Source organism: Pimephales promelas, chromosome 6 (assembly GCF_988280905.1).
Source record: "Pimephales promelas chromosome 6, fPimPro1.hap1.1, whole genome shotgun sequence".
NCBI lineage: Eukaryota > Metazoa > Chordata > Actinopteri > Cypriniformes > Leuciscidae > Pimephales > Pimephales promelas.
Genome location: NC_142774.1, coordinates 34300989 through 34563714, shown reverse-complemented (window position 1 = coordinate 34563714; position 262726 = coordinate 34300989). Strand labels below are relative to the sequence as shown.

The 262726-nt window shown below is 36.2% G+C and overlaps 17 protein-coding genes across 29 annotated transcripts; 10 read left to right on the top strand and 7 right to left on the bottom strand.

The window, feature by feature from the left end:
• Positions 1-8000: 8000 nt before the first annotated feature.
• LOC120478302 (QRFP-like peptide receptor) lies at positions 8001-13797 on the bottom strand. Its single transcript, XM_039670132.2, has 2 exons — positions 13382-13797; positions 8001-12790 (listed from the first exon to the last, which is right to left on the bottom strand). The coding sequence occupies exon 2, from the start codon at positions 12440-12442 to the stop codon at positions 11105-11107; it is 1338 nt and encodes a 445-aa protein (XP_039526066.2). The 5' UTR covers positions 12443-12790; positions 13382-13797; the 3' UTR covers positions 8001-11104.
• Positions 13798-16088: 2291 nt separating this feature from the next.
• ttyh3b (tweety family member 3b) lies at positions 16089-58725 on the bottom strand. The gene is made up of 15 exons (XM_039670169.2): positions 58576-58725; positions 58105-58251; positions 46412-46581; positions 38213-38324; positions 35232-35452; positions 34170-34265; positions 32481-32553; positions 31766-31841; positions 29979-30034; positions 29802-29894; positions 29602-29694; positions 28350-28486; positions 26226-26405; positions 24016-24091; positions 16089-21443 (listed from the first exon to the last, which is right to left on the bottom strand). Exons 2-15 carry the CDS (start codon positions 58228-58230, stop codon positions 21270-21272), a joined length of 1683 nt encoding a protein of 560 aa, XP_039526103.1. The 5' UTR covers positions 58231-58251; positions 58576-58725; the 3' UTR covers positions 16089-21269.
• A 2977-nt stretch (positions 58726-61702) lies between these two features.
• Positions 61703-76271, bottom strand: iqce (IQ motif containing E). 5 transcript variants are annotated; one of them, XM_039670171.2, is made up of 23 exons: positions 75988-76233; positions 75717-75863; positions 75435-75479; positions 74060-74105; positions 73414-73566; positions 72356-72481; positions 72188-72258; positions 71715-71828; positions 71093-71143; positions 70931-71001; positions 70478-70550; positions 70341-70381; positions 70071-70240; positions 69407-69462; positions 68770-68990; positions 68267-68374; positions 67331-67424; positions 67093-67215; positions 66915-67004; positions 65879-65982; positions 63809-63930; positions 63537-63605; positions 61703-62573 (listed from the first exon to the last, which is right to left on the bottom strand). In XM_039670171.2, the coding sequence occupies exons 2-23, from the start codon at positions 75762-75764 to the stop codon at positions 62422-62424; spliced, it is 2148 nt and encodes a 715-aa protein (XP_039526105.2). In that variant the 5' UTR covers positions 75765-75863; positions 75988-76233; the 3' UTR covers positions 61703-62421. The 5 variants fall into 5 exon arrangements, with proteins under 5 accessions (XP_039526105.2, XP_039526106.2, XP_039526107.2 ...); XM_039670172.2 differs by having other exon boundaries at positions 61703-62570; positions 75717-76271; XM_039670173.2 differs by having other exon boundaries at positions 74060-74102; positions 75717-76252.
• A 994-nt stretch (positions 76272-77265) lies between these two features.
• snx8b (sorting nexin 8b) lies at positions 77266-85834 on the top strand. The gene is made up of 12 exons (XM_039670120.2): positions 77266-77421; positions 77851-77905; positions 79065-79213; positions 79522-79642; positions 79725-79861; positions 80006-80086; positions 80346-80506; positions 81059-81188; positions 81357-81425; positions 81613-81738; positions 84236-84385; positions 84470-85834. The coding sequence occupies exons 3-12, from the start codon at positions 79076-79078 to the stop codon at positions 84605-84607; spliced, it is 1251 nt and encodes a 416-aa protein (XP_039526054.2). The 5' UTR covers positions 77266-77421; positions 77851-77905; positions 79065-79075; the 3' UTR covers positions 84608-85834.
• Positions 85835-89750: 3916 nt separating this feature from the next.
• grk4 (G protein-coupled receptor kinase 4) lies at positions 89751-123386 on the bottom strand. 2 transcript variants are annotated; one of them, XM_039670153.2, is made up of 16 exons: positions 123018-123386; positions 111974-112069; positions 108523-108635; positions 108242-108319; positions 107954-108054; positions 104576-104668; positions 104238-104301; positions 102639-102779; positions 98752-98942; positions 97568-97605; positions 96264-96353; positions 95972-96180; positions 93948-94085; positions 93691-93828; positions 92417-92597; positions 89751-91219 (listed from the first exon to the last, which is right to left on the bottom strand). In XM_039670153.2, the coding sequence occupies exons 1-15, from the start codon at positions 123067-123069 to the stop codon at positions 92418-92420; spliced, it is 1722 nt and encodes a 573-aa protein (XP_039526087.1). In that variant the 5' UTR covers positions 123070-123386; the 3' UTR covers positions 89751-91219; position 92417. The 2 variants fall into 2 exon arrangements, with proteins under 2 accessions (XP_039526087.1, XP_039526088.1); XM_039670154.2 differs by having other exon boundaries at positions 92466-92597.
• A 2596-nt stretch (positions 123387-125982) lies between these two features.
• Positions 125983-139847, top strand: tspan5b (tetraspanin 5b). Of its 2 annotated transcripts, XM_039670167.2 has the most exons (9): positions 125983-126335; positions 127860-127910; positions 128024-128170; positions 130644-130814; positions 131146-131271; positions 131493-131540; positions 132029-132145; positions 133432-133493; positions 137208-139847. In XM_039670167.2, exons 1-9 carry the CDS (start codon positions 126255-126257, stop codon positions 137218-137220), a joined length of 816 nt encoding a protein of 271 aa, XP_039526101.1. In that variant the 5' UTR covers positions 125983-126254; the 3' UTR covers positions 137221-139847. The 2 variants fall into 2 exon arrangements, with proteins under 2 accessions (XP_039526101.1, XP_088988602.1); XM_089132476.1 differs by lacking the exon at positions 137208-139847 and having other exon boundaries at positions 133432-133497.
• A 2744-nt stretch (positions 139848-142591) lies between these two features.
• On the top strand, positions 142592-162807 carry slc24a2b (solute carrier family 24 member 2b). Of its 2 annotated transcripts, none has more exons than XM_089132475.1 (11): positions 142592-142882; positions 143750-143980; positions 147131-148187; positions 156642-156680; positions 156778-156886; positions 156987-157061; positions 157532-157608; positions 158540-158677; positions 158959-159048; positions 161147-161313; positions 161416-162807. In XM_089132475.1, exons 3-11 carry the CDS (start codon positions 147282-147284, stop codon positions 161663-161665), a joined length of 1851 nt encoding a protein of 616 aa, XP_088988601.1. In that variant the 5' UTR covers positions 142592-142882; positions 143750-143980; positions 147131-147281; the 3' UTR covers positions 161666-162807. The 2 variants fall into 2 exon arrangements, with proteins under 2 accessions (XP_088988601.1, XP_088988600.1); XM_089132474.1 differs by having other exon boundaries at positions 156778-156907.
• A 3301-nt stretch (positions 162808-166108) lies between these two features.
• On the top strand, positions 166109-171907 carry saraf (store-operated calcium entry-associated regulatory factor). Of its 2 annotated transcripts, none has more exons than XM_039670112.2 (6): positions 166109-166348; positions 167792-167970; positions 168053-168518; positions 168895-169054; positions 170543-170634; positions 170752-171907. In XM_039670112.2, exons 1-6 carry the CDS (start codon positions 166276-166278, stop codon positions 170775-170777), a joined length of 996 nt encoding a protein of 331 aa, XP_039526046.2. In that variant the 5' UTR covers positions 166109-166275; the 3' UTR covers positions 170778-171907. The 2 variants fall into 2 exon arrangements, with proteins under 2 accessions (XP_039526046.2, XP_039526045.2); XM_039670111.2 differs by having other exon boundaries at positions 166110-166348; positions 168892-169054.
• A 424-nt stretch (positions 171908-172331) lies between these two features.
• pla2g12a (phospholipase A2, group XIIA) lies at positions 172332-174759 on the bottom strand. The gene is made up of 4 exons (XM_039670116.2): positions 174313-174759; positions 173849-173925; positions 173546-173711; positions 172332-172759 (listed from the first exon to the last, which is right to left on the bottom strand). The coding sequence occupies exons 1-4, from the start codon at positions 174533-174535 to the stop codon at positions 172641-172643; spliced, it is 585 nt and encodes a 194-aa protein (XP_039526050.2). The 5' UTR covers positions 174536-174759; the 3' UTR covers positions 172332-172640.
• Positions 172756-179377, top strand: xpa (xeroderma pigmentosum, complementation group A). 2 transcript variants are annotated; one of them, XM_039670114.2, is made up of 9 exons: positions 172756-173114; positions 173650-173741; positions 173864-173916; positions 175836-176020; positions 176102-176212; positions 176400-176505; positions 176735-176900; positions 178210-178327; positions 178556-179377. In XM_039670114.2, the coding sequence occupies exons 4-9, from the start codon at positions 175843-175845 to the stop codon at positions 178708-178710; spliced, it is 834 nt and encodes a 277-aa protein (XP_039526048.2). In that variant the 5' UTR covers positions 172756-173114; positions 173650-173741; positions 173864-173916; positions 175836-175842; the 3' UTR covers positions 178711-179377. The 2 variants fall into 2 exon arrangements, with proteins under 2 accessions (XP_039526048.2, XP_039526047.2); XM_039670113.2 differs by lacking the exons at positions 172756-173114; positions 173650-173741; positions 173864-173916 and adding an exon at positions 175076-175315.
• A 3865-nt stretch (positions 179378-183242) lies between these two features.
• On the top strand, positions 183243-193069 carry LOC120478288 (uncharacterized protein C4orf54). The gene is made up of 2 exons (XM_039670108.2): positions 183243-187910; positions 191322-193069. Exon 1 carries the CDS (start codon positions 183696-183698, stop codon positions 187902-187904), a length of 4209 nt encoding a protein of 1402 aa, XP_039526042.2. The 5' UTR covers positions 183243-183695; the 3' UTR covers positions 187905-187910; positions 191322-193069.
• A 2191-nt stretch (positions 193070-195260) lies between these two features.
• mttp (microsomal triglyceride transfer protein) lies at positions 195261-211017 on the bottom strand. Its single transcript, XM_039670110.2, has 18 exons — positions 210885-211017; positions 209598-209785; positions 207923-208066; positions 207698-207805; positions 207494-207610; positions 207278-207417; positions 207045-207195; positions 206000-206157; positions 204166-204334; positions 203449-203556; positions 202935-203147; positions 202653-202864; positions 202433-202530; positions 201076-201197; positions 200742-200969; positions 199352-199476; positions 196698-196868; positions 195261-196598 (listed from the first exon to the last, which is right to left on the bottom strand). The coding sequence occupies exons 1-18, from the start codon at positions 210943-210945 to the stop codon at positions 196451-196453; spliced, it is 2661 nt and encodes an 886-aa protein (XP_039526044.2). The 5' UTR covers positions 210946-211017; the 3' UTR covers positions 195261-196450.
• Positions 211018-215010: 3993 nt separating this feature from the next.
• On the top strand, positions 215011-215823 carry spink4 (serine peptidase inhibitor, Kazal type 4). Of its 2 annotated transcripts, none has more exons than XM_039670149.2 (4): positions 215011-215115; positions 215353-215384; positions 215510-215622; positions 215715-215823. In XM_039670149.2, the coding sequence occupies exons 1-4, from the start codon at positions 215070-215072 to the stop codon at positions 215758-215760; spliced, it is 237 nt and encodes a 78-aa protein (XP_039526083.1). In that variant the 5' UTR covers positions 215011-215069; the 3' UTR covers positions 215761-215823. The 2 variants fall into 2 exon arrangements, with proteins under 2 accessions (XP_039526083.1, XP_039526082.1); XM_039670148.2 differs by having other exon boundaries at positions 215019-215127.
• Positions 215824-216813: 990 nt separating this feature from the next.
• Positions 216814-224404, bottom strand: b4galt1 (beta-1,4-galactosyltransferase 1). Of its 2 annotated transcripts, XM_089132471.1 has the most exons (6): positions 223942-224401; positions 223045-223280; positions 220071-220258; positions 218912-219034; positions 218240-218344; positions 216814-217954 (listed from the first exon to the last, which is right to left on the bottom strand). In XM_089132471.1, the coding sequence occupies exons 1-6, from the start codon at positions 224222-224224 to the stop codon at positions 217825-217827; spliced, it is 1065 nt and encodes a 354-aa protein (XP_088988597.1). In that variant the 5' UTR covers positions 224225-224401; the 3' UTR covers positions 216814-217824. The 2 variants fall into 2 exon arrangements, with proteins under 2 accessions (XP_088988597.1, XP_088988598.1); XM_089132472.1 differs by lacking the exon at positions 216814-217954 and having other exon boundaries at positions 218313-218398; positions 223942-224404.
• Positions 224405-225663: 1259 nt separating this feature from the next.
• stra6l (STRA6-like) lies at positions 225664-234514 on the top strand. The gene is made up of 18 exons (XM_039670145.2): positions 225664-225874; positions 226618-226678; positions 226956-227056; positions 227168-227298; positions 227470-227590; positions 227741-227786; positions 227982-228110; positions 229894-229961; positions 230043-230154; positions 230240-230396; positions 231255-231330; positions 231437-231518; positions 231646-231694; positions 231912-232029; positions 232879-232998; positions 233174-233337; positions 233618-233764; positions 233847-234514. Coding segments are annotated over exons 1-18 (1905 nt in total). The 5' UTR covers positions 225664-225872; the 3' UTR covers positions 234068-234514.
• A 263-nt stretch (positions 234515-234777) lies between these two features.
• On the top strand, positions 234778-247905 carry tdrd7a (tudor domain containing 7 a). Its single transcript, XM_039670180.2, has 18 exons — positions 234778-235146; positions 236116-236323; positions 236645-236789; positions 238441-238588; positions 238671-238750; positions 240227-240405; positions 241850-242280; positions 242957-243220; positions 243316-243502; positions 243653-243764; positions 243852-244054; positions 244155-244289; positions 244383-244466; positions 245557-245691; positions 245913-246023; positions 246213-246643; positions 246735-246895; positions 247179-247905. Exons 2-18 carry the CDS (start codon positions 236117-236119, stop codon positions 247397-247399), a joined length of 3234 nt encoding a protein of 1077 aa, XP_039526114.2. The 5' UTR covers positions 234778-235146; position 236116; the 3' UTR covers positions 247400-247905.
• Positions 247906-248008: 103 nt separating this feature from the next.
• Positions 248009-261573, top strand: tmod1 (tropomodulin 1). 2 transcript variants are annotated; one of them, XM_039670118.2, is made up of 11 exons: positions 248009-248267; positions 249107-249299; positions 252598-252754; positions 253390-253506; positions 254863-254952; positions 256161-256291; positions 256405-256512; positions 257140-257283; positions 257496-257640; positions 258800-258905; positions 259966-261573. In XM_039670118.2, the coding sequence occupies exons 2-11, from the start codon at positions 249183-249185 to the stop codon at positions 259982-259984; spliced, it is 1134 nt and encodes a 377-aa protein (XP_039526052.1). In that variant the 5' UTR covers positions 248009-248267; positions 249107-249182; the 3' UTR covers positions 259985-261573. The 2 variants fall into 2 exon arrangements, with proteins under 2 accessions (XP_039526052.1, XP_039526053.1); XM_039670119.2 differs by lacking the exon at positions 258800-258905.
• The last annotated feature ends 1153 nt before the right edge of the window (positions 261574-262726 follow it).

Here is a 262726-nt window from a genome sequence, read left to right as displayed (position 1 = left end):
CATTTTAAATCATGTTATAATGACATGACATCAATATGGTCCAACATTTCTAAAGAATGCTTTCAGCACCTTGTTGAATCAATGCCACATAGAATTAAGGCAGTTCTGAAGGCGAAAGGGGGTCAAACATAGCCTATAGCCTCTTTAATTCATAGTCTTTAATTGTAATTTATCGATGACTTAATGACCAATCAGCTTAGTGAAATTAAAGATACATCTTGGTTTACCTAGCATGAATGGTGATTGGAAAATAGGTTGAGCACTAAAAAACCATCAATAAAATATTGTTTAAAATATTAGTTACTGCCTTCAGTTATTCTTTTGGAATAAATGTAAAAATGATTAAAATTTAAACTTGAGATTTATACTTGGTTCTTCTTTTCTTGCCTGTAAAAGAAATCTGTTTAAGCTGAACCAAGTACTCTTACGGATCAGTAATTATCTCAAAATAGGTGAAAGTTTTTTTGTGTGTTCTTTTACCAAAACAAAATGCTGCTGGATGCCAATTTGATCATTATTCATCAGATTTTTAAAAAGTGAGAAATGCTGAGATCACACAGCAAGCCCTGAGGAATTTAGAAAACTTTAATTAACAGTTCAGTAATTTTGCTCAAACTTGCAAGCTTTTAATGATCCCTCTGCGCTTTGTTTTTGTGATTATATTGTCATGTCTTTAAATTATCTTCATTTGTGGGCTTTTCTAAACACACACTTGGGGTCGGTAAGATTTTTAAATGTTTTTTGAAAAAAAAAAACTTACTAAGGCTACATGTATTCCATCAAAAAATAGAATAAAATTGTGAAATATTACTGCAATTAAAATATTTGTTTCGATTTTAATATATTTTAAAATGTAATTTATTTCTGTGATGGCAAAGCAGAATTTTCAGCATCATCACTCCAGTCTTCATTGTCACACAATCCTTCATTCTTTGATGAAGAGTAAATTCAATTATTTGATTATTTTGTAAATCTTCCGTAATTATCTTAATTACATTTCTAACTTCACAAGACGGGACAGTTTAATCAGTCCACTTTGAAAGCTCTTTAAAGAGAGATAGAGTCGCCAGTCACAGATCAATATAGAGAACAGTACATACCCATAATCATCATCATCGATTTGCTGGATTATTCAGATGTAATCAGACTGCATCTTGTGTGCATCATTTTCAGATACAGCGCTGATGTATTAGTGAGATTGGCAGCCATACGATTAGTTGTGACAGACTTCACAGCTGTGACGTTAATGGGGGATATGGACTCATAGATGATCACACGTTCTCTTCTCTTACTCTCTTTCATGGTCTAGACAGACTGAAAGAATACAAGAAGCATATTCTCGAGACAATCTGTTAAAGTAACGTGTGACGTCGATATTATTGAATGGAATATGAACTATCAAACTTTCTGCTCTCTTTGGGTATATAGTTGAAATTTAAATTGATTTGAGTAATATAATTGATGTATATCTGATGCCAGCCTGTGTTAGAAAGTGTGGAGGCAACTTTCAACTTTCATTCTCACTCAAGACCAGTGTTGGGAGTAACGCATTACAAAAGTAATACATTACAGTAACATATTACTTTTTGCTGTAACGCAGTAGTGTAAGGCATTACTAATCAATTTTCAGTAATATTTTACTCGTTACATGTTCAGTGAGGCTTGTATTACATTTGTATTACAGTGAGGCTTGACTTTTAGTTTTAATTGTGAAAAAAAAAAAAGTTACCTGTTCGTGGTCAGTCAATAGCCACGCGTGGTGTCCAAGTTTGTAAATAAAGGCTGATATATCTGTATAGCGAAATGCACATTTCATTTCATAAGCAGAGAACAGTCTGTTTTCTTTCATTTTGAATTGTTCTGTTTACAAGTAGACATTTCAGTATAGATATATTTTTCAGGTCTGTGGAGTAGGCTATACTTATACGCTGAGTTTCGGTATAGCCTATTGGCTATTTATGAGACGCCCACCAGCACACCCCGCGCCTTATCTAATAGGCTATTGTCTGCTTTTACTTCTTAAAGGCAACAGACTATGTGAAAGTTTTAAAGCAGTCTTTTAGTGCCAGTTCAGAGCGGTCGCGTCTGTAAATTTGTTTTTTCCTCATAAATGCGAACACGAAAACTAAAATAAAATGAATATTTTAAGTTCTATGGAGACTGGACAGCCAACCCTTCCTCATCCGATTTGCGCAGTGTAATTAACAGAATTACAAAAACTATATTTTGCCTCCTATTTTTTGTCACGCATGAATGTAGTTACAGCCACAAAGTTAAGTTCTACTTCTGTAGTTATTTTGGTAAAAGTAACTCAAAAGTAATACATGAGTAATGTAACGCATTACAATTCTGAGGCAGTAATATTGTAAGGTAATGAATTACTTTTAAATAACAGTAACAAGTAATACCTAATGTATTACAGTTTGGAAGTAACTTGCACAACACTGCTCAAGACTCATGACACCTTAACCTATAAACTGCATTGCAGCTTCTTCTCTTGATGTGAATACTATAAGCCTTTACAATCTCAGTTGATGTTGTAGTCGTGTATCATCTATAACATGTCTCTGTATAGACCATTTGAGCTTATAAAACTTAAAATTTGTTGTCATTTTTTTTAATGAGCAATCGTTTCGCTTGATAAGATCCTTAGTCATCGTTAAAGCCCTTTGAACAGTTTGCAGTTTGCACTGAAACTGTCTTTTGGACCTTGAACCGTTTGGTTCCCATTGAAGTCCATTATATGGAGAAAAATCCTGGAATGTTTTCATCAAAAACCTTAATTTCTTTTCGACTGAAGAAAGAATGAAATGGATATCTTGGATGACATGGGGGTGAGTAAATTATCAGCAAAAGTTTTTTTTTTTAAAGTGAACTACTCCTTTAAATGTTTAAACATTGTCTAAGTATAGGAGCTAAATAATTATATATGTACATTTCAAATAAGCCACATTTCAAATATTATTTTCACGTTTTAGTTAACTTAGTTTAATTGTATTACAATTTACTAAATGAACACAGTACAAGTTTGCTAGTTGTCTTTAATCAGTTACATTTTTATATGATCTATTTGCAGTCACACATTTTAAATGATGCATTGTCAAGCTGCTCAGTTGATATATAATTGATTTGATTGTTCTAAACAGCTATATTTATATTAAAATTGAATCTGCCATAATTCTGTTGAGCATACAACTTGTGACGTCTAAACAAAGATTTGATTGCAGAGGTAAAAATTACAATCTGATGGTAATATATTTTAAAAGATTGCACCCATTTTACTCAACACTTTTAGGGAAAAAAAGGGTTCATTGGGGTTCTTTATATGAAGCATAGGGTTCTTTACTCAACTCCAAAGAACCTTTTATGCTAAAAAGGTTTCTATAATGACAAGAAAGAACCATTTGGCACAAAGGTTCTTTATAGACTATTATTCATTCATATATTACATTATTCTGCAACATTTTAGTTGTAATTAAATTATTGTTTATTAAACTGTTGTAGTAACTTAATATCACATTTTAATCATGCTGATTTTTAGATGAGAAAAACTGAAATGGTCTCGTCCTTTGATATTGATTAACTAATGATATATATATATATATATATACTTTATCTATACTTCTTCTAACCCCCATATCTTGAATTTTGTGATCACTTGCATTCATAAATACATTTTAGGGTCTTGATGTTTGTCAATAATGTGAAAAATTTAATCCGGAAGAATAAAAAAAAAGTTAATGAATGAACCAAAAAGGTTCCATAGAACCTTTCTACCAGTTTTTTTGGTCCCTAAAGGGTTCTTATTATTGAACCCTTAAAAAAGGGTTCTGTATAGAACCTTTTAGGGGTTCCAAATACCTAGCGCTGATAGAACCTTTTCGTCTAAGAGTGTACGTTGAGCCAGTGTATTATCAGTAGCCTGTGTAACTACACCAACACTGCTCCTCAAACCTCAGTTACACAACACTGACTGTTTGATGGTGAGACTGGAAGGCAGAATTAGGACCACAGCAGGTACACCACACACATAAACGCAACACACACGTCGGTACGTTACATCGCATTTGTCAGACTTACAGTATGTGCATGCACAGATACTTTCATATACATTTCAAAAAATGCACCTATATAATAATGTATACTGACAAATAATGTTCTTAGACAAGAACAAAATCATGTCCCCTATAAAGTTCAGATCAGAACCCCACTGAAAGTACAAACTGCGAGTCAAGACCAGTCACCCAACATCAGTGCTTGAACTCACTGATGCTTGTGTGTACAAATGGGAGCAAATCTCTTTTGGCAAAACATTCAACATATAGTGTCAAACCTTCTCAGAAGCTGAAGATAACCAGAGAGCCCTGGTTTCAACATTAAGGATAAAAGGAAAATGCGACTGAAATTTGGTTGAAATGTGACGGGTTAACAGGTATGATATCAACATTCAACACCATAAATTAAACAAAGCAGTCATAATTCATACACAATCGCTTGGCAAAAATGTGGGCTATTGCAAACTGCTCTGTAAGTTTGAGTATGTAGAACCTAACAGCACCTCGTTGTTACTTTGAAACATGCAGTGCTCACATTTATTTCATTAAATCATAGTCAGTTTATTTCGAAGTTTATCACGTTAGGCGATTTTAAGACCTCTTGAAATTAAAATTAAGACTTTAAAGGAGCAATTGAAGACAGAGATGTATAAAACCTTTAGATAACACTCGCAGAGTGGCTCTCTCGCAAAGTGTGTCGTTGCTGTAAAAAACTGTCACTGCTGTAAACTCCCATATATAAAAATTTTAATTTGAAAAATATTACTTTCGTGCATCTAGCAGCCTAGGCCCCTGTGCTTGAGTTAATGCGCTCCTGATTAACATCCATGATTTTTTTAATTTAAATGTTCTCAAGCTCATCTGGGTGTCGTGTTTGGGAGTACACATACTTTTGGCCATGTAGTGCATGTAGTTATGAATACACACACAACTACTAAATTTACCCACATATCCCTCGGGCAAAATGTCACTATCAATCTACACAGATTGTGCTGATGAAGATGAACTTATTAATAATGTATGAGAAAGCCAGGACTGCAGAATTCACAGACAGCCCTCATTAGTTTTAAGATGCAATATGTATGCGCATGCTTTATCAAAGAATTTGCTTGATGAAAAAGAAAACACTCCAAAGTTTACAAAATCACTTCAGGCGTTTGTCTGAATACTGTTGTATTTACAAATTCAGTACAGTATTTTTAGTGTCTGTTCACATTTGTAGTTCGGTTCTCTTGGTTCTTTTGGTCAGGACCAAAAAAGAAAAATAGATCTTTAGTCCTGGTTCATTTAGTGTTAACACTGAAACATACAAAATGACAAACAACTTTTATGAAGTATTGTTTACAAGAGAAATGGTCAATCATCCAATACAAGGCTGTGTACTGGGCCTAATGCGCCTGTTGTGTGTGTGCGTATACAGTATGATGGTATTTTGACCAGCTAAGCACAAAGAACTTACAAAATGTGTAAAGGGGTCAAAACAGCGGCAGAAATTCCTGTTACACACACAAATGGAGATATGCTGCAAGGAGAACCTATCTGACAACCAATTTGTTAGATAGGTTATCTAACAAATTGTGAGTAGGCTATGAGGTGATTAATTCGTACGATTTGTCTAAACCCCAGTAATGGGTAGGTTTAGGGGCGGGGTCAGGGGTAGGGCATTCGTACTAATTCATACGTAAAATATGTACAATTTAGCAAAAATTATACAAATTCGTGCGAGTGAGGTCATATGAATTCGTACAAATTAGCCAACTCGTTAAACACGTCTGAATTGCCGTGAGATTGGGTTGGGGAAAACAGGGTTAGCTTCAGCATTCTGTCCTTTTTAGGGCCACATCTTGTGACATCATATCCTGTTTCGGGTTCGTTTATGTGTCTTTGGCCTGCAGTGTTGTGCCTGAACGCGTTCATTGAATGATAGTTCATGAACTCGTTCATATTTTGGGCGAATGTGAACTGAACGTAACTGTTTTACTGCCCGATGAACGTTATTGTGAACGCGTTCATTCTGGTGTCCGTGAACGCATGCTTTCTCAGTTTAACTTCGTTCAATACGGTGCCAGATTTCTATTTAGAGCGAAAACCCGGATAAACACACATAAACAGGCCTTAATATGTAGCGAAAAAACACCCAATCAGGCAACACAAGCCACCAGTGTCGCACCATGGCCGCCGCATGTGTCAACAAAACAAAAAGCAGCATACGTCGACAAAGCAGCGAGGAGACGTCGGCATTGTAGGATCAGTTTTAAGACCAGGTTGGTGAGGATGGGAAAAATCTTACATTTCTATGCACACTTACCCCGCCCAACATGACATAATGATTTTGGCATAAACATACACGCCACTTTCAAGTCAAGTGGTGTGTTATCTATACGAATTTTTTGTATCCGCGTGTATGTCTACGCCATTAATGTACGAGTGATTCCGCGTGTATGTACACGCCGTTAAATGTCTGAGCGAAACGAAGCAAAATGTAAATCTACATCTGGGGAGCGATATTTTTTTCCTCGGATGGTAGGGGAAGACTCATAAACTGTATTAACCCCAGTGATGGGTAGGTTTAGGGACGGGGTTGGGGTAGGTCATATATTTATATATACAGTAATAACGTTAAGTCAACGGCGATCATAAACACGCTGAAAAGCGATTAAGTGTGTTGATAGCGCGCCAAAAATGGAAATACGAATTGGCGTCATACATACGCAATTTCATGAGATCAGTCTGGCCCGCCGATAAAATAATTGCGTTCTGTGGTTTTATATGGGTTGTGGTAATAATTAAAAAAAAAAAAAAGCTCATAGCAAAATATGGAAAAAAAGAACTATGAACTAGTTCATTTTTTGGAACCGTGAAGTTAGTTCAAAATTGTGAAGTGGGAACTATGAATGGAACTAGTTAATTTTAAAAATTTGTGAACTTTGAACTAGTTCATGTAGAAAGTGAACTTTCCCAACACTGTTGGCCTGTGTTGCGTTCATATTTCAGTCAAACCACACCAGAGTTCGCTTGGAAGCGGAAAGAGTCAAACCTGCCCAGTGTGAACGCCCTTAAGGCCATTGCACACTGAGTCCGAAATTTTCGTATGCGTTTTTTTGTATTCGTGATTCGGTGTCTCAGAATTTTCAAAACACCATTCAAATACCATTCAAACTGCTTGCTACGGATGCGAAAAATGCAGGAAATCGAACCCGTTTCGATTTTTTTTTTTGACGGACGAAAGTTTCGGAGGCAGTGTGCAAGTGTCATTGACATAACGTGAGTATTTATTTTTTAACGTGCGAAAATTTCAGGCGTGAATTTCAGACTCAGTGTGCAATGGCCTTTAGTCTGGTGCTCTTAGTACCGGTAAAATTGTTTACTTAAATTGTTACCTTAGTACTGAGTTAAAACATTTCAAGTACTGAAAACATTATTGTATGCCACTTTGGCAACAGAGACGCAGTTATTTATAGGTTTGTATAATTACATAATGTAAGCGTGATGAAAACAGATGCAGAAAATTCCCTAATGCAGTTTCATGGCTGAATGTATTCAGGGCCAAAGGAAGATTATTTTCAAAATGACCAAGTCGGTGGGTTGTCTAAACTGCTTAGATGTGTATGGAGCGCAACAGAATGGAACAGAATGTACATCTCAAGAAGCCGGCACAGCGTCTTATAAACGCAATGCTTTTGATGTAGCACTTTCCCTTAACTAGATAAGGCATGTACATGTGTAGAGAAACAGCAGCACAACAGTTTGGTCTCTATGCAATCATGTTGTCAGGTACCCACATTCAATTGGTCAGAATCGATTGTGCACTGACTCCACTACAGGTCACTTGAAAGCTTCTGGCTGATTAGAGAGCATGAAAGAGAGATGGAGGGTACAAAGAGCAAGAGCAGTTGGTACAAAATGAAATGTAGTTGTTAATTATAAATTATATTTATAAATCTGAGGTCATGTCATTTCAATGGTTTTATATTGATTGCTTAATTTAAATTGAGATAGCAATGCCAAGATAGTGTCAGCAGCAGCATTAACGAGTCACATGATGGATTTAGAATCGCTAAATAGTAGGTTTTAGAAGGCAGGCAGCAACTGATGATTGAAAATGGTTTGATGTAGCTTGATGGAAAGAATTTAAAAAGTGCAGGTAAAGGAATAAGCAAGCTAACTTTGTAATTATAAGGCAGCTTATAAGGCAATTTAGGGACTAATTATTATTTTATTTATCAGAACTTTAATATATTTTGATGTTCCTCTGTTCTGTTGTTTCTTTTTAAAATGCATTATCATATTATTTTAATTAATTATTATTTTAATAAATGTTTTGTGACATTATAACATGTCTTTCCTGTATCTTTTGACAGTTAGTTCTTTCTGAATAAAAGTATCAATTTCTTTCCTAGTGACCTTAAACTTTTGGATGGTGTTGTGTAGTTTAGAAAGTACAGTAAGTTTCTGCTCTGACTTCAGAAAGATAACACTAAGAAGAGGGTGATGACGGGATGCAGATGGTTTCCACATTTAGTAGGGAAGGTGAGAAGCTGTAAGTGTGTTCACAGAAAGACGTTTCCATGACGTTTCTTCACCAGAGATTGTAGGTGTGAGTGCTTGTGTATATGTCTCGGTTTCACTCGGATGATCATTTTAATTGCTGCTCTGCAAGACGTAGGTAGGAGCAGCATTAATGACGTTTGGTTTATTTTAAGACTGCTCTCGGCTAAACTTAGCAGCATAACCTTATACATTCTGCACTGAACCACTTTATTCCTTCACGATATGGATTTATCACATGGTACTTAAGTTGTAAATGGCAAGATATTTATTACATATTATTAGTACATTTACAGAAGATCTAAACATGGCTAAGACTCGAGTTACATCTACTCCAACTGGAAAATGAATGGGTTCATCACTATGCAGTTTAACAATTAACGTATGATTAAGAAGATGCTCACACATGACTGTCCTATTCCATCTTTAGAATATTCCGCAAAATAATTGTTTGCCAATTTTTCCTCAAACCTTGAAAGCTATTTATTAAAACATGAAGAGATATTTCATCCAAAAGGGAATTCAGTCATCATTTTCTCATCATCATGTCATCGGTGTCTATGGAAGCTAATTTTCGCACACAGAATAAACTTTTTTTCCTCACAATTGCGACTTTCAATTGCGATCTCACAATTCTGACCTTATAACACGCAATTGCGACTTTATATCAAGCAATTCTGACCTTATAACTCACAATTGCGACTTTATATCAAGTAGAGCCAGACCGATTTATCGGCAGGCCGATATTAGACATTTTCCAAACTATCGGTATCAGCATTTATAATGGCCTATAAATGAATTAAAACGGACGAAACACGCTTCAATCATGTCATGAGTGTTGGAGTTGTATAGTTTGTCCACCAGAGGGCACTCTACACCGTCCCTGTTGGCAACACTCGTGTATAACGCGCCACACATCCTGCAACCCACTGATCCAGCCAGAGTCGGGCAGAGAGAACCAGTTAGTTCTCTCCTGAGATGCATCATCTCTCTTTGGGTTGTTATATTGAAAATATATGTTTTACAATTTGCAGTATGACGTTATCCATTGCTAAATTATGGCTCATCGTAGACTAGCTAACCACAAAGCTAGCTAATGCTACTATCGGAAGACCGCTAACGTTAACATTAATGAGCTTGAAAACCACAACAAACTTTTTCTGCCTAAATAAAGTAATGATTACTGTATTTATAACAAGCATATTTCTAGTTACAGTCCCTGCATTGTAAAATGTAAGTTAGACTTGCGAGGAGTGAACATTTATATATAGAGAAAAAGTATCAAACGTATCTTGTGCATAAAAGTTAGCTTTTCTTTTACATTTGCGAAATCCAAGTGTGCGTTGCAGACTGTCGTTCAGCCGCAGCATTAACGAGTTAACGAGTTTGATGTAGCTTGATGGAAAGAATTTAAAAAGTGCAGGTAAAGGAATAAGCAAGCTGACATTGTAATTATAAGGCAGCTTATAAGGCAATTTAGGGAATAATTATAATTTTATTTATCAGAACTTTAATATATTTTGATGTTCCTCTGTTCTTTTGTTTCTTTTTAAAATGCATTATCATATTATTTTAGTTAAAGCTACACTGTGTAACTCTTTTAGTTTATTCTTAGCTAAAAACACTTAGTTCTTTCAAAAATATATGTGCTCATTAATGTACATTTACTTTGTTCAAGTAATAAAGTATTCTCGTGAGTGTGTAATATGCCATTAAAAATACATACGGGTAAGGGGTTCTAATGTCGGTCTCCATGTTGCCCCTCCATCTCGAAAGTACATTAGCCAAAGAGGGACATACCCGTTAATTCAAGCTTCGCCTTTCGCGTTTACGTTTGAGTTAACACTCATGGACGAGGTCGAACTGGAAAGCCATGTTAATCTTGGACTACATTGGCCACCGTAGGAGTTAAAACGAAATCGGAAATGAGAGGAACAGAAACTAATATTCACTGGATGGTCATATACCTTTTCACCACTAGATGGGTGTAAAAATCACACAGTGTAGCTTTAAAACTCAGCTAATGTTAGGGAAATCTGTTAATGTTTTGTTGCGCGTTTCTGAAATAAAAAAAATAAAATATCGGCCGATATATCGGATTTTAAAACCAACAAATATTTGTATCGGCTTTCAGAATCCTTTATCGGTCGGGCTCTAATATCAAGCAATTCGGAGGTAAAAACTCAGAAATGTAAGATGTAAACTCGCATTTTAAAAAAGAACAAAAGTCAGAATTGCGAGATAAAAAGTCGCAATTACCTTTTTTATTTTTCATTCTGTGGCAGAAACCAGCTTTCATAGGAGTCAGCCAAACCGGTGCGGTTCTGTGGAATCCAAAAGAATTGATTCTCAAAAGTGCATTTTTTTGTCCATACAATGAATGTCAATGGGATCCAATGCTGTTTGAAAAAGAAAGTCAAAGAGGTTTGAAATGAAGGGTTTATGTTTCACAAAGCACAACACACCTGTGAGCAAATGTCCACAGCGGTGAATCAGGCCAGCTATGCATCCAGTGCAATCGCCTCGCTCATTCCTAGGTGGTAAGGTAAACTCACAGAGTCAGACGTGCGAGATTGAGTCCACCACATCGACAGATTAAGATTTCCATTATCCTCTCCACAGGAGTTGGCTGTGTTGAGAGCGACGCTCCCTGGAGATTTGTCTTGATTCTGTAGGTTGAATATTTTCGGGAGCGAGGCCAGAGCCAGGGCTGAGGCTGGGGACGGGCCACAGAGGCGCAAACGCAAAGCCTTGGCTGAGCGGTGGAGGTCACCAATGAAGCAGTAGCAAAATGGGTTGAGAGAAGAGTTGGTGAGGCCTAACCATTGTGCAAAGGGTCTGGTCTGTAAAAGCCAGTCCGGTGGATGGCGGAGCTCACGGTCCAGCCAAATATCAGTCACGTACATAGGCAACCATGACAGAGCGAAGAGCAGCACCAAAGCCGCGACCATACGCGCGATCTGCTTACGCCCCTGCAACCTCGTTTCATGAAGCGCCTGAGAACGGGGGTCCAGCTCTGTGAACTGACCCTCGGTGCCAGTGCTGCGCAGCCGGCGACACGTGAGGAAGGCTAGCGTGAGATTGAACGCGACAGGTAGGCAGTAGAGTGCGCTGAACAGCAGGACGTTGTACGCCTGTCGCAATCGCGGCTGAGGCCACACCTCTGCACACACGGGCAGCACGATGGCCAGCCCTTCGATCAAAGCTACTTCATCACGCCTGGTCACTATTGCGACGGGCATGCAGATCACTGAGGAGACGAGCCACACGATTGTGACGGAGGCGAGGATGCGTCGACGAGTGAAGTAGGCTCGGGATTGTAGCGGCGAGTGAACAGCATAGTACCGGCTGATGCTGATGACAGTGATGCTCAGGACGCTGGCCGAAACCGACACCGCTTGCGTGAACGGCACCGCGCGGCATAGAAAGTCCCCGTACACCCATGGCGTGTAGATGCGGTGGCCAAGGGTGACGGGCATGCACACGCAAACAACTGCTAGATCGCACACCGCTAGGTTTATCAGCAGGCAGCGGGTGGCGCTCGCACCCGACAGACGCATGCTTCCGTGCTGGCCAAGTAGGACTTTGAGGGACATGACATTTCCTAAGAAACCCACAAGGAAGGAAATAGAGTAAAGGACAGTCAGTATAATGGTGCCAGGCTCTCGGATGGTGAGGAACAGCTGCCATTCTAAAGCAGCATTGTCCTGGAAGAAGAAGGAGCTGTTGAAGAAGCTGGCTGGAGTCGACCTGCTCTTGTTTTGAGGTTCACGTTGAAGATCCAATGCCCTGGGGAGGGCGTAGAACTGGGTTGGTGGCTGATCTGGGGTCAGATTCATAGTGGTTTTTCCGTGGTGTTGACAGAACTACATCATGACTAAACTACATGGTAACAGTTTGAAGTTACTTTACTTTTTAGGCACTAATGTTTCCATTCATGCAGAAAAAAGCTTGAAGGCCATGACAGAAAAAAGCAGATGATGTGAAATCCATTCTTTCCTTTTGTCGTTTTACTAACTCAAAGCCAATGCATCTGTTCTTCCACACTATTCACTTTTACCTCCCCAGACAATATAGATGACAACAAAAGCAAACAAAACCCTCTTCTTTATCTAATGTGTACCTCGTCTTCATTCCTTTGTTTTCTTCCTTCACATCTTGAGGTCATATTTATCTTCATGTATGACCTGAAAAAGGACAGAGACGGTTACACACATAGATGTACACGCCATGGACATACACATTTATTCACATAGCCATTAAACGAATGTAGAACAGCCACAAACACGAACAAGTAAAAGCTTTCCAAATCCTTTGATTTATTCATACATTCAGACTCACACTGCATAGTGTGTGTATGAGGGAAGCTGAGATTACCATCTTAAATTTAAAGTGCTAACAGTAGTAAATGAGACAGAAAGGTTTTTACTTTGTATCAATCAATAGCTTTATTTTCCTGAATGGCTTTAAACACCATGAATGGTGTTGCAAATGTTTTAATCCATTCATAAAAACTCTTGGTAACCATTTTTATTTAATGAATTTAAAATAACATAAAACATAATATTTTAAAATAATATACATGCCGATGGAGGTAAATAACTTAAGATTCATAACTTATTAAAACACTATGCCCTTTTCTGCCACATGTTATTTCTATCAATAATAATTGTAGATAAAATATATATTTTAAAATGACTAAACATATTCAGTTGTCGACACAAAACAGCTAATTTTACACACAGATGGATTTGAAATAGATAGACAAAGCTACTTACTCAAACGATCATAACGCTCTAATGTATCTTCTAATAGGTCAAAAGTTAATATATGTCCTCCAGGTAAATATCAACGTTCATTTTCCAACAGACCTCTATTAAATCCAGCGCGTTGAGGCGTCAGATACCTGTTCACGACCTCTGGTAAAGTGAGTTATCGGTTGAGGACTCGAGGTTCAAGGCAAACTGGAGCTTTGTCTTTAACGGCGTGCGATCGCTGCGCACATGCGCCCCCTCGCGGCAGCATGAACACACTGACAGCCGCCGGGCAGCACACCAGCTGGGCTTTCCTTCTGAGCAACCCCGTGGCAAGAAGAGCACGTCACGGTGCTTAAGTAAGCAGAATCATTTAAATATTTAAGTTGTAAAGTGATGAAATGTAGTAAATAGAATGAAATAAGCCCACCCCAGTCATTTTCTGCTCTATCATAAAAATCTCACTCTCATGAGAATATAATGAAATACATCAGTGATTTAATAAAAAAATAAAATAAAATCAGTACTTCCTTAAATGAATTGCAATTAAAAAAAACTATTATTTTCATCATTACGCATATAAACACTAATTTTGTTATGAAAACAACTGCACGTTGCAACATGTTAAGGGGCCAAAAAAAAAAATAATTTCTTTATGCAATAACAGCCTATTGAGAGAGAAACCAAGCTCACATGTACAGCTACTGCAGATCTGCATCCGTTCACCCCTTAATTAACTCACACTCTGTTCTGGACTAGCTAATGTTACTTTCACCTGTCAGGACAACTCATGTGATATTTCTCCTTTTTCTGAATTCATTATTGGCTAAGAGTTTCCATGTTTTGGCACACCATCTGTGCAGAATTTCTGTTCTCCGTCTGTGTGCCTACTGCAATTACCCTGGAGCATTATTCGTATAACCGCTGTGATATACAGTAGATGCAATTACACACCATATCATAATTTAACAGTAGTGCATCAATTTGAAAAAGTTACTCTTAGGTCCAAATGTCAAAAAAAAACTGTTAAAAAATTGTAAGCTTTGAAGCAAAGACTAAAGTTCAGACTTTTTTTTTTTTTTTTAAATGTTTTACAATATAAAACATTAAAATGTAGCTTCATTATTTATCCAATTGGCTCTGCAGAAGCAGAAAACAAGAATAAAGTGATCTGCTTTATAGGCCAAATCCGAGAAAAAGGTACCATCTGATAAAAAAAAAAATTGTAAACATGTTTATTTTGAAGAATGAAAGCCTAACAAAGACTGTAGCATGGGATTAAAAATTGCAGTTTTAATGGGTTTCATTAGAGACATTTTTGTTCTTAAGATAGTGAAACTGTTTTGTGTAGCTAGTGAAAAATAGATTTATTAAAGGAAATGGGGGTGAAATAATAAAATCCCAATAAAACTAGCCTACTCACTTGTGCCAAAATTTATGCAGTTGGTAGGCTATAACACCCAAGGACGCACAAGGGTTAAACAACCAAGACTCGCATAAGCAGACAAATGTTCAAACAAATTTGGTCTCCAAACCCTTTTAGATATGAAAATTAAATATTAGGATATTGATTAATTGTTAAATAGCCTATTCATTAATGTCAACAAAGGCTACTTTGGGGAGTGGCAGTGCTAGGCTATAACAGACAAACTGCAGCCAAAGTGCATTCGTTATAAAATCAAGTTTATTTTAATCCAAATATACTTTCATTCTCGCTTCCGCTTTTACCATGCAGAAAATAGTAAGCGTGTGAACAATGGACCAATTTATAATGTAGGGCGGGACACTTCAGATTCTAGAGAGCATTTGACAGTCAAGTTAAATCTGACAAGAAGCTGAAGTGCAGAGAGGTGTCATCAAAATTGAATATTTATCTTCCAAATCCGACTTTTTTCATGGTTTGAGCATACTAGATTATAAATAACAGTTAGGCTAACATATTCATACTAAAAAGCTGAATAAGTTTATTTTTAGTCATAGACTTTAAAGCGGACAAAACTGCCGCGCGCGCGCTAAATTAAATTGTTTTTAGCCTACACATCTCTGAAACATTACCTGAAAAGAACATAGATGTCTTTTTTTTTATGAAAATGAGGCTGTTATCTAGTTGGCTGGCTCTGGTCTACATTAAAAATCCATCTCCAGTCTCCAACGAACGAATCATGGTGCCAGAAAACGTGTGGGGAAATATGACGTGACAGCGGAAAGACAAGTATTGAACGTAGGCCTATTATAGACTTGTTTAAATTCACAAAAATATAAATCTATTCAAACCTTCGCATCGCGGTAGGTGAGATATGAAAAAAGATTTTTCGTTTTCGTGCGAATCATCCCTTTAATAGCCTACTAAATCAATGTCTATACAAGCAACACCAATGTAGCCTACTTAGTGTCTAGTGCATGTTAATAATGGATTGCATCCCAGGAACAACACACAAGTTTAGAGTACTTTTCTAAATGGCATTTAAGATGGCAGTTTATTAACAGCCCAACTGCATTTTTTTTTTATTGTTCAACTACAACATGATCTATTTTTAAATGTACACCTTCATGCAGTTTTCAAACAAACAAGTGTACAAATTCTCTTTTCAAGTACTTTGGCATACGTTCATAGCTTATCTTTCCAGCATCAAAATTTCAGGGCCAAGATTTTTTATAAGATCATACCTTGATAAATGCATACCACGAGAAAGTATTTTTCTGTCTTCAGGCACTGATGCTCAACACCCTGCACCAGATAAGTTCATTTTAATATATTATTAAAACATTAAATCCAGGCTCAGAAAATCAATTTTCCTGACATGTAGCTACAACATCTTAAATCACAAATGAAATAAAATAAAATAAAAAACATGAAAAATCCATAAGAATTGTTATCAAAACATCAATTTATGACAAACCATTATTCACATTTAGAAAGGAGTGAGTAGGCTCATTTGTTATGGTCTATACAATTGAAAGCGTATTGCTAGAAAAAAAAAAGTGTACATTTACACAAAGAAAGGTTACTGTATGAAAATGTTACGAAAGGCAGAATATTTCTTCCTAATATTTCCTTCAGTCATGCAACTGCATCATATGGTACAGAGTCATAGATCTGAACATTTGGATTGTCTCTATATAATGGTTAGTGGTTGAATACAAGTAAATACTGTAAAAAGACTCCCACATTTTAGAGCATTTTTACATTGTGTCTATTGAGTGGTAAGGTGCATTTTTATCCAATATTCTGTGTTTATGTGAAGCGTTTAGTGTTGCTTTTTGTGCATGAGTGTGTTTCTAGGATTGTAACCGTGGTCGCCTGACACAACATGGTCAAAGCATATCTGAGTTTTAAGGGTTAGGGATACAAGCCCTTTCCTGTTTGCATCCAAACATAGCATCCACTTGTTACACAAAAAGATTATTCAAACAACACGCAACCTCAATCGACTGAGGGTGTCACAAAGTCAGAAAAGATACAGCATTATAGCATTTTCCAGTTTAAAATGACATTTCAACCTGCTAATGTAATTCATGATATTTATTTAAATCAAAAGAATCAATAAACACCTACGTTCAAGAATCGTCTCGAGAGTGGCATTAGATGCCACATTTTCGCATGATAACATTAGCGGTTGATCGGCGTCATGACAATGTCTAAACACTTACGGTATGTCAGCGTTTTGACACTGGATGCAAGTAAATGAAACCAACAATACTGCACTGATAAAGACAGCTAGGTTATCTTACACTACATCCACACAAGTCTTACTTAGTGACTGCATGACAAGGAGGAACTGTCCTCAGTTTCATTGTCCCATCAGTTTTTTTCCCCTATCCATTTTTTTTTGTATGTTTACCCTGTGGTGGAAAGGAGATGAAACCACAAATGTCCTGTTGGTGGCACACATCCAGATTAATCAACACCACAGAGAAGTGTTTCCCCATTGATGTAAAACAAAAAATAAAGAAAAAGGCTGACCATGGTGAAAATCTATGGTGAGGCGTATTGCATTCACTTGAAGGAAAAAAAATCTACTGTTTTTCTGAATTAACAAGTGAATTATCTCAGAATTACGAGATAATTTTTCATGGAAAAAAGTTTTTGCTCCGTTTTTCTGAATTAACGAGTTAATTTTTCATGAGAAAAAAGTTTTTGCTCTGTTTTTCTGAATTAACGAGTTAATTTTTCATGAGAAAAAAAGTTTTTTCTCTGTTTTTCTGAATTAAAGAGTTAATTTTTCATGGAATTTTTTTGCTCTGTTTTTCTGAATTAACGAGTTAATTTTTCATGAGAAAAAAGTTTTTGCTCTGTTTTTCTGAATTAACGAGTTCATTTTTCCTGAGAAAAAAGTTTTTTCTCTGTTTTTCTGAATTAACGAGTTCATTTTTCATGGAATTTTTTTGCTCTGTTTTTCTGAATTAACAAGTTAATTTTTCATGAGAAAAAAAGTTTTTGCTCTGTTTTTCTGAATTAACGAGTTCATTTTTCCTGAGAAAAAAGTTTTTTCTCTGTTTTTCTGAATTAACGAGTTCATTTTTCATGGAATTTTTTTGCTCTGTTTTTCTGAATTAACGAGTTCATTTTTCATGAGAAAAAAGTTTTTGCTCTGTTTTCTGAATTAACGAGTTCATTTTTCATGAGAAAAAAAGTTTTTGCTCTGTTTTTCTGAATTAACGAGTTCATTTTTCCTGAGAAAAAAGTTTTTTCTCTGTTTTTCTGAATTAACGAGTTCATTTTTCATGGAATTTTTTTGCTCTGTTTTTCTGAATTAACGAGTTCATTTTTCATGAGAAAAAAGTTTTTGCTCTGTTTTTCTGAATTAACGAGTTCATTTTTCATGAGAAAAAAAGTTTTTGCTCTGTTTTTCTGAATTAACGAGTTCATTTTTCCTGAGAAAAAAGTTTTTTCTCTGTTTTTCTGAATTAACGAGTTAATTTTTCATGAGAAAAAAAGTTTTTGCTCTGTTTTTCTGAATTAACGAGTTAATTTTTCATGAGAAAAAAAGTTTTGGCTCTGTTTTTCTGAATTAACGAGTTAATTTTTCATGAGAAAAAAAGTTTTTGCTCTGTTTTTCTGAATTAACGAGTTAATTTTTCATGAGAAAAAAAGTTTTTTCTCTGTTTTTCTGAATTAAAGAGTTAATTTTTCATGGAATTTTTTTTGCTCTGTTTTTCTGAATTAATGAGTTAATTTTTCATGAGAAAAAAGTTTTTGCTCTGTTTTTCTGAATTAACGAGTTCATTTTTCCTGAGAAAAAAGTTTTTTCTCTGTTTTTCTGAATTAACGAGTTCATTTTTCATGGAATTTTTTTGCTCTGTTTTTCTGAATTAACGAGTTCATTTTTCATGAGAAAAAAGTTTTTGCTCTGTTTTTCTGAATTAACGAGTTCATTTTTCATGAGAAAAAAAGTTTTTGCTCTGTTTTTCTGAATTAACGAGTTCATTTTTCCTGAGAAAAAAGTTTTTTCTCTGTTTTTCTGAATTAACGAGTTAATTTTTCATGAGAAAAAAAGTTTTTGCTCTGTTTTTCTGAATTAACGAGTTAATTTTTCATGAGAAAAAAAGTTTTGGCTCTGTTTTTCTGAATTAACGAGTTAATTTTTCATGAGAAAAAAAGTTTTTGCTCTGTTTTTCTGAATTAACGAGTTAATTTTTCATGAGAAAAAAAGTTTTTTCTCTGTTTTTCTGAATTAAAGAGTTAATTTTTCATGGAATTTTTTTTGCTCTGTTTTTCTGAATTAATGAGTTAATTTTTCATGAGAAAAAAGTTTTTGCTCTGTTTTTCTGAATTAACGAGTTCATTTTTCCTGAGAAAAAAGTTTTTTCTCTGTTTTTCTGAATTAACGAGTTCATTTTTTATGGAATTTTTTTGCTCTGTTTTTCTGAATTAACAAGTTAATTTTTCATGAGAAAAAAAGTTTTTGCTCTGTTTTTCTGAATTAACGAGTTCATTTTTCCTGAGAAAAAAGTTTTTTCTCTGTTTTTCTGAATTAACGAGTTCATTTTTCATGGAATTTTTTTGCTCTGTTTTTCTGAATTAACGAGTTAATTTTTCATGAGAAAAAAGTTTTTGCTCTGTTTTTCTGAATTAACGAGTTCATTTTTCATGAGAAAAAAAGTTTTTGCTCTGTTTTTCTGAATTAACGAGTTCATTTTTCCTGAGAAAAAAGTTTTTTCTCTGTTTTTCTGAATTAACGAGTTAATTTTTCATGAGAAAAAAAGTTTTTGCTCTGTTTTTCTGAATTAACGAGTTAATTTTTCATGAGAAAAAAAGTTTTGGCTCTGTTTTTCTGAATTAACGAGTTAATTTTTCATGAGAAAAAAAGTTTTTGCTCTGTTTTTCTGAATTAAAGAGTTAATTTTTCATGGAATTTTTTTTGCTCTGTTTTTCTGAATTAACGAGTTCATTTTTCATGAGAAAAAATGTTTTTTGCTCTCGTTAACTCGTTAATTAAAAAAACAGAGCAAAACTTTTTTTTTCTCATGAAAAATTAACTTGTTAATTCAGAAAAACAGAGCAAAAACTTTTTTCCATGAAATGTTCTCATAATTCTGAGATAATTAACATGTTAATTCAGAAAAACAGAGTAGATTTTTTTCTTCAAGTGAATGCAATACACCTCCGTAAAAATCAAATCTGATTCACTTTAAAACTAAAGACAAAGAAACATCTCCTTCTAAAGACTGTGAAGCCTGGACAACGAAGAGAGAGAGAGAGAGAGAAAAGAGAAGATTTATATGTGGGGCAGTGGGGAGGCATTTCTCTTTAAGTCCAGGAATCCCTTCTTTTCCACTGAGCAAATTTTCCTCCGTTAGAAATATTCACATTTAAAGTGTGCACATACACACAAGCACCCACAAGTGTATTCACAATTTCAAGTGATATGTCTACAAAACATGTACTATTATTTCATCACAGAGTTCATTGACAATTTTTTTTTTACAGGTATTCTTCACTGCAGCTTTAAGCCACGGCAAACGTTGCACTGCACTGTTACACAGAAGATTAGTGCACCGAGTTTGTAGTGTTGATCATTTAGACATTTTTAAGTACAAAAACACTTACTATTTACAAAAGAGCAAAGCTCGCGAGTTGTGCCGAGTTAAAACACACTCACTAATGCACAAGGCAAACATGCCACGCACGCAAACACACTGTTAGTGTGCTGTGCAATTGTTTCCCTTCTAGAATAACATACTGAATGTGCATAATGGCTCAAAGGCTTGATGGCTGTCAATTCACACTGTAGAACACCATAGATTACACTGTACTGTAAATACAAAGAATGACAGAACTAGTTGTTAATCCACAGAGTCACAAGTACGCAGTGAACTCGTAAACGCTTGTAAAGATCACCGTTTACATTAAATTGCAATGATGGATACCTTGGATTGTGGCTGTACTAATACGTAGAACACTGCCATATTGTCAGGAACTGCAGAGAAAGCGTCGTTAAAACCTTGTTAAACTGTATATATCGACAAGTGTGATTCGATAAATACTTAAAAATAGAACTTCATAAAATCAAATGTCATAGGTGACATTTCTTGCACAGCACGGCAAGAGATGTAAACCATTATCCTGCTGTGGTAATGTGGTCCTGCAGTCCTTGCCAATATGGCTGCCCTGAGAGACTCTCTGAGGGTAGTATGGGAATTACTGTGCAGACGACTGAGACGAGTCCTCCAGAAGAGGGCAGTGTAGTTGCTGTGATGCATTGTGTGCGATTAGAGGCGTAAAAAAAATGGCAGTTTTAACAAAAGTTTGGTTGAATGGAGTCTTTAAAAAGCCAGAGTACATAAGCATGGATGGCTGATTCCAATCGGATATAGATGTTAGGGGGAAATTTCTTTACTACAGTAGCAAATGCCTTTGTACTGGTGGACTTGACGGGTAGATGAATATTGGTTACGCATTCGAGGATGGTTAATGGATGGCGGAGTGGGGTCGGTGGATGGCTGAATTTGGTCGGCTATTGGGAGCCGAGCGGCTGATCAAGTCTGGTCGCATGTTGGGTTCCAGACCGTTCTGGGATTCTGATGGCCTGGATGGGTCTGGGTGGCTGGTTGCCAGATATTTGGCCCTCATGCTTGAGGTGTACTGCAAAACAGGGTGAGAAAACAAGGAAAAAGGGAGGGAAAACACCATCACATCATTCTGAAGAGTTTTTTTTTTTTAGTACAATACAAAACTTTTTTCAGAATATGGATCATAAAATTATTTATTCAAACTTCAAAGTAAGGAAAGGTTACAATGTCTACAGACTAGAGTATAGCCATGGCGTCTTACAAACATGAAGCACATATAAATATGAACCTCATTCTGTCGCTCTCGCTAACTCACTCACATGAATTACAGACAAACTGACAGTCATTTGGACAGCCTGATGCCAAAAGTTACTGTGATGATGCACATTAACATTAAGCGATAAGGTACTTTTCTCCTCGAGGTCGGCTTTTGAGTGCAAAGTCAAAAAGAGTGCAGTTAATGTGAAAAGAAGAAATGAAGAGTTCAGATGCAAAAGCCTCTAAATGCCATTTGAAATTGTCTTTTTTTAATGATGATTTTTATCAAACTTGTATATTTAAGTTCAGTAATTTCACTTAAATAACAATTAATAGGTAATTATCATTGTCATTTAAGTGAAATCACTGAACTTAAATATACAAGCTTGATAAAAATGATCATTCTAGAAGAAAATTTCAAATGGCACTTAGAGGCTTTTGCATCTGAACTCTTCAAATTGACACTAACAAATAGAAAAAGGAATGAGAATGACACATATACAGAAATGCTGCTATATGTGGGGGAATGTTAACAACTGGTGTTATAATGTGAGACAGTTTACAAAACAGACATGCATGAGGTATGTTTTTCAGATGGGTGAGAAAGAGACAAAATTCATGCATATTTTGAATCATAAAATCCAGAGAAGGAGAGACTATTCCATAATATATATATCGACTATTCCAATTCCGGCATGAACAGGCACCAAAAAGCAGCATCCTGGACCATGACTTTATTGAGAATAAGATAAAATCCTTGGGTGGTCTCTCCAGTCTGGAGTTTGAATACGCATGCGTCACGTCCAGGGCCCATGAACACAGATTCAAAAGGAAAAAAAACACACCTAGAAAGTAAAACGGAGTGAGGGCAACGCTTAAAAGTCGGAGTGGTGTTGTTTTCTGAACTAACTAATAGGAGGATGAAGGATGCCCTTGCATGCCAAGTCTGGTTAAAAGAGCTGCGCTGTTACTTCAAAAAGAGTACCATGCTCCCCTATTCACCGCACTTGAACCAAGAGAGGCATTCTCTGGTCTCGTCATTGACTATACATGCAATCATGCAAACTCCAGGATTCTGAAAAGCATTGCAAAACCCACTTCCACTCAATGAGGGGCCTTGACTTGAAAATAACAAGAAATGGTTTACCCAAAAATGCATAATCTATTACCATTTACTCCAAATCCACACAATGTTCTTCCATAGAACACAAAAGGAGAAAGTTAGCAAAATGTTCATGCAGCCCATTTTTCATACAATGCAGATGAATGGAAATGGCCCCAAAAAAAAAAAGAAAATGACAAAAAGGCACCATAGAAATAGCCTTAAAGTACCCTTATACAAACCGTGCATTATATTCCAAGTCTTCAGAAGCCATTCAAAAGCTTTGCGTGAGGAACGGACTGAAATGCAAGTTATTTGCAGAGAAGCTTCTCTAGTGTTATTAAAAAAACTCCTTTTCCGCTTCTCTCTCTTCTCTCAGATTTTTGTGGGCATGATTGTAGAATTTCATACTTTCAAGCAGATTTGCAATGAGAAGTGTTTGTAAAGCATTTGCATTTGTGAAGTAAAATAATTTACTAAATATAAAGTGTTATTTTTTTTACGGTTCCGTTGTATTACAATATACAGTATTTCTTCCATAATAATTATACTAAATATAAAGTGTTATTTTTTTACGGTTCCGTTGTATTACAATATATTTCTGCCATAAATATAAAAATAATAATTCCCCATGGTATTGAATTTCAATATTTTTCCAAGGTATTGTAAAAACACTATGTCTAAGAATTACAATTTCGGTCTGTTCCTCACATAAAGCTATCTAAGACTACACTGGTTGTATAAATAGCTTTTACAGTGCTTTTTTTGTCATGTTTGGACCACGTCATTTCCATTGGCATTATCTTTTATTGTATGGAAAAGAGAAACTAATCAATCAATTTTAAAGGTAGAAAATAAACAAATGACAGGAATTTGGCTCGTGCCATCTCACCTTGTTCTTTGTGAGGACTTTTTTGTGGCGGTTATGCAAAGACGACTTGTAATTAGTGTCGCATACAGGCTGCCAAAATGACCTCCCAGACTCTTTATGTATGTGTTTGGGTTGACAGTGTTCATCAATATGGTAAAATCGAACTTTGACAGTGGCCAAAGCTGGTAATTACATACTTATCAGTAAGAGACTACCACTGTAACATCCTGTTTTCTGGATTACCCAAGCAATTTAGGGCAACTACAAATCAGTTGTGTCATTTATGGGGCAGGATTGCAGGAAGATCCATGCCATCTAATAAAATAGTAACTGAATGTGTGACAGTACGCTAAATAGCGACTGTACATCTACAGACATGTGTGTTTGTTTGTGTAAATGTGCTTGTGCACTTACTGACGGCGGGGGGGATTCTCTGCCAATGAGTGGCGTGTTCTCGCACCGAGGGGTCTGAAAGTTAGCATTCTGGCTCCTGCGTCACAAACGAGACACCAGTTACTCTGACTCCCTCTTCATGGGAGGGATTTCCACACCGCGATGCACTAAACTTTACAAATCTGACAAAGCTTTGAACTGCAGGGTAGGAGTAATGCGCAAAGCCATTGAGTGATACCACTATGATAAGTCATATCCACTATACATGTAGAGGTACATTATAGATATCACTTAGGATGTGTGAAACATCATCTATATTTACAGAGTAAAACTAATTGCACAAGCTGAATTATCTACTTTAGGGCTGCACGATATATTGTTTTAGTGTGGATGTGTGCATCCGTATATAAAGTATAGAGAGAATAAGTCCCTCCCCTTCTGGTCGACCACCATGGGACCTTATTTCGGAAAAATATTATGGTAGTCAATGGCGAGAGACAATGTAATTTGTGTCCTGAATTACACATATGATGTTTGCCAATTTAAAAGGTACATTTTAAAGTAAAGAAAGTCACAGTTTGTGAAACCGTTGAGGTATAAGACTGTGAAAATACGTAATTATAAAGACTACAAACCCCAAAGGCGCACATTTTTTTCTCAATGAATGAAGCTAACTTTACTGAGGCTAATGTCTGTCATTGTTTCTATAGTCTTACGTTATAATCGTAACGTTACGCCGTCATGCCTGAGTGTTTTGTACCAGACTGCACACACACGAGCAGCGGATCTCGCTCGTTTCGCTTCCCGGGAGATGTAGTTCATTGAGCGATTTTCTCATAAAACTAAAAGTTACTCTTCTGTTTTATGACAAACTGTGACGTTTTTGACTTTCAGAATTATCTTTTAAATTGACAAACATCATATGTGTAATTCAGGGCACAATTCAGATGGAATAAAAAGATAAGTTGTCTCTCACCATTGACTACCATACATTTTTTTTTTCCGAAATAAGTTTCCATGAGCCCGGAAGCGGAGGAAGTTTAACCATCATATAGCGCAGGTTTATTATGTGCACTTGTTTTAGGTCCTGTCAGTTTAAACATTTAAGCTATTTTAAACCATTCGAGTGCAAAAAGATGCGAAAGAGAACTTGATTTGAAACTTGCGCATACACTTGAACACCGAATTTAGTTCTTTTGCATCTATTTGTGCTTGAACGAACATGCCTGTGTCCTCGTAAATGGTCACTTAAGGCTTACGTGAATATAAAACAACTGAGAAAGAAAACGATGTGTATCATTATATTAGATCTGTGCATTCCATCTTAAAGTGACAGCAGCCTAATATACCTGCTGAGTCATTCATGTTATTTAAACAACAAAATATAAAAAGAAAATCACTTTTGCAGCTATAACAAAGATTAATTATATTTACTTAGTTTCACTGCCCTACAAAATCATCCCAATCATTCTACAATTATTAATTCTATCTGGTGAAATAGTTGTGCAATATATACACTGTAAAAAAATATTGATGGTTTAACTTAAAAAAGTAAGTAACCTGGTTGCCTTAAAATTTTAAGTTCATTGAACTAGAAAAAGTGAGTTAATACAATGAAGGAGATTAATTTAACCATCAGAAACTCAAAATTATATGTTATCTGAACTAAATAAATTATTTAAGTTGATTTGACAAAAGAAAATGTTGTGATTACTACACTGTAAAAAAAATATTGTTGGTTTAACTTAAAAAAGTAAGTAACCTGGGTTGCCTTAAAATTTTAAGTTGATTGAACTGGAAAAAGTGAGTTAATACAATGAAGTAGATTAATTTAACCATCAGAAACTCAAAATAATAAGTTATCTCAACTAAATAAATTATTATAAAGTTGATTTGACAAAAGAAAATATGTTGTGATAACAAATCTTGAAAATATTTTTTACAGTGTACCGCAGAAAACCGAAATACGGTGCAGCCCTAATCTGCTTATACTTCCCATGCCATAATATGTTTGTTTCTACACGCTGTTTCCAGCTCTATATTTATAATAACTTTAATAAAGTAAAACCCATGCAGTATTAACAACTGAAATCTGAAAACCTACGGTAAATACAGCAAAGCCCATGCAGTAATCTATGCTTGCGAACCTATACTACAGGACCCGTCATACCGGTACGGGTCCTTCAGATCCGGCCCATGCATTAGGATGAGTTTAGCATGGCTACACTCACATGTACTCAGTGACTGGTGCGTTGCTGACAGTGTGTGCCGCAGCGGGGAGACTAGCCTCGCTGCCGTAGGTGCTGCTGCCACAGCTGTACAGGCTGGGCATGTGCACGCGGTACAGGTTATCGTGCGGTGCTCGCGGCCCGAGTGTGGCCGTAGTCTCATCGCCATCCTCCTCCTCAGACCTTCAGACAAATTAGCACAGGTCAAACACGTGCCCCTGGGTCGGAGGGGAGGGCAGGGCAAGGCAAAAGTCTCTCCTCTCACTAGACTTGGTGAATAATACAACTTTAAAACCAGTTTTCACTCCAAATGCTTTTGTTTTCCCAGTTTCATTCCCAGTCGGTTAACATGACAAAAGGGAAAGTTCTGTTGAGAGCGAATTTAATGACTATGTGGGAATATATATATATATATATTTGCCCTTTTTTAACCCACCCCGCAACTGCATGTTTTATATGAATTACATGCATTCAGATTCAATTTTATCCGATTCAACTCCACACTTACAGTGAGTAAAATAAATAAAATCCTCTCAACACTTTTTAGCCAAGCAATGTGCTTTTAGAGCTATATTGCATATCTTAATAATGGCTAAAATTAAAAAAACAAAATAAAAATAAAAACAATTAAAAAATTAAATTAAAATACATTTTAAACTTTCAAAATTTACTTACAGTGAGTGAATAAAACAGGTATTTTAAATTGTAATATTTCAAAATATTACAGTTTTTACCTTTTTTTAAATTCTCTTATGCTGCCTTAGTGAGCATAAGAGGATTAGTTTAAAACAGTAAAAAAATTACTGACCCCAAACATTTGAGTGGTAGTGTACATTATTATATTTTAGATATCATTTATATTAAAATATTGAATTGAATTATAATATTATAAAATAATTTGACCTCTTCAGAGTCAGAATCTTTACTGAGAAATCTAATGTACTGTACATGAAATCTTGATGCTCTCAACTGATTTATTCATGATTTTTAATGGCGTACTGAATGTTGTGGTTGAACTAATTAGGAAATGGTTTATTTGCCAACTAATGGAAAGTCTAGTCTCATTACACCTATTACAAATCAATCAGAGTTATGAGGCCATTTTTAGATTAAGTGTAAAATTGTGCTTTTATACATGTGCATAGTCAATGTAAAATTAAATAAGAAAAATAAAAGTCAAAACAATCCTACAGCCATAGAGAAAGTAAAAGTACTAAAAATTATGCTAGTCAGAAGCAATTCAAGTGAACTTAAAACTCACAAAAACTACTGTGGATGTCCATTGCATGTCCAATGGATTGTCCTCAGTAACCACTGAACGTTCTCTCAGTGATTTGAGTCATGCATTAAATCAACAAACACCCACTATGAATCGGATTTGAACAAAAGGGGAGGGGGAGGAACGCATTTTAAAGGAAAGAAATAAAAAAAAGAAAAAGTGGATCTGTGAAGGTGTAGATTTGGATGCCACTTTGATCAACATATCTTTTTTTTCCGTGTAACTCATAACAGACCTTTTCAAAACCACCTTACTGAGTGTGTAATCTAGACAAACGAACAGTTTCACATCACCAACATAGTTTCAATGATGATGATACTCTTCACAAATGCACATCAGCCTTGCTTGCAATTTCATAAGTCCAAAGGGAGGCAACATCTTCCACAGAAATATCAGTCTGCCTTTGCACAGAATTTGGAAAAGGGTCTCTTTGTTCTTTCCCTTTGCAGAGAAACATGCGCACTGACGCAAACCGCGAGTCAAAAAGCAAATACCTCCATCGCCTTAATTCAGATTACTCCTTTCATATGCAAGCTATATTTAGGTAACCCATTGAGCAATACAAAAGAGTGTCGCTTACAAATACTATGGGGTAGTGGGTTTTCCAAATCTATGACACAATGAGGAATGAACGACAAGACAACAGAAACTACACAGTCATGAGAAGATGATTAATATGTGAAAACAGAAGGAGCAGATGTGAAAAAAAGCATTAAACACACGTGACTGGCAGTCAATTCTATGTCCATGAAATGAAGTCCTTGTCTATCTACTGGAGTTGAGTTTAAGGTACTTTGCCCTCCTGCACCCCTCCCTCCCTCCCTCTGTTTTGACCCTTGCCCGCTCACCTCTTGCTCTGCCAGGTGTGAGGCACACTGCAAACGATGGAGCTAAACATTAGCGCAGTGACGAATGAGAAAAGGACCAGATAAATGAGACCCTCAACTCCATCGTAACACAGTCCAGTCAGAGCCTGGACATAGTCCTGTGAGGCAAAGAAAAGATGAAGAGTCAAATGAACAGCTTGTTCTTGTTTTAAAAGTCTTTCCACATTGTAAAGGAAGTATAAACACAATCGTGGGAAGCAAAATATGGGTGTTTCTTCAAGGGGTTGATTTTTATGGCTATATTTAGCCTCCCGTGGACAGGTGTTGAAAATTAGCATGTATGCTATAATCACTAAAAACAAATGCATGTGGCTCGTCCAATGTAATTGTATGTCCATGTCAAATAAAGATATAAATAAAGTAAATAAATATTAAAACTAACGGTTTATCTTTTGCTTATACACAACCGTTTAAATAGATTTTTATTAAAACTAACGCTTTTTCTTTTACTTATACACTACCAAATTCAAATATATTTGAATGGTTTTGAAAAAAGTCTCAAGCTCACAAAAGTATTTATTTTATCCAAAAAAATCAGTCAATTTTGTCAGTCAAAACTGTAATATTGTGAAAGTAACTTTTATTTTTGAATGTATTTATAAATGTAAATTATTCCTGTGATGGCAAAGCTGAATTTTCAGCATCATTATGGCAGTCTTCAGTGTCACATGATCCTTCAGAAATCAGAAATTCAGGATTTGTTGATGAATGGAAAGTTTAAAAAGAACAGCATTTATTTGAAATGGAAATCTTTTATAAAGTTATAAGTCTTTATTGTCCCTTTTGAACAATTTAATGCATCATAGCTGAATTAATTTCCCTTTTTCTCTTTCTCTCTCTAAAAAAATCTTTTTTTAAATAAAAAAAAAATCCTAATGACCCCAAACTTTGGAACACTAATGTATGTATTAAACATTTTACCATCATTTATTTGTGCTATTTTTCAAAAAGCATTTTATATATTGTCATATTTTCACTTTTATGCTATTAAAATCCATCATAAAAATCATGCTTTACAATAACTATGATCATCTAAACAAAAAGATAATAATAGTCAAATAAATATAAAATTGTGCATCTAAAAGTTTTTTGTAAGACACAAACACCGGGGGTAGAGGCGACATATTTTAACATTCACAATCATATCACTTTGTCACTACATTTTGTAGACCGAAATGGGCAATAAAAAAAGCTCTACACAAAACACACATACCATGTGCAGGCTCCGACAATCGACCAGGGCAGTGAGGTGGTGGAGGCTGACTTCAGTGGAGTTTAACACCGCCTGCATCTCCTCCAGGTTACTCTGATAACCAACCCAGAGAGAGACAAAGAACATAAACAGATAAACATCCAGATACAGAGTGAAGCCACACTCAGTATTACTCTTAAAAGACATCCGCAATCTCACACCTTTGTCTTAGGGAATTCTCTGATAGCTGAACGCAAGAGCTCAGAAACATCATCCTGCATCTCCACAAGAGCTTTATGGCTCCCGGAGAGTTTCTGTAAATCAGAAATATAATTTATAATTCGTGAAAGAGCATGAGATAATTTGAAAGAGAACAGAGAGAGAGAGTAATTAAGTACCTGCTGAAATGGGTTGGTCTGTCCCATGCTGCACTTCAGATAATACTGCAGGATATCTAAAACACACACAGAGCATAAATAATAATAAATACATATGAAATCTAATAAATATGATCATCACATAATGACATTTAGCATTCCTCTCATCTTCCGTTGGTCAACAAACAGATAATTCTAGATTAGATGAGGAATTATTGTTGAAATCCCTCTGCAAAGAAAACAGCTAATGCAAACAAACAAATCTTGTCAGTAAATCTGTTGGTAGCAGAACATGCACCTGCCTCTCATGAGTCACTGTGACCCACTAGTTTATTATTTACTAAGCCAGCAAGAAAACAAACTTAATATCATAGGAAGCCAGTTGGCAGTGTGAATGTGAGAGTGTATGAGAGAGATGACTGTAAAGACACTGGATTCATATTACTGCATGTTTGTGTGCTAGAAAAAGAAGAGAATTAGAGGAGCAGCAGTGGACTGACCTCAGGCGGAGGTTTAATGATTCATTAACCTCAGGACCTAAATCATCACACTCTTAGTAGGAGCAGATGTAAAAAATAAATCATGAAAAGTCACGGAAACACTTTAAAGTGAGGTTCATTATTTAACATTAGTATGAACTAATAATGAACTTCACTTACACAGCATTTATTAATCTGTGTTAATGTTAATTTCAACATTTACAAATACTTATCTTGTTCACATTAGTTGAAGCACTTTGAACTAACATGAACAAACAATTAACACCTTTATTTTGTATTAACAAATGTATTGCTCATGGTTAGCTAATGTTAGTTAATACATTAACTAATGGACCTTATTGTAAAGTGTTACCAAAGTCACTGTAAAAAATCCCAATATAACAACAACATATAAACATAATGTTCACTTTAAAATAAGTTTGAGTGAATTAATAACTATTGTGTAAACTAATTTTAATTTCAGAAATGTTGTGTAGTATATTTATGTTTATATTTATATTTATGTATATTTATAATATAAATTATATTTAAATCTATCTACAGTATATATATGAAAATATTTCTTAAATATATACATGTGTGTGTATTTATATATATAAAATAATTATAGACAGTGCACCCACATATATTATGTAAACACAAACTTTTATTTTGGATGCGATTAATCGCAATTAATCGTTTGACAGCCCTAATATTTATCATTTGCTATTATTACATGATATACAAATATTCATATAATATATATTTTTAAAATAGCAGTTTTCTATTTTTATATATTTTAAATGTAATGTATTCCTGTGATGCAAAGCTGATTTCTTTTAGCTTGTGGGAACTAATTAGCAATGACATTCATGTCTGTCCAGAAAAGCCAAGGTCTGAGTGCAGAATACAAAACCTGCTTTGTACATTAACACCCTTTAGGAAAGCCTCCTTTGCATAGCAATGCTTCAGAACATTTAAAGCAATGAATGAAAGAGCCATTGTCAGCAAACACATTTTCTTTGGGGAGTATTGAGTTCAAGACTTGATAGTACACATCGATATGCACCGAATTATTAGTATATGATATATAAATGTATAAAAAAACCCGATTAAAATGGCACCAACGTGTGGTGATTTGAGTCCAGCATTTAGTACTTGCTTTAATCAGTACAATATACTCTATTTGTTAACGTTAACATGTATCTGTCTGCATATAATTGTCTACACTGTTTTTTGTGTGTCATCTGAGCCCAGTCACAAGCATTTCAATGTGAACTCAGTTTAAACTGTGCAAAAGACAAATAAACTGGACTTGGGAGTGCATACCTTGGTTGATAACAGCGTTCTCACGCGTCACTTTGGTGATGAAAGAGTCAGGGGCAACACAAAAATCACTGGCAGTCTAGGGAAAGAGACCAAAACATGAAGCACATCTACATACCCTCAAACACAAAGACACAAGCACTCAAATGCAGGTACAAAGACACAAACTTTCAAATGTTTATGGATATTTAAATGACTAACGCCACATACTTGATTGTTAAGTTATTTATAATTCTCATTTCAAACATGCACTACCATTTAAAAGTGTTAAGCAATTGATGCTTATTGATTATTTAGCAAGTAGGCATTAAATTGATGAAAATGGACAATTCATTGATTTATATTTTTACATAAAATGCTAACATACCATTTATCAAAATCTGTCTTCAAAATTAATATTGAAGACTAACATGATTGCTGCTGAAAATTGTGCCATTACAAGAATAAATTTCATTTGAAAATTATATTAATATAGAAATCTGTTATTTTAAATTTTATTAAATATTTTACAATAAAAATCTTATCAAACCCACACTTTTGAATGGTAGTGTATATACTTATTTTATTACATATAATGCCAATATTTTCCTGAATAAAACAATCTCCACATAATATGGCTCTACTTTATGATTCAAACTCTTTAGACTGCTATAAAGCCAAACAGAAATATCAGCATAAAGGTGAAGAGAATTGAAGATGTTTCTGCTAATTTACGCACCACAGCAACAGAAAACTCCAGCCCAAGTGAAGCCCAGCTGATCACCAGCGTCAGCACACCTAGCAAACAAACACTAAAGGATAGAAATAGAGCAAGATTATTAATTACCACAAAAAATAATGCTGGGTTGTTTTAACCCAACTTTGGGTCAAATATGGACAAACCCAAACATTGGGTTAAAAATGCAATTAAAAAATTGGGTTTGTCCATACTTGACCCAAAAGTTGGGTTAAAACAACCCAACAATTTTTAGAAAATACATATACAATAGAAGACTTCGGACGCTCAGTATAGTAGCGTGTGTTAAAACTCGGGGTTCTGGTAAAGGGGCGTGACATTTCCGAAACATGCTTGAAGGTGGTTGACCAATCACAACACATTGGGGACCAGCCGACCAATCAGAGCACCTTGTACTTTTCAGAAGGGGGGGCTTCATAGAGACTGTAACTAAACAGAGCGTTAGAGAGGTGCTGCAACAATGTAAACTATGTTTAAAAAATGTTAAAAAAGTGTTTTTTTGAACATTCGAGCATGAAATCCTATTCTAGTAGACCCCAAAATCAAGGGCATAACATGGCTTCTTTAAAATGCACAAAACTCTACAAAAATGGGTGTTATTTGAGTTTTCTTTTAATGCTAGTACTGTCCATATAGCCTAAATGCGTCTGTGTTGTTCATGAATATTTTCTGGTTGGTTTCTTTTTAAACTCATTTAGGCTCATGGTGAGTAACCCAGTTAGTAAACATCTCTGGGGATTAAAACAACCTCCCACTGCCCAAATGTGCTTCTAGATACACATGCAGCCTCAAACTCTAATATAACCACAAACAAACACATGTACACAACACACGGCAGAAGAGGTGTCTTATTGCAGCAGAAGGAGTGAGAAAGTGAGTCAGAGTGAATCAAGGGGAGATCTTCACCCTCCCTTGTATACTAAATAGATTTTACTTTGCCTGAATCCATCTCTTCACTGACAACTCTCTCTGATTCGTGCTCTCTCTCTCTCTATTTCTAAAGGCTTTCAGAGAATGGATCTCAATTTTGCATAGTTACAGGCTAAAAATAGGCATTTTCACACAACGACTTTAAACCTGGAAATTTCCAAACTGAAACTGTAAAATCAGGGATTGGATTTTATCCTGAGGCAACCTCCCGCAATGCACCAGGAAAACAAGAAAGGCCCTTATGATTTATCTTGAAATATCATGTGATCTTGCATTGCAACATTGACATCCAGTTTTTTTTTCAATATATATAGACTTCATAATATACTTCAATATTTCTCTCAATATTTCTATTGTTGTGATAGTCAAAGTCAGTTACATTTATGTAAGTTCCACAGACACGAGTTCAAATCCGGGTCATTTTCCTACATTGTCATGTCACGTCACAAACCGCCCAGCTGAATTCAATAATGCCCACAAACATAATTAAAAAACAAAGTGTTATTTTAGTAGCATTTATATCCTATTATAGTATATTTATTTCAACTTTAATTTACAGTCATTTTGTTATGTGCATTTTATTGTTATTAGCTTTTGTTTTTTGGTAAATATTTCCATTTACTGAGTTTTCAAAATAATTTTAGTACTTGAAAAATAAAATTAGAACTGAAATACTGAACTGAAATTAGTTAGTTCATTAGGCATTTTTTGTGGGTGGCTATTGTGTGTGATATTACTCACCTGATCAAGATGGTTCTAGAGTTGCGTATGAGACCAACCAAAACGAGCAGGCAGATAACAACATCAAAGAGCAGCAGGCTCAGATAACCCAACCACCTACAAAACACACACACACACGATCACTTCCAGGTGGCTGGACATTTCTTTATAACTATCCAAAAGTAAGAACAGGTCTGGACTTTATTATTGAATAACTCTATTGTGTACTCTACATTATAACGAAATTTAACTCATTCTTATGCCTGAAAGCCACTGAATTAGATTAAAAAAAATAAATAATCAAAACGTGTCATCTGCAAACAAATCACACAAGGCATTTTTTTTTTTGTAAAAACTGACAGGGTTTAAAGGAGTAGTTCACTTTTAAAAAAACTTTTGCTGATAATTTACTCACCCCCATGTCATCCAAGATATCCATGTCATTCTTTCTTCAGTCGAAAAGATATTAAGGTTTTTGATGAAAACATTCCAGGATTTTTTTCCATATAATGGACTCAATGGGAACCAAACGGTTCAAGGTCCAAATGAGAGTTTCAGTCCAGCTTCAAAAGGCTTTAAACGTCACCAGATGATGAATAAGGGTCTTATCTAGCGAAAGGATCGGTCATTTAATAAATAAATAAAAAAGTTTAAGTTTTATAAGCACAAATGCTCGCCTTGCTCTTTTCTGTGATGAGCGTTCGTGACTCTCCTGTTCAAACTCGTTCATCAAAATGAACAAATCTTTTTTCGTGTCATGACTCGAAGGGTCCTAGATAAGACCCTTATTCATCGTCTGGTGTCGTTTAAAGCTGCACTGAAACTCTCATTTGGACCTTGAACTGTTTGGTTCCCAATGAAGTCCATTATATGGAGAAAATCCGGAAATGTTTTCATCAAAAAACTTAATTCTTTTCGACTGAAGAAAGAATGACGTGGACATCTTGGATGATACGGGGGTGAGTAAATTATCAGCAAAAGTTTTTTTAAAAGTGAACTACTCCTTTAAGAAACCACCACTCTCTGCTGTAATACCTTTGAAACAAATTTAGAGAAGATGATTTGACAGGACTTTATAATTACCTGTACCAGTCATACTGCTCAGTGATGGATGCCAGGTAATCCAAAGAGAGATCCGAGGCGCTCCAGAAAGGCACATCCACCATCAGATTGATCAGTTCATCCAGCTGACCCTGCAGTTTCTGGACGATGGACAGGTAGTCTGTCTGCTTGGAGTACACAGTCTCCAGCTGCACCAAACCCTCCTGCAGGGTTTCATTCAAACTGCTGCTGCTCTCTGATACCTAAAAACAAACACACGCACAAAAGGAAATACATTAGGCTTGCATCAGATCCATATATTTTTCTCCCACCTGAATCAAATAGGAAGATTACAATGATATCATTAGTGTTAGACCAGGATCTGGAGAATTCTCTGCCTATGTTAAAACAGTTATGCCATGTGGGCAAGTGCTCCGACATATGGTACGGTTACATTCCAACGACCCAAGTTTGAGCCCTGGCGGAAGGTCCTGTCCCGGTCCAATTCCCCTCTCAAATCTGTCGTGATTTCCTGTCTGTCTCTACCTACTGTCTTCTCTAAATAAAAGGCAAAAAAGCCTAAAAATAGCTATGATCGGAGCGGAGGGACCAAAATCCCATTTGCATAGAGTGAAGTTTAATTAGCGCGTCTCTGATGACATGTTTTGGCTGTGTCAGTGTCATGGGCATTTGGGAAGGGTTGACAATATCGATATTGAGGTTTTTAATCAATCTTCATTTTGATGAACTTATCTTTTAGGGCATTTTCACACCTGGTTTGTTTCAAATGTTTGTTTCACAACCTGGTGGGTTTCTCCCTTACTGTAGTTTGGTTCATTTAGGCTGCATTTACACTCCAGCTCTTGATGCCCAAATCCGATTTTATGACTGTTTTTTTTTTTTGACGACCCGCTTGCATCATCTTTTAAAAGTGACCCGTGTCCGATTTTTGCATTTACACTATACACTGCTGAAACTACCAAATGTAGACGTTCTGACCCGGAAAAGGGAGTAAAACAGCACGAAATGCAATCGATGCAGATGCAAATAAAATGATGCTGTGTTTTATTTTGCACAATATTTTGAAAAGTCATCCAAAAAGTCAGCAAAACATTGGTCTCGTACAGCAGATAAAAAAAAGAGGAGAGCCCAGTTGCCTCCCCATATCTTGTTAAATGTCTTCAAACACAGATTTATTTCTGTAACAACCCTGCATTTTTGCCATCACTCTTCGCCCCAAACACCCAAAAGACACGAAACCTCCACATTGGTCCACTGTGTGTATCCTTCGTCCTCCATCGCGCCTATATTAAGTCATGTCTCAGTTGGTGGTGTCCATCTGAGTTGACGTCACTTTTTTTAATGACGGACGACTCGAAATTACTGGGGAATATCCCATTTGTCTGCTGCTTACATGGCACACGCAAATGCACATATCCGATTCATATCCGATTTATTACCACATATGAGTGAGGCCTGAATCCGATCTGAGAAAAATCGGAATCCATGCGCTTTTTTCCTGCTTGCACGTTCATCGATCATATCCGATCTGTGCCACATGAGAGGAAAAAATTTGGATTTGGGTCACTTGAACCATGCAGTGTAAATGGGGCCATAGGCATAAATAAACAGAGCAATAGCGCTCGGATCCGCACCAAAACAAATCACTTCTAGATTATCATAACAAGCGGGTCTCGGACCAATTGAAAACAAACTAGGGCGGTTGACATGAGAAAGCAATCCAACCCAATGGACCAAAGAACCATGCGGTATATTAAAATATGATATAATTAATATAAAAAGCAGTAGTGTCTGATTCTATGAGTGAGCACAATAGTTATCGCAGTTGAAAAGCAAAGCACCTCTTCATCTTAAAATATATATATATATATATATATCAATTATCAGTTCGAGCGGGAATGATGGCTACATAGTGTTTGCATGTGTCTCAACAGTTACAGATAAAGCCGCAAAAAGTTTGTTGAGTGAACTAGTCAATCTTCTTGAACGCAGAGGAAAATGACCAATAAGAGGATAGTTTCACTCTCATGTGACTTAAGCACATTTTGGTATGCTTTGAAATTTTGCCTTCAGAACCCAGAAGAAAAAGCAATACTGTAACAATTTAAGTCCCTGTTTCAGAAACAAAGCAAACACGATCTTCAGGTCTACAAATGCTCTTAGTCTATGCTGTTTTCATTTGATGCAAAATAAATGACTCATGTAATCCCTCAGTGTTTCAACTACGGAGAGAAAGAAAGAAAATAATATATCTTGTAAACAATATGTCCAGTCATGTTACATTTACCTCAGGAAAGCCTTTCAATGTCCATAGCTCATTAGTCGGCTAGAAAAAAATAACTCAGCATTTTGCTAAATTAGCAATTTAAATGCTTATATACAATTAATTATTCAATTATATTAAATAAACTATTTTGGTTTGTGGCTAAATGGAAACTATTTCAGTTATTCAGCAACAAATGAATTACAGTGCATCACTAGTCTCAATTATCTCTCTTGTTCTCTAAAGCCCATCTTTGCCCTCTAATATTCAACAACGCATCTGCGAGTGACTTGAGTGCTTCAAAACAAAGTTCCCTAGAACGTACACTCTCGCCAAACGCATCTGCCTGCGCTCATGACCTTCTGAAATAATTAACATTTAACAACCGTGCATGGTGGGGATTGTAGCTGTGGCCATGGAGGTGCGGTGAAGTATTTGGCAAGAGAAGAAGTGTTTATTCAAGTTAAAGTGTTCATTAAAGGGCAATGAACTCTCTAGCAACAGCAGTGGGATGTTCAGTAGAGGCGGTGGTAGATTTTTGGTACAACAGTACTTTAGTATTGGTATGCCATGCAACTGTTAGTTAGGGCTGTAAAATAGAACACGAAAATAAGATATGTAGAGAGTGTTAAGCAAAGTGTTTAGCATTGGTAACAGAAGGGCATGTAAGTTTCTTTTAAACATTTGGATACAGCAAATTGTCCACAGCTCAGAACAAACAAAATAGTGAATGACTCACCAGTTTGTCGATGCCTGCCACTGTTTGGTTAGCATGGCGCAAGGAATATGTCAGTCGTGTCACGCCATCGCACGTTTCGCCGTTTCCATAGAAACCGACTGCAATGCCAGCACTGCGGGAAAGTCATCAAAATAGGAATTAGCTCATGTGACTGTGACAGACTCTTTTCCATAAAACGTATTAACTCTCTCACTCAAGCAATGTCTTTGAAACCTTAAAGGAGAACTCCGGCGAACAATGAACCTTTGGTCTAATAAAACATCGGTACCTAGTCAATCGTTATCTGATATTTGTTTTCATGATAATCGAATGTAAAGAGTTTTATCTCTAAAAACTGTTGAGCATATAATGCTAGTAATGGGGGCATTGACTAAGTAAAAAGAAATCGCTACTTTATACCACTAATAAGGCTCAAAATAGCCCGACACTAACACAGAAACATACTGAGGCTCCATAAATGCAAAACGAAGCATTGAGAACTTTGTAAGTGTACAGACCGTTTAATAAGAAGATACTTTATGAAGACAGTTCATTTCGTGTATACAGACAGGAGCCATCTTAAAAAATAGTCTCGATAAGTCGATCCCCGAACGCGGTTCATACAGCTCAGAAGTTCGCTGAACTTCATACAGTTCAGATCACTCAGCACGTCGTTCGGGGATCGACTTATCGAGACTATTTTTTAAGATGGCTCCTGTCTGTATACGCGAAGTGAACTGTCTTCATAAAGTATCTTCTTATTAAACGGTCTGTACACTTACAAAGTTCTCAATGCTTCGTTTTGCATGTATGGAGCCTCATTATGTTGCTGCGTTAGTGTGCGGCTATTTTGAGCCTTATTAGTGGTATAAACTAGCGATTTCTTTTTACTTAGTCAATGCCCCCAGTACTAGCATTATACGCTAAACAGTTTTTAGAGATAAAACTCTTTACAATCGATTATCATGAAAACAAATCTCAGAGAACGATTGACTATGTACCGATGTTTTATTAGACCAAAGGTTCATTGTTCGCCGGAGTTCTCCTTTAATACTACAACAAACTCTTGAAGACCCTGAAAATGACCAGGATAGCAGATCTGAACTTAAAGAGAACTCCGGCGCAAAATGAACCTTTGGTCTAATTGTTACCTAGTCAACCGTTATCTGAGATTTGTTTTCATGATTGCCAAATGTAAATAGTTTTATCTCTAAAAACAGTTTAGCCTATAACGCTAGTATATGGGGCATAGAGTAATGACAAATAAAAATCGCTTGTTATTACCACTAAAATAGCCCCACACTAACACGGTAGCATAATAAGGGTACCTACATTCAAACCGAAGCATTGATAACTTTGTCAGTGTCCATACTGTTTAATAAGAAGATATTTTATACACACAGTCAACTTCGCGAATACAAGAAGAAGCCATCTTTGAAAAATAGTCTCTACCAGTCGATGGTTTTTGCTTTTACAAAGACATTAAAACACAGAACCATGGGCTTTCCCTAAAATTACCGGCTTGCATCAGTAAAGTTTAGCGCATTGTTTACAATGAATGCAGCTCTAACACTGGATTTTAACATGCTGGACAACAACTATATCAACTTTATTTTGTGTGCACAAATAAAATACAATTATTTTATTGACTACCATGTATTATAATAAAACACATATATTATATAAAAAATATACACATACATATTAATTTTTCAAGTTTTTACAATTACAGCTGTCGAGATTAATTAATCGTGAAAAGTGTTGATTATAGCCTTATATTCAGGTATATTCCGATGTCATGAAAGGTTGCGGTGATGAGCATTGAGCTAGAGATAGGCGTTGGTTTGATTCTGCACTATTCATTCACTATTACATCATACCGTGACATTACCAAACAAGTCGTTTTAGGAGCTTGGATTCAATAAAAGACGTTTTTGGACTAACAAGGAAGTTTGCAGTTGTGAAACTTGCAGGATGTTTTTATAATACAATGACCTCTTACAAAAGATCAAGGCAAATTTGATCTCAATTCATGACCCCTTTAACACAACGTAATTAATGTGAGATAGACACATTTATTTCAAGATTATTATTGTCAGAGCAGTTTTATTGTGCATGTGTGAGGGTTTTATCTGAAGCCACGTGCGCAGGAGAGAGCTCTTATAAGCTTAAGAGTGTGTGAGACCGAGAGATAGAGAGAGAGGTCAAGCTGTCATTGTTTGTTAAGGTCAGGAGTCACGTGGCTCGACTAGGCTTTCCCTCTCTTACCAAGAAACCCTCACTCTAACTCCACTGACCACAATCACTGGCTTGTTTGTTTATCTGTTAGATCATGTTGAGTGAGTGAGCATATGTTAACAGTTCTGTTTTTGGAGAATAATTGTAACTATTACCAAAGCTATTTGTTAAAAGTATAATGCGTATGATAATATTTGATTCACAAGGATAATTTTAGACGGTAATGTGATATTGAATTATTCACACTTAACACACTTAAAAAAAACAGAAGCACCAAAAAGAGCAAAGGTACTAGCAGTATAATTTTCTCCATATAAAATACAATGATCCATGAATTTCAGAACAGGATTTTGTGATGGTCGTGAGGGTTCATTCAGAGATGCGGTTGGACAGACATATATGGGTCATTTTCAAACATAAATGTGAAAAGTAAGGACAAACCGCCTTAGACTTTCAACCACAGCAAGATCAACTCATTGTTGTGGAAAATAAACCATTACTTTTCTTTTTTCTTTTTTTTTTAGTCCTGGAATGTTAAAAAGAATCGATTCTGGCTTGATGGGTCAATTACTGAGCCAAAGTGTTATTCATAAACCAGGCAAAATGACTTCAAATAATGAAACAATGAACACAAATACCTAAAGATACAACCAGACACATCTTCGTGAGAATCTGGCACTGTTAGATAAGAGATATTGAATTGTGGCTATGCGGCTATGGCACACACAGACGCAGAGCCTCCCCACACACACACTGGCAGAGACCTGCAGTGCATTATTCATCTCGCAGCTTCAAATGTTCAAAATCTGATTCTGTTGCCATGGCAACATCTCCAAGGCACCAAGGGGGCAGCGCCAGGGAGAGAAGGGAAAAAAACTGAAGTGAGGGCGACAGAGGGAAAAATAGAGAAGGTAATGCAGAGAAAGAAAATATTTTTATCCGAAACGGGTCGTTTTAGCCCAGGACAAATCCACACACACACAGCTAAAAACCCTATTCTTATCATCGATAGCTTTGTCTTATTTATTCCAGTAAACATGTCAAAACATCAGCATTTGTGAAGCAATACTGCATAAAACTCAAAAAAGATGTTTTTGAATATTTCTTAAATATATTTTTAATTAGTTTGATAAACCTCACTAAATGTATAATTGTATTTCTTATTTTCTAACAGACTCTACAGTTTACAATAATATATCAAAAATGTCCAAGCTGTAAAAATTTGAAAAACACAAAAATGAAAAGGATAAATAAATGAACAGAATTAAAATAAAATGAATATCAAAATTAATGGTATGTTTACACTAGAGCCCGACCGATAAAGGATTTTTAAGGCCGATACCGATACAAATATTTTTGGGTTTTAAAATGCGATATTCCGATATTTCGGCCGATATTTTATTTATTTATTTATTTATTTTTTAAACTGTAGATGATTAGTCACAAATTTTGTCATGCTTATTTGAGTTAAGAGAACTGATGGGGATGTTCTTTTAATTGTTATTCAAGAAATGTATGTATCGTGACCAACTCAACGAGTGTTGCCAACAGGAACGGTGTAGAGTGCCCTCTGGTGGACAAACTATACAACTCCAACACTCATGACATGGTTCAAGCGTGTTTCGTCCGTTTTTATTTTATTTTTGAAATATTCATTTATCGGCCATTATAACTGCCGATACCGATAGTTTGGAAAATGCCTAATATCGCCCGATAATAACGGTCTGCCGATATATCGCTCTGGCTCTAGTTTACACGACAACGATGTACTTGAAATTGGAAAAGTTTTTCCTTTGCGTACAGACGACAAAGTCGTCAAAACAATCCTTGTTTACACTTCACACGGATCTGCGTAAACGACGAAAAACGCTGTATTCTGCTGCCAGGCCAGTAGTTGGCGATGTCCCTTTATAAAGAAACTACGCGCCTATAGATTGAACAAGTAATACACGTGCGCTTGACGTCACTTATTTCACAAATTCGTGGTTTTGCTGTTAACATGGAGATGTTAACGGTCTCATTTTTAAAAGTTTGCCTTTTCAGGGCTTGTCCACACTAATACGTTTTTGGCCTCCAAAGTCAATAAATTTGAAAACACCATTGTCACGTAGTAGTGTGGACTGTGCTGCATGTTTAGTCATGTGACGCATATTAAACCTATTGATATGCATCTTTATGCTGCTGTTGTGCCTGTTATGTGCCATTCACTTATACACAGATGCTAAAATGTTACTTTGCTTTTCATATCGTAGTCCTGCTAACACGAGAGATAATTTACTTGCATTTGCGGTCTTACGGCAAAACATGAGTAGTTGTGCTTTAGACGAAACGTATAATGGTTGGTGAGTGAGTGTGACTTGGATGCATGGTGAGATATTTCACAAAATAAATTATTTTTATACTTTTGGGGAAGCTAAATAAAAAGGGATAAGTCACAATTTTTGTTATGTTAAAGCTGAATATTCCTTTATGGCGCTTGTCCATTACCAGCTCGGCTCAGTTTGCTTTTCATTCCGTTTTCCATAGTACCGCCACAAATAGTAGCCGGTCGTCATAGCGACGCCTTTCGTTCCTCGTTGCCCTATCAGTCTCTCGCAGGATCCTCTCTTCGGCCACCAAACAAAGGAAAGTCTGCACCTCCTCGTTTGACCACGGCGTATTCTTCCGAGTTGCCATAATAATAGTAGTTAGTTTAGTAACTATCTCTGGCCAAACTATTTAAAAATGGCGGGGTTATTTTGGAGACTCCATCTGGCGTGTGCAATGATGACGCAGTGAATGGTGACGATTCTCTCTGTCCAATCAGCAGTCGGCAATGTTTTCACATGATATTTTAGTATCGCCTCAGCTCGTTCAGAACCTCGCCGGAGGTGATACAAAAAAAGTACCAGAAAGCAGGAACAGGTACAACTTTTACACAGTGGAAAACCAAACAAAGGCGGGCCGAGTCGAGCTGGTACTGTGTAGCGGAAAAGAGCCATTAGTGGAACTGAATGTTATGAAAATAATTTGTTTACAGTAAATTCATTGAGCTACTAAAGCTCAAAGACACAAAACATTTGTGAGATTAAGCTTTTAGTAGAGCGCTACAGTGTTTTAGGTCACACCATGTGCACTATTTGATGTGCTTAATGATGCATGAGGCACAATGTGTTTCATCTGAGCCATCATATCAGCATGGCATCTCTCATCTCTTCCCTGGACCCATCACTCACTCTGATCCGCAACTCGCTCTCTTTTCTCCGTTAAGCTTTATCTGCATCTCGCTCGCTCAATCAATCAGACGTTATTGTCCTTTTCTCTGGTTCTTCTGCGTCCATCTCTCTCTAAGGGAAATAATCTCTTCTTTGTTTGTCAATCACAGCATGAACGGCAGTGCATGAAGTCAGATATAGGACAGACATGAGCTGAAGAGGAAAGGAGGAGGGAGGGAAGGCAGAAGGGGTGGGACAGAGGGGAGGAGGAGATCGTCTGATGACCCTTTGTGGGGGATAAATGGGAGGAGAGCCCAGAAAATAATCAGAACAGAAGACAAAGAAAGCAAAAACCCAAAAGAAATTGGAATAACGAGTAAAATTCATATGCAAAATGATGGCTTATTATTTATAGAGAATTAGAGTAACTTTGTTTGATTTAAAATAGTTTTGATAACATTATGATTACTTCCAAAAGCCAAGACTTGTAGATTACTTGATCATGAGCAAAATCAGCATGGGGGACACCCAAATGCATGGATTCTCTCTATATTTAAAGAGATTTTGACAGGAATATTTTAACCAGAGAACCACAAGCTAAACTGCACAACACCTCACTATTTACTGGATTGAACAAGTTTAAAAGGAAGAAATTCAGTACCATGTCAATCTATAGAAACGGTTAGGTCAACTGTCAGAAGTGACAGCATGTGGATTGTGAGAACAATCCTAACTATCCTAAGCAAGAAAGGGTTAACATAACCGAGTGTGTGCAGGATGCTGTCAGTTGTACATTGAGATGCAGACATGGATTATTACTAAAAAAACAGATGAATTACCATCCATTCCACACTGCGCAAGGAGATACACACACCGACTATTATTTCATATGAATCATGGCCACCGGCGCTCATCAGCGTGGGTTAGGCGTTTAATAAGCTGCCATATGCGTTGCATTAATTATGCGTCATACAGCTATTACTTGAGAGCTCTTTTGTTCTTAATTTTTGTTAACTCTTTCCCCGTCAGAATTTTTTTTCCAGCCACGGCCAGCATTTTTGGTCATTGCACAAATCTTACATGGCCCCCAGTCAGAATATTTTGTTGTATGAATATCTGAACTTGCAATATATCAAAAGAACAAACTTCTTAAATTATCATCTACATGTAAAGTACAAAACCGCAAATCTGTGACAATGGTGACGGCATGCACAATGCACATGCGTTGGCCTATTACGCGTTTAGTCTTAGGCTTTTATTTTTAAACCTTCTTTGCAAATGAAAGGATACATACAGTATATTAACAGTAAGAAATAGGGTGGGGGGCATACGGTCATAATCACAAGAAATACACAATGTAACATTTGGTCATCATGAAAAATTTAAGTAAACAGACTCAAAGATGATATATACGTTTTCAAAGCCGGTGTGTACAAAGATATTGAGATTTTCTTAAAGCAAGTAAAAAGGGACTTTTTATATTAGAGGAGAACATTCTAAAATTGGGATTACAATGAATGTTTCTGGCTCTGCGAAATTGAAATTTACCCAGAAGACAAAATAATAATACAGTATTACAGAATTGAACATCCTTAGAATGAAATAAATAAATAAATAGATTATGTAATTTGTGTCAATACGCAATACGTGTGTTCGGCACTGTGGTAAAATACGTGTGTTCGGCACTGTGGTAAAATACGTGTGTTCGGCACTGTTGTAAAAGAATGGATATGTGCGTCTTTCATCGCCAACTACTCGTCTGGAATGCATAATACAGTGTTATTAGCCGTTTTTGCAGATCCGTGTGAACGGGGATCGTTTTGATAACGTTGTTATCTGTACAAAGACGAAACTTTTCTGTTTTTAGCACATGTTGTCTTGAAAACGTACCTAAATTTCCTCATGTCATTACAAACATATATGACTTTCTTCTGTGGAACAGCAATTTCCATTGCACACTTGTAATTTGGCTCTCTTGGTTCTACTGTATTGGTCCAGCCCAAAAAAGAAAATGATCCATTTTGTCCTGGGTTAACACCAAACATAAAAATACAAAACAAAAATTCGTTTTTTACTTTTATGACGTATATTTTGCAATGAAACTTACCAAACATTTAAACCAAGGCTGTGTTCTGGGCTAAATGTGCTCATTGTATGTGCCTACCTATGATGGTATTTTTACCAGCTGAGAACTCACAAAATGTGTAAAGGAGTCAAAATAGCACCAAGAATTCCTCCATTACACACAAACTAAGATCTTCTGCAAGGAGCCGCGTTTCCAATGCCTGCACCAAACTGTAGAGAGCAACGTAGCTCATTTGATGAGAAAAACAGGTATGTTTGAGCATTTCCCTCTATAGGGTTGCTTCTTGTGATCTCACATTGCGATCATATTTCAGTCGGACCGCACCAGAGTTCATATTCAGGGGCCTCGGTCCGCTTGTTTGGTGTGCACCAGGGTTCAGATGGCAGCGTTCACACTTATTCTGAAGAACTGCACTAACAGCGCTACAGTATTGCACCAGAGTTCATTTTAATCAACCCAAACCTGCCAACTTAGTCTCTCGTGCACTTGAAGAGCTTTTAAGATTAGCCAACTACGAGCTTCCATTTCAGTTTGCTGCCTATTTTGACAGCGGACGGCAAGGAAGCTGTTTGGAACAGACCCAGATGAATGGATTGCAATGAGTTTTATTTGTGTGGAAATCGCGATAACCGATTAACTGGAATGTATGACGTGTATTGCCACATTATGAGGTGATGAGTGCTTTGTGTTCAACTCACAGACCTGCACACGAGCGTGGCGATGATCACACACCAAGCGGTGCAGCAGCAGTCCGCATTGGGAGAGTCCTGGTTCTTCCTGCGACGGCAGCACAGCCAAAAAGAGTAGAAAAGGAGGAAGAGGAGATCCAGTGCCAAACACACCAATGCTGCCGCACCAAGCAACAACACAGACTGCAGAGAGATAGAGAAAGAGTAATTTAGACCATAAATGTACCGACAACAATAAAGAATACAATGAGGCCATTGAAGGCTGGATCTTCCAATCACAATCTTTTGTTGTACAGTATCATGTTTTCTTTTATTGGATTCTGGAGTAACATCGTAACATCTTTTCAGAAGGAGTCCTGCATTTTTAATCCAGATCTACATCTTCCACTGCACCAGAAGTGTCATGAATTATCTAGATTTTTTTTTACATCCATGGCTACCATGTACCATGAAAATCTCCAAATGCAGCAAATGTAGGTCAGGCTGAACACGGGAGACTTCTTTTGGTCTAAGAGCTGTGACGTAAGTTCTACTGTATACACGTCTGCATAACCGCACACAAAAAAACATCATGGTGCCAAGTTCTTCTAGGACATGATACTGAATCAACATCCCTTGTTAGTCCTGGAACAACGTGCCTATCAAAATCACAGTCCGAAAGGTATTCCCAACCATAATTTAAAAATCACACAGAAATGATCTTCTGAATGTTCATCCAGGACTAACAACGATGCTGATCCAGAAGCATACCCTACTTGGGTCAATCATATTTAAAATACAGCCAAAAGGGTTTGGCTTCAGACTTTTTCTTTGTGTTTTCCAAGATAATACATCTTTGATCTGGCATTCCAAAAGTGAAATACAAATAGGACCATTTGTTTAATGGAATACAATGGGGATATCTTAATATCAATAAAAAAATGTAAGAACTTTAGTAAGAATGGTAAGACAAATCGAGAGGTGCGTGCTAGTGCAAAATATGTTATGGTGGTTGCTAGGACATTGCAATAGTTTCTAAGTGGTTGCTAGGGTGATTTGAGAGGTTGCTAGGACATTGCAATAGTTGCTAAGTGGTTGCTAGGGTGATTTTAGAGGTTGCTAGGACATTGCAAAAGTTGCTAAGTGGTTGCTAGGGTATTTTGAGAGGTTGCTAGGTAGGAGCTTACTGGCTGATGTCAACATCCTATCCCTGAGTTTCTTCTAAATACAACTAAATACAAAAAGTACATCTTTTAAAACAGTGGATCTCAACCAGATGACAAACTACTGAAACCATTCAAGGTGGCCAGATGATGACTTAAAATGTATTTGAATTAATTATTAGTACTAGTATAATTAATGTTTATATTATTCAAATCTTATATTATAAAAAAATTTAAAAAGGCACAATATTTAAGAATTGTGTATCAAAATATCCAGTGTTATATATTTCTTTCAATTGTGTGCTTAAATTATCGTAAATGTTTCGAAGAATTTGTAAATTCAGAGAAATTCACAATTTTAAATAGTTCCCATCCCTTGTAACTTGTCGCCTGTCAATGACGTAATATCCGCATTATCCCTAGTTTCCGCTTGTTCTGACATAGTAACCATGGCGACAGATGTGGACAACTGCGTTACGTCTAGCGGCACACTTATGCTGTTTTTGTTCGTTCAAACATTATGGGTTTTGGCAAGCAGACTTTGGGACAAAAGGATAAATGAAAAGAGGATCAACGTTGGCGTGGCGTTTTCGATATATATATATACAGTAATATATAGATGTGAGTGTGTATATGTGTGCGTGTATTAGAATATATATAAATATATACAATATATACACACACATATCATGTCAACAAAGACTTAGATGTGCTTCAATCGCGATTATTCGATTTAACAGAACTAATATATATATATATATATATATATATATATTTCTTAAATAGTGTAAAGGGGAACTTCTAATATTGTGTTGGACAGTCAGGGGCTTCGAGTCAAAAAGGTTGATAACCTCTGCTAACCTCAAAAAGGTTGATAACCTTGATAACCTCTGCTCTAAAAACCTTACTAAAAACACAGTATAAAAATCAGGAAATAAAAGTAAAAAGCAAGATCTCCAAACACTTGATAATCGCAAGCCCAGGTTTGCAAAATATAGCAAGATCACTATTTTGTCTTTAAATGCCCAGAGAGTGTGACCTAGTCAGATACAGCCCAGTGCAGACGCTCATCATGGCAGGATAGCCAGTGTGCGTCACTGAAACAGTGCTGACACAATGCTGTCATTTACACCCTTAAAGTTACATTTAAATGCTTTATTGTTAGTGTTATGGCTTAGAGCTGGAGTCATGAAATTTTTACAACATTAATATTCGATCCTGGTCATCTGTGAGATTGAGGGACATAAGCGAGTTGAGGTGTCAAAGCTCATTTGAGTCAGTCACCACTGACAGCGTTCGTAAAGAGATTAGAGAGAATTAATTATCAGCTCTCTTTCTCCCCCTCACACACACTTAGCTAATCTAAATGAGGATATATCATAGACTTTTATTGTTTTTATATAAAGCTTATTATAAATCACTATAGCCTAACACTAACTCAAACCCAAGTTTATGAAGCTGAGATTTCTTGGAAAAGTGATGAAGTTTAGGCAACAGAAAATGTGATCACAAATGGAGACTACAACCAGTGATCAAGACCAAAGAGAAGAGATTATATAAATAATCCAGGAGAAGATGAGAGTGGGGGAGGGAGTTTAAAACTCTCAAATGTAATTATCTTATTAGCAGCCCTCAGAGACACACACAGGGAGAGAGAGACTGAACTTAAGTTTGTATTGGGTAACTCAGTAGTAATAAAGATCAGGATGGCAGGATCTAGTTACAGGAATGCCTTAAAACCAAACCCAAATAGTTCATGAATGTGAGAATGCAGGAATCCAATATGTTTTTAAAGTCGAATATCTTCTATAATCCTTAAGAAGCACCAGAATTGGTAAATATAAGCGATTATGTTAACAGTACTGTCAGAAATTATACATTTGTTCCTTTAGCTTATTCTTAGGAGACTAATAAACGTTGCACCAATATGCCTTTACCTCAAGTTTGGATAAATGTATAATAAAATACTTTTTTATTTGTTAAATTGTATTTACTTTCATTTTTGTCCACAATGTTTAATTAACAGTGAATTAAGTGTATACTGTCTAAAATAGTCTAAAATAAGAGAAATATAACTGAAATGTGAATTTCCAGTATATATTTTGTAAACTAATAGCGCAAAATAAAAATATTTGTTAATACAAATAATAAAAAAGTAATAACAACAACTCAAATGTGAATTAAGTATAAATCACAATTTTTTGTTTAAAATAGAGAACAGAATTCTCCCACAATTCTGAATAGACAACTAAAATATTTCATTTAATCGGTTTGAATGAATGATTGAATGAATGACTCACTCATAAAGACTCATTTCGTTACTGGATGAATCAGTGTTATTAAACGAAACTTGAATGAATGATTCAATGGCAAATAGGCTATACATTTTTACCAGTCACTTGCCACTACGTACTGGTGTAATGATGTAATAGATAGAATATTTATTTGAAGAGTCTAGTTACATTAAAATGGTGGCTTACTCTATGTTGAATACTAGCGTTAATATCCAAACTATAAACGTTTTCCCACCAACAGCATGAACGCAGATTTGAATGTTCTGCTGTGATCGTACTTGTCAATTAGGACTGTCAAATGATTAATCGCGATTAATCGCATCCAAAATAAAAGTTTGTGTTTACATAATATATATGGGTGCACTGTGTATAATTATTTTGTGTATATATACAGTGCCCTCCACAATTATTGGCACCCCTGTTTAAGATGTGGTCGAGGACTTTTAAAAATTCTCCCTTTTTTTTAAACAACATAGAATCCAAATGCAAAAAAAGAGAAAAATCCAACCTTTTATTTAAGTACATTACTTTGGTGGTAAAAAAAAAAATTAAAAATTTAAAAAAATAAAAACTTCAAATCATGTGTCCCACAATTATTGGCACCCCTGATGTTAATACTTTGTACAACCCCCTTTTGCCAACAAGACAGCACTTAATCTCCTCCTATAACATTTCACAAGATTGAAGAACACAGAGAGAGGGATCTTTGACCATTCTTCTTTGCAAAATCTTTCTAGATCATCCAGTATCCTGGGCCCTCTCTTGTGCACTCTCCTCTTTAGCTCACCCCACAGGTTTTCGATTGGATTGAGGTCTGGGGACTGAGATGGCCATGGGAGGACCTTGAGTTTGTGACTGAACCATTTTTGTGTAGATTTTGCCACACGTTTTGGATCATTATCCTGCTGAAAGACCCAATGACGACCCATCTTCAGCTTTCTGGCAGAGGCCATCAGGTTTTTATTTAAAATGTCCTGGTAGTTCAAAGCGTTCATAATGCCATGCACCCTAACAAGGTTCCCAGGGCCTTTGGAAGAGAAACAGGCCCACAGCATCACAGATCCTCCACCATACTTCACGGTGGGCATGAGGTACTTTTCGGCATACACATCTTTTGTTTTACACCAGATCCACTTAGAGTGTTTGTTGCCAAAAAGCTCAATCTTAGTCTCATCCGACCAAAGCACACGATCCCAGATGAAGTCCCAGTGCCGCTTGGCAAACTCCAGACGTTTACGTTTGTCAGTGTTAGTGAGAAAAGGCTTTTTCCTAGCATGCCTCCCAAACATCTTGTTGGTATGTAGAGAGCGTCTGATGGTTGTTTTGGAGATTTTGTGACCCCAAGATGCCACTATTTGATGCAATTCTGTGACAGTGAGCTTAGAACTTTTTTTTACTTTTCTTAGCATCCTCCTCACAGTGCGTTGTGGCAAGATAAACTTGGGACCTCTTTCAGCCTTGTTTGTCACTGTTCCTGTTGTTTTAAACTTCTTAATGATTCCTCTAACTTTAGATACGGGCAAGATAAGGTGAGTGGCTATTTTCTTGTAGCCATTGCCTGACTTATAAAGGTCATCACACATCTGCCTTACTTGAATGGTGTGTTCTCTTGTCTTTGCCATGTTGACAAATGGGTAAGAGAATTAGGCCTCTGTGTCATGTCATATTTATACCCCAGGGAAATAGGAAGTCATGAATTACTAATTAAAAGTTCCTAGATATCCTGACCAACATTAGCAACTACAGAAAATATATATTTTTTTAAAAATCAATTACATTTTTCAGCGGAATTGTTAGGGGTGCCAATAATTGTGGGACACAGGATTTGAAGTTTTTATTTTTCTAAATTTTTACATTTTTTTTTACCACCAAAGTAATGTACTTGAATAAAAGGTTGGATTTTTCTCTTTTTTTGCATTTGGGTTCTATGTTGTTTAAAAAAAAGGGAGAATTTTTAAAAGTCCTCAACCACATCTTAAACAGGGGTGCCAATAATTGTGGAGGGCACTGTATATATATATATATATATATATATATATAGAAATACACACACACACACATGCATGTATATTTTATATATAAGAAAAAATACTATTTATATATAAAATATTTATATTTGTATATAATATAAATTATATATAAATCTATATACAGAAAATATTTCTTAAATATATACAAGCATGTGTGTATATTTATATATATAAAATAATTATACACCGGGCATTATTATTATGTAAACACAAACTTTAATAATGTAAACACAAACATATATTATGTAAACACAAACTTTTATTTTGGATGCGATTAATCGCGATTAATCGTTTGACAGCCTTATTGTCAATAGACAAAGCCGAATCTGTGTCATTTTGGAATAAGATCGCAAGGGTTTTTGCAAGATTGCCGTCTTTTAATGATTAATTGTGCTGCTCAGTGTTTTCAATTAAATCAGAAAGTAAACTCAAATAATTTAATGTTTCTAATAATTCCTATGCATGTAAATTAAAGGACAGATCTTTAGGATGTGGTCTATGACAGCACAATTTTACTCCGTAATAAACTGTAGCACACACTGCTATTGACAAAACCACAGAACACATAAATCACCATAATACCTCAATCTGTGCTAAGAGAATAATGGTTAAGCTAAAACTGTAATCAGTCATTTAAGCGCAATGACGTTTACCTCTCAGCACAGTGTTTATGCGTCATTAGTACGTGCGTTTTTGTGTGTACAGCACAGTGCTCTGGTGTAAATCGTTTCATCAGCACTACTTGTGACTTCCTGCCAGCTGGGCCCCTTTCCTGCCCAATATGCTTTTAATTATCCCAGCATTCCCTGCTGAGAAAAAACCTCAGTGCTTTTCCACATGTCAAACGAGTACAGCAACACAGCTGTACGAGCCGTCTTCAGCAAAATCCTCAAACTATTGCAGAGTTAAAAAGAGTCATAAATACCTCTAATTTTGGACATGGAACATACAAAAGTTGTGCCGAGACCTTTATTACAGTAACGTTGAGAAAACAGAAGCCTGATACCAACTAAAACATATGTACAGCATCTGCTATTCCCATATACAGGAAGACGACAGCTAGCCCAAGGTGAACAAAGGGATTTTTTTAGCACACAAATAATGGTAGAATGCTGGAAAATACATATTTAGTTCAGCTACTTCACCCAAAAATTAAGATTCTGATAAATAAAAATTCTGATAAATTCTGATAAAAAAAAATTAAAAATTATTATTTAATATCATAATTTAGAGAAATAAATTTTGGTTGTTTTTCTTTTTTTGGAAATACAAATAACAGCCAGTGAAGGCCAGTGCATGTTTGATCCCATTTTCTTTCATTGAATGAACAAAAAAAAATCCTCACAGACCATAAAGTATCAGTTTAGAGTGACATTTTTTGTTTTGGGGTAAATTACCCCTTTAACAGCATTCCCAGAAGTCCCTGTGTGGTTATGTTATTGTCTAGTTGTGAAACAGCCCTAAATATTTAGTCAAATGCTAGTGTTTATATTCATGTGCTCAATAAAGTTACACAGATTGTGAAAACTCTTGAAGTCAAGTGAACTACAAGCACTTTGTGAATAGATTTGACCAAATCATTACAAAGAACTGATTTAAATGAATGGTTCATTAGCGAATCGGACAATCACGAAGATGTTGTGAAAAAAAGAACAGAGTACATCCATGTGGCATTAAAGTACAGAGAAAAGAGGACAAAGTGCTGACACGTTTTGGCTGCAACTGGCGGGCCAGACCCAGACAAGCAATTGTACTGAGTGCCCTGAGATCCAAGAGAACCCTCCGCCACACAGATGGTTTCAATCTAAAAGTGCAAATATATGTCGTCTTCTCTGTGCCAGGATGTAAGCACCGTTTTAAAGGTGGTTGAAGGGAGGCCCTGGGGGCTGAATAATGTTGAAATGGCACTGGCTATGTGTGTGCCCGAGTTCATATGGGTGCATGTGTGCCCTCTTTGCCCCTTTCCCATTTAAAAGGAAATTAGGTCTTTAGAAAAAAAAATGGTTTAGAAAGGTGTACGTTTAGGAAAAAATGCTATATTCCACCTAAAACTTTCATTTGAAACATTTAAAAAAAATTAATTAAAAGAATTACTGTATAACTGAATTCAGTAATGACATCATTTTAATAACTATGAAAGCAGGACAATTTAAGTGAACTGAAATACTTAAATGAGTTTGGTGAATAAAAATGGTGAATAAAAAGGTGAAAAGCTGGGGGTCAAAAATTAGCAGTTTTGTGGCAAATGTACCTTTTAAAGGCACACTATGCAAGATTTGTACCTTAATATAACAGCTTCAAAATGATTTCGGTGGTAAACCGAATAATCATGGTAGTAAAACTTGGGGGGATGCCACTGGAAAAACCAGCAATGCAAGTTTGAGTGCGGCGCCCCCGACAAATCTCGCGAGAATCCCGAAATGCTTTACGGAAACGACGTCACACACATCAACAACAACATATAAAGCCACTTACGCGCATTTCGAATGTTGGAAAAATCCAATAAAATTCGGTCCGAAATGTCCAGAAAAAGGAAAAGAGAATCTGACCGTGCTAGAAATCGGACAAGAGTTCCACTCGGTCGGGCTTTCACTCGTTGGCGCGAGCTTAAAAGCAGCACTGGATGCAACAACGATGCTAACCTGGCGATCTTGTTGTAAATCTCTTATTTGTAAACTTGTTTGCGTTCTATGTTGTATGTTGCTGCGCTGGCTTGTAGTATGTCATTTTTTACGGTGATGTTCATTCATCCGTTGTAGATAATAGACAAGTTCAATAATTCCCACATATGTCTAGCTAGCTTTCGATTACCAGAGATGTAAGCAGACTTCCTAACAAACAGTCGTTTCTCTTTGTATTTGTTTGTTATGTTTTATTGCCTAGCTTGCCACAAGAGCGAAGTTAGTTTGCCAGCTGAACTCAGGTGTTGTGATGTGTATTTATCGTAACGTTAGTCCTGTGTCTGATTCGGATATCTTATGGCGGGTGTACTGTGCAAACACAAACTTCAGCTGACTAACAGTGCACTTCCCGACTGTAAATATTATGATAAATTGTAATAATCGTGTCTAATGAAATCATAACCGCCAATGTAATGAAATAATGCGACGTACATTTAACTTTATTGATGTCATCTGACATTTTGTAATGTTTATATTACAATCAAAAACACAAATGAAATTATACAGTAGTCTTAGACTATAGGCTATACTTGTGTTTTAGCAGCAATCATGTAAAAACGTTCAAACGGGTGACTAATAAATAAACGAGTGATCTGCAAATGGTCAGTCTATAATATACAGTATATTTTTTTAAAGTTAATGCTTTTATTCAGCAAAGACAGATTAAATTGATCAAAAATGACTGTAAAGACATTTTTTTACAATGTTACAAAGAGTGGATTTCCTTATTTTTCAAATAAATGCTGTTTTCTTTTGAATTTTCTATTCATCAAAGAATCCTGAAAAAAATGCATCACAGTTTCCACACAAAAAAAAGAAAGTAAGAAAAAGGAGCACAACTTTTTTGAATAGTTATAATTAGAATAAATCTTACAATGTTAAAAATGTATTCATATATTTGAAGTAATATAACCAATTTCCCAGCATTTTTTATCAAATAAGTGCAGCCTTGCTCAACATAATGGACAATTTAAAACAGTGTTTATTATACATTAATTATTATTTATGTATTTTATTACATTTTATTATAGTATTATCTAATTATATTTTAAAATATAAAAATTATGAATTAACTTAATGTATCAACTTCCAGTAGATATTTACAGGGTATATTTCTCCATTTAGAGCTGTTGTACTGGCATGTGATCTTCAAATCAAGTAGTTTGCTTACTCTCCCTGTGTCGGTGTGAACGAGTGCAGACCCCATATGTCCCAGCATGCATGTGTAAGAGTGTGAGAATGAGAGCGAAGGGGTACTGGCATAAAGACTATGTGTCCATTTGACAAAAGGATGCCGGCAAAGCACTCTGGGATACATTAGGGATTAAACCCCATTTTCACAGAAGCCCACAGAAAGGGGTGCATTCATCTTTTATAAAAAAAAAGAGAATAACAACACCCAACCCCCCTTGCTCTTCCTCTCCTCTCCCTCCCTCGCTCTCTTCCCTTCTGCTCTGCCAGGCCAGACAGACCCAAGGGCTTGTCATGACCTCATCTCTTACAGATTTACCCCCACACACCCCGTGGCTTTCCTGTGACCTCGTACCTACCAAGCCAACCAACTAGGCCAATCTCATCTACAAACATCCAGGCCTTATTGATGTTTTCCACGATGTTAGTACCTTCACATTCAAGCACAGAACACATTTCACTCATCTCGAGTTGAATGTAATCACATATAATTAGGGCTGTCAATCTATTAATCGCGATTAATCGCATCCACAATAAAAGTTTGTGTTTACATAATATACGTGGGTGCACTGTGTATAATTATTTTATATATATAAATATACACACATACTTACATATATTTAAGAAATATTTTCATGTATACTGAATATAGATTTATAAATAATTTATATTATATATAAATATATTTTGTAATGATATTTTTATCTTAAATATACATGCATATGTGTGTATTTATATATATTTATTTTGGATGTGATTAATCGTGATTAATCGTTTGCCAGCCCTACATATAATATGTCTTGACCTTGTAAAATTATTCACAGCAGAAAATGTATTGAATTTGCAGTGATAAGAGAGCCCATTTCCCTTAAACGATATGGTACACGGCCGGCAGCAATGTATAGCATTCATCCGATTTCTCCAAACAACGTTTGAACCTGAGAGATCAATTTCTATTACTGCAGCCATGAGTTTCTTTTTAATCGCCGATATTTCTTTTTGGGAACAAGTGACTGTTGTTTGGCCATTTTATCATCCAGCATGGGAGTGCTCTGGATGTGGTCACTGACAGCTATAGCTGGTGAGCAAAGGCAACCATGGCTGCAATTTCACGCAGCTGGATGCTATTTCCTACTGGTCCTCCTCTGGTGAATGGCTGCTTTGACAAAATAACGTCATTTTATGACAGTAAACAAACCTTCATGACATTTGAACTTGAAAAGTGTCTCTGTGACCTTCATGTCTGTCTGAAAGAAGTCTATGGGCCAGATTTACTAAACTAAATTAGTGTGAGAGCGCAATACCATCATGGTATTAGAATCATGATCTACTCACAACGCACAAATTAATTTTTAACATTTCCATGATGACCAACACAATCTATCAAGAAAAGCACAAATTAGCATCTGCTTTAAAACATGTTTTTGGGGGCTTGACAAGCACAAACCTTAGTAAATCACCTTGCATGATTCATTTAAATACTCTTCTCTTATAAATTTTGCATCTAAAATGGAAACTGCATGCACAGTTATACCATTTTTTGGCAGCATTCCTTTAATAGTGCTGTGACTGAGATACAGTAATCTTAAATGCATTTACATTATACATATATGACCAAATGTTGCATATGCATGCCATGTAGAAATGCATGCATTATATATCCTATGCACATCCTCATAATGTCTCTTACTGGATGTTGATATCTATTTCTGTGGGCGGGTAAATAGACAAACACTGACTATTTCCACACAGCTCCTCAGCATAACATCATTTCTGAACAGTAACTGCTCAGTGATTGGACAGTCTGTTCTCATGTGCAACACGAGAAGCTCAGTAAGATGAAGTCATTCAAACCGATTACAAATCAATGCCACTCTTTAGGCGTAAAAGACGTCCCAGCTTCACCAGAAGGAATTTCCATCGTTTAAACTGGTTAGTATTGATCAAGCTACCAATCAACAAAGCCAATCTACGAATCAGTAAAAAAAGACTGGGCAAAAATGTTGAGCCTGGTTCGAAATCAGCCAGAGTTCTTTGTTTAAATAAAGTAATTGTACCATTTTAAATAGACAAGTATTGTCTTACTGCATTACCATTATCTCTATTGGACAGCTCTTTGATGTTTTATCATAATTGCGTATGAATCGCACATTTTGAGTTTATTATTTATAACTATCTGTCAAACGTGACATTCTGAATGGCACAACTCACTAATACCTCAAAACTAGTTGACACACTGCAGTAAAAGCCTTCAGAGGGTGACGTCATGATTGAGAACAACCTTTGATGTTGCCTCTCCGCATGCACACATCGATTTTGATGGTGTCTCATAATATTTCCAAATCATGTAGTACTTGAACTCGATTACCTTTTGATATTCCGTGTCCTCCGGGCGGAAATCGCTGCTGGTCAGCTGAAACTGTAGGTTTAAGTGTGGAAGTCGATGGAAAAGGTTAACCCACCACGGCGGAGAATAATTCACCACTGCAGCCATAGTGTTTATCCAGATCTCGGACTGTAAAAGACACAATGATGCATTCAGCAGCCGATTCTAGACTTCCACTGTTTCATCACGTCGCATTGCATCACATTGCATTTAAAGTGTCTCTTTACAAGCTATAACGTTCTCTGCAGTTATGCAGGGGTTAAAATCTGCACCAAAGACAACCAAGCAAACAAATGGCTAGATTTCCCTAGAAATCTACACTCACCATATTGTTCTTAATTAGATAATGTAGATTTGCTCTTAAATTTAATAATTAACATACATTGTTTATATACTAGGATTTAAACCGCAATTTTCTCAGACAGGCTTTTGTTACAGGGAATCCATTCTTACCCGTTATCAGCCTAAACCATAGTTCCAGCCAAAAAAAAACCTGTGATGATCTCAACAACAGATAAATGGCTCCTGTCCTTCGATGTTTTGGGCGAAAAGCAACAATAGCAGGTTTATCTGAGCTCAGCAGCCAGTCAGTCAGTCAGCATGAACCAATAGGTGTGTTCGACATCGCCTGCGGCTGGATGCAACCGATCGGCGAGAACAGCCGCGTGCAGGCGGGGAGGAGCTGCAAACGGAGACGTGAAGTCGAACAATTTCTGGTTCCCGTAGTGACGGCTCACGTGGTGTTTGCATGCTTATAGGCTACCACAGCTGAAGTGAAATAAATGCAACATTTGCCAAATAAACAGATATTTCAGACACATTTTCATCCAATACTTTACTGCTTCATACAGCATCTGTTTGAACTAGAATAAAGTTCAAAATAAGCCAATAATCAATGACGTGGAATCAACGTTTTTTAATCAGTTTTATTTTGATAAACATGATAAACATGACACAATATAACATTGCGACTACATGAAAAGAGTGTTTACTGTTATAAAATACTGATTTGTGAGCTTTAGTGGAACTAAACGTGTGAGAATAAACACGAAACGCACGTGATCGTTGTCATGCGGTGAATCCGGCGAATCGTGGAACAGCTGTGACATCATCAGAGCTCGTGCAGCCGCTCTTGAGAAGCTGCGCTGGCTGAGTCCTCCGGCTACTCTCGTATCGCTCTCGCGGTACTTTGATGGCATATGTCACAGTCACGTGGAGTCAGCGCTGCATCAAGTCGGACAAAAATTCTAACCGGCATGCACTGTTTCAAGTCAGCCGACGATCGGTCTGCGCAGAGCTGCATGAAGTCGAACAAGCCTATAGACTGTGGCACGAACCGAACGAACGCTGTCCCTGCGTCACTGCCGTCTGCATGTTATCCAGCAGCGATACGCTCACAGGAACTGAAGCCAAAGCTTTACACGCCTTTCATGTCCGATGCGCTTTTGTTTTAAGGCTGTCCCGCACTGCTTTCTTCCATTAGACGCCTGTGATCAGCGCTTGTTCATTTCTGTTCCGTTAAAATTGAGAAAGTATAAAATACGCGATGATATCACGCATTACAAGGATGAAAGTGATTTGTGAGAAGACTACAAACGGTCGTGATTGTCAATCATCCACGTCCAGCTATTTCAATCCTCAAATGGATTAGTGCGCCTACAGACCTCTGGTGGCCAAATGACGCAAATTCAATTCAGCAATATATCAAAGGAGTAGTTCACTTTTAAAAAACTTTAGCTGATAATTTACTCAACCCCATGCCATCCAAGATGTCCTTCTTTCTTCAGTCGAAAATAAATTAAGGTTTTTGATGAAAACAACGTGCATTATATTATACAACATTATATGCAACTGGTAACAAACGGTTCAAGGTCCAAACGACAGTTTCAGTGCAAACTGTTCAGAGGGCTTTAAACGATTCCAGACGATGAATAAGGGTCTTATCAAATGAAACAATCGCTCATGTAAAAAAACAAAAAACAACAACAACAACAAAAAACAAAGTTTAAGTTTTATAAGCTCAAATGGTCGCCTTGTCTGTGATGCGCGTTCGTGACTCTCTTGTTCAAAATGAACGAATCTTTTCACGAGTCAACTCGTTCATTTGGTTCGTTGAATGAACCATATGGCACGAAAAAAGATTTGTTCATTTTTATATAAGAGTTACAGGAGAGTCACGAACACGCATACAGACCAGAGCAAGACCACCATTTGAGCTTATAAAACTTAAACTTTGTTTTTTTTTTAAATGAGGGATAGTTTCGCTTGATAAGACCCTTATCAGAGACTATTATATACCCTTGGTACCTAGTCAACAGTTCTCTGAGATTTGTTTTCATATTTGTTTTCATAATTTGAATGTAAAGAGTTTTATCTCAAAAAACTGGGGGCATTTGATAAGTAAAAATAAATCAAAATAGCCCCATACTAACTCCGTAACATAAGGAGGGTCCCTACATGCAAAACGAAGCATTGATAACTTTGTAACAGGTACTTTATAAAGGCAGTTAACTTCGTGGCAGGAGAAAACAGTTTCGACAAGTCAAACCACGAACGCAGTCACTTCAGAAGTTCGCTGAACTTCATATAGTTCAGCTCACTCAGCACAACGTTCGTGGTTTGACTACTAGTGCGCGTTTTTGTAGAACTAGTTCAGTCAAAGTCTTTACTAGTTCGGCTTTGCTTCTAGTAGAAGGATTTACTAGTTCAGTGCAAAATCAGCCTAACTAGTTAACTAGTTTAGTTTGGGACCACACTAGTTGACTAGTATGACAATATCTACTAGTTAACTAGTAAGGCTAAAAGGGCCTCCACTGGTTAACTAGTGGATGTTTTAGCTCTAGTTAACGTGTAAAACATTTTTGGCCTTACTAGTTGCACTAGTGCAACATTTCTCGCCTTACTAGTTGACTAATAAGGTCCAAAACATTGCATCAACAATATGGGTTTTTTTTGTTTTTTTTGCAACCCCTAGACAAATTCACCTCTAAATGCAGTTTACCTGATTGATTTCGATTTTAAACACCTAAAAAAAACATTTAATAATGTATTAATAACTGTTTAAAGTCACCATGAAATCAAAATTGTCCATTAATTTTTTATGTTAGCTAATTTGTGTGCAACTTTAGGCCCTCTAGCGGTTAAAAGACAAAACTGCACGTATTTTGCAGAAAAAAAACATTGGTTGTGCGATCGGCTATGCAAAACTGTGCGGAATATGACTACAATAGATAGATAGACTAATGTTTTACAATGAACTCTGTTATAACGCTCATTAGGGAATTTATCTGTACAATAAAATAGCTTACCTATTAAGAATTAAAACCGCCACCATCTCTGCATCGCTTTTACATTTCAAATCCCTCAGTTCTAGCTATGAAAAGCAAGACTATGTCAATATTTTATTAAAAGCATGTTCTGTTATATAGGCCTATGGCATACGCAGGAATATGAATACAACTTTAAAGGGATTTTGCGTATGGACACCTGATTATAAGACGATCAGGTAGCCATCGCTAGATAGGAAGTTAGACTAAATGAGGAAATTGTATTTTTACACTCTTAGCACAAAGGACAAAAGTTCAAGAAAACAGATCTTTAATAAAGACAAATCGAACACAAATTTAAACACGATGGCACAAAAAATAACGAGCTCTTAGAGCAAAGTCAGTCTTAAAGAGACACTGAAAAGAGAAAACAGCATCGATTTTTTTCAGTGCCATTATTGGTTCACAGATTAGTCTGTAATAACATGAAACACACTAACAACATTTACCAGCATTTACTGTCATTTTTCCCCAATCTGAACTTGAAGTTCTCTTATACAGCAATGTGTCTGTGGTGATTCACAGTACTTTATAAATCAGAGGTGTATGGCTTAATTATACTTAATAAGGTATGTTGCTTAGTGTCATGTGTATACTTATCCGAAATTAAAAGTATATGAAGAATATGAAATCCCTGATCCTCGTTTAAAGATGATCTTCCAACACAAGGCACTTTTGGAGTTGGAAGACACCACTTCTGAAATCTTATTTGAAGGTTCAGTTCCTAGAAATCTAAAGAACGTGACCGTAGCGAAACAATAAAGTGTAAAATCACAATGCCATAATGATCTATCATCCATGGTGTGTTCTTCTATGTACAGTTATTATTGCCCATATAAACGACAGTTTGTTTTAATTCCCTTTTTTCAATTGTTCATGTAACAATGTGTGTTCCAAGTTCAGAGAGAAAAAGTTTTATTAATGAAACCATTTAAGGTCCAAACTGTAAAAAAAAAAAAATAACAACAAAGAGCTAAATCAAGTCATTAGCATTGAACGGACTTAAGCATTTTTCTCTTTTTCTCAGTGGCCTTGAAGGGGACACGATGATGTCATCAGAGTCGTCCGAATCAGTGGTCTTTGGAAACGCAGCGGCTGGTTGCTGTTGGTGGATCTTCAGGTCTTCTTATTACCAACAAAACAAAATCGTATATGTCATTCATTACATTAAAGAGATGAATCACATATTATTCAAAAATATATTGGTGACATACACTACCATTCAAAAGGTCAGTAAGTCAAGGCTGCATTTATTTACATCGAAAAGAGTAACATTGTGAAATATTATTAAAATTTAAAATACCATTTTTATATTTGAAAATATTTGAAAATGTAATTTATTTTTGTGATGGCAAAGCTGAATTTTCAGCATCATAACTCCATTCTTCATCCTTCAGAAATATTTCATATGATCTTATTTAGTGTCTTTTATTATTATTTTTAAAGAAATCATAAAACATTTTTTCAGGAATTTGATGAATAGAACAGCATTTATTTGAAACAGAAATCTTTTGGAAAATTATTAACACCTTTAAAGCTACACTGTGTAACTCTTTTAGATTATTCTTAGCTAAAAACACTTAGTTCTTTCAAAAATATATGTGCTCGTTAATGTATATTTACTTCGTTCAAGTAATAAAGTATTCTCGTGAGTGTATAATATGCCATTGAAAATTCGTACAGGTAAGGGGTTCTAATGTCGGTCGCCATGTTGCCCCTCCATCTTGAAAGTACATTAGCCAAAGAGGGACATACCCGTTAATTCAAGCTTTGCCTTTCGCGTTTACGTTCGAGTTAACACTCATGGACGAGGTCGAACTGGAAGCCATGTTAATCTTGGACTACATTGGCCACCGTAGGAGTTAAAACGAAATCGCAATTGAGAGGAACAGAAACTAATATTCACTGGATGGTCATATACCTTTTCACCACTAGATGGGTGTAAAAAATCACACAGTGTAGCTTTAATGTCACTTTTAAACAATTAAATGCATCCTTGCTGAATAAAAGTATTAATTTCTTTAAAAAAATCTTACTGACCCACACTTTTGAACGGCAGTGTAATAGGAACGAGTTATATATTCTAACCTGGTATTGATCTCTTGTCATGTAGCTCATCATTATAAGCAGCAGGATTTAGTTTCTCTTTAGTTACACCTAAAAGAATATTATTAAAAAAAACAGTGGTTTTAAAGAGAGGTCAGTATAACAGATTTAAGGATGGCCAGGTTTATAACTTAACGTATTTATGGTTCATTAAACGTCTTATTGATCTTAGATTAACAAAGAAGAATACTAACATGAGGTCATATCAATCTCTTCAGTGAGAACCAAGCACATTATTAAAGCTCAATAATCACCTGAGGTTTGCGTTTTGTTCGTAAACATGGCCTGTGGGGAACCTGTAGTCAGTAGTGGAGGGGTGGAGAGATGCGGCTTTTTCTGATGAATGAAAGATTCAGACGGTGTCACTGTAGACGCCCTGCAAAGTCAAGTCAACGTATGTCTGTTAGGAGGCCAAACTGTTCTGACTGCATGGTGTAGTATACAGTCAATCCAAAATGTATTCAGACACCTTCAACATTTTTCACATTATCAGAGTTTATTCGCCATAGTGGTAAAAAAAAAATGGTAATAAAGTATGACGAGAGCTATCAAATCAGTTCTTCTGTTAGACTGTCTCACAAATGTCAGCAGTTACATTTAAAGGGGCTATATGTATTCTTTAGCAGCCTTTATCGGTGATGTTTCAGATTGCAACCAATTTTTACAAGGGCGCTCGTCTCCATCGTGGTACACGGCCACACTGAGACTTTCAACACACCGGAGAATAGGGCTGGGTATCGATTCACATTTCAATTTCGATTCGATTTCGATTCACAAGCTCTCAGTTCGATTCGATTTCGATTCTCGATTCAATTTTCGATTTCGATTCCTGATTTGATTCTCGATTCGACTATAATGAAGATGTAATGCAAATCCTATATTTATAAAAAAGAACAGTGGACATAAGTTTACTAGTGGTTAATTAATACAAGGAAATTAAGAGCCATAAACCTGTATATAAAACACTTTTTATTTTAGGTACACTAAATGCATACAGAGAATAAACAGGATTTTGATGCAATATGCAAAAAAAGTCAGAACAGTCGCACAGCTTGATCAAACAGTATCATGTTATTTTATGTTTAAGATAGATATAGATAAATAAATACATAAATATTTAGACTTTTTTTTTTTTTTTACATTGATCTTACCTAAATGGTAATGTAATTTTTTGTTTATTTTTGTTTTAAGAGTTTATGTATGGTAGCTTGATTTCAATCTTTGAATTAAATTGAAAAAAGTAGCACAAATAAATACAATAGAATAAAGACACAAATTAAGAGACATTTTGGGGTAGTTTTTTGGGTATGTCAGAAATACTACAGAAACTGAATAAAGTAATCCAATGTAAAATAACACTGGATAGTCTTTTTAGTCCAGACTGAATGAAATACAAAGGCTATTAATTCTGATTGCTTACAATTAATACTATATTCTGTTGTTATGACAACAGAATTAATGACTGACACAAATGGCTGCGTTCACTTTAAGAACTAGTTCGCGAATCCATTACTGTTTCATTAACTTTCTGTCACACACGTTTAATGCTAATTTAAGACATTACCGACTGTCTTTAGGAGGTTACTCACCAAGACCAGAGTTTTGACATAATGTCGCGTGTTTTAACTGTTAAAGTGATATAATCCAGGGATAAAACGTTTGTTTCTGGCGAGCTGTTTGTGAGGCAGATTTAGGCTGTAACGTTACTGTGCACGCAGTGAAAGACATCTTTGAGAGTGCGCGAGCACGGGATAGTTTAACATTGCTTGTAAAACTCAAAAAGACGTGAAAATGATAAACGTTAGTTACGATCATAGGTTGCGATGCAATGCTGGCCCGATTGTTAAGTGAATATTCCGTCATGCCCTGACTCCTAAACGCGTGTGTGTGTATCGACAGCTGCAGCGCTTGGCGCTTGCCTAGTGCAGAGAGACGAGAAGATGCAGCACCGCGTCCGCGAGCCCTTTATATGGAAAAAATCGATTCCGGCCGTTGAGAATCGATTTTGAATCGAACACATTTTAAAAAACGATTAATCGGAAAATCTATTTTTTTGCCCAGCCCTACCGGAGAAAGCATCACACAACATGCTGGAAACTCATGTAAACTCCCACTTAATTTTGTTCAGTCAAATTTTTATAAATGTATAAATATTTGGACATAATATGCAAAGTTTACTTTATTTTGCTATCCTCACTATAAATGCACTATAGTGTCCTGCACCCACTAGTAAAATAAAATATAAAACATTCTATTTGGTGTCAATCATTTTTGGTTTCACTGTATGAAGTATTTCAATGTAGTGAAGTAGTAATCTAAATCACCTGTCCATCCTCAGAGTGCTGCGTTTGAGATGAGCCCTAAAGACAGCCTGCAGCAGAGTCACTTCCTCTTCCTGTACAGCCTGAGTGTTAAAACCTGATTGGCTCTGAAATATATAGTCAAGAAGTTTAAAATTATAAATCAGTGGTCATATACCGATGCTGGAATCTTAAGTCTTTAAGTAAAAAACAAATGTTCGCTTCTGTCATGCTCATTTTGCAATCCGACTCATTTTCAGTCAGCTGGTGAAATGGCACAGCCTGGTTAAAACCAGACCATTCTCAGTTGTAATTGAGTTATGGTCTGCCAAAGCGTCACAGACAAATCATTTCCACAGGGGTGTCACCAATGGACGTCGCGGGTAGACATAAAACCAATCAGAGCAATGAAGGAGATAATGTATGCAGAGCGGCGGAGAAAAATCTCTGAGTGTTGTTCTTTGCTCAGTTTTTAACAAAAAGGAAACGTTCAAATCGCTTAAAAACAGACGTGATAGCTGATTTGAACGAGTGATGTTCGACGGCGGCATACATCTTTGTAATGTAGGCCACAAAATCTGCTTCAAAATCCCAGCGCTGTCGTCATCGTGTAACGCCTGCCCCAACGTTTCTGATTGGTGCCGCGATTTCGACAGATTGGAAATGGGATTGAATGAGCTCTTTGCCAGACTAACTTTCAGAGCAAATCTAAATTTGCCGGAAGTTGTCTGGGTTTTCCCAAGCTAGAAATGGTTGGGTTGGGTGACATTTTTAAGGGCAGCGCTATGAGGCAACTGGCTCGACAGTGGAAACGCAGCTTGATTTTGGCCTCAAGACTCGATGTCCGAGGCTATTGGCCCCACCCAACACACTGTTAGCCCTGGCTCGCACTGGCCCGACAGTGGAAAAGTGGCGTGTGTGCCACCTGGTACTGATGTGATTGCTAGCAGATTGCATGTAAAGGGCCTATCAGTCTATACCCTCTAAAATTTCATGACTGAACTATATATATATCTGTCAACAAACTGTGTACAATAAAACATCCCATCAAAAGAATTACCATGGCAACAAGGTCTGCTTGCCGAGGTCCATCTATCTGCCTCTGCCTGATTGCATGCCCTCTGAGACAGGATTGCAAGAGAACTAGATCCTAAGCAAAGGAGCATAAGAATAAAGGAAGAGATGAATAATCTGCATTCACTGTGGGAGTGCAGTTCATGTGGATGTGTTGTACCAACCCGTGTTCGGTGTGAGAGCCAGTGTGTCTGGATGATCTTAGCTGCTTTGTTCTTTTCCATTGACGCAACTGCTGATGACGACAATGGTTCTGTGAGTGTTAATGATAAAGAGCCGTTCCGAACCTATGAGATGAGAAAATATATGGACTGTGACGGTTTCATTTTTCAGAGTTGCCATCGTCATTGCCTTGAGTGAACTGTTTGTGTGTGTAGCTAATAAGTATTTTGAAAGTATTACCTGATTTGGATCCTGTACTAATCTGAGTTTTCTCTCCTCCTCTAATTTCTCTTTTAAACAGTTGATTTCTACAGTCAGTGCACCCATCTCCTGCCTGTAAATAAAAAAACCTGAAATCTAAACTGGCATTACATAATTTCTTAATACATTTCCTTGCTCATGATTCAAAGTTATTCTACAGAGATACAAATATAAAAACATAGAAATGTAATAACTTCCTATATCTTTAAAATGACATTTATTTCTGCACACGTAACCAAGGTGTTTCTCACAGAAAATAATGACAATATTCCAACAATAACCACAGTAAATAATTTCTCTAAACATCTCTAAAGGAGCACAAATGCTTGAAATTAGGGATGCACCGATATGAAAATTTTGTCCGATACCGATAATTCTTTATATTTGAAAGCCGATAACCGATATATCGGCTGATAAACTTAAATCCAAATTTTTATCTAATTTTTGAGAGCCTGATTACAAAAACAAAAGTCTCACAATTAAATCCATGTTCCAAGTGCACAATTATATGTTCTCATTATAGTGTTGTATAGCTGATATGATAGATTTGCGTTGCACATGTTGTCCCGAACCAGATTTTCATTTTTTGAAGAGATTTCAATCATATTTCAAGAAATTCAAAAACATAAACAGTTCTCAACAAGTTTCTCAACTGAAGGGAATAATACATTATTTATCGGCTTTAATATATAGGCCAAATTTTCTTACCAGGCCGATAACATTAAAAATGAACATATATCGGCCGATACCGATATGATACCGAGCATTAGAAATATAAATCAGGCTATAATAAATTTGCCTCACATAACAGTAAAATCACACATGATTCAATCTTGTGATAATTCAGTGTCTTCCAAAACACCACCAAAATATAGTTTTAATTCTTGATTCCTTCATTATGTTTATTTTACAAACCTGTGTGTTTGCATCAGTCTCTCATGCTCTCTAATTCGCTCCTTCAGTGCGTTTTCTACCTCTTTCAGACCGTCATCCTTCTCAGCAGACAACTGCTTTATCTCTTCACTGAAAAGACAAGACAAATACTTTCAATTAGAATTACTCTCAAATACGTTAAACATTTCAGAAATATAAATATAATAAACGGGAATTTTTTTTTTTTTTTACTATTTTTAACATTGATAATAATATAAAATTTTACTTGAGCACCAAATCAGCATATTAGAATGATTTTCGAAGGATCATGTGATACTGAAGACTGTAAGTAAAGTCTTTTTTTTTTTTTTGGTAATGACTTCTTAAAATATATTTTACATTTTAATAATATTTTACAATATCCCCTTTTTAATAAAACAAATGCACCATTGGTGAGCACAAGAGATTTCTTTCAAAAACAATAAAAAAATCTTACCAACCCCAATTTTGTTTGATGCTAGTGTGTGTGCTGTGAGTACACTCACTCTTTCTGGGTTAGTTTTTCCTGTAGTTTCTTTTTCTCTTCTGCTAGTTTCTTAAATACTGCCCTCAAATGCACATCATTCTCTGGAATCACAGACGGCTCCATCTCTATGTTGACAGAATCACTCTGATTGGCCGATTCTGACTCAGTGCCTTTCTCCACTGAGCTCTTCTGTGAGTCTGATGCTTTAGTAATATGAAGATTCTTCATCTGCTCGACTCTCTGAAAAAATGAGACAAACGACATTCACATGATGGACATGATCATTACTTTCTACAAGTAATGCTTAATTTATACACTGTACTGTGTATGTACTGTATATATACACATCCAAAGACTTATTTTAAATGCAAAGTTGATTTTCGTTCGCTCTAAACATTTTCTTATCTGCGAGATGAACGTTTCTCCGCAAAACTCATGCGATGCGAAATGCCCTTTTACTCGCTCGAAATGTGATTTTGCACGCGCAGAGTTGTGACCATAATCCAACCCCATAGCACGCCAGCTCATTGGCTACTGATACAGCAGAAAACAATCAACTGTGTCCTATACAGAATGATATGATTGCAAGTAATTTGAGTTAAGGAGCTATTAGCCTGCGCCAACTACAGTTTCATGACGAAAATTTGTATATATACCTTTTCAAGTTCCAGGATTCGTCGCACAAGTCTCTGTTTACTCCAATCCATATAACCTGTAAACATTAAAACATGACACATGAATTCAGCCCTGGGTGTGGGAATAATTTTAAATGAAAGAAAATGTTTTGTTTACATTTCAGCTTGTCATGCAAGGAGGAGAACAGTCCAGTCAACTAAACCAGTTAACAGACCAGCAAAGACCGGTTAAGCATCTTCAGCTTGCTTAAAGGGATACTCCACTTTTTTTGGAAATAGGCTCATTTTACCACTCCCCCAGAGTTAAACAGTTGAGTTTTACCGTTTTCAAATGTATTCAGACGATTTTATGATATTTCGAAGAATTTCAGTAACCAGACAGTTTCTGGTCTCATTGACTTCCATAGTATATATTTTTTTCCTACTATGGAAGTCAATGAGACCAGAAACTGTCTGGTTACTGATATTTTTCTAAATATCAAAAAATCGGCTGAATACATTCGAAAACGGTAAAACCCAACAGCTTAACTCTAGGGGAGTGGTAAAATGAGCCTATATTTCCAAAAAAAAGTGGAGTATCCCTTTAAGCCAGTATTGTTGTTCATATAAAACAATGTTTGGTATAATAGTGTTTCCAGTTCTACTGTTCATCTAAGTTAAGATGCGCCATTGTAAATGTAAGTACCCTTGGCACGGCAAACAGGGCTGTCCATCATGCTCATCTCTTCCTGTGTCAATTCTTTTTTGAGCTCTTGGTTCTCGTCCTCCAGTTGTTGAACAGTCTTTGTGAGTTTCAGAACTGTCGCACTAAGGGTCTTGTTCTGCCGCCTGATGTCTTTGCTCTCCATCTTATTACTAAAGAGAGTAAAAAAGAGTGAGAGACTTATACAAAACATGGAATCCAGAGGAACCATCAAATTATGCGTAAAATTAACAAAATGAACCAAGTTTGTACCTTCTCTCAGCTGATTCCAACAGTGTTCGCAATCTTTGAACCTAAGCATGAAAAATAAAGAATGTGTTACTAAAAAAAAAAACAGAAGTTAATATCTAGTGAAATACATTTAGTTTAAAATAAATAATATAGGCTACCTCCTCAAAGTAGGTTTCTACAGTGATCTTCATTTCCTGCATGTTGGTAGTTTTGAGGTCACTCTGAAGCTGACTGTGATGGCAAATACACAATTCATCAGTTTAGGTACAGTACAACATAAACTAGAGACTGCAATGTATTGGACACCAGTATAAGTCAACATAATATTTTAAATACTGAGTGAAAATTTAAATGGAAAATTCAAGAGTTTCAGCTAAAAACTGAAAACTTTTCAGGCGTTTATGCCGCATTTACACAAGAAATGCGTTTTAGGGGCGTAAAAACACAAACTTTTGTATCAAAGTGCACGTTTTTGAAAACGATACTGTTTTCTGATTCGATTAGCCTACAACTCTCATGTTGAAGTTCTGTTAAGTTCATTCATACTGTTTTGATTCACCATAACCTGATTAATTGCATGATTGTATAATACACATGATTTGGCATCAGACCTCAAGGCATTCTCTTTTTCTTTGCACTGCTGCTCCAATCGTAAAATCCTATGTTTCAGTCCATTAATGATCTGGTATGATTAAAAAGAGAGAAATACAATTTTTATTTTATATCATTCATCAAATTAAGAAATGAGATTGTTTTTATAATGGCATACTCACCGATCTAGGATCGGCCTTCCTGTCCACAAAACCCCTTGCATAATCTGGGTCCTATATGATCAACGCAAAAATAATTATTTAAAAATAATTATAAATTACACATATATTAAAATGTAATTTTATTCCTGTGATGTCAAAGCTGAATTTTCAGCATCATTACTTCAGTTTTCATTGTCAAAAGATCCTTCAGAAATCATGTTGATTTGCAGCTCAAGTAACAATTCTTATTATTATGGTAAAAATAATTTTTTTCAGGAATCTTTCATGAACAGCATTTACTTTAAACAGATTTTTCTTTTTTTTTTTAACAATAAAAGTCTTTACTTTCACTTTTGATCAATTAAATCCCATTTTGATGAATAAAGTATTATTTTCTAAAAATTAAATTAAAAAATGTACTGTAGTATTTAAAAAATCTGATCCTGTACTGTATGTCTGGCAGTTATCTGCTCTGTAAATAATGTTAATATTATAATATAAATCAGTTTGAAAGAATAATGGCAGTTGCAGTTACGCATATGGTGTAAAGCTACTAATTTACACGATAAAAGGGGATGTTAACACTTATATAAACTATTGAAGCTCATCTCTGCAACTGGATTTACTGACAAATGCTCATCACCTTCGCTGGATCCAGCAGCTGTTCGATTTGTCTGTCTTTCTTCGTGTTGTCTTCTTCAAGACGGCGGAGCTTGGCTTTCATCTTGTCGGATTCAGACTTTAGGGACTGGATGGTCTGAGAAAAGGGAGAGAAAATATGTGTGTACATGCAATTTCAGTGTTCACTTCTACTTTATAGATAGCAACATTCTAGGCTTTTGATTGGAAATCAAATTACGCAGTACTGAAATAAGTGGAAATAATACACCATCCAGGAACATTTGGCATGCTATTTTTAACAAACTATGATTTGGGACACACTAATCCTAACCACTAATCCCTGGTGTACATACAGGAATGATAGTATTGAGAGTTTACATAAATCCCAATTCGATGAAAACATGCCATCTGATGTAATCAAAATTCTAAATACATATCCTGAAAAACACTTGCAGTATTACGTCAGCGAGCGAGTGTGCGAGAGGTGAGCATCACCTTTTTCAGATCAATTATTTCCTCATACATTTCTTCCTTTTCTTTATAGACTGGGGTCCCTGGAACATAACCTGATAGAGAATTGTACAAATAACTTGGTGACAAAATTAGAAAAATAAAACCTGTTATATGAACAATTTAAGGTTGATATATTTAGTTGTATCTCACCGTTAGATGGAGACCGGGAATATTTGGGCTTTTTCATTTCAAAAGCCTCCTTCAAGTATTCAGGTGTGCTGGACATGGAAATGCTGGTTTGTGTGACACTGTAATCTGCTCCTTTTGGAGACTTCCCTGAAATAAACAAAATGTAACCCTGTAAAGCCTGATGGTAACACTTTAGTTTAGTGTCCAATTCTCAATATTAATTAGTTTCTACTAGGATTTTGGCTGTTTGCTAGAACTTAATAAAGCACATATTACAATACAATGAAGATGTAAACATAAAAGTTCCTTTAAAAGCATTTTAACAAGATTTTTCCTATGAAAAATACCATTTGATGTATGGACTATCAAGTTGCTTGCTTCAGTCCAGTAAATGTTGAAATATAAAAATCTTAAAATATTACTAACAATATTAAAAAAATAAATAAAATGACTTTATACAAACCAGCAACTATTTTACAGCAAAAAGACATTTTTAGAATTATACTAAAAGGACTTTTACTTTCTAAAAAGGTATATGCTATTAATCAGAGGGCAGAAATGTAGAAATTTGAGCAAAATCTCATTCATGTTAATTTAGAGGCCTTAGAGATAAATGCATCAATATGAAACAATATGGTTTATCGTTAAATATATTTGCATGTATTTCAAATGCATAGCTATGATAGAGCACAAAGGCTTTGAATGTGATTTATGTGATGATAATCTGTTTTGTCTAGTTTTCCAGAAAAGGTTTGAACATATTTAAAACAAGTTACATTTATCTGAGAAGCAAAATTACATTTTTATGTTGAGGCACAGATGTGAACTTCGGTTAGTTCTTAAAAATCGTATTTTTTGGTGGAAGAAACATAAGGTTACACTTTATTTTAAGGTGTCTTTGTTACACTAATTATACATTTAAGTACTGAGAAGTATTAAGTAACTACATGTATTAGGGTTTAGGATTAGAGTAATTAGGCATAATTTAGTTATTACTAAAGTAACTACATGACAATGACACTGAAAAATAAAGTGTTACCAAACATTAAATGCAGAGTTATTTAAAAATAGTAACAGACCTGGTCCATCATTCTGTAAGTGGAGCCAGACGTCCCTGGGTGTCCCAGCCGGATGGGTTTTACAGTTTTGGAGCAGAGTCCCTTTCACCGTCCTCCATGATGTTACTGGAGTTTTCTTCAAATTCAAGTTTGCACTGTTCAGGTATGGTGACTCTTTATTTAAATAAAAATATTTATTATTTTAAAGGCATATTTGCAGTGTACAGTAGATGCATTAAGTAATCACAATGAAACAAGCTAATGTCCCATTTCGATAGTCACTTTAGACGTTCTACTAATTATAAGTAACTTCTCAACTACATGTCAAGTAACTCTCATTAGAGTATTAGTATATTATCGTAGACTGTCAGTAGACTGTTAGGTTATGGTTAGGTGTTAAGCTTTGGGTTAGGAGAATAAGTTTACTTGTAGTCGCCAAGTTACTTATAGTCAGTTGAATGTCTGTTGGGGGACCAATATAATAAAGTGTTGAAGATATTTAGCTGATAGTCAACTAATACTAGTTGACATGTAGTTGAAAAGTTACTTATAGTTAGTAGAATGTCTAAAGTGGACTATCGAAATAAAGTGTTACCTCACATTTTTACAATACTGTGTTGATGTGCAGAAAAAGGTGGTGGCATTTGTGTGGCAGTCTTAAACTTACTAGGAGAAGGAGGCGGTCTGCCTGAAACTTTCTTTTTTCTTGACTTCTGGAAAGAAATCCAACAGTCAGACACATAAGTGTGATACCATATAGTGTGCCGAAGTTACGATATCACTCTGTAGGCCAAAATGCAGAAGTGAGTTTTAGCACTACAGGTTCCCTCGCTCTAAAGTCTATGGGAGCTTTTGCTAAATCACCTGAAATAAGGTTTGTGGTGAACAAAGCCTCTAAATATTTTCAGTTTTCATCCATGTCATAGAACACACAGTTATAACCTGCTTGTGGTTTTTTAAACTTTATTGTGTCTGCTTGTGTTTTTAAAAATCTTTATAAAGGCTTCAAAATGTATAAATTTTGGATTAACTTAAAACGTGTAAGGGTCACAACTCTTTGTTAAACACAGATCTTATTTGCGATTTTACAAAAGTCTATGGACAAAATGCATAGCTTTTCGACCGAGGGAACCCATGCGCCAACTTTCACATTTGACTTCATTTCCCAGCATTCTGTCTGTCACTATCCTGTTAGACCCTGGCTGTTCTGTGTTAGTTGTCGAGTCCTTCTCTACGTTAGATGTCACTTCATTCTGGAGGTCTGTCTTGTTTTGTTTCTTGTTTCGGATTGCTGTTACCTGGATTTTGACCTTTTGCCTGCCTTGATTTACCCTCACAGATCACCCTTATAAACTGCACTTGGACTTTCATATTTTGTGTCAAGTCAAGTGAAGTCACATTTATTTATATAGCGCTTTTCACAATACAGATTGTATCAAAGCAGCTTCACACTGATAATGTATGTATAATTGTGTGTGTGTCGTGACACGTAATCAAAATCGACAATTCTTGTTTTTAATGAAATATTGCTGTATTTTTTTTATAAATGATTGATCCATGCACATTATTATTATTATAATTATTTACTCATGTCCAATCGTAATCTTTCCATCCCTCTCGCAGCAACGAATCTTATCTTCTCTGTGATGACGTTTTTACTTGCGCGAGGGCGGGGCAAACTGTCACTCACACGGGACCGACCAATAGTAAACATTACGATTCACCCCCACTTAGTTTACCAAGTTATATGAATATTAAAAGTGTCTATAGGAAAAGAAAGAAATATTGAGCTTTTTATGTATATTTATTTAGTTTTTTTTTTCTTCTTCCCCTTTATTTGTGTTATCCCTGTTTATTTGTTTGAACTTGTTTCAATATATGTGATATCTGTCATGTGAAGCATTCCTGTTATATACCGTATTTTGTATTTGGATATATTTCTCAAAAAAAAAAAAAAACACGATTCAATCAATTCTCGATGGAGACAAAATCAAGTAGGCTATTCTTCAAGTAGGCAAATTTGTCTTTAAAGACTATCTCACCTTTTCAGTGTCAGACACATAGCTGCTACAGAGACTGTCCTCTGCCTTAAAAAAACATTTAAATAGACATGAAACATTAATAAAAAAAATACATATGCATATTAATATGAAACAGCCTACTATCGATACTCTACCACGACATGTTCACATGGTACCAGTAAGTTATTATAGCGTGGTATCCCCAATAGTGCATCTCCAAAACACATAGCCTATCCATGATACTTTTTACTATTGTTACAGTCCACGAGATCTACGAATTAAGCATCATGAATTGTTACTTACCAGATCCTCCACCTCCTCTTCTGTGACAAGTTCTCCAGCTACAGACATTATATAGCCTGTGATGGCCTGTTATTTAATCATCACCTTATACAAACAACAGGAGGACCATAACCCTTTCTCATACAGTATGATCTATGGAGGAACGACCTGTAATGTCCGAGTTTTATGATGCATCAGGAAATCATATTTTTCTAATTTCAAAGATGTGTAAATCCTAATATAAAACAGCATAAACGAACAGTGAAGTGTTTAGGGGCTGCTAAGAAGTTACCAAGATGCAGCTGTTTCCTGATGTCGCCGTTAAGAAAAGCAACAGATTTAACGCAAGCTACAGATTTAACGCAATCATGTTGCACAGCGTCGTTTCGCGTCTCTCTTCGCTGTACGGAGTCTACGGATGTAATGTGCACTGCATTATTGTCGTCTAGCAACCGAAAATGTTTAACATGACAATAAACAGCAAACCAAACGTGTTCATGTGCGTCAGCACTGCGCAGTACATGCGCACACTGTGTGTGAACGGTCGCCTGTTTGAAATACAGCTTCAAAATAATATGGGATTTCATTTTGTTCTTTCCATAATTCATTCTTGTTTGTTAATCCCCCAATCACTCTTTATATGTTACATATGTAGCCTATGTGTAGCCTATGCATGCGCACATGTGTCTACCGCGTATATGTGTGTATCCTATTTATGTATAACGTTATGTAAAGGGTTAGGGCTGTAGCCTATGTGTTTATTTTGATGTTGGTTTAGATCTTCAATGTAATTGCTTATATTAGAAGTAGAAACATGCTGGGCTTTATGTGTCACTAATGTAAAAAAAAAAAAAAAAAAAAAAAAAAAAAAAAGCTACTTGAAAACTGTATTTATAGGTACAACATAGTTTATCAAATAGAAAGTGAGATGCATGAAAATGACTGTCATTAAAGGGTTTGTTCACCCAAAAATGAAAATCACCCAAAAATACTGACAGAATTTTCATTTTTGGGTGAACTAACCCTTTAAAATAATGTTAGAGAAACCGGAAACAGTGAACAACTGCAGTTCTACAGTGGACATAATCCTGCACTACTGCTATCATTTAATATTTACTGTAACTGTGGGGTAAAAACAGTTATATACTATCACATCACATTACCCACACGTGATAATAGACATCTCATAGATGGATTTGGTTTGGGGATTACATGTGTGTATAAAAAGCCACCTGTTTCTCTCCAATAATTTAAAATTAAAGGTTAATCTTTCAATGAAATGGAAACAGAGGTATATGAATGTGTGTGTAACATGAGACAAACTCTCTGCTTGTCTATAGTTATCAAGCAGCTCTGTTGCAAGGCTTTACAAAAAAACTAAATCTTTTGCCTGCTGCCACTATCATTATTATAACCCAGTTACATAAGCTTTAATTCCAGATTGCCTTCCAAGAGGCTGTGATGTTTTTTTTAAAGAACTCCTATCCTCTTAAGATGATTAATGGTAATATGTATGTGTTGAGGGATGCGGAGGGAGAGAGAGAGAGAGAGAGAGAGAGGGAGGACGGGAGGGAGGGAGGGAGAGAAAAGACTGTCATCTGATCTGTTGGTGTTATTGGTCTTTACAGTCAGTCAGGCATTAAGCGTGAAGAGGGCAGTCGAGGTGCAAACGAAAGTCTCTTGGGGATTGCAAAGCGAAGCCAACTTCATACACATCAGCAATCTGGTAAGATATGAGGAGACAATCTTAAAGGAATAGTTCACTTTAAAATGAAAATTGTGTAGTAAATGATGGCAGAATTTTCATGTTATGTGAGACAATTTCACTCAAAAGCTTTTCATGAGAGCCTGTGTATTTGATGAAGAAATTGTGCATTCATGTCTACAAAAACTACTAAAGATAAAGTATTAGACGTGTATTTTAAACGATATTGCTTATGTTTCGTTGCGTACACTTTTTAAATCAAAAGTGCAAAGACCTATATTTATAGTTCAAGGCATGTATTGATTTCATTGGTGTGAATGGTCAAGAGAAGTGACATAGCCTGCCTTTTTGTATTATATGACAGTGTTTAAAACAATGTTAATGTGTTTTGTCATATGTCATGTAGCTATGTGTGAATTATAATTGCAAGATCTCATGTTTATTTCACAGACCAGTGCATTGCTCTCTAGGATCACCTGAAATCACCTTTTGCCCCAGTGTTAAGGTAACAAATCCTATTTTTACAAAGAGCTTACCTAAGAACACACTGAGACATACAGTATGAGACGGACAGACAGCATTAGGAGATTGTGTTTGTGTTTAAGATACCTACTGTATGTTGAAACACATAAATAATTAGGCATAATTAAAACAAAACCATAACTCATGCATTTACGTACATTATGCCTCATTAATATAAACCACCCCGCTGTTATTTACATGAAAAATAGTCATGGATACTCGTTTGAAGCATAGCTTGTGTTATCTGATGTGAAATAGGTCACTTTGTTCTACAGAGGATTAAAACGCTTCACTTAAACCATATTCGGATGAATCTAGATCAATCACCATATTCCCAGTTTTTAGTAATTTGCATGAGTGTTATATAATACAAAATGGATATTGAATTTTCAGTTAATCAGCCACAGTTATTTCCAATGCGAAATCATCCTTATCTATCTACAGAGAAAAATAACATCAAACACACAGTAAAAACTATAATATTGTGACATATCGGTACTATTTAAAATAGGCTACCTGATTTCTATTTTAATCTATAATGTAATTTTTTCCAAAGATGAATTTTCAGCATCATTACTCTACTCAGTGTCACATGATCCTTTAGAAATCATTCTAATATGATGATTTGGTGCAACATTTGTTATTATTGCTGCTTAATATTTTTGTGGAAAACATGATACATTTTATTTCAGGATTTTTTTTAGATGAACTTAGTTTATTAAATGATGTATATTGTTTATTTGTTAGTTCATGTTAAATACTGTTGTTAAATGATGTTGACAAATGAAACCTTATTGTAAAGTGTGACTAAAATTAGCAATCTTTTGTAATATTATAAATGTCTTCACTGTCATTTTTGATCAATTTAATTCATCCTTGCTGAATAAAAGTATTCATTTAATTAACTGAAAAAAACATAAACAAACATATTAAAAACAAAAAACATTAGTGTTTTGTGTAAGTTAACATGTTGTTGGGCTAAAAAAAGCATGCCAAAAAGGCAAATCTGGGTTGAACAATATGAACCTCAAGAAATTATGCCATTCAAATTTTCTACAGAGCTTTTCAACAATTTTACCCTCCTGGAAGTCACTACATAACCTGGACACTGTTAATTGGACCTTTGGTGCATTTGTTGTCAGGTGCAAAGAAAATGCATCTGGGCCAACAAAGCGCCCTGGTGGATGGGCTGTCGCTAAAAGAGTTGGGGGACAGTGTGCTGGTGGAGATAGAGCCCCAAAGGAAAGGACTGTCCTTCCTCAAACATGTGGAGTACCGTATTGTTAGCAAGGTAAACTTAACTTTCTATATAGGCCTAGACACACACATACACGCAGAGCTGCACAATTCTGGATAAATTCAGTAACGACTTTTTTTTAAAAATAGAGATCACAATTCTCCTTCTGATAAAATGTTAATTGCTGCTAAAATTCAAAAAAATATTTAGTGAATTTGAATTAATCAATTGTTTATTTATAAAAATCCTTTTTAGGAATAAGATCACGTGGGTGTTTTAACAAATTATTATCATGCAGCATAACACACACACATTTGGCCTATCCCTAAACAATATTAAACTATTCCATCTCTTTTACATAGTGTTTTCAGATCCCTGTTCAACGCAGATACAAGGATTTTGAGATGTTCCACGGTCTGCTGCTGCAAAAGTTCATCTACAGGATGGTCCCGTCTCTGCCCCCAAAGCGTATCCTTAAAGGAGGTGAGATTTCAACTAACAGTCCTCAAATGTGTGTGCTGCTCCTATTATGCCACTAAAACTCTCTATTTTTTCAATCTCTCAGTTTTGAACTCAGTATCAGACCAAGAGTTTAACGATAGTCGCCGCCGTGGTCTACAAAGGTTCATGACCTTGGTGATCAGACATCCAGTTCTAGTAGGAGATGAGTTGGTCAACATCTTTCTGTCAGCAAGCAGCGCAGTAAGTCTTGCAAACCAGCAGATGGCAGTATAGCTAATTAATCTATTCAGGAGGAATAGTTTGATGAAATATTTGTTTGATAAAAAAAAAAGTTTGATAAAAAAAAAACTTGTTTATCAGGTTTCGTCCTTTTTTATGTTACAGGATGTTCTAAACAAGATGCGTGATGCATATAAAAAGACAGGGGACGAGTTTCTGACCTCCCAAATAGCGTTGCATGGCAAGGTGGGTAAAAAAATAATAACAAAGACATGAAATAAAAATTGATATTCCATGTAAAAACAAAGTTTAACGTTTTTAGTTGAAGACGGTGTCGTGTAAAAAGTTCAAATTCGATCTGGGCCACATCTGGCACATGTTGATTCAACGTTTACGGACACTGTGTTGTCTGGGACATTTTGTTTGCAAAAAAACAATGTGTAGCACAGTAACTTACTTCTATAAAGCGAAATTAACAGACAAAATGAATATTGTAATTTTTAAGGTGAACCTACCCGAGGGCATGCAGAGCCAGGCTGCTGCTAATCGAGAGGTCATTGCAAGTATCCACAGCAGTTTTAATAAACTCAGAGATGTGGCTGAGCGGATAGCTCAGCGCTCGAGAGAAAACTCAACGGATCTGCTCATGTTTGGAAAAGACCTGAGGTGAACCATTTCATCATTATCCATCCATCCATCTTTCTAATTTGAATAGAAATATATAAAAAGAATGTTTATAATCAAGATATTGAATAGAGATAGAATATAAGAATATCATAAAATGTATGTAGCTAAATTGTACAACTTGATATCAATGTTATTTAATATAATCTTAAAAAGTATTAATTTTTCTATCATTGTTTAGATCATTTAATTTTTTGTGGAAGAGCATGGTGTGGTTTCTAACACTTATAGAATGATAAATATTAAATAATTATGATGTTATTTTAGTATCATTAATCTAATATTATTTTATTATAATTTTTTTTAAATACAGGTTAAATCAAATTAAAATAAGTAATTTTGCTCTGGCAACTAGTAGTAATAAAAAAAGTTTAAAATTTTTACAGTTTATTTTATTTCAATTAAGGTTTTTTTATTTTATTTCAAGTAATGGAAATGTCATTAATGTTTTTAGTTTTTTTTAAAAGATAATAACCCCGATAAGTTAGTCATTTCTGTGGACAAGTCAGAGGTTATCACTTGATTCTTCAACAGTGAACTGGGCTCGGACACACCAGACCTGCCAGTGAACGCTACAATGAGCAAAGCATGGAAAACACAGAGGAAGTCACTCGGAGAGCTGTCAGGAGAATTCGGTCTTCTCGCAGACAAAGCTGCACACCAGGTATTTAAACAGATCACAAACAACACTACAAAATCCCTGATCTGCACTGAACAAAAGTGTTATTATAATATACACACACAATATTTTGACTCTCGCTACAGTTTCTTCAGTTTGCTTTGGTTGAATAGAAATTAAACAGAATATTTCCAACCCCTTTTAATACTCAAGGGCAGCAGAGAAGAGGATGAAGTGGTGGAGAAACTGAACCTTCTCCTCGAACTGCTGCAGTCGTATAAAGTGAGTTTTTTCTGTAGAAATATTTTCATATCAATTTGTACTACAAAATAGTACAGATGGTAATCGATAATTAAAGTAATCGGTAATTAAAGTAATCGATATCTGTGAAAGGATGGTCATTTTACACTTAAAACAATTCAACTATAACGGCATTCCCATGTTAATATATTTGTGTGTGTGTGTATAGGACTTGTGTGATCGGCATGACAGCGGTGTGTTATTAGAGCATCAGAGAGCATTTGAAAAGCGCAGCGGGCCTGTGGCTACACACTTAAAGTACCAGAGCAACATTGAGCAGTCTCGACTCACACAGGTAACACCAACACACCAACATACAAACTACTTAACCAAACTGAATTGCATTGTTCACAGGAAAAACATTATTCAGCAGGGTTCACTCATTTACAGCCTGGAAATATAAGGAGAAAATAAAATGGAATAGAAATGTCTATTTTAAATATCCATTTTAAATATGAATGTGCACATACAGTGAAACTTACAATCCATAATGATGTCTGACTGACGAGCAAATTGTTCGTCTTGGTCCTTGTTGGATCTTTAGAACGTATCACTCAAAACGGCTCATGAATCAGTCCAAAAGATTCATTAGGGGGGATTCACACACAACAAATTTAGCTTTTTTGCAAGAAAAAAAGGCAGCGGAATGGAAAAAAGCAAGCTATAAATATGTATGTTTAAAAAGTACAACTCCTTGAACGATGGACAAAATCAAGTCCCATTCAACTTTTTTTTTTTTTTTTATTATTACTATATTACAGGCAATAATATCCTGGGTAATATTATTATATGTAATCTAGATTATATAATCAGATTCCAAAAATTAAATGTAATTAGATTGTTATTTTTTAAAATACTCAGAAACTTAATATTTACAAAATGGTAGGATGACTGTCCCTAATCCTTCTCCTTTTTATCTTTTACATTTTTTCTTTCTCAAAATGTTTTTAAAATTGTTCACACAGACCCGCCACTAGTCACAAGACTATAACATGGAAAATCGAGAGGCCGCTCAGTACAAACAAGTCAAATATTTAAAAGAGTTTTTAGTTCGTGTTTCATTTTCTAATTATTTCTTATAATTTAACTGATATTGCTTAGATTTTAGACACAATTTTTCCAATTGCTTTATCCAATTTTGCTCTGCCAATGAAAAAAAGATCAAACAAAGCCAAAGCAGGATCAACTGAGGCCCTTTCCCAAATCTACCCAGGAATCCTTGCCAAATGCCAATCAGAAAACGGATGGGAGGAAATTTCACTAACAGACTGTAAACATGGCTTAGAAGAGAATATTTAAGAGTATCATTATGGGTTTTATGACATAGACGTACATTTTACCAGTTGTTACTTACAGTTTATACAAACATATCGACCAGTGGTTGATATCTTAAACGTAATAATAGCGTATTAAATAATTATGATTAATTACATAAATAGAACCGAATGTCATGGCTTTAATGAGTCATATAAACATACATACATACATACATACATACATACATCTTCTTCCGCTCATCCGGGGCCGGGTCGCGGGGGCAGCAGTCTAAGCAGAGATGCCCAGACTTCCCTCTCCCTAGACACTTCCTCCAGCTCTTCTGGGGGGATACCGAGGCGTTCCCAGGCCAGCCGGGAGACATAGTCTCTCCAGCGTGTCCTAGGTCTTCCCCGGGGCCTCCGCCCAGTGGGACGTGCCCGGAACACCTCCCCAGGAAGGCGTCCAGGAGGCATCCGGAACAGATGCCCGAGCCACCTCAGCTGACCCCTCTCGATGTGGAGGAGCAGCGGCTCTACTCTGAGCTCCTCCCGAGTGACCGAGCTTCTCACCCTATCTCTAAGGGATCGCCCAACCACCCTGCGGAGAAAGCTCATTTCAGCCGCCTGTATCCGGGATCTTGTCCTTTCGGTCATGACCCAAAGCTCATGACCATAGGTGAGAGTAGGAACGTAGATTGACTGGTAAATCGAGAGCTTTGCCGTCTGTCAATCTCCCGTTCCATCCTTCCCTCACTCGTGAACAAAACCCCAAGATACTTAAACTCCTCCACTTGAGGAAGGATCTCTCCACCAACCTGAAGTGGGCAAGCCACCCTTTTCCGGCTGAGGACCATGGCCTCGGATTTGGAGGTGCTTATTTTCATCCCATATATACATAGTTCATCATATAAACATAGTTTGAAAATTTAAACCTATACATTTTTCTTAAACTTATTTACATTTTGTATTAAAATTGAACATTATGTGCTATTATGTACAACTGTATTTATAATTTACATAACCATGACATCTATTCTAATGCCCAGGTGGCATATACAATTATCGAACTGTAAAAGCAGGCTTTGTAGTTCACATGGACATAAGAATTTTTTTTAATGATATTTGTGATATTTTTCTAATAAAGGGACTGATGAGATGACATTTTAAGTTTATTCAGCTCTGAATGGAGAGGGATAAGGCTTTCACAGGCATGAGGAAGGAGTTCCTGTTTCTGGCTCGACGACCGAAATACCTCTCACTGCACCCTCGCGGACTCACGCTAAGGGCACTATAGGTCTGCGCTACATAACATGACGTCACCGAAGTGTGGACTCTGAGTAAGTCCACAAGTAGGGAATGTGCCATTTAGGACAGGGCCTTTAGCATTGAGCAACCAGTAGTGAATCATCGAACGAAACGAGTGAATCATTGAACGAAACATTCACTTTGTTGCCTGGTCGCATAACAATGTAACCTGCAGAAAAAATCCACAGCACTGACAGGTGAACTAAATACTATAATTCTGTCTTCCTACAGCAGGAAAACACGATTATCACCATGGAGATGAGGAGTTATTTCTCCCTTTTGTGTCTACATCAAGAAACCCAGATGGTCTTCACCCATTTGCCCCTTGTAACTTCAATACTGGGGACATTTGTCCACTCACAATTACAAGGGCACAAAGAGGTACATTTCCAATAACACAACAACTCTATTACTTCAACTGATACACTATTTACACTGTGTGAACTGTGCATTTTCATTCCTCAGATGGGTGATGTGTGGGGTGAACTTCATCCGAAACTGAAGGATCTGTTTGAGAGCATTAATCAACCCTCGTCTCGCTCCTCTTCTCAAACACACCCCTCCAGAGGACAGAACACCTGCGCTGTCATTGGCCCTGCATAGCCAGGACAGGACAGTAAATATGAGGGAAACTCCCAGCCTTTTCTCGAAACCCAAGAACTCAGTATACTTCTTCATGCAATATGTTTCCTTTCTCGTCCTGACTGTACATACTTTAACACTTCTCTTTATTACTTTTCCTAATATGTAAATACATAAAACACAGTGGCCCTAAAACATATTTGAACACTTAAGGTCACATAAAAATGTAATTAGAGACAAAATATCAAACTCTATGCTAACCAAATGTGCAGTCAAAACTAACTTCATTTTTGTTAACCACTTTTAACTGTAAAAACAAAAAAATAGGTCATGACACCCAGATGTTTTTACATTTTTTAAGATGAAAAAAATAATTTAAGCAATTTCAACTTTTTAAAGTTATGAGATTCAACTCTTTTTTTATGGAAATATAATTTTTAAGTTGAAAGGACATCCAATTCGTTTATATAAAAATGTAAGGCAGCAACTGAACTTAAAGCTACACTGTGTATCTCTTTTAGCTTATTCTTATCTAAAAACACTTAGTTCTTTCAAAAATATATGTGCTCATTAATGTATATTTACTTCGTTCAAGTAATAAAGTATTCTCGTGAGTGTATAATATGCCATTGAAAATACATACGGGTAAGGGGATCTAATGTCGGTCGCCATGTTGCCCCTCCATCTTGAAAGTACATTAGCCAAAGAGGGACATACCCGTTAATTCAAGCTTTGCCTTTCGCGTTTATGTTTGTTTTGTTACGTTTGCCATGTTAATCTTGGACTACATTGGCCACCGTAGGAGTTAAAACGAAATCGGAATTGAGAGGAACAGAAACTAATATTCACTGGATGGTCATATACCATTTCACCGCTAGATGGGGGTAAAAACCACAGTGTAGCTTTAAGTTTTTAAGCTGAATTGGTGAATTTGTTTTACTTTTGTTATCTGAATGAATGTTGAACATTTTTAATTGCGCCTTAAGTATACAAATACTTTTTGAGGCCACTATATATTCAGAGAATATAGAAAATATTTATTTTAAAAAATTAAAGTTGAAAAATATCCATTGAGACTAACATGATGATGTCTTCACTTTTGACTTTTTCATTTAATTCCCAATTTCCCTTTTTCTTTTAATACTTATTGTTTGATGCATCACGGGGTTACATATTCAAATAAATAACCCCACATCTTCCAAAACCTGCTCATCTCATATTTTCTTCAGGTAACCCAAAATAATATTTCATTTATCAAAGATTATATGTGTTGTCCTTAAGATAAGGCCACATTTCGAGTATGGATAAAAAGGTTAATCAGAAATGGCCCTTTGCAGAATATCATGTAATTCTGGAAAAATATTTTTTTAAGCAAGACTAGCTGATGTAATATGATATAATCTGTCCTCAAAAAACTATCCACAACCATCAACAGTGTTGGGGGGGGTAAAGCTTTACAAATAACGTCAGTTATGTAATCAGATTACTTTTTAAGGTAACAAGTAACATTACTTTTAAATTTACAACAAAACTAGTTACATTTTCAATTATGTAACGCAAGTAACTTTGCCTTCCCATTTATTGATCGCTACAAGCGTTCAATTGCATTTCCTGAGCCTGAGGCTTATTCATTTCTCATTCGCGAATAGGCCTTTACATTTGCCAAAAATAGATTTTTTGTTATTAAAAAACAAACAAGCAAGCCCAGCCCATGGAGAAAAAGTAATGCAATTAGGTAACTAAGTAATGCAATTAGTTACTTTATTATAGGGAGTGACGCGATATTGTAACGTATTGCTTTTAAAGTAACTTTTCCCAACGCTGACCATCACACATACAAAGGACAAGACCGATAAGTTTTCTACAAATGGCAGAGTATCATTTAATAATTCCAGATGTCAGGAATGGTACACAGGAGGTCTGTTGTCATTGACATTTTCACACCAGGCAGTTAGCATGAAATCTAAGCTTGCAGCTAGTAGATGCTTTGTCAACTAAGTTATTTTTGAAAACTATAAGTCATTCCAGTCGATTGCACTGGATTACTCTCCACCGAAAAGAGAGAAGCAAAACAAACAGTGTAAGAGAGTTAAAAAAAAGAATAATAATGAGAAGAAACAGGTTAAGATGATTTTTTACCAGTGGTGTTAATCTGAACAATTTCTACAGTACAGTATGTTTGTGAGTACATTAGATTCAGTCTTTACATTTTTAACCTCCTGTATAAAAATTCAACTCTTTAGACACATGTTATAGTCTCTAAACTTAACAGGGTGCCAAACACATCAAATACACATAAATTGGCCTGTTTTGGTGTTCATTTCTTATTGAATTAGTTTCCAATATTATTATCATTATAGAATATTGTAATCAATGAAATGACCACATGGGGGAAAAGGCAGTGTAATCTTCACAAGTTAAAATAAAGTTTTTACAAGAGAATGAAAAGTACATTTTAATGGCCATATGTCAACTCATAATTTTATTGTCAACTAAAGTGAGTGCTCTTCCTCTCGTGAATACAGTAGAACATGCACACATATGGGAATAACAGAAGTTTAAGTGTTTAAGTTCACAGCTTTGCAAAAGGGACCATTAAGATCCTCATAAAGAGAGAAACAAATATGGGCAATGGTGCAAGGTAAAACAATGGTTCCTGTTTTGAGCTTTACTGTCATTATGTTGAAGCCCCGCCCAAGACTTAACGCTATTGGTCGAGATTCTCCAACAATCAGAGCAGTGCCAGAGACGGAATCAACGTATGGATGGTTTATTTCGTCTATGCATGTTAAGATGGGGAAGGAGAAAATATTTTCAAGATAAAAAAATGACACAAAATACAATGTCGTATATAAAGACATTTGGGGGGGAAATAGTAAGAATAAAGGCGTTTTCTCTACATATTTAAGTATAATGAATCCGTGACTAATTCCCATCTCTGAATTGTGATAATGCCATATGCACACAAAAAGGTAAACTAAATAATAAACAATGAGCAACAAAGACAAGTGCACATGTATGATAAACAAAGTGCACACTCATTAGTTACATTATATGATTATCAGTAACCGATCAATCAATACTCCCTTTGGAATATTAACTGAACCTATGACACCTAAGGCAAAACCAACAGCTCGTTTAAGAGCCGTCATTTGAGCGAATTGAAAAAATGAAGCTTATTTAGGTATTTTACACTGGCCTGGTTAAAACCACAGTAAAGACACCTGATGACACTAAAGGTAACAATGAGAACGGAGACAGAAAGCTGAACTGAATGGAGATTCGCAAACAGTCAACAAAATTGATTGATCTGTCGATATTCGGCTGATTTTGAGATTATCAGTACCAGCCACTCAGGTCCAAATTCTAACAGCCTTTTTTAAATGATAATAAACATTTCCTATTTTTAATCGTATGTGGATTTTCAGTAAATATACTGGAATATGCCGTCATTAAAGGGATAGTTCACTTTGAAATGAATTTTTGGTATGTTTAGCTTACCTCAAGGGCATCCAAGAAGTAGGTGTCTTTGTTTCAGCAGTAGTTTCAATTTTGATATTTTTAAGTCAAACCGTTGTTGTCTGTCAGTCATATAATGGAGGTCTATGGTCACCACCTCAAAGAGCATGCAGAGAGAAGTCCAAACTAAACATGATTTAATTACTCGTAAATGTAAGTACACACTGAGGGCCTAACACAAAAAACGAGCGGTTTGTGTATGAAAACGAACAGTATTTATATCGTTTTACCTCTTTTAAGCACAGCCACGTCCAAGTGATCACAGAGCGCTGATGCTTCGTCTTCGTCGCTCATTATTTACGCAGAGTTTTCGGAAGTGTTACCTTTCACTGTGAAGATCTAAGCATATTTACATAAGCATGAAATCGCAATGGACGACGATTTCGATATATCAACAGACAAAGTTTAATTTTTTTCACAACCATATTTAGATCACCGAAGCGCCCGCGCTCTCAGATCACTTGGACGTGGCTGTGGTTACAAGAGGTAAAACGATATAAATACTGTTCGTTTTCTCACACAAACCGCTTGTTTCGTGTCTTAGGCCATCAATGTGTACATTTACGAGTCATTAAATCATGTTTAATATGGACTTCTCTTTGCTCTTTGAGGTGGTGACCATAGACCTCCATTATATGACTGACAGACAAGAACGGTTTAACCTAAAAATATCAAAATTGAAACTACTGCGGAAACAAAGACACCTACATCTTGGATGCCCTTGAGGTAAGATAAAACATACCAAAAATTTAATTTCAAAGTGAACTATCCCTTTAAGTCATTTATGTATATCCACATTACATTAGCCACCCTGCTTTCCAGATATCGGCACCAGTTACAGTATCTGCCACTGAAAAACCCATTTCAGTTGAAAATTGCTCAACATGCCCAACTGTTTCCCTGTCATCTGAAAGCTATGTGGAGGTCACAGTATTTCACATACACAGAGCAGTTTAGAAACCAGAAAAAAATGTGTGTTTACGTCTTGTTTATGCACATGACCAAAACAGGGATTAATCACCTGATGCACGGAGATACAAAATGATTACTTGTTTCATGCAGTTCATAACATCTGCATGAATTCAATGAATGGCATGGGGAACTATCGTGACTAGTGATTGACAGATGTTTATAACAATCAGGGTAATTAATCATCCAATATTTGGTCATTTTGAGGCTATTGGCACTAGCTATTTGGCACACTGTTTATCATGAACATAAATGATCATTCCTTGTGTCAGTACAAATCCATTGACAGATTTGTCAAAGATCTGTGCCCATTTCGTGTTTTAAAAAATGCAAAGATACAATGGATTCAAAAGTCCGAGGAGGCAAAATAAACAATGCTTAGCAAAAGCTTAGAAAAGTTATTCCATAAAACATGTGGAGTTCATGCAGCTTGAGTGGTTCGGTCATTAAATTTAAAAAAAGACGAACCAAAAACTAGATATTTTGAGCGTTTACAAACATGCAAAACATATCCACATCGCTATGAACAGATGTTTTCTCACCACAGTCATTTTTGTTGTGTTCATTAGTTTGTTATTGAGTTGAAAGCGCGCAGCACATAGGCTATTTACAGTACATATTCATCCAAACATTGCTCTCAGCAGCATGGGCGGCGTCGGGATGTTCGTTAAAAGAATATCACTGCGGCATTTCCAACTTCTTTTTATTTCTAAGCAAAGAAGGAAAAAGAACTCTGCGAGTATATCGGGGACTTCAATCTCGTTCAGTCTTGTGTAGTCTACGTTACGTGTGTGATAACAATAAGTTGCTGGCTGCAGTTCACTTAACGGCCACCGGTGTCGCTAATAATAGAGGTTTCTACATAAAGCCCCTTTTAAAGGAGTAGTTCACTTTTAAAAAAAACTTTTGCTGACAATTTACTCACCCCCATGTCATCCAAGATGTCCATGTCTTTCTTTCTTCAGTCGAAAAGAAAGTTTTTGATGAAAACATGGATTTTTCTCCATATAATGGACTTCAAGGTCCAAATGAGAGTTTCAGTGCAGCTTCAAAGGGTTTTAAACAACACCAGATGATGAATAAGGGTCTTATCTAGCGAAACGATCGGTCATTTAAAAAATAAATAAAAAAGTTTACGTTTTATAGGCACAAATGCTCGTCTTGCTCTGTTTTGTGATGAGCGTTCGTGACTCTCCTGTTCAAACTCGTTCATCAAAATGAACAAATCTTTTTTCAAGTCATGACTCGAAGGGTCCTAGATAAGACCCTTATTCATCGTCTGGTGTCGTTTAAAGCCCTTTGAAGCTGCACTGAAACTCTCATTTGGACCTTGAACCGTTTGGTTCCCATTGAAGTCCATTATAAGGAGAAAATCCTGGAATGTTTTCATCAAAAACCTTAATTTCTTTTCGAATGAAGAAAGAAAGACGTGGACATCTTGGATGACATGAGGGTGAGTAAATTATCAGCAAAAGTTTTTTTTTAAATGAACTACTCCTTTAAGATGATCATTTGAAATTAAATTAGAAATATGTTAAGCATTTTACTTGGTGTTCTCGGACTTTTGAACCCCATACGTAGGCATCTGCATTCGACCATGCTTTCTAGATTTGCAATTAGAAAACCCCCATTCTATTGACCTCTAGAATTAAACTGATGAATAGATCATTTGTACTGCTCTTTTTATCTTGGTTTATCTTACCCCACTGTGCAAAACAAGTGCACCAAATCTGTTCAGCCATCTAACATACAAACAAAGGCTGTGCTAACAGGATGTTAGCATTAAAAAAATAAAAGTGAGTGTTTAAATTGTGCTTAAAAAGAAATAGACATTTCATATTCAGTACAGATGAAAAAATAATAACAATAAAAACATTATATATGCATTCAAGTGGTATTTCTATGGCTTTTTGTACAATACAACCTTTAGTGAAAATATACATCTACACATAATTCAAGTACAAATGTACAAAATTCTTTAAACTCATACCCTTTTCTTTAATTATGATACAGTTTAATACAGTTCATAAATACAGTTGAACATTCATACGTTTAGCATTCTGATTGGCAGCTGATGGGAAGTGGGAGTGGTTTTTTAAGTCAAGATGGCTCCTCCTCCTCATTGCTAGCACTCCTAAAACAAACCTGTAAATGATGAGGAACACAGTGATAATACATCAAATGCAGTGAAGACAAACATAAGTGTTTAGTGTTTTAAGTGTTTTTACACTGTAAAAAAATATTGTTGGTTTAACAATGGAAACTGGAAAAAGTGAGTTAATACAATGAAGGAGATTGATTTAATCATCAGAAACTCAAAACATTAAGTTATCTGAACAAAATAAATTATTTAAGTTGATTTGACAAAAGAAAAAATGTTGTGATTTTTGTACAGAGTGATGTATAAAGCTGAGGTCACAGTAAAAAAAAGGTTTGACCACAAACCCACAACAATATGATGTAAAAATTGAGAACATCTGCAAAGTGACTGAAATAATAAAGCTAAACATAATGATGAACCAAAAATTCTTTTTTGGGGGACCAAATATATAGTTTTTATTGAAATAATTTACCAAAACAACCTACATGTACTGATAAATTATGTTTTACATGTGATTACTTGCATGATATATCATTCTTGGCCACTTTTGAAGAATTTAGCAACATATTACCCAAATTAACCAAGAATCAATCCATTAATCTTAATTCTCTTCATTATGAATTTTGATTTCAGACCAATTTTGAATCACTTTAGAAATGTCTCGCCATCTAATGCAAAAAGCGCAGTTGTAATCACTAGATTGCTTTCAGTTTTCATTAATTTGTAATTTGCATTGAGTGTGTAATCATGTCATAACATCTCTTACTTTGTATTTTAACTTTTTGTTAAAATGTATTTTAGAAGACCACTAATTTTCTGATACATTTTATCATCGGAGATCAAATTATTTGCAACCAATGAGTTTCTTCACCTCAGAGCGAAGTTTGAACTGGAATCAGCTGTCATTTAACCAACAAAACTTTGGTTAAACCCACATAAATTGAAATGTCTAGTCATTTACTAATCAGCTTTGAGGTTTGCATTATTCTGGTTAGAGTTAGTCAGAGTAAACAGACAAAAATAGTCTAGATTTTCATATTGCAGGGCTTAAAGTCAACATGAAATCAATATATGTATAATATAATATATATGTAAACCAAAATAAACACATTCAGCCCTGTAGTATGAACATAGAGATAGAAATGAGAAGCCTGGCCATGCAAGCTCATAAATGGCAAACAAAAATGTTTTGGCAAAAAGATGAAGGTGGGAAATTGTGTTTGGAAAGAGCCAGAAAATACCTCAAGCCCCACCCCCTCTGACCACAGCGGGCGGCACGCTAGAACTTGCCTCTCGTCGGAATAACCGGTAGAAGAATCCTCGCTTAGGTGGAGGATTTGGCCTGTTTACATCCAGATCAGAACACAGTGCACCATCCATCTCGAACACATTAATCTCCTTAAAGCACTCCATCTCAATCATCTGAAATATGGACACACACACGCGTACTGTACACACTTTAAAACGTTCCACGCCAGTCCTCTATTTTCACATCGTGGCCGCATTTCCAAATAGGATTTTCAATAATTCAATCGTCTATCGTGAATTTCTAGAAGGACATTTTATTGCTCAGAAATTACTTTTTTGACTTAATGGAGTTGTCTCATTTAACATTATCTCAGATGTTTCGCCTAAATATCCTATAAAAGACTTTAAAAAATGATAATTAACTACATACCACAAGAAGGTATAAAATTGTTTTAAAAGTTGATGACAGCAAAGACATTTAAAATCTTACAAGATTTGTATTTTATATAAATGCTGTTCTTTTGAACTTTCTATCCATCAAAGAATCCTGGAATTTTTTTAGCATGGATTCCACAAAAATATGAAGTAGCACAACTGTTTTCAACATTGATAATAATAAGAAATGTTTCTTAAAGGAGTAGTTCACTTTAAAAAAAAAAAAAAACTTTTGCTGATAATTTACTCACCCCCATGTCATCCAAGATGTCCATGTCTTTCTTTCTTGCTCTGTTCTGTGATGAGCGTTCGTGACTCTCCTGTTCAAACTCGTTTATCAAAATGAACAAATCTTTTTTCGAGTCATGACTCGAAGGGTCCTAGATAAGACCCTTATTCATCGTCTGGTGACGTTTAAAGCCCTTTGAAGCTGCACTGAATCTCTCATTTGGACCTTGAACCGTTTGGTTCCCATTGAAGTCCATTATATGGAGAAAATCCTGGAATGTTTTCATCAAAAACCTTAATTTCTTTTCGACTGAATAAAGAAAGACGTGGACATCTTGGATGACTTATGAACTACTCCTTTAAGCACCAAATCAGCATGGCAAGGATCATGTGACACTGAAGACTGTAGTACTGATTCTGAAAATTCAGTTTTGCCATCACAGGAATAAATGATACTAAATATATTAAAATAGATCATTTAATTTCGCCAAGTTACTTTTTTTAATGAAATAAATGCAGCTTTAGTGAGCATAAAAAATCAAACAAACATTTGAATAGTAATGTATGGATATGCTACTCTTCTGAAGTGACCAGAGTGCTGTACCTCATTTTGCCATGGGATGGAGACACTTCCCGTTACAAACTTGTGGTAGAAGTCATCATCTGTAGGGTCCAGATTTACACCTTTAACTGTAGAAAACTGCTCTATGTCCAGAACGTCCTTGCAGTAAACCGCACGGGGCTAAAAAAAAAAAAATGCAGATATGACAAACATTCACCTGGAAATCCTATATTTTTAGTCTAATAGGTGTGCAAGTGTCAAGCAGATAAAAACATGAAAACAGCCAATCAATAACTCACATCAGGACAGAACGGTGGGTCTAGCATGTTGGCTTCCAATCGCTTGAAATTGATGTTGCGGAAAATGGGATGCAGTTTGACTTCGGCCCCTCCATTACCTCGACAGCCCAACCTCTCCTTTGGATCTTTACATAACAACTGCGGAGCCCAGGAAAAGAGAGGGAAAGTGCTGTCAGAAACAGGAACTGAGAAGTACGGCTGACACAAAAGAGGAGAAATCCCAGTGGAAGTAAAACTGACCTTGAGGTCACAGTCTTCCATGACACCGTGAGAGAGGACTAAACAACACTCACTCCTCCAATACTACGCATGAACTAGTTTCCATGTAAAAAATCGTACATATTATAGCCAACATTCTGACATTCATATTTCTGACTAATAAATATGTCCATGATAAAGGATACAAGTTTTTGTAAATCAGTGTTTATATCCAAAACCGAACTATAAACTTTTATCACAGTGATATAATATGAATATTTGTAGCACAGAAATAGCGATACAGTGTGGCTGAAATGACTGTTTGTGAAGCTGTTTCACATGACGTCTGCTCTCTCTTTATGTAGCTCTGGATGAATGTTCTGGTGTGATTTTGTCAAAGGTTTAAACTGTTGTCATTTAGGAGAGAGATCGCGTGGGAGTTTGAATCGAGATCGCGATCTTTTAACGATTAATTGCGCAGCTCTAGTACTGTTGCTTTCTAAAAAATGTTATATCGTTTTCGATAAAAGTTTACCTTTAATGACTCTAAAATGTATTGTGGTGCAGTGTTGTTTTTGTTAACTAAAACTGAATCAAATTTTCCTTGAGCTTTTGACATCTAAGAGGTCATTATTTTATAAGAATATCCTGTAAGTTTCAGAACTGAAAACGTCCTTGTTAGTCCAATAAAAGCTTTTATTGACACCAGCCCCAGCAAACGACTCGTTTTTTAAAGTGGGGAACTATGACGTCAAAGAGGATAAAACATCACCCCCGCAGAAGAAGATCAACGCCTACCTCAACATGGCTGGTTTAGCCCCTCCCACCGATTCGCGCATTACACGCATAGCTAAATAACATAGATGCCTACCTCGTGATGACAAACCGGCTCGAGAGTGAAACTCATTATAATATGCAAAACTGTTATCCACTCACAGTAGAGGGCGTTTACTTCCAAGTCTTTAATGCGAGACGCCATAAAAACCGAGTGTTTTTGAGCTAGGCTCAAAACTAGGGTAGAAAATAGCCTATTGCTTATTCATTTTGATGTTTTTGAACGTAAAAACCAAGCGAACGTCATAAGTTGACCTCAGACAACAATATAAAAAAAAAATTAAAAAGCCAGTTCATGTCCCCTTTAACTGAAAAAGAAAAGATGAAATGGAATTAAAAAAAAAAAAATATTAGATGGAAAAAAAATCTATCTTGGCAACTAACTGAAATAAAATAAGTTAAAGTACTAAAATTATTAAACCTGACATAAAAATAAATGAGCTAAATAGATATATTCAAAAAATAAAAATGACAAAAGAACATCACCTAAACTAAAACAAAAATAAAAAACAATTTATAATCAATACTATACTAGTATATAAATAATAATTAAATTACACTGATGTGGTGTAGTATATGTGGTGTAAAATTTTACTTTACATTACTTTCAAAAAAGAAAAAAATAATAATATTTTTTAACATAACTACTTATTTTTCCTGATTAATAAATAAATAATGAAATAAATCAATAAATAAAGTAATATGAAAATAATACAAAAATATGAATACAAAAAATAAAAACAGAAATATATTAAAAACATGTTAATCAGAAGAGATGCATTTGTATATTGTATGTATATTTCTATAAACCAATACATTCGTACAAAATATGATTATTATGTCATTGACCCCAATTACAATTTATGTTGACAATAGTTCAGTTGACACACTCCCAACAGACTGTGGCTTTGTCGTTTGTTCCCATCTCATGACTATGATCATTCTAATATGATTTGACTATGAAAAAAACCTAAAGAGCATTAAGTGTTCACCTGTCGGCAAATGTCTTTAGCTTCTTCAGTGAACTTTTCAGTGTATTCTTCCTGGTCCTCACATACACGACGGTCCACCTCCTCTCTCTTCACTCGCTCTTTGCGGCGACGGAAAGGAGACTGACCCTGAATCATTTCGTATATTAGGCATCCCAAACCCCACCAGTCGGGGCAGAAGGTGTAGCTCTCATTCTGAATGACCTCTGGTGCTAAAAACACATACGGAGAACAATGCCGTCAAACACACCATGACAAGAACGCTGAAGAGATCCGGAATGCGTTTGGCTCTTACCCATGTATCCCACCGTGCCAACACGCCCTCGTATCGTCTCACCCTCTGGAATTTGGACGGCCAGTCCCAGGTCAGAAATACGGATGTGCCCTGAAGAACAGCATCTTATTAAGAAGTCCAACATTTTCAACTTTCTTTAGTGTGTAATGTTGCTCAAAGCTAAAATTCCACTTCAAATTGAGCCTTAATAAGTCCTGCAGTTTTTTTTTTCATTCCTATCATGCCCAAACATGACATGCTTCAAAACAGCTACAGGTAAAAAGGATGTTCTCTTTAGAGGTGAATAATTAAAGATTTAACTCTAAGGAGGGAAAACTAATTAAAGAAGCTTAACAAGAAAAACTAGATTTTTACATTTTCTGCAGAAAACGCGAGTAGTGTTTGTGTAAAATGCGTCACCACAATGCAAGAGTGTTCTGGTAGAATGGCAAGATATTGTTATGTGGTTGCTAGGGTGTTCTGGGTGGCAAATGTCTAAAGAGACCTCCCTCAAGGGTAGATGTGCATGAATAAGATAAACAGGAGAAAAAAACATTACAAAAACAGACCTTAAAGGGGTCCTATTATGACCTTAAAGGAGCCGTATGTAAGATTGTGGCCAAAACTGGAACTGCAAATGGTACTTTTTAAATGACAATATCCTGGCAACATCTCAGGGCCATTTTATGATTATTTGAAATAAATTTCTTACACACACCTCCTTAAATTTAGTTTATGAGGTATTACTAAAATATGTTTATATGCTTGATTGTTCAAACACATAATTTTTCACAAATTTCACATTATTACAGCAGCTCTATCTCAAGTCTGGCTCGAACACTCGAAGATGAAATGTCCCAGCCCTCCACAACGGCGAGTTGTGTAAATATTAATGATGCCGTTTATTTCAAACCAATTCGAGCCAGATTCAGACCCTGACAATGTTAACGATCAAGAGGACTGTGCAGAACGGATCATGTTCAGACTTTGCAAGCACAGATTTTACACAGATCTCTTTGACATCACTTTCTTCTCAAATGCAGGCCTTGTCCCCTTTTTTGTGTTTTTCCAAGGGCGTATACAAATGAGGAACATTGTGACTTCGTAAGATCAGGAAAAATAGTGTTGTAGCCATTCGTTGTACTTCTTGAAAAGTGGATTCTGTTAAATAACAAATCTCCCTTTGGAGTGAACTTTGAGCTTTGTAACCTTGCAGATCTTTTTAATGCTCAAACAGCAACATTACACACTAACTAAAGTTGAAAAAGTGGAAAAGCATAATAGGACCCCTTTAATACGCATTGGAAAACATAAAAATGGCTTACCACGGTCATCTAGGAGAATATTCTCAGGTTTCAAGTCTCTGCAAAAATAGAGAAAAAGTATATATATTTTAAAAAGCAGAATTCTAATAACTACCTTTTTGTTGTTTACTTTACACTACCATTCAAAAGGTTTGGGGTCAGTAAGATATTACTGAAACGAGTCTCTTATGCTCACCAAGACTGCATTTATTTAATAGAAAATATACTGTAGTAATATATACTATATTATTACAATAATAAAAAAAAGGGTTTAAATTTTAATTTATTTTTTTGTAAAATGTAATTTATTCCTGTGTCACATGACCTTTCAGAAACCAATATGCTGATTTGCTGCTCAAGAAACCAGAGTTATATTAAAAAAATGTCCTGGCTCTTCCAAGCTTCATAAAGCTTTTTGGAAATCCATCAACTCCGATTGTATTCGTCTGAAAGAAAAATGCAATAGGACGGCTTCAGGGTGAATAAATCATGGGCTAATTTTCATTTTTGGGTGAACTGTCGCTGGAACTGTGATATATTTCTATCAGGATTCTTTCATAAATATAAGGTTCACAGCAGGTTACAGCATCTTATTAATGTTTTAACTGTCACTTTTGATAAATTTAATGTGTCCTTGCTAAATAAAAATGCTAATTTATTCTGAAAAAATAAATAAATAAATCGAACTGACCCCAACTTTTGAACAGTAGTGAATATGGGGAGCGGTAGCCTTATGTTTAATAATCTGGCCAGCTAATACATGGTTTAAATCTGGATGCTATTGACCAAGTAACTTGACAGAAAGCTTGAATAATAATCCTGCTCTATTTCTAGCACTGACCAGGTAATTCCATACGAACGGTCTCCTCAATCTGCCTGCTTTTAATAAAAGGCATAAAAAAAGAAGAAATTTGTTTATATATTTTGCATGGAAAATGAGGCCTGCCAATATTGATGGAAAGTAAGTCTTACATTATTTTTTTTTTTCAATAATCACAATTTAAATCTATTCAAATCTCACAGCCTAACATTGCTATGCCTGACCATTCAAAATTTGCTATATTTATCATGCAAAACACTAGGAAAATAGACAGAATCTGTTGACTTTATCATGCATATGCTGGAAAATTTGTGGAAAAACAGCAGAATTTTGCAAAACGGATGTAAATATGTTAGAATGTGAGCTTTGAGAAAACTAAACACACCTGTAGACGATCCTCTCTCGATGCAGGTCCTCTAAGCCACAGCAGATCTCTGCTGCATAAAAGATGGCACGCTGTTCATCAAAACCAGAGTTTCCCATGTTATAGATATGAAACTTCAAGTCACCGCCATTCATTATAGTTAACACTAAACACAGAGCGTCCTTAGTCTCATATGCATATGCCAAACAAACCTAGGGGAAATGAAAGAGAGAAAAAGAGGTGCATTGTTATCTATGCATAAAGAAAGGACACATGAAACTTTGAGGTGCATGTGAAACAGACAAATGTAGCTCATGAGAAGCACTTTCACATAAATCATCTGGGTGACTGACACCTGTAATACAGCAACAGCACATTACAAAACGTCATATTATGCCAGTATAAACTACAGGATATATACTACTGTATACACTGAAACCATTAAAGGATCTTGATTATTGCTTTTTATCTTCAGGATTTTTTTAATGCTAGTATAGAGATTAATAGAGACACTTCAATGGTCAGAGAATCAAAGGAAAAATATTTTTTTATACATTTTCTGAAGAAAAAGAGACGTATGACCATGTAGGGTGTTTTGTGAAGTCATAAGGACATTAGTATGTGATTTGATTTGGGATTTCAAATTGTTTTTAAAGAAGTCTTATGCTCACAAGGCTTCATTTTCTTTTATTCACAAAATGCATTAAAAACTATAAAATAATATTGTGATATAATAGAGTGATTTCTGTGACACTGAAGACTGGAGTAATGATTTCTGAAAATTCAGCCTTGAATCACAGGAATAAATAACATTTGAAAATACATGAGTATAGAAAGCAGTTACAATATTTAAAAATTGTAATAATATTTCACAATATTACTGTTTTTAATGAACAAATAAATTTTCTAATTGAACGAACTAATTGCATAGAAAGTGACCGCACACCTCTACTCAACAAGCCATACAATTTGAGGAATCATTCATTTCCTATAGCACGGTACAGGACTAGTAACTACGTTTAAAACGTAGGATTAAAGTGATAGTTCAAATTTTTGGTATGTTTTATCTTACCTCAAGGACATCCATGTTGTAGGTGTCTTGTTTCCGCAGTAGTTTCAATTTTGATATTTTTAGGTCAAACCGTTCTTGTCTGTCAGTCATATAATGGAGGTCTATGGTCACCACCTCAAAGAGCATGCACAGAGAAGTCCAAATTAAACATGATTTAATGACTCGTCAATGTAAGTACCATTGATGGCCTAAGACGCGAAACGAGCGGTCTGTGTGAGAAAACGAACAGTATTTATATATCGTTTTTACCTCTTGTAACCACAGCCATATCCAAGTGATCTGAGACGCGGGCGCTTTGTGGCTGTGGTTACGAGAGGTAAAAACGATATAAATACTGTTCGTTTTCTCACACAAACCGCTCGTTTCATGTCTTAGGCCATCAATGTGTACTTAATTTGGACTTCTCTGTGCATGCTCTTTGAGGTGGTGACCATAGACCTCCATTACATGACTGACAGACAAGAACGGATTGACCTAAAAATATCAAAATTGAAACTACTGCGGCCAGAAACAAAGACACCTACATCTTGGATGCCCTTGAGGTAAGCTAAAACATACCAAAAATTCATTTCAAATTGAACTATCCCTTTAAGGGTTTAGAAAAATCCCAAGTTGCAGTAATAATGGTGATGTTAAATTGTGATGCCTGTCTAGAAGGGCTACAATACATCTATTACAGAGTATTATCATTTTACACCAGCACATCCCCTGTGATCTGTTGAGTGACGTGTGAGGAGAACCACTGCAGAAGTTGGAAACCACTGTGTTAAGGAGGGGTTCTCATATCTCAGCGGTTACACCCAACAATGTGGGTGGTTAGGTTTCAAATGTAGGACAGATGCGGGAATGGGCTGTGAACTAAGACCAACTGTGAAAACCTGCTGCTCAATGAGACCACAAGGAAAGTCAAATGACAATTTACATCATTGCATGAAACATAACCAGCATGGGAGCATATCTGAATGGTTACAAACTACAATGTAAAGCAATTATAGTGCTGATTTTAAATCTGAAATAAATAAATGACTCCTCAAAAAAACATTGTACATTGGTATTGCCAACTACTTTGGACTACTATGTAAATATCATTCCATGTATACTGTATGATGATATATCAATAACTGTACAATGGTACTGCCACACACTATATAAATATTAAAGTACCGACAACCTGTGAGAAGTGCCGGTACGCAAGAAAAAGTGAAGGTACGCTAAATAATAAAATACAGAAGTGGCGATACCGGCCCACTTCCAGCTCTGTAAATGTACATATATGATGCATATATAAATGATGCATTAAATTGACCAGTGAAAATTAATGTAGTCAACTAATGTTAACAAATTAAACCTTATTGTAAAGTTTTAAACATTTAAATATCACTTTAAAAAATACAAATATTGACTGTTTTTACTGTATTTTTGATCAAATATATACAAAAGAATTTTAAACAATATATAAAACAACTACATGAATATTGATCTATATATTATTCAAACCTAGTAATCATTAGTCTTACTGCTTAAACTGTACAGTATATATTAATAGCATGGTGACGCAGTGAGAGAAACGGTGAATACAATAAAAGCTGTTCGCCATCACACGCAGCTCATATTAGTCACGGCATTATGTCACTCTATACTGTTAGAGTTTACTTGTCGTCCCCAACTTTTAAACATGAGTCTGTTTATACATACTGAATGAACTCTGGGGCTGGGGTAGAGAGAGGTAGAGAGAGAGAGAGAGAGAGAGAGTGTGTGGGTTTAGGGTTTAGAGCACTTGACTCTGCTCACTAAAGCTGCTGTTTGGTCAGCATTGCTAGGCAACAGAGATGTTCTCATTTGTGAAGTAGTTCATGAGGAGCAATCGTGCCTGCCTGTAGCATGAATACACACAAAGACTCACACAGACGCATACTCTTGCGCACACATATACCATCTTTCTTTTAAATTTAGATGTACTTTACATACCTAAAAGACACTTGCACTAGCTGCAATGCTAAGCACAACTCACCTTTATGTGGCGTAATGTGTGTGTGTGTGTGTGTGTGAGTGTGTGTGCAAGCTTGTGTGTTAGTGTGTGGGTGGGTGGACAGAGGCTCAGGTGCTCTACAGCTGTAGTGGAATGAATCAGAGCCCGACATTACACTGCAGGCACCGTGTGCTTTGTCTGTACACATGTTCGGCTGGCTGTTCTCTTTTCAATATCGTTTTTGAGGTGCTAGAATGTTTACTGTGTGACCAAATTCAAAAAGATTATGTAAAAAGGCTTCAAGTTATTTAAAGCAATGGTTTTTAAATACTATTTTATTTTGAATCAATAGTCTTGGAGCGGACTGGTTTGGTTCAAAACGTAGACATCTTTATTTAAGACATTTTAATGGAGAAATTGGACTGCTTTGTGAGATATGCTTAGTTTGAATATCTGTTTACCATGAAAATGACACATTCTTTTTACACAGCAAATATTAAAATCATTTTTATGGCTGATATTTGGAACCACAGCCAAATAGCTGTTTTAAACCATCTCTCTGTGATTTAGCTAGTCAGGAGGTAAATGATTCAATTCAGAGCAATTGGGTTATGAACTACTACTCTGGACCAGATTTAGCTCAGCCACCTATGATAAATGCAAATGCAGTCGAGATTTGCCATTGAGCTGGGAAATATAGCAGATTTTCCCTAAAACTCTGTTGAGAAGTTCACGGAAAACTGAATCACAGAGAGAGTGAGTCAAACGTTTATTTGCACAAACAATACAGACAAGACCAACATGCAACTGAGACGTCAGGTTAAGAGAAAAGTAAAAAATGAGGAATAAAAAGAAAGTAGTACTTACTACAAAACTACTGTTAACTTTTTCTAAAATGCGTTTTTCATTTAATGCCATTGCTTCACCTTTTCTTTTCTTCACCCGTTTCTTCTCCAGCTTTTTACAGGCGTACATCTTACCAGTGGCACGAACCTGGCAGGCACAAACCTGGTTGAAAGGATGAAGAGAGCGAAATGGCACAGAAAAAGACATTTATTATTTTTTTTATCACCTTTTGCAGTTCAATTAAATGTGCACATTGTTATTATTTTTAGTGATGCACAAATGAAAATTTTGGCCCTGAAATGAAAATTCTGGGCCAAAAACCGAAACTGAAATTGCGTTTTAATAATATTAGACTGAAATTCAATCATTTTAATGGTCCTGAACTTAAAAAAAAATACAAGCCAATAAAATAAAATAACCGCACTTTTATTGAAAGTAACACTTTGACTCGACAATACAAACAATACGGACAATAGGCTGACATGTGCTGCATTGTCATCAAAGTTTATCATTTGAATGTGTTTAACTCTTGCCAATTTAAATATTCAAGCGCAAGAAGACAAGAAAAATAACTAAATTCGGTTCTCGCACAATGTGTGTGACATGCTGTCTGACGCGACCTTCGGATGTGTTTAAAAAAAAGTGCGCCAGACACCGTTCCGATACTGAATTGAGTTCTCTTTCTCTTCGTCTTATTGCACTTAAACGGACAAATTATACACAAAATTATGGCAAAAGCCTTCTTGGTGAGTATCCTCGTAAATATGTCTTAGGTAATTGTTAACAGTTGAGAAAAAAAAAAAACGCATGTGTAACACTATATTGGATTCAGGTATTAGGTCTTAAAGTGACAGCAGCCTAATATTCCTGCTGCTTTCTGCTTTTTTTTAATGTTAATTAAAAAAAATGCAAAGAAAAAAAAAATCACTTATTGCTCTTGACTGAATATAACTTTAACTTTAATAAGAAAATATAACTTTACTAAAGTATTAAATTATACTGTGACTTTGCTGTGTTGTTTTACATTTGATTACTTTATTCAATTTCTGTACTTGAAAACGACTGTTAGACCTTCCAGAAAAACCTTAACCTTTATTTCATTTGTATGTTTGTTCTATTGTATTTATTTTGTGCTGTTGCTTAAAATTTGGTTTAAAATTAATGTTTACTTGTAGTTTTAGCTGTAGTAATAAAATTGAAATCTAGAATTGTGAAATTTCACTAAAATCTGGTGTTATAACCTTATTTATATGTTGCATGGGTCAAATGCAACAAGATAAAAAAAACTATTTTAATGTATTAATGACTGTATTATGTGGTGGGACCAATTTTAACCACTGTCCACTGGGAAAAATCCATGGTGTTCAGCCCCATCAACGTTATTTTTCTAAAGTGCTATTCATTTCTACATTTTTAATTAGCAAAAAATAACTGAGTGCACCTTAATAGTCATACTGTGTAACAAAGTATTTTTTTTTAACTGTGACTGGAAAATTCTTCCGTGGAGTCTCTCAATTAAAAAGGTCCTAAATACTGTACACATAATTTCTAAAAAAAATTATTAAGTCATGTTCAACTCTTTAAAAACTGATCTGACAGTGACTAAATGAAATTACTCACCTCACCAAATCCGCCCTTGCCCAATACCCTGTAGTGTCTAAATGTGTTTTTGGTTACTGGTTGCCTGCAAATGAAATACAGTTCAAGTCAATTCACTGCACAAAAATAAAAAGAAAAAAAATATTAAAGCAAACATTTCGTTTTGTTGCATGAAGGTCATGTAAAACCATGGAAACTTGTATATTTTACTGTAAAAATATAAAATTCCATGAAAAATTATGAATTAATGATTTCAAATGGCCTTTTGTTAGAGCAATATTGTTTAGTTGCGTGTGTTAATAATTAGTCCTGACTGGACAGCTCCACCAATCACAAAGGCCGATGGAGATGTTACTCACCTCTCCAACCACTTCCATTGAAGAAAACGGGAAAAGTACATTGTCTCCTGATATTCTGAGAATGGACCTCCACTTAAATATTCACGAACTATCCTGAAAAAAGAGAAGGGATGTTTGAGAAAACATTTAAGTACAAATGGTGTACATGTCATGAATATGTTAATTATACAGTATCTATAACCATTGTGTACCTACTACTGTCATAATACTGTTTTGTGTTGCAACAAGCTATTCATTATTTCAAGTAGTTAAATGACAGTAAAGCTACTCAAATAAATAAATAACGGAGCTGAAAACAGCTATAAATTAAATATTTATTTTGCTAAAAAAATGCAACGTCATGCAAGAACTTGTAAATTTAAATAAACAGTCCAAACAAGACAACTTGGTCCTGAGAGGCCATGTTTTGAAAACTGAGGCACTTTATAAGACGTCACACTTTACAATAAGGTTCCATTTGTTAACATTAACTGCATTAGTTAACATGAAATAACACGAAAAAATAATAACACTTAATACTTAATTATATTTTGATTAACTAACATCAACAAAGATGAACAAATACTGTAAAAAATGTGTTGCTCATTGTTAGTTAATGCATTGAGTGATGATAACTAAAGGGACCTTAGTAGCATCTCGAATGATGACGTGTATAAGTGTGTTTGGAGATGAGCCGGATATTTTTTATGATTCATCTCATGCCATCTTACCCTTCCCGTATTTAAGTGTGATAGCGTGTGTGTTACATTAGACTCTAACGTAACACACACGCTATCACACTTAAATACAGCAACACGTATTTTAACAAACTCTGTGCCCATAGAGATTTAACCGGAAGGGTTAAAGTACTCCACCTCACCCCCTCTCAAACAGAAAGGAAGCTTAAACTAAACAGAACTAAAAGACTGACTGAGGCTAAACACAAACACACAAAACTCTGTTTAGATTTAAAGTCACGTGTTTACGTTACTCAGACAAACAGCGTGGCTTCAGCCAGCGAATGGTTCATTCTAAAACCGTAGGTCTTCACACTAACACCAGAGAAAACCACAAACTGAGATCCACAACTAAAAGTGAGGTGGATAAACTATTGATTCCACTTCAGGCTTCACATAAACCAAATAACTAGCATGTGTTACTTAAAAAAATAGACCAGCCTATTGATTCAACTTAAAGGAATAGTTCAACCAAAAATGAAAAGTCAGACTCAGGCATTTTAGTAGCCTTTAACACATCCCTTCTTTCATAAAGTGTAAAAGGTAGTCTTTTAAATAATAATCTAGACACTCAATTGAATATAATTAAAGCGAATGTGGACTGCTTTTGTGCTAAAAAAAAATCCATGAAAGCACACCATTGTGTGCTGTATCTTCTGAAGTCAGAACAGCTTTGTGTGACAAACAAACCAAGTTATTTAGTAACAATTTTTTAAGATCATGAGCAGAATAATGTCAAAGCATATCAAAAACATTTGATAATAGTAAGCTGTATATTAGTATTCCAGCACAGCTGGAACTATCTTAATCCTTAATTATTATTAATAAAATACTATTTATTAAAGGGGTCATGAACTGAACATTTTTTATTTTTTTATATTGTTGTCTGAGGTCAACTTATGATGTTTGCTTGGTTTTTACATTCAAAAACATCGAAAATGAATAAGTAATAGGCTATATTCTACCCTAGTTTTGAGCCTAGCTCAAAAACACTCGGTTTTTATGGGCGTCTCGCATTGAAGATTTGGAAGTAAACGCCCACTGCTGTGAGTGGATAACAGTTTTGCATATTATAATGAGTTTCACTCTCGATCCCGTTTGAGGAAGGCCTATGTCATTTAGCTATGCGTGTAATGCGTGAATCGGTGGGCGTGGCTAAACCAGCTGTGTTGAAGTAGGCGTTGATCTTCTTCTGCGGGGGTGATGTTTTATCCTCTTTGATGTCATAGTTCCCCACTTTGAAAAACGAGTCGTTTGCTGAGGCTGTGTCAATAAAAGCTTTTATTGGATTAACAAGGACGTTTCCAGTTCTGAAACTTACAGGATATTCTTATAAAATGATGACCTCTTAGATGTCAAAAGCTCAAGGAAAATTTGATTTCTCAGTTCATAACCCCTTTAAAAATTATTTGAGCAGATTTGAGCAACTGATTTGTAATAAACACTACCCAATTTGGGGTCAATAAGGAAATTAGTATTTTAATTCAAAAACAATGCATTAAATTTATTTAAAAAAAATTTTTATAATGTTACAAAAAGTTTCAAATAATTGCTGTTGAACTTTATCTTTATCAAAACAATTCTCAAAAAAATGTATCACGGTTTCCAGAAAAATATTAGGTAGCACAACTGTTTCAACACTGATAATAAAGGTTCATAAGAGGCCATCATTTTATAAGAATATCCTGTAAGTTTCAGAACTGAAAACGTCCTTGTTAGTCCAATAAAAGCTTTTATTGACACCAGCCCCAGCAAACAACTCGTTTTTCAAAGTGGGAAACTATGGCGTAAAAGAGGATAAAGCAGAAGATCAACGCTTACTTCAACATGGCCGGTTTAGCCCCGCCCACCGATTCGCGCATTATACGCATAGCTAAATAACATGGATGCCTACCTCGTGATGACAAACCAGCTCGAGAGTGAAACTCATTATAATATGCGAAACTGTTATCCACTCACAGCAGAGGGCGTTTACTTCCAAGTCTTCAATGCAAGACGCCCATAAAAACCGAGCGTTTTTGAGCTAGGCTCAAAACTAGGGTAGTTAATAGCCTATTACTTATTCATTTTGATGGTTTTTAATGTAAAAACCAAGCGAACTTCTTAAAGCTGACCTCAGACAACAATATAAACAAATTTAAAAAGCCAGTTCACGACCCCTTTAAGACTTAGATGTCCCCAGAAAGTGTTTCAGTTCAAAATACCCCACAGATTGTTTGTTATACCACACCCAAAACGCCCCTTTTTCTTTGGAAGCAAAAACACGCCGTTTTCGTGTGTGTATCTTTAAAATGCAAATGAGCTGCTGATCCCCGCCCCCTTTCCAGAAGAGGGCTGTGCCTTTACAGCTCGTGCCTTGTAAACTCCGGCAATAACAAAACACAAGTTCCACAGAACGCGTATTCACATTCCACTGCGCAGCGTCTCAATTATTTTCTATGTAAACACGCTAAATGGACCTTGCGCCATTCACACATAATACGTCTTTGAGTCATAGGCAGTGGAAAACTCGAGGTGTCGAGACATTTTTTAAATGTTAAACTTCTCTCAACTTGAGTGCTGCGTTTTTAGAAAGCTGTTTCCTGAAAAATAGCGGTTACCTACTGTAGATGACTGCCAAGTGAACTTCTTTTCCTTATTATGAAATAAATGTGTTGTTTACCTGGTACACTCCTGGAACAGCTCTCTACATGGAGTCTGTTCTAGTTTCTGCCTGCATTCCCCAACAACATCCTGAGCGATCTCTGGTAGATGAGCTGCTGACTACATGAGGAAGACAGAATGAAAAAGAGGGAGAGTTGTAAACAGGAAGAGGGGTTGATAGTGCGTCATTAAAAAAAAGAGAAGTTTAAAGTTCAATCATTAATTCAGCAATTCTTTCAATGAACACATGCACATAGGAGAGAGTGAGAACAGGTGCGTGCGAGCAAAAATGTGAATAAATATTTACCCCATTATTAAAATATGTGTCTAAAATATTTAAACCGACGTCTCTCCTCTTCTCATCCGCAGCCAACTGATATATTGCCTAAACAAACACACACAAATAATCCTGAAAACTGCATATGACAATCAGTAAGGGTGCACAAAATGTGTAACTCCATTAAAGAGAAGGTGAGAGAACAATTCGATCTTTGACATTTAGATTGTATGTGTTTGTCAAAGGCAGTCTGAGAGAAAAAGACAAAGATAAAGAGTGAGTATGTGTATGTTTGTGAAGAGATTTCATACCACAGAATCCTGGAACTCTATGCACCGTTGTAATTTGGGCTGAGTTTCACAGAACTGACGAAACAACAGACGACCGATTGGTTGCTTCTCACAAAGGCTAGTGTAGTCCCTCTCTGAGAGCATTAAATAGGCAGAGAGACAAGAGAAAGACAGTTAAACCTATCATCGTCACATGATTTTCCTCATCTCTAATCAGTAAAGTCAGCATGAAATAGGTAATTCCAAAGTCTTTTCTTCCCTATTGTGATGTATATATATATATATAAGGTAAACGGCTTCTTGAACAAGAAAAAAATACTTGATTTTGTCCATCAGGAAAACCTCATAGGAGCTTCCATGGGAATAAACTGAAAAATCGAAAGCGATTTAACCCTCTGGGGACTGAGGTGTTTTAGGGCCCTTGAGATGTTTAGACATGTAACTCATATGGTTCATATCATCTTAACATCAGACTGACCATGTGACCACTGCCTAAACTGCAGTCTGAAACATCAACCAGGGGTGTGTTTCCCGTACAACGACGTAACTCGCTGCTTCTCTATCATAGTACAATGCGCTAGTCACGACTGTTTCCCAAAATCATATTGTCGCAAAGTGGTCATTTAACCATGTTGGTTAATGATGTCACGCAGGTGTTGGAGTAATAACTTATTTTAATTTAACCTTTTTGAGATCGAATTAACGAAGGGGCCCTGTTTTAACGATTTGAAACGCAAGTATCAAGCGCGAAGCGCAAGTAACGGCGGGATAAATGACTCTTGCGCCCAACGCAAGTTTAAAATGGGTTGGTCCGAAGTAGCCTCATTATTCATAGGTGTGGTTTGGGGCGTAATGTGAAATAAATCAATCAGAGCGCCATCCAACATATTTCCAGTGATCCAATGATTTCTCTCATGTGTTAATATTTTTCCTTGTTATAATGTATGATTTGCAAAAATAAAAACTGCTGCATCTGTGTTGATGAGAGAATCAAAGTGTATGCGCGTTGTGCACCTGCTATATAATAGCCAAGCATGCGCGCTTAAAATAGCATTATGAACAATGCACAACGTGCCACTGACTTTAGACTAGGTTTTTTTCTGGTCAGTTGTGCAATTGTTTTCTGGAACTGCAAATTAGCACCAGAGAGTGTTTGCGCCGAAACATGCCTCTTTTTTGCGCCGATCCGCCCAGGGAGCGCAAGTTCATTTCCAAGTTTACCGACGTGTGTCTTTGGAGGAAAAGCCTGCTTTGCGCGGGTGCAAAATAGGAATGATATATGCGTCAGTTTTGCGCCGGGTGCAAGATAGGTCCCTAGATGTTTTCATATAAACTACAGACATGTCATCTGAGGACTATTTCTCTATTTTTTCAGTTAGATTTGGGAGTTAATCGTTAATTTAACAATATCATGCGAGCAATTGTTGATAAAGGAATTTTTTGCACAATATTGGGAATATTTACATTTTAAAGCATGAAGGCGAGTCAGCGGATATCACATAAGCAATGTGTAAACTTATGGAGTTATGGCGGTGGAGAAGTCTGAAACAATAATTTTCCTCGCAGCTCGCAGCAGATCGGTTATGGCGTGATGTGCTATAAAAATTTAATTGTAGCTAATTGCCCAATAATTTTATAATGAAATTAATAATAATAGGCTTAATTTATTAGGTCAGCTGATGCTGATCATCTTATGATCCACAGCTGATCATCGTCTATCGGCACAACCTGACACGGGGGACCCCCTCCAACAAGCGGGTTCGGACGCATTCCACCACATGTCCATCGACACTACAAAAGCAATCCGGTCAAATGTGCTTTCGACTACCTTTGGAAGTGGTTGAAAGGGACAAGCTCAAAACTTTTTAGACCCCGTTTAAGCTTGTATTTAGCGTTTTTCACTTATGATCGGATCAGCGAAAAAAGCAATCTAAATACCAGGTGTAAACAGGCCAATGGACTCAGTAAAGGAAGAATACAGAATATATTAGATACTTTTAATACAACGTTAATTTTATGTTAGATAATAATTTCTCGACATATCTAATAGGACTCAGATTAAACATGACATTTGTGCCTCTAATTTAGAAATAAAAACACCAGACACAAAACTGTACTGCATTCATAGAATGTGCCAGGCAGGATGGAAAATCATGAAAAACATAATTCTGACTGATTGAGGTGCAAAGCCCTTCAATTACATTTTTGTAGACCTTAGGGAAAAAATAAAATGTTTTAATACATGATATATGACCCCTTTTATGAAATATTTCCTCTATATACACACAAAAAGTGCAAAACTCAGCATACAGCCACAACACTAAATCACAGTGATGCTGAGCAGGGCGCTCAAGCTGAGCCCTTTGCTGCAGGACTCTCTGGAACGTTATAGGCCTGGTGCATTCTGGGCCAAGAGGAAACAGCCAGGACTTCCTCAGTGAGCCAAGGTCTACAGCTGTCTGACGCAAACACATACACACACACACCTGCCCACACACCAGCATAAATTTTTAACTGACAGAAACATTCTAAACCATGTAAACCTTTTAATGAGGAATACACTTTGTTTAGAGAACCACTAAATAATAATAAATAAATATTTTTATATGTAGTGCAACACGTAGAAAAAATGCATTGTGAATTAATTACTTATGGATTACAAATACAGCATAATTGCATCTGCAACTAACTATTTCACTTAATTTAATGGAATCAATTAACTATTTAAATCAGTGCATTCATATAAAAAAAATAATGACAGAATTTTAATAGCTGATAATGGCCAACATTATAAATCTGATAAAAAATCAAATATATATATATATATATATATTTGAATTCAAGTTCCCCAAGTTGATGTAGATAAATCTAAAATGTATGCTAAACAAGGTTTCTAGGTATCAGCCTATCAGGGCAATGCTTAAATAACATCAAACAGCACTAATGAGAGAGGATTTAGCTTCCATAATTAGATTTTAACCACAAAAAAAAAAAAAAAAAGATCAGAGGGTATCCAGACTGCACCTGGTCCTTGCATGACTTGTATCTATACAAATACAAACAAACTGGTATTTTTAATATCTTGAATCTGGGGCTGTCAATTTAATGCAATTAACTAAATGAAAAAAGTGAATTATTCATGCCCCCTAACCCAAACATCAGATCAATTCAACATTAAAGTACCACGTTTTTGTGAGTCCACATGCAACGTGCCTGCATAGACCAGTGATAGGCTTATGCTCAATGACACAGAAATAAAACAAACTATATTTTGACTTTTAGCACTATATTTTGTAATGTCTGTTCAATGATTTAAACACTTGCCACAATAATGTAGGCTAATGTGTTTGAATTGATAGAATTTCTCATTAAATATTTATGTAGTTTTATTGATTGCCAGCCCTACTTGAAATATAAGGTACATTCTGCCAAAGCTGATTTCTGTATGCGCTCTTTCACACATCTATCTTACCAATAGTGCGTCTAAGTTCCTCACACAGACTGATATGAGGCAGTTTGAGCATCTCCTTCCATTTCTTGCTCCGCCCATTCCGTTTCCCTCCCCCTCCTATAAGAAATAAAGAGAGAAACAAATAAGATAAACTCAATGCAAATTACAATACAATTGTAATTCGGCTATTTACTTTTATTTTTCAGTCTCTAGCCATGGTTAAAACACATAAACACAGAGTGTGCACACATTCCACATGAGTGTAAAAAAATACACTCTATATATTAATTATTAAATATATTAGAATTTCTATGTAATATTAAAATTAATAAGCCCTAGTAATAACCTGTCGAAACACAATAATATTTAGCAGAACGAGAGAAAAGAAACACGAGGATGACATAAGAGAAAAGGCATTTTAACACACTACAGACAAAGTCAAACAACAATAACAACTGTTTTCCAGAAATCCCCTTTTCAGTCTCCAATCACTTTTCATTCTTCCACACATCTGGTAATCAATGCTATTATTTCTGAATGCACATTGCCTTAGAGAGATCATGACAGCTGGAAAACGTTGAACCTGTAAGATAATATGAAGTAATCATACCATATTTTCATATAATTGTTAAATGCAAAACACACAAGGAGCGTACAAGAGAGTAATCAAAGGCTTGCCGTCTTGAGGCCAAAAATGTAGAGAAAGCATTCGTCGTACCCAGGAAAACAGTTTTCCTCAAACTGAGGAATGAGAAGAGTTTATCCTCCAGGATTTACTGTAATTTCAGTGACTGCAAATTCCATCCACATTACAGACAGACTTACAAGTCATGCTCTTGAAAATACACACACACAACGAGAGAGAGAACAGAAATTACCCTTGGGCTAGAAAACATTTAGAGTGATTACTTAGTGTCTTATTATCCGTGTTTCCATCCAAGGACTTTTTGGCAAAAAAAAAAGACAAGGTTTAGCTCATTAAAAAGTTTACCAATATAGCAGATGGAAATGCCAATTATCAATAATTATTTGCATATTTCGACAAAATCTTTAACTTAACTTTAGCGTAAAAATTGTATGTAAATACTTCAAAAATCGTGAAAAACAGTAGCTTTTCCTTACAACAGAAACAAAAAGAGTGTGTATGTATGTTTTTGAGTATGCGCACTGTATGGTTGTGTATGATTTGGCAATTGGGGACAGCCTGCGAGTGTGTGTGCGTGCGGGTGTGAGCGTTATTGTAAATACACTACTTGACAGTTTCATGCTGCTGTGTTCAGATTTACGTTTTGTTTGACTATATAACATTCAAGAAGTGTACATTCTTGGAGCAGATCAAATAAAAAGGGTGCTCATATATACGACTGCTTGTATTCATTGCCGAAAATTTGCAGAAATACAATGCATCATAATGCATTGTACAGCATTGTGATATCGAATCAAATTGTTAAGACAATAATCATAATCAAATTGAATCGTGAGACCAGTGACGATTCATACCCCTATATCACATGACAGAATAAAATTTTAAAAAAATCATGTGTTCTGTATTCATGGTGTTGCTCCCGTTACAGCACTGTTTCCCTGTTGCTCGAAAAGGTGCATTAAATCTATTATATTCATATTATTAAATTACTATTGGTAAGAATAAGACGTGTTACCTCTCAAACGTCATTCATCCTTATTTTTGTCATTTTGTCTTCACCAATAAAAGTTAATCAGAAAAGTAATAGCTTGGCAATATAAAATACAATATAAATATATAAAATATAATATAATGCCTGAAACAATCTCTGAAACTTGTATAAAAATGGGCCGTCTGTCAAATGAAAGAAGGCTGTTGAAGTTTCCAATGCTGACAAAAAATTTTTAAATACACAACTTGTAAATTCTGTACCTGAATAAATAAAATTGATTTAATAAAATCACAACTTCAAGGGGAGAAGCTGGCTACTTGACAAATGAAAATCAAATCAGGAAAATAAAGTGAGATGGTCCTCACTGCAGAACATGAAATCCACGGGGAGGAGTCGGATCCAGATCCAACTCCTCCCACCTTACATATACCTAAACCTACCCAACTCCACCCCGATCCCTAAACCCACCCCTAAACCTACCCAACTCCACCCCGATCCCTAAACCCATCCCTAAACCTACCCAACTCCACCCCGTTTCCTAAACCCACCCCTAAACCTACTCATCTCCACCCCGATCCCTAAACCCACCCCTAAACCTACTCATCTCCACCCCGATCCCTATTCCCTAAACCCACCCCTAAACCTACTCATCTCCACCCCGATCCCTAAACCCACCCCTAAACCTACTCATCTCCACCCCGATCCCTAAACCCACCCCTAAACCTACTCATCTCCACCCCGATCCCTAAACCCACCCCTAAACCTACACAGCTCCACCCCCTGATCCCTAAACCCCCCCTAAACCTACCCAGCTCCACCGCCTGATCCCTAAACCCACCCATAAACATACCCTGCTCCACCCCCTGATCCTTAAACCCACCCCTAAACCTACCCAACTCCACCCCTCAGATCTGGATCCGACTCCGCCCCCTAGATCTCGTGTACTGCAATGAGTTGCTACTGAATAAAGTGAGTTGAATCCAAAAAGCTCTAAACCCATTTTAGAATTGTAAAGATGGCAGATGTGGACCATTTAAAAAAGTTAAGTATAGGCCTACACAAAAAAAAAAAAAAAAAAAAAAAAAATTAGCAGTGTAAGACTGGAAAAACTGGAAAAACTGTAAGAGAGGGCAACTCTCTGAGTAAACAAAGGAAATTAACATTTGAACTCTCCCTTGTGAAGTTAGCATCACCATTGGAGACACAAGTCTCACCTTAGAATACATCTATTCTGGATCTTCATGGTTTACTGTGAATAATTATTATACAGTATTATGCATGTTTGGTATCATTTGAAATGTCTCAGTGCGACTGGTACAAATGTCTCATCCCCAATGAAGTAAACCAAAAGGTAATAAAGTTCTTAAGGGTTTAGAGATAACTTGCACACAGACGAGGGTGTTTCTTCAAGGCAAATAGCATTCTGCTCCCAAAAGGTCTAAACTCTAAATGCAAATTCCCATTGCTAGCAAATGTTTCCATGTGAAAGAAGTTTCTGTCTATATAAAGAAATGCAACACGAGGCTAACTCAGGGCGATTTGTAACTCAAATTAGCCTGTGATGCGGAGTGTATGCAGATTTGCATCTTCTTTTGAATTTTTTTTTATCATTGGGCAGATTTAGACAGGCTTACAGCAGCAATTAGATTTTTTTTTTTTTTTTTTTTTTTTATCGATTTGATGTTAGTTCTCTGAAACCAGAACGGATAACTGGTTTGAATGATCCGTTCTCCACCAAGTCAAAAGCATGATTGGCTTGACTGAATGTGAAAGTGTTACAGGGATAGTTCACCCAAAAAAGAAAATTCAGTCATTTAGGGCCCATTTACACCGTTTTCAAATAAAAAAAAGAGAGCTTTTTATGCATTTTGGCCATTCACATGACAATGGCGTTTTGTGGGATTTCAAAGTGCAAGTTTTTGAAAACTACTGTTAGGCTATCTCTCCGTGTAAACTCCAAAAACGTAAATATGTGAAAACGGTGACATCATGCATGTCTGTAGGCGCGTAATTTTCCTTTACGACATCGCCAACTACTGGCCTGGTAGCATAATACAGCGTTTTTAGTGGTTTTCACAAATTCTTTTTGAAAAACAATGTTCAAAAAACTTTTCCTTTTTTAGTACAGTGTTGCTGTGTAAACGTACACTGACTTACCCTTAAGTTGTTCTATACCTGCTGAGTTTCTTTGTTCCTGCTGAAAACAAAAGATGATATTTTGAAGAATGTTGGAAACCAAACAGTTGCTGGTCCCCATTGAAAAAAAAAAAAAAATACTATGGAAGTCAATCGGGACCAGAAACTGTTTAGTTACCAACATTCTTCAAAATATCTTATTTTGTGTTCAGCAGGAACAACTTGAGGGTGAGTAAATGATGACAGAATTTTCATTTTTGTGTGAACTATCCCTTAAAGTTAAGTAACTACGATTAATTTAGCAACTAATTTAGTGGCGTAAACGCGCAAGAGATCACTTCCCGCACCCTCAGATCTTAGACGTAGTTACAAGAGTTAAAAACAATATAAACACAGTTTGTTTTCTAACACAAACCACTCGTTTCGTGTCTTAGTCATTAAATCATGTTTAATTTGGACTTCTCTGTGCATGCTCTTTGAGGTGGTGACCATAGACCTCCATTATATGACTGACAGACAAGAACGGTTTGACCTAAAAATATCAAAATTGAAACTACTGCGAAAAGAAAGACACCGACATCTTGGATTCCCTTGAGGTAAGCTAAAACATACCAAAAATTAATTTCAAAGTGAACTATCCCTTTAAAATAATCTACATATACAACAGTCTCTCTAAAACATAATCTAACATGTTAATTAACACAGCACAGATGCACATAGTCCAGATGTGCATTCTTGCATTTGATTATACATTGACAACATATCACTCACTCAATACTAATGCAATAACATGCACACACGCACACACAGCCACTGAGCTGTTCGACCGGTCAAACCCTCACAGATAATACACATCTGTTCGATCTACTGTAAAATCTACAAGGACAGATATGAGCAAATGCTGAAGTGAGACAAAGAAAGAGACAATAATAAACATCCTGGTCAAGACTTCATTTCACAAGTCAAATGTCTGTGTAAGACTCGTAGTAGTTTTTGGAAACGCTAATGTAAAGCTAGACAAGCATATTTTCTGTATTTACATAAAGGCACAACAAGATAAACAGGAAGAAGAGCAAGATGACTGGCTGAAAACAAGAAAAACACTCTTTCACTCTGAATCAATTTGCCTGCAGACAAATTTAAGTTCTACAAATACTTTTTCCTCATTATTCGACACAAACAAACACCTAAAAAAGAAACACAATGTTTATGCTGTTTCAGCATTCCTCAAAATGTATTTGGGAAGTTGACATGAGATACATTCGGAAAGTTGGCATGTCCTACTGTACTCAATCTAAAACCATTTTAAACAGCATTGTGCTTTTAATAAAAATTCAGCATTTATGAGCTGATATTAATTGCGAGATTATAGCAACGTGTTGTTTAAAAAAAAAAATATATATATTAAGAGTAAAAATTTCCAGATACACAATCTATCCTTTCCTTTGTACATTCGTAAACCTAAAATAATCTAAATTATACATTTTAACCAATAATAATCTAAATTGAAATAATACCAGCAAATGCTAAATACCTAAATCAATTCATGAAACCACTCCATTTGTAAGCTTTATTAATGTAATAAGCTTAGATGACCTCAGAAATGCAGAATACCTAAAGAATAGCTTTATCTTGGACAAAATAAATACTGAGCCCTATCTAAGGAAACTGTGCACAACCTTTTACTTGCTCTACAAAACAAGTAGTGAGGAACATCTAATCAACTAAACACACTCAAAGAAAAGAGAAAGCTACTGACTCAACTGTGAACAAAAAAGGCCTTATAAAGAAACTGTGGTTCTCACTCTTTTTAACTCCAAGACCACCATTGTCCAGACCATAAAGCCCCCATTCTCGTGTTGGCTAAGATAGTCCCTTAGGTACTTCTGCTGTACTGATTACAATACTGTTTGTTTTTCCATTCTTTTATTAACAGAAAATATGAGTGTTAGTTAATTAAAATAATTAACTGCAATTAACATTGTGATTTCAGAACTTTCTGTTCAGAACTGTATGTTCGGTAGAAATAACAACAACAGCTATAGGACAAGTTAAAATGATACATATGATGTCAGTTTATATGTTGATTTTAGCCTTTAGCATAAAGTCTTTTAGCATTTTAAGTGATTAAGTAAGTATGTTTTTTTAAGTCTCAAGTTTGCTGAGGCCCCCGTGGAGTATTTCATAGCTTGTCAAAATAAATAGGGCTGTCAAATGATTAATCGCGATTAATCGCATCCAAAATAAAAGTTTGTGTTTACATAATATATGTGGGTGCACTGTGTATAATTATTTTATTTATATATATATATATATATATATATATATATATATATATATATATATATATATAAATACACACACATGCATGTATATTTAAGAAAAAAAACACAGTGCACCCACATATATTATGTAAACACAAACTTTCATTTTGGATGCGAATAATCACGATTAATCGTTTGACAGACCTAAAAATAAACAACAAAAATATTATTTTAAAGATGGCATGAAATGAAAAGTCCAAATGCACAATATAGATCTTACTGTGAATGATTCATCCATGTTTCATGTAGGGCTGTAACTAACGATTATTTTTTTACGATTAGTCGATTAATCTATCAATTATTATTATCTAATTATTTTCTGGTCAGTCGATTAATCTTTTAGGTTAACTTACCAATAAATAATAACCATAACTTCTGCCATGAATCTTTCAATGTTTGAACATTTGAACATTTTCTCATAAATACACATTAAAAAAAAAAATACCAACATAAAAAATAACTAAATGCCAAGAATTAAAAGGCATCTATCAGTAATACAAATGTCGTTGTTACAAATATTAGATGTTACAAATGTTCGACTCGTCGAGACTGTTTTCCAAAGATGGCTTCTGCTTGTATACACGAAGTGGACTGTCTTTATAAAGTATCTTCTTATTAAACGGTCTGTACACTTACAACGTTCTCAATACTGCATGCTTCTATTTTGAGCCTTGTTAGTGGTAGTGATTTCTGTTTACTTATTAAATGACCCTATATACTAGCGTATATGCTAAACAGTTTTTAGAGATTAAACTCTTTGCATTCGATTATCATGAAAACAAATCCCAGAGAACGTTTGACTAGGGACCGATGTGTTATTAGACCAAAGGTTCCTTTGGCGCCGGAGTTCTCCTTTAAGTGCTATCAAAGTGTCTTGCACGAACTGAGACGAGAGATGTATCAACTCATCTTAGTTTTGGGAATAACATAGTTTAAAACGGTGAATAATAAATTATGCTATTGACATTGTGTTTTTGCAGTGTGTGTGTATTCGCAGATTATTGTTATGATTCCAATGGCTTAATTTAAATTGAGCAGCCATAATGCTGTGGTTAAAGGCATGATTTCCATTACACGAGAGTAGATGTTAAAACTTCAAGCATTTAAGCATTTATTTATTTTGTTGCATGTATTTTGCAGTACAATCCATAAATGTTCATAAAGAGTGGTGAAAATTGATAAGCCATAGCTTATGGATCCAGTGATTTACCCACAGCATTTATATAGGGGAATGTTCAACAAACATATTCATTAGCTAACATGAAAGCAACAATAACTAAAGAAAAAGAAAATAGGCAAACGTGCATGCATGCATGCAGGACAGCTGTATTTGCCAACTATGAAGGTCTGAACACAGTCCCACCTTCCACATTCTGAACATTCAAAGAAAGGAAGAACAAACTATTGAATAAGTTACATGCTAATGAAGAACAGTTAATTGAGTTGCAATGTATATGAATACATTTCTCTTTCCCATTAGCCAGTTTGGCCTTCATCCCTACCTACTGCTCTCCATCTAATGTAATCATATTAGAAAATAAATGTCACAATAGTATTACCTTTTTACAGTAGCCAAAGACCAATTTAACACATAATTACCCCTTCTCCTCTTTATATAATAGTGTTCCTTTCTTGAGCAGCTGTCAGCATATTGGTTATCCTGCAAAGTTTTTGATTTGGCTAGCTTTCATTGCATGTGGTAGTATATGGCCTAACAACGACACAAATAATTACACTTAATTTATAGACCTTTTTTATCTGTTCCTAACGGATATCAGACGACAACAATGAAAGCACATGATGTGATGAATAGAGCCCGAATGATATGGATTTTTGGGGGCCGTTTCCGATACCGATTTTAAAAAAAAGCCAGATACCGATATATCGGCCGATATTATTTACGTGTGTATATATTATAATACAGTAGTAATGTATGTGTATTATAGTATGAATATGTTAAAGGATTAGTTCACTTTTTAAAAAAATGTTTTGCTGATAAATTACTCATTTTATCCAAGAAATCAATGTCTGTCTTCAGTCGAAAAAGAAATTAAGGTTTTTGAGGAATGTAAGTGAGTAAATTATCAGCAAAAAAATAATGATATATTGAGTTTCATGGTACCAGTAAAATGCCAGAACTGGCATAATTCAAATTCAAATTTATATTACATAAAAAAGAGAACCAAACCCATTTTATTTATAAAACTCATAGACCATTGTGTCATATTTCTTTTGTTTATGAGGTCAGCAAAATACTAAACAATAAAGCATTTCCTATTGTTTTAGAAGGGGTCATGCTATTCATGTGAGCTGGCAAATGATTTAGAGGTTAGTGATGTCGGCCTATTTGAAAATTAGCCAGATAATATCCGTATGTATTAATTCATCATCCATATCATATGTTCTGCTTATTTCTGTAACACAACTTGTGGTTGCACTTGCCACTCAGTGTTCAGGACTTTAATCACTAACAACAAAGTGTTCTCTACATGTCCAATACAAGACATTAGATACACAACATTTAAGTTCATGCTCACACTGAGCAACTTACATTTTCAATTCTTATCAACATCCCCAGTTACATCCATGGGTTGGTCCCCAGTTGATCCGTAACACCTGTTTCAGATGACAGTTTGCTGAATAACTTACTGTTCGCAACACTCTTGAAATATTATTAGTTAATTATTTAAAGGCACAGTTATCCCAGCTCATAGTACTCAGTGCTTTCTATTTTAATTTATATCCAAATTTTTGATTTTGGTTTCTTGAGGGCATCTGAAGCCATCTATTAAAAGTTGTATGCACATCATATAAAGTTGCGATGAATCGGAGGTAATTTCTTCTTCCATATTGTGACGTGCATTTGAGTGTTATTATTGAAAAGGAAAAAAATTTAGGGAGGGGAATTAGTTCTATCCATCGGTTTTTGATTGGATTTTGAGATGTGGGTATTGCACTCATGAGCTTGCAGGTGTTTAAAAGTCACCATGAAATCAAAGTTAGCAATTCTTGTTTTTTTAATGGAATAATGTAGTATTTATTATAAGTGATTTATAAGTGCACATAATATTTTTTTGATCACGTTCCCTCATAATCTTGTTATAATCAGTGTTAACTGGCGTGAGGGCGGGACAACCTGTCACTCACATGACATCACAGCAATAGCAAACCACAACCATCCAATCAATTCATGACAGACAAAATCAAGTCCCATCCTACATTTTTTGTTGTTCGAAAAGCTGTGTCCTTCAGATATTAATTGTTCACAATAACTTATAACATGCATTAAAAAAATATTAGTTCACTTTTAAAAAAAACTTGCTGATAATTTACTCACCCCCATGTCATCCAAGATGTCCATGTCATTCTTTCTTCAGTCGAAAAGATATTAAGGTTTTTCATGTAGACATTCCAAGATTTTTCTCTATATAATGGACTTCAGTGGGAACCAAACGGTTCAAGGTCCAAAAGACAGTTTCAGTGCAAACTGTTCAAAGGGCTTTAAACGATTCCAGACGATGAATAAGGGTCTTATCAAGCGAAACGATCGCTCATTTAAAAAAAAAAAACAAAGTTATCTTTTCCCGAGTCAATTCGTTCATTTTGTTCTTTGAATGAACCAAATGACACGAAAAAAGATTTGTTCATCATTTTGATAAACGAGTTTGAACAGGAGATTCACGAACGCGCATCACAGAACAGGGCAAGGCAACCATTTGAGCTTATAAAACTTAAACTTGGTTATTTTTTTTTTTAAATGAATCGTTTCGCTTGATAAGACCCTTATTCATCGTCTGGAATCGTTTAAAGCCCTTTGAACAGTTTGCACTGAAACTGTCTTTTGAACCTTGAACCGTTTGGTTACCAGTAAAGTCCATTATATTGAGAAAAATACTGGAATGTTTTCATCAAAAACCTTAATTTCTTTTCGACTGAAGAAAGAATGACATGGATATCTTGGATGACATGGGGGTGAGTAAATTATTTGAAAATAAAAGTGAACCAACTTTAAAATTAATCATCCGAATAAAAGTTTTGATTCACAAACTTGCATTGACATGAGAGCGAGTATGCGGAGTTATGCCCATGACATAAACATAGCGGTGAAATATCGTCTGCATCCGAAATAGCATAGGCTACCAACGATATGTAGTAGGCAAAAAACATAGTATGTGACAATATAAGTATGAATGTATATGTATAAGTATTCATAAAAGAGTAGGAAAAAAGTACCCAATCAAAAGACATTACTATTTCTGGCGAGATTTCATATGATAGACACTTTAATATCCCATGAGGCCACGGGAGAGGATTTATGAATGCTGATGGTATGTCATGACAATATGGCAAATATAGTACGCCCAGATTACACACAGATAGAACATACTGTTTTAGCGATTGTGAAGTATTTACTTATTCAAAATAAGCACCAACTTAAGAGATGTGCTTTTTCGCCACTCTGTTTGCCAGTTATTATACAAAAAAGACACATTTGACCGCTCAATTATGCGCTTGACCAATCAGAATCGAGTCTTCCAATAATACCCAATTTATCACAGATAAGACCAAGTCCAGTTAGGAGCAAGCCGACCTCACTCCTATCACAGTGTACTCCTTTGTGCGCAGATAGAGGGGCAACCTTGCGGCCTAGAGCTGCAGTTCAACCTCCCTCTCAGGTGAAGAGACGGGGATGGGTGTACACTGCGGTCTCTGCGTTATGAATCCAGGGAAAATTACATAGTAACCTCCATTAGGGGTCTGACAGAGGAGACTGAGCATAGGAAGTGCGTACTAGCATACTAAATGAGATGCTATTGAACAGAGAGCACTCATTCAAGATTGTAGGGCTATACAGATGTGGCGAATGTAAGTTAGTCAGACTCAGATCCAATAAGACGCTGGATTCATGATAAAGTTAATACGGGATTCGTTTATCGATAAATGATTGCGCCATTGCCAGTCTCTTACCTTCCCTCGCCTTCAGCAGAACGGTGTTGGCCACGATATTCTCAATCTCCATTGTCAGAAAAAAGATCCCGTGCAGTCCCGATACATTTCACTTAGGAGAAAATAGACGAGGACGGTCGCGCTGTTGGTGGTGGTGGTGATGATGAGGATGATGTTCGGTGGTGAGGATGGTTATGATCGGCGTGAATTTGGCGTTGGCACATTGCAGGTTAATTGTATTTCTCCATATCTCGCTGTTGAACCCCCCACCTTTCCGCTCGCCGTGGACATGTAATGTAACGTTACTCTCTCCCCCCCTTGTTAGCATTCAGTGCTCAAGCAGTCCTTCCTGTCTCGAGCGAGCTCTCGCTTACACCGTCAGCTCTGGAGGAGGAGGGATCATCTTACAACCAGAATGTAACCTAACAGTCTCGCTCTCTATCTGATTGTCAGCTTTTATAATATTTGCGAAGAGCCTACTATTTATAAAACATCACGTTTCTCACACACATTTATCGTTTACCCAGCAACAACAAGGCAGACTATTGTGAACAAGTTCATCATCTCAGTAACGTTACAGAAACTTCCAGATAAGCTGGCTACAGATTTTTATTTTTATTTATTGTTGGGAAACTGGGTAACTATGGATGTTACTGATGTTAGCATTACATTAATTACATTAAACAAAGTGTAGCTAACTAAAAGACTTTACACTAGCATGAAAGAATCTAATATAGGCCTAATTAGTTACTATCTTTATTAATTTTAGTTTAATTTTACTGTTGTATATTTTTAAGGTGAAAAACAAACAAACAATTAATTCACATCATTGGTTCTTGAACAAAGGGGACGAGGTCCACTAGGGGGCCTCAGCAAACAATATACAACATTTTGACATTTAATTTTAATTTGTCCTGTGAACTGTTTTTATTAAAGAACATACGGTTCTTAAAACTTGTGGAATCAAAAAAATGAATCATGGTTAAATTACACTCCTATAAAAGTTTGCAAACAAGCAACATTGTCATCATTACAGCAAAAGTTCTAAAGGAAATAATCAGTGTTGGGTTTTATGTTTTACTAAGTAATGAATTAATGACTTTTCCCTTTGAAAAACTAAAGTCAGAGATTACTCTTAATCTTCTGGAATTTAATTACAGTTATTGCAGATGTAATTGCATTAAATACTGACTGTTGAACAATTATAAAACAATAGTGTAACCTTCTCCCTTTAAATACTTTGGTCATTTCAAGAATAATTTATGCAATTTTATATTATGTATTAAATGTGTTTTAGAAAGTAAGTGGTAATAAGTAATTCAATACTGTTTAGAGAGAGTAATCTAATTACTGTTGAAGACGTAATTAGAAACTTACACTGGAAACAATAACTATATATTACTCAAAAAAGACAATGTTGTTTAAAATCAATTTTACTCATCAAGACATTTTTGCAATTTGAATTGCTAAGGATAAGATTATTCACATAATACTTTTGCACCTATATGCTTTCAGAAATTCGAAATAACATGTTATATGAACCTCATTAATTATCTAAGTTGATTTGAAAAAATTGAAAAAAAGTTGTGATAAATCATGAAAACATTTTTTAACAGTGTACATAGTTTTTAATGGTCTGTAGTTTAGAGAAAGATCAACATTGAACTCAATTAACTATATGTAGATCATGAGGATTGACTGCACATATATGAGTTTTATTTAATGAAGGACGTGATCTTTGGTATCACTGCTGTGTCTGGGAATTTTTAGGGTGAGATCTGTATGATAACTGCAGTGATTTGCTGACTCATGAGGTGATTGTGCATGGATGACCTTAATGCAGAACAGTGAGGTGGTCGCAAGGCCTTGGATTTCCACCGCCCTTGGGGATATTACAGCCTGCTTCACTCTTGCACAAGGACACACAGATACAGCCTGTCTAGACAGCGCACTCAGCTGTCTGATATTCCAATTAATTGGCTGAGACACTGCACTAAATAAGCTTCCATAATAACCATAATACACACTAGACTCCCAAGCTTACCTGAATTTAGTGTCTCTGCAAACTAAAAGTTTTATGGCATGAAATACTGTAGAAAGCAAAGCTTCAATTCAGTCCACTTATTAAATTTCAGCCACGAGAATTGACATAATCAAAATAGATGCTGAGTATTGCAGTGTTCTTATTCAGTATTTGTGACCCACTAAATGTGACTTTATTTACCAAAAAGCACATATTATGGCAGCACTTTGCTTCTTCAAAAATGGACAAATGTTGAATATATTCACCTTGTACACCAAAAACATAATGTAGCACAGAATCAATGATTTTCTTGTACTATTGGCACATCAACTAAGTTTTGATGTGTAGCTTTTGTTTATGTCGCATCATTATACTAATCAGTTTATTTCATATCTGGGCCTTGAGATTTGGTGACTTTTATTTTGAAATTGTAGACTTGCCTTTGTCAAATGGGTGTGGTAGTAGCAACTGCATCTCTAAAGTGGCAGCCACAATTAAATTGTGATTAATTAAATGCTCACATGGTACAAGGACAGTTCAGAACGTGATAATACAACTACATGCCCCTCTGAAGATTATTCTTTCTTTCCCCACATGGATTTTTTTCAAAGAACAAGCCATGTGATTTTGAGTTTCATATTTTATTCAGAAGTGCTGCTGCAACCGAGAATTAGACTTTGACATTTCTAATCACACAATTTAAAAGCGTAAATAAAAAGAAATCATGTATGATATTACATGATTTCACTCTAAATAACATAAAGCATTTATATATGTATATATTTAATTTATTTTTTCCTTTTTCATAATAATGATTTACATCATAATAGACATGCAGCTATTATCATTATAAAAAAATCGTCATTTTACAAGTCATATCATCAGTACAGTCAACCAGATACGCTTAATTTAGCGCTAATTATGGAACCTTTATTTTGAAGAATTGTGTTATGACATAATTAATTTGGCCGGAAGTGACTCTCCAGTCTTTATTTCTAGACGAGCGCTCGTCCCGTTATTCGCTGTTATTATTATTATCATCAATAATTATTTAGATTTTTCGAGGCAAATTACTTGTTCCGGTGAAACAGGCAAAGCCCGTGTGGCATTGCCCACAAGTCCTTAGAAATGTCATAAACATGGAGTGAAAGGACAGAGCCAGGTTTCCAGTCGGTGGGCGATTTTTTTCTCTCTCCGTCATTAGTAAAACCGGGAGGAATTTATCTAACGCAAGTATGTCAGGAAACCACTTTAACGTGCACGAAGTGGGCTGTTGCATCAAATACTTCATATTTGGATTTAATATTATATTTTGGGTGAGTTATCCATTTTTGACATTGTTTGCGTGCTGCTCTTTTTCTTTTCTTTTTTTCGCACGGGGTTTGCATTAAACCAACCTCTGGCTGTTTGACACAGCTTTACCTCAAATCCTAGTGAGCTGTCTACCTAGACAGCATTGACAAATATTTCAGACAGAATCAAACGTTCTAGATTTACATATGAAGCCCCAAACCTGTGTTTAATGTTCGTTAGCTTATCTTTCAAATGCTACCACACACTAAAGTACACTCGAAAGGAGCTTATCTTGGACCTTCTAAACGCGCTTATGACTCCAGAAATGCTTTTAAATCGCTCCGACTGCACTTATTGTAATATAATAATGCTCAAACGTTACAAACACTCTTTGAATAAAAGTAATTCAGAAAAGCTGTTAAAGCATTCCAATTTGCAAATGCACCTATGATGCTCTAAAGTTCATAACATGCTTATGATCGCCACTAAAATGCTGTCAACTTTTCCAATCATGCTGTCTATGCAGGCAGCTCAGTAGGTTTTGAGACACAACCCATGTGACAGGTGGTTTGTGCTTTGTCCGTATTGGAGGTCAATCTATGGAAGCCTATTTCCACCACATAAGAAAAAAAAATCAAGTCATAATTTTATGTCATCATAATGTAATAAATTGGTCGTAATTGTACTTGTAAATAACATCTTAAAGGGATAGTTCACTTTGAAATTAATTTTTGGTATGTTTAGATTACCTCAAGGGTATCCAGGATGTAGGTGTCTTTGTTTCCACACCACAGTATTTTCAATTTTGATATTTTTAGGTCAAACCGTTCTTGTCTGTCTGTCAGTACACCTGTAAATAACATCTGTACATTAATAACTTGATTTGTGAATTTTGAGATTAAAAAAATCCAAATTATGACAGTAATTTCAATTTATGCAATGACTTATGCAAATCATTTTGACATATGTCTTAATTATAACATTAATTCATAAATCTGAGATAAAATATAAAAAGTATAACATACTAGGTAAAAATTATGACTACTGTAAAATGTAATTGAGATTGAATAAATCAAAATGACAAGATAAAAAGTCATAATTCACTTTCTGTCATAATAATTATATAATAATAATTTCTATTCATGTCATAAAATAGACTTAGTGTGTCAACTTTTTATGTCAAGTTGTCAACTAAGACTATGTCTCATAATTGTGGCTAGACTTTTTATGTCATAATTATGAGATAACATGTAAAAAGTATGGCATACCAATTGATTATGACTATGGTAAATCGTAATTATGAGATTAATAAATGTATGAGATAAAAAGGTGAAGTTCACTTCATGTCATGATTAACACTGTATCTATACTATATATTTCTAATAATTATGATTTACAAAAGCAAGATTTCCTTTTCTTATGTGGCAGAAATGGGATTCCATAGGAATGAATGTGAATGTAACCAAAAACTAAATTTATTTTCTAAAGCAATGTATAGTGCTAACCTGATCTCTCACTCTGTCTGACACACAATACTCACCCTTTAGCTGCTGGGAGTGGCGTTCCTGTCCGTGGCTCTGTGGGCCTGGAGTGAAAAGGTGAGTGAAGCCCATCTTTTCACGAGCACTTCATATATCAATCTAACAAATCAAGTGAGATCTTGAAATTAAGTTAATGTCCTCACTTTTATTCCTGTTTGTCTTTCCATCAGGGTGTCCTCTCCAACATATCCTCCATCACAGACCTGGGTGGGTTTGACCCAGTGTGGCTGTTTCTTGTGGTTGGAGGGGTGATGTTCGTGCTCGGGTTCGCAGGATGCATCGGTGCTCTGAGGGAAAACTCCTTTCTTCTTAAGTTTGTATGTCCTATTTTGTTTTTACCAATGAGTTCAAGCAAAAACTCTAAGCAATGTGTATTTAGTGCACCTACCATCTGCCATTGAAGTCATGTGACAGTGGTGTAGTCTGTTTATAGCCTGCTTTAGCTTTGTTTGTATTTTGGCTTAAAATTGTGTTAATTTGTAAATATTATCATGATGAACAAAATATGCAAGAATCATAAACGTTTGTTGGTCACAGCTTTTTAATTAAGAAGCCAATGGAAAAATCCTATTGGGCTTTTTGTTGAGTAAACCAGAGTAATGCTAACTTCTAGGTTGGGCTACAAAAATACACAATCACAAACGAATAGTGTTAAATTTTTTGGTACAGTTTGGTTTTTAGGCTTTCAGGCATAAATTAATTTCCTTGTTATGACACTCGGCATATATTTAGTAATCTTTATCTGTCTACTGTGCAAATGCAGCTTCTGTGCCCCATTTTGCAATGTAATGGGGTGAAAGTTGTTACAGAGATTTGCAAGAATGTAGGATGGTTGCAATTATTACATTGACGTCATGACTGCCTGTCAGATAAAAGGCCCATTCACAGCAATAAAGATAGCAATGACTATATTAGTGTCCTCCACACCAACACACAATATCTTTGTTTATTTTGCACACACTTCAGGGTCATTCCCTGTCAAATCAACCAAATTTAATTTGTACTGTTCATATTTTTTTGTGAATAAAGACAGATAAATAGTGACTAAGAAAGCCTAAGAGAGAGAGAGAGAGAGAGAGAGAGAGAGAGAGAGATAGATAGATAGATAGATAGATAGATAGATAGATAGATAGATAGATAGATAGATAGATAGATAGATAGATAGATAGATAGATAGATAGATAGATAGATATTAGGGCTATCAAACGATTAATCGCATCCAAAATAAAAGTTTGTGTTTACATAATACAGTATATGTGGGTGCACTGTGTATGATTATTTTATATATATATATATATATATATATATATATATATACAAATACCCACACTTGCTTTTATATATTTAAGAAATATTTTCATGTATATACTGTATATAGATTTATATATAATTTATATTATATATAAATATAAACATTTTACATATAAATAACATTTTCTTAAATATACATGCATATGTGTATATACAGTATATATATATATATATATATATTATACACACACACAAAATAATTATACACAGTGCACCCACATATATTATGTAATCACAAACTTTTATTTTGGATGCGATGAATCACGCTTAATCATTTGACAGCCCTAATATATATATATATATATATATATATATATATATATATATATATTAGACTATTTAGAAAAGATGGTGGCATCATTATTTTATATTTACACAGAGATTGGTGGGTCTATTTAAAATCTGTTGACTTTGTTGCAATATATGCCAAAGGTGACATGGGGGGGAAAGCTTTTTGGGGGCTTTTTTTGCCCTGAGTTAGCATGCTTGTAACTCAATAAGTATTAAATATATCTTAATATCCTTTTAGATTTACATTTATTCATTTAGCTGACGTTTTTATCCAAAGCGACTTACAATTGCTATATATGTCAGAGGTTGCACGCCTCTGGAGCAACTAGGGGTTAAGTTAAGATTTTGGGTTTTAAAATACATTTGTTTTGTTATCTTCACTTTTAAGGTCCTACATGGTTCAATCCCAGATCTAAATGCAGCTCCATGAGTAAATTGGTCAATTGTGCACATTTTCAAAAACCAAATGTGGGTCACTTTGCCTACAGCTGGTACTTTTTTCGTTTAGAAATTACAAATAATGTTGAAACTAGAAATGTATCTATTTTTTTTTTTCCGATCAACACAATTTCATAGAATATACCTACTGTGCAGACAAAAGTGAATAGAGAGTGCAAGTGTGTAAATTTGTTTTTGAATGGCTGGATATGGATGGGTGGGATAGACTGGGCTTGAAAGTGTGTGAACTTCCTCTCCCACAGGTTCTGGTCGTCTGTGTTACTCCTTTCAAATGAGAGAGGATGCTGTGAGAGCTTTGTGGGAATGTCAAGAATGGTATTGCAAAAGTATTACAAGAGGCCCATTTCCTCTAGGGTTCTTAAAACATCTGGAAACACCAGATGAACTAACTGTGATGTCACTCTGGAAGTATTCATTACGGTCACAGTGACAAATCACCGCTCACTGTTCTTGTGTGTGCAGTTGGAGATGAGCGTTGTGAAAATATGTGAATGTTTTGAGACGGGAAATAAGAACTACGTCATCTCTTTAAAAAAAAAAAAAAAATGAACATTCCCCTGTAAATGTGTCAAGGGATGTTGGCAGGGTTAGGTATCATAAAACAGAGAATGTTAACTGAGTTTAATCTATTGTGGGAAAGAAACACGTTCTTTATTCAATAGAGACCCTTAGGGCAGATATTATCCATCATGAGTTGTGTAACCCAAACTCTACTGTCCTCTTCCGCAGTTTTCCGTTTTTCTGGGAATCATATTTTTCCTGGAGTTGACAGCGGGAGTCTTGGCGTTTGTCTTTAAGGACTGGATTAAAGACCAGCTCAAGTTCTTCATCAACAACAATATTCGAGCATACAGAGACGACATTGACTTACAGAATCTTATTGATTTCACGCAAGATTATGTAAGGACACACTGGCACACAAAACCAAACCATGAAAAGTGTATACATACAGTATATATATGTGTGTGTTGCTTATATACTTGCTTTATATATATATATATATATATATATATATGTATATATATATATACATACTGTGTGTGTGTGTGTGTGTGTGTGTGTGTGTTACCGCTTTACAATAAGGCTCCATCTGTTAACATGAGCTAACAATGAAAATACTTCTAAAGCAGTTAATGTTAATCTTAGTAGCTGAAATCTGTTCTAATCTGTAATGGCTTTCATCTATTGGTTGGTTCACACATCAGTATTCATTGCATGATTGTTTCTGCAGTGGGAGTGTTGTGGAGCTTTTGGGCCTGAAGATTGGAATCTGAATATTTACTTTAATTGTACGGACACCAATCTGAGCAGAGAGAAATGTGGGGTTCCCTTTTCCTGCTGCACCAAGGACCCTGCTGTAAGTAAACACACAGACACATGACTTCCAGTCATCTTATCACCTAGAATGTGTGATTCTTCTCCTTCCGGAAGACCTGGGAACATAAACCTACACACAAACGTACAAAACAACATTTCTCTATCTTATAATACTCAGACACTAGGATTTAATGTGGAATGTTAAGTTGATGTTTTTTAGAGGACTTAATCTAAGATTACTTCCTGTTTTCCTTCCCAAAGGAGGATGTAATCAACACTCAGTGTGGATATGACATTCGAGCGAAAGGCGTAAGTACTCTACTCCTCTGCAAAATGATATCCACCCAAAAATTCAGTCAACCCTTTTATTTACACTCAGGTCTCTACAATCTGTTTGGCTTTCTTTCTTCTGTAGAACGCAAATGGATTTAGAGAATATACATTCCATATAATTGAAGTATACTGGGACTTTTGCGCTTAAAAATGACATAAAAGTGATCCATATGCACTATATAGCAAGTTTTCTGAAGCTTACTGTGTTTTAATAGGTGGAATTGTTTTATATTTTGCATGTATTTACTTTATCTTTGGCTAACCTTGTGACCCGAGTGGAGCGATGCAACAAAAGCAACTAGAACCCATTATAATTATTACTGATGCTGTCTACACTGGATGCGACACACATGACAAATTCCTGACATACTCCAAATAGATTTGGAGTGGTAATTTTGTTGAATCCAGTGCAAACAGCCTCAAGCTGTGGTGTATAGTGTAAATGTGTGTTTTTATGTGTGAAGGACAACGAACAGAAGATGTTTATACACACGAAAGGATGTGTGCCGCAGTTTGAAAAATGGCTACAGGAGAATCTAACCGTAGTTGCCGGAATCTTCATAGGAATTGCACTTCTGCAGGTGACTAAACAATGACAATCAGTAAAATTCGCACACACATACACACACTCAGTGTGCATTTATACATGTTTTAAAGCTACACTGTGTGATTTTTACCCCCATCTAGTGGTGAAAAGGTATATGACCATCCAGTGAACATTAGTTTCTGTTCCTCTCAATTCCGATTTTGTTTTAACTCCTACGGTGGCCAATGTAGTCCAAGATTAATATGGCTTGCAGTTCGACCTCGTCCATGAGTGTTAACTCAAACTAAACGCGAAAGGCGAAGCTTGAATTAACGGGTATGTCCCTCTTTGGCTGATGTACTTTCAAGTAGGAGGGGCAACATGGCGACCGAATGGCAATGGCATATTATACACTCACGAGAATACTTTATTACTTGAACGACATAAATATACATTAATGAGCACATATATTTTTGAAAGAACTAAGTGTTTTTAGCTAAGAATAAACTAAAAGAGTTACACAGTGTAGCTTTAATGTTGTGCATGTGCCACTGTTGATAAAATGATAATGGATAATTGATAATGGAAAATTCCATTGTGCTCTGCAACAATATGAAGACCTATACAGTTCTCTCATTTTACATTTACCCTACAAAGTGATTTATTAATTCTAGGTTCTGAAACCGAACAATTATTCAAAATGTATTAAAAAAGAAACTCATAAAATTAATAATATGTCATAATATTACTGTTTTACTGTATTTTTTTATCTAATCAAATAAATGCAGCCTTGGTGAGACTTTTTTTAAATCTAACTAATTCTACCCAAACCTTTGAACAAAAATGCAGCTGGTTTGATATTACTAACAGTCTCTGAAAATTAAATAATTGGGGCCTTCAGAAACATCAAAACCCTTCAACGTTGATTGCCATTTTTATATTTCATGCATTGTTTTAGTTTATCTCCAGCTTCTTGTGAGTGCTTTTTAATTTCAGCTGCTGTCTTTCAAATTTACAACCTAAACAACCTGCCAAGTGTGCTTATTTTATTGATTTATAAACAGCTCTTTAAGGTGATTGAATACTTTTACATTTACATTTATACATTTGGCAGACGCGTTTATCAAAAGATTTTTCAAGGTACACATTTTACATTCTCAGTTCTTGCTTTCCCTGGGAAACGAACCCATGACCTTGGCGTTGCAAGCGCCAACACTACTGTTTGAGCTACTGGAAAGCTTTTAGAAGGCATTAAGCCTAGATCTGAAGTTGTTGTGCTATGTTATGTGTAACTCTGTGTTGTCTTTTTGCCTGAGACGTTAACCCATCCTCTACTTCTAGATTTTTGGGATCTGTCTGGCACAGAATCTACTGAGTGACATTGAGGCGGTCAGGGAGAGCTGGTAAGAAACATCAATGATATAAGAAGAACACTGTCTTGAGCTCTTCATTTTGATTAGGGCACACCCTAATGTTAGAATGGGATACAAGGAATATATGAAAGAATAGCAGAGTCCACACCACAGCTATAAGAATAGAGGCACAGACAAATGATATTGCTGGAATCACTTTCACAGCAATTTTTCCAGTTGATGAACGATAAAAACATTGAAAGCTAATCAGAATCAATTTTGCTTTAATGGGCTCAAAACTGCAGCTTGCGCTTAGAATAGACAGAATGAATTCATCCGCTGGCGGGGACACTAATATATAGTGTGTGTTCACACTTGGCAGGTTTGGTTCGATTAAAACAAACCTTGGTGCGATTGCTCTGTTAGTGTCGTTCATTTGATTAAGTGTGAACGCTGCCATCTTAACCCTGTTTTTTCGTCATTGTCTAGATGTTACCCATCACGGTTCAGTTCAGGTATCAGAACCGCGTCTCCACAGATCTTTGTGTGTGTGTGTGTGTGCCGGAGGGATTTCTGGCGCTTTTTTGACTCTTTTACACATTTTATAAGCTCCTCATGAAGTGTCAACTCCATCATATACCATCATATGTACTGTATGCACATAATGCATGCGTGTTTTGCCTTGCACTCAGTATTGTTTTGAATGTTCGACAAGTTCTGGTGCAAAATATACATCATAAAAGCCTGGTTTGGTGTTAAAAATGGTGTTAAAAAAGTGTGGACACTAAGTGAACCAGGACTAAATGAAAATATTTTTTTTTTGTTCGGACCAAAAGAACCAAGAGAACCAAACTAGAAGCCTGAACATCTTGGTGTGAATGGCCATTAAAGGGATAGTTCACTTTGAAATTAATTTTTTAAAAGGTTTTAGCTTACCTCAAGGGTTTCAATTTAGATTTTTTTTTAGGTCAAACCGTTCTCATCTGTCAGTCATATCATGGAGGTCTATGGTCACCACCTGAAAGAGCATGCACAGAGAAGTCCAAATTAAATATGATTTAATGACTCGTAAATTTAAGTACACATGACGGCCTAAAACACGAAACGAGCGGTTTGTGTGAGAAAATGAACAGTATTTATATTGTTTTTCCCTCTTGTAACCACAGCCACGTCCAAGAGATCTGAAGGCACGGGCGCTTCGGTCTGCACAAGCGCCGGAAGTGATCTCTTGCGCAGTTGCGAAAAATAAAATCAACGTTGACTGAAATCGTCTTCCATAGCAATTTCCTGTATATCTAAATATGTTTAGATCTTCACAGTGAAGGGTAACACTTCTGAAATCTCTGTGTAAACAATGAGTGACGTACACGCTAGGGATGTCCCGATACCACTTTTTCACTTCCGATACCGATACCGATGCCGCACCTTTGGGTTTTGCCGATACCGATATTAGTCCGATATTTTTTTTTTCGTGGTCCGACGTGCCGTATACGGCCCACAGGGTGGTTTATAGGTTTAACTTTGTGAAAGACAAAACAAAACAAACACAAAAGTAAACATAATACATATCTTTGGAAAGCTGAGAAACTCGTGATTCGAACGACGTAAACCATTTTAAGATACAATCAACACAGCGGGCACAATCTGTCTCTTTGTCAGACCACCAACAGCCAAAACAAACCAACACAAACTGGAAGAAACTCACCAATTAGCCATCTGTTAGTCCACATTCCAACAAAAATGGTTTGGTTTCACTGTAAAGCGTCCATACAATCCAATTTGAAGAAGTTTTTAGTCCAAAACAATTGTATATATGAATAAACATCCATGGAATGTAAATAGTAGCATTTCCCGTTAGCCGACAGCGCTATCACAACTTCGACGCACTAATGCTACGTTCACACCGGACGCGAATAGGGCGTCAGGCGCGAATGATTTCAATGTTAAGTCAATGCAAGAAAAATTCCTGCGGCGCGAATGAGGCGTGGAGCGCGGCGCGGAAGACGCGAATCAAGTTGGCGCGAATGGCGCGAATTGAGCGTTGTGCATTCACGCGTTTGACGCGAATTCGCATCTGCCGCCCGAGTTGAACTGCTTGCTCACGTGGTGAAGTGTCTGGATGCTTCAATAAATTATTTTGTTAATATGACTAAATGCATGGTGGGATTATGCACAACAAAGCAAATGTTTCATCACTTAAAACATTATTTCTATATGGAGACATGTTCATTTTGTATTGAATGTTATTCATTCCATATCTAGAAATAGTGTTATGTTGTAAAGACAGCCAAGTCTCCCGGAAGTTCCGGGAGTCTCCCGCACATTGATAGCGTCTCCCTGATGCCCGCAAATTAGTTCAAATCTCCCGGAATCTAGAGCGAGACATACTGCGCGCATAACATACATAGCGCGCTATATATATATCAACATATGTGCATACATTCGTGTCTGGACGTGAGAGAGAGAAAAAAATCACAGGACAGGTTAATAACTTTTGAAGGCTGGCTCTATTTATTATCAAAACAAAAATAAATGACAGCTAGATTAGATGGATGAGGGGCCGGGCGAGGGTGATCCTCGCTCAGATGCGGGACAACAGGTCATCAAACTGGGCGCGTGACAGGCGGAAGTACCGCTGACAGCGGCCGTCATCCAGCGCAGCTCCTGGAGCGAGCAAATGGTGAAACTCGCCAAACGGTTCGGCTCCGAAGGGTCCGGTGGACACAAATATACGGCGACGATGATCCCCACGCCGCTGTTCTGCTATCCAGAGTAAATACAGAGCGGTAACTCTCTTGATGAATGCTCGGTCGACATAAAAACAATGACCGCCAACGGATTTTGATTCTGACGCGCGTCACGCGCGTAAATTTCGCTTCAAACTATACGCGCGCCAGTTTCGCTCTCTCTTTGAGTGACAGTTTATCTATCCAGTTGCAATAGAGAATGAAATGACGCTATTTTCTGATAGCCAATGAATTTCTGAGAAGACTGAAATGCAGCTTTTGTGGAATCATCCGATTACATTAGAATCCATGCGCAAAAGCGAGAGTGATTCTCTGCACGCGTGTGCTTAAACACAACAATCATCACGTGACAGGCTGCGCCGCTAAACTGGATATCGCTCATATTTTTTTCTCCCCTCCGATCTCCGATCTAGCGTTCTGGGCCGGTATCGGCGCGATACCGATGCCGTGGATCGGATCGGGACATCCCTAGTACACGCGCGAGAGATCACAAGAGGTACTGTGACTGTGATTACAAGAGGTAAAACGATATAAATACTGTTCGTTTTCTCACACAAACTGTTCTTTTCGTGTCTTGGGCCATCAATGTGTACTTGCATTTACGAGTTATTAAATCATGTTTAATTTGGACTTCTCTGTGCATGCTCTTTGAGGTGGTGACCATAGACCTCCATTATATTTCTGACAGACAAGAACGGTGTGACCTAAAAATGTCAAAATTTAAAATACTGCGGAAACAAAGACACCTACATCTTGGATGCCCTTGAGGTAATTTAAAACATATCAAAAAATAATTTCAAAGTAACCTATCACTTTGATGATGATGATGATACTGACTAATGCAGATATATTACGGCTAATTTGGCTATATAGTTATGGCTTATTGTCCTTTTTTGTTGTGTAGTGCCCTGGAAGTAATCTTTCCTTAATCAAGCTGTCAGTTTGATGGTAATATGCAGGAAGAGGGTGTCTAATCTTGCTAACATTTTGGTCTCTCTCTCTCTTTTTCATCCTCCAGTTTGTTTACCTGAAGCACTTGAGCCGTTCTGCAGACAGAGCCTCCATCTCTCTGTCACTCAGCAACAGGGTTTGCATTGTCATCACAGTCTCCTAGCAACCAGTGAGGGATTCCATTCACATACCTCCTTTATTGCATTGTACATCGACATCTTCACGTTTCCATCATAATGGTGTGTTTTTAATCCTTCTTCAAATATCACACAACGAAAATCTCAACAGTATTAACGTGTTGAATCTACATACAACTAATTTGTCTTCCTTAAGACCATCCATAACGTAACAAGAAACACTATAGGCCACTTGCATATGGGTCTGTATGATTATGCTGAATGGACATTTAAATATTATAAAATGTGTTTGTCAGTGCTAAGAGAATAGTTATATTGGTAGCTGAAAACATGATCAGATTAGGCGAAATATGAATTACTCGCGGCCGAGGGATGTTTAAGGTGTTGTGAATTACTAGCATCCTATGGAAATCTGCTCAAGCCCAAAGTATACTTTGGCCGTCCGCACCGTCCTTGTGATGTCATTTTCGTCATCAGTAGGACCAACAGCGAATGTGCGACTGACTTGACCGCTTAAGAAATAGTTAGTGCGCATGTGCAAAACACGTCTTTCCGTGTTCATAAAAAATGAAGTATACCTGGGCATATGTTGAGGCAGATTGTGCTAAATGATGAGTTACTGTCTACCTAACACTACATGAGTCTCATTATGACTCTAAAATGTATAGAATTCATTGAGACTATTTGTCCATTTTGTTCGCATTGTCAGATTATGTGTATATTACCTGTTTAATGGATTTAATTAAAACAGTTGCTTTTGAAACTAAAGGAAAATGCACTGCATGCTTACTGGAATTACACTACATTTTCCCCTGTGTTCAGCTATATGAAGATATTTTTGTGAATGGCTCTGTTTATCTGTACTGGATTTTAAAATTATTGCCACTGTAAGTAATGATGTCACTAGAATGTTTTAAAAACATTAGCACTGGAATTTAATACTTGATTCAGTATTAAATTACTGATTCAGACTGTCAGATTCTGGGGAGGGGTTAGAACAAAACCTAGCAAACTGGGTCATATGGGTGAATTACAAATGAATTGGAGTAAAAAGTATACTTATTTAAAAATGCAGTCAAGAAGAGAGTAAAAGTTGCTAATGTTTTTGATACTCGGTACAACTGAAAAGTAGTTAAAGATACCCAAATACAGTAACTAATTGCCTTTATTCATATACTTTACACCACTGGTTGATTTGGATGGAAGCATATGGCATATGCATATATGCAAATTGGGTTGATTATAATTGGGGCTTGTTATTATGAGATTCACCTGCATTTATGATATTGAATCATGAAATCTTTCTGAACTCATAGTTTCTGAAAGATGAGGAGAATGTTTTGACTTGATTGTGAAATGAATCTGCAGCCTGTTACATAGTGGTTTTGTGACTTTTGTAAAAACAGGGTTTGTGAGATTATTTGAAACGCAAGCTGATTTATTGAATCCATGTGGTTGTGATAATGCTTTTTCACTTTACACTTTCCTGATGTGTATAACCTTAATATATCATAATATGTTTGTTTTCAGTTGGCTAAAGTTTTGGACTGTCTTTGTGAAAGGTGAAGTCCAAAGAAAAGCAAAAGACTGTATTTAAATTGGCTTTCACTGGCTTTAGTATTGAAAGTGTGCAGATCTAAAAGATTCCCTTTTTTCTGAGATGGTCCTCACTGCAGAGCATAAAATCCACGGGGAGGAGTCAGAGCCACTTCCAACTCCTCCCACCTTACGTATACCTAAACCTACCCTGCTCTACCCCCTGAACCCTAAACCTACCCAGCCCCGCCCCTGATCCCTAAACCTACCCAGCTCCACCCCCTGAACCCTAAACCTACCCAGCTCCACCCCCTGAACCCTAAACCCACCCCTAAACCTACCCAGCTCCACCCACTGATCCCTAAACCCACCCCTAAACCTACCCAGTTCCACCTACTGATCCCTAAACCTACCCAGCCCCGCCCCCTGATCCCTAAACCTACCCAGCTCCACCCCCTGATCCCTAAACCCTCCCCTAAACCTATCCAACTCCACCCCTCAGATCTGGATCCGACTCCGCCCCCTGGATCTTGTGTACTGCAATGAGGTGCTACTGTTTTTTCTAGCACTTGTAATTTAGTCAGAATTTTAGCCCAGCTTAAACTTTTGGTCAATCATTGACTAGTAGTGCCATAAATAAAATATGTAATACATTTTCGTGCATTTTCTCATAAAACTGTGTTGTAAAAATGACATTTTATGGTAAAATGAAAATTCACATAATCACACAATCATTTTGTTATCACCGGAAAGTATATTTTTTCTCAGTAAATATGTATCTAATAATGGCATACTTAAGGGGGGGGGGGGGATGGTTGGAACAAATATTTTTAACTGGATCTGCTTATCTTATTTGGGCAGAACCTTCTTTGTTTTTTATTATTTAATTCTAATGTTCCCATGTTTCTGTGTCATTTCGTAATATTAATTTTACAGTATCTTATTTAACAAATGTAATAAGAACAATTTACATTGTTTTCCAAGATGGTGGTATTGGAAACAATAAATTTTATATGTTTTTGTATGTGTGGTAAGCATGTGTCTATGTCTGACTCTTTTCTAGACCCTACTCATTAATAAAGTGTTATTAATTGTCTCCAATATTTAATTATCACCAACCTATAAGGATCATGTGCAGCATGTTTTTAATGTGTTTTAAAGTTTTGTACTTTTTAAAAATAAAATACTATTGGAGTGTTAAAAAACAATAACAAACCTTATTATTCATTAGTTCATATTATCAATTTAATATGAACTTCATAGACATCAGCAATACACTAAATGTTAATTCAATTTGATTTTTTATAGAATTTATTTAAATATGTACTTTTACGTGACAGCATTTGCTTTTACGTTTGATAATGTCAATTTGTGGCTACCTGTACACATTTCTCGTGCAGTTATAAGTTTGGACGTTAGATGGCGCTAGAGGCATGATGTGTATGAAACATGTTACGAAAGGTGTAATAGTAACTGTTGATCTGTTGATGAGGGTCTTGAGTTAATTGTGAAAATTACATAGAAATGAATACTTACTCATATTATAGAGCTGTACAGCAACTGTTCGGTTACATGGTTAGGCTACAGATTAGCCTTTGCCTGAGTCTTCATGGTTTATAGTGGATCTTTATTTCAGAAGATATGATTCAACGCTGTATTTCAATGATGCCCTTTTAAAGGTGAATTTATTTCTTGAAACCCAACAACAAATAGTAAAGTATAAATATGAGATGTGAATTGTAACATTAGTACCCTAGCTATATAATACAGATTTCATGAATAGGCTACACACTTAACTAAATTTCAGGGGTGTTTCCACCTCGAGACCTTGCTGGGAATGAAACTGCGATGTCTAAATCACCTTAATTGCACTTGCTTATACAACCCTCCTTCTTCTTCCTTTGGGAAGCAGCATGGTTAATCTGAGCAGATTAGGATCTGCTGTGTTTTCTTAATCCCACCACGATTAAAATAGGATTAGAACTCATCTCCTGGCCTCAGTATCACAGTAACTGCTCAGTGGCACTGCCACTCTGTCTTTCTGTCCCATGGAACAAAGGAACAGCAATAGGGGTCACTGTGTTTTCAAGTCGCATAATGTCATTGCATTGCTCACTCACTACCAAATTCTATATATATGCACAAAATCTATGGCCATATTTTAACAGCAAAAAAAAAAAAAGTATGGGTTTGAAACTGTTTTAGTCTATGGTTTGAAATGAAGATAAGATCACATTGTAGGGGTAGGGCAGTATGATAAATCCATGCACTTTTTTTTTTTTTGCAAGTGCCCTTGTAATCTTTAATCAAAAATAACAACATTTATCTTGCAACAACATGATGACGTGTTTACTGGCGCGAGGGCGGGACAACATGTCACTCACATGACTTCACAGCAATGGTCCGGGCCGACATGTAACATGCTACTGTAACAGTAAACTGTAACTTCTAGCAGCCTACAGTATTTTGCTGATAATTTACTCACCCCCATGTCATCCAAGATATCCATGTCATTCTTTCTTCAGTCGACAAGAAATTAAGGTTTTTGATGAAAACATTCCAGGATTATCTCGATATAATGCACTAGCTGGTAACCACGGTTCAAGGTCAAGGTTCAGGTTTCAGTGCAAACTGTTCAAAGGGCTTTAAACGATTCCAGACGATTAATAAGGGTCTTATCAAGCGAAACGATCGTTAATTTAAAAAATTAATTTATAAGCTCAAATGTTCGCCTTGCTCTGTTCTGTGATGACACGAAAAAATGACATGAAAAAAGATTTGTTCATTTTGATAAACGAGTTCAAACAGGAGAGTCACGAACGCGCATCACAGAACTTAAAACTTAAACTTTTTTTTTTTTTAATGAGTGATCGTTTCACTTGATAAGACCCTTATTCATCGTCTGAAATCATTTAAAGCCCTTTGAACAGTTTGCACTGAAACTGTCTTTTGAACCTTGAACCGTTTGGTTACCAGTAAAGTGCATTATATGGAGAAAAATGCTGGAATGTTTTCATTAAAAACCTTAATTTCTTTTTGACTGAAGAAAGAATGACATGGATATCTTTGATGAATGGGGGTGAGTAAATTATCAGCAAAAGTTTTTTTTTTTTTTTTTAAGTGAACTACTCCTTTAAGGTGCGCTAGCTCTCTATCGCCATCTATGGTTAAACATACAAGTCCACTTAAGCGGATGACACCAAAAAGTCTGCTTTTACGAAAAAAAATAAGGTGGACGGACATGACACCTATATTAGTGTCATTCATTCAACACCATGAGCCACTCACTGTAAGAAAGTCGCGTTCGAAAATAAGAAAGTAATTAGCGTTTTTGCTGCTAAGTAACCAGAATTCTTTTCTTTACTTATGAAGACACGAGGAATGACGTGAACGCTGATTTTTAATCTATTCACTAATTCATATTTTTATATTCACTCATGTTTTTTTTGCATTTTTGTATGTGTCTTTATAACTGTGATTGTATGATTATTGACCCTAGTTACTAAAAAAAGACACATGCGGCTTTATTATATTTGTGGTTATGGCTTCATCTTCGTAGACACAGAGCTGGGGTCAGAGTTCACTGTTTCATCACTGAATTCAGGAGGATTGTGATGCATTTACTTGCATCTTGAACAAGAAAAAAAATTAAAAAGGGCTGGACTTCATTTTGTTTAGCAGGAATTGATTGGATTATTGGATAGTTGTTGTTTGCTATTGCTGTGATGTCATATGAGTGACAGGTTGTCTCACTCTTCGCCAGTAAAAACAAGAGAAGATAAGGGATGTTGTTGCAAGGGAATAATTATTTTCATTTTACATAAGTGCTGCAATGTTCTATAAAAAAAATAAAAATGGTCATTCTGACTTCATGGTGACTTCTTGTCACCAACTAATGAGTGTAAAATATAATTATAACATTGTATGTAGGCCTATACCATGCCATCCTAAACCAACCACGGGCAAACTAAATTAAACTGCTGTGTTTGTACAGTGTAGTGTGAATCTCCAGAGCATCAAGAACCGCAGAAGGAGGATGTTTCACCCTGCACAACAGAGTTAGCCACAGGTCAGATGTGTTTGCACACTCTACATGATTTTCCATGTAACTGCAAGGACCAGACTCCTGGGCCATTTCCTGGAAGATTGTGTGGTTGATTGGAGGTGGAATTAGTCAATAGTTAAGCTGAAATGTCCTCTATGCAGGGCAGGGTCAGGTTCAGCTGCATCCAGAATGCTGCGCTCACATGCTATTTAAAGCCTAGAGAAAGCTCTGGCCTTACAGGCCTAATCTTCTCCTCACAAAGATGCATTAATCTATGGCTTCAATCTATGGGGCTGGATGACAGCTTTAGGTCCAGCAAGAGTGGGATGGGTTACAGCTGCTTCAGGACTCAGGATGGTATTGGCGTATCTCTTGCCCTTGCGTGTGGAGATCGCTGACATGCATCTGTCTGGGAACAGGCCCTTGGTTTAGCTGAAAGCGAGGGATGGAGTGGGAGGGGAGAGGTGTAGAGATTTCATAACATTTGCCATGTCTTAAGAGAGTGGCTAAAGGTAATCTTAACCCTGCAACACAGATGACCACTCAAGAGTGAGATCATAGCTAAAGATGACTATTTTAGACTAGTACTTGAACACAGAGAAAGAAAAGATGTTCATACTGTATAATTGGGGAAAATATCATATAAGCCTCGCAAAATATAATGTTTTTTATCCATGCAACCTACTTCTCCAACTGCTAACATTTATAATTCAAAGTATCATGTCAAAGTATAAAGTGTAACACAACAAGTGCTTACATTATTCAACAAAGATTGTGCTAATTGTTTTATGTCATGCATTTTATCATCTCATATTGATTGAGAGTATGTGGAATATTTGCGCTTTAAAAAATTGCCCATTGACACAATATGTGTTCTTTACACCATTGCAGGTTCCCAACTTGGCAATGACAGAACGAATGGGTAAGGGATGGGACAAGGAAGGAGAGAGTGAGTTGGGGGAGGGAGCGAGAGAGGAAAGATCAGACCTCCCCTTTAACCTGTGGCAGCAGTAGCAGCATTCTTGATCCATGACAGTGAAACAGCAAGTGGTGTCCATAAGTCTGTGGGATTCTTCTGAGAGGTTCACCATACACATACACAGTAAACCACCAGATGTGAAGGTAAATGTATTATTTAATAGTGGTATTCTAGCATTTGGCATGTTCTGTGTTTGTGTTTTTATTATTTCTTAATGACGAGTTTTTCATGTAAGTGTATATGATCTATAAGCCCGATGCAAAAATGCAAAGAAAGACTTAATGTAATTCTATTAAATTAATGTGAAATGGTGGGATGATTATTTATTCTATTCAACTTGGAGATTTTCTATAAATATGTCTTTAAATCAAGGTCACCGATGCAAGTGGTGTGCTTTTACTGTGCTCGTGCATTTACTGATTTGTTTCTTAATATTCATATCATGCAGATATGATTACTGATTAAGCATATGTATAAGAGTGTGTGATACAGAATGTACTGGGATATACTGTGAGTTAGGGTAAAAGTAAAGGCTGTGTAAATCAGGATAACAGTGGCCTATAGATCCGATTAAATCCTTAACTTGACAGATGGACTCAACAGAGGAAGCAGCCAGGAGTTTTAAAATTTGAAAGCTATTAATTCATAAAAATGCCAATGAGTTCTTAATGGTTAAAATATGAATTATTGTTCTGACTTGGATGAGTCATGCTGAAGCTGTACATCTTTCTACAGAGCTATATTACTTGGTGGAAAAATGGCTTAATTTGATCATTTTTAGATTTAAATTATTATTATTATTATTATTAGTTGATTTTAATTATTTATAATAGAAATATAGATTTTTTTTTCTATAATAAATATAACTATATATATAATCTTATTGTTGATATTGCTAATGAAATAAGCCATGCAACACTTATTTTGCTTGGATTAATATCTCATGTGTGAATGAGGTATTACTTTATAAGTTGTCTGCATTGTGTGAGTACAGGACCTGTCTGCCAGATTATAGTGGTTATATATTGGTTTAAAGCACATTAGCACATGTCCTCCTGTAACCTATTCAGATCAGAACAAAAGTGGCTGCACACTGTGATTGTTACATTTTTGATTTACAGACACTACAGAGCTGAATTATTGGCAATGTTAACTGTAAATAACGGTCATATCATTCAATGGTTTAGACTGTTTTAGATTGGTAATCTCATGTGATTGGATTCTATTTTAGGACTCACGTGGTAGCCTATATAGGGCTCCGAAAAGGAGAACCGATAACTTGTGAGGTGTCTAATATAATTTGATATACAGTATCAGGGTGATCTAAAGTGACCTTTTCATGACCTGTTGGATGGCTTTGTGGTTTAATGATATGCATGTGAAAATATGTCCTAACATGTAAATGAATTGGTTTTATTCAAGACCAATATGACTGAATCATTCTGACATTTGTATAAGATGCATGCCTTTGGTGTGAGAGACCCGGGTTCGAATCCACTGTGAGACACCAATGTGTCCCTGAGCAAGACATTTAACCCCTAGTTGCTCCAGAGACGTGCGACCTCTGACATATATAGCAATTGTAAGTTGCTTTGGATAAAAACGTCAGCTAAATGAATAAATGTAAATTTGTACTTAAAGGGATAGTCCACTTTTTTTAGGGGATAGGCTCAATTTACATCTCCCCCAGAGTTAAACAGTTGAGTTTTACCATTTTCGAATCCATTCAGACGATTTTCTGATATTTAGAAGACTATCAGTAACCAGACAGTTTCTGGTCTCATTGACTTCCATAGTATATATTTTTTTCCTACTATGAATGTCAAAATTGGCTGGATGGATTAGAAAACGGTAAAACTCAAACAATTTAACCCTGAGGGAGTTGTAAAATGAGCCTATTTCCCCAAATAAAGAGTATCCCTTTAAGTCAGATCTGGTGGACAAAGCTAACAAGTGCATGTTGCTTTCTTACAACATGGCAATTAACATGGCAAATTAGTTTTGAACTGTGAAACTATGGGAAGATAAAAATGGTCTATCGCCAAAGCATTGACATCATTTAAATTATTCAAAGTTACAGTAGGAAGTGAGGTGAGAAAAGTTAAGCTCTCTGTTGCTCTGTTGACAGTCCAGTCCACACCGATTACTGTAGATCTACAGCGCACTATTATACTGCGAAAGAGAGCTTGTGTGCCAAACCAAAACCACAGCATCTGTCTTTTCCATCATTGATTAGTGAACCTGTAGTATTAAAAATGTTGCTAGATTTACTGCAAAGACTAGGGATGCACGATATATCGGCCAGCATATCGGTATCGGCCGATATATGTTCATTTTTAATGTTATCGTTATCGGCCTGCTAAGAAATCGTGGCCGATATATTAAAACCGATAAATAATGTATTATTCCCTTCAGCTGAGACACTTGTTGAGAACTGTTTATGTTTTTGAATTTCTTGAAATATGATTGAAATCTCTTCAAAAAATGAAAATATGGTTCGGGACAACTGTCATATCGGCTATACAACACTATAATGAGAACATCATTATAATTGTGCGCTTGGGACGTGGATTTAATTGTGAGACTTTTGTTTTTGTAATCAGGCTCTCAAAATTAGATAAAAATTTAGATTTAAGTTTATCGGCCGATGTATCGGTTATCGGCTTTCAAATATAAAAAATTATTGGTTATCGGTATCGGCCAAAATTTTCAAATTGGTGCATCCCTAGCAAAGACAGATGCAGATGTAGAAGTTAATAGCTAACAGCCAGGTGACAGCCAGATACCTGATTGGCTGTGGAAAGCATCTGTTATGTTAATCCTACTTAAATGTATCCTACTTAAAGGGATACTCCACTTTTTTTGGAAATAGGCTCATTTTACCACTCCCCCAGAGTTAAACAGTTGGGTTTTACCGTTTTCAAATCCATTCAGCCGATTTTCTGATATTTAGAAGAATATCAGTAACCAGACAGTTTCTGGTCTCATTGACTTCCATAGTAGGAAAAAAAATATACTACTCAATGAGACCAGAAACTGTCTGGTTACTGATATTCTTCTAAATATCAGAAAATCGGCTGAATGGATTCGAAAACGGTAAAACCCAACTGTTTAACTCTGGGGGAGTGGTAAAATGTGCCCATTTCCCCAAAAAAGTGCCTTTAAAATGAATATTCATGCCATTCAGTCATACTAAAATGTTATATTTTAGTATCACTGACTGGTAATTATGATATTTGTCCAAAATAATAATCTTTCTCTCACACACACTTTTGCATTATGTTGTGTTTCAGAGATTATTATGAGGAAACCATTAGAGATTCTGGACCCTACGAGGAATCGGGGAGTACATTGTTCCTGTCAGGTTTAAGTAGAGTCGGAGTGTAACCATGACCGGCACTCCATAGACTTCGGACCACCGGACCCCCGAGCTGCCCGTCAACAATGGATCCCACATTCCCCAGCATCAAACTGGGGTCAGATTGCACCCCTCTGGAGCGGAACAGCAAGCGCCACCGATTGCAGCACGTCAGGAGGAAACTACGCCCTTCACGGATTTTTGGTTTTATCCTGAGCCTCTCTGCCCTCACATTGTTCCTGTCCTGGAGTGCCTTTACCCTCACTTTGGGCCCGTTCCCGAGATGGATGCCACTCACCTCTTTCGCCAACCATGAGGGACTTGCAGAGCCAGTGCCACACAGAACTGTCCTGTCTTCCAAAGAAGAGCATAACGTTTCAGCGGATACGCCCATCGCCATGGCCTCAACCGACGAACACAGCCAGGGCGACTACCCTGAGGATCTGTTCACACTGGAGCAGAGGAGGCAGGGTGCTGTCTCGCTGCATATGTTCGGCATGATCTACATGTTCGTCGCCCTCGCTATCGTGTGCGACGAGTTCTTCGTTCCCGCCCTCACCGTGATCACAGAAAAACTGGAGATCTCGGACGACGTGGCGGGCGCCACCTTCATGGCCGCTGGAGGCTCCGCACCCGAGCTCTTCACCTCTGTGATCGGGGTGTTCGTCTCACACAGCAACGTGGGCATCGGGACCATTGTGGGTTCTGCTGTCTTCAACATCTTGTTCGTGATCGGGATGTGCGCTCTGTTTTCACGTGAAATTCTCAACCTCACTTGGTGGCCTCTGTTTAGAGATGTCACCTTTTATATCATTGGACTTATTATGCTGATCGTCTTCTTCCTGGATAACCACATTACCTATTTTGAGAGCATTGCGCTGTTGGGCTGTTATGCTTCCTATGTCACATTTATGAAGTACAACGTGTCCGTAGAGACTTTGATAAAGACTAAACTACTCAGGAATCAAGTGGACGACATTGAAGCTCCTAAGGTGAGTTGCATCACTCCAGATGAATTATTTGCTTTCCAGGTCAAAGAGGTATTCAGTGGATGTGAGTTACAGATGTCTCTCCTTCCACTCCTGTTAGGAAACAGTATATCACTGTGGTTCTTAACCAGCGGGGCTCAGCAAACATATATAAAGTAGATAAAGTTTATATTATTTACAGCGGGGGCATTTAAGTCAAAAAGGTTGAGAACCACTGGTATATTATGAAGATGGATTTGATGTGCTATAACTAGTATTTAACTATAACTTTGCTCTAAAAGACACTATTGTGCAATAGCGACACTTTGGAATAAGCACTTATGCCCCCAAAGAGACAATGGTGATGGTATTAAAAAAATATATATGATGGATGGGTATAATAAGAGGTGGAAGGTAAAACTATATTTCCATGCTTTTGCCAGTGAACATGTTAAATAAAAATAAATAGTTTCTTTTTTTAAAGGCAGTATGTTGATTTGCATCTTTTATGCACATTCAGGAAACCAATAGAATGAAAGACATGGCAACATCTACGGCAGTGGTTCTCAACTGGTTTGGCCATGGGACCCACATTTTCCCATGGTCATTAAGCCATTAACTCATTTTTCTCAGGCTATCCATCTGAGAAAAAGAAGTGTCAACACAGCTTAAACACAAGTCTTTCAAAATAAAAGTCTTGCGACCCACTTTTGGCCGTGACCCACCAGTTGAGAAACACCGATTTACCCTATGTGAATGTAGCGAGGAGCCGATGCTCATTGGTTTTTATGGTGGATTTCATGAATTCCTAGGGTTGTTGAGCAGTTACAACAGAACTAAGGAGATGATTGCAGCAGCAATGGGAGTTGAACGCAAATATTGGCTGAGAATTAGCGTTCCCAATAAAAAGAACACTGACAGTTTTATCACCTCTCTGAGCCGGATTAGGCTTTCTATCAGGTGTCACCTGGACAAAGCAGACAACACTGCTCTGAGTACACAATCAGCTGAGTAAGTCCAGCACCCATGTGGTACCAACAGGGACAGACAGCAGAAAAATAGACCAAGAGTAGTAGAGATGAGGCAAGATGGAAGTATAAAGGAAGAAATTTGGTAAAAATCTAAAAAGCCTTTTAGCAGCCAGACATCTCACGAGGGATGGATATCTATATTTGTATTTTCTTGGGTCAATTAACTTTGTTGATATTACCTCAGAGACTTCTTAGGGTTGGTTTTGTGGCAATCAGTCTTGTTTTGCAGTGAAATAATATCTAATATTTAAAATATCTAAAAAAAAATTACATACAATACAAAACATTTAATAGGTGACTCACTGGTATTGCACCACACTTTGCCTATAGGTTTTGACAACAGCATAATAATAGCATTATCCAGCCAACAAATAAACATAGGCTCACTTTTTTAAACTTAACCCACAAAGGAGCAGCATACAAAGAAGTAATTTGCTCTAAAAAGGGTTATCTTAACCTGATCTGGACACACATACAAAATTCTCACCAACATATTAGCTTGGGCATATAACTTACAATGCTGCCTATACATATCTTAATCATCACAAATTTCATCATTAAAGGGATGCAGTTTTTTTGGAAATAGGCTCATTTTACAACTCCCTCAGAGTTAAACAGTTGGGTTTTACCGTTTTCAAATCATTTCAGCCGATTTTCTGATATTTAGAAGAATATCAGTACCGTAACCAGACAGTTTTTGGTCTCATTGACTTCCATAGTATACTTTTTTCCTACTATGGAAGTCAATGAGACCAGAAACTGTCTGTTTACGGTACTGATATTCTTCTAAATATCAGAAAATCGACTGTAATGATTCGAAAATGGTAAAACTCAACTGTTTAACTCTGGGGGAGTGGTAAAATGAGCCTATTTCCCAAAAAAGTGGAGTATCCCTTTAATGATATGCCCCTCATATTTTGTTTTAGTGCATACATTTAGTACCCCTATCCCTGTTAGTTCTACATATCATGGAAACAATGTTTTTTTGCATTATATTTAACATCATATTTAATCCGATATTCAGAATATATATTTAACAGCTGTTAAAAGCTAGTACTACTCATAGAAGAAATGACCAAATCATCAGTAAGTAAGATGACTGATTAAGAAATTACCAAGCATACATCAAGTCTTACATTCACTTAATTGTTCTGACAATTCATTAATATAAACGTTAAAAAGGGCTGGTGAGAGTAGATCTCCCTGCCATGTTTAATTTCCTGAGACACAATTATTACCCCATTTTATTGTCATACTCTGATTACTGCACCAATTTACCAAAATTCTTAGTATGCTATATTAGCACACCTCTTGTCTTATTAACTCTATCAAAAGCCTTAGAGGCGTCAATAAAACCAGTTATAACCGAGGAAGAATTTTTGGTTTTAAGCATAAACCTCACAAAATGTTGTATTAATGTGTTTAAACTAAACTTGCCAGCACGGTAAGATCAATAAACTTACAATAAAGATATATTAACAGCAGTTTTTGCAATCTTGTTTTAAAATGTATAGATTTTTTTACTGGGGAAAAAAATATAAAAATAGTGGTTAGGTCATAATAATAATACAGAGCAAAACATCTAGAGATTCACATCAACTGTTTACTGAACTGTTCAAATGTTTCGTGTGTGTGTGTGGGTATATTATGAGTCCATTATAGGAAAAACACTGCAAACAACAACTGGGTGGAGTTATTTCTCTATCAAATACGCATTATTAATAAGCACATATCTACACAGTATGTGCAGCTGATTTTTATATTTCCTGTAGATCTTGATTCTATTACAATTCTTTGAATTGGACAAGACCAATTAGCCACATATACTGTATAAATACAGTTTATAAAAGGCAAATTTATATGCAGAAGTCACTAATGCACCAAAAAATGGTTTTGTGGCCACTGTATTAACTCACAACTATATGAATAATTTATGATTGTATGCCATGCATTGTCAAATTAACATGACTCTGGATATATCAGTTTAGTGAAATGTATTTTTGATCTAGTTTAGGCCCATATGAAGCCAGTTAAGGTTTAAAGCTGTCGTTTGTATCTTGTCCAACAGCTGGAGTCGGATTTGTTGTTTGCAGATGCAGTTTGTCCCACATATGGAACACAGGTGAATCAGGCTACCGCGCTGCTTTGATAGGCTTCTTAGAAATGCTTCAGGGCCATTTACATTACTTTTAAGAACCGTTAGTAGCATGTTATCTATACAAACCCACATTCATTAGTGTTAGATGGCTCTTTGTTGGTAGATTGCTTTTTAAATGTAGGAATGTCATCTCAGTACGTTGGGAATATGATTCCAGAAAGCTTGTTGTTTCCCACTTTTCATTCAGAATTGATTTGACAGGTAGGCACTTTACAAATGATTTTCACCCTTCTGGATTGGAATGAAAAATGGCTTTGGTTTAGAAAGACTTCTAAAATTAAAATGAATAGTCAGGGGGTTGGTATAGGGCAGTTGGGACATGTGCTCTTTGCTCCTTTAGCCGAAGCTCGGGTTAATCCAATAAGACGTGATCCTTTTAGTACTGCTAAGTATAGACAGGTGTCCTGTTCTTTTTTAAACAGGACTCAAATATAGAGTATTGTGGGAAAGCAGCAGGTTTTTGAATCACGATATCAGATATCTTTCTAAGACCTTTGTATCTGTTAGTGTGTAATGTAAGTTCAGAAACGTGGCGGATATCTTCATCGCTGTTTGAAGTTTATGACTCCCTACCTGAAATCCTTTGTAATCCCAAATCAACTGCTTAGTTCAGGGTGACGCCAACCAAAGTAAAAAGACTCTTAGTGCTTAGGGAAGTGACCTCCCTTCTGAAGAAGACTTTTGAGGGAATAGGGAACGTCCTACAATAGACAGTTTTTAATCATTAATAATTACACCGTGCTGCGCCACTATGGATCCTTTTAAATGATTTAGTATGCATTTTAAGTGATTAAAGTTAAAAATAATACAAACACTTCTTGAGAAAACAGTGCATAGTTATTAAAAGTCATTGCCAAATTGGTTTCGTAATTCATTTTGTGGTGTTGTATACTATTCAAAGTGCCCTCTGACTTATAAAAAACAAGTAGTGCATTTGATTTTCTAGTTATGTAGTATGTTATAATTCTAAGTGCTGAAAAGTAAAGAGGGGACAGTGTGAGAAGGTGTCAATTGTTGTGTGAGGTAATTTGCGAATCCTTAAATGCATCTGTCTCTAAAATTGGTTACCTGTCACCTTAAGCCTCTTTAGTGTGCTCACCTGCCTTCTCTGGTTAACTACAGGACCCTTGTTGAGAGACACTATAGAGGCAATTCAAGTTGACCCATGTCAACTCTGAAATGATCTCCACAAGATTATCGACCTTGTAAACAGTCTGTCTGTCTGGGTTTTTCACAGATGTGTGCAAAAACAGTTGCAGAATTGAGCCCAATTGGATCTTTTGAAACAAAGATGATTCAGCATCTCCAGTGTCTTTGTTACATCATGCCGCATTATCTTCATTAGTAAAGGCATCAGGCCAGGAGACTAATGGGAACGGACTAATGTAAAGGACAGTCTATATATCCATTGTTATACTGACTGATGCAGTCTGGTGCAGTTACTTAAAGTTTAGACTGATCTCATGAAATTGTGCCAATTTGTATTTCCATTTTTGGCGTGCTATCAACACGCATAATCGCTTTTCAGCGTGTTCATGAATGCCGTTGACTTAACGTTATTACTGTATGTATAAATATATGACCTACCTCAACCCTGTCCCTAAACCTACCTGTCACTGGGGTTAATAGCTTTATGTGTGTGAGTGTTCCCCTACCATCCTAGGAAAAAAAATATCGCTCCCCAGATGTAGATCTACATTTTGCTTCGTTTCGCTCGGACATTTAATGGCGTGTACATACACTCGGAATCACTCGGACATTAATGGCGTAGACTTACACGCATACACATGGATACACGCGGATAGCTCAAAATGCGTATAGATAACAAGCCACTTGACTTGAAAGTTTACGCAAAAGTCATGATGTCATGTTGCTGTTTAATTACAGTAGGTTTAGTCTTTTAAATAATTTGGGAATTTGGAAATATATATATATATATATATATGAAGAGTTCAGATGCAAAAGCCTCTAAATGCCATTTGAAATTTTCTTCTTTAATGATGATTTTTATCAAACTTGTATATTTAAGTTCAGTAATTTCACTTAAATGGCAATGATAATTACCTATTAATTGTTATTTAAGTGAAATTACTGAACTTAAATATACAAGTTTGCTAAAAATCATCATTAAAGAAGAAAATTTCAAATGGCATTTAGAGGCTTTTGCATCTGAACTCTTCATATAGTGCTTGCTTGCAGTACTATATATAGTACTGTAATGGTGACATTGCATGGATCCAGCTAATTGCTAAAACTGTTACTCTGCAAATGTCATTATGCTGCTCTTGATAAGACTGGCCTTGATCCCGTTGACTTCAATTTCAGCAGCATCTGTGCCTTGTGTAAGGGTACTTGACATGCCAAATACAATGACAAAGTTATATAACATTTGTTAAATGTGCTTTGGCTTTGCAATGTTTGTTTGTTTTTTACCTCCACAATGAATCCATTTTTAGTCATGCATAAAGTTTTCAGAATTTAAGGTTTCACAAGGTCAGTTGTTTATTTTCTAACATTTTCACGTGATGTCGACAGGTCATCCAGCTGATGCGTATTGTGTGCGTGACTGGTGAAACATCTAGAAATCATTTTATATGGTAGCTCTTCAACAAGGTTGATTCTTTTCCTTTGTGGACGACTCTTAAAAACATGAAATGGACTTATATTTTTTTCCAGTCCTCTGCCTTTCACATCTCAGCTAGTCGCTAAAAATGTGCATGTTGCGGTGGTGCCATCAGCCCATCAGTATCAGTACTGTAATTTTCCTGCAACTTTTTTTACCTGCAAATCTGCAGTGATTTATGATTCAAGCTTAAAAAAAAAAGTCAGGGCAAAGATGATTTTGAATCGCATATTCATGCAACTGCCTTTGTGATGAATGGGGACAGTCTCTGCAATGTGCTACTTTGTAAAAGAAATGCAGTAAAATATATACTATTTCAAAAAATGATTTGGTGTTTGCTACACCAGTCATTTTAACTGAGCTTGATAAAGTTGTAAAATAAGGATGTTCACAAGATTGCTTTTTTTAATGAGTTTTACAACGTGAATGTGCACAAGTATCTGCGCTAAACTTTTAAAAATACAGATTCGAAAACACGGTTTTCGTAGCGATTAATTCAAACGAAGAACTATTTTGGATTCCTAGGGGAGGATAGGAGACATTTTGTCTTAGTGTGAAGAGTATTTTAATAACCTGAAGTAATAGGTGGTAAAATATCGCCTTCAAGAATGATAACTAAAATTAACGTTATATGAGAATAGCGAAGTCCACGCCACAACTATAACAATAGGCTAATAAATGATCGACGGAGGGAAATTATATTTTTGGAATCGCATTTTTTTTTTGACGGCCAATCAGAATCCATCTGACTGTGAGCTGCAGGTATGAATAAACACAACGCTAATATAATTTTCATTCTTGCCGCGAACGGCCTTAACTCAGTGTTGGCCTAACAGCAGGACGTCCGTTAATGTCTCCTGTTGGCTGACCTCTGCTTTAAAGCTTGCTGAGCACACTGAGCTCAGCCCTATTTCCACAGGCATCGCTCGGAGCTTATCTTTCACCTGCAGAAAGACCAAAGCTGGGGACGGAGGAGCACGAACAGCGAGCAAATGGCAGGGCCCGCTAATCACAAGCGAAACGTGCTTAAGCCCTCTATGTTCTACTGGGCTGATTAGGCTTAATTAAGGCTGCTCGTGTGTCTCTGCGGAGCCAACTCATTTTCTCACGAGGACACTGTGCTGCTGCTGCCACCCCACTGGGCAACTGCTTATTTCAGTACAGCTTATTTAAACCCTTTAGGAGAAGAGCTTTCACATCTGAAACTCATTTGGGAAAGTAAAGTATTATTGTAAAGTGTATATGTATTTAAAATGTTTTAACTAAATTTAATTCTCTCTTATGAAAGTTCCAAAAAAAAAAAAATCTGACTTTTTTGGCTAAAATTATATTATTCATTCTATAATTTATATTATAAAAACTTTAATACAATTTGTATATATAAATATGAATAAAATTCATTTCTATAATATAATATTTTAAAAAAAATCGCCTTTCCTCTCAAGTTTTAGTGTAGTATTATATGGTTGACTTACTACATATTTATTGTATATAGTATTAAATGCAGTACTTTTTTGTTTGGAAGGATGTAATGCCAGAGGCCACATCTGTATGAGATTTCGAGCCTGAATTTTTTAAGGAGTGATATTGAGATTTTGGTTTTAGTGGTGTCTTTTGAAACTGTTATTGATGGTATTTTGGATGGCTGGTCAAAATGCTATGTTATGTCTTCTTATACAATAGAGTGCTATTTAGGGTCATGTAGAGGCAGAGGACCAGAACTACAGCAGGTCTTAGCTGTTTTTAGCTCTTCTGTGTAACGGCTTATCATATTCTTGGTTACCTACACGTTGACAGATTGATCTGATCTATTTTAAAGGTGCATGGCCTTAAAAGCCCTCTTTGTTTTTGTTCAGTTTTTTTTAAGGTCATGAGGGAGTCCAGTTCTATTTATACATTTTGTTTGTATGTAGTGCCATATGTACTGGTCATATACTGTATAGTTAATGGTTAAAATATTGCTACTTTTATTATTTATTATCATTACTTAAAAATACACACCCCACTAGGATCTTGAATCGTTATAAAAAAAATAATGCTTAAACTAATTACATTTTTTTAACTAAGTTTTGTGGTATATATTTAGATTAGTATAATAATAATAATAATGCATCCGTTTCCACAAAAATGTTTAGCACCACAACTATTTTTAACATTGTTAATCATGATGATAATAATAATATCAGAGTGTGTGACACTGAAGACTGGAGTAATGATGCTGAAAAGTCAGCTTTGCAATTACATGAATAAATTACATTTTAAAATATTAAAATATAACACAGTAATTTGAATTGTAATGTACAATTTTTTTTATTAAAAAAATGCTGACTTGATGAGCATTGAAGATGCATTTTTTAAATCTTATGTTTGTGTGTATGCATGTGTGTATATATATATATATATATATATATATATATACAATTAAACTTGAAATGGAGATTAGAATACCATTGCTGCTAACATTTCTACTAATATAGTCTAGATCCATTTAATGCTGGAGATGTTGCTGTTTGTAGGAGGAGCCTACAATTTAACTATCTATTTAAGAATATGTATTTTAGGTCTAAACTAATTGTTAATTTGACAACCCTCCCTCCCTACTCTTTTTGATAAGAAACTACTTTTTCAATTCAATGAGTTCTGTTTTTCTCTTTTTTTCTCTCAAGGTTATGACTGAAGTAGTCGATGAAGAAAATAAACTTTCTGTAAGTATCAACATCCGCTTTTCAGCATAATTTTGGTAACAATAGACACTACTATTAGATATATCTGACGATATTTCTTCTCCTTTTTTCCCTATAGGCTAAACCCCGCCTCCAGAGAGGAGGAAGCTCCGCCTCCCTCCACAACACTCTCATGAGAAACAGCATTTTCCAACTAATGATTCACACACTCGATCCTCTCAGTGACGGTAATGTGCCTCTCAGTGATGGTAATACATTTACAAATATGCACACATATTGACCCATTTTGTAGATTTGTAGTCTTATTAATTAAATAATAAACTTCAGGGAAGTTCAAGGAGAAGGCATCAATTCTACACAAGATCGCAAGAAAAAAGGGAGAAGATGAGGCAAATGGTGTTGGTGAGTTTAAATGTTTTGTTAAAATTCAACGTGTAACACTTGTAACAATTTTGTGTAAAATCTGGATGATCACAGAAGGGTTGGCCATTCATCCATGGAAAAGTGAAAAATCCCCCCCCCCCCCCCCCCAAAAAAAAGTGATTGTTGATATGGTGCCAAAAAGTAATTCCTGATGCAGAACTTCTAAAAGAATACTATAAAGACAAGTATTTTTTTCTTTGGAAACTTGCAGTTTGCAATGAATTGTGCACAATAAATATCAGCAGCAACATTTTTTTTTTTTTTTTTTAAATCTCCTTCCTATTGTGCCACAGCCTACAACTACACAATGATTAGTAAATATTTGTCAAAAGCATTTCAAATCTGCTGATAGTGCTGGGGTTAGTGCTTAAATCACATTATTACATAGTGTAATATTAAAATAAGATTTCAAATGACTAAATTGAGATTCCTGTTGCTTTATTCTCTAGCCGATAAGAACCTTCCCAACAGCAGTAACGTGGAGGTAGAAGTCACTCCGCCCATGAATGGCAGCATTGGAGCAGAGGTGATGTCATCATTCCCAATAATCTAAACACGACCAGATCACCTCAGACACGTTCAGCATACTCCCTTTCAATTTTTAATATATCTAAACCCCTAAGATTCAAATAGAGAGTATGCGCGTGACGTCACCGTCGGCTGGAGTGACTCCAGTTACGCCCACTGAGTGGCAAAAAGACTGAGCGGCAGCATTTGTTTTCAGCGTGAATGCCGCGAAAAACACACAAAACATATCCAATATGGGAAAGAGCTTTGCGATTAACTGTAAAAACTGGATTTGACAAGAAATTTGAGGTATATTTTTACAGACTGCCGAAACCTCAGAAGCAAATGGATCGCTGCAATTCACAGAAACAACTGGCAAGCAGCGAAACATGGATTTGCAGTTAGTTGTTTTTTCTCAATATGCTGAATCATACCCTAAATTTTGTATTGTTATATATTGTATTGACAACTTTACCATCGGATATTCTGCATAATTTGATGTTTTTTAAATAAACACGGACAAAATATACAAGTTTTAGGGGCTGGATATATAACATTGATGTAAGTGATCAGCCGGATTTAGACCTACCAATATTGCATTTATATAAAGCGTTCACACGTAAATTTCCTTAATGTATTTCCCCAGCGTCTAAATCAGGCACATATAAATGTCAGGAAACACGATTCCTGGCTGCATGTCAATATCCATGGATCACTGGATCTTAGGTAAAGTGTAAGGAACACTGTATCGAGTCCAACATCGATAATCGTTTGTTTTACTATTAAAGTTTCCCCTATTAAATCCCCTATTAAATCCACGCAACAGCTCTTTTCCCACTCAGTCCGCCTGAGGGGGGCGTATTCTGCCAGGAAAGTGACGTCAATGCATACCCTCTATACTAATATTTCACCGGCAACTTACTAACATCAGTGTTTTTGTGTTTTTTTAGCCTGAGGAGGAGGAAGAGGATGAAGACCAGCCTCTGAGCTTGGCATGGCCAGACACACCGAGAAAGCAAGCAACATACCTCTTAATCTTACCCATCGTCTTTCCATTGTGGCTGTCACTGCCAGATGTCCGCAGAGATGTATGATCGAATAGCATTTTCTATTTTTGCATTTGAGAAACTGATTTAATGCTGTTTATAACAGCACACAGCAGATCCTGTCATTGTATTTATAGGTGCAACATGCAATTTCTGTGCAATAGTCAGTGCTACTAAAAGAAGTATTCCCTAACACTTGCTATTTTAGACTGTCAAACAAACAGATTGCTTGGTGTTTATATGTTTATATGTACACAGTATATATATTTGAATAGCATGACACCCCTTCCTTAAATTTCCTTCTGTCCTCTTTTCTTCCATAGACGTCAAAAAAGTTCTTCCCCTTTACCTTTTTGGGATCTATTTGTTGGATTGCTGTTTTCTCCTACCTGATGGTGTGGTGGGCTCATCAGGTACCTCAATGTCTTCACACACTCCTGTCCTGTACTAATGCCCTTTCTTTTTCCAATGTATTTAAATTACTGTTAGATATACTCTGAAATTAGGTACACATTTTATTGATGTATGCCTATTTACAGCTGGAAATAATCCGTAGAGGCTAAAGCTGCTCTTATTATCGAAAAGGTTATCAAAATCCACGTTATTATAAACTAATAAACTAAAGTAAACTGTAGGGATACTGTATGTCCAAAAAGGTTGATCTAACCTTATCACTCTGCTTTAAATCTGTAACTCAGAGCAGCACAATAAAACCAGACAAATCCTAAAGCCAATTAACTATTCTTGTCATTTTCAATGGCAACTGTTCTCTAGCTCTGCATAAGCTCCCTCTGTAGTGAGTCAGTGAATCAACTATAACAGTGTTTCACTCAAAAACACACAAAAGAAGATATTCTGAAGAATGTCGGTAACCAAACGGTTGATGGGCCCCATTGATATCAAAAGTATTTTTTTTTTCTCTTCATGCTATGGAAGTCAATGGGGCCCATCAAATGTTTGGTTGCCATTCTTCAGAGTATCTTCTTTTGAGTTCAGCAGAAGAAAGAGATTCATACAGGTTTGAAAAAACTTGAGGGTGTGTAAATGATGAGAGCATTTTGACTCGATAACTTATAAACACTTTCAGCCCATATTATTTCAGCTTATTTTTAAAATTGTGTTTAAAAGGTAACTCAGTCTTACAGATCATTTCCTAAAGTACGTTGTTTTGGGGTTTAGTTACCCTTTAACAGTGGAATTCCAGGTGGAAAAACTACATCACGCATGACGCGGTACAGAAAATTACACCAATCAGAGAGTCGAGATGCTCCTAAATAGCTCTTTAGCTCCGCCCACTCCTATAAAGTCCGAAAAGCAAAAACAAGTTAGCATTTTAGCACTTTTGGGTCAATGTTTTTTTTTGAATGAGGTTTCGATTAAATTTCTGAAATATGGTCTGTGGTGAACACAAGCTCAAGACACTTTCACGACATAAAATACATCAATATTACTCCACTCCACATGTCTTGTAAAAGGCGGTTGCTAACAAACGGCTAAATGGGACTACAGAGGCTGTTGAGGCGATTAAACGCCTACCTTTAGCTTTTTACTTCTGGCGACTACATTTAGGCTTCAAAAGTGGTGTTCATCTGTGATAATTATCTTGGTGGACAAAACGTGAAACTTTTGTTGATCACAGAGCTTGTTTTTAGCGATAATCCAAAAGCCTGTGGGAAAATCCTATTTGGGTTTTTCTCGAGGAAACCAGTGTGATGCGAACTGCCGGCTGGCCTACAAAGTGACATCATACCCGCACCACTCTATTTGCATTTTTTCACAGATGCCTTTACCATGGTAACCATAATTCCCACCAAAACAGCCAAATTACCACATTTTTCTGTAGTGCTACTTAGGGTTGGGTATCGAGAATCGAGTATCGATTGGAACCGAGACTAACTTTTCGTTTTTCCCGGAATCGTTCAAAAGTTAAAATTTCGACTCCTAGTTTCGATATTCACAGTCCGCCGAGCGGAAGAAGAAACCGCTGAACAACACCAACGAAGAAGCGTCTACCGGAAGTGTTGGCATAACCACGCGAGTCGAACATGAGTACCTTACGTCGGCGATCCAAAGTGTGGCTTCGCTTTTCTAAAAATAACGAAATCTCTGCAAAATGCAAAATTTGTGACAAAAGGAGTATTTTTACAGAAGGAGTATTTCCTTCAGAAAGGATTATTTCCTCCAGAAAGGCCGTTGGTTAGCAAGGTTAGCTAAACTTTTTTGACCCTGCCTCTTAAAAGAATCGGAATCGAGAATCGTTAGGAACCGGAATCGAAACAAGGAATCGGAATCGGAATCAGAATCGTTCAAATTCAAACGATACCCAACTCTAGTGCTACTAGAGTGAAATAAATAATAAAAAGTAAAAGTAATAAAAAGTAATAAATGAATTTAGGAAAGTCTTTGTCACTTAATTTCCTTGACGACAGATGTTGCTCATTCTTTCATAGTGTTATCAACTGTGGTTAATATTTGAGCACATTAAACACCCAATGCAAATTTTCCCTGCAGGTTGGCGAGACTATTGGAATAACAGAGGAGATCATGGGTCTAACTATTCTAGCGGCTGGTACCTCCATCCCTGATCTCATCACCAGTGTTATCGTCGCCCGGAAAGGTCTCGGCGACATGGCCGTCTCCAGCTCAGTCGGCTCCAACATATTTGACATCACTGTGGGGTGAGAGATCTTCATCATCAACTCAATAATCCTCATTTTATTACATCTCCTACCTAAAACAAGCATCTAATACATGGCCCTGTGTCTGTTCACTGTCTCCAGCCTGCCATTTCCTTGGTTACTCTTTGCAATCCTGAACGACATGGCTCCAGTGACCGTGAGCAGCAACGGTCTGTTCTGCGCCATCGTTCTGCTCTTCCTCATGCTCCTCTTCGTCATCATCTCCATCGCCGTGTGCAAGTGGAGGATGAGCAAGCTGCTGGGTTTCCTGATGTTCTTGCTGTACTTTGTGTTTCTGGTGGTCAGCGTGATGCTGGAGGACAAGGTTATCGTCTGCCCTGTCTCCATCTGATTCCTTTATCACGCCCGCCGTTGTTCGTTTTCCAGGAACAGACCCTCCTTTATTGCTCCGAAGGCACTCCGGGGCATACGAGTTATAACACTGAAGCTGGGCTGTGGCGCTGCATCTATATATCTACTGACGTCTGAGTAGCAGGGCTTTCCAAGCAGTAGTTTGTTATGGGAAAGTAGTGCAATATTCTGCATGCACTCTCAAAAGCAGTACATAGTGACTTGATGTACTGTAGATTTTAGCCATTTTTAATATGCTGCAGGATGAGGCTGGACTTTAAGAGCGAGGAGACACCACATCCAATGGGGAGGCACACATCAGCGGGAAATGTCTACAGACTCAGGAAAGGACCTTTGGTGCAAAGATGCAATAGTAACTAAATCACGATCCTGGTACTGTGCTTTAAAGCTCATGATATCATAAGCCTTGTGTTGCACAATAACTTGAGAAAGAAGGAAGAAACAAAGCTCTATAGTTGCTTTGTCCGAACGCTGGTCCTTTCTGATCGTTATCTGATTATTTTCATTCTGAGTATAATATATCATATAATTTATTGAATAGACTTGTAGTCTTCAGAAGTCTAAAACTGCAAATAAACAGTGTCAGACACAGATTTGAAACGCTCTCACTATTGAGTATAATCAACCGCATTAATGATGCTACTTGTAAATGTGATATTTTGTATGCTTATTCTCTGGGACTGATGTTTAATTTGATGTGATTTGTTTGGCGAAACCCAATGGATGGATGAATAGTGCAAGACATTCTCTGCTTGTAGAGGAGAACCAGTTATCACTCTCTTCTCACAGTCAGTTACAGTTACAGGTCTTCTTCATCATCCTCTGTCTAGAACATTGAGCAGGGTTCATGAACTTTTATTGACTCTACTGTTATCAGAGCTGCCAGTCGGTGTCAGTGTAAGTAGATTTGTACGCCGGACTCTGCAGAACTCTTTAAGTATCTCTCATTCCTGTCTGATAATTTTGGATGATGGGATGAAATTTGGAAGTGAAAGTACTAAAGAAATGGAGCACCCAACAGCTTTGCAGTTCATTCTTAGTTAAATACAAATGTATCTATCCATTCATAATTTCTGTATATTTAAATGAGTGGTGGACCAAATAAAATGATTTCTAAACCTACATGTAAGCGGGAGGATTTCTTTTTATTTGGGAATTATTTTCAATTTAAGCCTAAATGCTGTTTTGTGGCGCATGTGAAACAATCATTGGAGGAAGTTATTCATAGTTTTCGCTTCAGATTTTTGAGATGTTGATATGGTCCTTGCCGTAAATCATTGTTAAAATAATGTTATCTCACATGTTTTGCTTATAAGGGCAATGTAAAGCTTCAACCCTGCTTATAGTACCAACTGTACCATGGTGATGTATTTAGCTGCAAATGTTATGATGCTTGTATTGCAAAGCCATTAAAACATACCTTACATTGTAATTTTACTTCAGCACGTTAGAGACAGTGAAACACAACATACAATTTTGGCTGATGTTATTGTCTGATGGTTTAGCTTTGTTTGTGAGGTTAACCAATAAATACCGAACCCCTTCAGTACCACAGAATATATTAAATCATTTAATATTATATAAAATTACATAATACAACATATTGGGATAAAGTTCATTATTTTCCATAATGTAATGATAAAAATTCAACTTTCATATATTTTAGATTCATTGCACTCCAACTGAAATATTTCAGGTGTTTTATTGTTTTAATACTGATGATTTTGGCATACAGCTCATGAAAACCCCAAATTCCTCTCAAAAAATTAGCATATCATGAAAAGGTTCTTTAAACGAGCTATTAACCTAATCATCTGAATCAACTAATTAACTCTAAACACCTGCAAAAAATTCCTGAGGCTTTTAAAAACTCCCAGCCTGTTTCATTACTCAAAACCGCAATCATGGGTACGACTGCCGACCTGACTGCTGTCCAGGTCATCATTGACACCCTCAAGCAAGAGGGTAAGACACAGAAAGAAATTTCTGAACAAATAGGCCGTTCCCAGAGTGCACCTCAGTGGAAAGGAAAAAGTGTGGCAAAAAATGCTGCACAACGAGAAGAGGTGACCGGACCCCGAGGAAGATTGTGGAGAAGGACCGATTCCAGACCTTGGGGGACCTGCGGAAGCAGTGGACTGAGTCTGGAGTAGAAACATCCAGAGCCACCGTGTACATGCGTGCGCAGGAAATGGGCTACAGGTGCTGCATTCCCCAGGTCAAGCCACTTTTGGACCAGAAACAGCGGCAGAAGCGCCTGACCTAGGCTACAGAGAAGCAGACTGTTGCTCAGTGGTTTCATGTCATTCGGAAATCAAGGTGCCAGAGTCTGGAGGAAGACTGGGGAGAAGGAAATGCCAAATCCAGTGTCAAGTACCCACAGTCAGTGATGGTCTGGGGTGCCATGTCAGCTGCTGGTGTTGGTCCACTGTGTTTCATCAAGGGCAGGGTCAATGCAGCTAGCTATCAGATTTTGGAGCACTTCATGCTTCCATCTGCTGAAAACCTTTATGGAGATGACGATTTCATTTTTCAGCACGACCTGGCACTTGCTCACAGTGTTTACTTACCATACTGTGCTCAATAGGCTTTATGCACAGCTGCACTACTTCCTGAACTTCGGCCAGCTCTTTGTTTCGTGTCTGCCATTATTGGGCAAAATTGATTAATTCAGGTGTGTCTGATTATTGTTGCTGTGACTACTGAGGTCAAGCACACCTGAATTAATCAATGTGTCCAATAATGGCAGACCGGAAACAAGGAGCTGGCTGAAATTCAGGAAGTAGTGAAGCTGTGCATAAAGCCAATTGGCCTGCCAACTCTCCTGACCTGAACCCCATAGAGAATCTGTGGGATATTGTGAAGAGAAAGTGGAGAGACCCAACACTGGATGAGCTTATGGCCGCTATCGAAGCATCCTGGGCCTCCATAACACCTCAGCAGTGCCACAGGCTGATTGCCTCCATGCCATGTCATATTGAAACAGTCATTTCATAATTTCATAATATTGTTCTTTAACTTGTAAGAATACACATTTAAGTGCTGTCAAGTAATAATAACTCAGAACATACATTTTTTTATTCATTGATTTTGACACACACACAATATATATATATATATATATATATATATATATATATATATATACACACACTCAACAGATAGACCTACTGCAGCTTGTATGTAAACAAGTCACATGTGACTGTGTTTATGGCTGATTTAGTCACTGTGATATATGTGACCAGTAAAGGATAAATGAATATGAAAACACCCAATATACATTAACAAACACCTCAAATAATACTATCAAATGACTTCACTTAATAAATATACTTATTATAAACAAACAAAAGAAAAGCAAGCAAAATAGTCCTTGGAGTTGTTGCCCGATTATCGGCCAGAACCCTATAAATACCTCCAATGTTTCAACTCGAACCCCTTTAGATGGTGCACCAGCTGCTCACGACGTATCAAACAAACAAAAAGAACGGTAAGAGTAAACTTAAACTAAACGTTAAAGAGTGTGCGCTCTTAACTCCAAACGAAAGTTTAAATAAAGTTTACTTAACCAAAATGTTGTTGTGTAATCTTTACTGCAAACAAATTCCATTAAATAAAAACTCAAACTGACCTGACCCAGGTTCACCAACATCCGCCACAGTGTCACGTAGACGGGTAACTTTATCAGCTTTTAGTTACAGCGTTCAGGAACCGTTAACTATGAACTAAAATAATATTGTTATTACTGGTAGAGTTACCGGGTAGCTACCGGACATTTTCTCACCGGTTCCCAACTCCCAACATGCACAGTTGGTCACGCACACACATCTGTGCAACTGTCATATTTATTTTTACAGTCTATGTTCAGAGATGGGATGTAGAGTAACAGCACTGAGAGAAAACCCGGGGACACGACTAAAATTGGTATTATATCTCAAACATCAGATAAAATATTTTTATCTTATGAAAAAAAAAATTAAAGCATAGATTCCCAAATAAAGTCACGCAACACAGCAAAAAAAAATAAAGATTTCTGAAGGATTTTAATCATAAATCATAGTATAGTTTAGAGATAGAGGTTGGAGATGTAGAACATGCTATTTTTTGTGTTCCAAGTAGTTTTATTAATGTTTTTAAGTATACATTTTAAATTTGTAGTTATCTTAATGTGCATGACATTTTGATTATTAATAAAATGTATTTTAGAGTTAATTTTCATGCATTTTTATACATATAAATGTCCTGGGGACACAAATGTAACCCTTTTGGTGGAATGGCTCGAAAAGAGCCCTATACTTTTAGCCTAAAACATTTTGTCAGTCTAAACGTTTCTCCTTTATCAGCGGTCAATGGCATGTGATTCAAGCCATCTTTCAGTCAGTGGATGGCGATAGTGAGAATCTTCTAAGTTCTAACACCAGAAACACGGAAGCGGAAGTGTGATAAGAATGATGATGCACTGAGCTGTTACATTTGTTTACATCAGACTTTAGTTGTACTTTGTGGGTAAAAGACACGTACCTGTAACAGTTGGGCATTTCAGACTATACTCGAGGTTAAGGAAGTGATTTTTCCATCACAACTGGAGAAATGAGGACCGCAGGAGTTTTATTCCTTCAACTTTTGCTGTTGATTGTGCCTCACATCCGCTGCTGGAATGATGGTAAAATTTCTTTTATATAAACCATACAGCTAAATAAACAATTCTAATCAAATCTTAGAGAATATAGATTGGTCAGTCTGAGTAAAATACGTTTGAATTGGACTTATTTTTGCATTGAAGTTTTATCGGCTTTAGTGGATGCTATTAACTTACCCTGCTGAGACCACAATATTTTTGTTTATTTCGGCCTGAAGTTCAAATTTTTGACCTTTTTTATATCAATATTTTTTTTTGCATGTGTCCAAAACGATAATTTGAGTTCATGTGATGATATTTAGTTATACTAACGTTACATTAAGAAAAACAAGAAGAAAAAGAAAGACGTTTTGTACCTTTTTGCTAAATGTATCCGGACATAAATAGGACAGTTGGGCCTTTTTCTATAAATAATATTTTATGGGTGGGGGATGGGTGGCCAATATGATAATATGTGATATTTTATTGTTTTACTAATACATATTAGAATTGCATAAAAATGATAATATAATGAAAATTATATGAATTATAATAAGAAGAAAGTGGAAAATATCAATAAAATATGCATTTTTGTACTATCTTTTTTTATAATAAAGGTCTCTAAGTTTTCACACGTTGAAAAATAAATGTGTAACAGATATGTGTAAATATATTATATTTACACACACACACACATATATATATATATATATATATATATATATATATACACACACACACACACATATATATATATATATATATATATATATGGAAGAAGAGAAAATATGAAAATATAAATGAATGTCCATTTTTGTAATATATCATAAAGATGACAGTTTATGTGACACAAATGTTGGTTGTTTTGCCAATATGATAATATAAATATGTGAAGATAGTTTAGTTTATCAATATTACATAAGAAGAAGAAAGAAGAAATCAAATTAAATATGTACATTTTTATAATATCTATCTTAAACAAGTGCTTTTATTTGATACAAAATTGTTTGGGTGTGGCCAATATGATAAAAATGTGAAATTGTTTATATTTAATAATAACAATGATAAAATGATAAAATATAAATTAAATATGTACATTTTGTAATATATCTGAAAGGACAGTTGGTGCTTTTATGTGATAAAAAAAAACTAAACTGATAAAAGGTTTTATGTAATTACAGTGCTTTCAAACAATATTTTTGTTTATATATGTATGAGTGTGTATACATTTACATATACACACACACTTAATATAATTTATACATAAATACTGTATAATAATATATTTATGCACATATATAAACAAAAACCTTTAGATGCAATGAATTACAATGAATTGATTTGACACTAACAAAATATAAATATATAGATACATAAATAATACAAACCAGAAGAAAAATATTAATTAAATATTCCATAAGCTTTTGAAGAGGGCAGTTCAGTTCAATGCAGACAGACAGATGAGAAGAGTCTTTGTTCCTTCATCAGACGCTGTGTTGCTGCGTGATGTTCAGGTGCTGACGCTCTACAAAGGACGCTACACCACCGCACGCCGCTCCAGCCCCGTTCTACAGCTGCAGTGTGCTGGAGGGACCGCTGGCTGCGGGTCGTTTGTTCCAGAGGTGGTGCAGTGTTACAACAGAGGATCAGATGGCATAGACACACAGGTCTGGCTCAAACATTTCCGCTTGCGTATGGTCGGTAACTCTCTTGGACCTATTCATAGTATTTCTCTCTCTCTCTTTATAGTGGGAATGCAAGGCTGACATGGACAACTTGTACAGGTTTGGGCGCGTGGAGGTCTCCTGTGAGGGCTATAGCAGTCCTAATGATGCCTATGTACTGAGAGGCTCATGCGGTCTGGAGTATACGCTAGAGCTCACGGCAGAAGGGAAGCAGCAGAACACTCATGGCTCGTCTGGCTTCTCAGGCTTTGCCTCTAACTTCTTCCAAGGCTCTTCCAATCAAAAACAGCAGTATAGAGGAGACCCCTATCAGCAGGCTAACGGCCCGTCTGGTGATGGAGTGGGTGGGCTGATAGCAATAGCATTTCTTCTGCTGGTGGCATATGTTGTATACAAGATGTTTCTGTGCAGTCCTTCTCACGGCCACCAGGGGTACAATGCAGATGGGACTCAGGGATACGGCGGGGCCTCGGATAACAGTCACGGCATGGGACCGCCACCTCCTGGATTTAAACCAGATTATTACTCAGGTAATAATCTCTTCAAAGAGCAAGAGTTTGGTGGGACGTTATAATTTATTGTGACATTATAATGTTCAGGTGGCACTGAAGACTGGAGTAATGAATTGCCGTCACAGGAACTAATTACATTTTAAAATATACTCGTTTAGAATACGGTTATTTAAAATTGTAATGATATTTCTCAATATTACTGTATTTTTGAGCCAATAAATGCAGGCTTGGTGAGCATAAGCGACATTTAACTGTTTATGATTCCAAAGTGAAACTGTAGTGTAGGGACTTTAATATCCTAGTGTGTGTAATAACCAAATATGCATAATATTTGCATATTTCTTTGTGGCTAGTGTAGTGTATAAAATTTCTGTTTTGTGGGTTCTCTCAGAAGACCACTCCAGCTCAAGGCCCGGGTATGGCTTTTCCGATGCGTACACCAGACCTCAGAGTTCCTGGACTGGTTTCACTGGTGGAAACAGAACTGGTGGGGGTGGATTTTGGACTGGAATGGGCACCGGAGGAGTCCTTGGATATTTGTTTGGGAGTCAGAGGTAAGAAATCTAATTTTTCTCACACATAATTTGCAACAGTTTATACAGTTACACAGAAGTCACTTTTAAACCGAGCAGCTTTCAATTGGCCGGACAGCCAATTACAACTACTAGTGAAATTCCTGATGCCATAGATTCTTATTTTTGTTGGCCAACCCAGAAGTTAGCATCACTCTGGTTCCCTCGACGAAAACCCAATAAGATTTTTCCATAAGCTTTTGAATTATCATAAAAAATTATTTAACAAACGTTTATGTGATGATTTTCACAAATGAACACAAAGCCTAAATTCAATAACCTTAGGCTATATACGAACTACACCACAGATGTGTAAATTCAAAGTTACCATCACTAAGCTTCCAACAACTCTTGCAGTCTTTATATAAAAAAACATTTTCACTGAGTATGAGTTATAATAATTTGCAAGAGCGTGATTATAAACATAGCAAGGCTGTGAAAGCGGAGTGAGTAGATGAGTTTATCTCATAGATGGATGACGCCCTCTTCCATTGGTGAAAAGTGAAGCCGCCAAAGTCCTAATATGGTGCTGACATCTTGCGCACCAAATACTCCCACAGAAAAGGTTACTACAAAATTTACTGTGTGAAATATACAGTTATAGACATGTAGAAATTAAAGTTGAAGCTCCAATTTTCTTCTGAAAATCCAAAAAAAGTCTATTGGTCCCTCAGTGACTACTTCGTTCACAACTGACGTCACATTCCCGTTTTTTATAGCATCAAATAACTAAGACCAAACTTATTTTTAAAAAACGAAATCAGCATGATAAAAACTACCTAAAATGACAGAAAACATCTTTGAGAAATTTATTTGAAGTGTAATTTGATTGTATAGTTTTCATCGTGATTCGTGCCCATTAGACTTCATGGGGAGGCGGGCTTTATGACCCCCGGTGGGACCAGCCTATACTGGGACCAGCCTTCGGGGGGCGATCAAGGTGCTTTGGCTTCACTTTTCAGCACTTTTGGGCATGCTTGGTTGAATGTCCACCACAATGTCTGTAGTCCCATTTAGACACTTGTTAGCAGCCGCCTTCTTCAAGACATGTAAAAGCTTTATCACGAGAGAAAATATCACGAGTGAGTTATTACTGATGAGTTTTATGTCGTGGAATAAAACATTTAAATCTCTCGAGCTTGTGTTCATCACAGGCCTTATTTCAGGCTTTGAACTAAAATCACATAAAAAAAAACATTGACTTCAGGACGATGGAATCGGAAATGCTAAAATGCTAACTCGTTTCTTTGTTTTGGCCTACAAGATTACTTTATCCCTGCACCACTCTATTGGTCCAAGAATATTCCAAACCACAACTTAACAGAATTTATCTTTTATTTAATGGCACTGGTACTGTTTGCAACTGTTGTCGTTAATCATGACAGTTTGGAATGGATCTTGTTTTTATTTTTGGTAAGATTTATACTTGCTTACAACAAATGCACTAATTGACTTTTATGTTGATCTAAGACGCCAGCCACCAATGGGGTTTGCTAGACCATCTTATTCCAACATCCCTTCTCCTGCACCAAAAACAAGCTCAGGAACACGAACCGCCTCAGGTAAACTCTAGCAAATAATAAAGCTAAACTCTATTACAGATATTAGATGTGCTCTTATGGTTTTTTGAAAAGCCCATTTTTTTTGGTGAAATATATTTATGGTATATTCTGATGCAGGTTTTGGAGGAACTAAAAGAAGATAGATGAGATATGAGCGTCTACTCTCACAGCCTCGGTTCTCAGATTTGACATGATCAACGGGCACATTACAAATATTTACAACTTTTTCTTCATACTACTGTTTATTCATAACCTAGACGTTGCTTGACCAGATGTAGGACGTTATTGATTTAGATTTTGGTTATTGGTTTGTTGCTTCTCTTTTTTCATACTGCATGTAACTATGGATAAAAAAAACAAAAAAACACCAAAAACATGTGATTCTACTGTTTTTCAAGCATTTATTAGAATTTTGGAAATTATTGGAAAAGAAAAATGTTTGAATGTTTTAAAAGGCCTTTATTTTCCATATAATTCTATTTCTGTAAATATAAGTCTAAATGAACCCTATACGCTTTATTCACAGCAGCGCCATCTTTGATTTTTAATGAGAATGAAAGCGAGGCTGTGAGGGATAGACTTGCATCTCTTCAATGGGCTGTATTGTTATTTAATGTGTTTTCGGATTGTTCTGCTCATGAAACACTGGAGAAATATCTTTCCAAGAAATGTCAGTTGACTAAAAACTCCCGACAATGTAAGCTGTGGAAAATTGTAAGTAATCTAGCCGCTTTATTCAGCTTTTTACAGCGGATGCCATTGGAAACACGGTAAGTCTATCCCTCACAGCCTCACTTTCATACCTGTCATGGCGCTGCTCTGAATAAGGTCTATTTACTTAATGCAAGTACTTGGTCTTATTCTGCAGTGATTCAATATTATTCCAAAGAAATTTTTATTTTATTATTAAGTCTTTTATTAAATCCCTCCGTGGAAAAAAAATATTCTGGCTCCATTCTGGCATGGTACTCCCACTTTTGACAATCTTAATCAATAAAATAAGTCCCTGGATAGATTCTCATTGAAAATTCTGTTTTATAGTATAATAAAGTAAAATGTCATTTTTTTGTTTATGTTGACTTTATATTAAAATTATGTAAAAGATATATTGTGTGAGTGTGTGACATTAGCTTATACTGGACCTACTGTGAAAAGTGCTTAAGCTATTGGCTATCGTGAAAACATGCAAACTGATACGTTAAGGCATAAGATGTCAATTTGCTTACTCTATTACTCATTGTCTTTATATTAAAATTCTGATTTGGAAAAGCTTTGAATGACTATACTGTGGTGTGCATCTTGATACAAAATAATGACTCTGATTTTAAGTTTAAGATATATCAGTGCAAGTTGCTTTGTTTAAAACAGCTCGAACATGCATTTTAGTCTGGGACTAGCTTAAACCTTGTCTGTGAAATCAGGGGAATGTGTCTACTGCTATAGTCATGATTCAGATTATGAGAACATCAAGGTTTTCCACTTGATTTAATATAAAGATATCTGATTAATCTTTTCAGGTTTAAAATTGTAACTTTTTTCTCATATCAAAAAATCACATTTTATATGTACCATACTGTATCTCACCACTGGTGTCCAATGGTACTAAAAAACATAAATAAAAAACTTTTGTGTCATTTCATGCTAGTTTAAGTATACTAATTTTAGGTTACAGAAGAATACAGTATAACCATGATAAATTAATTTCATTTAGTGTCACTTTATTTGTATTCACTCATACAAAAAACACATGGAAAGGTACATACATCTGTATTTATATTTGTAGTGTTTAGAATCCCATTTTATACATTTACAAATATAAAAATATATATATTATGTATTATATATATAGAATCTCACTTCTTTTGTAATTACAAAAACAACTGACATCAAAATTGCAATGAACAAATACTTAAAAACAACCCCCATAAAAAAAAAAAAAACATAAGATATTTCACTGCTGCACCCTGAGACAATAACAATCGATCATCAGATCACATATGAAGTGTTCACAGATCAGCCTTCTCCTCATAGCGACAAATACAGGATGATCTTTGGCTGTCCAGGTAAGGCTTACATCCCAAGTGCATGACCGTATCAAACAGCAAAGTCACTGCTGATTCACAGGCTGTGAAAACACATGGATATAAAGGTTTTACCTCAGCATAATGTCCAAGAAATACTGTATGATATAATAGGCCAGCTATACATATCCTGAAAATGGTGAACAATAAATAATAGAAAATATAAGAATTAACAATACTTTTCCATTGTTCAACATTTACTAATACATTATTAAAATCAAAAGGTGTATTTGTTAACATTGTCATTAATAAATCATGTTTAATTTGGACTTCTCTGTGCATGCTCTTTGAGGTGGTGACCACAGACCTGCATTATATGACTGACAGACACGAACGGTTTGACATAAAAATTTAAACTACTGCGGAAAGAAAGACACCTACATCTTGGATGCCCTTGAGGTAAGCTAAAACATACCAAAAATTAATTTCAAAGTGAACTATCCCTTTAAAAAGATTAATAAATAGTGTAACTAATGTATTGCTCATTGTTAGTTATTTAAAACATGAACTTATGTTAACAAATGAGACCTTACTGTAAAGTGTTACCAATAAAACGTATCTCTAAAGTCTGACTTATTATCTTGCAATTACAAGTTTTATAAAGAAAGTTTTATAAAAAATATATATTATTGCGAGATATAATTTATGAATCGCAAGATAAAAACTCGCAATTCGGAAAAAAGCATTGATAAACTATAAACTAGCAATATTGTGAAGAAAAATCATAATTGCAATCTCAGACTTCTTTTCTCAGAATTGTGATATAAACTTTTATTCTGTGATGGAAACAAGATAATTCATTACACAATATTAGCAAGACTGTCAATTACCTTGAACACTTTGGGACAAGCCCAGTGTCGTTTGTAAATTGTTGCAAATGTTCTCCAGACAGACCTGGAACTGCTCGTCACAGTCATTTTTCTTTCTCCCACAGGTATCATAGCATAGATCATGCTCATTACAGCATCTGGTCAGAGATGGCATCCCAACATCAAACTGCAGTCCACCAATGAGAATATTAAAAGAGTAAGCATTTCAATTTCAGACAATTAGTGAATGCCACAAAACAGCAATACCAATAATATCTAGCTCCTACACAACAACAGAAGTAACTGCAAGTCTTCCCTCCTCACCTGAAATCCAAACAGTGGGGAGCCACATCCATTGGGTGGAGCGGGTTTGTAGTTGGGGCGAGGAAATGGTGAGTACCCTATAAACAGTGTTGCTTAAGTTACTCTGAAAAAGTAATTAATTAATAGCTACTAATTTGAAATTTCATCTCCAACAGTGTAATTACATTACTGTACTACTTTTCTCTTACCAAAAAGTATTGCATAAACGTTACATACTTTCTAAATCCTATAGACATAGACATGAAATTGCTCTTTTAATTCTTTTAAGTAAATAATATTAAATTGCATAAATTATTGTTGAACTGACCAAAAGTATTTAAAGGGAGATGGTTACAATAAGATGCATTTAATCATTAGACGTTAAATCCACTATTGTTTTATATAGAATTGTTTCTATATTCATATGACTTTTTATGTTTAACAGATCAGTAATTGATTGTCTAATAACTTAAAATTTGACCAACCGTCGCCGCACTTAAAGTGACACCGTCCGTCTGAACCTCCGATCAGGTCCAAAGCCATGTTAAGGTAGGCGTCTATGCTGTGAATCCCCTTCCGGATGGATTTTAAGGTCTTTCTCCAGTCTGGAGGTTTAATTTCTTCAGTAAATCTATCAGCTTTAACCACATTTATCAATATTATAACAGAGAGCAGCAGTGTAACACTGGAGATGACACGACAGAGCATAGTCCAACAAATGCCACGTTTCAGGCTAACGTTACCTCTACAATCTAATTATCTATAAAGTATCTGTTTTATTTATGTTCCCAAAAAGATCACTATCATGTTTAAATAGATCTGCGATAATGAGGTTGTTTTTACTCGTATAAATAGTTGTCAAGTAAGGTACGAGCACGAGTCGGCGACAGTGTTTACTTCCTGATGATATGCAGATTCTTCTTCTTCTTGTAATGGAGTTTTATGGCGGCGCATTACCGCCGCCAACTGGACTGGAGTGGGAAACACTAATAAGCAAATGGAAATTAACAATAAACAAAATATGAAAATAATAATAATAATTGTAACACAATTGCTTTAAATTCTCCAGACTCTTCCTATAATATTATAATATTGCTGTCTTTGCCTAATCAAAAAAAAAAAAGAAAAACAAATAATAAAAATAAAATGTTGCCAAATACTGAAGTTGTATTCAAAATAAAATCAGTTATTTTGTATAATTTAAAACATTAAATAAATAAAAAATATTGGTCTTACAAAATATCGATGTTGTTACATCTTTACATTTTCAAAGTGTAGACAACGACATAAGTTGTAAGGTTGTAAGTTGCAAACTTTTCAAGTCAAGTTTCGATAGATGGCGATGTTGGACTTGTGGCGCAAAATATCCAAAGACGAGAAGGACTGGACAGCACACTCGTAAACAGAAAGAACACTGCTGGATTGTTATTTTTAAGATTTCATTACGTTCCTCATTAGACCAACTATAAAAAACAAAAACGGTTTCCGGTAAGACGGCGCTTTATTGATTAATTGTCATTAAAAGTCTCGAGCTCTTTGCATTCAGTATATAACCTACCTACTACTTTATGCTGCATACATACATCATTACTACCACTTTAAATTAATAATATAATCAATTTAATTTGTGATTTCTCTAAAATTGTATTTTTTTTACATTTTATTTCAACTCAACTATAGTTTATGCTCTATACATTTGTAATACTGCAACTTTGAAATATATTACATTTGATTTGTGATTTCTCATGCATGTATTTATTTATTTATTTATTCATATTCATCTTATTGTTTGTGTTAAAATCTTGAAAGATTTTGATTTTAGTCATTGCATAATTTCAATACTGATATTATAGTATTTTATTGTGAAAGGAAAGGTTTGTGAACTTCGGTCACTGTATTATTTCCAAACTGTCATTTCTATATGAATGTTTTAATTGCTTACTTATTATTTTATTGTGTAATAAATGAATGAATGAGTGTATTTTTTCCAAACTGGTATTGTATGTAGACTGATCATGGATGTACCAGAGGCCAGTCACTCTCAAGAAGCACCAGCAGATTGTGTAAACTCTTCACACGAGTCCAGCGTGTCCTTAACGCCGCACATGTTGGCCAAAATAGAACGGAACAGACAACGGGCATTGATGCTCAGACAAGCCAGGCTCGCCAGTAGACCGTCTTCAGCTATAGAAGGCATGTGTTTGGAAACTGCACAACACATTCAGTACTTGAAATTGCATGAATTTCACTCATAAATAATCTGTCTTCCCTCAGGTGCTACTTGTGCTAAAGTGGCAAAAACTATAGACTCTGGTGCAGGGTTCTTCATTGAAGAGGAGACGGCAGAGGATGAGCAGCAGGAAAAGAGAGTGGTTCAGCAACCAGGTGACCAAAAATGGCATCGCATACATGCACACAATTGTTTTCAATATCCATTTTAATTAATTAATTTTTATGTAAGTGCTTTAACAACAAAAAGCACGCTTAGTACCAGTGTTACCTGCCCAATAGACATCCTTTATAATACTGAGAGGCAAATTTAAACTATTTTATGTGTGTGTTTGTGTTTCAGCCCCAGTGATGGAGCCTGATTATCTGATGTGTGAGGAGTGTCAGAAGCCATTTATGGACTCTTACCTCAGCAACAGTTTTGATTTATCTGTGTGTGATAAATGCAGGTATGTCATCCATTCTGGACGTGGTCACAGTGGGTTAAAACATACTGTTAAACTTGTTACAGAGGGTTTACTGGCTGGTGTTGTTAGTATAATGCAGTTGTTTTTGTCTCAGTATTTCAGTTCCGTTACTTTATTTTGTTTCCTGTGCACCTGCAGTTCAACAAGTGCTCAAAACAAGTATTGTAATGTGTATGCGTAATTCATTTTATAATTGCATATGTTTGCATAGAGACAATGAAGTGAAGCACAAGCTAATATCTCGCACTGAAGCGAAACAGACTTTCCTTCTGAAGGATTGTGATCTGGATAAGAGGGAGCCACTGCTGCGATTTATCCTGAGGAAAAATCCTCACAATCCACACTGGGGAGACATGAAACTCTACTTAAAGACACAGGTCGGTTCAACATATCCTCAAGCCAGAGCTGTACAAATAACCTGATCTCACTCAATCCAGTTATTAAATTCAAATCCCTTCTAAAGATATATGAAATTAGTTTTTGTTTGTTTTTGAAAGAAACTACTATGATTGCCAAGACTGCATTTATTTGGTCAAACGTAGTAATATAGTGAATAGTATTGTGAAATATTTTTACAATTTAAATTAAAGGGATAGTTCACTTTGAAATTAATTTTTGGTATGTTTTATCTTACCTCAAGGGCATCCAAGATGTAGGTGTCTTTGTTTCCGCAGTATTTTCGATTTTGATATTTTTAGGTCAAACCGTTCTTGTCTGTCAGTCATATAATGCAGGTCTATGGTCACCACCTCAAAGAGCATGCACAGAGAAGTCCAAATTAAACATGATTTAATGACTCGTAAATGTAAGTACACATTGATGGTTTGATTTGATGACATTGATTTTTCGTTTTCTCACACAAACCACTCGTTTTTTTCCTTAGGCCATCAATGTATTGTGTACTTACATTGACGAGTCATTAAATCATGTTTAATTTGGACTTCTCTCTGCATGCTCTTTGAGGTGGTGACCATAGACTTCCATTATATGACTGACAGACAAGAACGGTTTTACCTGAAAATTGAAACTACTGCGGAAACAAAGACACCTACATCTTGGATGCCCTTGAGGTAAGATAAAACATACCAAAAATGAATTTCAAAGTGAACTATGCCTTTAAGGGTTTTCTATTTTACTATATTATAAAATGTAATTTATTCCTGTGATGTCAACTGATTTTGTCACACGATCCTTCAGAAATCATTCTAATATGCTGATTTGGTGCTCTAGTAACATTTCTTATTGTTTTCAACAGTTTATGCTGCTTAATATTTTTGTGGAAACCGTGATACATTTGTTAGGATTCTTTGACAACTACAAAGTTCAAAAGAACAGCATATATGTGAAGTAGAAATCTTTCGTAAAATGATGTCTTTGCTGTCACTTTTAATCAGTTTAATGTGACCTTGCTAAATAAAAGTATTAATTTCTTCTTTTTTAATATTATTCATTATTATTAATGTATTATGAGCAAACATGACAATAATGACCATTACTATATTTATAAAGTAACTTTAAATCCAGAATAATACATGCTGTAAAACTTAGTTTTCATGGTGATGATGATACCTAATGCATCAAATTAAAAAGTGTTACTATATCATGCAAACAGTTTCATGAATTCTTATGTGTGTTTGGTTTGTTGATTTTTGTGTACCATTTTGTTTTGTTTTATTGAATGTTTAGGTGGAAAAGCGCTCTCTGGAGGTATGGGGCAGCGAGGAAGCTCTGGAGGAGGCCAAGGAGAGTAGAGAGGAGAACAGGGAGATTCAGAAGCAGAAACGCTTTAACAAAAAAGTTAAAGGTATGAAAGCTGAGCTAAAAGTATGACAGATTTAAAATGTACGCTAAAATATTTTTCCACTGAGAGATAAATAGTATGTAAAATAATCTATATTTGAAATTTCTCGTGAAACAAAATTAATTTGTGCACTTTTAAATGAGCGAATAAACCGACTTAATTTGTTCACACGACTACATTTGGTAACATTGTATAATTATACATTGCTCTCAATCTTCGTCTGGCTTTCAGAACTGAGGCGGGCGGTAAGGAGCAGTATGTTTAAGAAAGATACCAGTGTTCATCAGCATGACTACGGCCCTGACGAGGTTCTGGACGAAGAGGAAGATCTCTACAGGAAAGTGTGTCAAACCTGTGGACACGAACTCACTTTTGAGAAAATGTAAATACGTCTTCAAACTACAGCACAGGGAAGAAGCAAGTCCGAATCACGTTTCTAGTCCTCGACACATTCCTTTGGCTCGCAGTCCAGGTACCAATACAGGTTTTTCCACTTTTTTTCACTTGATCACAAGAGGGCACTGTAGAGCTACCATTTTAAGAAAACTGCAATCAAAATGACAGATGATGTAAGGTTGAGTTTTTGCCGTTTAGGGGAGAGTACACTGTTAAACATGTTCTATATCTGTGAAATGGACAAGGAAAAATACTAAGGAAATATATTAAATAGTTCACCCTTTCAACTGTGTATTTAATATTTAGGACCTGACTACCGTAAACCTGCTCTTTCACATACGATATTATTATAAATGACGAGGCAAAAGCTCTAAACGGGTCCAAAGTTGAGCTTGTAACAGGATCTCGTTTCTCAGTCTCCTACCACGTGCCTGTTTGTTCGGCGAGGGATTTTGATGATTCCGTACGTAGACTGAGAGATTCTCTCACGGTGTTGTGTTTCAGTCTCTCTGTGGCCATTGAAAGTATCCGACAAGGAGCACAAACACACTCACATTTGGTGCCAAGGTTGCTAGATACTTTTTTGCTGTATTATGATTATAAATAATGAACTTAGCCTATGAAATGTTTGTAATAAATTTTTTACAAATTGGAGAACGTGTCTCCACTCTGTGTTTACATCGTCCATTATCAGCTTTTATTATCTGATGTCTCATTGACCACAAACACGCATATTATTATTCTTCAGGGACGCATACGACCGCATGCCCACTTTTATCATGGCAAAGCTTGTGAATGTGAGTAAGAGTGAATATGCGATCGTTCCTTTTGTCGTGATGTCCACTAAGGCAGGGTTACACATGCCTTGCATTGCTGTCATAATTTGTGTTCGCCCTATATCTTGTTAGCTTTTTTGTCTCTGTCCCATTTAGGCCACATGACCAAACGAAAGACACCTCCAGTAAAATCCTATATTTATTTTATGATAACCTTCTAATACTATAATACAAATGTAAATGTTTATTATTGTTGTCAATGAAAAAAGTTGAGCGTTGAAGTTTTTGTGGAGAGTTTTTCAGGATTCTTAGCAGCATTTGTTTGAAATGTATTTTATTTTAGGTCTTTACAGTCAATTTTGATCAATTTACCCCAAACTTTTAAAATAGTAGTGCATGTGCAGAGCTTCTTGGTTGGTTTTCCATTAGCTCCTTCTCATAGCTAGCTGTTACCATAATTTATAAGGCACATGTTCACTGCTTCAAATCATAAATTTTCCTCCGATTGATTTAATGGCCTGCATATTCATTTTGTCAGGCTATGTCAAAACTCATGTGTGAACTATTGACATACTGTGGATGCAAAATTATTCAAAAGGGTAATGAATTCATTCCTCAAGACCTTTTAGTGGGGCCTTTTTATTTCTGTTCTCATGCCTAGTGCGTTCTTATGACCTAATTGTGAAGTCTCAGCATAGCAGTTCTGAAATTCAAAACCCTCCACACTTTTATCATCATTCACACTGACTCAACTAATGCACACAGGGATATGAGATGAGCTGTCTACTAAATTGTCCACCTGCAATCACATAAGTACTGTGATAATAGGTCTAAAAGTCTTTCTGTTGATAGTTACAGGCGAATAATAATAATAATAATAATAATAATATATGGGATAGCCTAATATTAGCTAGAAAATAAATACGTTTACAGGTACACCTATTTTGTGCCACGCTGCTGATTGCTCAGTGTCTTCTTCTGTGCTGCTGATGATGTCCCCAAACCCGTGCTGACCTTTAGGGTCAAAGTAAGGACCAAAGACCAGCAAAGCACAGCAGAGTGAGAATGAGAAGGACATACCACGCTAATGCCTGTGCTTTGATTAATGGCACTCATGATTTGCCACCTGCTGTTTTATATGGCCCTCTGTGAGTAACTGATCTCGAAGTGCTTGCATGTGTGTGGTGTCCACATTTTAAATAGCTGCCTAAATTTAACAGCTTTGTAGAGGTCGTTAAAAATTCAGACACTAACAAGTTTGTGAGCAGTTTGTCTTCTGGTGTGAAATGGACCACTCTGAAGCATTTAATGTAGTCTGATATATATGCAGCTGTCAAAGTGGATCCATCGTTTACCCGTTCGGACTAATGATGGTAATACATGAGATGAGTGCAGGCCCAACTACTTCATATGCAAATACTTTACATACTGTTAGCAGGTGTCCTAAATAGCCCCGTACCCGGCTCCTCCACGGATCTGGAGGATAGATTAGCCATGGCCGGGGAGGGATATGTGCAATTTTTTTTATTTATTTTTAAGTCAAATTCTCTACTCATTAAATGTTTAGATCTTTTCTGTTGCAACTACTGCTACAACAAAAGGTGCACTCTTTATTATTTTGCAAAAAATCAATAATCCTTGTACTGGTGTTGACCCCTTTTCACCCACAATTATTGTGAAAGTTAATATTATCTATATGGTAATAATCTATTTATTGGAATTAAAAGTTCGACTTGATGCTTAACCATAACACTTTATAACAATGTTCATTAAGTTGATAAACACTGTAAAATATTTAATAGTTCATGTGCATTCAGATAAGTAGTTAGTTGGTAACACTTTAAATTAAGGTTCTATATGTTATAACTAGTTAATGCAATAGGTAACATGAAATATATTAACAATAGCATTTATCAATCTTCATGAATGCTAATATATATATATGAGTACTAATACAATTTCAACATTTCAAATGCATTTTTTGCAAGTTGTTCATTGTAGTTTATAATAACATTCATTAATGTTAACACATTTTTAAACCGTTCTGTAAAGTGTCACCAAGAATTCATAAATATGCAAGACAAATAAAATAAAAAAAACATTTTTGTTTGCAACTATCATACAAAATTATAGTGTATTTACTGACATACAGTTATTGAGACCTTGCCCATGTGACATCTAGCCCTGGTCTTTCATAAGTTATTGTAAAGTGTTACCCAAGTTTCAGAATTGAACTCTATTCTCCCCTCACGTTGCATTTTAAAAATGAGGTTTATGCTGTTAATAGACTGTCACCATCTTAGATTTATTGTCAACTTTCTTATTGGATGCTATGATTTCAGACTGTCATATCCCTCACACCTCTGCAGTTGTTCTTTTCTCTCTTTCTTTGTTGGGTAGTGGTTCTCGTGTCTCTTTCCCAAAGCCACCTTGTCTTCTGTACGGTTGGCAGCAGGCACTGGCTCTAATACGGGGATGCAGCTGTCATGGGCCAGAGGCGGACATTGATAACATTCAGTTGACAACAAATGTTTCTATACTCGCGTTATGTATGCGGTTATGCGCTTCTAGGAGGCGGTTGCCCACAATAGACCTGTGGCTCTTCTTGAGCATAGTGTTTTCTAAGCTTTGAGGGCTATGACATGATATCTATTAATACCTGTGTAGAGTAGTGGAGATGAGCATAGGGTAAGATGTGCCGTCACCTTGATCTAGGAAACTGCCCAGAATTTATATTTATATATTATATTAATTAATATTTATTAAGGACCCATATATACAGCTGCCTATTGAGAGGTGAACATGAAATCTGAAACTGGTGAACATTATTTTGATGCAACTGTTTTTGCCCGTCAAAATAAACTTTCTAGACAAGAATTCATTTAAACTGAATTCATCAGAATATATATACTATATATATACTGTGTGTGTGTGTGTGTGTGTGTGTGTGTGTGTATATAAAGAGTTCAGATGCAAAAGCCTCTAAGTGCCATTTGAAATTTTCATCTAGAATGATCATTTTTTTCAAGCTTGTATATTTAAGTTCAGTAATTTCACTTAAATGGCAATGAAGATTACCTATTAATTGTCATTTAAGTGAAATTACTGAACTTAAATATACAAGCTTGATAAAAATTATCATTCTAGAAGAAAATTTCAAATGGCACTTAGAGGCTTTTGCATCTGAACTCTTCATATAATTATTTTTTTTCAAACTTGCTAGTCAATTTCCAATGTATCAAACTATTTTTTTTCCTATGGCTAAAGGTTAGCTGTCTTAGCTCATCTATATTACATGAACATTTTTATTACAGTCATTGTACTAATAGTCATAGGTCCTGCATTTAGATACAAATCTTACGAAAGATTATATTAAACGTGCATGCATGGGAACACAATTTCTTTGAATAATTTGGAAGTTCACTGTTAGAGAGAATCCTACCAATTAAACTACTAAGATTTTTCCAATGAATGGACTAACATTTGATACATTTCGCTGCTGTCCTGAAGATTGTAACAATGCATTTAGTTTCTTCAGTTCACTCAAGAACATTTTTTTGTTTAAATAAAAATATTATTTTGAATTAGTAATTTATTAAATTATTAAACTTTATTTACAAGATAGAAATAGGGTACATTAAATCAAATCTAAAAACTATAAATCCGACTGGTTTATGATAGATGTTATTATATATCTTTTGTGAGCAAATATGGGATAATATTTTTTTTATATATACATAGTTTTCCTCCCATATTTTTTATTAAAACGTATATATGCCCTAATCTGCTCACGTAGGCTACTCCTCAAAAAGATCAACGTATTCCTTAACATGACACTGTCGCAATTTAATGTCAGCTATGTAGTCATTACGTCATTATCATTACTAGACACATGATAAGTGGTAAGGGGATCATACCTGTGCAGTGAGACTGCATCGCTCTCTCTCTCTCTCTCTCTCTCTCTCTCTCTCTCTCTCTCTCTCTCTCTCTCTCTCTCTCTCTCTCTCTCTCTCTCTCGCTCTCTCTCTCTCTCTCTCTCTCTCTCTCTCGTCGCCGCAGTGTCTCCCTCGCTCACTTTTCCCTCGCGCATAGGTCCCGTTCAGTCACTCTCTCTCTCACACACACATACACAAACCTTACTACGGTCCGGTGTCAGAAGTAACACCACTGATCTCCGTGCGGGACGCCGTTCAGAGCAGATGGAGACACTTCAAACGGCCGTCGCGAGCAGAGAGGACACCGGACCGTTGAAAAAGCCGCTGGCAGACACGAAAGAACACTGCAACAGTGGCTATCACAGCGAAACAAATTATGTAGACCTGGACAATCCACCGGACATGAAGTCAGACAGCACAAAGACTGTTAAAGTCACTTTCACAGGTGAAGGGAACCAGCTGGCAATATTTAAATGTAAAGGCGATGCATCCATCTCCGGGATTAAGAGTCCTGGGGAGCGAGAGGAGAATGAAAATGCCGACAAAAGTTTATTGAAAGACTGTCACGAGGGAAAATGTCATTCTGAGAGTCTTTATGAAGAGCGCGTTCCGCTAATAAATGATTATGTGGACGCGGGGTCGGATGTAAAGACCGAAGATTCAAAATCGGCGTCGTTTGAAACGGAGGAGTTGCAATACACCGACATGTACTTGAACAGTCGCTGCGAATCCAAAGACAGCACGAGCACAGCAGATGTAGAGGCACACTATATAACGACGCACGAGATCCAGCTAACGGAGTTAGATCACGATGTGGATTACGAGTTTGGTCGCGGATCCTGCTTGGATTTCGAGGATGATAATTTGGTATATTCATTTGTTGACTACGCATCATTTGAAAGTGACGAGACGACCCTCGGTAGAATCCAAAGCAAGTCCAAGAGCAATAAAGTCCCGCCGACTTCACGCGCGGCGAAGCTTTCCGCCACAGGTGCTCTGGTCAGCACCGAAAGTGAACTTTGCGAATCCGATAAATGTGCCAGCTCGGATGAAGGCGGCGGCGGACAGCTTGGAAATTCGTCGGGACATATTCACCTGTCAATCAAAACGTCTTCGCGCGCGATCAACGACCCTGCCAGTGTTTTAGGTCAGAGGAATGTCCGCTTTCACAGCAGACGTGCAGGTGAGCGGAGTCATTATTCATTCAGAAGCTCTGACTCCAAAAGCGAGTCCCTGTTTGACCGCTACTTTATCCCGCCCCCGGGTCGACAGCACCTCGCGAGCAAACAGAGGCGGAAAGACATCAACGAATATTCCAGTGGCGCGTCTAGTTCCGTCAGCGAACTGGATGACGCCGATAAAGAGGTGCGTAATCTCACTGCGCGTTCCTTCCGGAGTTTGGCTTGTCCTTACTTTGATGCCATAAACTTTAGCAGCTCGAGTGAGTCCTCAATGTCAGAACACGGACTGAGTATTAATAAATGGTCCGCTTTCGTTGACTTAAATTACGGCAGTTTGACACGTGAGGCGCACAAGAACTCTACGCCTGTTTTTGAGGCAAATAAAAGCGCCGAGTGTAGGTCTACAACAACAAAAGATGTGCTTCAAACAAATACGCATAGTCCTCAAACTAAAATAGTGTCGCTGAAAAATAACTTGAACTCTCAGCAGGCGTCTAAGAAAATAGAGATACGAAGCAAACCTGGTGAAACCATCACACTGACTGAAACCTTGAACTTCGGCTGTAATGTCGGATCAGGAATACCTGCGCGCGAGAGGCGCGCGAAACGCGCGATGAATGCCATAATGTCACGTTCCACAGCTGATGTTACGGGCACCACGCCAACCAAGGAGGAGAGTGAAGCAGAAAGTCCACTCTGTGAAACATTGGAAGATGCCCACAAGAAAGCCATCTTTGCCTCTAGTATTTTGAAAAATGTAATTTCCAAGAAAATGCAGTTTGAGCAAGAGCGTAAAATGGAAAGAGGTGAAATAAGCGATACGTATCCTGTGTCATCAGTGTGCCCTCATTCTAAAGATGGTAAAGAGACTGTAAAGAGCTTACAAAGACAGACTTCAGAAACTGCATCAGGACACTCTCAAGAGGATCTCGGGGATGCAACAGACCAGCCACAAGAGAACTCAAGTTTCCATGCTGCTGAAATCACTGAGTCACCCTGTGACCCAGAAATCACCCCTAAATTAGACCCTAGCGAGCCACTAAAGACTCCTTTGACCCCCAGCCAAAAAAGTGCTTTCAAATCCTGGAAAGATGGAGAGCAGGAAGCACAAGGAGATGGAGAATCTCAGTGTACACCGGAGGAGGACGAGGAGACGCCGCTAGACACCTCAATTAGACCTATGATGGAAAGCAGGGAAAGTGTTGAGGGCGAGAGTAGTAAGATGATTAAGATGTCTCACTTGTATGTCCCTAGCTCACAGCTTATGCCTAAGGGAAAGGAAGCTGTTGGGCTTTCATTACATAATCTGAAAGTGACTGGAGATCTTGGAGAGTCAGATGGGGGAGGGTGTGGAAAACTGAGCTCTGGCCCATGCTCAGTGGACACAGACCAAACCTCACAGTGTCAAAAAGTGCCCGAAATCAAAATACACCTTCGAAGCGTCAAAGAAAACAAAAGCGATCAGTTTAATATCACCAGTTTGTTGACACCTAATATACATAACAATGCCAGCACTAAAAAGCCGACAAGCGAATCTAAAAGCAGTTTGTTGACCATATCAGACAGAGTACCGCATTTTATGGTAAGGGATATTAGGGATAGTAAATGTAAGTTCCAGACTCCTATTCATCAGGTTAGGGACGTGCGCAAATTGGTAAAAAGCTCATATCGGTTTGTAGCAATAGAAAACGCTTCCGCTTCCTCAGGGACAGCATCCACGGTATTACGAGAGGAGAGCAAACCTGTTAATAGGGGACCTGACAAAAAAACATTTCCGACACCGATGGTAATAAAATGCCAGTCTGTGAACACGAACAATGCCCCAAAACCCTCCGAGCCTGTTAACACGGGCGAGAGTGTGGCTGAAACATCGAGATTATCCCTGAATCTCTCCTCCGATTGGGCTGTTAAAAGTGCCTTACCCAGAGTGCCATGCGCTAAGCAGCCTCTCACTGAACATCCAGAGTTTAGCTTAAAAATTGACGCTAAAGCGGCAAAGCAAAAATCAGAAAAAGCAACAGACAGCAGCGAGAAGAAATCAGAGTCGAAGGTTTCAAATCAAATAGCGCTTGAAAAGTTAAAGGCAGCTGTGAAAACTATGGAGCAACTATATGTTTTCGATAGGAACGAATGGAAGCGCAAAACGCAAGCGCCGCGACCAATCACAGACAGCCACGTGCTGTCGCTCATCACGCGAGAGGAGCAAGGAGTCACGACCAAATCGGACTTTGAGAACGAATTTGGGAAAGCGGACTCTAGCTCGCAGCTGCACGCTGAAAAGTTGACCACCGGCACTCGAGGTTGCGTCGATGAGGATAAAGTATGTACGCCAACAAGTTCACACGGTCAGGAACACACGGCTAAATCAGCAGCCCAAAGGACAGAGTCTTTCAGTGACAAGTGCGTATTTAATGTAGGCAGTAACCTCAAAGCACCTAACCGTATAAACACAGTGAATGATAGCGCTCAACAAATACTTTCTAGTAGAAACTATACATTTAAATCTCATAAAGCACCTTTGTCGGTGAAAATCTGTCCTTCGAAATCAAAAAGTGAGGAAAAGCACCAGAAAGAGCACCAGCAGCCAGACTCTGACAATTACTTAACCATCCCTGTTAAAGCTCACGCTTCCGATTCAAAACCCTCACACGCATTCGGCTCCACCCAGTCTCACCCAAAACCTTCCCATCAGCCCCTGCAACGCTCACCTATTGTAATGGAGTCCTGGTCCCCTGAAAGTCCGACGGCCATGATTTATCACCACGCCGTGCCCCTGCCGGCTGTACCTGCCGCTCAACCCCAGCTACTCTGCCTCACACCCCCCGCAGACCTCTCTCCTCCTCACATCCAGCGCAAGCTGCTGCTGGACCCCACCACAGGCCAGTACTACTTAGTGGACACGCCTGTGCCCATGCAGCCAGCCGCCCAGCGGTTTTACAATCCTGAGAGTGGACAGTACTTGGACATTCCTTTATCACTCACGCCAGTGCCTGTGTCAGTCTCTCCGGTCGCCCTCGGTCCTGCGGCAGCCTATCCCCCCACGTACTTGGTCTACCCCTCGACCCTGCTGCCGCCCCACCCGCACCCGGCCCCTCAGTCCCGCTCGTCCACCTGCTCAGAGACCGAGGATGCGGTCGAGACGGGCAGCATGTATCTGGTACCTCCAGGCACTGCAGTATCCAGCAGTGCCACCAAACCTGTCATCAGTATTACATCACAGCAAGGTGCCCGGATTGTCGCTCCTCCCTCCTTTGACGGCACAACCATGAGCTTTGTGGTGGAGCATCGATAACGGAAGGTAAGCTGTGTGTGTGTGTCAATATCAAATAAAGTATCACTTCTTTAAAAAAATAAAGCTTACCCAAAAAGTCTAAAATTATCAATTAATTTGATGTTGAAAATGAAGACAAAATGTAGCAAAGCTTTTTACAAAAATACGTTTTAAATGATAAAATAATTAATTTGCTGTTAAAAAGTTAACACAAAAGTATTTGGACACTTTCTGAAATGTAAGAGAATTTTCATTTACTTCATTTACTAAAATACTAAAAGTAAATGTGTTCTAAAATGCAGTTTTATATTTGGTTGCACTTTTTCATAGATTTTCAAGTGTGGTGTAGCCTAATTTCATTTGAAAACAACGAATCCCAACCAATCCAACTGTGAAATATATACTGATATATGTAATTATGTATATATATATATATATATATATATATATATATTGAATGCACACACACATGCTTCTGGGCCACAACAACAAAAAAATTGATACAAAAAATTGCAAAATATCTATAATGGTCTTAACCCTTTTTATCACAAATCAGTCAGGAAAATAGTAATAATTTAACACATACTGTAAATAAAGTAAATTAGCATGGAATAGCCTTCCCCTGTTTACAAGAAGAAGACACAGTGTTGTTCCATTCAATGTTAATGCCTTCAAACAGTTCATGAGTAGTTGAATCCAGTCTCCCAGTTGGTTTGAGTTTAATGTGAGACCAATGGGTTCAAACCAAGCGGCAACATTCTAATCTTAAAGATGAAGCCTACCCGGAAGTGCGATAAACTGCAATACATCTCAAATCCGCTAGAGGCCGGTCCCAAATGGGAGCAAATATCCATAGACGTCATGTTATAATGTCCGTTTTCACAGCATAAATTCATATGTTTACAGTTTGGTCCCATGGACTTTTATTGTAATCTTCAATATGTTCCGCGTGCCTGACAACTGTGAGGGGGTGAATTTTTTTATAGCTCGTTAGTTTAGATCATATTTAGATATAAAACGTATGACAAATAAGGGCGGTTAACTTTGATTGACAGCTGATAACAGGCTGCGCCGAGTGAATTTGACGTCTCGGCCATGATCTGACACAACACATCATACCACCTCTGTATCCTTTCTGAAACTTTTGTATTTTGTATTTTCCAAGATTTTCTAGTATGGCGCCGCACATACCCCCCATAAACAGCTTCAAACCCGTTCTTCAGAGAGTCTATGGGTGACGTCACAGACGCTTTGTCCATATTTTTTACAGTCTATGGTTCAAACATGGACTCTGACCAGGCCAAAACATGATCCTGATTGTTCTCAAGACTATTCTTGCCTTTGCAATTTGGGCAGGAGCATTGTCTTGTTGAAAAATATAATTTTGACCCATACAATGTTTTACTTGTGGCTGGTTTTGTGATCCACGGTCACAATATATTTAGGCCTACAGTACATGGACAGTATTTAACATTTACATTTATTCATTTAGCTGACGCTTTTATCCAAAGCGACTTACAATTGCTATATATGTCAGAGGTCGCATGCGTCTGGAGCAAATAGGGGTTAAGTGTCTTGCTCAGGGACACATTGGTGTCTCACAGTGGATTCAAACCCGCATCTCTCACACCAAAGGCATGTGTCTTATCCACTGCGCCATCACCTGATAAAAATGAAGTGTACAGCAATATTGTGCAAGTAGTTCAAGTTAGCAAAATAAAGGCAAGTGGTAGTCAATAACTTGTTTAGGTAAGATACAGAAGAAATATTGAGAGGAACCAAAACTCATGACTTTTACATTAACTTGATTAACTTTTGCAGTGTTGGCGTCATTTAAAAAAAAAGATTTTTCGAAGGTTTTTTTATGATGCACATCGACAAAATCATAGAAATACCAAACACTGGCAACTATTGCTGGCACTTGACAGTATGCATGTGTGAGTGTGAGCTGGAGCGTGTGTAACTGCATGTCTGTGTGTGTGGAAAGGTCAGCGGGCGAGTAAAGTATTTGTTGTGCTGAGGCAGTAGGACGACAGCTGCTGGGGCCGATCAGAGGGCCTACTCGCTGCTGCAGGGTCAAACCTTTTTATAGAGACAGACAGAGAGACTTATAGAGGGACCTTCGTATGTCAACTTTTCAGATTATACAGTTTGCTGCATTACTGGCATAATTGACTATACTGTAAAAAAATATTGTTGGCTTAACTTAAAAAAATAAGTAACCTGGTTGCCTTAATTTTAAGTTGATTCAAATGGAAAAAGTGAGTTAATACAATGGAGATTGATTTAATTATCAAAAACTCAAAATAATATGTTATCTGAACTAAATAAATTATTTAAGTTGATATGACAAAAGAAAAAATGTTGTGATAACAAGTGACTATCTATTATTTTCATTCAGAATTTCTCTCTTCTATTTTTTGTGGCATTCTATAGAATATTTTTCTATAGAATAAAATATATTTGCATTATGCTGCATGGTGTACAGTATAGTAAATGGGATAATAGCATTTCATCTATGGGTGTTTCTTCAATTATGAACACATTTGTGTGATTGTGTCTAAGGGGTTGCTTTATAAAAACAGCTTTAACAGTCATTTTAATCACAAGTTTTTTTAAAAAAAAATTCTGGATGACATTATTTCTTAAAAATAGAAAAATCAAAGTAAATATAATTTGTGAAAGGATCAAGCTGTTGTTTTGTCAAATTATGCAGTTATTTAACTGTCTTTACATACAATTCTAGCTAATAAATCAGCCTATAAGAAAGAGTATTTTTATTCGGGCTTTTTAGATTTTAGATATACATTTGTTGGTTAAAGCTACACTGTGTGATTTTTACCCCTTTTAAAAGGTATATGGCCATCCAGTGAATATTAGTTTCTGTTCCTTTCAATTCCGATTTCGTTTTAACTCCTACGGTGGCCAATGTAGTCCAAGATTAACATGGCTTCCAGTTCGACCTCGTCTATGAGTGTTAACTCAAACGTAAACGCGAAAGGCGAAGCTTGAATTAACGGGTATGTCCCTCTTTGGCTAATGTACTTTCAAGATGGAGGGGCAACATGGCGACTGACATTAGAACCCCTTACCCGTATGTATTTTCAATGGCATATTATACACTCACGAGAATACTTTATTACTTGAACGACATAAATATACATTAATGAGCACATATATTTTTGAAAGAACTAAGTGTTTTTTAGCTAAGAATAAACTAAAAGAGTTACACAGTGTAGCTTAAAAAAAAACGTGATTCAATTCTAAATGTATGAATTCAGAATGTATGTCCAAATTTAATAAGAATAGTTTTGATTTCTTTGATAATACTCCACTGGACCAAAAGTGTGCGCAGTTAAAGAAACACTTAAATATGTATAAGCTAATTATTCATTGATATTTATTGTTTCTTTGATTCGTCTATTTTTTTTTTTCCAGGATGGTCTTTGTCTGTCGGAGTTTTTCCTCCTCCCACTTCATCAAAAAGAATTCCTTAGAAATGTTTCACAGTTTCCCACATGTCTTCATCAATTCCTGGTGTTGCCTCTTGATCTGTGACTTTTGTAACATTCAAAAGCTAAAGATTAAACTTTTTGAAGCAGTTTTTACATAACATTTACTTGTAGTCTGTAGACTTTTTGAGGCAACAATTTTTTTTTTTTTGCCCATCCAGCCTTCTTGAAGCGCCTCATAATAAGGGAAGATGTTGCTTTTTCATTTTATTGTATAAAGTGTTTGTATTTTTATATTTTTATGGACTCCTTTTTACCTGTAGGTAGTAGCAAGTTCTGATTGAGTAAAGCATGGCTTGTGTGAAAGAGAGAGAAACAGAGATCGAGAAAGAGAAACGTAGTGTGTGGTGTCCGTGTTGTGTGTGATATTTGTGGGTGTGTGTGTGTGTGTGAGAGAGAGAGACGGAACAAACAGTGTCTGTTTCCTCTTACTGTGATGAGAATTATGGTTATAGCAATGGATCATTGGAGGGTTCTGTATACTGTCAATGTATGATAATCATGCTGATATGATCAAACTGAAAACTTTGTAATTTTAAAAAGTAATTCACTATTGTCTCAATTACCTCAGTTTGCAGTGCAGGCATGTTGCTATCTTATGGTATTTTGCCTCCACAGTATTATACTTCTTTTGCTTTTGTTCTGTTTTACCCTTCTTTTCCATCATATGTCCTCTCTGTTCATTTTCTTTTTGTCTATTTTGTTACATTGATCATGTATTAAAGGTATATGGATCTGCTGGACAATCTATGTACCAATTTTAGAAGGAGCGCATTGTTATTTTTGTCAGTGTTAAAATTTTTTATTAATGCGATATTTAAATTAATTCCATAAAGATGATGACGCTTGGTTTAAGCTTAATATCATAGTCAAACATATAAACTAAACATTTTGTGACATCATGAGAGTTGCTACCACTTAAAAACATTTATCTTTATAAAATTATAGAGAAGTATTAATAAGTCTATTATTAAATCAGAACACAAATAAGGACATATGCTTAATAAATTATAATACTTATTTGATATGTCATTATGGTACTTAACTTGCTATGCTGAAGAGTATTTTGAGTAAAGTAGCCTAAGTATTTTAATGGCTCTTCATTTAGTGGAACATGTACGTCATTTCACTATTAAAATCACTTATACGTCTAGTGATGTTAATAGTGCTGTTAATAGTGTACGAGTAACATTGGAAGAATCTATTGGCCCACTCAGCTGCCTTTTGTAAGGGAAGTTTTTAAGTACAATCAACTTGGATTCAACCAGTAATTTCAACTTAAATTGCATTAAATTGACTTAAAAATTTGTTGAATCTTGTATAACTTGCCCTAACATTATTTGTTATAACTTATTGATCATAATAGTTTTTGGCGTGGGTGGCATTTCATAATTTTGTTTTGATTGCACTCAAAACAAATACACTTTAGAGGGAGATACATGAAATTCATGTACTATATTTTGTTAAAAAAGTTTTCTCCGTTAAAATGTGCTTTAATTTTTATTTTTTGCTTTAGTCAAAAAATATTAAATTGATCTTACAGCCAAGAAAGCAATGTGAAAGTGGTAAAACAATGAGTTAAATTTACTTAATTTTTTAAGGCGAGTTTGTGCACTGCTATTTTTTGAGTATTTCACACATAGAATTAAGTAAACTATACTTAAACATTTTTGAGTAAATCATATACTTAAAAAATGTTATCTGATTCAATGTTATATTGTTTGAGTGAAATGTTGTACAAATAAAATTAAATTAAATAGATATTAACCATTAATTAGCTAAATAAAAATGACTTAATTTCTTATGTTATTTTCACTTAACTTAGTTTATCAATACATGTAATCAATACATATATTGCATGTCATCATATCTTCTAGACAATACACAATGACGGTAACATTTGATGGATATATATATATATTTTTTTTGAATATGTCATTTTAAGAAGAAAATGAACTTCAAATATCACAAATTGGCAAGTTACTAATCCTAACAACAAAAGCAATGATAAAATAGTGTAAATATATATGGAAAACAGTGAAAAATAAACCTCATTAATTATTCATGGGCCAGTGCACGATGGGAACACCAGTATCAGAAAAGATGAGTAATTTTACATAATTTTATAATGTTGATATTTACGCTTTCATTTCTACACGATTGAATTGAGTACTACTATAGAATTTACTTTTTTTTTTAAATTCTTGCCTGAACTAACTTTTTTCATGTAAATTAGACTACATTGTTGTTGTTTTTTCTGTAGTAGCCTATTTACTTCACCACACAAAATCATTTTATCAGTTAGCTATCATCTTGAACTGGTTTTATGGAGTCAAAAATATAAAAATGATCTTTAAAGTAACAATTGGTGACAATTTAGTAGGCTAATGTGTCCACGCTTCATGAGAGAATACTTTTCAGATTTTATGATAGTCTATGTGTACTACATCATGTACCCTTTCTCACACCCTCATGCAGTCCTGTTGACCTCAAAAGGCCTTACATCTTCAACAGAAACAGATAGTTGTTGTGGGGCCCGTTTGATTTACACAGCTGGCGGAGGGTCATTTGACCTGATGCCAGCGTGCTAGGTAAGTTTTCCGTGGGCTCCTGAAACTTCACCCGCCAGAGGCATTAGCTCGAGCTGTCAGTTTGAACGTTTGTTTACGCGGTCGCCATGGCAGCAGCGCCAGTGACAGACACGCACGCTCAGCTGCTGTTCTCCGCGCGATAGGAATGTCCGCGAGAGCGCAGTTGTTGGTTCTCAGTTGCCAGCCGCCCCAAGCGGAACTCCAAGTGTTATTCAAAACGTTTGACCTGCAACAGTTGCGTGTGTTCATAAGAACTGACTGAGCTTTCGTAAAAAGCACTTATTATCTTGGCTGTGCACACTTATCTGCATTTAATTAGGCATATAATTGAAGGTCAGATAAAAACGGAATAGAAGTTAGGGTATTAGTTTGTTCTTTGGGTATCTACACACTTAAATGTATGTATGAGCCCACAAAGAACCTTTAACATCCATATAGAACCTTTCATTTGCACCATTTTTTGAAATGGTATGTTCACGGTTCCTTTGTGGAAACAAACTGGCATCACTAAAAAAACGTATGGAAACTTTAAAAAAAAAAAAATATGTCCTTATACTGTTTAAGGGACTATGTGTAACTTTTTATGTAATTTTTTATTTAAAATCAATATTTGTATTCATAAATATGTCCTCAATGGTGTACATACCTCTGCCGTTATCTGACTTATGTCGGTCTAACTTATGTCCTGTGACTGATGTCGGTCTAACTCTGCTGAATTGTGAGTAGGATGCTTTGAGGCATGATAATACATGCTGGCTGGCAGGCATTGTATTGATTGGATGAACATTTTATGGTTCTACACTGTCCACAGACGAGATATATACATATTAATACATTTAGACCACTTAACTTAGTGATGTCTATAAGAATGTGAAGAGACTTTCAACAAGCATAACAAAAAATGTTTCTATAACAAATCGCCTACCCTGCCTTTAACTTTGTTACAGTAGATATAGAAAATTTCAGTTTTAGACAAGCTATTTATTTTTACTTTATCCCTGTTCTATGTTCTCAGTACTATTAAAAAGATGTCAAATAGGCTACTTCTTTTTAGCAGTAGATTTATTCAAAGCTATGTTTTAAAAAAGAAATTCAGATATCCTGAAAAAAAAGAGCTGTAAGTTAATTAGTCTGCATTCATCCTAATTTTAGCTTAATGAAGTCTCGGTAGACTATATATTCTATACAAAGGATTGACTCTGTATACTAATAAAGATTAAATATTAAAAGTTACACTTTCCATGATATTAACACCAAAAAGATGACAAAGAAAATCCAAAAAAAGACTTTATTCATGGTTGATTGTCTTCCCATGTACAAGACTGCCATAAATATTCTCAAGAATGTAAACATCTGGTGTAGTCATGGAAACCAGACAGCATGAACTGCCTGTGGAGGGATGAAGTGTGTCAGAAAGCCCTCTGATTAAATAAATAACACAGTAGCACCTCAAATGCACAATCCTGTTATAATGCTATAATGTTACAATTTATAAATATCTAACTTTCACTTTTAGGGGTTGAATAATTATTTCACATGATGAGAGTGCCATTGGTTATCCTGACAACATTTTTATACATTCCTCACATTTATAAAACATACAAAAAACATTAACTGAATTTGCACTGATCATTCTTAAATGTATAAAACAGGGCTGGACATATTGTAAGGACTTTAATATACTCTTAAAAATAAAGGTTCTTTATGCCAATTCATGATTCAAACAACATCCAAGGAAACGTGGAATTTAGAGTGGAATTTAGATCAATTATGGAATAGAAAAATCTGTCACTAATTACCCTCATGTTGTTCCAAACCTTTAAGACTTTCGTTCACCTTCGGGACACAAATAAAGAGATTTTTCTGTCCCTCCATTGACAGACTATGCAACTACCACTTAGACTTTTCAAAAAGTTCATAACGAGATTGTAAAAACTAAATTGAGTGGAGACTCGAATTTAGGCTTTTATTCACAGATAGACATTCATCAACTCACACATTAGTTTTGGTAAACGGAAGCTCAAGCATCTTCTCTTGACGTGCGAGAACCAATAAGGTTTGTTTCCGCGCGTCATATCAAGCAGGTTCGGTTGAGCTCTTGTTTATGTTCACTGATAAATGTTTTACGATCTCTTATTGACTTTTTGAAGCGTCAATGGAAGGACAAAATGATTTTCATTTGTGTTCTGATGATGAACGAAAGCCTTACAGGATTGGAACGGAGTAATAGTTTTCATTTTTGAGTGAACTACCCCTTTAAAATGCTCTGCACGGTAATAAAAAATGGTTATTTTAAGAACTGTTTACTGAAAAGTTCTTTGGCAAACCCAAAATGGTTCAACTATGGCAACCGTCATTTTTAAGTGTCCACAGGTCCAACAGGTTTTAGCACACACAGTCAACGCAAAACATACTTGTACAGAATGGTTGTCTGTGTGATAACCTTTTACATTTGCTAGTTGGTCTACCAGGCCTGCTCAAAGACTTTCTTGCACATGTTCGAGTTCTCCTGGTGGAGAGGAAACTCTGAGCCCGGCACCAGCTGATCTCTGCTCCTCTTTGAGGAGAACGTCTGTCCTGAAGGCAGCTTCTCCTGCTTGGACACCATCTCTCTAGAGTGCATCAGAAGCAAAACAGGTTAGTTGTGTTCATTTCACACAGTTTAAAATGTTATATGATTGTAACCTAGAATCTGATGTGTTGATAGATACCTGAAGGGGAAAGTGGTTTTGTCCATCTGCATGCAGACGAGGAAGGGGTACTCGGAGAACTGCACTGTAGTGATGAAGTCCAGGGTGGCTTCTGTCTCGAAACCTACTTCCACTCCAGCGCTTGCAAAGTCCATATCCACGGTCACGTTTCCGATGACGACCAGAGCTCCCCTGCACACAATGTCAAGGGTGAGCTTAACTAGAACACTAAAAACTCTAAAGGCCTGTTCACAACAAGAACGATAGCTATATTAGCAATCACCTCTCTCTCCAACTTAAACATCATCTCCATTCAAAATGTTTAAAGAGAAATCTAAATTTCCTTGAGCTTTTGACATCTAAGAGCTCATGATATTATAAGAATATCCTGTAAGTTTCAGAACTGAAAACGTCCTTGTTAGTCCAATATAAGCTTTTATTGACACTTCGTTTTTCAAAGTGGGGAACTATGACGTCAAAGAGGATAAAACACCACAACCGCAGAAGAAGATCCGGTTGCCATTTTACAACATTGGACGTTTTCAAAACAATATCCATCGTCAGGTGAGTTAAAACTCATTATAATATGCAAAACTGTTATCCACTCACAGCAGTGGGCGTTTACTTCCAAGTCTTCAGTGCGAGATGCCCATAAAAACCGAGCGTTTTTCAGGTAGGCTCAAAACTTGGGTACAAAATAGCCTATTACTTATTCATTTTGATGTTTTTGAATGGAAAAACCAAGCGAACGTCATAAGTTGACCTCGGACAACAATATAATAAAATTTAAAAAGCCAGTTCATGACCCCTTTAACAAACACTCTTCTTGTTTGGGCTTCAGTTTGCAAATGCCCGGAATATTCTCCACAACAGAGCGAATTGCATCCCCATATCTCCATATCCGCGGTCGTTTTCATTTTCCCTAACCTAAAAAACTATATTAAACTTGGCGCTTAGCATCTACGTCACGGCTCTCAGGCCGCCCTCTGTTCGTTGATTGGCCGGCTGTTTTCAGGCCGGAGGAAAGCTGAGAGATAGGCATGGAGATCAGTCGCTATCTCACAGATTGAGTACAGAAGCGAACTGAAATTGAGCGGATGTACAAAGTCTGACGTGGTAATGCGTCTCTGTGCAGATTTTCTATTATTGTTAATTTATTAATTTAGAAGAAAAAAAGGTTGAACCAACAAGCAGAGTACAACAACTAGAGCTAAATTATTTTCATTAACTGAAATAAAGCTAAATAAAATAAAATATACATATTAGATAAAAAAAAAACCTTCAAAATAAGACATCTTACCTTGGCAGCTAACAGAAATAAAATGAGTTTGAAGTACTAAAAATGACTAAAACTAAAACAGAATGTAAATTTTAAGCTATGACTGTATATCTAAAATAATAACTAAATTTTTATAGTTACAAAACTAGAGTTTCCCTTAGGGTCAAACCTTGGATGTGCACAACTTGATTTCACTGTCTCTCAGCTGTATTTTCAGCTAGGATTTACCATGTTGAACATCTCATTCTTCCTGCAGCACATGCCACACAGCGAACCATTTGTGATAGAGATTTATTGCCTCGTTCTCTGCTGACTCAGTTTTGGTGTTTGGGCTCACATTTCCCATGAGACAGTCTGGCTCCATGCTTTCAACCTCCACCTTAAATGATCTGTTGAACATGGCTGCCCGTGATGAGTGGGCTGATTGGAGGCATGCTAATCTTGTGCGCCCGAGAGAGCTGTGGTTTATTTCGTTTCTAAACATAACCCGGTTGTGTCTGACTATGCGTGTCTGTGTGCGTACAGTGTCTTTCTATCGGTTTCCCCGCTTCAGTGTGCCCGCACGCACATGTGTTTACGTATTAGGTTGTCTGTCTGTCAGTGAGTCTTTGTCTGTCTACTTGTGTGTGTGTGTGTGTGTGTGTGTGCTTTCAGAGAAGGTAAAGCTTGCCTCCCTGATCCATACACCTGCCCCTGCCTGTCCTGAGGGCTGGCAGATGTAGAAAAGCAGATGTCACCCAGAAATACCCATCATGAAACAAAGAACAGCAAACCCGCAGCACTAAATGTAAGGTAAAAAAAGAGACATTTCCTCACACAGTATGAACTTGGGAGTATGTTGTCTTGAACAACATGGAATCAGTTCAAATGTAAAGATGATGAAATATCTGAAATCTGTCCCCGAGAGCATTTGGTTTCTCACAATCGATATCATGACCTAATTTTATCCTCAACCCCTGATCTTTTACTCCTACCATAGCATCTTTCCATTGCCCTCATTTTCCGCCTGTCTCATTTTAGCCAAGTTGCCATTGCTTGCATCCACAAACTAACTGTAAGCAAGCAGGTGCAGTTGTGGCTAAAGATGTGGATTAGCATCAAATCTCACGGAAGGATTAATGATGTTATAATAAGATGCACCGGCATCATATTTACTCTCATTCGAAAAAACGAATGAAGAAAAACATCTGGCAACGGCTTCTGAGTAAGCAAAGTAAGTAGTTGATTTTATCAAAACCAACTTTGCATCTAAAGAAAACTAGGGTGAGATGTCTTACATAAGGTCATCATGGGTTGTAGTCCCATGTGGGGTTCGTTTTAATCAGAGCTCGGATCTTTGTCTGAATGCACAACACTAATCCCGTTCAAGAATGTAGTTTAAGAAGAAGAAATTCACCTGTTGTTGACGCTTGTTTTAGACTCTCTATACCACAAGCTGAACTCCATCCCTCCAGAGATATCGATGGCCAGACCGCCTTGGAACTCAGCACTGGCTCTTAGACCAGATTGAAGAGGAATCACCTTCAAAGAAAGTGAGAAAGTACAAAAATATTACTTTTAATATTTTAGATTGTTTGGATGATTATGGCTTAAAGGAGTAGTTCACTTTTAAAACAACTTTTGCTGATAATTTACTCACCCCCATGTCATTCTTTCTTCAGTCGAAAATATTTTTTTTTTCATCATGTTTTTGATGAAAACATCCCAATATTTTTCTCCATATAATGGACTTTACTGGACGCCAAACGGTTTAAGGTCCAAAAGACAGTTTCAGTGCAAACTGCAAACTGTTCAAAGGGCTTTAAACGATTCCAGACAATGAAAAAGGGTCTTATCAAGCGAAACGATCGCTAATTTAATTTAAGTTTTATAAGCTCAAATGGTCGCCTTGCTCTGTTCTGTGATGCGCGTTCGTGAGTCTCCTGTTAGAACTTGCTCATCAAAATGAACAAATCTTTTTCCGTTTTATTTCGTTCGTTGAACGAGCCAAATGACTCGAAAAAAGATTTGTTCATTTTGATGAATGAGTTCGAACAGAAAAGTCACACAGAACAGAGAAAGGCCAGCATTTGAGCTTATAAAACATAAACTTTGTTATTTATTTTATTCTGGAATCGTTTAAAGCCTGTTTGCACTGAAACTGTCTTTTGGACCTTGAACCGTTTGGTTCCCATTGAAGTCCATTATATGGAGAAAAATCCTGGAATGTTTTCATCAAAAACCTTAATTTCTTTTCGACTAAAGAAAGAAAGACATGGACATCTTGGATGACGTGTGGGTGAGTAAATAATCAGCAAAAGTTTTTTTTTTTTAAAGTGAACTACTCCTTTAAAGCTATGAAAACATTTTCACAATATTCTAATTTTGACATTGAGGTTTTCATTAACTGTAAGCCATAGTCATCAAAATTATAACAAATAAAGGCTTGAAATATCTCACTTTGCATGTGATGAGTCTATATAATATATTAGTTTCACATTTTAAGTTGAATTACTGAAATAAATGAACTTTTGCACGATTTTCGATTTTTTCGAGTTGTATATGTATATGCAGGAAATTACACAGTTATAAAATAGACACACTTTCAAACCATGCTAAGTGTTTCAAATCATGTCCATCATTCACTTTCAGAATTCAGCACTGGCCCTGTAATCTGTCCCACAAATGTCACACACTGTCCCCAGGCTGTCCGGCAATGCTAATTGATTGCAGACCATCTGCTGCATGTGTGAGTGTGACGAGTCAAGCGTCTCTTCTGTAAGTGCATATTAAGCTGGATGTCATACCTGTGAGTGATCTGTCAGAAGAATAAGGCCCTTCACCACATTGATTGGATCTCCAGACATAGAGAACATCTTGGACATCAGGTCGCTGTAGCCCTTGAAGAAGGTCACTGGGCGGAGCTGGACATCGAACAGAAGAGCAGACATACCAGCAAAAGACTCCAGTTCTTCTTCTCCTTCATCTGGCGTGGCTGCAATTAGAGACTCTAGACCTTGTGCTTCAATTGTCACCTGGAAATCAGAATGCAAGCACAAAACACAGGTGAATATCAGCACACACAATGCACGTTAATGGCATTTCCTGTACAACACTGTGTTATGGTAATGATGACAGTACCTGAAGGCCATGAAGGAGGGCACTGTTGCTCTGTCCATAAATGTTCATGTTGCTTCTCCTCAATACGCCTGAGCCAGAGTACAGGATGTCCAAATTGTAGGTGCAAGTTACATCAGCAGTTTCTGTTGAAATAAATGATATATACTACAGACACTGCTACAAGACACAAGTCATTCGTTTATAATTTACTTCTCTACAAACAATGTGCCAGGTTGTTATAGGTGGTCGCTATAGGGTCAGTAAGTTTTTTTTTATATACTTTTCTAAACTTTTTTAAGATGCTTTAATTGATCAAAAGTGACTGTAAAGACATTTATAATGTCAAATTTCTATTCAAAATATGTGAAATTCAACTTTTGAACTACAAAATATTGAGCAGCTTAACATTGATCACAAGTAGCTAATGTTTCTTAAGCAGCAAATCAGCATATTAGAATGATTCCTGAAGGATCATGTGACACTGAAGACTGGAGGAATGATGCTGAAAATTCAGCTTTTTCATCACAGGAATAAATTGCATTACAATAGAAAATAGTTATTTTAAATTGTACTTATATTTAACAATATTACTGTTTTTGCTGTATTTTCGAACAAAGAAATGCAGCCTTGGTAACCAAGAGACTCAAAAACATTAAATCATCTTACTGACCACCACAAACTTTTAATCAGTAGTGTATATTAATATGTATATTTATGTAACTGAGGGATTTATTTATATTTTTTTCAACTGTTTTATCACCAACCAGGCAAAATCCTATCATTATAGCGGCCTTTTAAAACAATAAACATGTTATTTTACTGAGGTTATTTCTTCTAAATCATGTTTCATAAAACACATTTTCATCATAGTGTGAAACATTTTATCTATCTATCTATCTATCTATCTATCTATCTATCTATCTATCTATCTATCTATCTATCTATCTATCTATCTATCTATCTATCTATCTATCTATCTATCTATCTATCTATCTATCTATCTATATATATATATATATATATATATATATCGACATATAAACATTTTATCTATCTATCTATCTATCTATCTATCTATCTATCTATCTATCTATCTATCTATCTATCTATCTATCTATCTATCTATCTATCTATCTATCTATCTATCTATCTATCTATCTATCTATCTATCTATCTATCTATCTATCTATCTATCTATCTATCTATCTATATATATGTTAAAGACAGTACAAAAATGAAAGGTCACCACCTCAGTGACAGTTTTTGTACCTTTGTTTCTGAGCGTGATGCTGACTTTGTGTCAGGTATCATTATATAAATATAATAGCGTCATGTATAAGTTTAAAGGTTAAGAGCGGGTATAGATGAGCTCACTTACGTGCCATGAATCCTGAAAAAGCAGATGATGACCCAGTCTTCGAGAATCTGTCATAGTTGTGGGAAACCATGTCCTTCATCACTTGTTTTACCAATTTACTGCAAACCGGACAGATGATTCTTATCACACAAGTGCCACCCAGCGCCAGAGACAATCATTAAGAATAAAATAGTTGTTCATTTATAATTTGAAGAATGCGATTAGTAAACGTGAGACCCACCAGGCCGGCATCTCGAAGCGCAATATGTCTTGGACTTTAGACAGCATGTATTTGTTCATCTCATGTGGCAGGTGTCCGATGGAGAGCAGAACGTTCTTCACTTCCATATATGATGGACTACTGCTCATAATCAAATCAGCTGCCGCGGCACGAATGTTCTTCTCATAAATACGCTGGTTCTGATGGTATATGCGGTTCACTGTCTTTTTCACCTGTGGAAATAGTGTGTTAAGAGTAGTTTTGTGCCCCTCTAGATAGGCTGATGGGGGATTGATGATGTACCTCTGGTGTCATAAGCTCAGGGTCGAATCTCTGCAGCGCTGTGATGGCAATGGTGCTGTACGCTCCCACCTCCGACTCAGCATATCTGGCAAGAAGAGGAACACTCTCCGGTAGAAGAGCGTTCTTCAATGCTAGCAGGTACATCTGAACCTCAGACTCCACCTGAGTGCTGTCAGGCCCTGCCAACAGCATCTCTTTCACCTTAAGCACTGTCTGCACATCGAACACAAGACAAACACAGTCAGGCAGTTTGAAAGATTAAGATGCTGATTAAGATGTATTTTATAATGCAAGCACGGTTTAATGTTTAAAATGTTGCTGAGAGAGCTATTGTTATTTGTAGCAGAAAGCATAACCAAATTATTTTATATACTTAGATACTTATTTCGATAGATAGATTAGGTACTTAATACATTCATATATTTATGATGCACTTATCATATGTGAACAATTATGCGTGCGTAGATTAAATTGCAATTTATAAATATGACGAAATATAAAATATGCAACTCACTGGTAGTTCACATTCTCCTTTCAGACAGAGTTTCCTGAGCAGAGCTCCCATGATGATCACAACTGACTCCTTAATGTCTGAGCTGCCAATCTTTCCGTTAGACACATCCTAGATGGGAAAGATAGAATAATTCATGAAATAATTCATCGGATAATTTATGAAAATTGTCAACATTATATATATATATATATATATATATATTAGGGCTGTCAAATGATTAATCGCGATTAATCGCATCCAAAATAAAAGTTGTTTTTACATAATATATGTGGGTGCACTGTGTATAATTATTTTATATATAAATAGACACACATGCTTGCATATATTTAAGAAATATTTTCATGTATATACTGTATATAGATTTATATATAATTTATATTATATATAAATATAAATATTTTATATATGAATATTTTTTTCTTAAATATACATGCATGTGTGTGTATTTATATATATATATATATATATATATATATACAAAATAATTATACACAGTGCACCCACATATATTATGTAAACACAAACTTTTATTTTGGATGCGATTAATCACGATTAATTGTTTGACAGCCCTAATATATATATGTAATGTAATGTATATATATATATGTGTGTGTGTGTGTGTGTGTTAAAAAATCTATTTAAAGGTGATAGTCGCAGTGAGAAGGCTCTAAATTCAGATGTAAATAAGATATGAGAGCAATAATGCAGGTGTCTTACCAGCAGGGACTGAAGCATGGTCTCTGTCGGGTGGGAGGCAAAACCACATGCGTACAGAAAGCGCTCCTGTAGCACTAAACCTTCCTTCTTGCTGAAGTCCAGAAACTCCAGAATGGCTGAGAGAGAAGATGGAGTCTGTGCTGATGTGACTGCATCCACCAGCTGAGGCCTAGAAAGGTGAAACAATGTAAACTTGCAGTCTAAAAAAAAAGTTAAGAGGCAGGACAACAACAATGGCTGCTATTTTCTGAGTATATAGTGAAAGTGACATGTGAAGGCCATATGGCAACCCATACTCTGTATTTAACCCATCCAAGTTACACTGTAAAAAATAATACGCTTTATCTAATGAATAAAATTGTGGCAACAGATTACAAGCAATATTATTAATTAAATTGAACAAATTATTCAAATTAAACAAAAATATCGGAATAACAGACAGACATCACAGATTAATTAAGAACTCTTTATTTTAAATTGCCAACATTGAAGACACCTGATGTTAACAAGCAGAATCACTGAAGGAGAAAACCATAATTTTAAAACAAACCCAAAACAAACACTGATCACCATAATGGTAACTTAAATGTATGTTTTTAAAAAAATAATTTTTAATCCAATTTAAATGGTTAACTTTTAAGGAATTAATTTGATTAATTATTACTCAATTCTATTGTTAAATTGAATTAATAATATTGCTTGTAATATGTTCTTATGTTGCCACAATTTTTTTGATTAGATAAAGCACATTCATCACACACATTCGGAGTACTGCGTAGGATCAGCATCCTTAGGGTTATCACTCTGACTCTCTAACCATATGGCAACAACTGTAGCCATGATCATTGCTTTAGTGTCACATGATCCTTCAGAAATCACAACATGACATCATGACTTTTGCGTAAACATACACGCCACTTTCAAGTCAAGTGGTGTGTTATCTATGCGCATTTTGAGCTATCCACGTGTATGTCTACGCCATTAATGTCCGAGTGATTCCGCGTGTATGTACACGCCGTCAAATGTCTGAGCGAAACGAAACAAAATGTAGTTCTACATCTGGGGAGCGATTTTCCTTTTTTCTAAAATGGTAGGGGAAGACTCATAAACTGTACAGTTATGTGAATAAGTTTGGACACCCATGCTAAAGTTGCCTAAAAAGAGGAATAAAAAATCATCTTTTGGCTATTGATCTTAATGCCTTAATTAGAAAAATGAGGAAAAAAATTACCTTTAAGGACACAAATTTTCTTTGTGAATGAATAATGTATCCTAAATAAATAAATGTTTTTCCTTAAAATACAGGGTGCATAAGTTAGGACACCCCTATGTTAAATTCCCATTGAGTCAGGCAGATTTTTATTTTTAAAAGCCAGTTATTTCATGGATCCAGGATAATATGCATCCTGATAAAGTTCCCTTGACCTTTGGAATTAAAATAGACCCACATCATCACACACCTTCCACCACACCTAGAGATTGCCATGGGGTACTTTCCATAAGATCATCTTTCAATGCAAATCAAACCAGCTATTAGGCTAACTGAAGTAAAACCATGCCAATCTCTAGGCATGGTGAATGGTGTGTGATGATGTGGGTCTATTTTAATTCCAAAGGTCAAGGGAACTTTATCAGGATGCATATTATCCTGGATCCATGAAATAACTGGCTTTTAAAAATAAAAATCTGCCTGACTCTATGGGGATTTAACATAGGGGTGTCCTGACTTATGCAGTCCACAAGACTGCAATTGCACATTGAAGTGTGCCATTTTGGACAGGGCCTTAGTGTATAAATTGGAAAGAGGAAATTACAATGAGGAGTTTGGTCTTACAGTGCAGTCTTGCTACAGTTGCGCAGTACTGTGAGGATCTCTGCCTTGCTGGCTTTGCGCAGGCTGTGTAAGAGCGTGAGGAAGCTTCTCGGGGCTTCTGCTTTAAAGAGTGAGTCCGGCTCCAGCTGAGACCTCACTGCCTTCCATGTCTCCATCAGCTGTTGTACACCATAACAATGCAATGCACAATTAGTATGAACACAAAAACAGATTCCACACATTTCTGTCTGATTTATACGGAACATCACAGTCAAAGGAGTAGTTCACTTTTAAAAAAACTTTTGCTGATATTTACTCACCCTCATGTCATCCAAGATGTCCATGTCTTTCTTTCTTCAGTCGAAAAGAAATGAAGGTTTTCGATGAAAACATTCAAGGATTTTTCTCCATATAATGGACTTCATTGGGAACCAAACGGTTCAAGGTCCAAAAGACAGTTTCAGTGCAAAGAGTCAGGAGAGGAGAGTCACAAACGTGCATCACAGAACAGAGCAAGGCGAGCTTTTGAGCTTATAAAACTTAAACTTTGATATTTATTTTATAAATGAGCGATCGTTTTGCTTAATAAGAGCCTTATTCATCGCCTGGAATCATTTAAAGCCCTTGAACAGTTTAGAGTTTGCACTGAAACTGTCTTTTGGACCTTGAACCGTTTGGTTCCCATTGAAGTCCATTATATGGAGAAAAATCCTGGAATGACACTTTTCATCAAAAATCTTCATTTCTTTTCGACTGAAGAAAGAATGACATGGATATCTTCTTGGTTAACATGGGGGTGAGTAAATTATCAGCAAAAGTTTTTTTTAAAAGTGAACTAATCCATTAAAGGAATAGTTGAACAGAAATGAAAACCATCATTATTTACCCAGCCCAAAATCTATGACTTTCTTGCTTCCAATGGAACACAAAAAGAGAGTATTTTGGGAAAGATCTGCGACAGCAAAATGTCTCCTTTTTGTGTGCAAGAAAATCAAAAGGAATAACATAAAAGCTGATAAAATGATGACAACACTAGATTTACAAGCATAAACGCATAATTACTTACATTGGGGCATCCCTTGCACTTGGCTTTAACTTTCTCCACTATGACTCCGACAGACATGAGTTTGTCATCCAGGGACTTCACCACACCTGCAACATCTTTACCCGCCACTTCAGCTGGCCCTACCTCAATCTTTTTAAGCGTCAATGACTGCCTGAGGGAAATGAGAAGATGCTTTAATTTCATCCATTTATTATGTTGATCATGCGTGATAAGTTTTCTCATTTCTTTGGTACCTGGACAGGACTTTAGTTGCGGCGGTATGACGAGCATTGATGGACAAAATGTGTGTTTCCTCAGTATCGGCAGACTTAATGATGCCATTCTCCAGAGTGATTACTGTTTCAGAAGCAGACTTCCCACTGACACCCAATACCTGGAAGAGTGGAGAGGAAAGTTGAAAAAGTGCTGGGAATGTTGTATAAATGAGGTAAGATGAGTTTTTTTCTTACTTGGCTGTGAGTGGTGAATCCAGTCTCTTGCGTTTTGCAGGTTTCTAAGTGTTTTGTACGGATCACCTGATTTTTGGTAGCCTTGTACTCAACTAAACATTTCCCCGAAGCATCAGCCTACAGATTATGGAGAAAGTATTTTAACAAGGAAAAACTTTCACACTTTTCACACTTCAGTGGAGAATTTTAATTGCCAGAGTGTACCTCCATCATCTTCCCGGACTTTAGCTGCATCATTAGCATACTGGCCACACCCCTCTTCAAGTTTTTGATGGTAGCAGGCTCCGCCTTATGGGCGTACAGGCTTCTGATCTAAGTTAGCAAGAAAAATCACACAAAAAAATCAAGTCACTATGGAAAATATGTAAAAGTTCAAAACTAAAACGGATATGAACACATTTTAATGACATAATGAAGTGTGTTTGTTACCTTGCCCATCTTCCACAGCACCATGAAGGGCCTCTGAAGTGCCTCAAGCCTGACTTTACCCAGAATGCTTTCTGCTGAGCTGCCGTGAAAGATGTTGTTTTTGTGGGAGTGCTTTCCAGCACTTTCAACTTGAACATTTGAAATCTGAGGATAGGGTAGGGGAATGTGATTTGCACCAATAGTATAGACATATGTAAAGTAAACACTGCATTATTAATGCCAAGCCAGTAGTTGGCGACGTCACTTTGTAAACCTATGTCTATAAGCACCTGTCTATGATAGACTGAACACGTAATAAGCATGCGCATGGCGTCACCATTCTCACAAATTTGCCTTTTTGTAGTTTGACGATAACGGCATCGTGCAAAAATATGCACTTTGAATTCCTTTTCGAAATTTTGTGATTTCAAGCCACCAAAATGCAGTTGTCGTGTAAATGAAAAGCCAAAACGCATAAAAAGTTTTCCATTTTTAGTTCGTGTAAACGGTTCCTCAAATAACATTGATTTGTACACTAGGTTCACATACCCTTTTGAAAAATAAGTACATTTTAGCATTTAAACACTGCAGGTCATTTGCAATTAAATGAAAACACATTACAGTTTAAATTGAACGCAATTAGTTAAACTTAATAGCCCTTTCTTGTCATGCCTATTTAGGACTTAAGTATATCTTTATTTATAATTTCATAATTCTACTGTCTTTGAAATATGGTTTAAAATGCAAAGTAATATTTAAAAATATTTGTAATGATGAAGCTGCAAAATAGTACATTTAAAATTAACTTTAAATGTAATATTGAGTAACAATACTAGTCAGCAAGGCAAAATATTAAAATAATTATTTAAAATGTACTTAAGTCTACTTAAGTGTTAAGACATAAAAGTGTACTCTCTTTAAGTGCACTTAAGTGTCCTTTTTTAAATTTATTAGGCTAATATTATATTATCTGCTACTACAATTTTTTTTAAATATACTTACGATTTTATACGCTACAATTGGACATTCAATATAAGCACATGTCTATTTCACTACATTGTAAATATGATATACGCTATATCTAATCACTAAAATTGTGACAACAGATTACAAGCAATATTAATTAATTAAATTTAACATTAGAACTGAGTAATAATTAATCTAATTAATTCCTTAAAAGTTAACCATTTAAAATGAGTCAAATTTACACACAAAAAAATAAACAAAAAAATGTCAGAGATGAATGAACAACTCTTTATTTTATATTGCCAATATAGAAGACACCCGATGTTAACAAGCAGAATCACTGAAGAAGAAAACCATAATTTTAAATCGCCATTATGGTGATCTGTGTCAGGCTTTTAATTGGGCTCTTGACACTTAAGTCATTCACTTTATGTTTTGTTTTGTCTGATATACCCGAGTTATAACAGTCAGATGACCAAATAGAAAAGGTTATCTGATGGTGTTGGTTATGTTTTAACACAACTTTTTCACATTCATTTGACTGGTTAACTTTTTCTCATTACTACTTTTAAGGAATTAATTTGATTAGATATTACTCAATTCTAATTTGTTAAATGTAATTAATAATATTGCCTGTAGTCTGTTGCCACAATTTTATTGCTTAGAAATTCATTTTTACAGTGTAGGGAATGCAATCAAAAAATAATCAATAAAGTACTTTCTTCTTTACCTGCACTTGAAGTAGCTGTTCATCCTTGATCTCTGAGTTCCTCCAGACGAGGCTGATGTCCACATCACTGCTAATCCTGAATCCAGCATTCCCTCTAGTGGATCCCGTCCGCCTGTTCAGCCCGACCTCAGCGCTGTAGCTATATCTGTAGAGTTTGTCGTTATCTAGCCGAGGTCCATCACTCGCACCTGTAAAAACACAAAAATGTCATGCTGTGACACATTCTAGAGCTTCAGCATGTAAGACAGCGCTGGCCTAGAACAAGGGAGGAATGTGAAAGGAGAGAGGCAGGAAGTGGACAGGACATCTCATACACAGCCTTAAACCCAGTAATAGATGAGAAACAAAATCTGAATCGAATCCATTTTGTACTCCACACCACAGTGTTTACATCCACATGCTCACTTGATTTGGTCAAGGGAAAGCAAAAGACAAACCGGAGGCACTCCAGAGCAAGTTTATATAGCCTTTCGTAGAAAAATTAGAGGTAAGAAGGAAAAGGAATGTAGTAGTCCTATCTGTAATTGTAGGTGGGTCTCAGATAACAGTGTACTATGAGCTAATAATCCTCAGTTATCTATAATCCTCATTTATTTGGATCATGTTCTTAACCTTTTTTGTGATGCAACTTAATTTCATTTTTTTTGTCTTTGTCGGAATCACATATTCAATCTAAAGTTTGTGCAAAATCAAGATACTTTGTGATGTTAAATGGGCAAAAACACTTAAAAGGTCAACCATATTTAATGCTCAAACATATTTGGTCTGAATCTGTGCTTTTAGGATTGTTGATTCATAAAGTGATAAACAGTAATCTCTCTAAAACGAGACCGTTGTCCTCTCTGCCAACACAGTTCAGTCCTGTCCTGAAAACACTGACGTGTCACATTCAGATTGCATCACATCTTCTGATACAGAGATAATGCCCTGATTTTACCTCCTAAAACAACAAAATGTTCTTCATTTAATTTGTACATTTATGTATTTTTATTTAAACACACAAAAAAGGGTTTCAGTAATGATACCAATATAGCCTATGAGTCTACTTGCAATGATTTGCCTAGATGAATCTGGGCACAGAATGAATGAAAGGATGTGACTAACCCAACTCATGATTACAGAGACCTCAGCGTTTTGTTAAATGTAACATTTAAAAGTAATTTAAATCTTGAATTTGAAAATATGAGAATATTTGTTAGCTTTAAACAACAAGCAAACCAACAGCAACATGCAGCCTAATGTTAATGTTTTATATGTATATATTTTTAGACTTAAAAAATCACTTACCGAGAGATGAGGTGCTTAGAAAGGAGGTCACACACAGTAAGAGTCCAGCAAGCCGCAGCATGGTTGGCTCGCTCGTTAGAGGTCGCACGAGAAAAAGGATGGGTGCCTGATTCCTTCAGCTCTCCAGTGTTTATCTGGGTACGAGGGGCAGACTCCAAACTCCACGCTCCGGTACTAAGTACGAGAAAACGGCTAATAATTAACCGGCAGAGCTCACTGTGATTTCATTTGGTGAATGAACGCTCCTCAGAGACGAGGTTTGGTTTTTATAGTCGTGTCTCTTCGGTAGTAGGGCATCAATCAGCGCTTATTGAACGCGAATGCAGTGGTGTGTTTCAACGGGGAGTTTCTGTCTCATTCATAATGATCAAACGCTCCGGATAGAATTAGGTGGTTTTCTTTGTCTTACTGAATCACATTATAATTACTTTGAACAAATAATGAATGTCCAAAGTTAAAACGGCTTTCACCCACACTGAAACACTTGAATTGCAGTCATTCTACTCATGTTTGTTTCAGATATTTAAAAAAAAAAAATGTTTATAGCCTGAATGTATTTTATTTTTTAACTGCATGGTTTTCTTAAATTGGCCTAGTAAAATTTCTTACATTTCGTTGTAAAAAAATATTCCCCCTCCCCCAATACTATCCAAGGATTGTGTTTATTTTTTGATTTACTTTAAAAGATTAAATAAAAGTAAATAAATGTATTATTTTGATCAAATTACATTTCTATCTATCTATCTATCTATCTATCTATCTATCTATCTATCTATCTATCTATCTATCTATCTATCTATCTATCTATCAAAAATATCAAGCAGCACAACTGTTTTCAACATTGAACATAATAATAAATATTTCTTGAGCAGTAAATAGCATTAAGATATATGAGCTTAAAATATAAGAGATTATATATAAGAAATTGGGTCCCATTTGGGATCCATTAAATGGATGATGTAGTCGATGATCTTTGATGCATGGTATGATTGTACCTGTGTGTAACCATTTATATAAAGTGATTATGCTCACGTCAGAGAGTTCATTTTACTGTAGTACCTTTCACCTAAATTAGCTATATTATCTGATCACAGCATTTGATGTAATACTGTACTGTAGAAGAAGAATTCCTTATAGTAATGGCCTTTGGAGCTGAAGAATGATATTTGAGGTCTTGTGCTCATCAGGACAAACACTGCAGGCAAGACAGAAAGAGCTTTTGATTGAATCAGCAGTGATTGAAGCTAGTTTTGATGCTGATTATAATTGATTCTTGTAAAGAAAGTACTGTCAGGAAGTGATCAGATTAGGCTATGAGTAATAGCTGTATTGAAGTAGTTTAACCTATACTAGAAAAAAAAGTTTGATGAGACAAACTTTAAGTTGGCTTGAGTAAGCCGGACCAGAGAGTTTAAAGAAGTTTAAAGTAGTTTGACTTTTATAGATGGATTAGTTAGAAAGAAAGAAAACAATTGGTTAGAAAGAAAGGGAAAGATTAGGTAAAGATAGATAAATAATTTATAGATAGAAAGATTAGTTTCAATGAATGAAAGGTTAGTTAGAAAGAAAGAAAGATTAGTTAGAAAGAAAAAATAGTTATAGAAAGAAATACACAAAAGAAAAAAATTACTGGAGGGGTTTTGACTGACTGAGTTTTCTGACTTTAGGACCCAGAGAAACAGCTCATTTGTTCCATAGAGCTATAAGGCCAATCAGTGTCATGAAATTATTTTCCACAAGAGGTCAGCAAAGCCTCTCAATGTAAGATATTTATGTCATGGTTCTTAGCTTCACTGGACCCTCCTTGTCTCATGACTTTGTTATTGTGCGTGTGTGTATGGGCGTGGTCATGATCACTACCGCTGATCAGTACTGTCAGCTTCATCTCATTATCTGCGCCAGCTGCTGCTGATCAGCGGTGCTGATATATACTTCTTGTCTTTATCAGATCGTTGTGGTATGTTTCCTGGTTAGTTCCTGTTCCATTGATGTTCCCATGTTCTCTGTTTCCAGTTGAATGTATCGTGTTGTGCCTTTGTTGTCTGTGACCTGGGGCACGCCCATAGAAACATGCACAATAACAAAGTCACAAGACAAGGGGGGTCCAGTGAAGATATGAACCGTGACTTTACCCTCCCTCCCATAATGCCTCCAGACATTCCCAGACACCCTTACCTGTCGATTGTAATCATCGATAAGGGAGTGATCCAGGATGTCCCTAGCTGATACCCAACTTCTCTCCTCCAGACCGTAATCTTCCCAGTTCACCAGATTCTTAAATCGGCGTCCCCTCTGCCTTGAGTACAGAAAGCGATTTACCGAATATGTGGGTTCCCCATCAACTAGTCGCGGCGGGGGAGGAACCGGGACACATGAAAGGCGGTATGAATTATCCTGTATGAAGGAGGAAGTTTGGGAGCTAAATTTGGGAGCTAAATTATTAGAAACGGAGCGGAGAGGAATGTTCTTAGTAGAAAGCCACACTTTTTGACCCACGATGTATACGGGAGGCTTCGACCGGTGGCGATCGGCCTTAGCCTTGGTGCCCGCCCCCACCAGGAGCAGAGTCTCATGGGATGTGTGGTGACACGTCTGGATGATGTCGTGGGCGGAGGGCATCGCGAGTTCGGATTCCAGACTAGGAAAAATGGGTGCCTGGTAACCTAAGCTACACTCAAACGGAGATAGGTCTGTAGATGACACTGGTAACGAGTTATACTCAACCACAGAGAGTTGCTGACTGCAGGATGAAGAATTCTTTGACACCAAACTTCGCAACACTATCTCTCCAAATCCTGGTTGGCTCTCCTGGTTTGGCCATTGCTCTATGGATGGAACCCAGAGTTTCAATTCTGAGTTAACTTTTGCTGCAAAGTTTCGGTAAACCATTTCGACTGCAAAGCGCTTCGAACTTCAAAAGACTTTCATCCATCCACCAACACACCACGTGATTGGCCGCCCAGAGACATCTATACAGGCACGGGGAGACCACCAAACAATGAAACAGGGAAACACCCTTTTATGCCTACAAAAGGGAATCCCCAAAGCAACGCAAGGACAAGCAAGTAGCACTCCAGACTCTTAACTGAACTGGTGCATTGAGATAAAATTGAACGAAACAAACTTTAAGTTGGCTTGAGAGAGTTTGGATTAGAAAGTTTAAAGGTCAAATTAGTTAAATATTAAAGTAGGTTAAAGTTTAGGTTTAGCAGTTTAAATTAGTTTAAAGTTTACAGAAGTTTTAATGCAGTTTAAAGTTTCAGTAGTTTAAAGTTTAAAATAGTTTAAAGTTTGCTAGGGTGTTCTAAGGTATTTTGTGTGGTTGCTAGGGTGTTCTGGGTGGGTGGTTGCTAGGGTGTTGATAGGCGGTTGCTAGGGTATTTGGGGTGGGTAGCTATTCAGTTGCAAGCGTGTTGCTAGGGCGCAAATACTTACCTAATCTCTATTATTATGTAGCTATTCACAGCTAGCACATTATGTACTTGTTTAACATGCAATACACATGCATGAAGTTCTAAACAAGAAGGGCCTTATAAAAAAATATATAGTTGGAGCACAGAAAACCACCCAAAAGCAGCAGCCTACACTGCCTAGTTTAGTTTAATAATTTGCATAGTTATTATTGTTTTTTGGTGTTCAGATTCTATACGTTTTTCCAAATGTTATTTAATAAAAATACTTGTATTTTTTCCTCTCAAAATCTATTTTTCATCCCAAGCCCCGCCCCGTGATAGAATAGCGATACGAATCGAATCGTGGGTCAAAAATCGTGATACGAACCGAATCGTGGGTTTGGTGTATCGTTACAGCCCTAGTAGCTAGCATGATGCTAACATTATTAGCATGTAACTAGCATGATTAGCATGTTGTTTTATGACTAGCATGTTGCTAGCATGCTTGCACAATTAACATGTTGTTAGCATCATGCTAGCATGTTTTTAGCAAGAAGCTAGTATGATTAGCATGTAGTTTAACATGCGCGAAAACTGAACTAGAAGGAGTAGAAAAAGATCACAGTTCTCGCGCATGCGTCATGGAAATCTGTAATAAAGTGAACTATCCCTTTAAACTGTCTTATCTCTAGTAGAGTGGGTCTGTGCATGTGTGTTCAAGTGTTGTAATTCCCACACTTCATTGTCGTCATATAAAGTCATGTGAGTACTATAGGGCTCATTCTTTGTCAATATGTCTATAGTGCTTCTGTTCGGCTTGCTTCTGCTGATCCCTTCAGGTACATATTTGGGTGCGTCAACATAAAGCCTATGATGAGTGTCAAATTTAATCAATTGATTCTAATTATCTGAAGTCTTTGTTAATTATAGTACAGTTTGTAACAAACTAAGGCTGCAAAATAGGTGTTTACATCACAACAATGTTGCTCTGCATTACTTAAACATTACAAGAACAGGAACATGTTTAACCTCTTCGGTCAGAAATGCAATATGTAAAGTAATTAAAACTGTTTCAGGGGCGCAAGGAGCAACTGGCTCAGCCCGAAAGGTAGGGAGGATTTTTTCTTTACCTTGTAAATGTGTAACTATTGTTTTCATTGAACTTTTCGTGGTTAAAACTATTGTAATGCAGTGGTTTAATTAGTCTGACGCACGTGGATGTGTGTTTTGTAGCCTGTGTGCGCTGAGATGGCGGAGATCCTGGCTTGTCCTATGAACCTCGCGCCTGTGTGCGGCAGTGACGGAAACACCTATGGCAACGAGTGCTTGCTGTGTGTGGAAAGACTGTAGGTCATGTTCACAGACATACACACAAACAATTAGAGTAGATTATATATATATTTTATAAAATGATTACATTTTTTGTGTCCTTTTTTAGGAGAACCAAATCAGAAATTTTAATCACACGTGATGGAGACTGTTAATCTCCTGCAGAGCACACAGGATCATGAAGATTCATGGTCAAAATAAAGCATCTGAAATATGTATTTCTTTATTTCTTCTTCAACCCTTTATGTCCCAACAACTGGCCTTATGCTCTAGGACCACCAGAGTTCTTTTAAATCACGGCTATTCAATTATATTTTATGATAAAGTTTTGAATTAGATTTTTTTTTCTTTTACATTAATTTACACATACTAATAATATATATTAAAATATCTCTATTTTTCTCTTCATTATCTTACATTTTCTACAGTTTTAGTTAAATTAGTTTTAGTCATTTCCTAAATAAACAACAATGAAAAATGTTGGCAACTAGGTGAAATAAAATAAGTTTAATAAGTAAAGAAGCACACGAAACAGGCATTTTTCTCAGTTCTCGCTATGAGAAGTGCCGTTGACGTAAGCTCCAGCGGCCAGTAGGGCGTCTATGTATTTATTATTTCTAGGTTTACAACCGTAACGTTAAACACAAGTACTCCAAAAACAATTCCTGCATGGTGTCCCTTTAAAGCCACATAAAGATGAAATGCCACACCGTGTTGTTTGGTTCATGTATGTGAAATGAGGGCAGCATTATTATTTATATTCAGATTTCTGAAATTGTTCTTTTTGAGCTACAGCTATTTTTGATCAGTCTGTTTGATTAATATTAATCAATTGATATAAATCTTTGTTGATTATACTACAGTCTGTAACAACCTAAGGCTGTGGGTGTGTAAAATAGGAGTTAAGTCACTACAATGTTGCTCTGCATTTCGTAAAAATGACTTGAGATAAAAAAAATGCAGTATGTAAACATGTTTTATTGTTTCAGGGTTGCAAGAATGAACCCAGAAGGTAGGGCAGATTATTTTTAGTACCTTGTAAATGTGTAACTAGTGTAACTTATATTCAGCAAGACGCATTAAAAGTGACAGTAGACCGGTATATTAAAAGATTTCTATTTTTAAATAAATGCTGTTCTTTTGAACTTTTTATTCATCAAAGTACCCTGAATATTTTTTAAACAAAAACAGCACAGATGATTTCAACATTGATAATAATAAGAAAAGTTTATTGAGCACCAAATCAGCATATTAGAACGGTTTCTGAATGACCATGTGACACTGAAGACTGCCGTAATGATGCTAAAAAATCACCTTTGCCATCACAGGAATAAATAAAAATGTTCAAATACAATAAAATAGAAAACAATTCAATTTTTTACCAAATAAATGCATCCTTGGTGAGCATAAGAGACTTCTTTCCAAAACATAAAAAAAATCTTACCGACCCCAAAACTTTGTACATAGTCTAACTCTATATTTTCCCATCAGCAGTGTTAGCACTTGCCTTTTCAGTTCTCTTTCATAGTTCATAGCTATTTTTCCCCCTAATCATATCAGTAACAAATAACAGGACCCACTGGCCTAGTGTGAAATATTTCTCATTGTCTAAGGCGTACACAACACTCAACCTCCACCAATCAAAATGATGTTCTATTTGGAAAATAACACTTTACAAGAGTGTCCGTTATCTATATGATATTGTAAAACAATAGAACAAAACAATACCAATGTATTGAATAATTTTGTTCATACTTAATCCTTCAGTACTTAGCATGATAACATGAAATGTAAAGTTAGACTCAAACTATCAATGCATATTTACTACCAAAATATGTCACAAGTATACGAAAAGCTCTGTAAGGGGGTTTGAATGGAGTGTGCAGGTTTGTGTTATAGGCAAACACTTGACCTGCATCTTTGAATGGAAGATTTATGGAAGACTAATTTAAAGACAGACATATATTAAATATAAACATAGACATTTATATGCATATGAGGCACACGGGTGAGTCTAATTTCACCCAGGTTTGTTAATCTTTCACTAAGAATATTTTATTTTCAAACTTAGTTTTCCAACAATGCTTTCTTTTACAAAAGAAGAAGACTTTTTTCACTTGGTTTGAACCGATTCGGTGTAAAGTTCGATAAAATTCGATATCAGTGCAATCTAAAAATCCCTGAAGAGTTGCAGCGAGACAGGTTTCTTCTGAGGGTTTTCATGGTTTGCCGATGTCCACGGTGATTTTGGTGTAGAGTTGGTCTTTCTCTATATTTATCACTTTGTATTTGAGCGATTTAATGCCATCCGTGTGCATTGTCTGTTTTGTGTGAGCAATTTTCTTAAATCTATAATACAGAGATACGGCTTTAGAAAGTCATTCAATCTGTCTTGTATTCATGCATGTCTACACTCTTAAAAATAAAGGTTGCCTACAGCAATGTCATAGAAGAATCATTTTGGGTTCCCCAAAGAAACTTGTTATTAGTATGAGGAACATTTAAAAATAACCTTTTTGTGCATTGGAAACGTTCCATGAATTTTAAAGGTTCCTCATAAAACCATTAGTGCCTACCAATACCTTTATTTTTAAGAGTGTACGTACTACGTAATGTATGAGTGAAAGAGATTACCTCTGTGGGTTTGCCTCATTTTTCTTGTCTCTTGAGTGACGAATCATTCTGCATTTACCGATGTCTCCACTTGGTCTTGATATTTTCATTCCTTGAAACGTCATCCTTCAAAGAGAATAGCCCTTATTAAAACTCGGCACAGACTCCTTTACATGCAATCTACATGAAATCACATCATTATTATCATATGGCACAATGTGAGTGGCCTCTGCTGATCCTGCAGCCAATGGGATTGCTTGCTCAACATAAAATAGTCATTATTATTAGAGTTCCTCTGAAACCCTTCAGCTCAGTCTGTGTATCTATTATCAGTAGCAAGTCTATACTTGTTTTTAAATAGTGTTCATTCATTGGCCAGAGGAGAACTGGCCCCTCGACTGAGCCCAAGAACAGAAGAAACATTGAATCATTGAATCAATCATTGAATCATTTTCCTGTTATCACTGTAAAGCTGCTTTGAAACAATCTGTATCGTATAAAGTGCTACATAAATAAAGGTGACTTGACTTTGCAAGTCCAAATACATTAACATTGCCATATTCAATAACAGGCTAAAACTATTCTGATGGTTGTCATTATAAAAAACAAGCATCTTGCATGTTTGTCTAAATGATCTTGTACATAATAGGACAGAATTTGTAATTAATAGTAACAGTTCGATATTTTCCTCACCTGTTAAAGATGTCATCGTCTTCTCCTCCCCAGCCCCAATAGTTATTAGGAAAGCCATTAATCTTTTGAAACTGCTGTTTACTCATTGCTGATACACCCCCAAAATACTGTTTATATGGCAACCTGTATTCAAACAAAAACAACTGATGCATGAAAAATTTAATAATATAATCAATATATACAAAATAACCACATTCTGAGACCATATGAAGTTTGTTCAAGTGATAACTTCCTATTTATGAGTTTGGATGTCATAATTAAGGCTCGTTCACACCAAGGACGATAAAGGTAAACGCTAAGGATAACGTTAAAGGTGCTATATGTAACTTTTCTTCTAAAATGAATCTTCAGCATCAATACTTCAGTCTTCAGTATCAGATGATCCTTCAGAAAACACTTGGTGCCCAAGAAATATTTCTTATTTTTATCAAAACTGAAAACAGTTGTGCTGCTTAATATTTTTGTGGAAACAATGATACATAGGCTACTGTTCAAGATTAGGCCTATTTGATGATTAGAAAGTTCAAAAGGACAGCATTTATTTGAAATATAAATCTTATAATAACTTTTGATCAATGTAAATATAATAAATATTATATCACAAACATAGAACCAAAGCAAAATAGTGTTATAGCAACATAACAACATGTGGCATTTCATCTTTGTGTGGCTTTATATTCAAAGATTCATTTATTATTTTCTTGTTCTTGGTTAATCTGTTTCAGCTTCTATTGTTCATGACTCTAGTATGGCAGTATTAATTCATATTACAGTTTCAGTTGTTCCCAGCTCTTTATCAGCTTCCTTATATGAAGGATTGTCTTGGGTTGACTGTTTACTTTAACACACCCGGTTCATCCGGTATAGTGTTGGTATAACCACGTCACAGGTTATAGCTGCATTGTGATCAAATACTTTATTCAAATGATGCAGGAACAACGTTCATGAAAATACAATATTAGCCATCTTCATTCTAACATAACAGGTTATTTCATTTATGTAAACGTTGAATATGCGACCTGCGTTTGACTTTAAGGTCATTTGATTTTAGGTAAATAGATTTTTGAGGGACTGTTTTTTTAAAGGCAACTAAAACTTTCAGACGCTTGTGTCACTTAACAAATGTTACATATCCTTCTAAGGTAAAGCTTCATCTTACCTAAAACCAAATTTGTCCATGGACACAGAGAGGTGACGCGGCTGGCTGGAGCACTTGTAGGTGTTGCGGTCGTCCATAGGAATGATGTCTACATCACTGAAGATGAAACAGTCATAATCATACTCCTTTAGGGACTCTGCGTAACCCACGTTGAGCAGTTTCGCCCTGTTGAATGTGTCCTGTCCTTCCTAAACATGCAGGATATAGCAAGGTCACATTAAATGTCATAAAACACAACTTAATTTTGGGCAGGAATGTAAAGATCACATGTAAACTGTCCATTGGTTTTATGCAAAACATTTTGCTTTAACATTGATTAGACCTTAATGACTACAGCTAAACGCAAGTACCAAACTTGAAATGCAAATAACTTTGTCGGCGGATCTCTGTAAATTACTCTTGCGCCCCTAGGGCTGTGAAACGATTAAATGCGATTAATCGCCTCCAAAATAAAAGTTTGTGTTTACGTAATATATGTACGTGTAGTGTGTATAATTATTTTGTATATATAACACACACATGCATACATATTTAAGAAATATTTTCATGTATATACTTTATATATATTTATACAAAATTAATATTATACATAACTATAAATATTTGATATATTAAATAACACATTTTTTGTAAATAAATACATGCATATGTGTATATATATACAAAATAATTATACATTCTATTGTACTACATACTATTGTATTGGAACCTAAATATTCTGTGGAGGGAAAAGAACGCTGTGTGTCGGGTTGAAAAATAGGAATGATACATTCTTTTTTTGAAGTCGATTCCGGTGTACAAAGTCGATCACGCTGGGTGCAAGAAAGGGCCTAAAGTCTGCATGACATTTTGCATGCTGATTTTCTTGTGAAGAAGGTGAACAGAGCATGAAAATGAGGCTAAAACGACAAGAAAAAACAAAACAAAATAGAGGAGGTAGCTATGTACTGATGTACTGAGCCATGTATTTGGTGAAAGGTTAAAAATGACCATTTTAAATTATTTTCAGAATCTCTTTGATCAAATAAATGCAGCCTTGGTAAGCATAATAGACATTAAAACGTGTCACTGACCACAACATTTGGAAGAGTAGTGTTTATTTCAGAGCCCATATTGACCATTTTTAACATAGCAGTAGTCTGAGATGCTGTCCGTGTTGGTTTAACCGTTTATGTTCCCCGGGGTCCACTAGAGGTCCTCTTCCCCCACGGTGTCATTCACATTAGGAACTGCATTTCCCACAGTTCTTGTCTGCTCTCATCACGGTTCATTACACCCAGTTGTTCCCCATCATAATTGTTAGTTCTGTGTGTATAAATACCCTGCCTGTTTAGTGTTTGTTACGGAGTCCTTGTTGTATGTTACACTGAGGTCTGGTTGCGCTTGTTTTGGATTGTTTTGTATACACTTTGACCTTTAGCATGCCTGGATTTACGTTTTTACAAATAAATGCATTTGGATCCTAACCTTTTGTAAGTGTGTGTCGTGACAGATGCCTTTCAGACCCAATCCAGCACCAAAGATCCAAAGTTCAGCTTTAAAATTTACTTATAAATACATAAAAGTATCAACACCCAAAAAAACAGGTGTTACATGTTCTACATGTTAGTGTTCAGATGTTGCATTTCTCGTTTTCCCTTTCGTTGTTATTGTGTAGCAAATTTCAAAGCAGTCAAATGTGAAAGATCTTGTCTATGCAAAGCCATTTCACCACATTTCCATACTTCAAGGTCACCTGAAGAAAAGTCTAACCTGCAAAAGTATGTCTGTCTATCTATCTAACAATGAATGAATCTATTGCAGGTTTGTGTGGTTTGATTAGGTGTGGATTTTAGCTCATTTGATTGATTTGTGTGCAAACCACAGATTTCTTGTCCACTCAGCTGCTGTCATCTGAGTAAGATGGAGTAGGGCTGGGCGATATATCGAATATGTACGATGTATCGTTATATTTTTTGAAACGATATGGAATGAGGCAATACCGTTTATATCGATACAGTAGTTTGATATGAGCACATCTGAAAAATAGCGGAGGTTGCAGTGTGAGCTGCTGCAGTGAAAGTAGCTAGGCTACGTAGTACAATTTGTCCTAAACATGACACAAGCTTATATTAATTGCGTCAAAATCACTTTGATATAGTTAACAAGTTTAAGGCAGCTTGCCGCCCTGTCAAATGCTCTGACAGACACTGTTGCTGACTGACAAGATATACTTGCGCTGTTTAATGCGTTTGAGATGTGGTGCTTTCCTCAGTGCTCAACTTACATTTCACAGTTATATTCTCCATCTGTAAAGGTTAGAAAGTAAAGCAAATATGTCCATTTCACAACAAATATGTCCATGTCAGAAGAGGACGAGCTTCTGCAAGTGAATCTCCGCTAAAATTCATGCTTCCTTGAACGAGCGCCGGCGCGCGCATGCGCGTGAATAGTACTACGTAGTACGCAATAATTCTGACTAAAATAAACATATTGCTAAAATATTTGTTGTTGGAGAAAATAAATGTGCCATATGTGGAATTTTAAACCTACAAGTATATATTTTTAATGAAAGTGAAAGTGATTATAATGGGGTAATCAAATGCAGGCTAATATAATTAGTTTGTGCTTTTGTTTTTGTTTTTATTTTCATTTTTAGTTTAGCTTTTAGTCAATATAAAAACAAAAGCTTTTTGCACATAATATATTGCATAGCCTATATTATATTTGTTTCCATATCCTTCAATATCAACATTGCTTGTAGGATATCATTGGGCCGAATGTGAATATATTCGGCCCAATGATATAAATATAAATATATATATATATATATTTTAAATATAAAGATTTTCTTTATCTAAATAGAAAACGTCGAAAGTACCGAGATATATATCGTATATCGCCATTTGACCAAAAAATATCGAGATATGATTTTTTGGCCATATCGCCCAGCCCTAAGATGGAGTAGTAAATAAATAGGTTGTTAGTGCTGTACCTGTTCTATGACATAAATCCCATAATCAAGCTGCTGTCTCTGTAGGATGGGATGTATGTAGTGGAGCCAGTATTTCAGGTGTTCATCTCTGTTTCTGAATGGGATGATTAATGCCACTTTTTGCAGAGCCAAACAGTCGCTGGGTTTATACCTGCCGCCCATCACCAGCTGTGGATTTTCTTTACGTACCACATCCAAATCCACTTTCTCTGAAAATTCAACTCGCATTGGACCCACTGAAATAGGAACGGAAAGAGGGAGAGCACATAAGAAGTGGGGGTCAATAGGTTTGCACACATGAAAGAGGAAGACCCATTTTAAGCAACAACAGTTTACTTCTTGTTTCAATCAGGCTGTTTTTATTTCCCTGTCTCTTTTTCTCTTTGTCACTCACAATATTTTTTTTCCGTCTATCTTTTTTACTGATAAGACTTAAGTTCAATCCTTTTAAGTTCAATTTTAAGTTAGCCTCAAAAGCTCGATGTGTAGCTGACTAATTGAACGCCATTTCAGGATGAAACTGTTCAATCTTTCTCTTCTGGAAAAAGCCACCAAAATATTGATATATTTTATTAGTGCAGTGAAGGAGTTATAACTCCTTCACTACACATATTTTCGTTAAATCTGATTCTTTCTAGAATAAAAATATCCCTACAACTAAAACCACCTAGCATATTTCGTCTATGATGTAGCTATGTATGGGCTATAATAAATAAAATATAAACATTTTGACTTAAAATGTTTTTTTAAACACATACAATTCTAAATAATCCTATTCTGAAAAAATATATATTCATTTGTGTAAAATGTGTGTCAACTAGTCCCTATCAACAAACAAACTGAGCAATATGAACAAATAGTAGCCTAGTAAATCATTTAAAGTTTACGAAAACTTACCCAAAAGTGGTGACGTCTCAGGACACGATTCTAGTACAGTAACGTTATAGCTCAGTTTATTTACTACTGTTCCATTGTCATATTGGGTGACAATTCTGTGAGTTTGTGAAGTAACAATAACTAAAGTAGAGTCTGATGGCATTTGCCGGTAATTCGTAAATTTTGTAGGTGACTCTGTTAAATATAAAAACAGTGCAACGATGATGTGAACCCCGCAGAGACACACGAGCACGACGCATGATTTACCCAAGAAACCCACATTCAGCAGCACAGACTCCGGCATTCTCACTGAATAATGGGAGACGGCGAAGAATACAGGTTATAAGTCGTTCATCGGATGATCAGCAAAATCCTATTCATGAAACTTTTTATGATATTGATCGCGTCTGACCACTGTTAATCGTTGTGTTTCAGGCATTGGTAATGTCTGGGAAAGCGCAGATCCATTGGAGTGGCAGCGGTGGGGTGGGCGTTTCTAGTGCCTGTAGAAACTTACACCCACACACATTCATAGTGAATGTGTAGTTAAACATAATATAATGAACAAATAATATAATTTATAATAAAGTATAATAAAAAAAATTGGTCTAGATATCAAATAAACATTTACAATAATACATGTACCCCCCCACCAGCTCTTTATAAAAAAGGCGCTTGAAACAAATAACCTTTTTACTTATAGCTACAAATACCCACACAGGTGTGCTACAGCACCACGAGTATTTCATATAAATGTTTCACTAACGTTTGACAAGCTGAAAGTGTCAAAAGAAAACTCTGACCAAACCTCTTCTTCTTTTTTTTTTTTTTTTGCTAAATGTTTTAAGTGTGCCGTTCTATTTTGTTATGTAATGCAATAACTCACATACACTTTTAGGCTAGGGGTTTTTAAGAGGGTCTTTTTATCTTGTCACTGTATGAAAATATGTTAATCAATGTTAATCAAACAGACAAATAATAAAAATACTGTAAAAAGGGCTTCTTTCAGAAACTTACAAAAAAAAAAAACTTTAAAAAAGGCGCCCCCTTGTGTTTATTTCCGTGATCAGCAGCATATCCCGCTATAACGTTATTTCTAGATTATAGTTTGTTTAGTTATTTTTATTTTTTTGTGTTATGAATGATGTAACAATATTAACTAACTTAATTCGGATTTATAATTCTGTGCATGATTTCTCAAATAATTTGTCACGACATAATTAATTTAATGTACTTTTACAATATTTTAAAGATTGGTAACATTACTAAGAACTTTAGATAACAGTTAATGCATGACAATGAGCAATGTGGTTGTTACAGTATTTATTAATCTTTTTTAACGTTGGTTAATAAAAATACTGTTCAGTCAGTTAGTTCATTACTCTGGTTCAGCTCAGGCAAAGCCCGTCTATTAGATTCTCTGTCTCATGTCAATGAATTCAAATACCGCACGCTCACTGGACAGAGCCTAGGCTAGGCTATCACTTCGCACAATCGGCAAGTGTCGATGGCTTCTGTGCGTGCGTAAGATGCAATGCCATTTAATGTTAATGCCGCCACTGGGCAATGCTAATAACACACAAACAGAGAAGGGGTGAGCTCTAAATCATCTGTCTAGTTCAACAGCAAGTCTTATCTATGTTTGAACAACCATTACACAGTAACAGTACAGTCAATAAAACACACTGGCACATCTCTCTCTCTGTGAGACACTAGTAGGCCTACGTGTGTGGCCTAGGTCGAAGTTTGTCCAGTCACGTGACTAGATATCTATCCATATCCTCATTCATGAAGTTCAAGTGAAAGCTGTACTTCATGTCATGGTTTATTGGAACTATAGTCTGTTATGACGGTCCTGACGGAGAGCTACTCTAGTCTTTGTCTATAAGCAACAGAGCAATAGAAGATCCCTCGTGTACTTCACCAGCAGAACGGGAGACATTGCAGAAATCATGTGAGTTACTTCTGCTTTTGAAACACTTTTCAGAATGACAGGAAAAGAATAGTAGACACTTACAGTTGGCCTACTTGCGAAGACATTCTTATAATGTTTAGAGTATTTATTTTGGTAAATGTGTAGGCCTCTGTTCATGCTAAGAGTTTAAACTTCACTAAAAGTTTAACATTTGAATTTAAATAAGATTATTTAATTGACTAAATGTCCTTTACCTAAACCAATATTTAATCATCTAAACCGATCACAGAAAAACATATTAGTAATTATCTTTCTTTAAAAAAGTTATATTAATACATGTTTTCTGTGAGACTAGCTGTAGAAATGGTTCAAATGTATGTAAAATTTGATCAATAACTAAAATGATTTGAAAATAAAATAGAAAAATGGTGTATTTCAAACAAAGGTCATAGAAATAGGTCAAATCTTGCAAAATGATGTAGCAAAAATAATTTTTCTGTTGATAAGGGGAAGTGCTTTTAGGTCACTGGTGTGTGTGATAAATCTTATCTGTCGATGTTCAGATATCTACATCTTATATAATAACAATAAACAATATTAATAATTAGCCTGAAAATAATGCCTACTTTTATTAAAGTAAGTGGGTCAGTTATGTTTTGATCAATTGAATCATTGAAGCTGTTTTCATTCAGCTGCCATTTTATTCATTCATACAGCATGAAAGCTCTAAACCCTTGCTCATTCTTTCTCATTATTCACTCTCTCTCCATTCTGTCTCTCAGGGAGGAATGTCAGAAAGGAATTTCCTTGGATTTGTTCCTGCATTGCTCTCTTGTTCCTGCTGTGAGTAAGGCCTTCATTTGTCCAGACAGAACTCTCTTCCCTCAGGATATAACATTCAACACTTTTGCTACATGATACACTGATGCTACACTATTAAATAAGAATTGTCAGGATTACATGAATATCATTTTTGCAGTAACTTAATCAGTTTGTGTGAACTGCTGCCTAAATACTGTTTGGAGACACGGCATGTTCCCTACTTTATTAGAATCGTTGGATCATTAGACTTCTCTCTCAGAGTGTTTTTGTAATGGGGTTCATTTTCTTTGTGTTTCAGGTCTTCATTGTGTTTCTGCTTTCATTTGTACAGCGCAGAGCGAAGGCTCAGCCCTTTGAGAATCGCTTTCCGTATCTCAGGGGTCGATTTGGCATTGTGGTGTGAGTGATTTTGAAACAAAATATGAAGTTCTGCTTTTAATATTCATCTGTGTTTTTAGTTTGGTTTTTAGTTTAAAGACTTTGTGTGTGTATTTGTGTTTTCCTCTGCAGTCCATTGGATTTCATCGGCAATCTAAGTAACCGATGGTCTTATGGTTTTGCATTTGGTGCTATTGCTCCCAGTGTGATTCAGCTTTTCTCTGAGTCCTACGCACCATTTAATGTGCCTAACTGGGCTAAAGGTAGTTTATTTATGACAATGCACATATTTGTATTTGTTATACTCTACCATTCAAAGGTTTGAAATAAATGAATGCATGAAATTGATCAGTAAATACATTTATAATGTAACAAAATGATGTCATGTAAACCAAAGAGAAGTTACAGTTGATATATATGTGCGTTTCTTTCAGCTATTTTGTACCTGGTAGGAGCGATAGAGGTTGGCGTGGCGTACCTGCCATTCTTTGCTTGTCTGTCAACGCCACACCGAGCACTAGGAGGGGCTTTAGGTCTTCTATACACACTCATGTGGTACAAAAAAAAAACTACTCACACACATACTGTAGATAAATCTTTAATCTGAAATCTTGGCCTACCTCAATACTCCTCTGTTTGTACTTGTAGCTGTAGGATTTTATATAGTGTTGATGAACTGACTGTTGACTATAATGTGGGTTTCAGGCTCATTGTGAGACTGTATGACACGATAAGCTGTCCCTCTGGAAGGGTTGGTTAATATTATTAATAATTCACTTTCATTTATTAATGATTAACTTTATATTATTACGTTTATGTTTGCATGTTAAGGTTATTATCCCTCAGTATACAAAGCTTGCAGTGGTGTCTTTGGATGAATATAATTGATATAGCATAATATGTAGTTGTGACAGTAGATCATTAAAGCACATTTTGCTGGTTGCAGGTTTTAGGTCCTAACGAGAAATGGATCATTCTGTGGCCGTTCTTTCTGTGCCTGCTTTTCCTGCTGGGACGGTTTGTGTATATCATTGTGAAGGCAGTAAGAATCCACCTGCAGCTACAAGCTGATGAGGTCAGATCATGAGACAGCCTTGTTGGAATTCATTTTATGTTAATAATTTACAATAAGGTTAAATTTGTTGTCATTAGATAATAAATTAGTTCAAATTAAAGGAACACTCCGACTTTTTGGGACTTTAGCTTATTCACCATATCCCTCAGAGATAGATAAGTCCATACATACCTTTTTCATCTCCTGACTCACCCACCGCTAGCCTAGCTTAGCACAAAGACTGGATGTAAATGGATACAGCTAGCATACTAATCCCAAATAAGTGAAAAAAAAAATAACGCATACATTTTCTTATTTACATGTTGTGATTTGTACAGTCACAGAGTGAAATAACAAGTCAAATGAGACACAGCCATCTTTTAACCGTATAAATATTGGGAACTATATTCTGAGAAGGCGAAGCACTGCTACTCGGGCGGAGTGATTACCGCAGCACTTGAGACGTGCCATGGTGAGGAGCAGAGAGTTCGTTCAGAGTTGGAGTATAGAGTCAGCAATTGTTAGATAGTAAAAGCATAGTTTACAATCATGGATGTCCGCTGTATTGTAAAGAGGTGCGACAATAAACAGGGGAGACCAGGTAATACCATGATGACGCTTTCTGAGAATATAGTTCCCAATTTTTATAGGCTACGGTTCAAAGATGGCTCTCATTTTACCTTGTTATTTGTACTCTCTGTGACTATACAAATCACAACATGTAAATAAGAAAATGTGTCCGTTATTTTGTCACTTATTTGAGATTAGTATGCTAGCTGTATCCATTTACATCCAGTCTTTGTGCTAAGCTAGGCTAGCGGTGGGTGCGTCAGACAGAGTTACAGCATGCACAGAGATGAAAAAGGTATGTATGGACTTATCTAACTCTGGGGGGTATGGTGAATAAGCTAAAGTCCCAAAAAGTCGGAGTGTTCCTTTAAACAGTAGCCTACTTTTAGAAAATTTATTAATAATGAAGGTTCTTTTTGTAACGTACGGACAGAGACGGTCGGATCCATGTGCAGCACTTTATTATACTTGAAACAAGCAGACAAACTTAGATACAGAATTAAACAAAGGGGCAATCCAGAAACTCGTGGTCTAAACAGGCAATGGTCGAGGCAGGCAGCACAGGTTCGTGAACAGTCCAGGAAACAGGCAAGGGTCAAGACAGTCCAGGGAAACACGGAGACACAGAACAGGGAGTAACGCTCGGAATTGCACGCTTACAGGGTAACAAGACTTCGCAAGGGACACAGGGAAAACTCAGGCTTAAATAAGGAACTCAATAACCAATAATGAAACACAGCTGAACATAATGAAACACAAAGAGTCCATGGGGAAACATAACCTGGGGAGAGAGTGCCCTCTAGTGGCTCTCGAGAGCACCACGGCTGCTGATCGTCACACTTTTATTGGCATATCATGGTTTCATGAAGAACCTTTAACATTCATGGAACCTTTCCATTGCACAAAAGACTCTTTATAGTAGACAAAGGTTCTTTACATTATTAAAATGTTCTTCACACTAATAAAAAAAAGCCAGTCTGACAAAAATGCATTCACCTCAAGCTTTAGATAAAGTTTTAGATATATTGTATGTTCAGATATTTATACAACTACTTGTGAAAAATGATCAAAAATGCTGGCGGTGGCTGGCAACTTTTATTTTTTAAAAGCTGGCAGGGAAAGAGTTAAGTTGTATAAATGAACATTAGTATGTAGCCTATAATAAACGGATATAAATTAAGATTAGTTTAAGAATTAACAATATTTAATAAATAAATATTTCTCTGATATATAGAATGAGGAGGATCTACAATTCCATCAGTTCAGATATGTACAGACTCTACTGAAACGCCCCTCTGAACAGTAAGCACTCATGAACATGCATTTATCACTGTACTGTATTCAAACCAATCAGCCGATACTCATTCTTCTATTTTCCCTCAGGCTGGAAGAAAAGAGTTGGTTCAGAAGAAAAATGTATGACTGGGATCCGCACTTTAAATTCCCTAACAGAATGATTGGCACATGCATTATCTCTTTGATTGGTTTGTACATGGTCAGTTGGCGCTCACTTGTAGCCATGCATTATTGTTTTTTGATTAGTAACTTAAGACAATGCAAATGTGTTTGCTAATATGCAGATGACCCTAGCAGACTACGGCTTGAGTGACTACACCTTTGACAAACTAGATGCTTTGACGGACTCATTTGCTGAGATAGCAGCATCCTATAATCACACAGACAACATTTTCACATCCCTCATTCCCAGAATGAATGAGTTCAGCATTGTTGCACGAAGTAAGATTCTTTCTTTTTCTCTTATCTTTTTGTTTATATTTATAGTCTCAGTACATAGGACAATGCCATTCAAACATTTGGAGTCAGTAAGATTTAAAAAAAAAGAATTTCTTGTTTTTATTCAGAGTTATCAGTAACCAGACAGTTTCTGGTCTCATTGACTTCCATAGTAGGAACAAAATATACTATGGAAGTCAATGAGACCAGACTGTCTGGTTACTGATATTCTTCTACAGTAAATATCAGAAAATCGGCTGAAAGAATTCAAAAATGGTAAAACTCAACTGTTGAACCTATTTCCAAAAAAAGTGGAGTATCCCTTTAACTGTAGACAGTGTGTTCTTTTCAGCAAATGCTTCATTCTTCTTCCTTCAGATATACCGCTGATCCCTAGGGCTGAAATGTTACTTGATGAAACTGAATGTTACTAAATGAAACTAATGAAGCCCTTGATTAGTTGCATCAGGTGTACTTGAGACAACATTTGTTTTGCAGATTTGTGCTGTTGTGAGGGATTCTATTCAGGGAGTTTAATCATTTTGATACAAAGTCATCAAAAGTTCCATTTTCAGTTGAATTCGGGGAAACCACTTGAAAAATGTTTTTGTGTTGAGCTATTTTTATTACTTTTGTTTGATTCGTTCTTTACAAATAGCCAAATGTCTGTATACATTTTAATAAACCTGATTTGCAAGGGGGGTTGAATAATTTGGATTACAATTATAGATAGATAGATAGATAGATAGATAGATAGATAGATAGATAGATAGATAGATAGATAGATAGATAGATAGATAGATAGATAGATAGATAGATAGATGCTGAAAAGTGATTTAATGTTTAATATTTTTGTATTAGGGTCGTGGCTGGCGACAACCATTTTTTCCACTCTGACATCTGTTACTTACACGTTTCATGTGCTAGTATGTTACAGGTATGCTTGCTTAAACAGGTTTTATAAATACAATTCAACACTATAGCAATTTCAGTAATTAAAAAGAAAAACTTTACCTAACAATGTGCCGCATTTATGATTGCAGGAAACATTTAAAGAGGTTGTGGAAGGGGCAAAAAAATTTTCTTCCTGAGAAGTTCCACAAACCAAGTCCCGCAGTCAGCGTGGTAAGTAAAGATTTGTGAAGGGATTCATTGGGTCTCCTCTAAGACTGAGGTTGACAACATCATTAAAAAGACAAACTCAGTGGCATTTAGGTGGCTCATCATAATACCGAATGCTTTTCTCTCTCAGGCTGCTATAACAAGATATTCAGGCTGGCAGATTGCCTTCACTCTGTGGGGTATGTAAAACTCTTTACACTTTGGAGTTATTCAGTGTTATTGAAAAAGTAGTGATTATTGAAAAGTAGTGTTCAGAGAGGTCATTAGCTTCACGGGCATCTGTCCCTTGGCATACTTTGCTATTTTCCTGTTTTTAGTCAGTGTGACTCGAATAAATGGAATAATTTGAAGACATGGTTTGCTGCATTGCTTAAAATGATTTTTTTTTTTCTGCAGGGTTTCTGATAGTTCACTTTGTGCAGTTTCTTTTTGCCTTAATGTTTGTGTATGGAGTTGTTCTACCAATCCAGAAGGGGCAATTTCTCAGCTGGCTTTCTAGTGTTGGCGTCATTCTGTGAGTTCTGACAATTCCACATTATTTTCATAAGCATTATCATTTGCCCATTTTTTGAATTTGCATGACAACATTATAAACTACTTTTCAAAAGTTTGGGGTCAGTAAGTGTGTTAGGAAAATAACATTTCTATTTTAATATATTTATAAAATTTTAAAATATTCCTGTGATGGCAAAGCTGTATTTTCAGCATCATAACTTCAGCCTTCAGTGTCATGATCCTTCAGATCTTATATGCTAATTTGGTGCTTATTATCATAAATGTTGAAAACATTTGTGCTGCTTCTTATGTTTGTGGAATTGAACATTCAAAACAACAGTATTTATTTGAAATAGTTAGAAAAGTATCATTATCTGAATCAATACTTTCATGGATTATAGATTGATTACTTATTTAGATTTTTATTTATTTCTTTTTTATTTATTTTTTTAGGTATTTGTTTAAATATGGTATAGGGGGGTAGGAGTACATAAGTTTTTCTTCTTCCTACTCCTTTTTGCACATGTAAATAGAGGGTTGTTTTTTGTTTTTTGTTTTTTTGTTTGTTTTTGTTTTGTTTCTTTTAATTGATATTCCTTGTTTCATTGATTAATATCTGTATTTTTATTTATTATTTACATGTTCAAAATAAAGATCTCAAATCAAATTATAAATTTACTTTACGGTCAGTTTTGATCAATTCAGTGCATCTTTACGGAAAGCATTAAGAAAAGACTTACTGACCGCAAACTTTTTAACATTAGTGTGTTTGATAGCCAACGCCCTAACATTTTCTATGATAATCTAATAATTATCTATTTAAGATGCTGTTTAAGTAGCATTAAATTGTGTTTTTATGTAATTTCAGGCTCACAATTTTCATAGTTATAGCCTTGGTGGTTGGGCAGATTATTCTGGTCCAAGTGTTTTTCCTGCAGGACAAACTCTCACCTGAAGACAAAGAAAAGCCTCTTGCAATCAACAACAGGTAGGACCATTAAAAAGCAATTTTCATAAAATAAAAAAAAAATAAAAAAATAGAAAAGGCTATAAATATATGACCTTAAACAGTCATGAGTGAAAAATATCATTATAAATATGAAACAAAAGTCTTTTTAAAAGATATTTCTGAAATAATTAATCTCTCTTTTGTTCTTCCACAGAAAAGCGTTCCACTGCTTTAACTACTTTTTCTTCTTCTATAATGTGATTATGGGGTTGAGCAACTGTATTTTGCGCCTTTTAAGCAGCTGCATTGTGGGTACATGGCTGGTGTCGCGCATTGATCGGACCATCATGCAGCGCGGCTATGAGTCCATGGATCCAGGTAAAAATGGCATATGTAGGGCTGTGCAGTGAAAATGTAATTTCCAAATATCATTTTAGTTTTAAAGGGATAGTTCACCCAAAAATTACTCCGTCAACCCTCATGTCATTTCAAACCCGTAAGATTTCCGTTCATCCACAAATGAAGATCTTTTTGATGTAATCTGAGAGATTTCTGTGCCTCTATTGACAGTCAATTAGAATTGGGAGATGGAATATTTCCCTTTACAGGCTCTAAAATGTAAGTAATGTAATCTTAAATATTACTTTTTTTGTGGCAGGATATAGCACATGGATAGGGATGATATTTGCTGATCATTACCACAGCAACCCTGTTGTGGTGTCTTTCTGCCATCTACTGCTTGGGAGAATAGTGGAGAAACGGGGACCCGCAGTGCCCTCTTATGCAACTTTTAGCAATAACACAGGTAATATTAACAGATATCTGAAACCAAAGCACACATTTCTTTAAGTCCAATAAAATAAATTTGCCTGTGTGCTATTTAACAGAATGTTCAGGAGGGGGCAGAGTACGCGTGCGCTGGCTTCTGCTTTACACACTGCTGAGGAACCCTGCACTCATCCTGATGAGGAAGAGAAAAACACTGACACAGAACGACAACCAAGACCCACTCCTCTTGGCCCGAACCATCACCTCACAGGCTCAACAAGGAAATGAATTGGTCAACAACAAAACACCCAAAACAGAACCAACACAGTTAGACATCTGAAAGAACTTTAGCTCTTGAAACTGGTTCCTGGAAACCAGTGTCAGTGTGTCTATCTCTGTGAAGACAGACTGCATGTTTCAAAACTGAAGATTGTGTCTGAAACTTTGAGGTCATCCACTGTATATGCTGTTGCACTACTGACAAAACAGAAGCTTTTGTCTTCGTTTTTGATACAAAGAACCAAAATGATTGATGAATCATCTGCATGTCAATTTTTTTGACCAATAAAATGTTTTCTAGAATGAGAACGTTCCCGTTAATTTGCAACTTTGAACTCGTCAAAGTAATTAAAACTAAATAAATTTCATCAGCGAACTGGACTGAGAAAATGCGAATCCGGTTGTATGTTCAGGGTTAATGCTTTTTATGAGCTTCTGTAACAAATTTTTATGTTGGATTTGTTCAGTGGTATTGGTCAGTATGTTTGTAATAAAAATATGAAATATTTCTTTTGGTGAGTTAATTTAATGGTGTCACAAAAGCCTATATATTATATAAAATACTTTTACTTTCTGGTAAGTTTTGAAAGTCTAAGCCCATGAATATACTATAATATTTACTATAATAAGAACTCACTTATTTTAATAATATTTTCTGAAGCTTAAGCTTTTTCTTCATTGATTCCTGTTTAGTTAGTCAGATGCTGGTGTGTGACAACATGACTGTCATCACCCAATTTTATTTATTATTATATAGCTTTAGTTTTTGCCTTCAGCACCTTTACAGAGCAAGATTACCAATTTTAATAAGTGATTAAATAAATGCTGTAGAATAATTGTCTACTCTTTATATTTCCTAGGCCTAAAAGGATGCCTGGCTGGCCCTTCTAGTCAGGGATGTTGGGGTTTATTCATATTTATTTATTTGTTGAGTAAATCATAGAATTAGTAAATAACGTACTTGGATTCAGCTGGATTATTTTATTTTATTATTTTTTTGGCTTTCTAAAATTTGACTTCACGCCGTTTTCAGATGACGTATGACGTATTCCGGAGTGATCCCAAATGCACGTGTCGTGCGTGTGTGCTCTGCTCGCGGTTTTCAACTGCTAATTTAGTGTGAAGAGAAAAAGCAATCAGGTGAGTTTAATTTACAGTTCTTCCCTTAATAATGTTTTGATGATATTTTTATGATTTGGGAATAAGAAGTTTCTTTACGAGTTTAAACAAACGGAATAATAAAGTTAGCTAACGTTAGTCAATTAACGTTACGGTCGGATGAAAGTTAGCTTCCTCTCTTCGCGCCTGTTTTTTTGATATTTGAGTTAATTCTAATGTTTACGCAAGTTTAAGGTTATCTTGGCTGATAAAGTTACCTACTACCAAAATTAATTAGTCTTTAAAATATAAAATTTTATGTTTGTAATATTAATATAACGTTACGACATTCAAACAACCACAAACCATTAACTTGACGTTACTTTTGACATGGAAATGATTTCAGTCTAAGGGATCGATGACAAATAAGTTTATAAGAGTAACTTATAAGCTGACAATCTTTTAAACTGTTTAAACGTGATACGTTTATGTAGTCTAAGTGTAATATATGTATTTTTAATGTGGGGAAAAAAACATGTAACTTATAACGTTAACGTTACCTTTTTAAACAATAAAATAAAATGAGTGCACAACACTTAACGTTAATTTTTTTTATTAAAGTTTAATTTTTATTAACAACTAACGTTTCTTTTTTTTTTTGCTTAAAAAAAAATAAAAACGGGTTTTCTTGGGGTTAATAAATTTAACCCTAACTTTTTATTTTAATGTTTGCCATTGTTCTGTTATACAGCTTGATTTTGATGGGTCGCTCTATTGTAATGCATATTCAAAGCATTCCTTAATTACCACAGACATAACTAACTATAAACCTTAAAAGCATATTAGTCTCACCTAAAGATGCCCACCTAGACAGTATTTTTAACTCGTATGACTCTGAATGTGCCTGTGATGCTCACATCAATTCTTTCTAGATTGGCATCTCATTAGGTTACAAAAATGCTGTCTGTAGTCATTGTGTCTTCAGTTGATTGTCTTTGTGTTTGAGTGCAGGATGAGTGATGTGGAGTTGGTGAAAAAGATGCTGCGAGCTGTTCTTCAGAGCAGTAAGCATGGTGTGGCCATGGCCCGTCTTCCAGGAGATTACCGGGCTCTGACAGGAGAGATGATTCCTTACCGGCAGTTTGGCCATTCCAATCTCGAGAGCTTTCTGCGCAGCATTCCCGGTGTGGTGCGGCTTGAGCGCTCCAGTGCTGGAGAGGTGATGCGTTCACTTGATCTGTTAATAGATCACTTGTATTTTGATCACAAATGCTGTGCATAGACTCCAATCTATGTGAAAACAAAAGCATTAATGAGGATTTACATAAATGTTTAAGTAGGGCCATGGTGAACCAATTTCAGATTTTGTGAATCAGCAATTAGATTTTTCCTCTAACTGGGAATTTGTGTGGTTTTGAGAGAAATGCCAAAAAAAAACTAAACACTTGTGATAAAGATAATGTTCAGTTGTTGATTAATCTATGTACCATCATGCCAGAACCAAACTATAATGTGACAAACTTTATGTGTATGTTTGTAGGTCATGTGTTTTGCTGGTGTGTGTGAGGAGACGGCACACATCGCACAGCTGGTCGCCCGGCAGAAGAATGTGAAGAAGTCTGGCTGCTCTAAATTACTGAACTTCCAAATGAGAGCAAAGTCTTCCTCTTTGTTTTCATATAACGGTAACACACATGCACAGAAAAACAAAGGGCCCCAGTCATAAATACTGTTTGGCTAATGTGATGTAATTTTTGTGGTTAATTTCAATCAAGTTTTGAATTTCATAATGATTTTCTAATCACTCCTTTTTTTAGCTTGTACTATTCTAAGGCGATGTGATGGTGAGTTTACACTGGACGCAAATAGCGCGTCAGGCGCGAATGATTTCAATGTTAAGTCAATGCAAAGACGCGTTACGCACGTAAAAAATTCCTGCGGCGCGAATGAGGCATACATCGCGGCGCGGTAGATGCAAATACGCCTCATCCGCGCGTCAATTTCGTGCGAATGGAGGCGTCATCCAGGCGCAGCTCTTTGGCCGAGCAAATTGTGAAACTCGCCAAACGGTTCGCCTCCGAAGGGTCCGGTTGACACAAAAACGGCGACGATGATCCCCACGCTGCTGTTTTGCTCTCCAGAGCAAATACAGAGCGGTGACTCGAGTCTCGATGAATGCTCGGTCGATATAAAAAAAATGGCCGCCAACAGATTTCGATTCTGACACGTGTAAAAACAAAAATTTGAAGCGAAATTTACGTGTGTCAGAATCGAAATCCGTTGGCGGCCATTTTTTTTAATGTCAGTTTTACTCTTGACGCGCGAATTAACACAAAGTGGTCAAGCGTCAAACTAGACACGGTAGACGCGAATTTGACATGCTATTCGCGTCCGGTGTGAACGCACAGTTAGTTGAACTTTGTATTGCAAGCACTTCTCGTGTTATTTTCTCCTCAAAATGAATCACTTGTCTAAGTTCTCATTTCTAAGTTGCTTTGGAGAAAAGAATCTGCTAAATTAATAAATGTAAATATAATGTTTGTATTATTTTGCTATTCCAGGGTGTCCGCGGGGTTTTAAAAAGTATTAAAAAGTGATAAATCAAAATTGTCAAATTTAAGGCCATTAAAAGTGTTAAATGTAGTCTAAGAGGTATTATTTTTTTAAAATTAGGTATTATTTTTTTTCAGACTATCAGGTGTCCTATTTTGTGTTTGCGTTAGTCCCTATAAATATGGGCTTTAGCTTATCTGGGCACAATCAAAGATCTTTTATCTCTGTCTTTGTTTGATGCTGACGTCATATTCAGTGGCTGGACGATATGACGATATATAGAGGCTGTATAACCCTGATATAATTGATCACTCGGATTTAGACCTACCTATATTGTATTTATAAAGCGTTCACAGGCAAATTTGCTTTAGCCTATGTAGATCTATATATTGCTTTTATTTCCCTTTTATTGAAATCAGGCAAACATAAATGTCAGGCGACACGATTGCTGGCTGCATGTCAATATCCATGGATCACTGGATCTTTAGTAAGTTGTTAGGAGTCCAACTATATTGAGTCCAACATTTAGTTTAAATTGATCAAATTAATGACATTGAAAATCTAGTTTGTGTGCCCACGTCCCAATAGAGAGCGTATTTAAAGGGTTTAATGCTGTGCATTTGCCCACTGACCTTGTCTGTATGTGTGCAGACTGTATCTGTGCCAGTTGGTCACCGTTGCACACTAATGCCACAGACTGTTTTGCATCCTGTAATCTGTCATTTAGCCCTTCAAGGTATGTGTTTGTTTATTGATGTGGTTTAACTGTTTGGTCTTTTGCAGCCAAACCTCGCTTGTCGCTGCGGCAACCGGGCCACATGACTCATCCCGCTCGAGGCACTAGTTTTTACCCTAACCAGCGGCAACTTTACAGTAGTGACGTCCCCTCTTCCCGGGTTCCTTCCCGTCAACCAAACAGGAAATCACCAGGGTGAGTGATGCAAGTCAAAACACTTAGTGAGCAGCACTAATACATTCTGAAAATATTCATCAAAGCACTTATGTGATTTTAGGTTAGGGGGAAGTACATTTGTACCCAGCAGGGTCAATACAGAAATAAAGACTTCACCTCATAAGACCAGTGGGACACCAGGTAAACCTCACATTTTGCCCTATTAATAATATTTGTATTTTCTTCATGACAGTGGCATAGTTTATGTTGGCTCAGATACAGTGTTTTATTAAAACAGAACGGAATCCTGAAGCTAGAGCTGCATAATTCTGGATAAATCTAGAAATTAAAACAAAACGGAATCCTGAAGCTAGAGCTGCATAATTCTGGATAAATCTAGAATCACAATATCATTTTTTCTAGAATAGATTCTCCCATGATTCTGAATATAAAACTAAACAAAATAATGTGATTTACTAGAGGTTCTGACAAAATGTTAATTCCTGCTGTCATTTTAATTTTTTTTTATTAATTAATGATTCAAATGATTCACTCATAAATACTTCACCCTATTTTTCTAAACTAACACAGGTATTCTGAACTAATCTCTTGAATGATTCAATCACAAATAAATTGAAGTCACTTGTCGCCACCCTTCTGGTTTAGTCAGAATGAATCTGAACACAGTGTTTACATAAACAATAAATAAAGTAATCGGGTTGATGTGCGGGTTTATATGTCACAAGCTTCAAATCACACTGCACGAATATGCCACTGTTTGTGCATAACCATTCTCCTCTATTGGTTTTTTATTAGTTTTAAACAGAAAACGTAATATTTATCTGTCTCTGGTCATGGTTTGGAGATGATAACCATATGAACCATTTTGCCTTGCTGCTTATATTTATCACGCAGTAAAACCCACCGCCCAAAAGACGCCGCGTTGTTTGTGGATGAGAGTCTGAAACGAGGACTGGTGGGACGTTGTCCTGCTTCACTTCATGGCCGCTGCGTGAAAAGAGAATTTTAGAATAAGGGACACTCATTTAGATGACACTTTATTCAACAGGAAGAACAGCTCGTTCAGTGCATCATACATCATTACGCTATTTCAATCTCATTGCACATGCGAATCCTTTCAGTTTAGGTTTTCAATCCGATCAAGTGTTTACATGTTCTCTCGATCAGATTGCAAAAGGAATAAACCACCCCTTTCAATCCGATCGAAATTCCAATCGGATGGTCGATTAAAGGGTGAGTTCACCCCAAAATGAAAATTCTGTCATTAATTACTCACCCTCATGGCGATGCACGGATGGAGCTGTTCTTCCTGTTGAATATGTCATCTAAATGAGTGTTTAAAACAAATAAAGAACCAATAGAGGAATAGTTTGTGCAGTGTGCGCATGTCAAAAAATCAATTACGATTTGAAGCTTGTGACATATAAACACACACATCAACCTGATTACTTTATTTATCGTTCATCTAAACGCCGCGTTCGGATTCATCAATCGCATTGATTTTATTCTGATTGAACTAGAAGGTGTCCATGTAAACGTAGATACTGCAGCACTGTTATCTTCAGGGTATGCCAAGTAATTCAGTTTTATATTCTCTGTTTTTGATATACTCAATTATTTTAAGTGTGACGTTTGTTTCTGTGTTGCAATCTTCAGCTCAGCAAAAGCCTGTAAACTGTGCTGATGTTGCTGTGGTTCAGGATCGAATCAAACAGATTTTGCAGAAGTACTGCAGTGGAGTCTGGCTGTCCAAAATCCCTCAGCTATATAAGAACATGTTCCAGGAAGAGCTCCACATGCACAAAGAAGTGGAGACGTGGACGCACATCTGCACTGTGAGAGAACTAAAAAAAAAACACAAACACATGCTGACTACTAAAATCACCCTGTACCTTCCTGTCTAACTACATGACTTCAATAAGTTTGTCAATATGTCATGCATTAAGTCAGGGGTTACTCTTTCGCCGTAAATCGATGCGTATACGGCATTCTGTTGGAAACCATTTATTTTAGTATATAAAGTTTTAAATATGCATATTTTTCTTATAAAAATGCATCACTTCACTTCAGAAGGCCTTTATTTACCCCTCTGAGCCATGTGGAGAACTTTTATCATGGATGGATCCACTTTTTGGGCTTCATAATCTCATCCTCCATTCACTGCCATTATAAAGCTGGGAAGAGTCCGGACATTTATTTTTTATATAACTCTGAAAGTCATATACATATAGGACGTCATATACATCTAGGATGGCTTGACAGTGAGTAAATAATTGGGATATTTTAATTTTCTTAAATCAGAGCAGAAAGCCTTAAATTCATAAAGTCATGGCATTGCATGCACTGCACTACAAATGAATGTCTTCCACATTTTTTTTGTACTGTTTTCCAATACATTTATTTAAACATTTTTGATATATTTACTTGACATGTAAAATATAGTTTTAAAAAATCGAACAAAATTGAGTTCGATTAAAACAAATGTCAACGAGTTTTATGAAAACTTCCTTTCGAATTAAGTCAATTTGTACTTGTTTTAATTAAATACTCACTTAATTTTGATCGATTTCTAGGAAAACAAGACTTTTTACTTTGTCATTTTGCATCCTAAGTAAATGTATCTTGAATTAAGAAACTGCACTAGAAAATAAGGGAAAAAATACTTTGATATACTTGACATTATGATCAGAGAGTACAGCAGGAGTTATTTTCTTATTCTACTGGTTGGGAGTGATTCAAGAGACTTTTTATTTGAAAAATGAATTAAAAAGTAATGGATATATTTTGAAAGTTGTATTTTCAAACTTGAAGTGTTGCTAATACTCATTGTTTCTCCCTATGGACATTTACATTTAGAGAACACATTGACATATTTCCTCCAATTTATTTCTTAAATATTCTTTAGTTTTTCTTATTAAATTATTAATTTTCTTACTGATTAAAATTACCCGCATTAAACCTGCAGAAACCCTGCTGGGAACTAACTAAACTAACTTTGACATTTTAATTTGTTTTATTAAAAATTACTAAAGGAATAAAATTTCCTATAGAAACAGTCAGACGTGTGCTTCCACTCTGCATTAGCTTGACTAGCCTATTTTTGTGAAGCTTCACTTCACTGCATTTTGGGGGTGGAGCAATGAAGGGAGGGTGTGTTTGTTTTGGGTTGGTTTCAAATAACAACACTGTTTTCAGAAATCCCTTACTGAACCTTAATTGTAATAAGATCGTTATATGATAAATTATAATTTTCTTTTCTTTCTCTCTGCTGTCCTTTAGGTTGAAAAGCCAGGCAGTAATAACATAGTGGACCGTCTGGTGTACCCTGTCCTGGATCCTGCCCCAAAACCAAGCACTGTGCCTGCTGTAGCTCCATGCAAACAGTCTCCTAACACTGCATTTACGAAAAAGTCAACACCTGCCCAGCAAACTACCCGCAACCTTAGAACTCTTGCCATTAACATACCTTCTTCAACCCCGAAATCCCAAGCACCCTTGAGCCCAACATCGCCCAACTCCACCATGCTGGATTTATCTCTCCCTGAAACACCCAAAGCTCACTCCAACTCGCTCATCACCCCTCCCTCCACTCCACCCTCTCAAAAGCTTCCGATCCCAGCGATCAAGCAGAAGCTGCGGCAGCTGCTCAATAAATACAGCAATGGCCTGTGGGCTCATGCACTTCCACAACTTTTCCAGGAGGCCTTTGGGTAGGATGCCATGCTGATTACTGTATATTTGTAGAGAGCTTACTTTTTCCAGTATGCAATGGCCATTTTGAACAGAAGTATGCTAACGCATAAAATATGAAGAAATTTGAATATTAAATCTTGGCCAAATAACATATATAAAGCACCAATGTAGCAAAATGTAGTATACACACTAGCATTCAAAACTTTAAGTTTAATTTGTTTTTGTTTGTTTTTTAAGAAGTCACTTATGCTTACAAAGTCTGCATTTGATTGAGAAAAAAAACAGTAATACGGTAAAATGTGAATTTATAATAACTATGTTTTTTATTTTAAAGTTTTATTTATTTCTGTGATGGCAAAGCTGAATTTTCAGTATCATAACTTCAGTCTTCAGTGTCACATGCTCCTTCAAAAATCATTCTAATATGCTGATTTTCTGCTCAAGACATTTCTTACTAGCAATTTTGAAAACATACGTTCTGCTTAATATTTTTTGTGGAAACACATTTCATAGGATTGGCCTGAATTATTTTAATGGTAAAGAACAGCATTTATTTGCAATAGAAATCTTTTGTAATATTATAAATGTCTTTACTGGCACTTTTGATAATTGTTTTAATGAGATATATGAGAGAGTAGCACAGTGAATTTCCAGGTACCGTGACTTAAAAAAAAAAATCTGCTTGTCTCTCAGGTGCGAGTTTCCAGAGTACGTGTTGGAGGATCTGTCTTTGTTGGCAGATACATGTATGGTTGAGTACCCCATGCCGGACAATCGAAAGAGAGCCATACTGTACGCACTACCATGCCAGGTGCAGACAGAGCCCCGTCCTCGCCCACCACCACTGTATATTCACTGTGAAAGCAACCCACATGTGCCTCCTCTGGTTATCCCAGCGGGAGAGTATCACTCTGTTTTGGGGATGGATGTCAGCAGCACCAACAACGTTGTTCTCCGGTAACGCTAAAAAGTACTTGATACAAGATGAATTTCTAGTTCTTTTATTTTCATTATTTTAGATTGTGGATTCACGATGCTGTCTTATTTTTCAGGTTTTTTGGTGAAGGCCACTCTAAAGCTCTGGAGGTGATGGAGGAGTCCATGCTTAAATTCTATAATACAGTTGGCGCTGGACTTCGTCTTCTCTCCCCGAAAGTTGGACAACTGGTGGCAGTTGCTATGGGGGAAGATGCAGTAATAAGAGCTCAGGTTCACCAGGTTACAGAGGACAATGTGAAGGTACCAGACACTTCTGTATCCACTTCATTGACAACTTAAGAGCATATACGGCTATTTGTAACTTGAATGTGTGAGGCTTCTTTAACATCTGCTTCTAGTTATTTTAGCAGTCGACCTGTGCATCTCTAACTTCATCTTTCCTTTTTGTAGGTGTATTATGTGGATCATGGGTTCTTTGAGGTGGTCAGCAGGAAGAAGATATTCCAGCTGAGGGATCAATTCCTGACTCTTCCTTTTCAGGGGATGATATGTCAACTTGCAGGTATCATTAATCAGAAGCCTTTGTGTATGTGTTAGAGAGTTATGGGATGTAATTCCTTTTTTGTGTTCACATTCATTTGCTTGTTAGGTCTGGAGCAATTCAGTACAGATGCGGTAGTTAAGAAAACTCTGGAATCGTTAACTGTTGGTCATACGCTAATGGCTGAGATTCTGGAGCGAGGGGACACACCGCTTATATTGCTTTATGACACTTCTCATAACGATGAAGTCAATGTGACCGCTGAATGCTTGAAAGCCCTGCAGGATAAGTCCATGGAGAATCCTCTACAGGTCAATTATAAATAAAATCACAATTATTAAATTGCATTTAAAAAAAAAAACTAAATGAAGGAATAATAATTAAGTGTTTTTCTGCCTCTTGTCTCTTCAGGTGAACAGCGTGTACACAAACGTGTGTGTGACAAATGTGTGCTCTGATGGCAGTATTTACTGTCAGTTGCCTTCTCGGGGCCAGGCCAAACTCAAAGACATCATGGACAAGATTGAGGCACATTTCATCTCTCAGGTAAAATAATTACCTTCAGTGTCTTTGATTTTTAGGCTTCTGTTAGCTTTATATGATCATAGGAGCATTACATGTCTCTTATGTGTTTCTAAGTTAACATGGGAGCTGTTGGTGTCCAAACCATTCTGCGGGAAAGTGTGTCTAGCTAAATACAAGAGCAAATGGGCGAGAGCAGAGGTGAGAACTTTTTCCTTTCATCACTCATGTCATGTTCTAGCTCTGGAGTTGACTCTCCTCAGGGTTGGTAATTGAAAATTGATTCCAATTCTGGAAATGGATAATTAAAGGTCAGGTATCGATTCCTGTGTTTGCTTTTTTAATGTGATTTCAAACCATTTTCAAGCGCAAGAAGATGCGTTTTCTGTTTTCTTTGTTCACACATCCAAAGCGTGCACACAGCGGGACTCCTACTGATTTAAGTTACGCTTATGCTTGAATGCACATACACAAAAAATTGTCAATCTCTTTGTAAACGCAGTCAGTTCAGTCTTATTTGAACGAAAACTTATTAGAAAGAAAAACTTGTGTAACAAACAACAGTATATTGGACAAATCATAGAATCAAAAGAAAAATCACTCATCTTGACTGAATAACTTTTGTAACAAATCAAAATTATTTATAATTGTATTTGTTTGTACTATTGTTCATTGTTTTTGTTCTTATAGTATTACTGTTCACTTTTCTTGCATGGATTCTGCATGGAAATCATCTGCAACAAAATGTTTTGCCAAAAGACATAAATATGTTAGATCTTAGTGTTTGATTAAATTGTTTTTCACTTTACTGGAATCTATAAGAATCTGAATTGATGAAAAATATTGAAATTGATAAAATCAAATGATGCCAGAACAACTCTACTCGCACATATAAATTGGCAATGCATGCTGCTCCACTCAAACCTCATCTTTGTATTTTCTGGGAGTTTGGTTTGCATTTGAGTGCACGCGTGGCACTAATTTCACTAGATTTGTAATGTGAAGCGTTTGTGAACCTGTTGACGACAAAGGAGAAAGTTTATGGATTTATAAGTTTAGCTTTAACTTTTGAAAATGAAGAAATAGATGTAAATACTTAAGATTTATAATCACTCTTTCCAAATAGAGCTATTCAAGTCATTAAGTAAAAATTCCTGAGTTTTTATATCGCTATATGTTTTAGAAAAACTAAATATCGCAATATCCGTTTTTTTTTTTTTCTTTTCCCCAGTATTGTGCACCCCTTGTGAAAATTAAATTAGTTTAATTGGTTATATGAATGTGCGTTTAGATCGTTACACTTCATGGCAGTCAAGTGTTGGACATCCAGTTTTTGGATCTGGGACTTCCTGCTTCTCTGGAGGTCAGCGAGCTCAGGGAGATCCCACCAATCTACCTCAGAGAGCTCCTCACCATACCACCTCAGGTACTCAAATCTGTTATTTTTTTCCCCATTCATGCTCATCAATTGGTACAACTGTTGAGGCCGTTGTCCCATTTAAGTCATGAGTCAAGCTGTGAGGTTTTTGGGTTTTTTTTCCTTGTTTTTGAATAATAAAATGACTAATTTAGCACGTAGGAAGTGCTGTAATTGCATTACTCTGCTTTATGAATGAAAGTAATGGTTATATATTTCTGCCCCTGTAGGCTATAAAGTGCCTCCTGGAGGCTCTGAATGCAGACGGGGATGTTTGGCCTCCTGAAGCCGTTCTGTGGTTGAGAGAGACAGTCCACAACAAAGTCCCCAGTTGCATGAAGGTCTTGCACATTCATTCATTGTTTTTTTTAATTATTGATTAGCGATGCAAAATATATTTAAATCGCATTAGTGCAATTATCACATAGCAAAATTTACTTGGTCATCTAGAGGAAGTTACTGTATTTTCATGTTGCAGAAAAACAAAATATTGCAATGTCTATTTATTGGCATGTTCGTTGTGTGTTTAGATAGTCAAGCTTGATGAGACCAGGACTGTGCACGTCTACCTCTTCAGTGGAAATGGAGCTCATGACCTTCAGAGCAGCATTAACCGCCAGCTAGCCTCTTGTCCATTCTGGCAACATGATGCCTACTTCAGCAAGATCGCCAGGGTTTCCGAACCTATCGTGCCAGAGGCAGGGGACAGCCTCAATACAACTCGCACGCAGTCAAAGGCCCTCACATTGCCCCCTCAGATGGACTTACCACTGGTCGGGCAAAACATGGATGTGTTTGTGTCGGTTGCATGTCACCCTGGGCACTTTGTGCTGCAGCCGTGGCAGGAACTGTACAAGCTAGTAGTCCTGATGGGAGAGATGATCCTGTACTACAACAAACAGGAAGTAACCCAAATCAACCTCCAGAAAAATCACGTCTACGCTGCCAAGATCGACAACAAGTAAGATCTGAATGGCACCTCTGTTTGTAATTCCTCACCTAAATAACACAACTAAATAGTTTACTGTCTTTTTCTTTCTTTCACTCTGTAGTTGGCATCGTGTTTTGGTAAAGAGCGTCCTGACCAATGGCTTAGTGTCTGTGTATGAACTGGATTATGGGAAATACGAGTTGATCAACTATTCCCAGTTCCAACCACTCATCGATGAGTTCAGGCAGCTGCCATTCCAGGGCATTTTTGCTCAGCTGGCTGGTAAGAGAGAAGCTGGAGCTAAACAAAATTATATCTTTATTATTTTTCAGACTTAATAATATTTAATAAACGCATTGTGTTTGCTCTGAAATGGCCTTAACAAAGAAATAAAAATGTTAAAATCATCACAATAATGATGTCAGTTTTTATGTTTTATGTTATTAATAAAATAGAAAATATATTGTAAGTATCTGATGCATCACCCAGCCCTATTACAAGTTAACTTAAAACTAATGCATGTCTGTTAAAGCTTCTGATTTACATGCAAAATACTTGTTTTCAGGTGTCAAGCAAGGGGTCTGGTGTGAGGAAGCTTCCATGGTGTTCCGGAACCATGTTGAGAAAAAGCCGTTGGTGGCCCAGATTGAGTCGATTGAGGAGGGGGAGTGGCCCTGGGAGCGCAAAATCTCTGTCTACCTGGTGGACACCACACAAGAGGACAATGACATCTGGATCCACAACATTATGGTGGAGTTTTCAGATGAGATCAGCAGTGCTGCTTGAGACTGTTACAACTACCCTTTCCCAGAAACATGCTGAAAACTTGCGCCTAAAAAAAATCTGGATCTAGAATTCAAAAGCATTGACTCCATGTATGTTTGGTCAGCTCATTTTATTTACACGTTCCCGAATAGTTTTAGTTATCGTTCCGAGTGCCATGGGAAAGGGATATCTTTCTTCCTGTTTTTGCTGTTGTGATAAATAATAATATTATACCATTGCCAAATTAACTCGTTGTGACCTGAACCGCTTCCATTTACTGTGTCTTTACCATAGGGCCATTTGTCTTAGGAGTATTTTGATTTATTTATGTTGGTTTTGCGTGAGACACTACTGCTTTGTATTGTTTACTCTTGATTTTGCACTTTGATTTGTTTGCTGTGGTCTTATTGTGTGTTTTCTGAAAGGAAAATGGCCTATTGTTAAAGAACATTTGTACTTAGGTTCTCATGTTTGTTTAATTAGTTAATATTTGGTTCGAACCATTAAACCAGAAGACAACAACCCGATACACTTGTGTGACTCATTTGTCTCTGCAGCTTGATTGGTGGGCTGTGTGAATGGCGTCAGTGATTGGCAGGTCTACGCGGTGGGCGGGGCGAATATCTGCACTACGGGTTTGTGGAAACTTAAATCGCCACCGACTACTGGACTTTGTTGAAAGAAGGCTCGAGCAGTGACTACTTTTTAATATTTAGGCTTTTTAGGCCGTGTCAAGCGTTGTTCTTCTATGAACCTTGGATTTGAGAAATCATTTCTTGAGGCTGCAGCACATTTGTGTGAAATAGCGGCTCCGAAAAGAAACCATATCTGGTCAAAGTATTCAGCTGTCACATGCGCTATATATAGTGTGGGATAAGCGCTGTCTGAAGTAAGTGAGAATGATAGAGACTCCGGCACTAACGCTTTGTTTTCATCATTGCATAGAGCCATGAATCATACAAATACGCATATTAACAGGACAGATGAAGCTCGGAGAAAATTTGATTAATAATGTAGTTTACGCTTTAAAATGTATTTTGTATTGTTTTAATGTCAGAAGTTACGTATGTATCTGAAGCAACACAGCAATTCAGACTTCATTAATTGTAGTTTTAATAACTGAAGTGGAAAAGCAATTTGTTTGAGGAGCTGTCTGGAAATGTGTACATAATAACTAGTTTATTGATTTCTCAGGCAGTATGTTAATAATAAATTTGCATTATATAGTGTAATGGAGTTTGCTGGTCAGTGTCCTTGTCTATTGGATTTACCAAGGACAATGGAGATGGTCCAAACAGCAGAGGCAGCCTTCAGTTTGACTAGTTTTCTTCTTATTAGATATATTATAAATGACTTAATGTAGGCCTATCTGTTGTTTAAGATCATAATGTACATTTTTTTTAATAAAAATTGTCATGCATTTAAAAAAAGCAAGGATAAGTTAAACATTTTGCACAGAGACATTCAAATGTTCAAGTTTTAAAAAGCAGAGCAGACTGTCCAAAGTTAAGACAAAATATTTGTGCTTTTTCTGATTGTCCAATGTTAGCAGCGTGTCCCCAGGATGAAGTACATCTGTGCTCTCCATATGATTTGAAATTGTTGAATTTGCTCAGCTTATTTCCATAATATTTCAGATTTGGGTCTGAATGTACTGTTGACAATCATAAACTTTGAGTTTAGAATATGCCTAATAATGGATATGTCTCTTATCTTGTCTTCACCAAGGTCCTGTGATTGGGGGGCTCAACTGTTCCTGCCTATCTTTTCTTCTGTCCTCTTCCTCCCTTTTATCTTATTCATCATGTTCCGTAAAGAGATGGAGAAGTACAGGGATGTGGATGAGGATGAGCTCTTGCAGAAGCTCAGTGAAGAGGAGCTCAGGAGACTTGAGGATGAACTCGAAGAGCTTGATCCTGATGTAAGTGCATTTAAAATAAGGTGACATTCGTATTCAGCATCTCACATTCGACCTTAAAAACTGCACGAATTCACACACAATTCATAAATGTGCTCGCACAGTTCAGTTATCTCTGAATACTTAGCATTATAAAAGGTTGATATCATGTTTTTATTTTATAACAAATCCTCTCTCCTGTAATTTTTGTATGTGTACTTTTAAGCTGGCACTGAAAACTATGACTGTTTTTAAAGGAGTGTTTTGTTGTGGCATTTGTTAGATTGGGCTGTTGTTTTATAATTTGGTTTGATTGGACTACGCTGTTTTACATATAATGGTGTTTGTTTGACAGGCCTGTTGTTTTCTGGTTTGTTTGTCTGAACTATTTGTCTTGAATGTGTTGTTTACTAGAGGTGATTGTTTGTCTGGACTTTATTTTGGGTTTTTTTTCCCCCTTTTATTGTATAAGGTGGTTTGTTTGACTGTTTGTTTGACTGTGTTGTTTCCTAGTATTATTTGTGTGTGTGTGTGTGTGTGTGTGTGTGTGTGTGTGTGTGTGTGTGTGTACATGATGGTGAGTGTGATGGTATATGTTTGACTGGACTGTGTTGTATCCCATTTTGTTTGTTTGGTGTTGACGATTGTTTTTCAGTGCCATTTTTTGTTTAACCCTCAAACCGTATTCACATTATAGCCCTTAATCCTGTAATTGTGGACAAATGTGGGCACAGAGGACGCAGGTGTGATCCTAATTTTTTATTTATTATAAATGTTATATCACTGTCTTTGATAAAGTTTTGTCTATCCATATATAGTGTTTTTTTTATTTTGGGGGGATTTTTGAATTTATTTACTTCAAAAAGTGCCATATTTTTTATGTAAATTATTCTTATTTTTATGTTTTTTTTTGTTTTTTTTTTTAACTACATTAAAATATCATTCCAATAAGTTCTTGGAGCTAAAACCTAAAGATGAAGTGACTTTGCTGTCACCTGGTGTCTTATTTTGGCTTATTTTACTATGCTCTAAATTACAGTTTTTCCCATTCATTTCTATGGGTGCCCATTTTTGACCCAAATACAAGATTAGAAGTTTTTTTTCACTCACTTAACATTGTAGAATTGAGTCAAAAAAATGTGTGTGTGTTCAGGAGGCAAACTTAGGAAAAGTAGCCAAGTCTTGCACCTCTCAGATCAAGCGAAGTATTTTTTTTTTAAATTATTTTGCCCACATTTGTCCAGAATACGGTTTTAGGGTTAAGCAGCAAACTTTAGTTTTGTGTTTTTGTTTGACTGGCCTGTGTTTTATCATGTTTGTTTGGCTAGACTTTTCTATTATGCATAATGTGTTTGTTTGAGTGCACTGTGTTGCTACCTAGTCTGGTATGTTTGTCTGGACTTTATTATTTCTTAGGGGTTTTTGTTCAACTTGTTTGTTTGTGTAATGGTGTTTGTTTGACTGGACTGTGTTGTAGCCCATTATGTTTTGTTTGGTGTTGGACATTGTTGTTTCAATGCCATTTTTGTTTGAGAAGCCCACTTTATTTATTTATTTATTTTTTTGTTTGTCTCGACTTTAATGTTTCTGAGTTTGTTTTGTTTTTTTCAGTTTGACAGGACTGTGTTGTTTTACAGTGGTTGGAGTGTGCAGAGTTGTATTGCACTAGCGTTTTTTTAGGGAATCCACTGTCGTCGTAAGGCTGTGGTTTTCTCTGTTGATAGTGTTCTTTTTCTAACTCAGACTACAGTTTTTTTATTTGCTCTTCAGGAATCTGGTTTCACTCCAGCATCTAAGCACTTCTTGACAGATTTAGAGACAGGCGTAGGATAAATGTCCAGCAACAGAGAAGAGGCAAAAGAGAATTTCTTCTCCTTTACTGAGCCAGAGGTGCAGAAGTTTACCATAAATACTGGTGCTGGAACAAAATTTAATCTGCTCAAATGTAACAAAAATAAACATTCTCCACCAAAGTCGAGCCTTTTCCCGAAACACTAAATTGTGCTGTAAATTTAGCCGTGGAAATCTCTACTTTAATGATTTTAAATGTCACTTTAGAATTAATTAGTCTCCATTTGCTCAATTTTATCTGCACTAGAAATAAACAATACTTAGGTGCCGTATAAAGTTCTGTTCTCTCTGAGTTCTCTTTGAAATGCTGTGTTCTGGATTCTGTCATCACATTTAACATGCGCATACGTTGACATTCCCCCACCCCCTTTATCTCTGCAGCCCTTTTTTGTGGATGTGGGCTGATAGGCCCTGACTTAAAAGAATGTTATTATTGCTTACTGTTTCAGGCGCTGATGGAGTTTGGCTTTTCAGTGTGTGGGCAGAAAGTTAGATAACCTGGGTTAGGTACACACTTCGTAAATCTAATAAAACCTGTATCAAATAGTTGCTAAAGATGGAAATTGATGGAAACTGGCTCCTTTGACTGTACTTTGGTGATGTTATTAGAATCCATCACATTTTAAGACATGGCAAATTCTTTTATTAGTGGTGCAAGGCCACTATTGTTATTGTTACTTAAACTATTCCTCCCGGACCATTTGACATCGTTTTGAATTGACACCCAAATCGATGATGTCAAATCTTAAACTACTCCACCCACACCGTTTGACATTTTCGATTTGACACCCATGAATGAGGTGTCAAATCGACCGGTTTATTAAGGAGAGGTGTGCTGTGACTTTTATAAGTGATCGGGTGTACGATGTTCGTCGAGCGGGCGATTAAATCGGCCGAAAAAATTCCGTAACATTAACATTGTTAATGACTTAACATTAGCACAAAATTTGTAAGATCATGTCTTTGGATCAGAAGGACAGAGAGACTTGGTGTTGGGCTCTTTTGACTCAGCCTATGAAGTAGCCAATAAGTAGGGACACAACTTTATAGCCTGTAGCAACCAGTTACATGACCCTAGTAACCAACATTAACAAGCAAAATCTCAGCACCAGAACACTGTAGAAACACAGATTTGGACTTTTTTGACCCAGACCGTCAAACAATCTTTAAATATCAACCCATAAACTGTATAAGCAAACACTAGTAACTATAAAGAGTACCCTAGAAACCGTACAAACACATGAATAACCTATATCTCAGCAATAGAACATCGGATAGACATGAAGGTGGGCTCGTTTGTTTCAGTTGGGAAAATCAGTTTGTAAATATCACCATGGTAACTGTGTAACCGCACCCTAGCAACCGAGTGCCGAGTTTTGCCACTGCAAGCACTCACATTTTCTTCAGGAAATTTTGTGTGCTTTTTATGAAAGTTTGATGACAAAACTAATGTTTTATGAATTGTTTTCAGAACGCACTACTGCCAGCAGGATATAGACAGAGGGATCAGACTAAAAAATCTCCAACCGGAACGTTCCAGAGAGATGATCTTCTAGCTCACCTGGAGAAACAAGCCAAAGAACATCCAGACCGAGATGATCTTGTGCCCTACACTGGCGAGAAAAGAGGTGAGAAGCGACCTGCATTTAGAACCATGGGCACTTTTGACCCTGTGAACTTATTTGTATGCTTTCATTTGTTTGTAATTTGTCCATTAATAATGTCCAAACAGTGTGTGACATGTACTGTACATCACAAATGAAGTTTTTAACTTTTCTTTAACCTGAAAGTTATAAACATTGCCATTAGACTGACTTTTCCAGCTTTTTGTTCGACATTTTGTAGTGAAATGGCATTTAAAAAAAACTACTTTAACTAATAAAAATTTGACATCAATTTTATGAATCTAAATTAGAGATTGTATTTTACCTGTTTTGCATAACATGAAGAAATTACAGCTTGAAATGATGCACAATAATACTGTTCACAAGTACCTTTTAATTGTCTTCATTTTCTACAGTACCAATCTCTCTTAAATGTTTTCCATGTCTCTGTCTCATTTATGCATCAAACTTGTTTTTCACTTAAAGTATTATCTCCTTTATTTAAAAGTATACTGACATTTTGAAATTTGTTTTTTTGGGGCAAAATCATGATTCAAAAATCATTGAAATGATGACACATGTACAGTAGGACAGTCATAATTTTAGCAAAAATAAAGGCATTTTTCCCTCACTCTCTGTTTCTGTACGTATGTATGTAGGAAAGGTGTGGCAGCCTAAGACAAAAGTGGACCCTATCCTTGAAGATGTCACTCTGGAGCCTGAACTAGAAGAGGCGCTATCTAGTGCAACCGATGCAGAATTGTGCGACATAGCAGGTAAAGTGTAATGTTACCAATTTAATTCCTGTATAGACTGTACTTTTTTGAATCCAAGACACCATTTTATGAAATAAATTCTAAAATTGTATTTTTAAATATATAATTCTGACTTTATATGGGTATGCACATAACCCGTAATGGAGTTTAAAGAATCTAGTTTTTACTGTTATTTTGTAACCTCACTTAATCTTTATTAAGGCATAATTAAATTCAGTTCACTCATTTTAATATTAATTCTTATTCATATGAATCGATCCATCTGTAATTTCATTGACTAATTTGAACTTCCTCTGTGTGTGTCTATCTCACAATGTGCCTCTGTCTGGTCTGTCCTTTAGTCCTCTCTCATTCCTAATTCTCTTTGTCCTCACCCCTGCTCCACCGTTTCTAAGCCACGGATCACTCCAGTAGGTTCATTTGCAACATTGTGTGCTGCTCTAACATTTCCAGAATGTTTCTTATACATTAGCTGAAAATTTGCATGGGATGTTCAGCATATTGTTATCTGCATGATGATTTAAGTGTTATTTCAAGGTTGCTTTAACCAAAAATGAAAACTGTTATGTACTAGTCATGATGTTCCATACTCCTTTCCTTTCCTTTCCTTTCCTTTCCTGTATACTTGAGCTGTATAGGAAAGGGCAGCATGAACATTCTTCAAAATGTCTTATTTTGTGTTTCACGAAGAAACAAAATCATAAAGATTTAGAACAACAGGGTAAATGATTCCTTTTTTATTTTTTAAGTGAACTTGTCCTTGACGTGTGAGTTCTTTTTCTTTCATAACAATGACTCATCCTTGTGCACTAAGGACACTTGGCTACCAAAAAAGGGGAACAGCTTTTTCTGCCGGCTAAAAAAAAAAAAAAAAAAAAAAAGACCTTTCAACTGTCAGCTACTTGCTGTACTCCCATTTAAAATGATGGAGTGGTTTCCCTAAAAATGAGGTCAATTGGTTTTTTTCCCCTTTGGGATCATGTTTCAAAAACAGCAGGATTTAAAGAGTTGGCTTAACAGTCTGAACATCTTATGTGTACAGACCGACTACAGCTTCATATGGGAATGAGGTTAGTTCAGTTGTCTTTGGCCCACTGTCAACTGTCAGATACAGCATACATTCCCGACTTGCTATTTAGATGTTTTGTGGTCCTTTTTCATTTTTTATCTAGTTAATTTGATGCCATTACTGTTCTGCTTGAGATATTTTCATCAGGTAAATGTGAATGATTTTCAGTTGATACCTTGGAAAACATGATTTTACTTGATTTACATGAACAAGTCATAAATAGCAAACACTGATGTTTCATTCAGAGGATCGTGTATATAAATTTGAAAAAATGTCTCTTGCTGCAGCCATCTTGGGCATGCACACACTGATGAGCAACCAGCAATATTATGAAGCACTGGCCAGCAGTACTATCGTCAACAAACAGGGTTTGAACAGTAAGTAAATACAGCACTTATCCTGTAATGGTTTTGTCTGGTTTGAAGCTTTATATTTGTCTAATTGATTGTTTTATGATCAATCAAGTTTTGCCATTAGTATTGGTTTGTGTTTGCACTGTATTCTTTAATCAGAAGTAACTGTAAAATACAATTTAAATATTAGTACAAGTTATATATTATAGTATATTGGATACAGTTAGGTTGAAAGTGCTTGGAAACTTAAGGCACACTGTAAAAACAAATAATGATAATAAAGAAATTCCTGTTAAATTCAAATAACTGGCAGCTGTGGTTGGCCATAAAAAATAAATACTGTGAAAATGTTTACAGGGATGCCTGCATACAACTTAAAACCATTAAGTGATATAATGTTAACTTACCTACTTTAACTACCAAAATCTACCTTTTTACCTTTAATAATCACCACAATAATACAGGTGGCACAATTGAAAGCCACATGATAGTTCATTGTAAGTGGCACGTTCCTAAACATGGTCAATGCTTGACATAGGGTCATACGTGCAAAGACAAATCACCATCGGGGTAACACACTTACTGTAATGCTAATATAATACAATAAACTAAATGACATAAAATATAGTTTAAAACGCACTAATGTACATTACCGATAACAAATATGAAGTAAAATATCTATGCTGTATATGTAATGTGTAATGTTAAACCATTTACAGTTTGTCTCCGTATTGTAAGGTATAACATAGTCAACCAATTAACATGTTTTACTGTAGCATTTTTTACAGTATTTCTTTCTCTTAAAATCGCAAACATTTTTTACACTGCACCTTTAAACATGCCTGTATGTCAAATGCAAAACATCAAACCATGTGGTATAATTTATAAACAAATTATGCTCGACCTTTCATTTTTTTAAAGGACATTTCTGCAAATACTTTTAACCAGTTGCTCTTCAGGTAGAGAGAACTTAGTTTGATATTTAGTTATGTAACGTTATTGATATTTAGTTATGTAACACAATTTGAATCTTGAATGCATTGTCAGTTTGGATAAAAGTATCTGCCAAATATGCATGTAAAATGTAAATAAATGTACAAACCCATGCATCTGTAATGTGTCTTGGGACCACGTTAAATAGGTGTGTGCCATTTGATATAGTATTGTGTTATATATATCTGGCACTGACTGAACCACATGATTTGTAATTCAGAGTTGTATTATAAACACAGGTGTAATCCAGTGCACTCAGTATAAGCCAGTGCCAGATGAACAGCCCAATGACACAGATGTAGAGGAAACACTACAGAGAATCAAAAGCAATGATCCAGATCTTATTGAGGTCAACCTAAATAACATCAAGGTGCTACTTTCACTCTTTTGTTTACGCTTTCTGTTAAATAGTGTGTTTTTATGCCGTTTTGATGGTTTGACCTTTTGTGTGTTCCCTTTTTCTTTTTTTCTGGTGATATGTAGAATATCCCAATCCCGACTTTGAGAGCGTATGCTGAAGCTCTTAAAGGGAACAGTGTTGTGGAGCGCCTGAGCATCGTGGGCACCAGAAGTAACGATCCTGTAGCATTTGTGAGTTAAAAAAGCACACTCATTCTCAAAGTTTAGATTTTTAAAATAATTAAAATAAGAAATTATAATTTCCATGAGGAAAATGCAGCCTGGAATTGTGACCCATGACAATTAAGCACATTACTGTAATACTAAATAATAATAATAATAATAATAATAATAATAAAATTATATATATATATCTATATATATATATATATATATATATATATATATATATACACACACACACACACACATTGAATCCAGAATGCAATTTTTATATATATATATATATATGTGTGTGTGTGTGTGTGTAAATATTTTCTCAAAAATATTAAGCAGCACAGCCATTTTTAAATGTGGTCATAATAAGAAACGTTACCTGAGCACCAAATCAGTTGGATCATGTGACACTGAAGTCTGGAGAAATAATGCTTAATTCAGCTTTGTCATCACATGATTAATTTGAAATTTGAAAATATATTAAAATAGAAAAAAAAAACATTTTACATTGTAGTAATATTTCACAATTTTACAGTTTTTACTATATTTTAGATAAAATGCAGTCTTGGTGAGCATAAAAATCTTACTGAGCCCAAACATTCGAACGGTAGTGTAGATGCGTTTAATGTTGTTGGTTCCCAGGCACTAGCAGACATGCTGAAAGTGAACACCATTTTGAAGAGTCTAAATGTGGAGTCAAACTTCATTACTGGAGCTGGAGTTCTTGCACTCGTGGAATCCTTAAAGAGCAACACTACACTGCAGGAGCTAAAGATTGACAACCAGGTACGCTCACACACACATACACACATACACATACACAGAATTAAGTTATATAAAGGTCTGAGCCCTTATCGATGAGGTCAGGGGTTCCGTCTGAAGGTAATGATGATGGAGGGGCAAATGAAGCCAAGTGGTAGAACTGGTTTAAAAGAGTTATTGCATTATATCCTGTGTTAATATCTTACATGTATATTATCTGTGTATGTGTGATACAGAGCCAGCCTTTGGGTAATAAGGTTGAGATGGAGATAGCTAACATTTTGGAGAAGAACACTACTCTGTTGAAATTTGGATACCATTTCACCCAGCAGGGCCCACGCTTGCGTGGATCTAATGCCATGATGAGCAACAATGACCTTGGTAAGAAATACATGCTCTGATGCTGTCAGATTTATTTTTTATATGTGTATTTTCAGAATTAAAATTGATTGTTGTTGTTTTTTGTGTGTGTGTGTGTGTGTGTGTGTGTGTGTGCTGGATGTGCTGAAATGGGTACAATCCATTTAAAAAAGTGTTTCCAGGCTTCTCTTATGCTGACCGAAGCTACATTTATTTGGTCAAACATGCAGTATAAACAGCAATATTGTGAAATCTTATTACAATTGATGGCAAAGTTGAATTTTCAGAAACATGTCATATTATTATTAAAGGGATGGTTTTCCCAAAAATGAAAATTCTGTCAGTATTTACTCACCCTCATGTTGTTCCAACCCTGTAAGACCTTCGTTCACCTTCGGGACACAAATTAAGATATTTTTGATGAAATCTGAGAGCTGGATCACTCCTCCATACTAGTCCATAGGCTTCTTGAGGGATTGAAACTTGCCGGCCTCGAAAAGTTATTTAAGACATCGTTAAAATAGTCCAAGTAACTACAGTGGCTCAATCTTAACTTTATCAAGTGACAAGAATAATTTTTGTGAGCAAAAAATAAACAAAAATAACGACTTTATTTCAACTATTCATGGCCCTTGAGTCAGTTCACTAGTTTAATCGTTTGTGACTCTACGCTATGACACTACGTGAACTGACTAGAGGCCCAAAGAGAAGGAAATTAATAGTTGAAATTAAAGTCGTTATTTTTGTTTGTTTTTGACCACAAAAAGTGTTCTCGTCACTTGATAAAGTTAAGATTGAGCCACTGAAGTCACTTGGACTATTTTAACGATGTCTTTAGTAACTTTCCAGGCTGGCAAGTTTCAATCCCTGAAGAAGCCTATGGACTAGTATGGAGGAGTGATCCAGCTCTCAGATTTATTAAAAAATATCTTAATTTGTTTTCCAAAAGATGAACGAAGGTCTTACGGGGCTGGACGGTAAGTAAATACTGACAGAATTTTTGGAAAAAAGAAAAAGAAAATAGAAAAAAGAACAGCATTTATTTGAAATTAAAATGTCAATTTTTATCAATGCAGTCTTCCTTGATAAAAGTATTAATGTCTTTTAAAAATCGTCATACTGGCCCAAATCGAATGGTATTGTAAGTATTGGTGTGTTCATGCCATGTATGTATTTACAGCACGTGTAGTTCGGTCGGACACAGATGGCGCGATCACATTCACTCTGTCGGTCCCTGAGCTGGAAAGAGCCTTCTGTAAAAAGTTCAAGTTCACATCAAAATCCAAGTAAACAGAGTCTTGCCCTCCTTCTCTCACTCAGGGCACTACCTGCTGTCTTTTTGCTCTTATTTAAGCCTTTTCGCAATTCCTCAAGTCTATGGATCGTTATGAACTTTTCCTCAAGCTCCCTTATGCCGCTTCAGCATCTCCACTACTGCATTTCCCTCCATCAAAGTGAATTCAAAACCTGAAATCATTATCTGCTTGTTTCTTGATTGTTTTGTTTGTCTGTGCTGTTGTTGTTGGCTTGTCTTTAGGTTTTCAGGTTTAGTCTTTTCTTTCTTCTGCATAGAGAGAGTATTCTGATGCCAAATCTACATAAACATTATTGAAAATGGCCTCTGGCTTGCTGTGCATGCAGAGCTTTTTCTTTAAGGAATAGTTCTCCCCAAATTATGATTATTTTTCCAAACGCATATGGCTTTCTTTAAAAGAAGGAGAATTAACAGAATGCCTCAACTGATTGGGGACTGGAGCTTTTGAGCTCTAAAAAGCACCATAAAAGTAGGCCATTTGACCCACGCTATATTGAAAGCCATTTGAAGCCATACAAATTGCTCTTTTTAAGTGAGTGAACTATTCCTTTAATTGCAATTTCCAATTTCTGTCTGTGCTATCTACAAATGCAATAAGGATTTCCCAATGTCTACCATAAAGTTGTTATGAGAAATTGGAAGAATGTCCTTTTAATAGTCTAAAATAAATCAGAAATGTATTGTTTTCCAGCAAAAAAAAAAAAAAATGCATGTATGAATTCATAGCATTAATGCAGCTACATTATGTTTTTTTTATAAGGCAGTTAGTTTAGCACATTCTTTCATTTTATGTTAAATGTTTAGAAAATATTTGACATTTCTTAAATGTTTTTAAATTATTTACTTGTATAAAAAACATTAAGAATTTAAAGAAATGATGTGAGGCTAGTGAAAATTCTGAAAGGGCAAGTAAAAGCCCTAAAAGTAAAAACAAAGCAGAACATCAAATCTTTATTATTGAACCCTTTGTAGGCTGTTATAATGAAAGCATAATTCCTATGTCCTCAACCCTTTTTTGTTTGTGTGTGCAGTAAGAAAGAGAAGGCTTGAAGGAGGGCCCATCTTTCCTAAATGTCGGACAAACGTGTAGCAGCAGCAGCAGTGGGAGAACACTCTATGGCCTGGGACCTGCACCAGTATACTGTACATCACATCATATCGCACCCCATCTCAACCCATATATCCTCCCCCCATTTCTGTCCCTTTTACAGGTAACCCAAACCCACAGGGCCATCTAAAGAAAACATGTTTAATTCAAAGCCCCAAAAACCCAAAGGTACCACACTACTCTGTACTATGTTTACCAGACACAGTTACTCATGGCAGAGCGTTTTATAAATGTGTAAACTACCTGCCATAACATTAGTTGGGAAAAATCACCTACTTGTTGATTAGATGAAAATGGCGCTCGGTTTCTCAGCTGAAATAATTTTCTTGCTGTAAACAGTTTGACCTTAAAGGCTGGCATATTGCTGTGTTTGGATGCACACCAAGAGCATCAAACCTTCAACTTGACTGATTGTAGCTGTGGTTTGCCTTCGCCGGGACAGTTTGAGTCTCACTATAGTGGTAGTCCTCACGCACGTCGCATAGAAGTGATTTTTCATTTGGGATATGCTGTAATTGACATGTTTTCTCTCTTTAAATTTTAAACTGGTTAATTTGTCGCTCTACAAATGAATTGTTGGAAAGTCACTGTATTGTGGTTTCTAGTATGCGCATTTGACTCTAGAATCATGTGAGCTCCACTATGCGGCGAATACCATTGGAAGTGCATTGTTGGTCCATATTTGTCGCCTCAAATCACCAACTCACATTGAAAATTAAGTCAGTATGAATAATGAATGTACCTTTCATTATTAGTCAGCTGAAAGCAGCACAACGTCTAAGCTCTATGTATAGGCACTGCTCCACCTTTATGAAATTATTTATAGATTTTATCATTTTTGTTTGATGCGAGAAAACATCTTTCATGTTCAGGACAAGTATTTAATTTTCTACAATTAGCAATAATATCTCTCTTTTAATATACTAACAGTCTCTCTCTATGATAACCACTTATTATAAAATTAATTTGATGGACATGTAGACGGTGTTCCCTGTAAGTGTTCCTCAAATGCTTTTTTCTCTCGAGTGAGGATCATAACACACAATAGAAAATTTGTCATAAAACTATAAGTATTACTGTCTATGCCTGCTCTCACGAAGTAACGTGTTTTTTTTTTTACACTTTATTAGAATGGTATGAAGCATGGAAAAAGGTTTTTGCATTTGTTGTCTGAACACACACACACCAAACAAAATCTGGACACTATTCAAAGAAGTTAAATGGTCCTGAAAAAAATAGCCACACTTGTATTGTTTGCGGTCAAAAATGACCGCTTTGGAATTAAATGTGAGACGAATTTCATCTAATGGAAATGTTGTTATTGAGAACAAACAAATTCTTACCGAAAGCTAACTTGATTTTTCTCACAGTTTTAGAATGTTTTGGAAAATATTTCATATAACAAATTTAAAATGGTATTTTTAAAAAGAGACCAAACTTAAGTCTGAGGCTGAGCTCCAAAGCATTGAATATTTATGACTGTTTAAGTTGGAAATTAAATTTTCAGGTCCATGCTCAAAAAATGAATAAATGAATTATAACTACTGCATATATATAATTTAGTACCATAAAAAACCTCAAAAAATATTAAATAAAAAATAAAATAAAACTTAAATAAAAATTAAAAACTAGAATATAGTACAATCATTTCATTGAAATAATAATTTTAACAATAAATCAGTCATTTTTGACACGCGAACAGTTCCAGATGGATGTGCAGCAATTTTCTCCTGAATTCTCATTATAGTAATGTTTTTACTGTAAATAAAAGGTGTCATCCAAGATGTCCAAGTCTTTCTTTCTTTAATCGAAAAGAAATTAAGGTTTTTGATGAAAACATTCTAGGATTTTTCTCCATATAATGGACTTCAATGGGAACCAAACGGTTGAAGGTCCAAAAAACCGTTTCAGTGAAGCTTCATAGGGCATTAACTGACACCAGACGATGATTAAGGGTCTCATCTAGCGAATCGATCGGTCATTTACAAAATAAATGAAAAAGTTTACGTTTTATAATCACAATTGCTCGCCTTGCTCTGTTCTGTGATGTGCCTTCGTGACTCGCGCGTTCATCAAAATGAACAAATCTTTTTTGAAATGGCAGATTATTTCACAAGATAAGACCCTTATTCATCTTCTAGTGTCGTTTAGAAGCCCCTTGTAGCTGCACTGAAACTGTTTTTTGGACCTTGAACCATTTGGTTCCCATTGAAGTCCATTATATGGAGAAAATCCCTGAATGTTTTCATCAAAAACCTTAATTTCTTTTCGATTAAAGAAAGAAAGACTTGGATATCTTGGATGACATGGGGGTGAGTAAATTATCAGCAAAAGTTTTTTTTAAAGTGAACTACTCCTTTAACTTGTTTTTGAGATAAAATGTGACCTGGTCATTTCTTGGCAGTTTTCATGAGACTAGGCATTTGCAATCTAGCTTGTGCAGTGATTTAGCAGGGCATGTGTGTTTTTGTGTTTTTCTCATATATTTGTTCGTGATCAGGCCTTACTCATTTTGCACTCTCCCGGCACAGTAAAAGTCTGTATGTTTTATGGATGTAAACATTTTCCTACTGTTTAAAGGACAGAACGTTTATAGGACTTTGTCTTGTTCAGAACCAAAAAGGGAAAATTCACTGTTGATTGTCTTGTCCCGTGTTTGGAAGCAGGCCCATAATGATTGCCAT

Coding starts and splice junctions, on each gene's coding strand:
- LOC120478302 (XM_039670132.2), bottom strand. CDS start 12,442: ATGAATCTGACCCCAGATCAGCCACCAACCCAGTTCTACGCCCTCCCC.
- saraf (XM_039670111.2), top strand. CDS start 166,276: ATGAGGACCGCAGGAGTTTTATTCCTTCAACTTTTGCTGTTGATTGTG. Junction 167,971..168,052: donor CAGATGGCATAGACACACAG/GTCTGGCTCAAA, acceptor CTCTCTTTATAG/TGGGAATGCAAGGCTGACAT. Junction 169,055..170,542: donor TATTTGTTTGGGAGTCAGAG/GTAAGAAATCTA, acceptor TGTTGATCTAAG/ACGCCAGCCACCAATGGGGT.
- spink4 (XM_039670148.2), top strand. CDS start 215,070: ATGTCTATAGTGCTTCTGTTCGGCTTGCTTCTGCTGATCCCTTCAGGT. Junction 215,385..215,509: donor CAACTGGCTCAGCCCGAAAG/GTAGGGAGGATT, acceptor TGTGTTTTGTAG/CCTGTGTGCGCTGAGATGGC. Junction 215,623..215,714: donor TTGCTGTGTGTGGAAAGACT/GTAGGTCATGTT, acceptor GTCCTTTTTTAG/GAGAACCAAATCAGAAATTT.
- ttyh3b (XM_039670169.2), bottom strand. CDS start 58,230: ATGGCTGCAGTGGTGAATTATTCTCCGCCGTGGTGGGTTAACCTTTTC. Junction 26,406..28,349: donor CACACCTGGCAGAGCAAGAG/GTGAGCGGGCAA, acceptor ATTTGTCTGAAG/GTCTGAGGAGGAGGATGGCG. Junction 24,092..26,225: donor GCACCAGTCACTGAGTACAT/GTGAGTGTAGCC, acceptor TTTGTGACGCAG/GAGCCAGAATGCTAACTTTC.
- b4galt1 (XM_089132471.1), bottom strand. CDS start 224,224: ATGCCGGAGTCTGTGCTGCTGAATGTGGGTTTCTTGGGTAAATCATGC. Junction 223,281..223,941: donor TGAGACGTCACCACTTTTGG/GTAAGTTTTCGT, acceptor TTCCTATTTCAG/TGGGTCCAATGCGAGTTGAA. Junction 217,955..218,239: donor AATGAGGCAAACCCACAGAG/GTAATCTCTTTC, acceptor TCTGTATTATAG/ATTTAAGAAAATTGCTCACA.
- mttp (XM_039670110.2), bottom strand. CDS start 210,945: ATGCTGCGGCTTGCTGGACTCTTACTGTGTGTGACCTCCTTTCTAAGC. Junction 209,786..210,884: donor TCTAAGCACCTCATCTCTCG/GTAAGTGATTTT, acceptor GTGTTTTTACAG/GTGCGAGTGATGGACCTCGG. Junction 207,806..207,922: donor TGCTGTGGAAGATGGGCAAG/GTAACAAACACA, acceptor TTGCTAACTTAG/ATCAGAAGCCTGTACGCCCA.
- snx8b (XM_039670120.2), top strand. CDS start 79,076: ATGCATCTGGGCCAACAAAGCGCCCTGGTGGATGGGCTGTCGCTAAAA. Junction 79,214..79,521: donor AGTACCGTATTGTTAGCAAG/GTAAACTTAACT, acceptor TCTTTTACATAG/TGTTTTCAGATCCCTGTTCA. Junction 79,643..79,724: donor AAAGCGTATCCTTAAAGGAG/GTGAGATTTCAA, acceptor TCAATCTCTCAG/TTTTGAACTCAGTATCAGAC.
- stra6l (XM_039670145.2), top strand. Junction 229,962..230,042: donor CTGAAACGCCCCTCTGAACA/GTAAGCACTCAT, acceptor ATTTTCCCTCAG/GCTGGAAGAAAAGAGTTGGT. Junction 231,331..231,436: donor CATGTGCTAGTATGTTACAG/GTATGCTTGCTT, acceptor TTATGATTGCAG/GAAACATTTAAAGAGGTTGT.
- grk4 (XM_039670153.2), bottom strand. CDS start 123,069: ATGGAGATTGAGAATATCGTGGCCAACACCGTTCTGCTGAAGGCGAGG. Junction 108,055..108,241: donor ACACATATTTTAATAATGGG/GTAAATATTTAT, acceptor TTCCTCATGTAG/TCAGCAGCTCATCTACCAGA. Junction 93,829..93,947: donor ACCCACCGTTCTGTCCTGAT/GTGAGTTATTGA, acceptor TTTTTTTTTTAG/CCCCGTGCGGTTTACTGCAA.
- slc24a2b (XM_089132474.1), top strand. CDS start 147,282: ATGGATCCCACATTCCCCAGCATCAAACTGGGGTCAGATTGCACCCCT. Junction 157,062..157,531: donor AGATGAGGCAAATGGTGTTG/GTGAGTTTAAAT, acceptor TTTATTCTCTAG/CCGATAAGAACCTTCCCAAC. Junction 159,049..161,146: donor TGGTGTGGTGGGCTCATCAG/GTACCTCAATGT, acceptor TTTTCCCTGCAG/GTTGGCGAGACTATTGGAAT.
- LOC120478288 (XM_039670108.2), top strand. CDS start 183,696: ATGGAGACACTTCAAACGGCCGTCGCGAGCAGAGAGGACACCGGACCG.
- tmod1 (XM_039670118.2), top strand. CDS start 249,183: ATGTTCCGTAAAGAGATGGAGAAGTACAGGGATGTGGATGAGGATGAG. Junction 249,300..252,597: donor TCGAAGAGCTTGATCCTGAT/GTAAGTGCATTT, acceptor AATTGTTTTCAG/AACGCACTACTGCCAGCAGG. Junction 252,755..253,389: donor CTACACTGGCGAGAAAAGAG/GTGAGAAGCGAC, acceptor GTATGTATGTAG/GAAAGGTGTGGCAGCCTAAG.
- tdrd7a (XM_039670180.2), top strand. CDS start 236,117: ATGAGTGATGTGGAGTTGGTGAAAAAGATGCTGCGAGCTGTTCTTCAG. Junction 236,790..238,440: donor CTCTTTGTTTTCATATAACG/GTAACACACATG, acceptor GGTCTTTTGCAG/CCAAACCTCGCTTGTCGCTG. Junction 245,692..245,912: donor TCCTCACCATACCACCTCAG/GTACTCAAATCT, acceptor CTGCCCCTGTAG/GCTATAAAGTGCCTCCTGGA.
- iqce (XM_039670170.2), bottom strand. CDS start 75,764: ATGTCTGTAGCTGGAGAACTTGTCACAGAAGAGGAGGTGGAGGATCTG. Junction 69,463..70,070: donor CCCTGTTTGCCGTGCCAAGG/GTACTTACATTT, acceptor TAATGTTTACAG/GTTATATGGATTGGAGTAAA. Junction 63,606..63,808: donor GAACAAAACGCAAACCTCAG/GTGATTATTGAG, acceptor ATATTCTTTTAG/GTGTAACTAAAGAGAAACTA.
- pla2g12a (XM_039670116.2), bottom strand. CDS start 174,535: ATGCTCTGTCGTGTCATCTCCAGTGTTACACTGCTGCTCTCTGTTATA. Junction 173,926..174,312: donor TCACTTTAAGTGCGGCGACG/GTTGGTCAAATT, acceptor CACTGTTTATAG/GGTACTCACCATTTCCTCGC. Junction 172,760..173,545: donor CTTGTCCCAAAGTGTTCAAG/GTAATTGACAGT, acceptor GTGTTTTCACAG/CCTGTGAATCAGCAGTGACT.
- tspan5b (XM_039670167.2), top strand. CDS start 126,255: ATGTCAGGAAACCACTTTAACGTGCACGAAGTGGGCTGTTGCATCAAA. Junction 126,336..127,859: donor GATTTAATATTATATTTTGG/GTGAGTTATCCA, acceptor CTCACCCTTTAG/CTGCTGGGAGTGGCGTTCCT. Junction 130,815..131,145: donor TTGATTTCACGCAAGATTAT/GTAAGGACACAC, acceptor TTGTTTCTGCAG/TGGGAGTGTTGTGGAGCTTT.
- xpa (XM_039670114.2), top strand. CDS start 175,843: ATGGATGTACCAGAGGCCAGTCACTCTCAAGAAGCACCAGCAGATTGT. Junction 176,021..176,101: donor ACCGTCTTCAGCTATAGAAG/GCATGTGTTTGG, acceptor GTCTTCCCTCAG/GTGCTACTTGTGCTAAAGTG. Junction 176,901..178,209: donor AACTCTACTTAAAGACACAG/GTCGGTTCAACA, acceptor TTGAATGTTTAG/GTGGAAAAGCGCTCTCTGGA.